General features: G+C 35.2%; 7 protein-coding genes, 1 long non-coding RNA gene and 1 pseudogene across 9 annotated transcripts in view; 3 read left to right on the forward strand and 6 right to left on the reverse strand.

The window, feature by feature from the left end:
- The window catches only part of LOC148941276 (bifunctional glutamate/proline--tRNA ligase-like), a 92,327-nt pseudogene extending 87,518 nt beyond the window's left edge, over positions 1 to 4,809 (reverse strand). Inside the window, exon 1 of the transcript XR_016143260.1 lies at positions 4,736 to 4,809. The product of XR_016143260.1 is annotated as a bifunctional glutamate/proline--tRNA ligase-like (transcript). The remainder of the gene's footprint in view (positions 1 to 4,735) is intronic.
- Positions 4,810 to 15,329: 10,520 nt separating this feature from the next.
- LOC148941277 (uncharacterized) lies at positions 15,330 to 64,024 on the forward strand. The gene is made up of 6 exons (XM_089104296.1): positions 15,330 to 15,370; positions 32,500 to 32,634; positions 39,986 to 40,092; positions 47,927 to 48,036; positions 61,566 to 61,673; positions 63,407 to 64,024. The coding sequence occupies exons 2-6, from the start codon at positions 32,505 to 32,507 to the stop codon at positions 63,612 to 63,614; spliced, it is 663 nt and encodes a 220-aa protein (XP_088960422.1). The 5' UTR covers positions 15,330 to 15,370; positions 32,500 to 32,504; the 3' UTR covers positions 63,615 to 64,024.
- A 14,792-nt stretch (positions 64,025 to 78,816) lies between these two features.
- LOC148941278 (uncharacterized) lies at positions 78,817 to 79,272 on the reverse strand. Its single transcript, XM_089104136.1, has one exon. The coding sequence runs from the start codon at positions 79,270 to 79,272 to the stop codon at positions 78,817 to 78,819; it is 456 nt and encodes a 151-aa protein (XP_088960262.1).
- A 1,043-nt stretch (positions 79,273 to 80,315) lies between these two features.
- LOC148941279 (E3 ubiquitin-protein ligase RBX1) lies at positions 80,316 to 80,701 on the reverse strand. Its single transcript, XM_089103843.1, has one exon. It carries the CDS (start codon positions 80,698 to 80,700, stop codon positions 80,350 to 80,352), a length of 351 nt encoding a protein of 116 aa, XP_088959969.1. The 5' UTR covers position 80,701; the 3' UTR covers positions 80,316 to 80,349.
- Positions 80,702 to 110,707: 30,006 nt separating this feature from the next.
- tyn (trynity) lies at positions 110,708 to 233,291 on the forward strand. Its single transcript, XM_089104632.1, has 16 exons — positions 110,708 to 110,852; positions 131,106 to 131,180; positions 133,730 to 133,862; positions 139,226 to 139,362; positions 176,847 to 176,968; positions 180,338 to 180,482; positions 182,182 to 182,387; positions 186,547 to 186,676; positions 193,368 to 193,523; positions 195,527 to 195,702; positions 200,071 to 200,204; positions 200,861 to 201,000; positions 210,907 to 210,988; positions 211,651 to 211,795; positions 215,240 to 215,465; positions 228,777 to 233,291. The coding sequence occupies exons 2-16, from the start codon at positions 131,111 to 131,113 to the stop codon at positions 228,953 to 228,955; spliced, it is 2,181 nt and encodes a 726-aa protein (XP_088960758.1). The 5' UTR covers positions 110,708 to 110,852; positions 131,106 to 131,110; the 3' UTR covers positions 228,956 to 233,291.
- LOC148941281 (uncharacterized) lies at positions 116,236 to 116,709 on the reverse strand. Its single transcript, XM_089104137.1, has one exon. It carries the CDS (start codon positions 116,707 to 116,709, stop codon positions 116,236 to 116,238), a length of 474 nt encoding a protein of 157 aa, XP_088960263.1.
- LOC148941282 (uncharacterized) lies at positions 116,741 to 117,136 on the reverse strand. Its single transcript, XM_089104138.1, has one exon. It carries the CDS (start codon positions 117,134 to 117,136, stop codon positions 116,741 to 116,743), a length of 396 nt encoding a protein of 131 aa, XP_088960264.1.
- LOC148941283 (uncharacterized) lies at positions 142,447 to 143,496 on the forward strand. Its single transcript, XM_089104552.1, has one exon. It carries the CDS (start codon positions 142,447 to 142,449, stop codon positions 143,494 to 143,496), a length of 1,050 nt encoding a protein of 349 aa, XP_088960678.1.
- On the reverse strand, positions 187,736 to 190,734 carry LOC148941284 (uncharacterized). The gene is made up of 2 exons (XR_016143298.1): positions 190,636 to 190,734; positions 187,736 to 187,969 (listed from the first exon to the last, which is right to left on the reverse strand). It is a non-coding gene; the product is annotated as an uncharacterized LOC148941284 (long non-coding RNA).
- Positions 233,292 to 233,528: the final 237 nt, after the last annotated feature.

Raw genomic sequence — 233,528 nt, forward strand, 5'->3', positions numbered from 1 at the left:
TAGTTTTAATGTTACTCTTTACTTTCAGTAAGGTATAGTAGAGCAAGTGTAAGGGTTGGAGAAAGCATTTTTTGCGGCACAGGGCCCAAAAATTTTTGAAACAAACTATCAAAAAATGCTATTTGTCTTTATATTTTCATTCCTTTGAAAACCTATTCAAGAAAAGAGAATACTTATAGAAAATAGGCTATTATGCAGCAAAGGGTCTAAGTCTCTTTGAAATTCAGAATTTGAGAAATTTCATTTTACTTACTTGCCAAATGAATAAATTGAATCAATGAATGATTTCAGTAGATAGCCTAGAACAGTATTTTCTGGCAAGAACTGCCATGAAAATATGCAAATTACCCTCAAACCATGCTTTTTCTTTTGATTTGTCTCTCACATACATTTGCTAGGAGACAATTAATCTTAAAAGGCTGTTTTAAGCTGCCAGGCAGCAAAAAAATTTTGGATTGGCAGTAATAAGTGCCTTTTTCCTGTGCATTTTGCTTTTTTCATATTTTTGTTTAAGATGGTTTCTGAAATTTAGGATAGAGGAAGAAGCAAGGAAGGTCTGGATGGGGGAGACTGCCCCCTCCCAAAACAACTATGGAATCTGCTTCAGCACAAATAATTTTGAGCTGACTTCATAAATTGATGACAACAATTATTTTATTATTAAAATGTCTAATAACTAGTGTGCATTTCCGGGAAGCTTGAGGAGATGCTATATAAACCTAATAGCGCATTTTTGTAAAAAGAAACGGGAAAATAGAAAAAAAAAACAACCATAAAGAAAAAACTGTTCTTTTTTATGTAAAAAGTAGTGTAAAAGTACTACACTTTCTCAAAGGTGTTATGTTTGGAGAAAAGTACTACCCATGACAAGTGGCAACCCAGACAAGAAGTTAACAAATTGCTAAAAGCTAATATTTTCAGATTGGAGACCCATTTATTTTCTGGACTCGAAACAAAGAAATCTTTGTGTCAAGCAAACCGGCATTATTGATCACCAAATATTTCATGCAAAAGCAGTATGCCTGGACAATGGCCAAAACGCTAGAAACATGCATGTTTTTAGGTGATAAAATTAAAGACTTGAACAAATAATGCCAATATTATCTTTCTAATAATAAACCAAAACTTATCAAGTATACTTTTCTTTATTTAAGCTTTATGTGTTGAAAACAAACAGCTGTCTTCTGTTTTACAACAAAAAAAAGAACAGAAACAGAAATAGATCTTCTGTTTTTGATTGACCTGTTCTGATTCATCCTAGACCTGTTTTTTTTTCTGTTTCTTCCAAAAAACAGAACAGTGCCCATGCTTACTTTCAACAAGATAATAGAAGAAATACATAATGGATCAATATAGTAACTTGTAGGTGCAAGTTAGCAGAAATTCTAAACACAGAGAAAAACAACAAACAATCTTAACAAGACGACTCATAATCATAGCAATATAACAGAAAAAAACAAGCTGAAATGAAAGAATAGGAAGATCAATGAGGTTCCATATTTGACCTTAATATTAGAAATATTTATAATTTTTAATGTTACAGAATAAGCAGGACAACAATGCTTGATCATAGTCTCAGATCAAGGTATGATCAGAACAATTTAATGGCAGCATAAAATGGATCCAATTGCAGGTAAGCTTCTTCCTTGAAATGCAACTTTCCATCTGAAGTAAACACATTTATCACACAAAATTTGCAAATAATCTTACAGCTTGTATACCGCCAAGGTAGTAGCTATATTATTGACAATAATAAAAACACAACAAAGGTTGTATGTTTGCTGCATCCTTAGTATTCAAAATGGGTGCAAACCCAACAGGAAAAGAACAAAATAATCATAATATATGCTAGTAGAGTGAAACACAACAAATTGTATTTAAAGGAATTGAAATTACAAAGAAAATTGAAATTAAAAATGAAAACAAGGTGTGGTCAAGACATAGAAAATCGTCCTTGAACAGTTCTAAAATATATCATGACTGCCCCATGCTATTTTTTTTTTTAGTCTTTTTTTTCAGAGGGGCATGAAAACAGATCTTTACTTTTAGAGCATCTAAAGATAAATGCGTTTTTAATGTTTTCATTTTACCCTTTTTAGTTATTAGAAATTCCTTGAAGACAGAAAATTGAATCTCCTTATATTTTATTGTAAATATTCAGATTCATGCTTTCCCCCTCTAGCCAGACAAAGTTGAATAAAACCATTGAAAGTGAATTTATAGCCCAAACTAGGTCCTAAAGAGGTATTTGAAGTATTCCAGTTTATGTGGTTTTTCCATGAGTATCTTGGAAAGTTGATAATTTAGGTGAGAAAACTTTGAGGAATAGCAAAATACAAATCAGCAAACAATTACCAATAATTTGCATTGAAAAATCTGTTTCCAGGATTTGAACTTGAGTTCTCATCAGAATTAAAAATTTTGTGTTCATTGTTAGTACTTATTTTCCTAGAATCTGGTACTTATTTTCCTTATACTTTGGGAAGGAATGCAAGTATGAGGTTGAAAACATCTCATCAAACCTGTAAAATTACGGTTACAGCTTTTCTAAATCTTGGAAAGTTGTTGAGCTAGGTGAATGACACTTTTGTGAAATGACTCAGAGCCCAAATTGGGATCTGTAAAGGTACTAGCCAGTGTACTAGGAGAATATAAGTTTCAGAAATGGAATGAAGTTCAAATAAAATTCACAAAAAGTAATTTACCTTTTTGTATATTTGTTGAACATAACTCAACAACTTTCAAAGTTTGCAAAAAGCTAATATACTACAATTTTACTTGTCTTTGGTTGTAAATCTATCTGTTAAAGTATTTGTTCTCCTAGCATAAAATTTTTTCAAGACAATAAAAAGTGAGGGCCTAGAGGGAGGCTCAAGCCTGAATGTGGGCATAGTTGTTAGCTGATTTGTATTTTCCTATTCCTCAAAGTTTTTGAGGAATAGTTTTTGTATTTTGCCATACCCCATAAACTGGAATACTTCAAATACCTCTTAAGGACCTAGTTTGGGCTATAAATTCACTTTTGATGGTTTTATTCAACTTTGTCTGGCTAGAGGGGGAAAGCATGAATCTGAATATTTACAAAAAAATATAAGTAGATTCAATTTTCTGTCTTCAAGGAATTTCTAATAACTAAAAAGGGTAAAATGAAAACATTAAAAATGCATTTATCTCCAAATGCTCTAAAAAGTAAAGATCTGTTTTCATGCCACTCTGAAAAAAAAAGACTAAAATAAATAGCATGAGTTAGTCTTGATATATTTTAGAACTGTTCAAGGACAATTTCCTATGCCTTGACCACACTTTGCTTTCATTTTTAATTTCAAAATTTCAATTTTCTTTGTAATTTCAATTACTTTAAATAAAACTTGTTGTGTTTCACTCTACTAGCATATATTATGATTATTTCATTCTTTTCCTGTTGGGTTTGCACCCATTTTGAATACTAAGGATGCAGCAAACATACAACCTTTGTTGTGTTTTTATTATTGTCAATAATATAGTTAATTCCTTGGTGGTATAAAAGCTGTAAGGTAATTTCCAAATTTGGTGTGATACATGGCAAATTTTGTTTCTGATGTAAATGGGAGGTAAGTTTAAACTTTACCCCCACCTCCCTAATTTAGAAATATATACCCTGAATTGGCATACATAGGGGAGGGGCTGAAATTCATTTCCAATAGAAATGATTATTATATTTGTAATCAGCATAAAAAAGGCATTGAGTGGTATATTCACTTTATGCATAAGTCAATAATAGGATTTGGTAGATATTTACCATTTTTTCTTAATATCAGTGATAGAATATTGTCATTAACTCTTATATTAAATGCTTTCATAAAGTCAAACAGAAGACAGTTTCATGCTTTCTCCTAACTTACAGGAACAGTGCCTCCTACTAGGATATCATATCCTGTTGTGGCACTCTAATCTTGGCTCAATGTAGTGTACCTAGTGCACAAAGTCATATCACTTTTGTATGCTATGTATTATGAATAAACACTTCTTTCTGTAGATGCTTGTCAAGACAGTTTTTGAAGCTGTTTAGAGTTGGTGCTGACACTACTTCTTTGGGTAACAAGTTCCAGTCTTTAACTTCTCTAACTGACCAGAAAGAAGATCTCTGTCTAGTTGACGCTGTTTGTTTCTGGATTTTTGCAGAATTACCCCTTGTATAGACATTAGTCTGACTACAGAAGAAATTGTCAAACTTGGTTCTATCTAGATCCTTTCTCAATTTGTAAATCTGGATCATGTCCCCTCTTTTTCTTCTATAGTTTAGACTTGGCAGCTTCATTTATTTCAGGTGCTCTTCACATGGCATTTCTTTTAGTCCAGAGAGTTCGTTGGTGGCATGTCTCTGCACCTTCTCAATTTTGATAGCATCGCCAATGTATGAGGGACCCCAGACCATGTTTCCATACTCAATGGTTGGTCACACAAGGGCTTTGTAGAGTCTGGTGAAGGTTTTAGTGTCTAAATGCCTGAAAGACTGCCTGATTAGACCAACCAGCCTGCTTTTTGCAATGAGATATGTGTGTTGGTGGAATTTCAGCCCTGAGTCTATAAGGATCCCCAAGTCTCTTTCACAATCTGTGTGTGATAGCTATGACTGACACAGTGTTTGGTTTTGATAATGTAAGGGTGCCATTGATGTTTTTAGCTCCTATTATGTAGAATGATAAAATTCATACAGACAAAAGTCCCACATCCAGAATTTTACCAGCTAGCCTACAGGCTAGGTCTATTTACGGTAGGCTCTCTATTCTTACCTAAAGGTGGATTCGCCTTAGCTGCAGACAATTCCATGGTTCAAAATTACTTCACAAGTAGTGGATTGCAAATGAAGCAATAGAATAGATATTTATTCAGTTGATGACTGGCTGGTGAAATTACAAGATTAATAACCGGAAAGCAAGGCTATAATCTTTTCTTCGCGTTTTGACTTTTCTTGCGAACAAATGGGATACCACCAGATGGCTAACTTGACAGTGTATATATATGCAAATCTTTAAATTAGCCAACCGGCCAACCAGTATTTTAAGCCTAGGGGTCCAGCTGGACAAAAGGAAACATATTAAGAAAACAATTCTTACTCCATAATATGCAGAATAATCCTAGTTAACACATTTTGCTGGGGGAGAGCCTTTATCTTCACTTATTTCCTTGTTTTTCCAGTTCTTCTAAGAAATTCATGAATTTATTAGAGCCTATATATTCACAGAATATATACCCCCACCCCCCTAATGTGTAAATATATACCTAGAATTGCATCCTCAATATAAATATAACATCCATTTGCATCACAAATGAACTTTACTCCCATATTAGCCATGTGGTGGATGTCCCGAACAAATTGTTGATCGACAATAGTTGCGTTCGTTTTAGCCATCCCTCGTTCTTGGTTTTACCGATCCACCAATTTTTGATGGGTAGGGAGGTCCAGAGCCGCGTTTTCAGGCTCAGCGGGTTCGAACACGGGTTGTTCTCGTCTAGTTTCAAGTTTCTAGTTTTTCGTCTAGTTTTGTCTAGTTTCAGCAGTTTTAAAGCTTCAAACCTGTGTTTGATACACTAGATACACTGATGCAAAATGGTTAATGCCCTAGACAAGAACAACCCGTGTTTGAACCCGCTGAGCCGTGAACAACCCGTCTTTAAACACGGGTTGTTCGTGTCTAGTGCATCAAGCGTTGTGCAGCAGTGCATCAAACACGGGGTCGAAGCTTCGAACCCGCTGAAACTAGACAAAACTAGACGAAAAACTAGAAACTTGAAACTAGACGAGAACAACTTCTTCTTCTTCTTCTATTTAACAGCAGGCGGGCTTTTCAGTAACACTATTTAGCCCTTTTCCTTTTGCTTCACTCTGTGGGCTACAGAGCTACTGGCTTGATTGCCTCATATTTATTAGATATATTCAGATATCTTTCAGCAGATCTTTCGACTCTAGGAGTTCAAATATAAGATGATAGATGTCGATTTCGATACTCTGTGTGCAGGTATAGTTGGCTAGGCTCTTGGCTGATAGTGGGATTTTGTGGTGTTTGAAGTATTTTAATAGTTTAGAAAGCAAGGTATGTTGTGCAGACGTCAGCATATTACATTCAAATAGGCAATGGTCAATTGTTTCATTATTCATATTACAATGCCTGCAAAGAGGGGACAGGGGACAACCCGCAGGTAGGAATAGATCTTCTTCTTCTTCTTCTATTTAACAGCAGGCGGGCTTTTCAGTAGAACTATTTAGCCCTTTTCCTTCTGCTTCACTCTGTGGGCTACAGAGCTACTGGCTTGATTGCCTCATATTTATTAGATATATTCAGATATCTTTCAGCAGATCTTTTGACTCTAGGAGTTCAAATATAAGATGATAGATGTCGATTTCTATGCTCTGTGTGCAGGTATAGTTGGCTAGGCTCTTGACTGATAGTGGGATTTTGTGGTGTTTGAAGTATTTTAACAGTTTAGAAAGCAAGGTATGTTGTACAGACGTCAGCATATTACATTCAAATAGGCAATGGTCAATTGTTTCATTATTCATATTACAATGCCTGCAAAGAGGGGACAGGGGAATTGAACCACTTGAATTAGAAATCTTATATGAGAATGCAAGGAAATTTAGTCCATTTGTTCCAGAACGAATTCTATTATAAATTTTAGAAAGATACTTATTGGGAAAGGGGGAAAGGATAGGATTAATCTTATTAAAATTAATATCTGATAGCCTCCATCGGTAAATATCTCTAATTGGGATTGGTCTCCCACTTGGCTGGTCAATATTTATAGCATTTTTTGCTATTTCATCAACCTGATGATTACCACTTATGCCAGAGTGGCTAGGAATGTACTGAACGTAAGTGTTTATGCCACTTGAAGCAAGATTATCAATAATACTGAGACAATGATAAGTGTCAATGTCCAACTTATATTGAGGAGCTGAGGCCAGCAACTCAAGGCTTGATAAAGAGTCGGAATAGATGATAATATTATTCAATTTTTCAATCAAAGATTGGTTTTGCTTAAGGTGTTCTAATGCCATGATTATGGCATTTAACTCAGCAGACATTATAGATAAATTATTAAATAATCTCTCGCCCATTGCAATTTTCAGGTGAGGAAGGAAAACACCACTTGCAACCTTCTCATTCATTTTTGACCCATCAACAAACATTTGGAAGTGATTTTTATAGGTAATTGTATTAAGTTCTGCAAATTTTTTCTGAACAAAAGCAATGGGGGTTAAATCTTTATTCCATTTTGAAAATTCAGTATTTATTATGGGAGATGACCAATTCCATGGAGGGGATTGGGGGAAAGTAGGTGCAATAGACTTTGCTGGTACAGGGAACTTCTTTTGAATATTGGCATACTCATCTGCAATACCCCTATACATGGCTGGATTTCTTAACCAATTATGTAATGTGTGTGAGCTATTTGATTCAATTTTTGTAAGATGTTTTATCAAGAGAAAGCTACGTCTATCCCTTATTGTTGTTAATCCACTCTCCATAAGCAGAAACTTGGTGCTTGTGGGTTTCCTAAGACCAAATATGAGACGTATTATATCATTTTGTGTTGTTTCAATTTTTTGCATCTGGGTCTTTGCACATGCACCATATACAATGAGCCCATAATCAATATGGGGTCTTATATGTGATTTATAAAACTGGAGTAAGGTTTTCTCCTTACAACCCCAGGGTGTGGAAATAAGTCTTTTTAGTATATTTGCTTTTCTATAACATTTTTTTATTGTGTTTGAAATGATTTCCTAACAAAATTACTTTCTTTGCTTTCTTCGAAATTCGGAAGTCAATTAAGGCCATGACTGCCAGAGAATAAAAATTTTTTACTGAAAATGCGTAAAACGTACCTTTATCATTACTTTTGGTTGAAAAATCTTTTTCGAGAGTAGGGAGCATTTATTTCGTTATCAAGACTAGCACTGGATACATACAAAAATTATTTCTGAAAATATGGACTAAAAATATCAATATCATATCAGTAACCGAAAATTCAAGATCATTTGCTTTTCTTTTTTTTCAGTAAAGCGCAAGCTATGTTCTGGTCTTGAGTAGGTATGGGGGTTGTCAGCCATACTTATGTTAATATTTGCTTGTTTTGAGTTTGATTCGGCTAATTATTGTAATTTCTGTTTGTTCAGAATTCATTTACTTATTGGTATTTTTTGGTGGATACGAAAACCATGAAAGGGTTTTTAAAAACTCGCTAGGGAATGCTGAAACTGATATCTCATTACGGACAATGTATAGGCCGTAGATAAGCCAGGATAATATGTCTTGGTATCGATTGTGAGAGAATAAGACGAATGAAACGTTACATTTCAAGGCTAATAAAATATGTGACTTCAATCACAAGAACAGTAAGTGAAGCAACCCATATGCAAAATGGGGTAACGAAGCTGCTCTGTATGAAAAACCCAGTAAAATGTGATATTCCAGAGAGCTTTACTAGAAATAGCTCCAATAAAAATGATAAAATAGCCCATTAATTAAACAACTTGGGCTATGTCCAACAATAACAGAAAAACTGATTATACTCAGATAATAACTGATCATACTCAGATAATAACACAAAAACTGAAATCATACAAAACACAAAGGAAATTGAACGGAAGATTATTTAAAAGGGTAATTGTTTCTTGCGGTGAACAAACAAATGAGCTAAATAACTTCATTAATAAAACAAAAGCACCACTAGCACCTGATAAACACTGACATTTCTGTCATATGTAGGACCCCTGCTCATGGGCGTAGGGAGGGGGGGCCGCTGCCCCCCTAGTCCTTCGAATTTACAGTAGATATGACTGAAAAGCAGATGGTTTGGAAAAAGCAGTTGATAAAACTCCGTCACACTATCGACTGCCCCCCCTCCTAGACCCGATGCTGCCTAATGCTGCCTTCGCCCATGCTGGCCCTGCTGATACCACTATTATATCAGGGGCCAACACTGGTACCACTGTTCATACTGGTTGCCTTGAGGCTATCAGTTATTTGATATGGTGTGCTATAGGCTACCACTCTTTGGTCTCTAACACCACACTAGTCCCACAGGTGGTTTCTTTTGAATAATGGAACGGGATCAAACGACTTAAATGGCCAAATTATGGGCCACGGATGCCACAATCTGGGTCACCACTAATATATCTAGCTATCTCTTTGGAGGGTAAGCGGACCCCCTTCACTTTCGGTATACTAGTGACGATGTTTCTCGAAAACTCTTTTCCTACCCTACCTGGGTTCGGGGAAAATAATATTACATGGTTGTAGAAAATAACTCACTTGTATTCTCCCAACGGTCAGATCCATAGAAACATATATGTACAAACTCTGAAAGCTGACCAGAACAAAATCACTGCTTCTATACAAAGAGATTGGTATAGGAGTGCTCCCTAGATTGACCCTGGCTAATCCTATAAATGAAAGCTTCAATCGAACACTTTTTGAATACTATTAACTATCAATGGCCAAGTTCAGGAAGACAGAAAAAGATCTTAGCCCAAAAGTTTACTTATTGCAATATCACTGACATAGCAACGGGACTTAGCAGCGCCAACAGGGCCCCTGGCCCTAATTATTAGATAAATCTCCTTTTTATATCCTAAATTCATTGCCACTTTAGGACTCTGCATCACCCGTTCCCATTTTAACATAAACATCCTGCAATCTTGCTTTTTGCATTGACTTAGTAAATTCTCTGAGTCTCGCTAATTAGTTTCACTTTAAAAGTAGACAGTCTGATGTTGACTCGTCGGCAAGCCAAAAACCAGTGTTTAACGATTAATGACGGGGTAGTGGGGGTAAGAAAGGAGAGGGTAAGCCATTTTTTTTACATAACGGTAGCGAGTGTTTTAACTCTTAATATTTATGATTGGCTAAACTCTAATGAGCTCTTCTAAACTTCATGCCAAACAGAAGCTTTAGGGTTTAGATCGTCTTCTGATCCTAACTTGTAATAACAAAAATTTGTATTTTTCTGTACAGGATTACTTTATCACTTTTTGCCTAGAGAGAGAAAGAGCTTTCGATTGGAAAAAAAGATCCTATACTATTCTAGATATCTTTCTCAAGGGAAGATAGGCTCTTAGAAAATATAACCATGAACTTGTGCCACCGGGGGCCAAACACTGTGGCACTTACTCTCTTTAGATAGCACACTTCTAGCAGCTGGGCTTCTAGTAACTGTATAGACACCACGGCCCAAATACTGGCAGGAGTAGCACCCGTTGAACCAGTGTCTCGTCACCAATAGTTCACGAGGGACCAGGACCATGTGGTACTCACACTAGTGCCAGTGTTGACCCTGTATTACATACACTGGTGGTATCAGTGCTTGCAGTGGCGATGCTAGGATAATTACACTTGATAATTTCATTTCTGTGCTCTAGCTTCCAGCGTGTTTCATTACATTTTTTTTTTAAATCTGCCGATCAAGGATTATCATCCGTAAATTTTTTCTCTCTTCATAAAACCATCTCACTATACCATGTATAGAATAGTTCGGGGTAATAAACTGTAGGTAAATGAGTGGCCCGGCTCAATAGTAACCGAAACTCTAAAAAGTGGGATTTCGATATTACTAGATACATCAAAAGAATCAGTGTATTGTGCTGATTCCAAATATATATGATTAATGAAGTTTAATGTTACTCATCAAAAGTTTTGACTTTGAGAAATTTGCCTGATTTTTGAAAAGCGGGGGGGGGTCCCTATAAATTCAAGGAATCTGGATTCCTTGAAAACCAAGCCATCATATTCAGCATATCCGAGAACCCTGCTATAGAAGTTCAAGCTCCAATCTGCAAAAATGTGGAATTTTGTATTTTTAGCCAGAAGAAAGATCACGAATCCATGTTGAAATGTTTTTTTTATTGTTTTCTTTTGCTCAGGGGTGATCACCATCGAACCAATAGTCCAAGAAAATCGAGAAAGGGCGCATTTGAACAGAAATTAAAATTTCTGGTGCCCTTTTTAAGTGACCAAAAACATCGGAGGGCAACTCGTCCCCCTACCATTCCTTTTTTTTTTTCTCAAAGACATCCGGTCAAAATTTTGAGATAGCTATTTTGACAACATAGTTGAAAAGTCCAGTAATTATGCCTTTGGGCATAGCATGCCACCCTACAACCCCTGGGGAACGGTCTGTAATTCATGAAATTTGCCCACTGTTTACGTATTGTTTTTGGTATTAGGGAATATAAAAATATTTTCTCGGGGAGGTTTCCAGGGAGGGGGTAAACTTCCCAAGGGAAATTTTACACTGAGCAAATATGCCAGAATTCATATACGAGATCCTTTTTATTTGTCTTAGTTTATCTCTACCGACTCACTTTAACATGTGGAGATGTTAAGGGAAATTGTCCAGAGGGAAATTCTTACCGGGTTGGAACTGTCTAGAGTACCTTTCCGTTGGGGGAGGGGGGATTTTCATGGGAAAAATTCTCCATGAGGAAGTTTTCCACTAGATAAATTCTGCAGAGGGAATTTCCCGCGGGAAAAAACTTTATACTAGGGGCAAGTGGGGGGGGGGGTATTTGCGGAAAGAATCTTCCTCGGAGGGGGTGATTTCCTGGATAATCACAAAAACGATCTGAAAGTAAAACATAGTTCTAAGGAAAAATTTTCAGGCAGAATTATCCGCAAGAAATTTTCTGAGGGGAGTTCTCATCTAAAATAGAATTGTCTGGGGGAATTTTCTTGGTAGGGGAGGGTATTTTCTAGTATTATTTAAAAACGATCAGATATTAAATAAAAAAACAAGATTTTTCAACTGAAAGTAGGAAGCAACATCACAACTTAAAAAGAAACAGAAATGATTATGTATGAAAAGGGGGCTGCCTCCTCTTCAGTACCTCGCTCTTTACGATGGAGATTTTATGGAAGCTTTTAAAAAGGCTTACTATTCTAATCAAACGGCCTTTAGTTTTCAAGAGTCGTTCTTAAGGAAATGGGACAAAAACTCAAACTTTATCGTAAGGAATGAGGTATAGAGGGGGGAAACCCCACATATACATAATAATTTCTGTTGTTTTAAGTTTCGATGTTTCTCCTTACTTTCAGTTGACAAAAATTGTTTATTTTATTTAATAAATGAGAAATTTGTACTGTTTGGATCTATAATAGTACTAGAAAAAACTCAACAGTTTTTATTTGTTTCAAATCTCACATACTGAAAACTGGGGAGGGGGGGATAACATTTTCAATCGTTATTTTGTTTTTAAACGCAAATGAAAAATTTTGCTCAGATCAATCATCCTACATTAAGAATATTTTCAGCAAGCCAGGGGTTGAGAATGTATTCTTGAAATTTTGCAACCAAGGCCATAATTCACTCATTTTACTTTAATGCTCACTGTTCAACTTTGGCAAAAAAGGATTAAAAATAAAATAGGTCAAATTAATGTAAATGAATAAATTATGTAAGTGAACAACTTATTTTATGTAAGAAACATATTATTTTTTCTTAGTTTAAATTGGATTGATCAGATGAAACTACGAAAATGCAAGGCTGATTAAATTTTGCATTGAACCATATTCTTTTAAGAAAATTTACTTGGATTTCGGATTGAATAGCTAAATAAATCTTGGGTGAAATTCAGTTAAATCCTCAACTTTCTTTTCAAATTTGCGGATCGATTTTAGATTTTGATTCGTTTTTAATTATATTCAATAACAGAATTTATCACTAGGAGGCTTCCTTCGCAGAATAAAAATAAATTGTATTACTGAATTTTGGTACTTCTCTACCGAATTTCGGAACTGCTATAGAAACCAGATCAAAGTTTTAACTCTCTGAGATTTTGCTGTAACGCCCCTGCCTGCTAGAACGGAGATGGCAAGCAACATCCACTTTCTTTTATATGTATTGATGCTTCCATTGTCCAAATTTTGTCCTAGTTAAGGTCTTTTAAACAGGATCTAATTTAAATGCTATAATTTGTTTACAAAACCTTGTTGTTTTTCGTTTTTCTTCCTTTTCACAAAAACGTTCTGCTGCTTCCGAAGAACAAAAGCTGCACCCCCATTGTGACAAACATTCGGCTGAAAGGTATGATACTGTGCTTTCTTGATTTCTATGAGTATAACGACAGGTAATACAAAGGACAGATCCAGAGGGAAGCGATCGCGAGTGTTTATTGAAAAAATTATTTTAAATGTTTTCACTCTTATAACTTTAAGCTATGAAAAATTAATTATGATTTTACGGAATAAATGTGAGTATATGTATATTAAACTGACAATGCATATTTTTTTCAGTAAATTCATTTGATTTTTTTTTCAGTAAAATACAAATTGTATTCTGGCTTTTAGAACGTATAGGTTCAGAACCCTACTCAGACTAATTTCTGCTTTTTTTTTAATGTGACTTATTTTAATTTCTGTTTGTTTAGGGCTTCATTTATTTATTGATACTAATTTGTGGTAGTTGTATGCTTGGTAAATTATTTGATTCTATTTTTGTTCATTTTTGGTTTAATGGAGTTCTTTCCCTTTTTTTTTAAAAACTTATTTTGTTCAATAGGGTTTTTTGATTAATTTTGAAAAAAGACCATTGATCCTGAAGTTTTTGAGTGTAGTTGGTTTTGTTGCATTTTTCTTGAACTTATACCCGTCATTATGTAGTATGTGCCATTTAAGTTCTAAAGGGCTTCAACAGACTCGTCTGTTTATTAGGATTTGAAAGACTCATCACTTGGGGAGTTATGAACAGATTTGAAACCGTTCCTTATAAATAATTCTGGTTTGAAAGGTTCGATACCGTAATTACTGGGTTTCGTTGTGTACAATAGCCGGTATACAGAAACACAGACGCAGATGGAAGCAAACGCATGCATGTGTTGAATAACAAGAGATTAAAAAATAGACGACGGTACGTTACTCGAGAAAAATCGGTGACACTACAAAACTTTGTGGCGGCTTTCACGGTGCGCTGCCGTTTTCCCTAAAAATCAGCTATTCACCGTTAAAAAATCAAACCGGCGTTGCTTCGAGGTCTACCATTAAACAGCTGGGCACAGGTTGCTGATTTCGGGAACTGATTTCCAAATCAGCACCGATTTTAAAAGAAATCGGCGTCAATTTTAGCTTAAAAAATTTTCTAGTTTTCGGCACCGATTTGCAAAATCAGCGCCGATTTTCATCATGATCATCACAACAACAAAAATAGGGCTATATACAAATAAATTGTCATCCAGAGAGGTCTGCGGTGAAAGACCCCGCTACTGAGCTGAGAACTAAGCTGAGATCAATCATGCAACTATTAATAAACTCCAGTTGACTATTTGTGTCCATGACTTTTTGTTTTGAAAATCTCGCGCAATAAGTTTTTCTTACTGCTATTTTTTGTCCACTGATGCTGAAATTGGTTCCCGAAATCAGCTGCGTGTGTCGAGCTTAGACCTGATGCAAGTTTTTAGTTTATTAAAGGCAAGTGTGTTTTTGAAATGTTTTAAATTTTTAAATTTCCAATACAAGGTATTTTTTATTTCTTTTTGTTTTTTAAAGAAAAACGCCTCTGATGTTTAGGGAAATACTTTGTATATTAAGGACTATATAAGCACGATTATTATTATTTTCCTTAAATAATTTTTTGGAGTAACATCCAACAGTAATCAAGTCCACAATGGTTGATTTCATGGCAATTGTACCCCAGACCCCCTGATAAGATCCTATAGCCCTGGTTGTGTTGTAAAATTGGTAAATTTCTAGGTGGCAATATAATTCAGCTAGCCTAATATGAAAGTGAAAACATCATTTGATGCCTTTTTTTATGTTCTTTCACAATACAATAATTGCTTCTGTTGTGAATTGCATCTTGAGCCCCTAAAGGTATTTTATATGAATTAGGCCTATAAAAGAGCATAAAAAAGCATCAAATGATGTTTGATAAAATTCTACTTTAGCTACTTTTGGCTATCTTGGAAAGGGGTTAAGTTAGGAAAATGAAACTTTCAGGGATGGGTCTACGTGCTAAAGTATGTCCCGGAAAAGTAATTTGAAGTACATACCTCCACTTCTTCTCTCTCTCTAGAGGGTCCTGAAATTTCCCTACATGAAAGGTCTAGTTATCATTTCTTTTTCTCTGACTTTAGTTCTGAAAATGGAATTCCTGTTATTTGAGTAGAATTTTAAGCCAAATCAACATTGTTTTTGTTTTTTTATTTATTTAGGAAATGTATTTATATATCTTTAAAACTTTATAAATTGGGATTGAGCAAAGTTGTAAAGCTGAAAACAATTTTGTTGTACTTCATTTAAGCAGAAGATCTGTTTTGCAAAGTTTCACTTTTATAACACACATATTTCTTAGGGTTATCTAAGGTCAGCACCTTCTAGAGGGAGAAGGATTGGAGGTAGGTACTTCAAAATACCTTCCCATGACATACTTTAGTCTGTAGACCCATCCCTGAAAGTTTCATTTTCTTAACTTAACACCTTTCCAAGATAGCCAAACGTAGCTAAAGTAGAATTTCTACCCCCCCTAATATGCAAATATATACCCTGAATTAGAATATACCCTGAATTGTCAATGGCAGAGATTCAAATTGCAAAATTCACCTCTATTTTTGACAGTGGCATTTGAAAAACTTGAATTGGTAGGAAAACAGGTAAAATTCTACCAAATCATATTATTGACTTACGCATAAAGTGAATATACCACTCACTGCCTTTTTTTATGTTGATTACAAATATAGTAATCATTTCTATTGGAAATGAATTTCAGCCCCCCCCCTATATATGCAAATTCAGGGTATATATTTCTACAACCTAGCCTAACCTAACCCAGAATTGGCATATATAGGGGGGGGGGGGTGTAATTCAATTACCATAGAAATGGTTATTATATTCGTAATTAGCCTAAAAAAAGGCATTGAATGGTGTACGAATATAATAATCATTTCTATTGGAAATGAATTTCAGCCAATACTATCTGTAATACAAATACTATCTGTAAGCAATAGACAAATCAATAAAACTTAAAAAGGAAATAAAACTTCGGGAATGGGGTGATCCGATTGTTTTGTAGCTTGGAAGAGAGGGGGGTACCTTAAAGGCTGCATTTTGATGTCCAAAACATCTCAGCTCTCATTGTGCCTTCAAATAAATACAGAACTAGCTCTAAAGCGGAGACAACAGGAGGATGGAGGTAGAAATTGTTTGATAATCCCCAGGCATTTCTAGTCTTTTTTTTATAATCAAAAGTGATTGGAGACCACCCAACCGCAAGAGGTATTTTTTTTGTGGGGGGTGGGGAGATTTTCCACAGGTAGTTATATTCTGGGAGGGGGGTATTTTCCGTGAGGTGTTATTTTCTGCAGGGTATTTTCCTTAAGGGATGTTTTTTGCAGGGGGGGGGGGGGTAAACGGCAGCTCTAACTGTCTACATACTGTAATTTTTTTCCACTTTGCTTATTTTGTTGTTTTCATTTTGTGGTATTTTCTACACTTGTAGTTGTTTATTGTTTGGTTTGCAAAAGGTTAATTACCTGCTTTGCTGCAGTGGTTCAGTTGCACAAGTGTTCAGTTACATGAGGGCTCAGTTGCACAGTGGTTCAGTTGCATAATGGTTCAGTTACATGGTGGTTCAGGTGCATGGGGGCAAGGGGTTCAGTTGCATGGGGGTTCAGTTACACAGGGGTTTTGTTACATAGGGGTTCAGTTAAATGGGGTTGAGCTGCATGTGGGTTTAGTTACACAAGGGTTTAGTTAATTGGGGTTCAGTTGCCTGGTGGTTCAGTTACACAAGGGTTCAGTTATACAGGGGTTCAGTTGCCTGGTGGTTCAGTTGCATGGTGGTTCATTTGCCTGTGGTTCAGTTACATGCACACCATTATAAAGTAAGAATTGTTTTCTTAACATGTCTCCTTATAAGCAGTACTGGTCCCAAATTTATACTGCTATAAAACCAGTTGAGCTGAGTATTTCTTTTTGAGCATCACTTACAGCTTAAAGTGAAATTTTTTAATGATTCTGATTCTCCTGGGCTTAGAAAAGGTAATGCCCTTTTCATCTAGAGTTTGACCAAGTTAATTAACTGTCAATTTTATCCGAAGTAATTTGTTTCACAAAAGTTGTCTTAGAATAAATCTGTCCAAGGTTGACTAGGATATGTTGTTCTAACTTTAAGATCATGTGTCCAAGATTGGACAACATTTTTCAAGGTTAGGCTCAAGCTCTAAACATGTGGTCTAAATTAGGCTCCACTGTTGTCCATCAGTATATTTGAAGTTGTGACTATTGTATATAGTTTAGTTATTCAAGCTGATCACTTGCATATTAAGATGGGTTTGACACAAACAAGAGTGAAACAATCCTCTTTCTCGGTGGCATAACAGAGATTTTACAATGATTTAGCTGCTGAAGAGATGATTAGGCCTAGCTGTCCAATTACTGGATATCCACATGCCAGGATGTGTGTAAAAGCACAGAACAATTTTTTCATAACAAAAACTAGACTGATGTGATTTATTCTCAAAGTGCCAGGTGCACTTTACTATGCTGCCCATTCACAGATAAGTAATTTTGAAACAACACAAGAATTCTGTAGCTGCCTATAAACTGTCAGATGTCTCCCAGGAACGGGAGCTGAGAGTTTGGTATCACCTCTCTCTTGTATTACTTTTGGCTCATCACTCATCAGTTGCCTTCAGTTCATGGCTTCAACTATCCCTAAATTTTTGGGAATTTCCCTGTAAATCTCTGTATCTCCCCTAGGGGCACCAAAGATTTAAATCTGGCCCTGTGTATCCAGTAGTTTATACATTTATATTCATATATTCCATAGGCCTGTGCATAGATGTATTACTAGCAAATCCCATGAACTTAGCAATGTATACATCTATGAATTGAATGGTATGTTTTTATTTTAGTTCTAATAATAGAAAAAAAAAATGTAACAAAGGGTCATTTTTGTTTAGTTTGGCTCAAAGTTTAATTTGTGAGGATAGAAATTATTATATTCAGAAAGGCAAATCAAGTGGTATATTCGTCTTTTAGCTAATAAATTAATAAAGAAGAATACTTACCAAAACAGTATAGTAATAAAAAAAGGTATTATTGAATTTCCAAACTCAACATTTTTTCCAATTATAGTGGTCTCTACCATAATAACTGCACCCTCTCTCTCCCTTAATAGGCCTGATATAGCTCTAGGCTATATATAAAGCTTCTCAAGGAAACATTATAATGACAGAAAAATCAGTTTTTGGTATATGGGCCTAGACAATTTCTATCCAATCATATTTTCAGGTCCCTTCCATCTTAATCTCTGTTTTTAATCATCACCTTCAATATTTAGAAGCGATTTATTTATCCACTTTTTGTTTCCTCGTTTGAAATATTTGTATTCTTCTTGTTTTTTAATGCAATTGAAAGATTTAACAGTTTTCCATGAAATCCAATGAGGGAAGTTATTACACTACTGGGACCCTCAAATATTTCTTCCTAGCACAACCCCCTCACACCGACCCGTCTACCCATCCAGTACATTCCCTTCCCCCTCCCCCCATGGAAAATTCAAATCCAAATATTCCCCCCTGGAAAATTAAAAAAAATGCCTTTTTGTATTAATTCCAAATACTTAAAGTTCATTAAGTTTAATTTTAATTAACACATCAGCACTAATTAACTAATTAACACAAGCCAGATAAAATTTGCTGGATTTTCCAATGGGAAACATCTCCAAAACAGAAGTGTAATTTTCTATGGGACTGGGGGGGACTGCCCCCTTCAGACCCAAGTTTGCCCCCCCCCTCCAGATCTCAGTTCCCCCCCTCCCAAGCTGAAATTTAGTTTCTGCAAAAAATTTGTCAAAACTAAGATAAGCCTGCAAAATTCAAGTATCCAGAGAAACAGGTCAGTTTTCTTTTATATATGTTTGCCATTATGGTAATTAATATATGGATCATTTTTCAGTTTTCACTGTAATTTTCAATTTATTTGGAAAAATTGGCTCAAACTTTGCCCCCCCCCCCTCAGGGGTGGCTCGAAGCACACAGGCCAGGGGGGGGGGGTGTGAAACTTCTTTTTAACAAATTGTATATCAAATTATACGACACGTAATTAACAACAAATTTAATAGAAAATAGTTTTTTATCATTTATACTTATCTACGGGAACAAGGAAGGACAAAAAAGGAACACTACATGCGCAAATACACAACTAAGAAAAGCTTAAATCTGGAGTCGCCTCTTCTTCAAAATGGACCAACGCTGAACAATCTTGTTTAAGTCTACACCATCGGTGAGGTCTTTCTCACTCGCCAACAACATGCAGGAATCCAGTCAAGAATAAAGCATGGCAGTTCTCAGCCAATTCTTCACAAACTTGAGTTTGCTGAATGTTCTTTCAGCAGCTGCAACTGCAACAGGTGCAGTTGCTGCCAATTTGCAGAGACAACTGGCTTGCTTAAGCTGACGGTTCCAGCGATGTCCTTCACCAAGGACTTCTCTGAAGCAAGCAGCGCCTTGGCAAAACTGGAACAAAACTTCAAGCTCTACTTGAAGACCAGTAGCATCTGGAGCTTTATTCTGGCTTTGGGAAAAATTTGTTGCTTGCTCAATATCTTGAACTGGGATACTTTTGTTCAAAGGAGGCTGGAGTAAGGTGCAAAAGGACAGAAAATCGGCAAGGCAAGCTCTGAGATTATATCCCATCATTGTAGTCAACTTGTCAAGCAAGATTCTGAAATGATGTCTATAGAACTAATACATTGAGATATCGGCTTGACTTAGAGCTTGGCTGTCATAACGAGATGGTCCAAGTCTCCGACGATGGTGGCTGATGAAATCAGCCTCCGGTCCCGCTTCCAGCTTTTTGTTAAACTTTACTGCGCTGGTAATTAAACTGTTCATTCTTTCTCAAGATATTCTTTCAAAAAGTTTCTTCGTAGCGTCTAGCATCTCAATTGTGTCGATGATGTTCATCTCCTCTTCTTCAAGCTTTTCTGTTGCAATCCTGGCCTTGTACATGATATTTTTCATGAACATGAGGCAGGCGATAAAATCGAAGTTGAGAATCCTTTTCAGGGGGCCGCTGGCTTGTGCTTTCGTCTTCGTATCGGCGTTCTTCATCTGTTTTATTTCGTCAAGGGCTGAGACTATTGCTTCAAACGAAGTAACCACTGCCTGTTGCAATCCTGGCCTTGTACATGATATTTTTCATGAACATGAGGCAGGCAATAAAATCGAAGTTGAGAATCCTTTTCAGGGGGCCGCTGGCTTGTGCTTTCGTCTTCATATCGGCGTTCTTCGTCTGTTTTATTTCGTCAAAGGCTGAGACTATTGCTTCAAACGAAGTAACCACTGCTTGTATGGTTTCAGCCCTTGCGGTCCACCGGGTCCGTGATAAGTTTCGGAGATTAAGGCTGTTTTCAATCGAAGAGAGTTTTTCTTTAAGGGCGGCAAAGCGCTTTGTAGATGAAGAGAAGAACACATACATTTCTTCGAGGATATTGAAAAGCTCAGCTATGAAGAGAGATGAATTACACCTATGCTATATCACGGTGTTTATTCTGTGGGCCTGGCAGGGTATATAAGGCACACGGCGACTGAGAAGTTCTAATACTTTTTGCTGGGCTCCATTAAACTGACCAGACATTGCACTTGCATAGTCATACGACTGAAAAGCTAGTTCATCCAGCGGAATTCCTCTCCTTGTCAGTGTTCCTATTATAGTTTCTGCCATACCCTGACCAGTTTTGTCATTTGCCTCGCTAACATCTAATAGTCTCTCTCTAGGCATCCCTTCCGAGCTGATGGTGGGGATTATGACTGCAAGCTTATCAGAATGTGAAGCATCGGGTATCGTATCCGCCATCAAAGATTAAAATTCTGAATCCAGGACTTCGTCAAGGATCTTCTGCCTGACTTCTGCTGAAAGCAATTCAATAAACTCGTTCTGGGATATTTTTTGTAGATAGGTAACTTTGTATGGTCTATACCGAGAATCTTATAACCAAGCTTCAAGAGCAGGCACATATCTCGCTAGAAGTTGGACAAATTGAACAAAGCTGTCGTCTTGCTCTTCCGTTCTTCTAAATGCAATGCCTTGTCTCACTATGGTTCTTGCAACGTCGAAACGAATTGTCAAAATTTTCCCGTGCGTCTCTTCATCTTTTGCATGTTGCAAAAGCTTAGCTCGAGTTCGTTCGTCGAGTAGGAAATCAGCATGACCATTACTGCTGAGGAAGTGACAATAATCCGACAAAGCTGCTTTGTGTGACCCGGAAGAGAAGTGACTAGCCAGTTTTCCTTTCTTTGCTTTTCCTTGGCTCTTCATTTTGTGCCATTGCCGCCCACCGTCTTCCACCCACGCTTTTTCGGACTGGTCTCTCCACGGACCACTCGGGAAAAGCAAGCAAACGAAGCATAAGGCAGCATCTTTCTCGATACTGTACTCTAAGAACTGATAATCTTCATACCCGCCGGGGTGAAAACGACACTGTTTCTTTTTTGATATTGAATAAAAAAAAACAAGTTTTTTTAACTGAAAGTAAGGAACGACGTTAAAACTTAAAACGAACAGAAATTATTCCGTATATGAAGGGGGCTGGTTAGGTTAGGTATAAAATAAATTTTTTAGGAGGACACTCCCCCACAACCCTCAGGGCAAGGGTTTTAAGCTATGCCCTGGGGGCATATAAGGTTTTTATAGAGGGCGTTGTTGTAGAAACTTCAAAAAGGGCTCATTCAATTGGATATTGAAAGGACTAGTGCCATTTTTAATAGTCGAAAGCGATTGAAGGGCAACTAACCCTCCCCCCTCTCTCTCACGCCCACCTTTTCCTCAAACACATGCAATCAAACTTTTGAGATATCCATTTTGTTCAACGTAGTTGAAAGTTCTGGAACTTAGGTCTTTTAGGATGATAACCCCCTCAGAGCCCTTAGTGCAAGGGTTGTAAGTTATACTCTGGGGGCATATTAGGTTTATATAGAAAATTTTTGTGGAAATTTCAAAAGGGGCTCTTTGTATGGGAAATGGAAATTGCCCTATTCAATAGCCGAAAGTGAGTAGAGAGTAATAACCCCCCCTCTCACGCCCACTATTTACCAACACGCATTCAATCAAAGTTTAGAGATAGCCCTGTTGTTTATTATAGTTGAAAGTTCTGGATACTGATAAAAATACAAATGAATGTGCATTGTCAGTTTAACATAAATATATTGATATTTAGTAATCAAAATTTTAATATTATTTGATTTATCAAAGTTATAAAAGTAAAAACATTTATATTTTTTTCAGTAAAGTGAACATTATGTTTTGGCCTTTAGAAGGCATAGTGGTTTTGAGTCCAACTAATGTTAATTTCTGCTCGTTTTGAGTTTGGCTCGGTTATTTATTATAATTTCTGTTCCTTTTGGGTTTCATTTATTTATCAATGCTGATTTGTGGTAGTTTCACGCTTGGTAGATTATTTGATTTTATTTTTGCTCATTTTTTGTTTAATGGAGTTCTTTACTTTTCTTTGAAAAACTTATTTTGTGGAATTTTTTTTAATTAATTGCCTAAACCTTATATATATATATATATTATAAAAACCTTATATATATATATATATATATATATATATATATATATATATATATATATATATATATATATATATTTATATATATATATATATAATTTACAACCCTTTTATTGAGGGCTTTGGAGGAGGGGGGGGCTTGGTTGTCATCCTCAAAGACCTAATTTCCAGACCTTTCATCTAAGTTGAACAAAATGGCTCTCTCAAAATTTTTAATGGATGTCGTTGTGGGAAAGGTTGGCGTGAGCGGGGGGTTAGTTACCCTCCAATCACTTTCGACTATTAAATAGGGCACTAGCCCTTTTAATTTCCAATCGAATGAGCATTTTTTGAAGTTTCTACAACAACGCTTTCTATAAAAACCTTATATGCCCCCAGGGCATAACTTACAACTCTTGCCCTGAGGGCTGTGGGGCAGGGTTCTCCTCAAAAAAATAATTTTTATCTGGAAATCACCTACTCTGAACAAAATAGCTAACTCCAACTTTTGAGTGGATGTGTTTGGGGAAATAATGGGCGTGGAAGGGGTGTTAGCTGCCTTCCAATTAGACCCCGAAGCCACGCCGAAAAGTCGGCGGCGCGCCACCGAAAAAAACGGCGGCGCACCGCCGAGCTTGCAACAGCGCGCTGACGCCGCCGCTGATTCTACCGGCGGTGGCGTCACTAATACGCCGCCGTTTTTTTCTCTTTTTTTCTTACCGATCTCGACTGTCGGGCTTCATCCTTCATCCCGGCTAATCTGTTTCTTAAAGATAAAAACTGTCATCTTGAGTTCGTCATCTGTGATTCCACTTCTACTTGTTTTGGCAGTAGAATATTTATTTTTGAACTTTTCTACTTTAAAATATTAAATCTACTTACTTTCTACTTATTTTTGAAGGCATCTACTCAAGGTTGCCACGGGATGTACCAAAGTACTATTTTAATACTTTTTTATCAAAGATGTACTTTTTAAGAAAACAGGACTTGCCGAATACTTTTCAAAAAGTACACTTTCCTCGTAAAAAATAAACAATTTCCGGTAATTTCGTTGATAAACATTCGTACAACAGGCTGTAACGCATAACATACTAAGCTAGCAATAGCATCTTTATTTATCGATTTTTCTATTGTCTTGTGATGCTGAAGACGCTTTTAAATGCTGAAGACATTAATACATTACAGGACAGGTTAGAGACAAACAGGCCATACGGCAGACAACATCTTTATAGTATATATTCAGTTTTAGTCATAAGAAGAATAATCAATCAGATAGACAAAACATCGGTAAATATTATTTTAAAATTATAGTCTAATAAGATATTATAAAATAGATAAGTCATTATTTAAATACTGGGTTGGGGGGGGGGGTACACAAAATAAACGGTCGCAAAAACATATATCTTAAAAAAAGTAATAAAATAGTAAACAGATTTTTGTTTAGTTGATTAATGTTTTGAAAATTATTTTGAACATTATTTAACCAGATAAGTCTGATAAAATTATTACTGTTCTATGTTCTTGAAGTGTTCTCGGTCTTGTCTAATATACCAAAATCAGTGGAGAATTTTTGACGCAAAAAACTAGTCAAGCAGCTTCTATAACCTGAGAATTGCTATTGTGCGCTAAGCAAACAGGGGTTTCTAACTCTATGAACAATATTCCTTTAGGGTATTAGGGCAAACCCCTGTCCCTAGGTTAGGTTAGGTTCTGTCGTTAATATATTCTCTGCGTCCCTCCTCTCACCCTACTGTTCAAATACATAGCCCAAAATTGTTTCTAAACTATTGAATTTTCCTCATATTGTTTAATTTAATTATCAATAATAAAACTTCGCTTCTCGAGTGGTTGTTGTGTAACAGAGAAGTACCCTGTTTTTCCCGACATTTGCCTTTTATCGGATTTTTTTAAGTCTATTCTTGTTTAACCGTTTACCCTAATCCCTCCCTTACTTAATCCCTGAATATTAGGTATCATTGGCGTAAATTTGAGTACGGGCTACCCCCCTCCCCCTTTGATTCTTTGCCTCTATAGACTTTGAAAAAAATGCTTTGAGGGTTTGTTTTATTTAAAAATGTGGTACTTATGGATTATACGAGAAACACTCGAGAAGTGAAGTTTGGTGGTACTGGTGCATTATACGTCATCCACCGCTATAGACTGTACAACTTGTACAGTATATCCTTGTACAGTACAAGGATATACTACACGAAAACCAGACAAATGGGTATTTGCTAGATAAATTGATCGCAAAGCGTGGTTTCTCTTTGAATTTACAATATTTAAACTATTGTTTTTTGGGGTTTAGGGGGGGGGGAAGGTACCTAGGTTAGGTTAGATTACGTGTTTAATATATGCTATGCTTTACTCCATCCCCCCCTAATGTGCAAATATATAGTCAAAATTTATTTCTAAACAATTTTATATTCATCCTATTTTATTTCATTTGCATTAACCAAACTCTACTTCTTTAGTGGGTACCGTATAATGCACAAGTACCAGTTTGGCTAATACTAATGAAATAAAACAAAATATGATGAAAATACAAGACTTTATTAGCATAAATGGGAAAACCACTACAACTTAGAATTATGTGCCCAGAACACAGGTCAGAAATGTTGGTTAGGTTAGGTTTTACAATTCCAATGATATTCCTTCTCGTGCGAGTACAAAGTAATGGCGTCTCCGTTGATCCACTGTTTTGTTTTGGGCTGCAACTTCTTATCCTGTAAAAACATGATTACTTGCTCTTCGGTTCTTGGCAAATCTCAACTCTTAATTTGAACATCCATGGTGATACACTTTATTCTATCACCATCACGGCGGCACCCAACGGGGGGGGGTTTCAGGGGATTTGACCCCCGCCCCGAAAATTTTTTTTTGACTCGTAAAAACGTAACAAAAATGGATATAAACAAAGCTTTTATGCGTTTTTTGATTTTTTCTAACCCCCCACCCCCCAAAAAAATCTGTTAGTAAAAACACCTCCAAGCAACAATCTTGGGGCTGGCCTTGATAACTATGCAGTGTGAAATACCCGAGCCTTGCGTTCTATTATATTCGAGATCAAAATTTTTGTCTCGTATAATAAATACGTGCAGAAAATTCTTTTGAATATTCATTGAAAAAATTTCACCCCCCCCCCCCATGCTAGAACTGGCCAGGTAACGTTTGTGTCCCCGGTCATAGATAATTTTGTTATGTTAAAACCACGTCCAGCCATTTTTATAGTTGGGGCTCTTGGGGCTCATTAAACCAGAGGTTACTTGGAAAACCACTAGGTCCCGATTTCTTTTTTAAAAGGTCATACATGGTAATTTTGAAAGGGTTTCCAAGTGTTTTACCCCCCCCCCCCCCTCCCACCACTCCATAATGTGCAAATATATACCCAAAATTATATATTTTCTCTGCATTTTCCCATGCGTCACTCCTGTTTCAACCTGGTTAGCCATAAATGAAAACAACGCCGACGAATTCAAGAAACAGAAAAAAAAAATTAGGCTATATATTTTCGTACATTACTTGGGTGGGTAAAATATAGTTCAATCGTATTTAAAATCAGTTAACCAAAATTTTTCTGCATATAATAAATTAAAAACAAAACTTTCTTAACACATGCCCTTTCTCAATGACCCTAATTCTAGGCTTACGCTATTTTTTGAATGTAAAGTAATTATAATTTTTTGAAACTGCGTTCAGTTCAGAAAGACACATGAAAACAGACTAGTAGCCCACCCTTTAAAAACAAAACAAAAGATAAATGATTTTGGATTTGTTTAGGGACGAACAAAGGAGGAGGGGAGGTCTGGGCTCTAGAGTCCTAAAACTACAAATTTTTTAGCTTTTTGACCATCTGCATCAAATGTATCAGCTTTTTTTTACACTTAACCACACCCTCTCGACCTCAAATGAAAGTCATAGTGACCTCAGAATTATTGCTTCAGTATAACTAATATCTTATGATCTTAAACGAAATTTCAGAAGGATAGCCGGTATTTGGGACCAATCCATTTAGCTTTCCGTAGTGTTTTGTTTTCAGTAAAACAAATTTGTCAATCAAATATTAATGGGCTCTGAGAAATGAGCCACCTCAATCTCATTTCTATTTGGAAATTTCCCTCCGGTTGAGGCTTGACCCGTATGTTAATCTTAATTATGCCCATTTTAGGTATAATGGTATATACTTCTTGTTTCACCTAATCATTGGTTCTATATGACTGTTGATTATTTTATATTTGTTTTAGAATTCATTTATTATTTGTACGTATTTTATCTTTTTTTTAAATTATAATAATTAAATTACTCTTTTTAATATTTTTATATTTTTACATTTAATTGAAAAGCACTGCCTTTTACTTTTTTTTTCTAAAATCTTATTTCAAAGCTTTTTTTCAAAATAATTAACTTCAGTATTTTCAATTATAGTAGAGTTATAATATATAAAATAAAGAAAAAAGAAATAAACGGGACATTTTTTATATACGGTATTTTATAAGAACCAATACTGAATGCAGTTTCCAATTTATAAGTTCTGCAAAGATTCCCAACTGATGCTGTTCCGTTTTAAAAAGTGTCAGAATTTGCTGGGATATCTACTATGTTAGGCACATACCTTTAAGTTCACCTTGATATTACACAGCAAAAAGGGCTCATCGTCATAGTAGAAATAATGTAAACCTATATTCAAATGGAAATTGACATGGCTTTTGTATGGTCATCTTGTATGTATAATTCCTAGTATATCAGTAAATGTTTCAGCTTTCAGTAGGGGCTGTGCTGCAGCCCCTTCGTGAGATAAATTTTACTTAATTCTATTTGTATAAACGTTTCCTAATTTTTTTCATTTGAAAATTTTCGCTTATATACGATGTTGAACTAAGCGTTCCTCAGGTTTCTAAAAATTGTCAAAAATTAAGATTTTGAGAGCTGTAATATACTTTAGTTTATTTCTGATTGTTAGTATAGCTTGTTTGATTTGATTTTACGTCCAACATGTTTTGATAATGGGTGGAAAGGGTTTCGTTCTACTTATATCAGTTGTGACGGTGTTTATAATTGAAATTAAAGATTATTGATTCTGTTTGCTTCGTTACTTGGTTTGGAACCACCGAAAGTGGTGGTCAAAGCTGACCAAAATTGATTTATTTATTTTTTCTTTTATTATGTTTTTTCTTGATACTAACAACTGAAATATCTTTTTTAGACTGTATCATGAACATAAATAATACTTTTTGCCTTAAATATAAATTTTCCAACTGAGTTTTTTAGATGATAGTCTTTCTCGATTTCGTCCCATATTAAAAAAAATTTGTACAAAAATGGTAAAGTGGAATGTTTTTCTAGAAAAAGTGCAGAAAAGAATACAATAATCAATAAATTAAAAAAGTTTTTTTTATACTGTGGTTTCAACAGAAAATGGGGAAAATTTCTAAATCAGGCATGGTTAATTATTATTTGCTTGTTTTGTGGTAAAAAAAAATTAACAGATTTGTTAAAAATAACTGATAATCTTTTAAATATGCACTTCGAAAAAACTGCACATCTACTCAATCATGAGCCGCTAAAAGTGAACATCCAGAGATAATATTTTCATCTCATATAAGTTGCTTTTTTCTATCACATAAAAAATCAGTTGAGAACTAGCCATTGAGAATAGGCTGTGAGGTTATAATTTTTGTCCGTTTTAAGTTTCAACTTCGCTCTTTACTTCGTTCAGAAAACGTTGTTTAAAAAAAATTAATTCCATATAGAAGTGTGTCTGAACGCACTTTAACTCCTATAGACTCAACAAATTTTCTTTTAGTTCATATAGAGGACAAAGGCCATATGTAGGGGGCGGGTGAGTTAGCAGGTTCAAACCCCCCTACATTTTCTCTAATTTTTAAGCCTTTTTTAAAAATCTCCTAATATTTTTAATCTAAGTCTTTAGATAAAACTCACGAAATGAAGTTTTTTTCGGTCACCCCCCCCCCTCAAACATAATTTCTGGGTACGACAATTTAGAGGACTGATTAACTGTTTAAAAATTTTATTGAATGATTAAATATTTTAAATTTTAAGCCTTTTCCCAACACCGAGAGCTAAAAAAAAAAGATATAATGTTATTGAACGTTAGTCGAATGCAAATCAGGAGACGAGGCGTTCCCTACTCCCTCTCACCGACTGGCGCTCAACGGCGCCGGCAGAATTTCATGAAAAAATTGCTATATCACAGATTTTCATGTATCACCAGCTGTAACCCCCGGCCCAGTACTGGCCATCACCGGGCACTCATTTTACACCAAGATATCAATTGGGTAACCCCTCGTCAAGATATTGTTTCCATGTTATGCATCTGTTCTAGGTGAAAAATGGAGACCCAGTCACTGAAACAGTTTGCCAGTGAGCCTGCATTACTCTTTTCAATTTCCCTGGACAAATCCAAAAAGTCAGCAGCGTGGAACTTTTTTGGTGGCCTACTTCTGAAGAAAAACGGGATTACTAAGGAGGTGGATAAAGACCATTTTTATTACAAGCTGTGTTTACAAAAGGCTGAGAAGAATGCCCTGTTCAAAGACATTTACTGAGGTTTGGCGAAGTACAAGGGGAAAGTAAGCCCGGGAAACTTGATCACACATCTCCAGGTGAACCACGAAGGAAAGGAAGAGACAAAGCGAGCCTTCAAGCTTGAGATGAAAAAAGACCTACTAACACAAAAAAGAAGCCTATTTGGAGCAGTATAGGGGACCCCAAGGTCCAATGCTAGTATGAATTCAGATGCAAAGTATGTTCTTGGCAGAGATATTGCTTTGCTGTGTGTACAGGATAACCTTCCCTTCAATATTGTAAATGAAAGAGGTTTTTCACAGTTTTGTGCAAAGTATGATATTGTTGCAGGTGCAGGAGACTTGCCACGTGAAAGAAAAATTGTCATTTCCTGCTTACAGGACATTTATGATGCAACGTTCACAACAGTGAAAAAGATTATTGGCAACAGAGCAGAGTTTAGAAGTGGAGCTATGGCTATGGATATCTGAACGGATAATCGCTGTCATCTTAACTATTAGTGTCACAGACTCATGAACGTCATTTCAAATTTTGAGATGAAGAATATGACTCTTTCAACTTCTTTGGTGATAAGCGAAATACAGCTGACAACATTAGAAAAGAACATCTTGCCTGTATTAAGCTTATTGACATTGGAGGAAGGGACATAACTGTTGTGCGTGATAGAGGTGCAAATGTCGTAAGAGCCTGTGCATTTATGGATGTGAAGTCAAAAAATTGTATTGCACATGGGCTTCACAATCTGATTACAGTTGATGGAGTGTCAAAAGTTGCAAAAGTTTGTTCTTTGGTGAAAAAGGCTCGACTTATTGTCAAAGCCTTGACTTACAGAGGCTCTGATTTAAGCTGCGAATTCGAAAAACAGAAATCCGAAGCCTTTTTTGCAATCGAAGAACTGAGCGAGCTTGATCAGGTTTTAGATGCAGATTCAGAGCTGCCCATTGTTCATGGGGCCGAGAAAATATCCTGCAGTGGAAGAAGAGACAATAACAGGATGCTCAAAAGAGATCTTCCCACGTGGTGGAACGCCACTTATACAATGTTGGAAAGTATTTTAAACCATAAACCTGTTGTATCGACTCTCCTTTGTCAAATTGGCAAACCTGACTTAGTTCTGGACGAAGATGATCTCGAGCTCATGACTGCCCTTTGTAAGCTGCTTTCTGCTTTTCTTAGTACAGTGCAAGCAATTAAAGGTGAGATCTTTCCGACACTGAACGTTGCTTTGTTATGTAGAGGAATGTTAAAGGCACAGAAGGAAGGAAAGGGCGATGAAATATCCCCAATAGTGGAGCTCAAGCAAAAATCGAGGGCCAAGTTTGATAAGTGTTTCCCTCGAGACGATTTGATGGTATCAGCAGCGCTATTGGATTTTGAGACCTTTAGACTAAAGGAAATTGATGATCATCTCCTTGAATCGTCTCAGAACTGACGAGATTTCCTCTTTGACATGATCAAAAAAAGTGTGACGGAAAATGAGCTCAAAGAATTCGTTGAAGAGATTGGTGATGGGAAAAATGTAGATGTTGCTGGTTCTAGTACCGCTAATGCACAAGAGACAGAAAATGAAAACTTGAGTGATGTGGAAATTGCGAGTGATACTGAGGCACCATCAGAACCAATTGTGAAAAGACTCTATTCATCTGATGGCACTGAGAAAATGTCAATTAAAAAAAATTACTGCAACAGATGAACGGTCAGGATGTTAATTCACTTGCAGAACAGGAAGACATCAACTTGACGATCCAGCGTCAGGTTGATCATTATTTCTCGTTGGCTGCTGAAGCCAACCGGATGGATTTATTTGAAAATGAAAACTAGACGTTAACCTTCTGGAAAAAATGCAAACATCAGATCCCGTGGGTGGCAGCTTATGCTCGTAAAGTTTTGGCTTTACCAGCCACGAGTGCACCAGCTGAAAGGCTTTTTAGCACGACAGGACTAATAGTCAGTGAAAAAAGATCAAAGCTGGCTCCAATTAGAGTTAACAAACTCACTTTTATCGATGACAACAATAAACTTGTTCAGAGATTAATCTCTAAATTAACCTTTTGAATTTAAACCTACAGTGTTACACTTGCATACAGTGTTTTTTTTTTGCTGCTGTTACTTATTTTTTGTATGTATTTGCTTAATAGAATGTGTTTGAAATTAAAACTTCAAAATTTATAAACACAAAAGCCTGAATAATTAAAAATAAGTAAATGAATAAAAACGGGATTTTATAGTAACGATGTGATGCTAAACATAAACACAATATAGGTTTCCCTGGGTCTAGCGGGTAAAAAGGATAATTCTACTTGGTCTTATTGACGGTGAACATAAAAAGTTTCCGCACGGCCCAACAAATTCCTGTTTTGTCATATTGTTCTTGTATGTTTTTAGCCAACCATTCAAAAATCCTTATTAAAATCAAGTTGAGGTTGAACGTGCTTGGTGAAGTGGAATTTTTATTATTATTTTTAATTAGACAAATCGCCGCCCGGAAGACAAAGGCGGCGCGGCGCAAAAAAATATTGGGTGCACGTGGCGGCGCGCCCCTCCCGATACTAAATCACACATTCGCCACCGTTAGGTTGGCATGGTACGGCGGCGGGGACTACTTCCAATCACTTTCGAATATTTAAAAGGGCATAAGCAACTCCATTTGTCAATTGAATGTGCCCTTTTCGAAGTTTCTACGACAACTTTTTAAATGCGAAGTGCCCTGGTCTAAAGGAAAAAAATAATACATTATGACAACAGTGTTCTTCTATTCCCTCAGCGCATAACTTAAAACCCTTGACCTGAGGGTTGTGGGGGAGTGTTCTCCTCACAAACATAATTTCTATCTATAAATCAACTCCGCCGAACAAAATGGCTATCTCAAAATTTTGCTTGGTTGTGGGTGGGGAACTGGTGGTCATGGAAGAGGTTTTAGGTACCTTCCTATCACTTTCGACTATTAAAAAGGTTACGAGACGTTCCAATCGATTGAGCTCTTGTTCAAGTTTCTACGTTAACTTCTTCGATACGTAGTGCCCTGGTATGGAAGAAAACGAACAAACAAAAAAATAATAATACATTGTGCCAACATCGTTCTTTACTTTTATCAGTTTTGCTCCTTTGTAAACTGGCTCATACACAGGGGCAGATACAGGATTAAGGTTTGGGTGGGACACCAACAATACTTGGCTTTCCCCATTGGTATTTTTCGCCCCTCAACCCCTGTGATTAGGGTAACTTTTGACCTTCTGGGGGTGCACTTGCCCCTAAAACAACCCCTGGATCCGCTTCTGTTCATAAACAGAAAAAAGCCTTCAGAAACCTTTGCTTGATTCATGGAGGACAACGTGCAAGGAGCAGGCATAAACACATGCTGTCTGTATTCCATAAATAAAATTTTGACACACTAATAGCTGTGACTCATGCTAATATTTATTATAGGAACCATGGAAACCGTATCAAAAGAAGATAGTGTTGTAGAAGAAGTCAAGGAAAAGCCAAAGAGAAAAAGAAGATCTACCTTTGCTGAAAAACGGAGGCTGAGTAGCTTTGGTGATCAACTTTCATCACCTCATTGTAAGATTTTTATTAGCCCGTCTAAGAATTATAAGTTAAATTTTTTTTTAATTAATGAATAAGCTTGTTGCTTTTAATTGATTTTTATTTAATGAGTTTTAATTAATCAATTAATTTAAATTATTTCAAAGTCAATTAATTTCTAATTAATTACTTAATTCATTATTTTTCAATTAATTAATTGAATCAGATAACTAAATTGAGAATCATCTTTGAGTTTAAGGATTCTGGTGATCGTCATGGATATTTATAAGGAAAAGAAGAAACTGGGCCTGGGAAAAATACGACCAAGTCAGGGACATCCATAATCAAGAAGTAAGGTCAAACTGTATTATTGAAAGTAGTAAATAAAGAAAAAAATCCTATGAAAAGCAATGGCAAATTTAAAACTTAAAACAGACAAATGATTTTTTCGTTGCTTCTTATGTTGAATTTCATTTATTTTCTTCGTTGTCAAACAGAATTTTAATTAGATGTACGTTTCTATGGCAGCATGAAGAGTATGCAGAAAGCTTTGGTTAGCTTCTCTGACAGAATGGTTGCCGGAGCACTTTGATTTTTTTTTTCTTTGCCATCGATTAAATGCTGTATTTATCAACCCCTCAAAGTTTTAGAAATTGTTCTTCTCAATAAAAATTTCTCTTAAAATAAAAAAAATAAAAATGATCCCATATTCCTTGAAAATGATGTCTGCATTGTTCTCAAAAACAGTTTTATTCTTTATTTCCTGACACTCAATCAATGCTGTTAGCTTTAAAATTCACCTAATGTTTAATTACTTTGCCACAAAGCATAAAACGTAACAGAATGAAAGATGCACGGTGGGGGGGGGGGCATCAAAAGGTTTTTCCTTCGGGAAGGGACGAGCTCAAAAAATGAAAAAGTAACATAGTTTAAAACATTAACAGAGTTTTGCATAAATGTGCCAGAACAGGTAAAAACTAAAAATTTGTACCATATTGTCTTGTATAGCACAAAATACTATAGATGCAGGATCAAGCCTTTTGGGGAAAAATATTTTTTCTTTTTTTTTGGGGGGGGGGGGTATAGGATTTTTTTTCTGTAAGGGGGTATAAAACATAAAAAACTGTATTCTTAGGCCGCCATATTTTTTTTTGATCGGAGGCCTTCAAATTGCTCTTACAGGAGAATAATCCTTTCTCCTGTGGACAGGTATATAAAAAGTTGCATATATCCATATTCAATTATGGCAATGGATATTCAAATTAATTCATTTAGCATGGTCACCTAGTTATGAATGCCAGGTGTTTTTATTTTTGTCGTTAATGAAAGATTCTATTTATAAGGAGTGTCAAGGGATAACAGGAAGCATTTCTTGAGAACGTCTCAAACCATGATAAAGCTGTAGGGATTTATCTGGAATTATGATATCATTACACTCAAAATTATTGTTTTTTAAAAGTTTGTGGGAAAATTTTGTTTTGTAATATTTATTTTTACTAGAAACTTCAGTAGACTTGTGTCTTTAAAAAATCACTCATTCTTTTCTTCTTGTTTGGACTATTATGTGACATCTTCTTCTTCTTATTGGATATCACACTATTACGGGACATCTTCTTCTTGTTGGGTATCACAATATTATGGGTCTTCTTCTTTTTCTTCTTGGATATATAACTATTACTTGACATCTTCTTATTCGTTTTTTATATCACACTATTACGGGACTTCTTCCTCTTGTTGGATATCACTACGGGACTTCTTCTACTTGCTGTTGGATCTTCTTCTTTCTTCTTCTATTTAACAGCAGGCGGGCTTTTCAGTAACACTATTTAGCCCTTTTCCTTTTGCTTCACTCTGTGGGCTACAGAGCTACTGGCTTGATTGCCTCATATTTATTAGATATATTCAGATATCTTTCAGCAGATCTTTCGACTCTAGGAGTTCAAATATAAGATGATAGATGTCGATTTCTATACTCTGTGTGCAGGTATAGTTGGCTAGGCTCTTGGCTGATAGTGGGATTTTGTGGTGTTTGAAGTATTTTAACAGTTTAGAAAGCAAGGTATGTTGTGCAGACGTCAGCATATTACATTCAAATAGGCAATGGTCAATTGTTTCATTATTCATATTACAATGCCTGCAAAGAGGGGACAGGGGAATTGAACCACTTGAATTAGAAAGCTTATATGAGAAGGCAAGGAAATTTAGTCCATTTGTTCCAGAACGAATTCTATGATAAATTTTAGAAAGATACTTATTGGGAAAGGGGGAAAGGATAGGATTAATCTTATTAAAATTAATATCTGATAGCCTCCATCGGTAAATATCTCTAATTGGGATTGGTCTCCCACTTGGCTGGTCAATATTTATAGCATTTTTTGCTATTTCATCAACCTGATGATTACCACTTATGCCAGAGTGGCTAGGAATGTACTGAAAGTAAGTTTTTATGCCACTTGAAGCAAGATTATCAATAATACTGAGACAATGATAAGTGTCAATGTCCAACTTATATTGAGGAGCTGAGGCCAGCAACTCAAGGCTTGATAAAGAGTCGGAATAAATGATAATATTATTCGATTTTTCAATCAAAGATTGGTTTTGCTTAAGGTGTTCTAATGCCATGATTATGGCATTTAACTCAGCAGACATTATAGATAAATAATTAAATAATCTCTCGCCCATTGCAATTGTCAGGTGAGGAAGGAAAACACCACTTGCAACCTTCTCATTCATTTTTGACCCATCAACAAATATTTGGAAGTGATTTTTATAGGTAATTGTATTAAGTTCTGCAAATTTTTTCTGGACAAAAGCAATGGGGGTTAAATCTATATTCCATTTTGAAAATTCAGTATTTATTATGGGAAATGACCAATTCCATGGAGGGGATCGGGGGAAAGTAGGTGCAATAGACTTTGCTGGTACAGGGAACTTCTTTTGAATATTGGCATACTCATCTGCAATACTTCTATACATGGCTGGATTTCTAAACCAATTATGTAATGTGTGTGAGCTATTTGATTCAATTTTTGTAAGATGTTTTGTCAAGAGAAAGCTACGTCTCTCCCTTATTGTTGTTAATCCACTCTCCATAAGCAGAAACTTGGTGCTTGTGGGTTTCCTAAGACCAAATATGAGACGTATTATATCATTTTGTGTTGTTTCAATTTTTTGCATCTGGGTCTTTGCACATGCACCATAGACAATGAGCCCATAGTCAATATGGGGTCTTATATGTGATTTATAAAACTGGAGTAAGGTTTTCTCCTTACAACCCCAAGGTGTGGAAAGAAGTCTTTTTAGTATATTTGCTTTTCTATAACATTTTTTTATTGTGTTTGAAATGTGGAGGTGGAAATTTAGTTTTTGGTCAAGCATGAGACCTAGGTAATTGATATTATTATCTTCTGGAATAGTTGTTTTATTTAGAGTTAGTTTTGCATTAACATGGTTTCGCTTCCTGTGAAATTGGATTATTTTTGACTTGGTGGGTGCAATGGGTAAATCTGAATGTTGAGAGAATTTTTCAAACTGGAAAAGTGACTTTTGCAGATTTGACTGTGCTATCTGAAAGGTGTTGCCAGATGACCATAGCACCAGATCATCAGCATATTGTAGATTCGTGTGGGGTAGGTTCATGTCCCAGAGATATAGGGCAAATAGGAGGCAACTGAGGACTGCTCCCTGAGGTAGGCCTGTGGATATTGTCTTTTGGGGTGAAGAGGCTGAACCAACACAAACAATGAAACTTCGCACTTCTATGAAGGATTTAATAAAGGATACTAGCTTGGGAGGTACTCCAAGGTTTGCAAGTTTATTTAAAAGGATTTGGTGGTTCACATTGTCATATGCTCCTTCAAAATCAAGGAAAGCTGCCACTAGGATATTATTTTTTGAGAAAGATTCATTCATTGCATTTGTTAGCAAAATGAAAGCATCTGTTGAGGAGTGGTATTTCCTGAATCCAGTTTGAGTGTGTGGGATCATGTTATTTTTCTCAACAAACCAGAGGAGTCTGTGATAAATCATTTTCTCCATTATTTTCCCCATCACAGGTGTAATCATTATGGGCCTATAAGACTCAGGGTTATCTTTTGGTTTATTTTTCTTTAGGATTGGTAGGAGGGACGAACATTTCCATATATTGGGGAACCTAGAGGATGCCCAAGCGTGATTATAACAATTTAGCAGTTCTTGTTTATATGAAGGTGTGAGATTCTTTATCCATGTAGGGTGTATATTGTCATAGCTGCTGCTAGTTTTGGACCTAATATGATGTATTGCATTATTCAATTCCTGGATTGAAAATGGATTAGTTATGTACTCGGATCCTGGGCGTGGTTGGTAACTAGGGTTCATAGGAATTGTGGACAGATTGCTTTGATTGTTTGATGTTAGCTTATTAACAAAAAGAGTTGCAAATAGGTTAGCCTTTTCAATATTATTGTCATAATGGGTATTATTATGTATAAGCTCATACAGGAGTGGGTTGGGAGAAGTCTTTTTCCCACATATGTGGCTTATGACTTTATGTATAATTGGCTCATGCGTTTCTCTGGAGAGATTATTTGCAAAATTATTCCAGTATTTATATTTAGCATCTATTATAGTCCTTTTTAGATTAGATTCTGCTTGCAATTTTTTTAAATATTTCTTAGGTGTTGGTTTTTTTATGAATTCTGTCATAGCTGACTTTTTTATATTCAATTTATTTATTAACTCATTTGTCAACAATGCTTTAGTAATTTGTTTAGGGAATGTTTTCTTAGGTGTTGTCCTGGGGATAGCATGATTAGCTGTATTTATTAGTAAAGATGTCAAGGCTTCAGCATGTGTGTCAACTGTTGTGTTAGAAATGCATGAACTTTGGGTGAAACTTGTAATTTCATCATTTAGCTTATTTTGGAAAATAGACCAATTTGCTTTAGTGTTGATATATTTGGAAGTATGAGAAGAAGTTTCAGCAGGTTCATTTAGGGAGCAAACTATAGCAAAGTGGTCTGTACACAGACTATCAATTTTATTTATGTAAATTTTGTTCAAAAAATTCAAAGATCAAATTCCGGTAAAAATCGCTCCACTCCCATTTGCTTTTTTTACTATGTAAGATAGTTAGATAATTTAGTAAGGAGAGTTTGGGGTAAAGGTAAAGGATAAAGATCCTCTAGGGCCGTGATTCCCAACATGGGGCACATGCCCCACTTATGGAGCATGGCAATATTTTGGTGGGTCATTGGCAGAACCTGCACCCTTTGGCTGACTACTTTAGAGCCACAACTAAAAAAAAAAAAAATTTTCATGCAGATTATATCAGATTTGTATGCATTTAAAGAGCAAATATACATGATAATATTGAAATAACGTCATGCATTGTATGAAAAGTGTTTTGTACAGACAATATTTTCCTTAGCAAAAAAATATGCCCCGCGGACGATTCCCCCCCCCCGCCCTCCCCCCAAAAAAACAAGTTAAAGGACTTTTAAACTTCTTTCAGGTGAATACACCTATAATTTTGAATATCAAAATTTAAATACCATGAGGGGAGGGGGTATCAGGATTTTATAAATGCCTAGGTGGGGCATGGCCCAAAATCGGTTGGAAACCACCGCTCTAGATTCATTGATGGCCCATAGGATGTCAGTTGCTGGGTATTCTCCAGGGAAAGGTAGCAAATCTGTCGCCCAGCCTTGTGGCAGCTGGAATCTAAACCCGGGCCCCGTATTGCCAAGCAGAGCATAATTCCACGGAGCTGCCGCAGGGTTAGGGATGGTTTTAAAGGAATCGAAAAATAATAATGTACATGTGCTATTTGTATGCTAAAGGAGTTAGGGAAATATGATTGTAATTAAGTTAGAGATAAAATGCTAGAAATTTATAATGAAGATTTTTTATTAAGGAAGTACCAAGTGGTTTTAGGAAAACTTAATTCCCTTAATATGGAAAGGTATTGCGGTATTTGCTCGATTTATGTTGGGAACAAAGTGGTGGGCAGGAATAGTAGATCAATTTTTATTATTGAAGTTTAATAATGAGTTCAAATAAATGAATAGTGCTTTTTTAGGAAAGGTAGGGGATTTTTTGACAATTTTCAAAAAACATTTGAATTAGTAGACGCCTTTTGCCCGAGTTTTGTAGATATACGAGCAGGCATTCTATTCAGCTACTAGAAAAGTTTGACTGAAGATCCTATTATTGTGTGCTATACCGTAGAGGAATGTTAAATTGGTATGTGCTATGCCAGAGAATAATATTACTGGGGTTAAGGTTGGGGACAAGGTTAGTAATTCGGTCAGTGTGGAATCAGGATTATGTAACCCTGATCATATTATGGGAGAAAGTAATCTTAAGTTGTAAGGTAAAAATTTTCTATGCGCTAAGAGTACGCAGATGCTTGCTGGTGTCCTGAAATGAATGAATAAACATGTATGCTGTACTAGCCTATAGCTATCGGGCAGCAGGTGTAAAAAAAGGAAAGAAAAAGGTAGCCTAACTCTTCCGTGAGGACTGGAGAATACCCGCTTGCCTTCAGGCTTCAGGTTTAAAAAAGAAGTATCGGAAATACACTGCTGCTTCAGGTTAGGGTGTTGTCTATTTGGAGGCGCTACTTTGATTTGCTAGAAGTTACCGATTCTACCAGTTATGTAAAGTAAGAGGTTTTATGGCTCTCAAGAATTACCCCTTGGAAGGCTGCAAGTACTATGGGACTACGACAGGAGACAGACTGTCACGTATGGAGGGGGACGCCCCCCCCCCCAAAGGTTTTTGGCACTCGGGAAAAAAAATAAAGCGGTAAAATCGTGGCGCTTCGCGCCACGATTTCTTAGACGCCGCTGAAATTGGGTGTTGTGTTTAATAAATACCACGAGAAAACTGACAAGTCACCAACAGACATTTTGAACTTGGTCGGTAAACGCAGCAGTCATACCGACTCCTTCTGTAAGGTTAAAGATGGTGCCACAATTTTTGATTTGATTAAATAAGGAACATTAAAATAGTGACCTGACATGTATTAAAACCTAAATCTCGGTTTGTAAATGCAGTGATTTTACTAACTTGTGCAGTGATTTTACATATTGTAATCGAAATGGACATTATGCTAATTATTGACAAAAAATAGTCGGTAAAAATGACCAGCCAGTCGGTAAAATCTCTAGCTCTCCCCCCACCAAACATTTTGGATAGTAACGACACTGACACGAGTAACATAGTAAACACTCCTTACGGAAAAGAAGTAGATATTTCGGCTGAAATATTAAACACAGTTATGAAACTTCTTTCGCAGTCGGATTGCGGAAAGTGTTTGAATTGGGAAAGCATCTACTATATTTAGCAACATAAACTTAGATAACATTTTTCAAACATTGTTTTTTGTTTCTTTTGGCTACAGCGATTGCTGCGAAAATTCCTGAGGATATATCACCCCATCGAGTTCAAGCACTGGTCTACTCGATGTGTCTTCAAGATGCTGTCAAAGAGCTGGAGTTAGACCATGAGGTAAGCTGCTGCTTTCATGCTGTAATTTACTATTAGTAAATTGCATCATCTAGTCTTAAGTTTTTTTTGGCATTTTTTACTTTTTGTTATCTCTTTTAAACTAGTTGTTTTAGTCAATGATGGTTTGTAAATGTTTGCTAATGTTAGTAAATGAGTACTGAGTAGTTCTAGCCGAGTTGTTGGAGCGATGGAATTGAAATCTTGTGTTTGTGAGGGCAGGGGTTCGAGTCCGAGTCCTGGCGCTGCTGATTATTTGGTTTGGAACGGGGCCAGTGGTGTGACTCTGTAAGCTCAGCCATAGTCGACCTAGCTCCAAAGGGGTACCTGGAGAAATATGGGGAAAAACACGGGAAGTATCCGAGGATTTCAGTCATGGTTCATAGTCCATTGTGTAAAGACCTCTTTTTGGATTTAAACTCGTTTTTAACTGACAGAGGATTATAGTCTCTTCCCTACCTACAGCTAATATATTGATGAGAATTGATTTAGTATACCAAAGGATTAAAAGTTGAATAAGCGGATTATTTTAGTTTTGCTACTTGATTGAGAATTCCCTTGGGAACTGGATATTATTACTGATAGCCCGTACCAGGCGGATCTACCTTTCTTTCAATACATATTATTAGCTTTTGTGAATTAGCAGGAAGACATTTTAAGCGGTTATAAATGGCTAATAATGGCTCTGTAGGAAGTATCAGTGCCTTACCTAGCCTAGCCAGTTGGGTTTCTGGTTGAAGATTTTAATTGTTGAATTACACTCTAACTCCCGTTATTATCTATGAATAAACTTCGAATATCTTGAAAATCTTTGAAGATTTTTAGTTGAAGGTTGAAGAAGTTTTTAGTTGAAGATTTTATTTGTTGAATTACACTCTAACTCACGTTAGTATCTATGAATAAACTTTGAATATCTTGAAAAACTTTGAAGATTTTTGGTTGAAGGTTGAAGAAGTTTTTAGTTGTTTAATTACACTCTGAGTCCCGTTAGTATCTTTGAATAACTTGAAAAACTTTGAAGATTTTCGGTTGAAGGTTGAAGAAGTTTTTAGTTGAAGATTTTAGTTGTTGAATTACAATCTAAGTCCCGTTATCATCTTTGAATAAACTTTGAATATTTTGAAAAACTGAATACCAATCTCAATATGAAGTTGTTCTGCCCGAATGCAAAGAAAGAGCCCACACAGGTACAGTTCAATGTAGCAAATGCAATCAGTGGCTCCACCCCAACTGTGCTGATATTGCACTACAACAAAGTTAGAAAAAGCTACTTGGCGTTTTTTGAACTGTTGCACCTATTACACCAGCTCTCCTCAAGCTCCCTCACCAGTTATCCCAGTTGAGACAAGTCCTAGAAAGCCCTTAACACCAGACGTCACTCACGAAATTTCAATTCTTACTCTTTCCCCATTCTTAGTGAAATCCACCGAACGCAGGGATCCTAAGAAATTAGAGTCATCTCACTTATTCGAAATTAAGCAGCAAGAGAAAATTAGTAAACTTTGCTCACCAATCAGGCTTTATTTCCCTATAAGTGAGGCTTACTTGCTGAATAAAACTTGCACACCTAAAGCAGCTCCTATTTCCCGCTTTATGCTACCGACGAATGTTTGCGACCCAAACTGAAGCACCGAATAAAATACCCCCCTTTACCGAACCATACTCGTGCAAAAACTACTCTAGTTATGTTTATGAACTTGATCAGATTAATGACCAATTAACCCGGCGGAATGCTGAAATTCAGCTTCTGACTGAAAAGCTAAAAAGCATTGGCGAACATACCAATAAAGTGATATCTGATCTTAAGCTAAAAATCTTTGGTAAAGACGACGAAATTGCGTGGCTGAAACACGAACGTTAGAGAATGAACAATCTAAAACTCCCATCTCCCGGGCCAGCAAAGCCGCCGTCAATTAAAGGTTCTACCACAGATATCGCCCCTGAACCTACACCAATATTTGAACATTGTATTACAAATGTCAAAAATAGATCTGATGCGAGCAAGTTTGTCCGACTGCCAAACGGTAATGACCCTTTTTCCAAAACAAGCAAATGTGTTAACATGATTTTGACAGGGAAGTGCAAACTAGGACAAAATGTAATTTTGGACATGCATATAACTCGAGCAAGTTTCTTCGTGCAGTAAGTGCCGAACTTGTAGATAAAATTCCAGCAAATAATGACGAGAACGCCGCAGTGATTACCGAGCTTTTTGATAAATCATCAGCAGATGATAACGTGTTAATTACGTTTGAGAAAATTGCCAAAGATAAAAAGAAAGAAAACGTGAGAAACAGCGGAACAAAATATGTGATATATAGATATTTTAATCGCGAGGTTTACAAGTTTCGTGAACAGTACAAGTTTTTACATATTTTATGTCATGATTTTATTTCGGGTACTTGTAGGACAAACAAGTGCAGTTTTGATCATGTTGATTTGTGTTCTTTTTTATCATGTTTTGACAAATCGTGTAATTTCGCTCATGTATCGGTTATGGTAGAGGATAGGCTTACGATTCAACCTTTTTTAGGGTGACGCAGAAGGCCCCCCCGTCCCCCACTCCTCCTCCCTCCGGGCCGGTACCTTTCACCGTCAGGCGCCGCCCCCGCCCCGGTCCCAGCCCCGCGGGTTTCAGTCTCTTCCCTTTGCTCCGCCCCTGGATTCCCCGTTTTACCCCCCCCCCATCGGGAAGGAAAGGTTCTCAGCTCACCCCTCATCAATCATTAATAAACTGCTGTTTAGAGTAGGCTCGGTGCTTAGCTTGCACTATTGGATCTTGTGGTCATAATCTGGGAGACCCACTTCACTCTTCTTCTCTTCTAATTTTCTCAACTTGCCACAACCTGGCCTCACGAAGAGGACAAAGATTAAAGTTCCTGAATTTTATACCCGTCATCTGAATTTTCACTACCAAAGTCTTTCTACGCGAAAGCTGAAAGTCTCAACCCAGATAAGTTAGTTGAAATAAAAACCCTAGCACGCATCCTTAAGTCAACTGTACTGGTGGTAACAGAAGTCCACCGCCAAAACATCGATCTTCTCAGTATCAATGGTTTTAATAAATATTTTAAGCTTAGACCAGATGATCATCCCTTGGGAAAAAGAGGCGGTAGTATTGGAATCTATATCCATGGAAAGTTAGCTACAAGTGTAATCGATGCTCCGTGGCTTGAATCCCATGACGAAATAATGTGGCTAAGAATCCAACCTAAAACACTTCCAAGGAGAATCAATGGTTTGACTGTGTGTGCCTTTTATTACTCGCCTGGTCAGCCCTAAGAACAGAAGGAAAGGTCTTTTGAAAAGCTCCACCTGAGTGCCGACTACGTTTCAGGTAAGTGGCCCAGATTTGCGATGTTTGTTTTCGTTGATGGTAATTAGCTGAAACTGGAAAATTCTTACAGGGCGTTTGACTTAAGTACTACTGTAAATTTTCCAACTACAAAAGGAGGAACATCATTTGACATAATCGCTACAAAAATGACCAAATATTACAATATTACATGGATAACTCGAAAAAGTTGGATTGATGGTTGGAATGCAAGCACTGCTGATTCAAAAGTAGAAATTCTTCAAAATACTCTACTAGAAAAAATTTGTAGTTACTTCCCCGAGAGAAAAATCAAGTCCTTATCCGCCGACCGTGTGTACATTTTGAAGGATGTTAAAAAGCTGATTGCTGAGAAACGAAGATTGTTCAAAGAAGGGAAATGTCAACAGGCTATTCTTTTGAAGAACAAAACTCGCAAAATGGCACGCCAGGCGGCAAAAGACTGCTATCAAGGTAAAGTAAATGATTTGTTCCAGTCCAAAACCCAACAGTGGTATAAAGAAGTTAAAAAAAAACTCGGAAAAGAAATAAGGAAAAGAAAAGAAATTAAAAAAGGAAAAGAAATTAAGTTTGTCGATTTCAACTTGGATGATACAGATACCGAATTGGCCAACCAACTTAACGCCCACCTGGCTAGTATTGTGCAAACCCTACCTCCCTTGCGCCCAGATGAGATACCACAGCCACTTCCAGACTATTAGGACTTCCCAACAATAACAGTCGGAATGGTGACCAAAAACTTTAGAATGCTAAAACGAACAAGCGTCACGCCAATTGATATCCGAATCCAAATCATAAAAGCATTCCCAGATAAACTGTAGTCAACCACTCTCAAGTTTATTCAACCACATCTCCATTTTTGGCAACTTCCCGTCTTTATGGAAGAAAGGATATTGACACCGATACCTAAAAAAGACGCACCTAATGGCTTCACTGGAGTTCGGCCGATCACACTTACACCGGTATTTAGCAAAGTCTACGACCAATTCCTCTTCCTGGCTAAAGGAAAAAATCATCAGCATGGTAGATCCAAAGCAATTTGGTAGTATTCCCAAGACCTCAACAGCTCACTATTTGGTAAGCCTCCTGAACAAAATCCTCAAGAACCTACACAGCCCCAGCAAATGGATAAACCTCATAGCATTAGATCTGAAAAAAGCTTTCTTCCTGATCAGCCACGGTAAATTCATCAAAAAGTTACTTACAAGGTATGGTATCACCCCTGCCTTAGTTCGAATCATTGTCAGCTTTCTTTCGGATCGAAAGCAAAGCACTAAATATAAGAGCGCGTACTCAACCGAGGTTCAAATTTACTGCGGAGTGCCACAAGGAACAATCCTAGGTCCTCTTTTGTTTCTTGTCATGGTCAACGAGCTGGAGGAGTCCTATCCATAAAGTTAGAAGTGCGTCGATGATCTGTCATTAACTGAAATTTGCCACAAGGACTCCCAAGCAACGCGTATGGTATCATCGATGGCATTAAGAACCAGGCTGCCAGTAATGACATGGTGGTGAGTATGGACAAATCCGTTGTCCTTCCAATTTCTTTTCTTAAGGGTCGTGCGAACCTATAATCCGCCCCTACAACAACAGCAGATGGTCACCGTAATTAAGCTGCTAGTCGTCCATATTTCATCAGATATGAAGTAGGACAAAGAAGTAGGAAGCAGAGTCAAACGTTAAAATATGTGTATCTCTGCTATAAGATGCTATTTCGTTATGGTGTTCCTGTCGAGCATCTTCTGAGGTTCTATCTTTCTTTCATTAGATCTATCTTAGAATATTGTTCTCAAGTATGGCATTTCTCCCTTACTCATGACCAGTCGGAGACATTGGAGCGAGTTCAGTACTGTGCCCTGCTTGCGGCGTATAAATCTCCTACCCTATATAAAGCTCCTCCAAGAATTTAAACTTGTTCTCCTTGAAAAAAGAATGTAACGACTTAGTCTCAAGTTGGAAAAGGGTATCTTGAAAAATCCCAACCTCCGTGATATACTTCCTCTGGATTTTACCCCTATTTTGTATATGTAGACTTTTTGAATTATTTACTATTGTCTTGACGAAAAAAACCAAGAATCGACCCGACCGTGTAAGCGTTTTGAAATAAAGGAGATTTTGATTTGATTTGTCCCCAACCACGCATAGCACTCCCAGCCGAAGGTAAAGAATCAGAAGAGTGGTAACTGCGCTACGCGGATTGGTGTCGTTATGCGAAAAAAAAACGTTTAAAAGTTTGTAAACTATTTATTGCAGTTGAACTTACGAATAAATAAATTTGTTGTTTTTATTTAAATACAACCAATAAAAGATCTAAAGCGAAACTGGCCAGTCATGACAAAACAAATACAGAAAATCTCAAAATGAAGAACAGAACCAAGGGGTCTACGACCAGTAAAAGGAAAAGACAAACTGAACGACAGATATTTCGCCTGTATAAGACTAGGCGTCTTCAGTGCTAAATATAGAAGAAAATAATTACTCTTTTAATTAGTTAGTAATTAAATTGCTCCTTTTGAGTTTCTTGCTATTTTATTACCCACACAAAACGTTAAATATAGAATAGCCAAGGCTCAGGGTGTCTTTTCGCAGCTAAAAAAAGTCTGGAAGAATAGGAAGATAAGTCTGCAAACCAAGTTTAGAATATTAGAAGCTACAGTAATGACAGTGGACAAATATGGCTCTGAAGCATGTACGCTCTGAAAAGCGGATGAAGATTTGCTAGATGTTTTCCAGAGAAATTGCTTGAGGGTTGTTCTGAGTACCCGGTTAACTGAACTTATTTGAAACAATAGACTATGTAAAAACTGTAGTTGAATACCACTGTCGAGGCCTATATTGAAAAAAAGGATGAGGTGGCTAGGGCACGTTGTGCGAATGAAGGATGACAGATTGCCGAAGATTGTTCTTTTCGGCCAACCATCTAGGGCTAAACGGAAAGCAGGTCGTCCCCTTCTGGGGTGGGAGGAAATCATAAAGAAAGATTTAAAGGAACTGGGAACTTCGTGGGTGGGTGTAAAAAGGGAGGACTTTGAATAGATTGGGGGGGGGGGGGAGGAGGAGCAGGCGTAGCTGTGTTGGCCTCAGGCGGCTTGGTGCTGCGGTGAGTTGTTAGTAGTAGTAGTAGTAAAACTTATCATCATCAGATATTTTGATTTATAAAAACAAATAATTTATATGACAAAATAGATAAAAATGAACAATCTATTAGGGCTAGGCATAAGGGGTATATGGCCACAAAAGACAACCAGTCAATTAAAAACATGTTTAAAAACCACATTTCCAAGCAGGTTGTGTTGTAATGCTATACCCAATTTGGCTCATCATCATTCAGGGATTATTAAGGTATAATCCTTAATGATTAAATTTTAATCGTTGAAAATTTATTTAATGATTTCCGAGCTTGTGAACTACGAATTTTGGGTTTAATATTACGAAATAGAAATGCCAAAATTGACCCGCGATTATTGACCCGCGCAAATTTTCCCTCTATTATTTAGTACTGGTGCTGCCCAAGTTCTGTACTTGTTCCCTCGTTTTCTCCTTTTTTAACTGTTCTTTTTAAAAGTTTTTATATTTATTTATTTTTTTATTGAGTTTTACCAGTTTTTATCTTTTTAACTTGCTCTGACATTTCCTGCTTTAATTATTGAGTAATGAGTGGTTTTTCATTCTGATAATATTTTTGTCTTGACATTCTTTGCCAGTGTTTTAGTTTAATGTTATTATAAGATTTTTTGTTTTTCATGTTTTTATTCATTGACTTCGAAGTTTTAATTCGGGGCATGTGGTAATAATTTATTGTAATAAGTATATCTCTTATCTGACATATACTAAGTACATAATTTACAAACAGTTTTTATTTTTAGAAAAATTGGTATGTAAGGACTCTGGGGTTGTTGATAACAAATCTGAGGTTTTTATTACAATATAGAAGTGTAACTGGTTTGAATCAAAACACTTCAAGTGCATGTTGCTTCAAGTATATTTAACAATCAGAGTATTGGTATTCTCAATCAAAACACACTAAATACATGTTTATCACAGAGTATATCTAACAGTCAGAGTATAGCTGTTCTGAATCAAAACACACTTTGAACACGTCTGTCCTGGAGTGTATTTAACAATTAGGTTAGTGTGACTTGTTAATCCTACAGTAATCTGTTTGCTGCAAAACTATTTTTAATGGGTACATGTTCTATATTGACAAACTGCAAATCTTCAAATGGAATGGCTATACTATTACAAGTAGTAGCCTACTTGAAGTTCACGACTTTGGCAAATGTTTTGGCAAATGCTTTGCCAAAGGTTATCTGCAATACTAACTGTTTTTGTGCAATACTAAATGTTTTGGCAAATGCTTTGCCAAAGGTTATCTGCAGTACTAACTGTTTTTCGAATCGATATGTAATTTACTTAGTTTTTAGCTAGAAATTCGTTCTTAAATAGTACGTTTTTTATCGTTTAATCTTGATTTTTTATTCGGTTTTTCTTTTTCTTTTTTAGGGAGAATTTAGTAGTAACGAAGTGAAATCTGTATGGGAAAAATTGAGATCGTCGCTCGTATCAGAAAATGACAAGATTTTGAAAATGTTAGAACAGGCGGCGTTGAACCAGTAGGTTTTTTTTTATTATTATTATTATTATTATTATTATTATCAAAAACCTAAATTTGGGAACTCTCAAATTCTGTTTATTGCTTCCGATATGAAAAAATTCGAGTAGAGGATAGACATAAACTAGGGGATGTATGATTACCCACCCTTTTTTAGGTTTGACCATGGTTTTTTAGGTTTTTTTTAGGTTTTACCACGGTTTTTAGGACCCATTGTATTTTTAAAAGGTTCTACTATACAGGTATGTATAAATCTGCTTGTCTTGGGCTTAAATGCAATGTATTTGAAGTATAAAACCCCTTCTCTGTGCGCTAATGGCTAAGTATATTTAGTTGAAACTTCTAGGGAATGTTTAGGGGGTGGTTAGCTAATTCAATTGACACTATATGTATCCAGTTTGTCGGAAGGGCGCATTTGACATATCTTAGGAACAGATGAGGTTATAAAGTGGAAACTTTCTGGGAATGTTGAGGGGGTATAGAACTAAAAGAAAACACTCTGCATCCCTTTTGTCAAAACGGCACATCTGCATCCCTGTTGTCAAAACGGCACATCTGCAATATCCCAGAAACAGCTGAAAGTTTTAAGTTAATGATTTCAGGGAATATTAAGGGGTGTTTAGAGGTAAACCAAAGGACACTATTTTTATCTAGGCTGTGAAAATTTTAATAATGCCCACCGTTAACTAACCAAATTTTACATGTATGGTCTTTGGAGTGCGCGAAAAATTTTTTTCTTTATTTTTTAAGTTATGGTTCTGGAGTGTTCTCTTATATCTTTTGGTCCAAAATGAAACCAAGTGATGTGTGAATACTTCAGGTTTAAGGGAGTGGGGGCTCAAACTTTCAATTTTTACTTGAATAAAACTATTTTTTATATTTTGGCTTTTTCATTTCTTTAAATGGGGAAAAGGAATTCTTTTATTAAAATATTTTACTATTTAATTACTAATAAAAATATATTTTTCTTTGTAGAGATTGTACTTGCCACTTAAAAACTTTACATCAGAAAAATTACGCAAATTGTGTTTAACAATTATTTCTAACTCCATTGTTAATAAAAGTTAGAATCGGAATAAAAATCTGATATCTTTAGCGATATAAATCAACTATTGCTTCTTAATTGTTTAGTAATTCAGATAACATTTATTATAACTTAATACTTATAATTACTGCATCTTTAATTGTTTCTGCAATTACAATTATTGTTACTTTAATAATGATTAAATTCGTATAAGGGTAAATTAATAACAGTAATAAATAAAGTGATAACAAAATGATAACTATTAGCATAATTAGGACTGTAATATCATTTAATAATTATTAATTTATTATTAAGCAATTAATATATAAACTAAAATTAGTTAGATTCACCTACTAAAATATACACCTACTAAGAGGCCTCTTCACTGACAAACCAGATTCTTGGAACAGTCCTCACGTTCAAAAAGCTTATTGCAATTAATTAATTAATTTCTGTAATATTTGGCGTTAAATAGGCAATTTCAATTATTGAATTGTGTCCAGTAGCCTTATTGAAACCTATCAAATTAAATATATATTTATTGTGTATTATAGCTCAATTAACTGCAATGGGTTCTTTTCTAGATAGAATATTTTTGGTGTATATATCTATAAGGATAAATTTAGAATATTCACGTGAGAACCCTTCTTAAAAGGTGCTGTGGATCTGCAAGATTTTTAATTCTAATCAGCAGCGTTCCTAGGACGGTTCTGAGTCTTTTCTTTTCATTTAAAATATAGGTTTTGGTACAGTAAGAACAACACAGGCGTATAGATAGGGAAAGATAGACCCCTAGAATTTGACAATTTCTTCCAATTTTTAAATTACTTTCATAAAAAAAATTTTTGTATGCAAATTTGTTAAATGACGTTCATTACCGTATAATAGGTGCGCTTATTCAATATATACAATAATTGCAATTAAATATAATAAGCTACATTGAACACAAGGTCAGTTTAGGAGACCATTTATAATGACTACGCGTTCTCGTTCGTTAAATACGCGTTCTGGTTTACAATTATTAAATTGCATTGAATAGCGTTTATTGAAACCTATAAAATTAATTATTTGCTTTTGCTTATTAATTATTTGCTTATTATTACAATTACCTATAATTTGATCTTTTCTAGATAGAGAATTCTTAGTGTATTTATCTATCAGGATGAATTATAAATCGTCCTAGTGGAACTTTTCTTAAAAGGTATTATGGAGCTTCAAGATTTATAACTCTAATGATTTCTTTCATTTAAATATAAATGTTTAGCAGTTGGCACAGTAGGGACAGCATAGACATATAGAGAGGGAAAGGTAGGTCCCTAGACTTGGCCATTTCCAACAATTTTAAAAATAATCGTGTAAAATAAGTTATGCTGTCAAACGGCGCTCAATAGAGCATATTAATAATAAGTAATTGTAATTAACTACAATATAACGAATAAAGATCGAAAATTGCGTTTTTTAAGGCAAAATAAAATAGTGAAAAAAAAAACACAAAAGAATACTTCGAGAGTCTTTTTTGGAATTTTCCTTAAATATATTTTTCTGTTCGCGCTGAAGAAGAGAGGCGTTTGTCCTCTCGAAATATTTGATTTTTGTGTTTTTTCAGTATTTTCGTTTGACCTTACGAAACCACATTTTTCATTGTTGCTTCTTTATATTATGACAGGTCAATGTGGATTAAGAAATTGTCTTCTTAATTAATTACAATAAGCCATATTGAAACGGGGGGGGGGGGGTTATTAGAATAAAAAGTTGAAAAAAAGAATTATATAAAAATTTATTTTAATCTTTCAAAATAAATAAAACCAAAAATGGATAAACCCATGGTCCAAACCCAACAAGCAGCCAAAACCGACAATTGTGCTTTCTAGAGAGATAGAATTCACATTATCGATTATAAATTCACAATCCCGATTTTGAGGAGACCGCTATTATCAAGATGTAGATTGTCAGTGTAACCGCATAATCTAGAATCCAGACCATTGATTAAAAATCCAGCCAAATATTAACAAAAGGCAAGAAGAATTAAAGGCCAAAGATTAAAGTTATTTTTCACTGTGAAATTCTCTATGCCAAAATCAATGCAAGAAAACTTCTTTACTTAACCAACAGAATTCAAAATTTGTTTACCCTATTGTGGGAGCAGCACACTTTTGTCCTAGTTTTTTCTAGTTGCTGTCAATTTTTGTTTATTGCGAGAAAGTGGTAAGGTTCTGATCCTTATGTTTTTATGGAAAGGGTGAAACTAAGACTGGATTGATACATTACGCTTTGAAAAGCTGCTAATAATTCTTGCCTTGTGCCAAAAAGAACTATTTCGCTTATCCTTTAACCAGAGCCCACAGTGCTCGAGGTGAAGTGGAGTCTTATCATCTTCTTCCACAGCATAAATATTATAAAGTACGTAAAATGCCTATACTTTCCATCAAAGATTTTGGGACAAAAAAGTCGCAACCCTTTTGTCATCATCCCGCCCCCCCCCCCCAAAAAAAAAATTTCTGACTCGTAAAAACGTAACAAATTTGTATTTAAACAAATCTTTTATGCTTTTTTTGAGTGTGTTTTTGTGTAACCCCCCCCCCCCCCCGAAAGAATTCTTGTGTAAAACGTCCCCCGAAAAAAAATACTTGGATGCGGCCCTGATGATTATAACCTAGTTTAAATAGCATGTGTAAACATTAATTTGCTCCCAAGCATTTATCTTCAAACACTATATCTGTGCAACTGTCATACAGCGGTGATTCATCAGACAGCTATGGAAGCTGAATCATGACGCCTTTCGTCATGATTCCGCCTTCGCGCGTGCTCAATGACAAATTTTTTAGTGCATTGCGATGGGAATATAGGAGACTTGATAGAGTTAGTGCTGTGACGGTTGCTGTGAAACTTTCCAAGCCACACGGTATGAGGTTTTATGCTGTGATCTGCTTCAGAAAAGAATATCTGAAGTCGTCCGCCGAGCCTTTTGTTTCTTTGAGATGTTTTTCTGTTTTCGAATGGGAAGCTCCATTCTTGGAGGCATATCTGTAATAATATGATCCATTTTACAATTATAGGGGGTGCTAATTAGTGGTCAATCATTTTATAATAAACGATTTAGCTATAATAAAACAATTTAGCATATTTATATAAATATATGTAAAACTTTAGCTTTCTGACTAACTGATTAAGTTTTAGGTTAATTGTGTAGTATCATTTTTACATTCTACTCCGTCTTCGAAATAATTTTCTTCTTAGGATAATTGTTCCACGTTTAGAATAGGGGGGGATGAACAGGAAAATAATAGGGGGGATTACGAATAATTTTATAAAAATAAATGGGTGCAAATTAGTGATAAAATTGTTTTTTAGTAACATTGGGTTTATTTAAAAAAAAAATATATACATCATCGATTCCCTGAAGCAATGCTTGTGCGGGAGAAAACCATCATAATAAAAAAAAAAACCAAGAAACCAAAAAAAAAGAAACAAAAAAAAGAAAAAAAAACAAAAAAAAAAAAACAGAATAAAAGAAACAGAAAAAAAAAAAAAAAAAAAAAAAAAAAAAAAATTAGAGGTCAACTTACCGGACCCCAAAACCAACGAACCTCCAAACAACACCCAACAAAATTATAATAACTATAATCATATTCAGCAGCAACTAAGCCCTCCTCAAAAAAAAATTGCGTTTCAAATTGCATTTACATTAAATTCAACAAGTCTTAAGATGTGTATCTGTTCTTTGGGTCTGTCGCCAAATTATTTTCTTACAATAGTAAATAGTAAAATTTAGAATCCAAAAAGGGTATTTTCCAACGAATCTAAGAGTGTTGCCATCTATTATTTCTAGCTATTTCTGTTAACTTGGTCTATTTCCTGTTTAATTTATATCCATAGAACGTGGCAAGCAAAATATGTGACTAATACTCTCTGCTCGTCAAATTCTTATTGTTATAGAGTGAATAGGACTTACTTTCAATTTTTGAATCGAGATAATCATTTCTTCTTCTGAGTTTCGGACTGAGGCGGAGCAATAATTTTACACTATTACAGCTAAAGTGTAATAGTTTTGGAGCTAAGTAAAATTAGAGCTTGCCTTTTGCTCCTTTCCTTGTGGTGATTTTTAAAAAGTTGGCCTTTAGCCAGAAAATTAATTTCTAAGCCAAAACAGATTGATCTTTTTTTTACGCTGGATAATAATCTTGAATGAGCTGATGCAGAAATATTCCCGTGTTCCGCATTTTTATTGTACGGAAATATATTCATGAGGTACACCGTTCGTGGTTGTCAAATTATTGCTATTATAAAAGGGATGGGACTTATTTTGAACTTTTTCGTTGAAATCATCACTGCATTTTCTGGGTTTGAGACTAAAGCTGAAGAATAATTTCGCCTTTGCCGCCTTAAGTGTAATAATTAGAGCTAAAAAATAATTGAAGCTTGTCTTTTGCTCCTTTCCTAGCCGTGATGTTAGAAAGTTGGCTCTTAGCAAGAAAATTAATTTTTAAACCAGATCATCTTTTTTTTGGCTGGGTAACAGGGCCATGTCCAGGATTTTTGTTCAGAGGGGAGGGGGTTTAAGAAAAACTTTAAAAATACATCAACAGTTCGTTTACATGCATTTTGTTACGTTTTTAAAAGTCAGACAAACATTTGTTGTTTTTTTTTGGGAGGGGGGTTCAAACCCCCTAACTCTCCCCCTGGTTATGGCCTTGCTGGTTAATAATCTTTGATCGACTGATAGGATTGTATGATGTTTTTTCCCTGTACCAAAATATGTCCATGAGGCACACCATAGCCAAAAAATCTTTGGTGAGGCACACCAAAGCCAAAAATCATGACTCATACAGATTACCAACGCGTTCGTAACAAGGCCAACCCTTAGGGACGGAGTGAGAGGGGGTCAAGACATTGGCAAAATTGTATATTAAGCCATGATTTTCAATTTTTCTAATTATGGAGTCCTTTCGAAGAATTTCAAGGGAGAAGGATTGAGCTCTCCCCTTGCCCGGAGGAGGATTTTCCTTCCTCTTGTTTGCCGGTTCTGGTTGTATATCGTCCTAGAAATATACATTCTTTGCTTTCGTTTTCACAGTTGACAACTATAGCAATATTCTTAGGAATGAAAATGTAAATGCTTTCTTAATTTGATGGAAATTTTGAAGTTTATTTTTAATGCGTTAATTGTAGGTTTAATTAATTCAACTTACCACAGAATTGAAAAGTGGTGAATAAAAGGGTTCCGCCTTATCTGCATTGTTTCATCTTGAGATATTGATTTCGGCTTTTTCATATCTGGTAGAAGTTTGAATAACTTCCCTTGGATTGATATAGACATTATTCGAAATGGTGAGAATGTTTTGTAGAAGTTAACCAAAATTGATTAATGTTGTTATTCGAACTATTTTACTGTTTAAAAAATTATTAAAATAATGAAAATTGTTAATTATTAAATGTGCATTGCAATCCAAACCTTATGTGTGGATCAACGGTTTTTTTATATCCCGAATATCCGAGTGTTTCTTAGGACCATTGCATCTCTCCTCCCTCCCTCTTCTGTTTGTGCAGGCGTTACCCGGTTGTTGAAAATGCTAGAAGCATGGATGTGTATAGGGGGAGGAGAATCCTATCTAAAGAGTGTTGAAATGCCCTTTCACTAGCTAAACTGGAAAACTGCGGTCTCACGAGTCTCAGCTAAGACCGTAACATTTTTATATGCAATAATTTAACGCCCTCTGTTTATATGCAATAATTTAAGGCCATCTGTTTGTATATATAAATAATTTTCGTCTGTAAATTCTTCGTCATATTCTTCAAAGGTATTTATTCTTCATCGGTGAAATTTTTTAAGGCTTTCCACGTAATAAAATGCTCCATAGGAAAATTTAGCTCAGTTATTTATCTGTTTTTCATGCTTTGTGTATAGTAGGGTAGTGGAAGACTGGAAACTTTAACAATTCAGCTCCGTACCATTTTGGCCTAACGGGTCTTAGTTGAGAAACGAAACAGTTTTATTTTCAATACTTCAACGTCATCTGTTCAACGTCGTAGATATAAATCAGTGTCGTTAAAAGAACTATTAATGCCCTTGTTAAACTAGCCTGGTATTTTATACCATTTATTATTTCATTGTAAGAATACAACAAAATCTCCTTATTCTACTTCTCTTAAGGTGTTTAATCTCCCTCCTCGGAAAGCTTTTCTCAAACCCTCCTCAACAGTTTTGACTAAATACACCCATGGCACTTTTGTTTAACAGACATTCGCCGAATAGAGTATTGTTTATACATAGTAAAACCTTTCCTCCTCCTCCCCAAATTAATTATGTTCTCCTTTTATTCTTGTTTCAATTGGATTTTTGCTTAAAGTGAAAGTAGTTTCCTTAATCACTCACTAAACTTTAGGGATTAAACGATTAACACCAGTATAATTAAAGACACTGTCCAAGGAGATGGCTCTGTGTGAATGGGCAGCACTGAAAAAACAATTCCCCCCCCCCCCCACTTAACTATATTTTCCTTTTATTCTGGCTTTAATTTGATATTCGCTTTAAGCAAAGGAGTCTTCTTAATGACTGTCACTGAAATTTAAGGATTAGAATCTTCGCGCGCGTATGATTAAAGACACTTCCCCAAGGAGATGGCTCTATATGAATGGTCAGCACTCAAAAAATCTTTCCTCTCCCGATACCCAAACAATTATGATTTAATTTTATTCTGGCTGTAATTTGACTTTTGCTTAAAGCGAAAGGAGTTTTCTTAATGAATGTCACTGGAATTAAACAATTAGACACTTAACACGCACATCCTTAAAGACACTCCCCCAAAGAGATGGCTCTATATGAATGGTCAGCACTCAAAAAATCTTTCCTTCTCCCTTTCCCCAAACAATTATGATTTCCTTTTATTCTGGCTTTAATTTGACTTTCGCTTTAAGCAAAGAAGTCTTCTTACTGACTGTCACTGAACTTTAACAATTAAACGCTTATCGCGCACATCATTAAAGACACTTCCCCAAAGAGATGGCTCTTTTTGAATGGTCAGCACTCAAAAAATCTTTCCTCTCACTTTCCCCAAACAATGATTAATACATTTTATTCTGGCTGTAATTTGACTTTTTCTTTTAGAGAAAGGAGTTTTCTTAATGACTGTCAATGGACTTAAACAATTAGACACTTAACGCGCAAATCCTTAAAGACACTACCCCAAAGAGATGGCTCTATATGAATGAGCAAGACTCAACAAAGCTGTTTCAATTCGCCTATGTGTTTCTACCTTCGAGGTAATCTGAGCGAGCTGTGTGCCTCCGTTGTCATACTATAGAAAAATTTGTGGCACAAGGAGGGAAAACTCCTCAGAAGAATGGGATCGCGCTAGCTGCTGTTTATCGCATTGACATTACCATATACACCGTAGTCTAGTGGTCCAGTGCTGAACTATGTATATTGTGTATATTCTAATTTATTTTGAATACGAAAAATCAATTATTAAAAGTTGCGAAGGAACGGCAGTTTGGTGTTTCGAAATGGCAGATGTTTCAGACTGGGGTCCACGTTTTCTCATTAGAAAAGGTGACTTTGGATCCCTGAACCCCCATTCTCCAGAATCGTCGGGACTCCAACGATTTTTCTATAATTCCCTAAATTTTCAATATGTGTTTTTTTCTTTTACAAACCTCTGACTCCAAGGTATCACCCCTGTTCGAAATGTTTGGTTATTGATAAAGAAGCATTGAGGAGGAATCATCAAAAAGAGAGGAGGAATCATCAAAAGAGAAAAAATGGATAACTCTACTGGCTATAATTATTTATTAACATAACATAGAACACCATTATAACTCGTAAGTCCCTCAAGCCCCTTTCCAATCTCTCATGGAGCGCCGAAAAAGGGAAGGTGAATGAAGAGAACTGGTGGAAACTTCCAATATCTGTGTGGAAAATGAAAACAAAACAAAGAAAAGACCAATGAATTAAAAACTTGAGCGAAAACTAAAAGTTGAAAATCTGGAAATTACTTTCATTTACGATTGATCACCACAAAAGTATCTGTTAAGTAACGCGTGTTCCTATCTTCTAAATTAAATAGTTTTGGGACACATCATGTGTCATGCATTTCTCCTTGGCTCCTACTTCGCGCGTGCGCAATGACAATTTTATTTACCTTTGCTGTGCTTTGGTACGCTATTAGGAAATTAAGCAATAGTTCATTCCGCTATCCACGTCCGTTTGTGGCGCTGTGATGCGTCCCATTTTGAAACAAACGTGCAAAATATGAAATGATTCAAAATTGATAGTGAAGCGTTGAGTACGAATTCTCAAAAAGAGAAAAAAAATTTTGAGAACTTTCCTGGAGATAATTATTTAGTTATGTAACTTTGAAGACCAATATGACTCAAGTCCACAAATCGTTTCTCGAATTTCTCATTAACCACTGGGAATAGGAAGCGGAATGAAGAACACTCTTGTTGTAAGCACTCTCCGGTGTGAAACGTGGGTCTTCAAGGCTAAAAATAGTATAAATTTAGGTGTCTTTGATCACGATTGCCTCCATCAGATTCCACACGTCCAACTCCATGAACGAATATCCAACAATGAGACCCGTCAGTGCTGTAAGAAACCACATCCAGTCTCAGAAACTGTAAAGAGACGACGGCTCGTGTGGCTGGGCCATTGTGTAAGCTATGAAGACCACTAATGTATCTCGAAGTCCGTTATTAAAGCACGGCCGCTCAAAAATTGAAAATGTTGACCTGGAGGCCAGCAGAAAAATTGATGGTCAATGGTAAAAAATATTTGACGTAGAATCGCTTGGAGGCTTCTATCTCTTTGGTCTACTGTGGGACAAATATTAGCTCTACCAATTCAAATTCGTGACACATAACCGCACCTTATAAAAGACCTTTGCTGGTGAAATTATTGACGCCAGGCGAGGTGGAGCTGCGTCTAGTTCCCGTTAAAAGAAAAGAAATTAGGGGAAACCGACTAGAAAAATAAAGAAAATGCAAGTGAACTAAAAACTTTGAGTGAAAACTAACAAATCAAAAATCTGGAAATTATTTTATTTACAACTGATGCTACTTTAAAATTTAAAACGAGCAGTGTATTGACGATTGGGCAACGAAAAGGGAAATGAATTCAGTGATCCTGACCGATTCAAAATTTAGGTTATATTTTGAAAGATTTCTTAGGCTGCTAGAAAATTTGTTAAAAAAGAAGGTTCCTTTTTGAGGAACCTTTTGGTTCCTCAAACTTTTGGATTTTCATATTCCCTATGGTTCGAAATTTGGTCTTATTAGAAGTTTTATTTTTTGCCATCTAACATAAGGAGTTTCTACACACGACTGAAACCATAGACATCATCACATCCTCCAAGTCCAAAAGTCCCCCACCTCGATTAACCCCATTCAAATTTTAATATGCTCTAGCATCTCGTGATCCTCGTAATTTACGATTAATTTTTTTTTGTGGGGGGTAACAAAGTGCTTTTTTTCAAAATATAGGAGGGATGGATGACCCCTTCCCCCCTGGCACCACTGACTATGAGGGTAATTATTTAATTTTATCTTAATTATGAGGTTACGTGTCTAAGTCCCTGTCAAGCATCACTTTTAAATAATTTATTTTCAAAGTTTTTTCGTTCACCTACTCTTAAGTCTCATTCGCTTTTGTTGAAATAGTAACTTTTGAGTGAATCCTAGATGGCAATGGGTGTATTTCTTGCTAAAAATCGCCGGAGTTAGCAAACTTTTCACAGTGAGTAAATGATTCATTGAATCTTCTATATATAATCATATACATTATATAGCATATTGTGATAATGATAATGGTACCATAGTATTAGTAATAATATTGTCTTTCACAGATTTTAAATCATATGCAGTAATGGTCCATATCTGTATAACACTTTGGTTGCAAATTAAATATAAAAAAAACCAGTTTTTTTAACCGAAAGTAGGGAACGACGTTAAAACTTAAAACGAACAGAAACTTTTTTGTTCGTTTTATGACCGGGGCTGTCCCCGCCTTCTAGCCTCGCGATTTACTAGCAATTTTTTTATTGATTAAAAAAATATAGTTGTTATAAATTCATCTTTTAGCTAAACGCTCGAGGCGGACAGGCGGGGACACTCCAATTCAAATAAGGAATAATTTCTGTTTGTTTTGAGTTTTAACGTCGTTCCTTACTTTCAGTTAAAAAAACTTGTTTTTTTATTTAATTTTTGAACATTTTTGAATAAATGCAGCTTTGATCTTGGCTCACCGTACATGAATAATTAAAACAAAATTTGCATATTAATTTACTTTTATTTGGTTAAATGGCTTTCTCGAAACTTGTTTAATTTTATTTACGAACGTTTTTAGTTGTAATAAATATACGTAACTTACGAATTAACTTACGGAACGACCTTCTATATTTATATATTTTTAATACGTATATTTGGGGGTTCGCCCCCTAGTCAATGCCTTGCTCTTTAAGCTAAAGTACGAATATGGTTCCAATTCTTCAAAAGTGACCGCTTAATGACAAAGGCCGTTAATTAGAATAAATAACTCTTATGAAAGTACTAAAAAATTCTTTGGCTTAAAGAGCGAGGTATTGACTAATGGGTGAACCCAATCATATGTGTAATATTTTATGTTCGTTTAAAGTTTTGATGTTGCTGCTGTTGCAGCTGAAAAACTTGTTTTTTATATTTAATTTCTGATCTTTTTTTAAATAATGCTGGGAAGTCCGGCGTCTTCTTCATAGCAATGTCCCCTCCCTCATGAAAACTTCCTTCATGGAAAGATCCTCCCACATAACCCCCGACCAACTCCCCCCCCCCACTACCAGAAAAAATCCCCCCTGAAAACGTCTGTATACTTCCCAATAACCAATACTATATGTTAATATTGGATAGAGTTCATAACTTTCAGCCCTCCCCCCGGAAATTTCGGGGTATTAAGTTATCCTAAAAGACATACTTATCATATTTTCGAACATGCTGAACAAAATGGCTCTCTCAAAATTTCGATCGGGTACTTTGGGGAAAGAATTAGCGTGGGAGGGGGCCTAGTTGCCCTCCATTTTTTGGGCATTTTAAATATGCACTAGAACTTTTAATTGCCATTCCAAAGAGCCCTCCCACGATATTCTAGGACCACTGGGTCGATACGATCACCCCTGGAAAAAAAAATAATAAACACGCATCCGTGATCTTTATTCTGGCAAAAAATGCGAAATTCCACATTTTTGTAGATAGGAGCTTGAAACCTCTACAGTAGAATTCTCTGATACGCTGAATATGATGGTGTGATTTTCATTAAGGTTCTATAACTTTTAGGGGGTCTTTCCCCCTTTTTTCGAAAATCAGCCAAATTTTCTCGGGCGCACAACTTTTGATGGGTAGGACTAAACTTGATGAAACTTATATATTTGAAATCAGCATTCAAATCTAATTCTTTTGATGTATCTATTTGTATCAAAATACCGTTTTCTAGAGTTTCGGTTACCATTGAGCCGGGTCGCTCCTTCCTTACAGTTCGTTACCACGAACTGTTTGATAGTTCATATGGGTCAATTATACTGCAACCTTTGCCCCATTTACTTTACGTTCTATGCGACATTCCCAAATATTGGTAGACAGTAACTGCATTTCTGTGGTTACAAACGCATATTATTATTATTTATATTTAACTTAGAGTGAAACTCACTTCCAAATGCTGGTTTAATTTCATTTATTGATATTCTCTAATTGAAATTGTAATTCATTTATTTAAATTCGTCTAACTTCATTGGTTTAATTCAACCCCCTACATGCATCGAGATTGGGTGCTGTGCCTAACGGGTTTTGTCCTACTTGGATTTGCTGGTAAGATAAGTGACCCTTGAGAAGGATTAGTAATTCTCTTCTGCACAAACGGAGCCATTCATGTATTGCATAGATAAAAGTGCAACCTTGCAAAATAGATCTTCGGCTTAAATGAAGTACAACAGAATTGTTTTCAGCTTCACAACTTTGCTCAATCCCAATTTATAAGGTTTTAAAGATATGCAAATACATTTCCTAAATTTTGAAAAAAAAGGACATCAATATGGCTTAAAATTCTACTCAAATAACAGGAATTGCATTTTCAGAACTGAAGTCGGAGAAAAAGAACCGGATAACTGAAAATTAAGGTAAAATGTTGTTTTGTCAAAATTTCAATATGTATAGACCTGTCATGTAGGAAAATTTCAGGACCCTCTAGAGGGAGAAGGACTGGAGGTAGGTACTTCAAAATACCTTTTCGAAACATGTCTTAGCCTGTACACCCATCCCTGAAAGTTTTATTTTCCTAACCTAACACCTTTCCAAGACAGCCATAAGTAGCTAAAGTAGAATTTTACCATGTGGTCTAAAAGCCTGAAAATATTTTTATCGTTATCGCTATCTCATTTCATTTTATAGAGAGACGCTGAAGAAACGAAAAATTTTAATTTTTATATTTTATCAAGCTGGAAGATGTCTTGAAATGAAATATTTTGCTGACTATTTTTATTTTCTAGAGAATCAGAAGATGTCAAATTTGAGTACAAAAGACAGTTGTATGAAGAAAAGCTTCGCTGGAAAAAATTCAACAAAGAAGTTAAGGAACAGTTTAAGGCGGGAGTTGAGTAAGTTCCCTATCAAATTTCCTATTGTTTGTTCCAAACCCTTATTTTACTTCACTTGTACTTACAGCGATACCAGGTTTTTTTTTTTTTTTTTTTTTTTTTTACCTCACAGGGCTGTTTAAATTTAAATGTTTTGTAGGAATTTGCTTAACCACAAGCTTCCCAGACTCACACACCACCTGAGATTGCAGAGTAATGCCATTGACTCCTCCCACTTCAAGTATTAGTGATGCAAGGGTTCGAACCTACATCTCAAAGACATAGGGTTATAAGTCCAGCATGCCATTCCCTCGGCCAGTAAAACCATAGGAAACTGAAAGAATTTTTCTGTTTTCTTTTAGGTCATGGGTCGGCAACCCATTCACCATAACAGTACCGAATGAAGTAAAAGGGAGTGCCATCTAGCATTCTGTCATATAGCATTCTCGAAAAAATCTGTAAGCCTCATATAGCACAGTTAGTTTGATTTTCAACTATCCAGTTCAGACCAATTGTTTTGATATGTTACAATTTTGTTTTTGAGCAAACCTTTCTCAAAGTTTGGGAAATACCCCCCAAAAATACTTTGTCTTTAGATTTTCTTTGTTTATTCTTTATTAGTTCATTTAAATTTAGTGCTTGAGGTACCAAATGAAAGCCAAATTATCTGGTCATGTTAGGTGGTCATCTTGTGGCGAAACATTCAGAAGAAAAAACAACGCTTGATCTTGCAGATGGGTGTCAACTGGTGTATAGTGGGACGGGAAAATATGGTAAACACATTCCCAGCATGTACCAGGTGAAACCCATCTACAAAATCAAGAGTTATTTTTTTATCAAAAGGGTTTAAGTACATCTAGGTTGTCAAAGGAACATAAATACAATCTCAGGAACAGAATAGGTATGAAGTTTCCACTTTCAGGGAAACTAGAGGGGGAGTAAAACTAAATCAAAAGGTATAATAAATATCCAGATTATCAAAAGAGTGAATATGCAATATCCCAGGAAAAAAGGGGGTATGTTGGAGCTTTTAGAGCATATTATTGGGGATGTTGAACTAAATAAAAAGACTCTTATGTCCGTCTAAGTTTATCATAAGGGCATATTACGGCATCTTAGGAACGGATAAAGGTATCCGTTTTCGAAACTTGGTTGAAACTTGGGGATCTCTTGAGGGGGATTTACAACTAAATATGAATGTTGAAATGGTCTGTCTGCAATATATATGTGATGGCTAAGGACATTAAGGCGAAACTATCAAGGGATATTGTCAAGTATATTGAAAAAAATCAATAGGAACTCTATGGATGCAGGATGTCAAAAGGGCATATGAGCAATATCTGAAAAACAGCTGAAACCAATACATTTAACCTTTGAGGGCTGCTACAACTACTACTTATGCAATTAGTACTACTGCTATTGTGACTTTTTGAAACTGTGACTGCTTTTAATTGTTTGAATCTGTGACTACTTGTAAGTACAAATACTTATGAATGCGACTGATTGCGACTGCGACCCTAACTAATTGTAACTATAATTGCCAGTGAATTTGACTTTGACTGCATCAACTACTTTGCTATAGCAAACAACAAGACAATCCCTCAAAACTGGAGCAATGTCAAAGACCACAGTTCATGTTCCTCCTAAAGTGTTTAGGGAGAGGGGTCAGATGACATTGTGCAAGGCAACATCCTCAGAGGGGGGGCTGTTTCTGAAAGCAGTCTGTATTTACCACCTTAATTTATAATTTCAAGGACGAATTCTTCAGTCTCATATGCTAACTGGTGTTCCAGCAAACTCAGCAGGGGGAATCTCTCCATCCAGTTGGATCAGTCAAGATCTATTTTTGAAATATATTCATCACCTCAAGGATATATTCAAATCGTTCATTTTCAAAATTGCAAGAAAGCAGTAGAAGAAGAAGAAGAAGAAGAAGCTGTTTGTATAAATTTTGTTTGGTAAAATACTAGAATGAAAAGTGCATCAATTTAACTTCAATCTGAGTTTGGAAACCGGGTTCCTCATTTCACAAAGATCTCACGTAAGATGGATATTTTCGAAAACCCCTTGGCAGTGGGTATCAGTAATGTACCAAGTGATATGCAAATCAAGGTGATTGATTTGCAAAGTGATACCACACTTAAAATAGATTTAAGGAAAAAACCAACTTGGTGGATTTCTATGGAAGTTTGTCTTCTGAAAACTACAAGGAATTAAAAAGGTTTGCTGAGCAATTAATTACTATGTTTGGTAGTACATGTATTTGTGAGTATACTTTTTTCAATTCTGAATTATCTAAAAAACAAACACTTTTCTTGGTTATCGGACATAGATTTAGACTCAATATTTCACGTCTCTACTACAAAATAAAAGCTAATGTAAAAAAACAACTTGTTTATGGATTATGGTTATTAGGCATAAATTATTATAGACATTAAACTACTACGAGCACCTTAGAAATTATGGTGTTTATGGATTATGGTTATTAGGCATAAATTATTATAGAAATTAAACTACTACGAGCACCTTAGAGATTATGGTGTTTATGGATTTGGTTATGACGTATCACAGTTTATATAATTATCCAGTATGATCATTCCCTATCTCACCCATTATAAAAAACCCCGACCGGGGTGCGAGTGCTCCAGAGAACGTAGAAACATAAGCGGCATCAGATGTTTTCACGGGTAGACAAGTCAGATTTCTCTTGGACGCGAAACTTTGCTTCAACGTTGGAACATTAATTTTGAAGAAACTAATTTTAAATTAATTTATTCCAATACATACATGAAAATCGGTAGTTAGTAGTGTAATGTTATTATTAGATGTTTTTAGGAATTAAAAATAGGTTTCGAAAATAATTATGAAAATATTATTAAAAATAAGTCTCAAGTTGGTTTCAAAGGCATTTTGAGAAAGTTTCTGCCAAAATACGTCCAGGGTAATTGGACCGCTGATGGCAGATCAAATGAGAGGAGCTGTTTGTACGCGCCGATATAAATATATATATATATATATATATATATATATATATATATATATATATATATATATATATATATATATATATATATATATATATATATATATATATATATATATATATATAAAAGTAAAGGCCATATTGAACTTAAGATCAGAAGAAATAGAAGCCTACAATAATTCAAACTCAAAACGACCAGAAATTATTATTAAAGAATAAAAAAGGAAAGGAGAATAATTGGTATTGCGGTAACACTGCATATAAATTTATATGAATGTATATATAGTGGACTGTAATAATGCAAAAGGTAAGTATAACATTGGTTTAAGAATGGAAAGAAAGACAAAGAATAAATTTACGACGATAATCAAGTAAAAAATAAGTTTTATTTGAACAGTGCCATAAAGCGATGACATTTGGTTATGATATTTGGTGCTTCGCATTGATATTTCAGTTTTAAAAGTTTTATCAATTTTTTTTCAAAGGGAAATTACGTGGTGGGCATGAATGTATACTTGCAGCTAACTTAAATATAGTCACTTCCACTTTTCATATCTGTTTATTGATATTGGTTTGATTTTTATTGTCTGTAGTACTGAGGAGCTCATTAAGGAGATAATCAAACACAAATTTTAAAAAAATTTACCCCTTTGTTCAAAAAAAGAGATAATCAAATATTTAAACTGCTAAAACTAAAATAATTACTTGATAGTTTATTCTTCTTGATAGGTACGTCTCTCGATTTCACGATTCTTAAATTTTACTACGTATTATGCACGTGTGCTCAAAAAAAAATATTTTAAAAGAAATAAAAAAGAAGAAAACAAAACTAGTTTTATCTATGCTCTCCGACTAAAAAGTTAACTATTATTTTAAAATATCACATGAACTACAATCTTAGAAAATAAATATCACAACGTGAAAAAAAAAATTCTACACTAGCCAGTTGCAGATCCAGAGGGGGGGGGCGAGGGTTACCCCCGTAAAGTAGTCTAAATTAGTGTAATTTCCCTAATTAACGCAAGTTTGCATTAATTAAACTTGCTCCTAACGTAAGTTTGTCGGATCAACCTACTTTGCGCCCCCTCCCCTAGAAAAATCCTGGATCCGCCCCTGAAACCGTCACACCTCTTCCACCAGTTATTAGAAGAAAAAAATTCCTTATTTTCACAAATTTCTTCAAACCCCCGCCTCCTTTTTTACAAAATCCTACATAGGCTAATCATTTGAGTCCACTGTATGTAAATAATAGATTAAGTCATAATTTGTATATAAATTAAGTCATACCTGTGAGATGGGACAGTTGCAAACCACTTGGCCGGCTCACCAAGTTTTTTTCTGTTTTTGCAAATTCGAATAATGCACTTTCTAACCATTTTTTATTGATTGACGCAAAAACACTGATCCATAACTGCACGAAGAAGTGGGAGGAGCTTTTTGTTCGCACCGAGAATGAAGACCAGAAATGATCTGCGATAAGCTTACTGGATAATTATATAAACTGTGCTACGTATGATCATTGTAACACTACTACTACTAACAACTCACTGCAGTACCAAACCGCCTGAGGCCAGCACAACCACGCTCCTCTTCCACCCCAATCTATTTAAAATCTCCCTCTTTAAACCGTTCCAAGAAGTTCCTATTTTTCTTGAATCATTCGCAAAGACATCCTCCCAAAAATCCTCCCACAGCATTCGGGGACGATCTGCTTTTCGTTTGGCCCTAGATGGTTGGCCGACGAGGACGATCTTTGGTGATATGTCATCTTTCATCCGCAGAACGTGTTCTAGCCATCTCAACCTTTCTCTCATTATGGCGCTAGAAAGTGGGATAGGAGCACATTTTCTTTACAGCTTACTGTTTGAGATACGATCAGTCAATCGGGTACCCAAAACAATCCGTTGGCAATTTCTCTGGAAACCTTTAGCAAATCCTTCTTCGTTTTTCGGAGCGCCCATACTTCAGAACCATACATGACCACTGTCATCACTATAGCTTCCAATATTCATTCTAATTTTGGTTTGCTGACTTATCTTCCTATTCTTCCAAACTTTTTTCAACTATGAAAATAAAAACCTGGATCTTGGCTATTCTACTTTTAACATCTTCACTGCAACCACCGTCTTTACTAATAATATTACCAAGGTAAGTGAAACTGCCCACTTGATCGATCTTTTCGTTACCCAGCATCACCTCTTCAGCTTCACGTAGTCCTAGTCTTAGCGACTTAGTCTTCTTAACATTAATTTTCAAACCTACTCTTGCACCCTGAACTCACAAAACTTCTAAAAATTCATTTATTTTGCTAACATTTTTTATCTAAGATGCTTAAATTATCACCATAATCTAGGTCTAGGAGAATTTTACTTTCCCATTTGATTCTGCGTTCTCCTATTGCCTTTGCTGTGCTCCTTAGGACAAAGTAAAAAAAATAATCCATATAAACAGGGATAGGACACAACCCTGCTTAACTCTTTATTCAATACGAAACCAGCTGTTAACCTCATTTCCTACCTTAACCGCAGCAATGTTATTTTGTGCATAGCGCTATGGCCAGATCGATGTGGCTTTTTGGGATCCGATATCGATATATTGGTATCGTACCGATGCGATACCGATGCAACTTCCCGATAAAATTCCCTCCGGAAATAAACCTTACCTAAAGTTTAAACCTTGCATTCTCTTCCCATATTTATACTAACGTGTTTCTCCCTGTCACACCAAAGAGCAGCCTCACTAGTTCACTGCGAATTCCAGATAATGCAAAAACGAGTTATTTAGCAAAGATTCAGAAAAAAAATTAAACCAAATAAAGTTCTAGTCTGGATAGTAAAATTATTTTAAGTTGGTTTAGTTACATAAACACAAACATGTGAAAATCTGATTGAAAGAAGTATAAGATATTTATTGAAATTGATTATTCGGAACCAAATTTCAATAGCGGGAATTTGTATTTTAATCATTCACATAATAATGGGAAAACTTTACTCTAAATTGATACGGACTCTTACTAACGAATCCATGCTAGGTACACTAGATCTATGGATACAGCTAGGGTTTTAAGTTTGGAGGAAGGATTTAAAGAATGTGTCAACAAAATCGTCCAGTATGCCGACAAATGCAGACACATAAGCTAAATTTCTAAGGTAAATAAGCAAATTTCCCAAGGAATTTTTCAACGGAACTCCCCCTCCCCACCTTACGACACCTCCCCTTCTCCCTTAGCTGCGCCTCTGACTGGATATCATAGGTTTAATCGATTGAATCTTGGATCTTTCTCTCACGCAAGTAAATATTCATTAAATAGAAATGTATGGTTTACTGTAAACTTTATAGTTGTTTTGGTAGAAGTTGTACGTTGTGGAGTCACCATACATTTAGAACATTGCTGCACCAGGTGTGTATTGACAACAACAAATATACTTTAACTTCATTTGTTTCACCTCTGCTGTTCTCTCTGCCATGGTCACAATTAGCTGGTGGCTCCGGCCCCAAGGACTGGGCAAGCCAAAATTATGTGACACTGACCCCCATATGAACCAGATAATGTCAGTCGGGCCCTACATAGCACGAACCACTTTAATGTATTTATCTGGTTTGCCATACAAGAATGAGACCTTCGCTAAAGCTCTTCTATAAGCTGAATCAAATGCTTGCTCGTAATGAATAAAACTGAGGAGTGAAGGGCTTTGATGACTCATACACTTCTCAATCATTAATCTAAGAGTGAAAATTTAGTCGAAGAATCCCCCCATCCTAAAACCAAATTGTTCTTCTCTTAAAACTTCATAAACACCATCTCTAAGTCTAATAAGAATCATCATACTATGTAATTTGCTCTCTATAGAAACCAAGTTAATGCAATCTTACCACCTTTCTTATAGAGGGGTTTAATTAGAGTTTTCCTGAAATTGTTAGGTATTTCCTCTTTCAAAAATCATATTCATTATCTTCAGTACCTTATCTCTAACTTCATAACCACCATATTTAAAAAACTCATTTACCCCACTACCAGCACCTGGAGCCTTATTGTTTCCTAATTCTTTTAGCACTGACATTAATTCTTTCTCACAAAATAAGTATTCCTCCACGTCCAAAATGTCACAAAATTTTTCCTTATTTTCTATATGTTTTTTCTGTAACTATATCACGGTTTAGCACATCCTCAAAATGGTCTGTCCATCTCTCTTTGAATCTTTTCTTATCACTAATTGTGGTCCCGTTCCTGTCTTTAACTGGGACAAGTCCGGATTGACAATTCCCTCTCAATTTATTAAGATGCCAGTATTCTTTTTATCTGTCACTCAAATAATTCTTGTACAAGCCTTTCCTCGCATCTATTAAACAAGGAACATTTTCACTAATATTCCTAGTTGCGTTTCTAACTTTCTTCCCTAAGAAATCATCAACGAAGCTATTCCATCCATCATCTACGTTGTGAAGTTTTAACCTCTCATGTTTAGTATTCAACTGTTCCTGGAAAGTTTCTCTCAAATTCTCATGCTGGAGTTTACCATCATAGCTTCGCGGAAGGTAGTTACTCTTCCTAAATTTCAGCTTTAGATTAGCCCTACACACTACTAGATGGTAATCTTTACTTTTAACATCAATAATAGCACTTCTATGTACCCTAGTGTCTTGTATCGATCCTGCCAGTCTTTGGTCTGGATTAACATAATCAATAAGGGTAGCTGTATTTACATCATGTGAATACCAAGTTCCCTTATTGGCCATTTTATGACAAATTTATGGATTGGTTATAACTGGATTGTTATTCAGTTATAATTTACCTAGTTATCCAGTTACCTAGGCTAGGATGCCATCTGTCCCTATTTCTACCCATTAAAATCCCTAATAAAAATACCATATTTCTACATGGGACCCCTTTCTATTTATTCCTGAAGCTGTAAGTAAAATTCATCTGAGTCACTAGTATCTCCGTCAATCGGTTCTACAGGGGCGTATACTACTATAACTGATACCCTGAACTTTTTAGTCATAAAATGATTAACTAGCATTCTATTATTATTACCTTCCCAACATAAGCAAGACTTAGCTGCTTCCTTATTCATCATGAGGCCTACTCATGTCTATGCACTCCATCCTTTCTGCCTGAGTAAATAAATTCAATATCACCTAATTTCATGCTTCCTAGCCCTTTAATATGAGTTTCTGAAACTCCTATTAAGTTCAGTTCAAAGCGTCTGAATTCGTTAGGCAAAATCTCGGTACGATAGTCGTTCTTTAACGTTGTAACATTCCAAGTTGCAATTTTCTTATTCTTCAAATCATTCAAATTATAATGGTCTCAGGAAAAGCAACTGTTCCAGAACCAGTACAGGACGGGGGCATCTTCTCAAGTCTACACGAAGCGCTTAAGCCGGTTTAGAACTCGGATATTTAGTCAAGGATAGTTAGAGCTTAGGAAAGAATAATGTTAGCTAAAATTTTTAGCTTTTGAATAACCAGCCATAATAAAGTTCGTACAACATGGCAAAAAATAGCCATTTCGTGTCATAACCACGGTGGCAAATAGCTCGCATTACAACTAAAAACTCACTGCGGCACCGAGCCGCATGAGGCATGGTGGTAACGCTCCTCATATACCCAATTCAATTCAAAGCTACACTCCTTACCCTCCCCCCTGAGAAATTCGAGCTTTCTTTAAATTCTTCCTTATGACCTATTCCTGACACTTTCGGGGACAACGTGATGTGACATTCTTAATACTTACAAAATTTTCATCTTCTGATCTGAGAAGAGGGATAAGATCATCTACTTGTTTATCCATGGAGTTTGTATCATATCTGGGCTGTACCAGTGTAGGATGTATGAGTTTATCATGATGCTTTCACTATCTAATTCGTGATCAGATCTCTTGGCTTCTATTTCTCTCTCGTTTTCACCACTATCAGAAATGTTGGATTTGTCAGATTTATCATTCTCATTTACTCCCCTGTTCTTTGATGCAGCGGACCACTTTACACTTTCGTTCTCGTTTACAGTTATCCCCAAATGGATCGCCAAAAGGTACAATCTGTTATCCTTCATCCATAATACGTGCCCTAGCCATCTCAACCTTTCTTTCATTATGGCCTTACAAAGTGGGGTAGAACCACTTCTTGGCGGATGAATAGGCGGTACTGACTTGAGAAGGCTTGGCGAAGTAGTGATCCTGTAATTTAATTCAATTATCTCATTACAATAATTTTAATTTCAGTCAATTTGAAAGTATCCTATGGAAAAATATTCATCAGTTTTTGAAGTAGGTCTAGGTTACTGAATGTTTTGGTCTAATGAGATTAGCATAATGCTTAAATGTAGACTTTTATTTAATAGAAATACAAGAAATCGAATATATTGATACTGTGCTTTATATAATTTCCCGAATTTTGATTTAATCTCAGTAATATTCCCTATTTTTTAAATATTTTGCCTTTTATTGTAACGAGATTTATGGTACTGCCAACAGCTTATCAGCTGTCAATTTTATGAATGACTTGCCCGAAGACTTGTCAACTTTATGCCCACTTGAAGATTACGAAATCTATGCATATGCGTGTATTCTGGGAAAAGCAGAACGTTTTAGAAAAGAGCCAAAACCACACAATGCCTAAACAGCCAAATGAGTACCTAAAATCAGCCTTAGACAAATCCTTTGGAAAAGAGCTAAAACCGCACAGCGCCTGAACAGTCCAACGAGTGCCTAAAATTAGCCTTAGACAAATCTTTTAGAAAAGAGCCAAAATCGTATAGTGCCTAAACAGACCAACGAGTGCCTAAAATTAGCCTTAGACAAATCTTTTAGAAAAGAGCCAAAATCGTATAGCGCCTAAACAGTCCAAAGAGTACCTAAAATTAGCCTTAGATAAATCTTTTGGAAAAGAGCCAAAACCGTACAGTGCCTGAACAGTCCAACGAGTACCTAAAATTAGCCTTAGACAAATCTTTTCGAAAAGAGTCAAAACCGTACAGTGCCTAAACACTCCAACGAGTACCTAAAATTAGCCTTAGATAAATCTTTAGGAAAAGAGCCAAAACCTTACAGTGCCTAATCAGTCAAACGAGTGCCTAAAATAAGCCTTAGACAGATCTTTTAGAAAAGAGCCAAGACTCTACAGCACCTAAACAGTCCAACGAGTACCTAAAATTAGCCTAAGACAAATCTTTTTGAAAAGAGCCAAAACTGTACAGTGGTTAAACACTCCAACGAGTACCTAAAATTAGCCTTAGACAAATCTTTTGGAAAAGAGCCAAAACCGTACAGTGCCTAAACAGTCCAAAGAGTACCTAAAACTAGCCTTAGACAAATCTTTCAGAAAAGAGCCAAAATCGTATAGCGCCTAAACAGTCCAAAGAGTACCTAAAACTAGCCTTAGACAAATCTTTTAGAAAAAAGCCAAAATCGTATAGCGCCTAAACAGTCCAAAGAGTACCTAAAATTAGCCTTAGATAAATCTTTTGGAAAAGAGCCAAAACCGTAGAGTGCCTAAACAGTCCAACGAGTACCTAAAATTAGCCTAAGACAAATCTTTTCGAAAAGAGTCAAAACCTTACAGTGCCTAAACACTCCAACGAGTACCAAAAATTAGCCTTAGACAAATCTTTTCGAAAAGAGTCAAAACCATACAGTGCCTGCCTAAACACTCCAACGAGTACCTAAAATTAGCCTTAGATAAATCTTATGGAAAAGAGCCAAAACCGTACAGTGCCTGAACAGTCCAACGAGTACCTAAAATTAGCCTTAGACAAATCTTTTCGAAAAGAGTCAAAACCGTACAGTGCCTAAACACTCCAACGAGTACCTAAAATTAGCCTTAGATAAATCTTTAGGAAAAGAGCCAAAACCTTACAGTGCCTAATCAGTCAAACGAGTGCCTAAAATAATCCTTAGACAGATCATTTAGAAAAGAGCCAAGACTCTACAGCACCTAAACAGTCCAACGAGTACCTAAAATTAGCCTAAGACAAATCTTTTTGAAAAGAGCCAAAACTGTACAGTGCCTAAACAGTCCAACGAGTACCTAAAATTAGCCTTAGACAAATCTTTTGGAAAAGAGCCAAAACCGTACAGTGCCTAAACACTCCAACGAGTACCTAAAATTAGCCTTAGATAAATCTTTTGGAAAAGAGCCAAAACCGTACAGTACCTAAACAGTCCAACGAGTACCTAAAATTAGCCTTAGACAAATCTTTTCGAAAAGAGTCAAAACCGTACGGTGCCTAAACACTCCAACGAGTACCTAAAATTAGCCTTAGATAAATCTTTTGGAAAAGAGCCAAAACCGTACAGTGCCTAAACAAGTCCAACGAGTACCTAAAATTAGCCTTAGACAAATCTTTTCGAAAAGAGTCAAAACCGTACAGTGCCTAATCAGTCAAACGAGTGCCTAAAATTAGCCTTAGACGGATCTTTTCGAAAAGAGTCAAAACCGTACAGTGCCTAAACACTCCAACGAGTACCTAAAATTAGCCTTAGATAAATCTTTTGGAAAAGAGACAAAACCGTACAGTGCCTAATCAGTCAAACGAGTGCCTAAAATAAGCCTTAGACAGATCATTTAGAAAAGAGCCAAGACTCTACAGCACCTAAACAGTCCAACGAGTACCTAAAATTAGCCTAAGACAAATCTTTTTGAAAAGAGCCATAACTGTACAGTGCCTAAACACTCCAACGAGTACCTAAAATTAGCCTTAGACAAATCTTTTGGAAAAGAGCCAAAACCGTACAGTGCCTAAACACTCCAACGAGTACCTAAAATTAGCCTTGATAAATCTTTTGGAAAAGAGCCAAAACCGTACAGTACCTAAACAGTCCAACGAGTACCTAAAATTAGCCTTAGACAAATCTTTTCGAAAAGAGTCAAGACCGTACGGTGCCTAAACACTGCAACGAGTACCTAAAATTAGCCTTAGATAAATCTGTTGGAAAAGAGCCAAAACCGTACAGTTCCTAAGCAAGTCCAACGAGTACCTAAAATTAGCCTTAGACAAATCTTTTTGAAAAGAGCCAAAACCGTACAGTGCCTAAACACTCCAACGAGTGCCTAAAATTAGCCGTAGATAAATCTTTTGGAAAAGAGCCAAAACCGTACAGTGCCAAACAGTCCAACGAGTACCTAAAATTAGCCTTAGACAAATCTTTTGGAAAAGAGCCAAAACCGTACAGTGCCTAAACACTCCAACGAGTACCTAAAATTAGCCTTAGATAAATCTTTTGGAAAAGAGCCAAAACCGTACAGTGCTTAAACACTCCAACGAGTACCTAAAATTTAGCCTTAGATAAATCTTTTGGAAAAGAGCCAAAACCGTTCAGTGCCTAAAAAGTCCAACGAGTGCCTAAAATTAGCCTTAGTCAAATCTTTTCGAAAAGAGTCAAAACCGAACAGTACCTAAACACTCCAACGAGTACCAAAAATTAGCCTTAGACAAATCTTTTCGAAAAGAGTCAAAACCGTACAGTGCCTAATCATTCAAACGAAGGCCTAAAATTAGCCTTAGATAGATCTTTTAGAAAATAGCCAAGACTCTACAGCGCCTAAACAGTCCAACGAGTACCTAAAATTAGCCTTAGACAAATCTTTTAGAAAAGATTCAAAACCGTGCAGTGCCTAAACACTTCAACGAGTACCTAAAATTAGCCTTAGATAAATCTTTTGGAAAAGAGCCAAAACCTTACAGTGCCTAAACATTCCAACGAGTACCTAAAATTAGCCTTGGATAAATCTTTTGGAAAAGAGCCAAAACCGTACAGTGCCTAAACACAAATCTTTTGGAAAAGAACCAAAATCGTACAGAGCGTAAGAAGTCCAACGAGTACCTAAAATTAGCCTTAGATAAATCTTTTGGAAAAGAGCCAAAACCGTACAGTGCCTAAACAGTCCAACGAGTACCTAAAATTAGCCTTAGACAAATCTTTTCGAAAAGAGCCAAAACCCTAGAGTGCCTAAACAGTCAAACGAGTACCTAATATCAGCGTTAGAGAAATCTTTTGGGAAAGAGCCAAAACCGGACAGTGCCTAAATAGTCCAACGAGTACCTAAAATTAGCCTTAGACAAATCTTTTGGAAAAGAGCCAAAACCGTACAGTGCTTAAACTCTCCACGAGTACCTAAAATTAGCCTTAGACAAATCTTTTAGAAAAGAGCCAAAACCGTCCAGTGCCTAAAAAGTCCAACGAGTGTCAAAGTCAATACGAGCAGAAATTAACATAAGTTGGGCTCAAAACCCCTATGCCTTCCCAAGGCCAGAACATAATTTGCACTTTACTGATAAAAATAAAAATGAATGTGCATTGTCAGTTTAATATACATATACTGATATTTAGTAATCAAAACGTTAATATTATTTGATTTATTAAAGTTATAAAAGTGAAAACATTTATATTTTTTTTAGCCACTAAGAGTCCCAAATAACGATCAGATATTTATCTGAATATCTATTCAGATAAATAGTTTTTCTACGACTTTCGGCTTTTAGTTTTCTGTAATTTATTCGAATCTCATATCCAAGCTCTAAAAGTTATGGCAAGACAGCCCAATTCATTCTAAGTAGCTTTGCCATACAAACTAAAAAAGTTTATAATAGACGAGATCGAGTGATTAAGGCATCGCATCGCCTAAAAGGCCTAACATACCTTTTTATGGCCTTAAGCGTGTGTATAATAATAAAAAATAATAATTATTCTCATTATTATCACGTATTTGTACAAAAGTCAACAAAGGTTGTGAAAAAAAAAATGAACAAAAAATAAAGCAACAAATGACAGCAGTTATTATCAAATATAAAAATACGTAAATATATCTTAATCAAAAAGGCAAAATGTATATATATATATATATATATATATATATATATATATATATATATATATATATATATATATATATATATATATATATATATATATATATATATATATATATATATATATATATATATATATATATATATATTATATATATATATATATATATATATATATATATATATATATATATATATATATATATATATATATATATATATATGTCTCGAAAACGGCTCTATATTTTTTTTTGAATATTGGTGTCTTGGGATATTCTCGCATAAAAAAGTGACCTAGATGGGTCAGAAGTCTGAAAAATCGTTAAAAGCCTTAATTTTGTTTTTTGCAAATGACGTCATGTACTGTGTTATATCATCATATAAGCATTTCTTATTGCATCATATAAGTATTTTCTTATATGATGTCATGCATAACATGAATAAGATTATTGAGTTTCCAATGCAACAGTTATTTATGTAATATAATGTCTGTTGAAAGACCAAAAAACCGAAAATTTGCAGTTGTAGTTACTATAAATGATTACTCTTTGGAACCAAAACCTGAACTATCAAACGTGATAAAATGTGAATTTTGATAACCTGGGCCATCAATTGCGACAAAACCAATACCGACAGCTATAGCCAAGGTCATTGCTAAATTGTCTTAAGTAATCAAAATCTAAAAACGCACCGAAAATGAAAATAAAGAGCAAAGACACGGGCGGTTGGAAGATATGCGAAAACGACAACTAGTGCGTTTTAAAAATGAAAATGAAGGGCAAAGACACACATGATTAGAAGACATACGTCATCGAACAAGTAGGGGATTCAAAAATGAAAATGAAAAGCAGCAAGTCAATGAAAATCAAAACTTGTCAGAATCAAAACGTGTCAAAAATTGAAAATGATAGCGAAGATGATTGGTTTTGGGATTTTGACATGGATAAGGTCATCAGAGCCTACCATATCTTTGTTAAAATTAAATAAAAAAAAACAAGTTTTTTTAACTGAAAGTAAGGAGCGACATTAAAACTTAAAACGAACATAATTTATTCCGTATATGAAAGGGGCTGTCCCCTCCTCAACGCCTCGCTCTTTACGATAAATTTTTTTTTTGTTTTAAAAAATAAATTTTTTAGACAGAGTAAAACTTTAGCTTAAAGAGCGAGGCGTTGAGGAGGGGACAGCCCCTTTCATATACGGAATAATTTCTGTTAGTTTTAAGTTTTAATGTCGCTCCTTACTTTCAGTTACAAAAACTTGTTTTTTTTTTTTATTTCTGAACGTTTTTGAATTAATGCAGCTTTGATTTTGGTTCACCGTACATGAATAATTAAAAAGAAATTTGCATATTAATTTTACGTATTTTTGGATAAATGGCTTTCTCGAAATTTTGTTCTGACGTAACTTACGAGTTAACTTACGTAACGAACTTCTATATTCATATGTTTTTATTGCGTATATCAGGAGGTTCGCCCCCTAGTCAAATACCTCACTCTTTACGCTAAAGTTCGAATTTTGTTCGAATCACAAATCCCTGAATCATAAAAGCTGTTTAATTAGAATGAAAGTTCTTTTAAAAGTACTAAAAAAACGTCAGACTAAAGGGCAAAGTCCTGACGAGGGGGCAAACCTCTCATTTACATAATGATTTCTGTTCGTTTTAAGTTTTAATGTTGCTCCTTACTTTCAGTTGAGAAAACTTGTTTTTTTATTTAATTTCTAATTGTTTTTGAAATAATGCTGGGAAATCCGGCGCCCCCTTCATAGAAATGTCCCTTCCCCCAAGGAAACATCCTCCATGAAGGAATTCCAATTACAAAAGGTCTGCGTTTAGAAGACAAGCGACAGTGAGGATATATATATATATATATATATATATATATATATATATATATATATATATATATATATATATATATATATATATCCACTCACAACATATCTCCTCAAACATAACCTACATCTTTTCAATAAACTTCAACCAACAACTCCCTCCACTCGATCTTTCCACCTTTCAGTTTCACTTAAACACGCTATCATTCTCCTGCAATCATAACCAAACCTTCTTAACTCAATCCCTTTTCTCTTCTTCCTTCTTTTCCATACATATTCCCATAGTTTCATCACAATCAGCACCACAGCTCGCTCTCTCCTCTCATGTCCAGGAATTTCTACATTCAGTTTAATCGACCTTATCTTCCTCAGTATTTCAAATTACTCCACGATCTCTTAATGCACTAAAACACTTATCTACAATTCCTTCATTATATTTACAATTGAAAAATTCATGTTTCAGGCCATTTATCACTATTTCGTCGCAAAGCTTGCACTTCGGACCTTCATCTTGGGTACGACTTACTCAATCTTGAACCGGCAGTATCTCATGAATAAACTGAAACATAAATTCCTTTATAAACTGACTGTACGGCACGCTATGCATTTTCTCAAACGATAGCTTAAAATTCACAAATAGTTCTTTTATTTTCACAGGAAAAACCACTTCTTCTTCCGTTTTCTCTAAATATTCATCCACTATCTTTTTCCTTTCGGCATTTTTCACCTGATCACTCAACAAGCCTTAGTTTTTCATTTCTCGAATACCCCATATTACTTTATGGAATTTCTCTGGCACATCCCCGATCATTCTTTGTTTTATTACTAGTTCATCCTCCTCAGTATTTATCACTGACAAGGCACATCCTCTTATTATTTCACCGTCGATCCATTTACTACAGATTTTCACAGACGTTTCTAATTCTCAGAGACTTACACACCTTTCGGAAATTTATAACACCGAGATCCCCCACTTCTCGGAGCATATACAACATTTTCATACTTAGCTTTTCCATCTCCATCCCCTCCAAACGAAACACTAAATACTCCTTTCCAGCTGTTTAGCATACTTTTCATCAGGATTACAAGCCGGTGCCAGATAAATCAGCAATGAGAGAGCATGCGTGTTTGAATATACTACTCGCTCAAACACTGACAGAAAGTGTGTTCTTTGATGGGCTACCAGTGAACCCTCAATATTCTGCACCTGCTCTTCCCATAACTTTTCTACATCGCTGTTCTTTCAAAAAGTGCACCCAATACTTTCACTGACTGAGCCTCCTCGACCCAGACGCTATCATCTAACCGTGCACACTCACCTATGTTTAGTTACCAAGAAATGCTTCTCATACCACATTATTCCTCTCACCACTTTCATCAAATAAACCAAACTCCCAGGAAGAAAGGCCCCATTGTCTACAAAGGCCAGTGAATTCAAGAAGATATTCGGCTTAATCACAATCACTTGTATTTGCCGTTCGAGATACTTAAATCGATATACAGTTTAATGAAATAAGGGGAACTCGAATCCTCTGGTCACACTGCCTTTTGAAGCTTCAGCCTTTCACTAGCCAAACTATTTGTGTTCACAACCACCATCGGATTCTTATATAAATTTTCATACCACTTCACAAACTGTTGATCAAATCCAAAATTTTCCTTCACCAGCGTCCGCATTATCGATCTTATAACCGACCCATATACTTTGACAACATCCATGCACAGTAGCAAAACCATAAGGGAAAGCGCCTTATTTGTTGCCATTTTGTCGTCTCTGCGCACCAACAAGTCATGCAACACATTGAGAATATGATGTGCCTTCTTTACTTGAATATCACCAAACTGATATTCTCCCAGGATGCCATGCATCACATTCTCCAGTCTCTTAGCAAAAAATTTGGATATTATTCTGTAGTCACTGTTTGAAACCAATATAGGCCTCCAGTTTTGAAGGTTGACTCTATCGTCTCCTTTAAAAAGGAGAGATATCATGCCTACAACATCCGCTGGATATTCTTTTTCAACATAGCTTCTTACCACCAAATTAAACAGCTGGGGCAGCCTTATTTGGACACGGTTGCCATGTATCAATAGATCTTTCCTTCTATCATGTCTATATTATTTTAGAAAAATCTGTGTAAATAACAAATTTAGAAGGTTAGAAGGAGGGAATTTAGGAGGGTGCAAGTTTTATTCAGGGATTTCAAAGTAATCCCCGTAGTAACTAACACATTTAGTAATAGATTTTTATAAGATAATTATTTATAGTAAATAACTTTAATTATAATTATAATCTCAAAATTTATTATTTTGAGACATGTATAAAGTTATAAAAAAAATAATTAAAGTTAGACAGTCCAGCTTTAGTGTATCTATCTCTTTGACGGGATATATCTGTCAAATTTTTCAAATCCTTCAAGACGACGCACCTTCTTTTTGCGCCATCTATCATTAACTCTTGACAGCCTTTCATGATTATGTGTAGACCTACTAAAGCCGATATTCAAATTTCATTTACGACTTTTTACTTTTTCTTCACGATCATAAGTGTAATAGTTAAAATATTTTTTTCTTCTGGCTTCTCCAAAAGATAGCCATTTTCCTTATAGTGTTCAGCAACATCTTTGTTATACGACAGCTTCTCTCTTCCTATGTATTTGATTGTGTTAGCGTCTCGGTTATCTCCAAATTGATGCTGCGGATATCGACGATTCGCAATGACGGAACTACTGAAATACATCAGGACTGTCGATGATGCTTAATGGAATGAAGGCTTCTTGACACTTAGGAAATCCTTTCCAGGCCGATTCTATTTCCCCATCACTGAGTGATGATTTGTTGACATTTAAACCACCTACATTGTTTTCGTCAATGCTTATATTTCGTTAATTTCGTCAATTACTAACAGAGGCATTGAAACTTGTTTGTTTTTCATCACCAAAACTAAACCTTCTCATTTTCAAAAGTTAAGGCTTTTTTTATGACGCTTGTTGCATTTCATTTTTAGAAGACATACAATAAAAAAAAATTGGTGCAATAAAAATCAGACATTATTTTTCTTCTAATTTCTTAATGGCCATACTTTTGAAACTCCCACTCACGATTATCTAAAGGACAAACTTGCCGTGTTTTTAACCATCTTGATATACAATGAAAGTGAAAAGCATGATTACAGACACCCCAAGCTACAGTGCATTCTTCACTAGTAGCTGAAGCTTGATTAGCCTGGCATTCTATACAAAGATCCATGATGTGGTTTCGACATATGGCGCAGTTGTCAACAACAATATCCCAAGCCCATAATGCAACAGCACTCCATTTCTTGACTTCAAATCGTTTCTTTTCTTTATTTGCTGCTGTTCCTTGATGCTCTTCAGCCTCTGCCTTGTCAACTTCCATATGTGCTCCATCATCTGCCATTTCTAAAGTCATCCTTAATTATTGGCTAAATTATCAAAAGTTAAGGCTTAATCATGTTAGAGAACTTCCTATAGGATCGTTGTACATTCCTTTCTCTTCTTTACAACATTTATTGTATATTATCCAAATTTTCAAAAATTCAAACAAGATTGTTGAGTCACAGCTTTTTTTGTATAGATTATTTTGCACAATCTGCATTTTTGAAAGATCTTCAATAATTGACTTTATGGAGCAAAGCTGGTTGTCAATCACGAAAATGACGTCAAAGATTCTAAAACTTTCGAAAGGGTTAACATCTGCTAGGATTAATCAAACCATTATAAAACCACTTAAAGTAGAATCAACAAGGAAAACTGTTGATGCTTCTTGAAAAATAAATGACGCCATAGATAGGAAAATATGACGAAGGAATCTGTGATAGGAGTCTATGAATCTATGATAGGAATCTTTAATATGAAATTATAAATTTTATAAGATAGATTTTTATAAGTAGTTATAAGATATTTAATAACATATGTCATTTGGTTATTAAACTAATAATTCAGAGTTGGAGGAGATCGTGCACTGAGAAAAATTATATTATACAACTTTTGAATTAAAGAAAGCCACTCGAATACGCACATATAATTATAGATAAAGCTTGAAAATCAGCCTTTATTGACAATAAAAAACAGCGATTCAGAATATCAGAGAGCCATAATTCACGATTTTGAAAATATCAACTCCCATAATTCACAACCCCTCCTTATGGAAGATGAACTCTGCAGTCTAGAAAACAATCAGGTGACCCTTAAATTGAAAATCACCAAAGTACAAGAGTATTTAAAAAACAACTTAGCAACTATTACCACACTATTGAATCAATTATCTGAGTTCAGCAATTCCAGTATTAATTGCAGAGTATCCCATGAGAGCTTACAAATACCTATGTGTGGTAAATCTGGCGCCCCCTTCATGGAAATGTTCCTTCCCCCAAGGAAATCCTCCCCCGTGACCCCTACTCCGACCCCCCACTAGAAAAAATTCCTCCTGAAAACACCTGTATACTTCCCAATAACCAATACTATATGTAAAAAATGGGCAAAGTTTATAAACTGTGTGGGATTAAGTCATCCTCAAAGACATATTTATTAGATTTTCGACTATGCTGAACAAAATGGCTATCTGAAAATTTTTATTGGGTGACTTCAGGAAGAAAATGAGTGTGGGTGGGGGCCAAGTTGCCCTTTAATTTTTTTGGTAAGTTAAAAGGGGCACTAGAGCTTTTAATTTCTGTTCGAATGAGCCCTCTCACGATATCCTAGTACTACTGGATCGATACGATCACCCCCGGAGAAAAGAAAACAAACACGCAGCCATGATCTGTCTTCTGGCAAAAAATACAAAGTTCCACAATTTTGTAGATAGGAGCGTGACCTACAGTAGGGTCATCTGATACGCTGAATCTGACGGTGTGATTTCATTAGAGTTGTATGACTTTTAGGGGTTTTTTCCCCCTTTTTTCGAAAATAATGCAAATTTTCTCAGGCGCGTCACTTTTAATGGGTAAAACTAAACTCGATGAAACTTATTTGTTTGAAATCAGAATAAAAATCAGATATTTCTGTATATAACTTAGATAGGCCTAGTCAGTGAGCTACACATATTTATAAGTAGTAGGCTAAATATGTCACTGAGTTATATATTTCTGTATATAACTTATATAGGCCCTGTCAGTGAGTTATGTATATTTATAAGTAGTAGGTTAAATATGTCACTGAGTTATATATTTCTGTAAATTACTTATATGCCAAGTCACTGAGTTACGCATATTTATAAGTAGTAGGCTAAATATGTCACTCAGTTATATATTTCTGTATATAACTTATATAGGCCTAGTCAGTGAGTTAACACATATTTATAAGTAGTAAGCTAAATATGTCACTCAGTTATATATTTCTGTATATAACTTAGATAGGCCTAGTCAGTGAGTTACACATATTTATAAGTAGTAGGCTAAATATGTGACTGAGTTATATATTTCTGTATATAACTTATATAGGCCTAGTCAGTGAGTTACACATATTTTAAGTAGAAGGCTAAATATGTCACTGAGTTATATATTTCTGTATATAACTTATACAGGCCTAGTCAGTGAGTTACACATATTTATAAGTTGTAGGTTAAATATGTCACTCAGTTATATATTTCTGTATATAACTTATATAGGCCTAGTCAGTGAGTTACACATATTTTAAGTAGTAGGCTAAATATGTCACTGAGTTATATATATATATATCTGTATATAACTTATATAGGCCTAGTCAGTGAGTTAATCAAATTTATAAGTAGTAGGCTAAATATGTAACTGAGTTATACATTTCTGTATATAACTTATACATGCCTAGTCAGTGAGATACACTTATTTATAAGTAGTAGGTTAAATATGTCACTGAGTTATATATTTCTGTATATAACTTATATAGGCCTAGTCAGTGAGTTATGTATATTTATAAGTAGTACGTTAAATATGTCACTGAGTTATGGCCTTTGCAAAACAAAAGTGATCCGTTTATCTGGCCTCCCCCAGGCCATTCAGCGTGTCCCCACGTGGTGATAGGGAAACACTCTACAGATATGTAGGGTACCTCCATAGGAGGCACGGACCAAGGGGGGACCTTGTCCCTGGGGGTCCATAATAGAATCTGGGGCACCCTCGCCCGGGGTCATAAATACAGGCGGAGGAGGAAGAAGGTCCCTCAAATGTACACTCAAAAGGGCCCACTGGTTTGTCCACAAGTTCCATGAGTTGCAAACCTTCTCCCAGCAATGGGTTAAATTGCATGGTGATGCAGAACACCATCGCGGGAGGATCCTCTATAGGAGGACAACTTTGGCAGGGCGTAAGATCCAGATCTATGGACAAAGGCCTCTGCAAATTGCTGCCTCGTCCTTTTCGGGGTACTTGCAAGACTGGGGACCTTGTGGTCAACTCTATTCCCACTTGAGGACTGGCGTCCCTCAAGGAAATTATAGCCTAGTAAACGACACAGCATTCGCACGGGATTCTGACTAATGGACAATTCTTCTGGGATTGGTATGTTTTGATGGGCGTCTTTGGGCTGAAAAACCTCTTCCTAGCTGATTTATCTATTATGGGCTGCCTCCCCGTAGTAGCATAATATTTGTAGGCATGAATATATAATGAGTTGGAGGTAACAGGCTTGAGATTGTCTGTGTAGGATTTTAACTCTTGTTGATGGAAGAACATCGCCAAGTGCTGTTAACCATGTTGTGACTAAGATGGGCCCAGGATTGCACAAACCCTCCGTTCAGCTGGAAGTCCCAGGGACTTGCTGCTGTTCGGTTCTAAGTCGGCTTAAGCACTTCGGTGTAGATTTGAGAAGATATGTGATCCCCGTCCTGCAATGGTATCCGGGATCATTGCTTTTCCTGAGGCGAAAATAATTTCAATGATTAAAGAACATGAAAATTGGAACTTGGGATGATACAACATTAAAAAATGACTATCGTATCGACATTTTAACTGACGAATTCAGACGATTCGAACTGGACTTATTAGGAATTTCAGAAACTCGTAACCCAGGGGTAGGAAGCATTAAATCAGGGGATATAAAATTTTTTTACTCAGGCACGAAGGATGGGGTGCACAGACAAGACGAATGGTTCATGATGAATAAGGAAGATGCTAAGTCTTGTTTAGACTGGAAAGATATTAATAATAGAATACTAATTGCTCATTTTATGACTAGAAAGATCAGGGTATCAGCTTTAGTAGTATACGCCCCTGTAGAACAGACTGACGGAGATACTAGTGACTCAGAAGAATTTTACATACAGTTACAGGCGCAAATAGACAAGGTCCCAGGTAGAAATATGATGTTATTACTGGGAGATGTTAACGCCCAGGTTGGTAGAGATGAGGATAGATGGTATCCCAGCTTAGGTAAATTTGGTGTAGGAAAAGAAAACAGTAATGGATACAGACTTTTGCAATTTTGTAGGTATAACAATCTAGTTATAACCAATACGGTGTTTGGTCATAAAATGGCTCATAAGCTAACATGGTATTCACGTGAGGGTAAGACAGCAAACCTTATTGATTATGTTATAGTAAACCGAAGACTGGCAGGATCAATAGAATATACTAGGGTATATAGAAGTGCTGTTATTGATGTTAAAAGTAACAAGCACCATCTAGTAGTGTCAAGGGTTAATTTAAAGCTGAAACATCGGAAGGGTAACTACCTCCCGGGAAGTTATGATGTTAGTAGACTCCAGGATGAGAATTTGAGAGAAACTTTCCAGGAACAGTTGAATACTAAACTTAAGAGTTTAAAATTTGATAATGTGGAAGATGGTTGGAATAATTTAAAAAAAATAATTTGTGAAGTTGCTGAAGGTGTATTAGGGAAGAAAGCTAGAACTGCAGCTAAAAATATTAGTGAAAAAGCTTTATGTTTAATAGAAAGGAGAAAGGACTTGTACAAGAAATATATGAGTGATAGATCGCATGAAAACAAAAAAAATGTAAAGAAAGTAGAGAAAGCATTGAAATATGAACTAATGAGGTGTGAAGTGGAGGCCATGGATAAAATTGCCGAGGATTTAGAGGATGCAGCTAGACGGCATAATAGTAAAATATTGCACTGGCACGTTAACAAATTGAGAGGTAGTTGTCACTCCGGACTTGTCCCAGTTAAAGATAGGAATGGGGTGGAAATTATCGACTAGGAAAAAGCTATAGCGAGATGGGTCGATCATTTTGAAAACTTGCTTAACCGAGATAGAGTTACAGGGAAAAATATAGAGGAAAATGAAAAAGTTTGTGATACCTTGGATGTAACGAAAGATTTTTTTTGTGAGGTGAAATTAGCAGCATTACTAAAAGGATTGAAGAATAATAAGGCTCCAAGTGCTGATAGGGTAATAAATGAGTTTCTTGAATATGGTGGCTCTGAGGTTAGAAATAAGTTATTGAAGATTAAGAATATGATTTTTGAAAAAGGGGAAGTACCTAACGATTTTAGGAAAACCTTAATTAAGCCACTTTATAAGAAAGGTGATAAAAGTGAGTTTGTTAATTATCGAGGCATTAGTCTGGTCTCTGTAGATAGCAAATTACTTAGTAATATGATACTTTTTAGACTGAGAGATGCCGTAGACAAAGTTTTAAGACAAGAGCAGTGCGGTTTTAGAAAAGGTAGAGGATGTGTTGACCAAATTTTCACTCTTAGGTTAATAATTGAGAAGTGCCTAAGTTTTCAAACACCTTTGTTCTTCAGTTTTATAGATTATGAGCAAGCGTTCGATTCTGTTGATAGAGGAGCATTAGTATATGTTTTATACTTTTATTGTATACCAGACAAATACATTAAAGTGATTAGTGCTATGTAAGAAAATAACACTGCTGCGGTTAAGGTAGGAAATGAGGTTAGCAGCTGGTTTTGTATTAAATCAAGATTTAAGCAGGGCTGTGTTCTATCCCCCCTTTATATGGATTATTTTGATGAACTTTGTCTTAAGGAGCACAGGAAAGGCATTGTGAGAGCACGGAATCAAATGGAGAGGAAAAAGTCTCCTGGACTTGGATTATGCTGATGATTTAAGCATCCTAGATGAAAGTGTGAGCAAAATGAATGAAGTATTAGAACTTTTGCGAGTTCAGGGTGCTAGTATTGGTTTGAAAATTAATGTTAGGAAGACTAAGTCACTAAGGCTAGGAATAAGTGAAGATGAAAAGGTGACGTTGGGTAATGAAAAGATTGATCGGGTGGGCAGCTTCACTTACCTTGGTAGTATTATTAGTAAAGATGGTGGGTGCAGTGAAGATGTTAAAAATTGAATAGCCAAGGCTCAGGGTGTTTTTTCACAGTTAAAAAAAGTCTGGAAGAATAGGAAGATATGTCTGCAAATCAAGATTAGAATATTAGAAGCTACAGTTTTGACAGTGGTCAAATATGGCTCTGAAGCATGGGCGCTCTGAAAAGCGGATGAAGATTTACTAGATGTTTTCCAGTGAAATTGCTTAAGGATTGTTCTGAGTACCCGCTGACTGACCATATTTCAAACAAGAAGCTATACAAAAAATTGGTTCAATACTGCTTTCTAGGTCTATAATGAAAGAAAGGTTGAGGTGGTTAGGGTATGTTGTGCGGATGAAGGATGACAGATTGCCAAAGATTGTTCTTTTCGGCCAACCATCTAGGGCTAAACGGAAAGCAGGCCGTCCCCGTCTGGGATGAGAGGACGTCATAAAGACAGATTTAAAGGAGATGGGAGCTTCATGGGCGGGTGTAAAAAGGGAGGTTTTAAATAGATTGGGGTGGAGGAGGAGCGTGCGTAGCTGTGTTGGCCTCAGGCGGTTTGGTGCTGCGATCAGTTGTTAGTAGTAGTAGTAGTATATATATATATATATATATATATATATATATATATATATATATATATATATATATATATATATATATATATATATATATGTATATATATGTATATATATATATATAGAAGCGTGCCCCATGCATTTGTTAAAAAAAAACAAAGGTTCGGCGATGCGTATTTCATAATGACGAAAGATAAGCCGAGGTTTTACGAACCAAACAAACTGAAATGATAGCGATAAGGATTGGATTTTTGATTTTGACATGGATAAGGTCATTAATACCTACCATACTTTTGAAAATCAAAAATATGGACTGCATAAATATGTTGCATAAATAACTGCATAAATAATGTTGGAAGAAAAAGAAGCATTTGTTCCACCACCTGAACAATTAAAAGGAGCAAAAGGTTCGACGTTTCAGAATGACAAAAGACAAGCCTAGGCAAAAGAAGAACTTTTTGGCCCACCATCTGAACAATTAAAGGAAAATACCACCGCGTGAAAAATACCCCCCCCCCCCTCGGAAAATACCCTCTCGGTAAATACCCCCCCACCCTCCCCGTTGAAAATAAGGCTTTCTAAATTTGAGAATTTTATTTGAGTTTTATTTTTTATTTCCGTAGGGGAAAGGAATTTTGGTACTTGTATATTATGCGCCACTCGCTCAAGTTTACGCTGTATAAAACTCGAGAACAAACCGGTTTCTTCGTTAGTTTTTTTCCAGCTTAGTGCGAGACAAGACAAAGACAAGTGACAGAATAGATGGGAAATATATAATTTGGGCAATATATTTGCACATAAGGGGGGGGGGCAAGTATTTGGATGGTTTGAAGTCAGAAAACAATTCTTTCTAGGTATGGCCACTAAAAAATTACAGAAGAATAGCGAGGTATCTGGAAATTTTGTTAACTAAAAAAAAAAAAAAAAAAAAAAAAAAACAGTATAAAGCAAATGTAATGTTTCATTTAAGTGTTTTTTGCAAGTGTTTAGTGTTTGTTTGTTTTTTTTCAATGACCGATTTTCCAAGTATTAAGTACTATTAATAGGTTAATGCAGTGTTTCGTTTAAGGGTTTTATGATGATCGCTGATCAAAGTTTCTGTATTTGTGCCCTTCATTTATGTTATTTTACTATGTTCATGGCCGTATATTTGGCTTTAAAATACACTCCTCTATCTACCTATCTAAAATTCAGGATACCAATACCAAATATATTTAACTCACAGACTTGTTATGCTTTACCCCCCCCCCCTACTGTGCAAATCTATAGCCCAAATTTATTTTTAAAGTAACGAAAAAACTGGTGTGTTCTCGAATTTTACTCGGCGTAAATTTGAGTCAGTGGCGAATTATACACAAGTACCAAAATTCGTTCCCCATACGGAAATAAAAAAAAAATTAAACTCAATTAAAATTCTCAAATTTGGAAAGCCTTAATTCCACGGGGGGGGGATATTTTCCAGGGGGGGGTATTTTCCGGGGGGTAAACGCCTAGAATCGCCTTCCATATCTATGAAAATCAAAAACCTGGACTAGATAAATCGTTAGAAGAAAAATAAGTTTTTGTCCCACCACCTGAAAAATTGAAAGAAGCAAAGGTTCGGAGATATGTCTTTCATAATGACAAAAGACAGCCGAGGCAAAAGTTAAAGGTCCAATAAAAAAAAATTTAATTTTACAAAGGCAACACTTTAGGTCTAATTTAAGGTCCATTTGGACGTCATGACATCAAGAAAAGGGTCAAATTGTCTACGTTAAATGTAAAAATACGTTATTTAATATATTAAATCAATAACCTACAGAAAAAGAGCTCTGTCGCTCAGTTGTGGTCTTAGGGATTACGGATCAGCCACTCAAGCTTGGGAATTTTGGCGTTTTCCTCAAGTTTGTGTCCTTCTTTGAAACGTCAGGCTTGGTATTGTTACCCCATGTAAATGTGCTGTCAGTGCATCTGATTTTAAGTTCAATAAAATAGAACAGCACTATGTGAGATTATAGTGAAACCGTAAGTTGTGTTCATTCCAATGTAATGTTTTGCATACGTCCTTTGGGTTGACATCTGTTAGATTAAGAGCGTAATGCCAACATTTGGATATTTTGAAGAAGATCTAACGGAGTGATCTACATTTTGTTTTCTTGTTTTATGTATGTATTGGCACTCGTGGTAAATCTTGCCTCTTAAAATAGTTAATTACTGTATTTAGTTTTTTTATCTGCCGAAGGTTGAGGTTTTAACTTTAACATGAGTTGGGAAGGATCGCATATCGTCGATTATACCATGAGCAAGACAATTTGAGTGGTCCAAAAGTCAAATCGATTAACTATTTTTTGTGATTAATTCGATTTTTTACCTTCAGTAGCACCAATTGGGGGGGGGGGATTCGGAAAAGAGTTTTTGGGGTATTTTTTGGGGAAAATTCGAAAAAACTATCTTAATGAAAGTACAGAACCTTTGCCCGCCTACAGAGGGCCTTGTCTAGGGGGAGGGGGTACCCGGTTTGTATCCCCGCCACAAATTTTTTGTCTGTCTGGTACAAAAGAAAAAAAAATAAATTAAAACAAATTTTTGCACACATAAAACTTGATAATCACTAATCTTGTTTTTTGTATAAAATAAAGTTATTAGTTTCTTGATATTTGCCAATAGGGCTTAGAAGGGCAGCATAGGCTTTTTTTGTTGCTGTTGATTACAAAAAATACAATTCGGGGAATTAAATTTCCATACTACAATTTTGCTCCCAGTAGAGTCAAAATCGACATGTTAATCTCGTGTAGATTAATAACTAAAATTTAACTATAATAAAGTTAACAGTTTCTTGAGATTTGCCAGTTAAGTTTCAAAGGGTACTATAGAGTTCGTTTTTTTTTTTATTTATTTATTACAAAAAAAAAAACAAAAAAAGATACGAGAAAAAGTAAGAAAAAGCTTACTATCTTAGTGGTTAGCACTCTTTTACTACCTTCAGCCTTCTTTACTGGAGCTACAACAAACATACAGTTGAATAGGGATATACCCCAGCACGATTGCTAAATATCAAGCAAAAATAGTCAAAACCGACACATCTGTAGAATAGCAAAAGGCATGTTTATCATGATTGTAGATAAAATTGTATATGAGTGTATATAAAAGAAAAAATAAAGTAACATAACCCTAACAAAAGATAATATTCAGTTTATAAATTGAGTTTTTTTTTAATTATTAAATTACAAGATATTATATGTCAGGGTTCGTCAGAAATAATGCCAACATATAGGCCTATGGATTTCAGTACTTTGAATCTTTAAAATTAGAGACCCCAACCATTTTGATTTTTACGGGATGCTAACATTTCATCTAACCGTCACAAGCACTAGACGTTATTTTGTCGACAAGGAAAATCCGTCAGAACATTGACACGTCAGGACATAGACAGTCATAACATCGGCACGTGAGTTCATCGACAGTCACAATCGCTACCCGTCAGAACGTCGACAGTCATAACATCGACACGTCATAACATCTGAAAAGGTTTTAGATTTTATGACGTGTTGACGTTCTGACCGTTAGTGGTTCTGATGGATTTTTATTATGAAATTTTTTTTACATGTTATGACGTGTCGGTGTTATGACTGTGGACGTTCTGACGGTTAATGGTTCAGACGGATTTTCGTTATGAAAAAAATTATAAGTTTATATAATAGTAAAAATTATATAATAGTTTGGAAACAAATTTCGGCAATATATTTGCTCATCAGGGAGATGGGGGTAAAGCATAATACATATTAAATAAGTAACCTAATCTAGGTAACTTTTCCTCCTTAAACTCCAAAAAACTAAAATTTTAGAATTTTATGACGTGTCGATGTTATGACTGTCGACGTTCTGAAGGGTAGTGGTTCAGACGGATTTTCGTTATGAAATTTTTTTTAGATATTATGAAATGTCGATGTTATGACTGTAGACGTTCTGACGGTTAGTGGTTCTGACGGATTTTCGTTATGAAAAAAATTTTGATGTTATGACGTGTTGGGGTTATGACTGTCGACGTTCTAACGGGTAGCGATTGTGACTGTCGATGAACTGACGTGTCGATGTTGTGACTTTCGACGTTCTGAGGTATCGATTCTGACTGTCGATGAACTGACGTATCGTTGTTCTTACGGGTAGCGATTGTGGCTGTAGATGTCCTGGCGTGTCGATGTTATGACTGTCGATGTTTCTAAGGATTTTTTGTAGAGTTTATTATGGATTTTGTCGATGTCCTGACTGTAGTGGTCAAGAAGTGTCGATTTCCTGAGGCCTTCACATTATTACACTGTATTTAAAAACGATTGATTTTTCGTAAAATCAAATAGAAGAAGAGAAACTATTTTACTATAATTCTGTGGTAGATAAGTGTGCTTTAATTCCAGTGGATTGCGTTTGTGATGCATTTTCAGGAGCCAGTAATATTATTCCATAAGCATATGTCACAAAAGAAGGATTGAGCGTAGACAAAATCTTTCTTTTAAGAAATCTGATTGGTTCTCATCAGGAATCATTTAAAAGAACAAACAGTAAAAGTCGAGTAGATTTGTTTTCATGTGTGAAAATTTAAGCAATTAAAAAAATAAAAGTATTTATTCACAATATTTTTTAAAAAAAATCCCTCTTGTTCTTTTTGGCGTGACCAGGGGGTTTGTTGTACGGTACAGTTTTTAAACAAAGTCCATCTGAGGCGTTTTGGCGTGACCCATGGTTTTGTTGACGAGGCGCATTTTTTAAAATCGCCAGTCTCATTCTTTTTGGCCTGACCAACGGTTTAGCTTATTAAGCTTGCTTTTTTTTGAAAAGAGTCAATACAGTTCTTTTTGACATGAAACAGGGTTTTGATGGCTGGCCCAGTATTTAGAAATTGTCCATATATATATATTTTCGTGACACTTTTTTTTGATAACATCGCTAATTATTTAAACATAATCCCTGTGTTTCTTTTTCAGTGAACACGGTGTTTGATGGCATGCATAGGTGTTGGGAAGGGGCAGGGGGAAAGGGGGCAGCTGCCCCCCTCGACCTTCAAAAGTGATTGATCTAGTTCTGGAAAATAAAATGTTTTGACAATCCTTTTTTAAACGTCCCACCAGCACCCGCTCCACTGCCCCCGCCCCCCTCGACAAGCGGCTGCCTACGCCCTTGATGTCATGGTCCCGTACGTCGTTGGTCCTTTTAGTCTTTTGGGGTGCCCCGTGAGTGGGTTGACATTTACCATTGGTTACAAATAGTCCTTCTGCTTCTTTTTGTAGTGAATCAAAGTTTTGTTATTAACTAAATCCGTCTCTGTTAATTATGTTAAGTAATTATTTTTTTAATTTAAAGATTTATAACAAAATTGAGAAACTTATTATTTATAAACATTTTTTAAAGTCAAAAAAGTCACAATTACATTTTTAACTACTCCATCAAATTATCAATCTTAAAAACCACAAGCCAATAAATAACTACTTGCAAGAGAGACGGTTAACAGAATAATAACACCTTATAACTTAAATAAAGTCTCAATATTTTTTCACTCGAATTTAACTAAAAAAAACGTTAACTTAAAATAATTTTATGATTAAGATATTACATATTCATACAATTTTTTTATAAGAATCAATTTTATTAACTCTATTATCTATATAATTTTAAAAAAATAAATTAATTGGGCAAATGACAATCTCATGGGCGAAAAAATGTAATATAAAAATTAAATATATAAAACAGTATTTATTGCAATTACTATATAAATAGAATAAATGAATATTATAATAAAAAGATAATATTTAACTTAAATTTCTTTGGCATTCACAGACCTTATTCTCTATATTTATTAATTAAAATTATCTTTTATTAAATTTCAAAAAAAAAATTATTTAACTTATTATTCAATAAAAGTAAAAAAAGAATAAAATAAATGCTTGAGACTAAGTGCAAGTCCTTGGAATCACCTTGCAAAGATCCAAGACGGCTTCAGAGTTCGTGCATGTACTGTTAATCAAAGTGACAATATACAGTACTGCTTCAGACTACGAGCTATTCCTGGGAATCACAATTACAAACTCCTGTACCTCTACAGACACCTTGCACGTACTGGGAATCACCGGGTCATGATAAATGTCGGATACTCTCGAATAGAAAGTCATTTGAAGACACGGTTAACGCTAAAATTAGGCTACATTGAACTAGATCGAAATGTTACAAAAATTTTAACGATAAAAGACAACACTACTCTTAGCTGAACTGTCTTGGACTGAGATTTCGAGCAGTATAAAAATGTACCAGTCCGGTCACGAACTATCAAGGAATAACCGAGCAGGACGGTTGGCCCCGGCCGGATAAATACGTGTGCTACTGCGTACATCCCTGTGATAAATGTGAGCTCGGGAGCGACTGCATGCTCAAATTAACTTGAGAATGTTAATGATCAAATATTGACTTTACATACACTATACTGGAAAAATAACGTCAGTATGTGTTTGAGGTGACTGACAATGTTTTGCGGAAGTGATGCTATAAATTGACTTAATCTGTGTATCGTACGTGATGCTTTAAAGCTACTTAATCTGTTTCGCGGAGGCGATGCTTTGAAGCGACTGAAGATGTTTCGTGGAAGCTACGCTTTGAAGCGACTTAATATTTTTCTCTTAATCGATGATTTGAAACGACTGAATATATTATGTGAATTTTTTTCGCAGAACCATCGCCGGAGTTTTGTGAACTCTAATTTTCTTTGAAGTTATATTTTTGTAAACGAAAATTTTTAGTTATAACAACTTCGACATATTTTGAGTTAGATATTTAGAAGTCAATGTTGATTTCTTTTACAGAGAACTGCAAAAAGCAAAAAATGACCCACGTCCAGTCCCCCCCATTGTTGATGACGTCTTAAATAACTTCATTGGAGAGATTCATCCTGATCAGGGAGATTATGAGGAGTTTTTTAAAGAAGTTTTTTGTTTTCTACAACACTATTATTTTCTTTGATATAATAGGAATCATACAACCGAGGAAAAAAAAATTAGTTCGTAACAAACATCTAAAATATGTGTGGATTTCGTTTGTGAGCTCTCTCTCTCTCTCTCTCTCTCCCCCCCCCTACCACACTCTCTATCTCTCTCTCTCTCTCTCTCCCCCCCCCCCCTCTCTCTCTCTCTCTCTCTCTCTCTCTCTCTCTCTCTCTCTCTCTCTCTCTCTCTTCTTTTTTGTTTTCAATACTAAAATATTGTAAATTGGGTTTATAGGAATATCTCCAGTATCTCTACTTAAAACAAGGTCTCTATTTATTTATTTTTTAAATTAAAAGTATTTAAATTTCATTTAGTAGTTTAACCAATGAACAATTGAATAGTTTTAATTTGAAACTGTTGTTGATATATTAAAATCGTAAGTAGAGCACAAAAACAACATATCAAAAATTGCACATAAAAAATTGTTCAATTAAACATATACATATCAAAATATAATAAAAATATATCAAAATATATAATAATCATATCAAAAATCGAACATTTTGGAATATAAGCCTTATGTTTTAAGGTTTATTATGGTGTATGGTTTATTAGTTCCTTTCTATCAACCAATCCCTTAGTCATTGGTCATAGGTCTAATCAGCTGTCAAATATAGCAGAGTCCTCGCCTCTTTCAAATATATAAATTTAGTGTTTTATTTAGTCTTTTTGAGTTTTTATATATTAAACACTTTTTATAATTTATATTTTATTATTTATTGTATTTTTATTTATATGTTTTAAATTTTTTTGCTGACGGTATTTAAAAAATTATTGTGTTGTTCAATAAACATTAATATTACTACCAAAAAAAGGGGGAGGTTGAAAATTCTGTAGAAAATTCATAATGATTTTCTAAGTTAAGTGAAACAGACCCATGCTCAAGTTGATTTAAGATTATTAAGTGTTGACAACATATGACAAATTCTGAGATTATAGAGGAGTGTTCATGACAAAATGTCATTTTGTCCTTAAGTGACAAAATCAAAAAATGACAAATTGACATTTTAATAAATTTCAAATGACATTTAGTAAAATTCTTAATCCCTGAGAAATTACAAAAACGTAGGCTCCACGGGGCCGAGATAAGTAAATCAAGCACTGTTTCTATTTTCAGTAAAGACATGTTTTGAAATACATCAAATAAATACAGACGTGGAAGCATTGACTAACATTTCGCTTTACTAACACGTTGACGAAGTAGCCCATTTTTCTTGGTCTTTTTTTTAGTCATCTTGCTGATATGATAATATGATATGGTAATCATTGAATGATATGATATGATGATATGAATGATCATTAGATATGATAACCGAATTTTTGTCGAGAACTGCATTTTATTTTAATATTTCAATTGTTTTTGGCTCCTAAAGGCCTTTGAAAAAAATTAATTCACTTTTATATTATTATTGATATTGTTAATAGTAGTTTGCTTTTCACAATGCCAGGTCTGACGCACAAGTCGTTAGGGACTCGGAGAACAATTGTTTAAAGTCTGGCATATATTTTGTCCATATTTTTGGCCATATTTTGGAGGTAGAATAAGAAGGTTCACTGATGAAATCTAGCTTTTCAGCGATCAAAATTATAAACTTTGTATATGGGACAGTCAGTGGTTGAACTTCAATTCGGAATTTATTTTCCAAAATTTAGAGGGGGGGGGGGGGGTTATTTTTTTCCATGAACAAAAAAAAAAAATTTTCGGTTAAAATACCCCGCCCCCCCCCCCTGAATAGTAAATATTTCATTTTCTGTCTTTGTCAGTTGAGGAAGTATTTTCTAGCAGTCCAAGCCCTATGGATGCAGTCACAGCCAGGGGTGGTCGTCAGTCGCAGATCGTTCATTGTTGAAGGTGCTGTTTATGTCCTGTTTAAATGCCCTATGTATTAGTTTTCATTTAGAATAAACTCTGAATTTTTGTGCTCCAATTTCTTATGATTTTTTTAGATAATTATGAAAAGTATGGTAATTATTGAGCTAAGTTTTGGTGCTACATTTTGGAAATACTGTAGTTGCATTTTGTTTAAATAATTTTAAAAAAATGTAATATTGTAATTTTTAAATAAAATAATTTTTTAATTTAAAATACGTTTGAGATTTAGATGTGATGATAATCGTGTTCCAGTCACGGGTAACATACAGAAGTTGCGTTTCACAAAATTATTTTTATATTTAAAAATTTATTTGTAAAAAAATTCACATTTATTGAAAAACTGGCTTACCTGTCTCACGTTGCGGTGATCACGTCGCAGTGGAACGCTACCCGTCAAATACCGTGATCTCAAAAGAAAGGATGTTCAAGGAAAATCTCCCCCTGGCGAATTTCCCGATGGAAAATCTCTGTGGAAAGGTCCCCCTCCTGCGATAAATCCCCCTGCGTATTAATAAAGATCGTATTTATAAATTTGAAAGTATTTAAAAAATTCTCCGACGGACAACTCTCCTCTGGAATATCCCCCGCCCCGGGTGATCACTCGTCCGCAATGGACCAGGCCCGCGCCGCCGCGGAAAATTTCTCCCAGAAATCCCCCCCCCCACCCCCGGGGGGAAAATTCCCTGCAGAAAATTTATGGCTGTTTTGATTTGGTCAATTAAAAAGTTGATCAAATAATTTGATACTAAAGCGTCAAAATATAGAAGTAGACTTTGTGAGATTTATTCCTGAAAGGCTTATTTATATTTCTATAATTTCGAATATATAATATTTCAAGTATAATATAGAATGCATTTAATCTAATTGACTTCTAAAATGATTATTTAGCATTGGTAATAATTTTTATTTTTGGAAATCCTCAAGAATACACAAAGCAAGGCTTCATTCAGGCTAGTTCCTGAAAGGATTATATAACACAACGGACAAGTCCCTTCACAATTTTTTTTCTTATTTTGTTTTGCCGTCAGTTTCTAGTTTGTCTTTGCCTCTTGACTATGAAAAACAAGGGAAATCCCCCTCCCCCCTGGAGGGAAGGTTTCCACCCCCGTGGAAAATTTCAATTTCTACTGTTTTTAGTTTTAAATTTTACCTTTTTTCTCTTTAAAATGGTTCTTATGTTATTTCTGTTTTTAACGCTCAAGACGCCTAGTTTTATACAGGCAAAATATTGATGTTTTAAAACACCAACGATATTGCAACAAGGCACCAAGTGATTTTGGTGTTTCAAAACACCAAAATCACCATGAGCCTATGAAGGTGGTTAGCGTTGTCGATCTTTTCTGAAAATTAATTTTCAAAAATTTTCCACAAAAAAGCTTTTATGAGAAATGTAACGATAAATAAAAGTTCAAATAGGGATAAAATCCTTTTAATAGACAGTGTTTCACAAACAGTGATAGAAATTCAAAAAAAAATACCAGATCTTTAGGTCACATATGCAGTGACCGTTATCACATATACTGATGACGGTCACTGCATATGTGACCGAAATATCTGGTATTTTTTGTGAATTTCTATCACTGTTTGTGAAACACTGTCCATTAAAAGGATTTTATCCCTATTTGAACTTGTATTTATCGTCATGGAAAGGCAGTATGGTCTGCAAAATTATCTAAGAAAAGTAAAGAGCTACATTAAACATAAGACGAGCAGAAATAAAGGCAAATTGTATTTCAAATGAAAAACGATCAACATACATCACAATCAATCAATAAATGAAACCCAAAACGAACAGAAATTACAAAAATAATCAAACCAAGCTTAAAACGAACAGAACATATCACAACTGGGATATTGCACTGACGCCCTTTGCAATCTGCATACTTCTTTTGAATTATTTTTACAACCCCTTCAACTTTCCCAGAAAGTGTCAACTTTATACCCCACTTCGATCGTGAGATATTGCGTATTTGCCATTTTAACAACCTGATGCACGCAGACTCTTTTGATTCAGTGCAATAGTTGTAGTGTAGTTTTAATATTAGTAGTAGTCTGCGCATCATTTCTTTTGGTCAGTTCAACACCCCCTCAACATACCCTAAAATTTTCAACTTAGTACCCTAAGCTACTCCTGAACCGTTTTACAACCTGATGCAGATAGTGGGTTTTATTTATTCTACATCTTATTATTATTATTCTGTGAACGTATCACCGTAATACCCTAAGCCTTTTTAGAGGTATAGGATCAGACATGTACCCCTTTCCCTATAACAAAAACTATATATAAAAATGAGCAACTTGCATAACTTGCATAGCTGTTGCCCCAAGGGTTGTAAGGGTTTTTTATGCCTGGAGGCACAATTACTGGACCTTTCTACTATTTTGAACAAAGTGGCCGTCTCAAAATTTGACCGGATGTCTTTGAGTGAGGGCAGCCAAAGGAGGCGTGCGAGAAGTCTGGCTCCCCTCTAATCACTTTTGAATTTTAAAAGGGACACTAGTTCTTTCAATTTCCGATCGAATGAGCCCCCTCCAAAGTTTTTTACGATAGCTCCTTCCATACGAAGTGGCATGGGTAAAATAAAAAATTAATAAATAATGCCTCGAAGTCGTATCGCTCTTTACTTAGGCAGCGCTATTTTGCTGCAGATGACTAAATAATGCTATTGAATAAATGATTATCAATTTTCTCATATTAAAGACGTTACCTTAGACCTTAGATCCGCCTGTGCCTCCAGAGGCACCCAGGGCATCAAAAAGGAGCCGCCAATCTTCCCGCAGGTTTGCTGCTGCAAGTATCCTACTGAGGTTGGATTGATGCATGCAGGTTACGGAGATCTGTCTGGTACGTTTGACGCAAGGCGTTTCTGGATCTGCCCCTGCGGGGTGGACCCGATGGCTGCCAATGGAGCGCTTCATTTGGTAGTCGGAGATTGTCCATACGTATCACGTGGCCAAGGTATCTCCATCGGTGGACTATTATGATGTATGTCACAAGAGGCTGGCCAGTCTTGTTATGGATAGATTGGTTTGTTATTCTCTGCTGCCAACGGATGTTGAGACTTCTTCTGAGACATGTGTTTTCGAAAGCAAGTATTCTTCTCTCTTGTTCCTGGCTTAGGTGCCAGGTTTCAGCTGCGAAAAGCAGCACTGGCATAACATTGCCATTGAAGAGTCGTAGCTTTAGCCATATACAGGGTTTGGACTCGCCTATAAATTCCAAGAAATTCCTATATTTTAATGCACTCCTATGAAATGCCTATATTTTGGCTAAAATCCTATTATTCCTATATTTTCGGCTGAAGAGCACCAAGAACATTGCTCATGATTTACAATTTTCACTGCTCGTTAAGTAAGCCAAGATGTGCTTTTCTTTGCTTTTGACTTGCTTGTAGACTGTGCTGTCTTTCGGTGTAGATCGATAATTAATTACAATTGTTGAGCTGTTTGAACTTAACTAATGCTTTGTGTTGGGATTAGTAAGCTGCTTCTGCCTGGGCCATGCTGTTGTGTTGACTTAGTAGCCTATCTTTTGTTTTTTGTCATGTTGGGCCTGTCCGAAATGAGCGAAGATCAGTATATAGGCTAGCAGTCTCTGCTTAATGAGACTGTGAGCTCTTGCGACTTATACGTTTCCTGGCTGAACGTTATAAAAGACTGATGCGAATACGGCCCGGTTCCAGACATAACCACATTTTTTCTTTTTATGGACTTTTAATCGCAGGATGCTATTTTGGAGGTGATGCCTGATAATTTAGTATGGGGTCTACCAAGTTCAATAGTTCATGGCTTACTAAGACGGATTGCAGCGGTAGAAAGATTGGCGAATGGTGTATGACTGGGAACGACGAGTACTCGTTCTTTTGCAAACTCTGCTGGAAAAATCTTGGTTGCCCAGCTGGGGTTGCTCAGCTAAACCAACATGTGCGATCTGCAGAACACTAAGCCGCAGTTACTGCTCAACTACATCCACTACAGCTTCACCTGACCGGACAATCTCGAGTTGATGAAAAAACCAAGGATAAACCATTAGTTGGTACAAACATGTTTTGTGAGGGTGATGCCGCTTATAAAGCTGAGTTAATATGGGCACATCAGACGGTGCAGAGTTTCATGTCTGCTAACTCTTCAGACCATATTGTCGCAACCTTCCATGCCATTTTTCTGGTAAGATCCCCGACGGAATGTCCCTATGTGCGAAGAAACTCACGTATCTGATCACCGATGCGCTGCATCCTTACTGTAAGCAAATGCTTGTGAAGGAAATTCAGTCATATTTTGTACTAGAATAGGACAAGACAACCAACAACGCTGGTATTAAAGAGTTACAGATACGTGTTCAATATTGGTCCTTATACGCAAACGAAATCCAGAGTAGTCATTTATGCACAAGTTTTATGGGCCACGCGACAAGAATCAGCTGCCACTTGAAAAACTGATCACGCTTGGAAGTGACGGACCAAACGTCAACAAAAGCGTTTAGAACAAGTTCAATGCCGAAAAAAAGAAAGTGTTGGGAAAGGGAATGTTGAACATTAGTACTTGCAAAATCCATATAATTCATAACGCTTTCTTGAAAGGTCTTCAGGTGTTCGGAGAAGAAAGTTCTGACTTTGTTATTCTTGTGCATTCATTTTTTGACGGCTGGCCTGCACGTTGTGAAGACTATCGAAAGTGCCAAAAGAAAGTGGGAGTGCCAGAGAATGGTTTCATGAAGCATGTCCCAAGCCGCTGGCTGACGATCGGACGTGCCCTCGCTAGGATCATGCAACAGTGGCCGACAATCTTAGAGTACTTCCTGAACTTCGTGCCGAGAGAAGAAAAAAAACTGAAGAATCTTCTGTCCACTCCCAAAATTCTGAAGATTGTGGCTTATATCAAAAGTGCGACGATGAAGGCCCAACTCGAGTTTCTTCTAGCCTCAAAAGAACTGTTCATGAGTTTCACCCAACTGTTCCAGAAAAAAGAGCCTCTCATTCATGTTCTGCACTCAGAGATCAAAAGACTAGTTGTGACGCTTTGCGGACGGGTCTTTACTCCAGATTTCGTGACCGAGACTGAAAATTTCTCACCAGAAATGTTGAACCTTGCTGAAAAATTTGCAGAAAAGCCCATAGTTTCAGAAAATGTGGAACGAGCTTTCGGTGAGAAAGCAACACTGAAAGAAAAGGCTATTTTCTATGTCAATGTGCGGAAACATTTTATTGCGGGTATTCGCCATATTTTGGACAAATGTCCTCTGGAAAAGGATGGTTTTCTAGAGGCTTTACGCTGTTTGAGTCCGATCAACATAAAGGATTCAAGAAGCATTGCAGACATAGCGGTTGTGGCACGCGAGATTGCGATTGGAGTAAGCTCTGACGTCGCCCTGGCTGAATGGCTGCTTTTGCGAGCGGAAACTGGACCCCGTGTGGACATTACTCGGATCTATAATTTTTGGAGCCATTATCTTGGACTGGTGAATGAGCGCGGGGACAGCAAGTACCCGGAACTTACCAAGCTTATCAAAGTGGTGCTGACGTTGTCGCATGGCAGCGCAGATGTTGAGCGTGGGTTCTCGCGTTCTGGTAGGATTTTCGGTGAAGACCAGGCCTTGATGTCTGAACGCGTTCTTGATGCGAGATTCATGGTATATGACGCGTTGAGGCTTAATGGAGGAAAACCAAAACGGTTTGTTATTACAAAAGAGCTGTTGAATCTTGCACGTTCCGCACGGTCTCGGTATCAACAATATCTGGATGAAAAGAAAAAAGGAGACCTATGCGAGAAGGAGAAAACAGCTTTCGAAGAGGACAGCAAGCGGAAGTTGCAGGAGGTCCACGACAAAAAGAAAGAAATAGAAGACCTGGAAAGCAAAAGGAAAAAACTTAGAGCATCAGAGCAAGAAAAGAGAACAGTAGCAGATACTCTACTTCAGGAAGTGACCGACAGAATGAAGAAGGCTGCCGAGTCCAAGAGTTCCATAGACATTGCCCTATCTGTTTCTTTGCTCGAGGGAGCTGTGAAGTCCAGAACAAGTGAAAGAGAGCAGATGGTGGAATCTGCGAGAATGGAACAGTCTCTTGCAAAGAGAAAAACTGACCTCACATCGAAATTGATGCCCAAGAAGCAGCAAGAGTGATTCCAAATATTTTACCTGTATCAGTCAATCGTTGGCATAGTATGTGTATCTGATTTTTTTTTACATTTTTTTTACTATTTGTACAGTTTGTATTTGAAAAAAAAAAAAAAAAATGCAAAAACTCGGGAAATGACGAATTTATGTGACCAGGCATCCCACGCCATCTACCACAGATCTGATCCCGAGGACTTCCGAATCCTATATTTGGCCTATATTTGGGCCCAGGAAATCCCATAAAAATAGGACAAAGCCTATAATTTGAAACGAACCGACCTGTCCGAACCCTGCATATAGAGAAGCTTTGGGACCGCCAAACCTTCTGTAATCTATTGAAGACCCCATTGGCTTGGTCGATTCTTGTGAGCACTTATTTTGTGGTCAAACCGGTGCTTTCTATTATACTACACAAGTATTTGAAATGAACGACTTGCTCAATGTGTTGGTCTCCACTAGTGACGCTAAGGGGTGAATCTGTGGTAGCCATGTATTTTGCTTTCTCATTATTTATTTTCCGGCCGACCTGGCCACCTCTCTCCCTCACTTTGTCAAGGAGTTCTTGGAGTCTTTGCCTACATGATTCCAGGACGGCAATGTCGTCAGTGAAGTCTACATCACTGAGGCGTATTTCTGGATTCAGCAGGATTCCGTCTGTGCTTGTACTTCGCAGTATGTAATCAATGATGATTACGAAAAGTAGCAGTGACAAGACGCAACCTTGCTTAACTCCTGACAGAATGTGGAAGAAACGAGTTTGGCCATCTGGTGTCTTTACACAGCACTTGCTATCTTCATAAAACGCAACGATCAGCGAAACTATCTTTTCATGGATTCTGTAATGCGGTAGGATCTTCCACAGACTTAGGTGGTCTACTGAGTCAAGTGCCTTTTCAAAATCGATGAATATCATATAGATTTCGGAGCGCCATTCTCTGCTTTCTTCCGTCAGTAGCTGTAGAATAAATATCAGGTCTGCACATGAACGGTTTGGTCTGGATCCATGTTGCTCGTCGCGAAGGTGTCTGTCGAACTGTGAGTTGATTCTCTGCTGTAAAATTTGCGTCAGTAATTTGCTAGGTATGAAAAGCATGCATATTCCTTACCAGTTGCCTGGGAAGGACGCATCACCTTTCTTAAAGATCCTCAGAAGAGTGCCGCGTTTCTAACCTGAAGGTATTTTCGCGGTCGTCCAGATTACTACAAACAGTGTTGTCCAGAACTTGAGGCAAGTGAGGACTGTCACGGTGATTATGTCCACGGTTAGTCTGTCTTCGCCAGGCGACTTTCCATTTTTCAGCTTCTTTGCTGCTGCTATAATTTCAGTGGATGACGGCGGATCCGTTCTGATATCTAAGGAAAACAGTGTTGTTGTTGAGATCTCTGGGGGATCGTCTGGTGGAGGTCTATTCAACAGCTTCTCGAAGTGACTGGCCGATGCATCATTTACGTCAGACTGCTGTGTCATCAGGATCCCCGTGGGGTCTGATACTGGTCCATGTTGAATAGAGGATGATTTCTTTCCAATAATCTCATTAGTGATTATATAGACGGCTCTTGAATCACCTCTCTTCGCTGCCTCTTCTGCCTGTGTTGCTTTCCGCTCCAGCAGGTTTCTCTGGTCTTTTCTGGCACTCTTCTTTACCTCTTTATCCGCGGCTCTGTATTCATCTTTTCTGAGGATTTGTCGGTCGGGGGTTTGTCTTTGGATAAGTGATGATTTTACTTTTTTCCTTGTCTCTATGAGTTCCCATGTTTGGTCAGATATCCACTGGTCTTTTGGGCACTTGCGGTACCCAATGGTGGCTTTCGCAGCATCGTGAAAGCACAACTTTATGCTCTCCCAGTATTGATTGCTATCAGCATCATCTAGTAAAGACAAGGCTTCAAATCTATTCCGCATCTCTAGTTTAAAGGCTTGGTTCAATTCTCTCAACCTCAGTTTCTCCGAGTTAAAGACTGGGTTTAAGGGAGCCTTTTTTGCGTTTCTATTTCTTTTCAATTTGAGGCGGATTTTCGCTGCCATCAGATTATGATCTGAGCCGACTTCAGCTCCTCTATATCCCCTAATATCGAGTAGGCTTGATCTCCACTTCCTGCTCCAAATACAATGGTCAATCTGATTTCGGGTGTGGCCATCGTGAGATATCCAAGAATATTTGTGTACATCTCGATGAGAAAATAGGGTACCTCCGATTACTAGATCGTTAAGGAGCGCGAAGTCAAGTAGTTCTCCGTTTTCGTTTCGCTGGCCCAGGCCATGCTCGCCGAGAATCTCTGGGGAAAACGATCGGTCGTCCCTACTTTCGCGTTAAAGTCTCCTAGAAAACATGCCGTGGTATTTCGTTTGCTACGGAGCTGAGAGCTCTGTAAAATTCGTCTTTTGATTCGTCGGAGGCGTCATTGGTGGGTGCGTAGCATACTATTACTGACAGTTTCGCATGCGCGCCGATGAAGCGGGCTTTCAGGATTCTAGGTGACACAGGTGTCCACTGTAGTAGAGCTTGGGAAGTCTGAATCTTCAAGTGCTCTTAGCACTTGTTTAGTCTTGGAGTCTTGAGACATTGTGCGGACGTTCCAGAAACCAAATTTGAGGTGTTGTTTCGCATTCATAAATCTTGTCCGTGGGCATGCAGAGGTCGTCATCAAAAGGGAGTTCGAAAATCCGAGGTTCAAACTTGATGTTTCGGTTGCAGTTAGGATTTCCCCCGGGGGCAGGCCCTTGAGGTCCCGGGTGTGGGTCGCAAGCCCACAGCCCAACCCTCCCTCTTTCTCCTGGCTTGGGACAGGCTGCATACGCAGGTGAGGTTATATTAAAGGGTGACAGAAATTGTGGGTGCGTCCCAAATGCCAATCGTCATTAACTACGATGAATTACTTTTTGTTATTTTAGTCCCAAAATAGCTGGTAACTTCTATCCCTTATATGGTCATGGTTAGAAAAAGGTATTAACATTTTAGTTCTTTCTGTGCTTATAGTACAAACAATTGACCAAATTGTTTTTATTGTGTGGTGATCTGGAACGCAAATAATAGTCATTTCCTAGTTATTAAATAAAAAAAAACAAGTTTTTTTTACAAGTGGAGCAATATTAAAACTTAAAACGAACATAAATTATTACGTATATGAAGGGGGTTGCCCCCTCTTCTTTATTTATTTTTTTTATACGATATTGGGTATTTTTCATCGGTAAAACAGTTAGTCTACTTTGTTTTTGTGTCATTTAGTTAAAGAATCAGAAGTTTATCCCTTGTATCGCTGCTCTGAGAAATGTATTTTTAGTTACAGGTTTTTGGTCAGTATACAGGCCTGGATTTACCAATAGGCTTGGGCCTAGGGGCGCACAATGCCAGGGGATGCCATAAATCATTACTGAATGACTTTTTTCTTAACAAAAACTGGACTGATGTGATTTATGGTCAAAGGGCCAAGTGCACCCCGCCACCATGCTGTCTATTTACAGAAAAGTGATTTAAAAATAACGAAGGAAATCCGTGGCCACTTATAAACAGTCAGATGTCTCCCAAGAATGGCAGTTGAGAGTTCAGTATCATCTCCCTCTTTCATTACTTTGGCTCGTCAATTACGCTCTGTTCAGTGCTTCCACTATCCCCAAATTTTCGGGGATTTCCTCAAAAATCTCGCAAAACGGAATGGCAAAAACGCTTGGGCCTAGAAGTGTCAAAGCTTTAAATCCGGCCCTGGCAGTATAAAAGGGGATTTAGGGTAGTCAACAGGCCCAAATAGACACTATTTCACCAAATATACATATCTTTGGTGCCAACAACTTTTTATCTTATTTCGTATCTGCCCTAAAAACAGATACTAATTGGTTATCGATTTTTAGAAAAGGCATTGTTCTAATTTTTGTTTGATTCCCAGTAATGGAAATTTGGTTCATTGATGCTAAGTTCAATTCATACGGGATTTCTTTGATCACCTGCGCCTTCCAGTGGGGTAAGAAAAGAAAGTTGTTTCTATATATGGTGCCCAAGTCAGCTAGAGTGATCCACGGTAGGGTGATAGAGGGCCATATTACGCTTTGGTTTTTCCCTTATATATCTTGAAGACCCTGGCTAGTTTTGAAGTTATTTAAACTTTAAGTTCTGTTTTGGGCCAACCTTTGGTAAATAATTTGTCATCAACCTTGAGTTTCAAAACCTTAGTAAATCTGGATAGAATCTGCTTCGGTAGTAAACCGTTATTCGGTCGTAAACGATATTCGTTAAACGTTATTCGGCAGCAATTCGGTAGTCATTGGAAACGTTGCCTCTTAAAACAGTAGCCTACTTGAAATTCTATTTAAATATACATTTCCTATTATATTTCTGTGATTTCCGGCTAGATTTTTTCCTAATTACCCTTCCCCCTCGCACAAGTGGCGTCAATTTATGAAAATGGGAGGATGCAGAGTGTGTTTTTTAAAATGTAGGGAGGGTATTTGTGATTTACTATCCCTATGATAAACTATCCCTAATTGAGCCCTCCTGTGGCCGGCCAACAACTTTTTGAGAATCAACAACTTTTTGCCCTGGAAACAGAAATTTTAGGGGTGCAAAATTTCAAATAAATATTCTAACGGAAGTAATCATTTTGTAATTTTTTTAATTGTTTTAATGAAGTAGAGAGCGCATTAAATAAATAAAAAAAAACTATTAATTAATTAATGAAATAAATAATAATTAAGTAATCAAAATAATTGGTAATAACCAAATAATTCAAATAATAAATAAAACATAAATTATTAATTAATTAATAAATTAAAGATAATTTTCTTAATAAATGAAAATTTTGTTTCGACCTGAAAATTTATGGGAGACCGGAGGGGGGAATCAAGATTTTGTCTTGGGTGCAAAAGTGGCCGGCCACACGAGAATCGCTTTAAAATTGTAGTGACCAATCCCTCATTAAAAAATAATACCGAATTTTAATCAAATTCATCTATATATTTCAAAGACCTCACGTTTTCTATGAAGGTACAAAAATAAGTACAATATTACGGTGAACCAGGTCCAGAAACAAATATTTTTCGAAGATTCTTATCTAGTATTAGAATCTTAATACTAGAATATAGAATCTTAATACTAGAATCTTAGTACTAGAATACTTAATACTAAAAAACTCAATACTAGAAAATACTTAATACTAGAATACTTAATACTAGAATACTAGAATCTTAATACTAGAAAAATATTTAAAAATATTTTTCTAAGATTCTTATCTAGTATTGCGCGAGAGTTCATTTTTTGCTAATAGTAGATGTTGGGGAGCGATTCGCTCTTGAAATTAAGGTTTCTTGCTTTTAAATTTTTAATTCTTCAAATTTATCTATTGTGTGTTTTCCGTGTTGATTGATTTTTCGGTTTTTAATTCTTTCAGTTTTGATTATTTTTTTTTTCGCGTTGTTCGTTTTTATCAGTTTATTTTTACACGTTTTGAGTATAGCCCTCAAGAAGGGAGGCGGTTTTTCCACTGAAATATTCGTTTTCTTCGTCCAGTATTTTCGTTGGGCTTAAAAAAAATCATTATCGGTCTTTGTTTCTTTAATTTATTTTTTATTGGTTTTTCTACATGAAAATTCACAGAGTTAAGTAACTAAAATAGAATTAATTGCTTAATTTATTGCTTTTTTTGGGTATTAAGCAATTGTGAGGCGGTGATATTGTGTGGCAATTGTGGTATCAACTAATCCAAGTCGATCTGGATTAGTTCACTAAAAAAGAGCAACAGAATGTAATTTGCAGGGGTGGGAATGATTTCGCAAAATATTCGAAATAAATCAAAATGTAAAGTGATGGGGCTAGAGATGCAGATAATATTTTGAAATCTCATAGGGAAAGTCTGAAAGCATGGTTTTAATGGGTCCTAGTCTGAATCAAATTTCAGGAAGGGACCTATAATTTGAAAAAAAAATTGTTTGCCAGAAAAGCGATATGTACTTTTAGATATCATAAAATTTGGCAAATTTAATGTGTTTTTAGTCATCCAAGGGGAGGGGGATTAAGTCTTGATCTGCCTTCCCCCTCTAATCGGCAGCCACCGACTGTGCTGGTCTCATTAGTTCAGAATTGACGAAGAAAACAAAGAAGATTGTAGCCTTCTCGAAACGAGATAATTTCAGTTCTTTTTAAGGTTGAAATGTTAAACAAATAAACTTTCAAATGGGGATAAATCCATTTATTTAGACAGTGAAAAAACAGGTAAAAAAGTCCAGATATTTCGGTCACATATACAGCGGCCGTCTTCAGTAGAAATACTAAAATAATAAAAATAAAACTAGCATATTTATATACAACAAAATAAATAACTTTTCGGGTCATTTACAAAATAATGAACTTCCGGATTATTCACTAGATTATTCTCAGAGAGAGTTCATTGACAAAGTTCATTCAAATGAAGACACGTCAAATGAAGACACAACACGTTCAAATTAGAAAACACGGAAGGCTTTGCCACTTTCATTGAAAATTTGTTTTATATTTCGGCAAGATTAAATAAGAAAATTTACATCAAGAACTTTGAATGAACTTTGTCAATGAACTCTCTCTGAAAATAATCTATTGGATAATCCGGAAGTTCATTATTTTGTTAATGACCCGAAAAGTTATTTATTTTTTGTATATAAATATGCTAGCTTCAATTTTATTATTTTAGTTTTTCTACTGAAGACCGTCGCTGTATATGTGACCGAAATATCTGGACCTTTGTACCTGTTTTTTCACTGTCTAAATAAATGGATTTATCCTCATTTGAAGATTTATTTGTTCGTCTTAGAACGGCAGTGTGGTCTAAGAAAACAACACCTAATTTAAAGGTGTTATGTCGAAAATAGGTTGAAATGTTGCTCTATACTATTACTAATTTAAAGAAAAATCAAATTTTTCCGATAGGAGTAAAGAGCGAAGTTGAAACTTAGAACGAGCAAAAGTCATTGCTTCACAGCATATGTAACGTCGATAAACTAAAACAAACAATGATTTTTGCATGCTTTTAAAATTATGCAAAACTAGTGCTTTACCGAAAACACAAAATCGATGCATCAAAACACGATTTGGAGCGAAAATAAGTAACCTGTAAAAATTAGAAGATTAATTTATAAGGCTCTCAATAGTCTTCCACCGGCCAACAAATCAGTAAGTTTTAGTTTGTGATTTTAACTCTCTGAATACTTCAAGTAAGACCAGTTTTCAGTAAAGCGCTAGTTTTTTTTTCAGAATTCTACAGATTTAGGGAAACATTACGAGTCAACTAGTTTGTACCAATATTGCAGATATATGTTGCATAAACTGCGAAGCTGTAATTTCTGTTCTTTTTAGTTTTCATCTTCGCTGTTTACTTTCATCAGAAAAACTTTGCTTTTTTGATTAATTATTTCAAAAGGCCATCATCTGCTGTTGACTTATCAAACACCAAACAAGTTGTTTTTTTTTAACTCAAAAATTATGTTGAATTATCTACAGCATTCCTTTCATTATCAGCTGATCATGCCACCCTTTTTAAGAACGGTGAGAATGGGATTCTACGAGAGGGGGGGGGGGACTGTAAATTTCTGACTGAGGGCTTTCAACTTTTTATTTTAGAACATTACCCTTTTCCTGCTTCCCATCCGTAAGAAAAATATTGTGTTGTTTTGTGTCTTCAGATAAGCGCTAGTTTTGCATAATCCTAAAAGCATGGAAAAATGAAAGTTTCTTTAACTAATTTATTGACGTTACAAAGGCTATGAAGCAATAATTGCTTGCTCGTTAGAAGTTTCAACTTCGCTCTTTACTTCCAGCAGAAAAATTTTGTTTGTTTTTTCAATTAATCCTTGCTCGATTTTGACCTAAAAAAACACGCGGCCCCAATAAAACCCACACTTCCTAATATGATCCAAAATAGCATTTATGCAATAAATAAATTTCCTAATGCTTAAAACCATTCCTTGCTGTGATATTATCTCTGTTACTTAAAGAGGTTAAGCTCTTCCTCCTTATTCAAGGTGGGGAGGGGGCTTGAGTTTCCTGTGATGGATTTTACGACAATGGCAATTTCAATTTTGTACTTTTTGTTTCGATCCGACGCCAGTTTTTGACAGTTTTCAGGCGCTTTTTTAAAATTTCTGTAAATTTGTTGTCTGAATAACATTTTACTAATAAGACTAATTGATATAATAGTCACCATTCCTGAATCGGCTACAAATGTCAAGTTTCACTCATTAAATAGTTTTTTTAAACGAGTTTTTGAAGTTTGGTTACTTATGATTGTTATAGCAACAAGAATTGTCATTTTTGGTGCCATATGGCATGGCATTTTATGGCGGTGATAGAGACACTTTATGACGGTGTTGATATTAAGGTAACCTATAAGGTAACTTAGAGCTTATCACCGCTTAATGCAGCTTTTTAATGTCTTTTTCTAATACAAATCTATAAAGGGTACGTTTAAAAGATCAACAGTTTTGAATTGAGTCTTTAAACAACTCTACAATATTGCCTTGACGAGAATCGGTCATTTCATTTGATTACAATCGCCACTCAATCATTCAACCGAATCGGAACCGCAGTTTAAACGTTGTGGTCCAAGAAAAAATTATCGTGTCTCTCATTGGCGGGTTGTGTTTGAGTTGCAAAAAAACGGAATGATCAACACGGGGATGCTGGATTTGAGATTAGTTTACTTTGCGGCAATAGTCGATTAGTGCAAGATAGTAGATAGGGGCAGTCTTGGATGTTCATGTTTTAGTTACATTAAAAATTAAATTGGTTTGTTTCGCACAACCGTTGGAGAGTAAAAGTAAGTTTCTCTTATTGTTGATGTTTTACTAAGTTATAGTGCCAAATATGACTAGATCAGTACTTTAAAATTAGGCTACTTTGTCGAGTTGACACCAGGGCCGTACAGTAGTGGCGTCAATTAAGGGAACTTGTGCCCCTAGGATTTTTGAAAGCGCCTCTTTTGAGGTATGCTCATTAAAAATGCCTTATATTGGGTATTCTTATTGAAAAGGACAAATTACCCCCCCCCCCCATTAAGATACTGAAAATCTGTTTACCCTCCCCCCTATTTTTATGTGAATTAAGGCCACAGCCGTACTATGGATTTAAGCTTGGGAAATCAAGCCGTTTTTTTGTAGTACTGTAGTTTCCAGGTATTTTTCTTTTGGGGTAGGAAGCAAACATTACTCAGTAATGTAGGGAACTAATCGGTGCGGCTTTGGTTGATATCTTATTATTAAGCTGCTTTCGGGAAATGACACTTGTTTACCGATATTAATTAAGGAAATATAGTTTACATTGTGACAAAGAAGATTGAAGGAATGATTTTATTCAGTGATTAAACCTGTACAGAGTATTTCACTATCTAGTCTACAAAATACAGCATAAAATATCAATAACTGAAAAACAAGCAAAATACTAAATACCACAAAGAAACAAGGAAAAACATTAAGTTGACAACATTTATTAACACTTACAAAGAAGATTAGTAATAAAGAAATGTTAATTTCATTTTATTCGACATCCCAAACTCAATTTGTAAAGTGCTGAGCTACGTTGAGTTAGTAAAAAGTATCAGTCCTGGTTTAAAAGATCTTATAAAGAGAAATGAATGTTGACGATCAATAGGCTACGGGACAAAATAAATACGAGAAATGGAAACGTATGGATATATGCACGTACGTACAATAAATACGTACAAAAAAATAGAAATTCCTATGATTTCGCCAAAACGGGAACACTTTTCGCAGCAGTTCCATTCGAATCCACTTTTAGCACTCTTTCCAAACATAATATTTGCTACAGTTTTAGTTGTATCCTAGCCCTTCCCCCCTCTTTGGGCCATCGGTCGTTGTTTACAGTTACTCATTGTCAGCGGAGACACTATACAATTCTGTAAACAATATTTAAGGATCTAAAATACTTATACTTATATCGTTCCTAAAAGCACTTCAGTTTATTTGCCCCCCCCCCCTTAATGTGCAAATATATAGCCTAAATTATATATTGTCCATTCATGTTATCATACGTCGTTCTTTTCTTCAAATAGATTTCACGGCAAAGAAGCAACATCGACGAAATCAAAAACGGAAAATGCATGGAGAGTGCATAATTTACGCAATATATTTGCACATTAGGGGGGGGGGGGGGGGGTAAAGTAAAGTGAAGCGTTTTAGGATGGTATAAGTGAGTATTTTTGAATGTTTTAAAAGGTGTTTTTCAGGGTCGTCCCCAGGATTTTTTTTTCAGGGGCGGGGGTGTTACAAAAGTTTTTTTTTTGGGGGGGGGGAATGGGGTTTACAATTTTTTTAACGCATTAAAATTGTGCTTATATTCATTTTTGTTACGGTTTTACGAGTTGGACAAACATCTTTTTTTTGGGGGGGGTCAAAGTCAAACTCCCTAATCTCCCTTGGATATGGTCTTGTTGTTCTTTGCAATTTTTGGCGTTTCATACTGACGAGGAATAATTGCAAACTAGAGCCCTGGGTTTTTTTCGTCATTGTTTCGCAATATCAACCAACTGTTGATGAGAAATAAGTAAAAAAAATAATGCAGTCAAAAATCAGCAAATTTCGTATGTACCCTAGGGACTATATTTGACCTGTTTTCCCACTCTGGTGGCTGGGATACAGTTATCATGGTAGCGTCCATTATTTTTAGAACTAGTGTTGATTTGGTAATTGGAATGGTACTACCTCTTTCTTCAGACACGTACGCAGGAATCTGTTTCGGGGGGGGGGTCTCAAATCTTTCAAATCCCTTATTCTGTGAGAAGTACCAGAAAACTATGGGAAAACAAAAAAAAATATGAGATTTAGGGGGCCGGAGCCCCCCCCCCTGCGTACGTCCCTGTCTTTGTTATAACTTTTAGTTCAGAAGAGGCCATGCAGAAGAGTCTCAGTGCCAAGAACCAAAAAACTTGAAATTAAAGTTCCCCTAGATTTTTTTTTTGGGGGGGGGAGGGTAGGAGAGAGTTACACTGATAAAAAAAAGAGGTAAGAAATGGGTAAAAGTTGAGAGTTTGGTGTAAGATTCCTTTTTTGAACTAAACAACAAAAGGGTAATTCTGATCATCTCCCATTCAACATTCTTTCCAAACAAGGCTGTACCCAGGATTTTTATTCAGGGGGAGTGTTATTTTGTTCGGGGGGGGGGATACAGAAAAGACATACAAAACATAACGAATTGTCGCTTAAATTTGTAAAAATTTAATTCGCAAAACAGAGGGTAGGTTTGTTTTTCTTGTCTTTTATTTGCTGATGCCCATTCTTTAGCTGTGTTCGTACGTAAGTCCAAGAAACAATTAACTGAAAAGGAGAAACTATAAGTTTTATATACTATAAGTATTTAATTAGTATTTAAGTATTTAATTAGTTTTATAAGTATTTAATTAGTATTTAATATAGTTATAAGTATTTAATTAGTATAAACTATAAGTATTTAATTAGTTTTAAATACAATAAAAAAAATCCTTGGGAAAAAATTGAAGTAAAAAGAACTAAGGAACAAAAATTGTTTATGCATTTCTTTTTTCTGAATGATATTTTACTTCATTGCTGAATTATAGGTTTGCTTTAATAATCTTTGAACTACATTAATCCTCCTAAATTTGAACGTCATTTTGTTTTGTTTTTGATTTTTTTTTTGTAGTTTTTAATATAAAATCTTAAAATTAAAAAATCCGAGCAAGTGCTTCCAGTTGGTATCACCTTTAACTTGTACCTGTTCAATACAGCACGTGAAACTATTTTATATATATAAAACAAAAATGAAATTTGACTGCGATAGAAAAAAACATCATTTATCATGGTAAAAGTGCATAAATGAATTTGACTACAACAAAAATAAAATTAATTGTGTTAAAAATGTACATCATCAGCCAATACAAGATTCTGAAGCAATACTTTCACCCAACTATTTGTTGGATGTGACATTGCTACCATTTTAAACAGAAAAAAGGAACTTTGTCATCAGTCCTGGTGAAAATGGCACCAGCGGTGCCATTTGAGCAGAGGGTAAAGAGGGGCCTGTGCCCCTAGATTCCCCCCAACCTATATTTTGAAAAATACCTTTTTGGAAGTAATTTTAATTGGAAAACGGCTTGTTTTGCTCTTTCACTGGAAAAAATAAAAACACGACAAATTTCCCCCTTTTCCTAGATATTGTATATAGAGTGCCCCCCCCCCCCCAAATTTTCATGAATTTACGCCATTGAGTGATACCTTGTAGCTTTTAAGATGTCGGTCGATTTCCCTTGTTGGATTTGTCTCCCCTCTTGCCCCATGAAACGAAAAACATGAATTGATTTTGGAACGGATTGAATTGCTTTTACTCTTTGATTTGCAAGTAGTTTTTTTTTATTTTAAAATCTTTTGTTTTTCACCACTATTATATCCAAAATTACTTAATATCAATGGTCCGATACTCTAAAGCCACAAAAAAGCTATTTAATAGTTAAAAGAACAAAATAATCAAATTTATAGTTAACCTCTGCGGCACTTTAATTAACACTATACTTTGCATGTCATTTAAATGTTACATCTTCGTTAACGGTACTCAAATAAATAGGACCTCAAGGCCTTTTTTTGATATTCCGACACATATCAAGTATCCTTTTGAGTGATGAGCTATACATGCCATCAACGGGTCGACAACCCTAGTGCCCCATATTTAAGTGTTTTTGACCAGAGAACAGCGCTTACTTTCCTTAAAATATTTCCTTATTGGATCCAGCTGTTAAGTTGCATATTCAATTCCTGAATATTTTGATGGGAGGGGGCAAAAGAAGTTTCCAATATCTAGAGGGGGGGGGGTATTTTTTCAATGTTTTCAATGAAAACACCAAAAAGGTATTTTTCAATGAGAATAACCCCCAGAAAGATATTTTGCAAAATCTGTGGGGGGGAGGGGGGAATATTTTTATCGCATGAATATCGCTTAAACATAAATAAATAATAAAGCACTTGAAGTATCTAATATGACTAAAAATTAACGCGACAAAAAAGAAAACAAAAACAGCCAATATTTCGTATTTCAAAACAAAACCTAGAACCCTTGTTTAGTCTCTAGCACAGTTCATATATTATCCAGTATGATCATTCTCTATCTCACCCATTATAAAAACCCGGACAATGCAGAAACAGGCTAAACAAGCTAAGGCAGAAAGAAGTGGGAGGAGCTTTTTGTTCACGATGACCAGAAATGATCTGCGATAAGCTTACTGTTATATTCTGTCTACTGTGGTCTCTAGGGTCCATTTGGTCTCTACCCCTTTTAATCAGGCTAGATGTTGCATAACTTAAAAGAAATAATTACAAAAAAAACTTTGAACACCTGCATCGGAAAGATAACGGCTTATTTTTTTTTGGGGGGGGGCAGATCAAAGATATGTGAAATTTGGCTTTGTCAAAACTATAAGGGTGGGGAGAATCTGTGAGTAGTTCCTATCTTAATAGTTTTATCAAAATGTTGGTTTTAACTTGCTTAATTTATTCCAGACCCCAGTCACAGAAGAAAAACAGTATTTTCATTAGTGATCAGCTGATTCAGGGTGCAGTGTTCTAAAATCAGTTAGATTGTGTTTTTTTTTATCTATTTCAATATTTTTTAACATATTTTTACTACTTTTCAATAGCTTAATACGCACATACTTTAACAATGAGACAAGTGTTATCCCGTGGCGTCAAATCTCTCTGATCGTTCGTGTACCTAGTCATACTTTTAGAGTTGATTTGTTTTGCATTATTCAGTCCTGGTACATACGAAAGGGGAGCCACCTTTGCCATTCTCCCCCTCCATCAAAATCTGAATCTGTTTTACGAGTTTTTCAATAGTTTTATGTCTACATTCGAATGATTCCCCTCTTTTTTTCTGAAACTCCAATAAATTTTACCTCTCCCCAGAATGGATTCATGTGTAGTTGACTCACTTGACTTAAGTCCCGTCCGTCCTTGAAGGTCGTTTGGGAGCCTCTACTTTAACCAGTTCATTGATATGCCTCCTGTAGGCATATTAACCTGCTTCTGTTGTCGGTCAGGCGGAGGAGTTGTGGCAGGTTATAGGGTGAAAAGTTTTCTTTCCATCTATTTGGGGCGACCTCTGGGGCGAGAGCCGTGTACTCATCCATCGAAGGCTATCTTTGGAAGAAGAGTGCTAGCCATGCGTTGAATATGCCCTAGCTATTTGAGTTGTCGAAGTTTTATTTCATCCAGTATTGTGAGTTTGACATTCAGCTTATGGAGAAGTTTTGAGTTGGATACACTGTCGTGGTAGGTGATACCAGCGATGCGTCGTAGGGATTTGGTTTCAAAGGCAGCTAGGCGACACTGATCGTCAGTTTTAAGCGTCCAGGATTCACAGGCACAGATGGCAATCGGAATAATGAGGGAGTAGAAAAGTCTCGTTTTGAGAATTGTTGATAAAGTCTTATTCCTCCAGATGGGCATCAGGGCTTTAAAACTGGAGCTCGCAAGTGTCAGGTGTCTCTTGATGTCTTTGAGTTGGTTGTTATCAGAAGTAAGTAGTCTCCCTAGGTAGGTAAGGTCTTCCACCCACTCAATTATATCTCCACCAAGCCGAAGGCTGAGATTTACCTGTGAATCGGGCTTACGTGAGTAGCACATGGCTTTCGTTTTTAAGGTGTTGATGGCCATCCCGAAGAGGTTGATAGACGAGTGAACGCTGTTAGCCTGGGATTGGAGGTCTTGAAGGGACTTGAGGGGACTCTATGTCATCGGCATATACTAGTTTATCTATCACTATTCCTCCGATTAGGGAGCCGGATGGATTGTCTGTGAGTGAAAGGGCTGGATGTAGGAAGAGATTGAACAGCTCCAATGATAGTAGCCAACCTTGTAGCACTCCAGTAGAGGTTTCGAAGCTTTCAGTAAGTCCTTCTCCCGTCATGACGCGGCTTCTGAATCTCTTATACATGTCTTTGATTAGAGAGATTAGGTTGGATGGGATGTCAAAGTGAAGAAGGGTGTGCCATTGACCTTCTCTCCATATGAGATCGAAAGCCTGTTTAAAGTCTATGAAAAGGTGGTAGATGCTGTGGCAAAGTTCGCTGTACTTTACCATGATCTGTCGGGTAGTGAATATCCTATCAATTTTTGATCTATTTGGTCGGAAGCCGGTTTGTTATTCTGGAATGACCATTGAGGAAATGACTCGTATACGCCCGAGCATGACTCTTTGCGAGGATTTTTGCGACGTGGCTGATAAGACTTATTTTGCGGTAGCTGTTGCAGACAGGGTTAGAGCCTTTCTTATGTAGGGGGACTATCGTCGCTTCGCACCAAGGTGAGGGGAAGTGACCTTTTTCTCAAGCAGCTATGGCAATTTTGTGGTTAAGGTCAAGAGGTGGTTCGCAGTTTATTTTCAGGCTGGATTCCATCAGGGCCGGCAGTTTTGTTTGTTTTCATGTCTCTGATAGCTGCTTCTATTTTAGAGTGAAGAGGGAAGGGGGGACTTGGGTCTGTAGAGGTTACTGGGAAGCTGTCGAGAACTGTTGGGTCTGGGTGGATGAGCGAATTCAGTTTCTTTTCAAAATGGTGTTTTCATTGACAGCGGATACCGTCTGTGGATTGTATTTCATTTCCATTTTCATTTCATTTCATTTCCATTTTCATTTCATTTCATTTCCATTTTCATTTCATTTCATTTCCATTTTCGTAGAGAAGAAGCTGATCGCAAACCGAAAATCGCAAAGAAACGATTTGGAAAATGAGAACCGAAACGTTCCTGATTCAGGTTCTCATGGTGTTGAAGCTAATGGTGATGTTGATTCATTTTCTTTGAAAACTCAATTATTTAATGGTTTTAGTTGTAGTAACTAGCAGTAACCTTGTAACCTTGTAAATCTTGTGCCTCCTGATGAAAGTATCTTTTTTGAAAATAGTATACAATTTTTTCACCGTCTTTGCGGATAATCATAATGCTTATAGGAGCCTTTGAGAGGATGCAATCCGTTAACGTACTTGCCAAGGCCGTTTCCAAAGGGGGGGGGGTTAGAAGGTTCGCCCCCCTCCCCCCCACTGAAATGTTTTTCTGACTTGCAAAAACATAACAAAAAGCATATAAACAAATTTTTAGTGCGTTCTAAAATTTTCTTTTGTACCCCCCCTGAGAAAATCCTAGATATGGCCCTGGTGCGTGCTATGTAAAGCGAATACCAAGCTAGTGCCTTAAATTTAGTGACTTATAAATTTTCAAATTACTTCTATGATAGTTTTAATGATAATACTGTTTTAGACATGCCATCGTATACGGAATACAAGTTCGTTGTTGCTACAACTGTTTACTACTATAACTACTATGTACTATGTATAACTATACATGTACTACGTATAACAACTATTTACTACTATAACTACTATGTTAGCTACTAATAATTCAATTCAGCTCCATGCCACTTGAGGTCAACACAAACACGCAAGCTCCTTCTCCATCAGGGGCGTAATTTGGTATGGGGTAGGGGGGAAAATGCCCCTCCCAGACCTCGGTTTGTCCCCCCAGACCCCAGTTTGCCCCCCCCCCCCTGATGAAATTTAGTTTCTTCCAAGATCTTGTCAAAACTAAGATAAACCTGCATAATTCAAGTATCGACAGAAAAATATCGGTTTTTTAGTATATATTTACCTTTATAGTACTATAAGTTACCATAATATAGTACTATAAAGTACCTTTATAGTAGTTTAAAAGTACTAAATAGTACCTTCATGGTACCAAGCGGATTATTTCTTTAGTTTTTACTGTCATTGTCGCTTGACTTGGGAAAATTGGCCCCAACTTTGCCCCCCCCCCCAGGATTTTGACGAAATTACGCCCCGCCTCCATCCCAATCTATTCAAAGCTTTCCTTCTTACACCCTCCCAAGAAGTTCCAGTTTCCTTTGAATCCTTTCTTGCGATCTCTTCTCACCGCATTCGGTTCGGGGACTACCTGTTTTTCGTTTGGCCCTAGATGGATGGCTGAAAAGGAAATATTTGGCAATCTGTCATCCTTCATCAGCAAACGTGTCCTAGCCATCTAAGCTTAAATATATTTAACTACAAATGTAGTTAAATATGTTTAGGTTTTCAAAATTGTTTTCGGAAGTATTTAAACATCTAAAGAGCGTTGGCGTAAGCATTTGTACTGTTTTAATTCATTTTCTGTAAAGTATTTGCATTTGTATATGAATTTCTTTTTATATTTCTTACAGTGCTGCCAAGCGTTTAATATTTTTGGCTGCCTCATGTTTTATGAACGTAGCAGAAGTGTTGTAAAGAAAATTATTCACGGGCAGTTGGACACGCTAATAATTCAACAATGAAAGTATACATCATAAAATTACTGTTGGTCTGATTAATTGTCTTTATGATGTGTTTTTGTATGACAAATTGTCAGTTTATTGGCAGAACTGCATGGGCTAAATTTAATCGTTGACACGAAAGACCTACTTCCACATACTGTTCTGCTTGCATTTAGTAAAACCACATTAATCGGTTGAAAATCTTTCTTTCATTTACTACAACCACATTAAGTTGTTCAAAATCTTAATTTTTTTAAATAGAAAAACATTGATGTTGCTGGCGATAATTTTCAGTTGCATAGTATTGGTCTTTTCTGAACTTTCATGGCTTATATGCTCAAATTAATGACGCTAATGGGGGAGGGCATGTGGCCCCCTTGATCCCTCTCCCCTTGGTTTTGAAAAAAATTCTGGTACTCCCATTGAAAGAATTCCTCTTCTTGTGTGTTCATTTAAAAATAAATCAGAAATTAGTGCATTCTAAGCCCCCTCCCCCTTAACTTCGTGAATTGACGCCATAGGCTTGAATTTATTGCATTAGCTTTCCTTGTTATTGATAATATAGAAATATAATAAGTTTATTTTTGAAACGCAATATAAATATCGTATTTTCAGTGGTGAGTCGCCGGCCCTTTTCAAAGCTCAAGCAAGTTTGCTCTTTTTTAAACAATTTCTTTAAATTAAATCAACCAAAAACAACCATAAGAAGATAGTTTTGCTCAAGTCTCTTGGACTCGTCCTTTTTATAGAATCATTGCTACTTATTTTGGTAAGAATTCTTACGGCTGGGGAGGGTCACGGTATTATAAAATCAGGGAACAGTCAGGGCCATATCCAGGATTTTTTTCCGAGGGGGGGGGGGGTGTTTTACACAAGGATTTTTTTCGGGGGGGACTATACATAAAAAAACGCTTAAAAAATTTGTATATATCCATTTTTATTAATTTTCCATGAGTCAGACGAACATTTGAGTGGAGGTCAAACCCCCTAACACTCCCCCCCGTCCTGGATACGGCCTTGGGAACAGTGTTGGTTGCGCTACGTGGTAACAAATTAAATCGTTTTTTTTAAATAGTCATTCCATTATTTTAAACGTGATTATATTTTTAATCAACTGTAGAATTAAAATATAGCCTTGAAAGCGGAATAAACGCTTGAGGTGCAACAATTTGTGAACATTTTGTTCTAGAATCGAGTTCCTGCACAAAATATTGTTCCAGGATAAAATATATACAAATCCAGACGAAACTTTTCTTCGAAATTCGTATTCGTAACTGTTTTTGGAGTGTTGCAAAAATTATTTTTTTAAATAGATTTTATGGAACTAGCTGTAATTTATATAATGATGACAAAATGTCGCCTCTCAGATCAGTTTCACTGCAATCTTGGAAGGTCATCCCTTTCAGCTGGATAACTTCTAGAAAAAGTATGCGACAGGTCGCTTGGCATCTTGGCCCCGGAATAACTAAATGTAAATTCAAATCTCGCCAGTCTTATTTTGATGATCAACATCTAGATAAAATATTATTTATTTAATAAGAACACAATAAACATATGAATACGGAAACAGAGCCAACGTAGCTAAGCTCGAAGCGAAAGACCCCAATTATTAATCTATTCCTAAAAAAGATCATCAAGATCTATAGAACGTCATTTTTTTAACGTCATTTCTATAATATATATAACGTCATTATAAATTTTTATAATCTCTTAAGATATGGTTACCTGATACATACCTGAAATGGGCGGAGACTAAATGGTCTCCGCCCATTTTAAACAATCAAATTTCACTTTCACTGTCCTTGTTGCTTTTATCTGGGAACACCTGCTTTTATCTCATTTTAATAACAAAAGCTCAATCACCAACAAAATACGTATAAAATATACACATAAAAAGTATACATAAATAAGGTATATACATTAGTATGGACCTACATATATAAGTCTACTATTATTTTCTTTGTATTTTATATATACTTATGAATCTTATTATCGTATAAATATTATATGTTTTATACTTTATAATCATAAAGTAAGTATGAGTAAATACTTGTATATTTTATTATATATATTATATGTTTTATATATGTAAACAAGAGCAAAGAATATGGAATTGGACTTACAGTTTTTTATTGTTTTAAAAAATAAAGTTGTGAGACAGAGTCAAATTTTAGCGTAAAGAGCGAAGCGTTGAGGAGGGGGCAGCCTCTTTCATATACGGAATAATTTCTGTTCGTTTTAAGTTTTAATTTCGCTCCTTACTTTCAGTTAAAAATCTTTGTTTTAATTAATTTCTGAACGTTTTTGAGTTAATGCAGCTTTGATTTTGGCTCACCGTACATGAATAATTAATACGAAATTTGCATATTAATTTTACTTTTTTTGGCTAAATGGCTTTCTCGAAGTTTTGATCTGACGTAACTTACGTAACAAACTTCTGTTTTCGTATATTTTTATTACGTATATTAGGGGGTCCGCCCCCTAGTCAATACCTCGCTCTTTGCGCTAAAGTTCAAATTTTGTTTCAAATCTTTAAGAATGACCCCTTAATCACAAAGGCCGTTAATTAGAAAAAATAGCTCTGATGAAAGTACAAAAGAACTTCAGCGTAAAGAGCGGGGCAATGACTAGGGGGGGAACCCAATCTTTTACATAATAATTTCTGTTCGTTTTAAGTTTTGATGATGCTCCTTAGTTTCAGTTGAAAAAATTGTTGTTTTTTTTATTTAATTTCTGATCGTTTTTTAAAATAACGCTGGGAAATCCGGCGCCCTCTTCATATCAATGTCTCTTCCCCCATGAAAACTTCCTCCGTGGAAAGATCCTCCATAGAAAGATCTATGGAAAAAATGAGCGTGGGAGGGGGGCTAGTTGCCCTCCATTTTTTTGGTCACTTCAAAAGGGCACTAGATCTTTTTATTTAATTTCTGACTTTTTTATTTAGACTAGAACTTTTTTTATTTAATTTCGGTTCGAATGAGCCCTAACGCGATATTCTAGGGCCACTGGGCCGATACGATCACCCCTGGCAAGAAAAACAAATAAACACGCATTCGTGATCTTTCTTCTGGCAAAAAATACAAATTCCACATTTTCGCAGATAGGAGCTTGAAACTTCTATAGTAGGGTTCCCTGATACGTTGAATCTGATGGTGTGATTTTTATTAAAGTTCTATGACATTTAGGGGTTTTTTTCTCCTTTTTTCGTAAATAAGGCAAATTGTCTCAGGCGCGTAACTTTTGATGAGTAAGACTAAAGTTGATGAAGCTTATATATTTGAAATCAGCATAAAAATCTGATTCTTTTCGTGTATCTGTTGGTATCAAATTTCCATTTTTAGTAGTTTTGGTTACTATTGAGCTGAGTCCTTACTTACAGTTCGTTACCACGAACTGTTTGATAACCAACGACCACACCAGGACTCGAAACACTGTTCTCACGGAAAAAGGATTTCATATCTAGGATTTTATACTTTATAAGTATAAAATAAGTGTAAAATTTAGCATAAGCTATACTAAAATAGTTGTATATAAATTCAATTTTGCAATTGGCAAACTCTCCCATTTCCTCAGGGGCGTACGTAGTCTCCATGAAATATCAAGATTCTTGCAATTGTCATATAGAAATTGTTTTTATCGCCTCTTGGAATATCCCCCGTCCCCAAATAAATTCCTGGGTATCCTGGGTATACGTCTAGATTGCCTTTTCTCTATCTAAAAACATTTCCTTGTGCTAAATAGTCACGATTTGCGTGTGACTTACTTTAGAAAAATTAATTATGATTACCTAAATAAAAATTGGGTCTTTATGCATGCTATACAATTACCCGATTTTTCACAGCTTACTTAGCTTCCTCCTCTATCATTAGTTCCGCTTTTTTTTATTTCGTTAACTAACCGGATTCAAAGTGCGTAAATAACAGTCACTCCGTAAAGCCACGTAAATAATTGTCGGTTTTAGTCATACAAACTTTCAGCTTTACAAGTGAATCATGTCAGGCTTACTCCAGAACATTCAGTTGTTGTACGAATCAGTAGATCTACAGCAACATTCATGATATTTTCAGTGCTATGATCGCTACCAGGTATACGCTTGGGGAGGTCACCGCCTTCCAAATTTCCAGATTTTTAGCATATCTTTCGTAATATCTAATTTTTTTGGGGGGGGGGGGCTAAGAACTTGGCCCCCTGTATATTTGTCATATACTGATATACATATCATTAGTCCTTATCACGTTCAGGGCTGTGAGAAATGCGCCTCTAAGAACCACTGTGTACTACCGTTGCCAAGGGCTCACGGAGTTGGTTTCAGGGTTGCCACCTGTAGCACCAAAGTGCTATTTTAGCTCTATTTCATCTTGACTAGCACTGTATCACGTGCTACAATAAATATAGCACTGTTATTCTTATATGACCAAATTGTAAATATAGACACATAAAATACAATTACATAATGTGCCTCACATCAAAATATATGTCAGAAAATTTTTAATGTATTACAATAATCTATAAGGGATATACATGTGCGCGGACATTTTCCCATTCAGCACTCAGATCAGCTTCACTTTTTATGGATACTTTTTTATTCCTCTACATTGAAAAGGATTAAAAAATTGACCTAAAAACTAATCTAAGTACACTTCAACGGACCATGCGTGTGTCGTAGCGCAGGCCGCGACACGCGTCAAAGTTTTTTGACCGTAGCACCGAAAATTTCTGTGTAGCACGCAAATTTGGGCAATTGTAGCACTTTGGAAACGACCGTGGTGGAAACCCTGGTTGGTTTGACTCTACTCTCCCTCTGAGGAAGATATAAAATAAGCAAAATGTGCTGTGTTTTTTATTGCTTTGGAAAGATATATTTTCTGGCAAAAAACTTTAAATCTCTACCAGGAAATATTTTGTATCCTCCGTGGAGAAATTTCTATGATTATAACGATAGTTGCTACTATCGCTATAACTACTATTAAAATTATTATAGTTGTTGCTATAACTATCTTTTACTGTTGGAGATTATATTGCCAGTTCACAGTTGATGTAAAAGGGCTCATTTATAACATTCTTCCATTGTGTCAGAAAGTTGCACTGAAATCAGTGATGGTCCATGATATCTTCACCAAAAATATCGGAATTTTCCGAAAAATTAGAAGTATTTCGTTTTCCGAAGACTATTTTTCGTTTTCCAAAAAAATAACAATATATACATTATTGTCAACAAATAACAAAAAATACAAGAAGAAAAAATAAGTAATAAATATTAAGAATATACATATATATATATATATATATATATATATATATACATGGGCGTAGGGAGGGGGGCAGCTCCCCCCCTAGACCTTCAAATTTATATTAGATATGGCTGAAAAAGCAGTTGATAAAACTCCATCATACAATCGACTGCCTCCCCCCCTAGACAATATGCTGCCTAATCCTGCCTACGCCCATATATATATATATATATATATATATATATATATATATATATATATATATATATATATATACAGCGCTCGAGAATTTTCTTACCAACCTTTTACGAGTAACTATATATATATGATAAAAAACAGGGTCGTTTAGATATATTTAAAGTAGGCACGTGCAATGGCTGCGGGCCTTCGGTCTGAAATACCCTCTTTCTCACCTGTCTCGGGAGCTTTGCAATTTCTCCCATATATTTAATATATTTTGGCTTTTACAGAATTATTTTACAATATATTTTGACTTCTGCAATATATTTTGACGGATTTTGACCCTGAAATTGCCCCATTCCCCAGCAATAATGTCCCCTTTGAACTTATTTCTTACGTACGAATGGGTTCTACGTATCCAGTAGAGCAACCCAAGCCGAGTGGATGGCGCGCTAGGCTTGCAACCTATGTCCATCTGGACGGCGGTTTGAATCCTGGTGTCGCCAATCTCTTAGCTTCGGTTGGGGTCAGTGTTGTGACTGTGCAAGATTGGGCACGTGAGTCTAAAGGAGTCGCGATTAACAAATTCCCACGTAATATATGAATTTCAGAAACCAAGAGAGGTGGAAAAATGCCTGGCCCTCTTGTAAGTATATCGTATTGAGGGTTAAAAAGGCTCCAAGCGGTAGTTTTGCCCGATTCCATAGGGGAAGTTTCGTGTTGGCAACACTGGGTCTAAGACATTTGTCGCTGTCAGATTTAGTAATCTAACTTTTGCGATAACAGTTTAAATGTCTAAAAGTCTAATTTACTCTTGACTGAAAAAAGAGTGGAAGTTGTGTGCCTGATGTAACCCAGCAGATGGTTCTAAGTAAGATATGCTCTAATGAACATCACGTTTTGAAGACTTCTTTGTGAACGATATAGCGGGCAAGCAACTAGCGAACCGTTTCATTGCGACTTTCAAAGAAAAACTGTCCGACGAATAACTAAATTCTACATTCCACTGAATTGTAAGTTCTATAGATTTGTCGCTAAACCCCTGTTACTACTTAAGAGGATGCAGTACCTTGAAGAATTGCCCTGTCTAGTCCATTATAAACTTCTTTGTTTCGTGTGGGCAAAATATTTCGAATCGATTGGGCGGTCTTGCCATAGCTTGTACAGCTGGGATAAGACACCGAATTAACGACATAAAACTAAAAGCCGAAAACAACTTTCCCAGAAATCTTAGAAAAACTATTTAACTTTCCCCGTTTTGCGCCAGAGATAAGAGATAATCAGATGTAACTTACATCATTAAAAAATGTGAATTTCCCTAAAAATATTCTAGAATGCTTGCTTAGAAAATATTGAAAATCAGCTCAAAAGAATTATCATTTGAGTAATTTGACAGCTTTGGAAGTTCCCTGTGGAGGTATCCGCTTTGGTTTAAAATCTTGCAGACACAGGGGACGTACTTTTTACGATGTCAGAAAATTCAATAGACAGCGCTTTGATAACAATTAATAAAACATTGTACTTTTTCTTTATTTTAAACAAGCTTTTCGTTATGAGATATGATATATAATGAGGTATACATTTATTAAGAAGAAAACAAACACTATTCGCCTTTCGCCTTCCAAGAAAGGCAATAAGCTTGAAAGGGCAAGCGAGGTTATCACTCCCAGCTAATTAAAACAACATTCATATCGAGCTACTCAACACACAAGAAACTCATCTGATGAAGGAATAAAGGAAAAAAAGAGGAAAAGACAAGAAATAGATAGAAAAAAATAACAGCAGAATAAATCAACGAAATACCTTAAATAGAATGACAACCTGGAGTGGGCTTGACACCAAATTCACTCACGAGATAAAAGAAACTTCTTTGCCCGTGACTTGAAAGCCGGAAGACTAGGCGCATTTTTCACACACTCTATAATATATTCCAAACATGGGGACCATAATGGCGAATCACAAAAAATGCCCGAGTGGTGCTCCTAAACTCATGAGTTAAGTTATCAGCTTTTCTTGTATTATGATCATGACGGTCTCTATTAAAAGTAAAAAGATTTTCAAAAGCAGGGGTGAGCAGCTGATTCAAATATTTATACGAGAAAATCGCGACCTGGTAATCTCGAATTTGGGATACATCCATTAACTTATTCTTTTTAAAATGCTCATGAGCAGGAACCTCATCAGAATCGTCAAATTCAGATAATCATTTTACAGCTCCATTCTGAAGTTTTTGTACTCTTTTAAAACATTTTACAAAATTACTTGCCCATATAGAGCATCCGTAGCTAATATATGGATAAAATATAGAAAAATAAATCATTTTTAGCATATTTTTTGGGACTAGATTTTAATTCTTCGCATCACCCCAAGGCCTCTGCTTAATTTTTCAGCTATTGCACTTGAATGGTTTTTCCACGACAGGTTTTCATCAATTAAAAACCCCAAGTACTTTGTTGTTGCTACTTTCTTTATCACATTTTCTTGAACCGTGGTGTGGTCATTTCCAGGGTTAGACGAAAGTCTAGAAAATGCTAGCTTTTCTAACTGTTAATGCATTTAAGATAAGCGGATAACCGAACAATTTTTACCAAAATTACCTTGGGAGCTCCCTGCTGGGCTGGGAAAATTCGCTAATGTGCCCTTTTTTATTTGAGACGGTCAGCCATTGCTGAGACTCGCAAATTGATTTTTAAGATATCGAATGACCTTAAATAACTTTCTAGCACGAGGTTAAAGACATAGATAAAAAAGTCATTTTTAGCACATTCATTGCCAAACTTTAAAATGGTGTAATTTTTACAACCGTTACAAAAATAAAATTCATAAAAACACCTATTTTCATATCGGAGAAATAGAACAAGATATGAATAGGAAACGCATCAAATCTCGAAATCCAGGCTGGGGAAGGGAGTTTTCGATGAGAACATGTTTGTTACGCAGAAGCTGTAACCAAACTGCGTTCACTATGTATTTGCTTCTGAATACAAACATGTAAATTTTAGCGTGTCATCTCGTCCTATTAGATCGTGCAAGAGCAATGCAAATGTGTGTTTAATTTGTGCTACGTTGTCACCATTACTACACCCGTGGTAAAAACTAAGTTTCAAATACGCAGTTTCTAGCACATGTTACTGCCGCTAATTTCTCGTAGCTTTAAGCCACCTGATCCATAACCAAAGCTTTATAAACAGTGCTTTATATAAGGTCGGGCATGATAAAATATTCGGGGTTTATCGGTGCACTTTCACGTCGAATTCTGATTATTACAAATTTTGACATAAATAAAAAAAAAAATAGAAGTCCCTAATATTCAAACTTTTATTTAATTGATTCAATATGTATTTGGTTTAATCAATATGTATTCAGTGTTGGTATATTTGATTCACTGCGATTCAAATGTTTAGAAAACAAGTGGAAAAACAAGGTGGAAAACAAGTTTCAATTATCAGTTTCTAGCCGAGAATTTGTTCAACTTTTTCTGTTGTCAAGAATCAATGCTGCAATGAATCAATCAAATAAAAACTTGTGTATTATTTATGAGGTCTGTTTATGGAAGTGTACATCCTTTTCTGTTTTAATTCATACAGTTCGTTTCAGTATCGCTCTTGGTTGCTGATAATTATTAGAATAATTCTAATTCTACCGTTGATGTATGTGTCTTCTGCTGACTATGCGAGTCTTAACGAGTGAGTAGCCTATTGTGTCCTCAATTGAACCGAAACAATATGTTAAAAAGATGGACATTACACTCGTGAAGCTGTTTAAAAAGGATGAAGTCACGGTGCGCAACAACTGCCGCGGCATCAGTCTACTTTCTATTCCTGGAGACTGCTGTCCCCAATTTTCCTGGCACTTCATAGATATCGACTCATTAGATCGTCAGCCACTTAAGAGAATTGTGCGCGAATGTGATATCTTCACTGACTTCACTTTAATAAACTCCTCTTTGTGCATTCATTTTAATATTTGGACAAGGGAATACTTTCATCATGGTTATTTTCTAAAGAAACAGGACCATGATGATCAAACTTTAGGCTACTGTTTTTTTTTTCTTCTTTTTTTTAACTTCATCTGTTGTCAACAAGCTTCAAGAATTAATGAAATAAAAATGTGGGTATTATCAATGAAATCTGATTATGGAAGCGTGAATGAATTCCTCTAGCAATTGTATCGATTTGTCTCAGTCTCGTTCTTGATTGCTGATTTAAGGTTGCTAGCATCATTTGATTCTGTTGTTGACGTGTGTATCTTCAGTGTGATTCTTATTGTTTCTGCAATCGAACTGCTCCAATGTACTTGAAAGATTCGCCATATGCAATGTAAAAACGTTTGCTCTAAACTATCTCACTGTTTAATGACGTTTTTGTGAAATACAGACCAGAGTATGCATTTCAGGGTTATATAAATATCGTGGCATATGTACGAAAGTATATTGAAAAAAGTGATAATCTTATTCAAAATAAGGCGTTCTGTAGCCGAACTTAATAATTTGCACTTATTAAATCTGACATTAGGGGAAGAGGATATCTGCGGCAGCTTTATCTGCGGCTGCTTTATTCCTAGTTAATTGTCAAGAAGTAGTGTAAAATTTAAGTAGACTAATTTGCAAAAAAAGATGTAAAATTCTAAGTAGTCTAAAATTTGCAAAAAAGTTCATTGAAAATACAAAAATACTAGAGTCGGCTGATTGGCTTAGGTAAATAAGCTCTCTGTGTGCAATTAAAGAAATGGGTGAAAACAAGAATATTGTTATTACTTAAGTGGCAAAGTGTGTAGGAACCTACACACTTTGGCTGTTAAAGATTCTACCGCATGTATCTATACAAAGAATGACGGTAATAGACCCTTAAGCTGCAAACGGGCGGTGATGATATCCGTTTCTTGGCCCTTTCAGCCAGGAAGTTCAATGCGGGGATGGAGGGCAGCCATCTTATGCTTTCGTACACCCTTCCTGCTTACCTTCCCCAGATTTCTCCAGGTACCCATTTAGAGCCGGGTCGACTCTGGCAGAGCTTACAGAGTGACACCACTTACCCCCTCCCCAAACCAAATGACCGGACACGCCAGGAATCGAACTCGTGCCCCTCGGACAAAGGATTCCCAACCCAGCGCGCCAATCACTTAGCTAGAACGGCTTAAATTCTAGAAAGGCACCGTAATTAATCTTAACTGTCGGGTTGCTGTTTTCCAATTTTAGTAAGTTTAACAAAATTAAAAATTCACTAACTTCAAGCAGATCCGTTTAAAAGAGGGGAAACCAGGGCACCTGCCCTGAGCGCTATGGTTGGAGGAGGGGAACCGTGGATGGGAGGTTACCCACTTTGATTCGGCTTTTCTGCTTATGTTTGAGTTGGGAGGAAGACACTGTAATTAATTTTGCCCCGGGCACCACCAACCATAGAAACTGCTTTGACTTCAAACAACTAATCATATTCCTTTCTCTTGTATTATATTGAAAAAAAAAAACTTTCGGGATTTGTCTTTATTCATAGGTTTCAAGAAGCGTTGCGTACTTTACTAAAGCTGAAGACAATGTCAAATATTTTTGTTATAAATTATTTTTCGAAATTGTGGAAGTAAAATTGAAGTTATTTTCACCACTAGACTCTGGAGGTCATTCATATCTTATAAATGTATCCGATAAACTACATTTAAACTTATTGAAGATGTACAGGAAGAACATTTAAGGAGACTGACACCCCTGGGGATTTTTTTTCCTGAATGTGGCTGAAACCTTTAAGAATTTAATTTTAAAGCTAACATTTTCAATTACAAACCTCCCTATCTACCTCCCTATGTCTACCTCCCTATCGGTCAGTCCTGCTCGCACCTATTTGAATCATTTATACACTATGGAAGCTATATTGACCTTTCAGGTTCTATATAGCCTTGGTGTTCAAGGAGCTACCTTAAATAACATTCCAGTAGGGCCGTGTCTTGGATTTGTTTGAGGGGGAGGGGGTTTAAAAAAAATTTATCATAATGACTATCAAGGTTTTTGTGTCTAAAAATTAGCTTACACATATTTCTTATTACTTTTGGACGAGTCGAACTAAAATATAGGGGGAGGGTCAAACAGGGTACCCTTCCCCTGGATTTGTCCCTGTATGGCAGTAAAGCACTTGAAAAATGTAATTATGCCTAAAAGTATTTACTCCTGGTATAAATCTTATACTTTCTTATTCACTGCTGAGTGTTTATTATATGTAAGTTAGTTTCTATTGCTTATAGTCCAATTACTGTTAATTAAAGATCTCGTTTCTCGTATGCCCTTTTTAAAGACTTATTTTGCTTTATACAAACGTTTTTTGGACTCACCAATAAACTTGTTAATTTTTTCCAGAAAATATGGGACATGTTTCAGGAACAATTTATTTCTACCTTCTGCTTGGTCTTCTTTGCGGAATTATAGTCAACGGTGAGTACTTTTATTTTCTTCTATTTCTTCTTATATACTTCTACTGTTCGATTATCTTAATAAAAATAGTCGTGGAAATGTCAACTTTATCTACTTTAGACGTTTGTTTAATTAGAAAACGTACTAGTCTCATTTATATTAGTGGTCGGAATGATTCCCATATGGCCATGCTTGCCATAATTGCTACACTTGCCATAATTTCCATACTTGCCATATAATACGAGACGTTTGAATGCTAAAATGTTCTTCTATGGAAAAAACGGTGTCAAGTTTTCTAGAAAATTAGTGGCTTAGTTGGGCTATTGGCAAGGCCGTATCCAGGATGGGGGGCTTGAGGCTGTTTGAACCCCCCCCCCCTCCCCGAAACGTTTGTCCGACTCGTAAAAAACGTAACAAAATGAATATAAACAAAAAGTCTCTTTTTCCTCTGATCAGAGAAAAAAGGATTTAAAAAGAATATCCCTCGTATGAAATACAGCATATGTGTGTATTCACTAATCGTTTGGAGCCGATGTGAAGGCTCTGTTACACCATCAAGTGTCAGCTGCACTAGTGTCAATTGGGGGGGTTGCCTAATTTTTTCACACCCCACCAAAGTATAAACACATACTGAACAAGTACTGACAAAACTCTCCAAAAGTGACCCCGCGTACCTCAGCGCTCTAGAGGGTAAATGTTGTACTACTTAATCGCTCCGAGCCAATAAATTAAATTTAATACAGCTTATACGGAACAAGTCTAATCACCTACGGAACTTGTGATTTATTCGCCAGGTTCGCATAGGTATGGAATTGTCTCCGGAGACGCGGACAAAGGGTCACTTTTTTGTGTGGAGAGGATAGGTTTTGTCAGTACTTGTTGTATGTGTTTATACTTTGCACCCCACATAGGTATTGAAAATACATTTCTTGGGTATGTTCAGCCCCCCCCCTTCTTAGATGTTAAAAATAAGTCTTTGGGAATTAGCGAAACACAGCAACAGTCCTGTATATATCGAACGCATAGCAACCCGATTTGTATTAACATAATTTGATTATAATTACTGACGAATGAAAACGAATTGAAAATATAAATTTATCATTGAAACATTCATTGTTTGGGAATTTTCTCTATTTTTGGAAATATATCTTGGATATGTTATTCTACTTAAAATTAGTTAACGAAGATTTTTCTTTGCTTTAGTATATTTTTCTTTACATTTTATTAAGATGCTCTGAATGTAAAGTCATGGTAATGGCAACCTTTCAAAGAATCGTTTCATTTCTGTATGGGGCGAATCAAATTTTTCTAAAAAAAAAAGAAGAAACCGCTTTGTTCGTCGCCAATAACTAAGGCTGAATCGTCGCATGGCATTCAGACCTTCAAATTTGGCATACGTGTTAATTACCCACGTGCAAAATACCGCTGTACTAATTGAAGCAAAAATAGCTATTCCATTAACTAGGTTTATTTTAAATACCATATGTTTATGATATATGTGTATTTTATTTTTGGCGTTAGTTTTCAGTTAAACTGTATATTATTGTCAAATTCAATACTAAATAATTGTTTTAGTAATTAGATGGATATTTCAGTTCTTTCATCATAAACCAAATCTTTTTGTAGAGTTCTTGAAAGTCCCGCCTTTGGTTTGTGGTTAAATTTTGTACGGCTTTCAAACGTATTGCATATCTACCCTTTTGTAGGTTTAAGGGCCCATTTTAAGAGGTAGGGTAATTGAATTAGCCAGAAGTTTAAAACCTTTTTGAACAGGAGCTTGGAGCAGTAGCTTGAACACATGGAGCAGGAGCATTTTAATTCGAATTAGGTCTCGACTCCCATATGTATTTTTTCATCTCAGGCATTTGAACTAAATGTTTTTGCCCATTTGAGAACTTCGTTCTCAAATGTGGACTTCGAATTCATCCGTTTTCAAGTTTTGACCGGACTTTTTTACTCTCATAATACGTATACGGTGGGGATTGAGCTTTGGGGGAAGGTCAGATTTGTTGAAATACCAATTACAGGTAACAGCTAGAGCTGGGGTTAAGGGCCTGGACTAAAGTTCCGCCTTCCAAGGGTTTTTTTTCTCTTGTTTCAAGCTTTAATCCTATTTTGTTTTTGTACTTAGCATGCATATAGAAGCTTGGTATAGAGGGAGACGACTTTTGCTTTTGGAAAAGGGCGTGCTAAATAGTATTAAATAGTATAATTAAAATAGTTGTCTGTTGTTCTAAAGCGGTATCTTTCTGAAATATCAAATTTGACTAGGACAGACATCCTACCCCCTACCCTTAAGTGATTAGGGCTTCCACTCGAATTTTGATTGATATTTGTCGATAGTTTTTATTTATAAACAAAACTTGAATTAAATTTAAAATGCCTGGTTGCCATGGGAATCAAGTTGGACCTCTTGAATCTTAAGCTGCCAAGATTTTGGGGGATTTCGAAGATTTGTGGGTCCAAAATATTGAGGAACAGATTCGTAAGTGCTAAACAGTGCACATCCATGAATATTTATGCAGGAAAATTGTACGTGATTCTATTAATAATGTTCCTTTTATTATTAGGACGACAGGCTTTTGAAAAGCTCACAGATTTGGATTTCCGAGGGACTACCTATTACACAATACGAAACTTGACATTATACGAGTGCCAGGGATGGTGCAGAGAGGAGCCAGAATGTGCCGCAGCTTCTTTCAGGTGAATATTTATTCTAATATACTTTTTACTCGCGTTACATGCAAAGACGCAATCACGGCGAGGAGAAGGTCAGCCCCTTTTTAGGAGACCGAGAATATGTAAAAAGTGCTATGTGTAATTTTCGGGAAAATGTGACACCCTTCTGAAAATTGTTTTTAATTATATAACTTAGAGCCCAATAAAATATGTTTGTGCAGTTAATCCCTCCCCCCCTCCACTCCCTACCCTTCAAGAAAAATATCTTTGGGCACTCTTGACCACATGTCACGCTTTCTTTAGGAAGGAATAGTAATAAATTCCGTCATATTTTGTGAAAATCGTGGTTGCAACATAAGCCGCAATCTTATAAAAAAACGAACTCTAGACCATAGTCAGGGCCGTATCCAGGATTTTTTTTCGGAGGGGATGGCCTACTAAAAGATTTTTTCGCGGGGGGGGGGGACAAAAAACATCGAAAAAAGCATAAAAAATATGTTTATATTCATTTTTATAGCGTTTTTGCGAGTCGGATAAATATTTCGGGGGGGGGGGGTCAAACCCCCTCTTCCTTCCCTGGATACAGCCTTGCCCATAGTAACTGGATTTTGAAAATTGCGTTTTGAAAAAACTGTCAAGCAAGGAAGAATTGCCATTTGAAGCTGATTCAGGAAATGGTAATTATTGGTTCTTAAAACTTTAATGCGAAGACAAATTTAAGAGAAGTTCTAAAAATAGACAGAAATAAAAAAAAAATATATGTTGTTGGAACGAAACAAAACCGCACCATCTGAATCTGCATAGCCAAAAACCACAAAAAAATTCCCCATCTTGAGTAACAAGAAAAATAACGTTTATGCAGGGGATGGAGCGATGTGTCTCCTTTTTTTCTTCTTAAGAATTAGAAGATTCTATTATTAATATTATTATTAATAACTTGAAAGGTTCGTAGTGAAAAATACGTCCTGTTGACTATTTCTTTTTATTTACTATGGGGAAAGCGTTACTCTTTATTCGTTTATAACGATTTTAACTGACATGAAATGTAGATTTTATACAGTGGAAGCAAAAAAAAGAAAATGCAAGTTGATAAGTCAGGAATAAAAACATACGGGACAACTGCTGTGCATTAATTAACGTCTGAAAAATTAGATTATTCGGTTAGTCAGTATAACCTTCTCTGCTGTTGTTTTATCTGAAGATTCATCTCATTTGTAATAATCTGATTTTCCAGTTTTAATGTTTAACATCTGCTAAGCTGACCAAAAAATTTGTATCAGTTACCCAGAAAAAAAATACCGTTATATCAAAAGTGAATTTTTTGTTTGTTTGTGCTGCTGAACGTGATTTTTTACGCTTGATATTGTGGGAATAAACAAGTGTAAAATCTCATGTTTGATTGTGAAAATAAGGCGTTTAATCTCTTTTTGACTTAAATAATGCATTTAAAAAGCAAAAAGGGAGAAGTGTGAATTGTTAACTAGAATCGTGACTTTGGGATTTAAAGGCCTGGGCGTGTATTTAGAGAAAATTTTATTCTTCGTTTGAATATCATTTTGCTCAAAAACGTGGGGTTATCCACTTTCCGTCACCTAATGTGCACCTCTGAGTGCAACTTGCTCTGTCAAATGCCCCACGCGTGAGAACCCTTCCACGCTACGGTACCTCCTCACTGCCATGCTTGGCACAGTTCCTCAATGCGTGGCAGGCGCCAAAGGGTACACACAGTTTTTGAAGCGGGTAAACTAATACTAAAAAAGTCTAAGACATAAAATTACCCTTCCAAAAGAGGGATGTGCAAAATTTTTTTCTTGGGAATCAATAGTAGGGAGGGTCATTTAAAAAACACCAACATAATAAGTTATGGTATGATCTTTAATTTCTCGGAATTTTCGAGCGGAGCCTGGCCTAAAATGCGTGGCTAGTGTTGGTAACATCTCAATTGGACAATGTTCTATAGAATAATAGAAATATACAGCCCACTTAGACTGAGGGGATCTTTTTGCAATATCTTCAAATATACAACTTACAATTATCATGGAAGTTTCTGCTCTAAACGTGGCATGAACTTTTCAAAATATTTTTAAAATCAAAGTTTGAAACAAAGTAAAATTTATCGTGTCATTTTGCCCAACACGAAATGACGTCTATAACATTTTCACAATTGCCAAAGTAAAATTAAGTAGGGCCCGACCGATGTACCGGCCGGCCGGTATTATCGAGCCGATCGGGGGGTCAGTAGGATATGGGGAAAAAATATCGGATATCGGCCGATTTTTTTATACTCAACATACCCAGAAGATGGCGCCATATTTCCTCAGGTAATTCTTGCTTGTCCAGCCCTTGGGGGCAGAGCCACAAGCTAAGTCTGACCACGGCTGAAAGAGCAGGAGAGGTGAGTCAAATGAAGTCAAAGTATATTATCTGTTAATACTTGTCAATACACACCTGATGTAGAATGTTCAAAATGTATGGTAAGTTCAAGAACGTAAAACTTCTAATAAAAAGAATACAATAAACCATACATTTCTGTTTAATGAACAATCACATGCGTGGGTGAAAGATCCAAGATTCAATTGATTAAAACCCTGCTATCCAGTCAGGGGTGCAGCTAAGGATGGAGGGGTGCCGTAAGGTAGAGAGGGGGGAAAGGGTACTTATCGGTTATGTAATAAACAGTCGAGAATTTCGATAGCAAATGATGCGAACATGACACAAGAAACTTGTCAATCAACTTCTTTATGCCACACAATTAGCTTTGGCTTCGTTGGAAAATAAATTATAGCTATAATTTATTTAAGTATTTTGTTGGTATTTTGGTTAGGTTAGGTCACAGTTTATATAATTATCCAGTAAGCTTATCGCAGATCATTTCTGGTCTTCGTTCTCGGTGCGAACAAAAAGCTCCTCCCACTTCTTCGTGCAGTTATGGATCAGTGTGTTTGCGTCTATCAATGAGAAATGGTTACAAAGTGCATTATTCGTAATAGCGGGTTTCCACTTGTTTCCGATTGTTTCGCGTCTGACTTGTCCACCCGTGAAAAGATCTGATGCCGCTTACGTTTCTACGTTCTATTCGTAATACCGGGTTTCCACGTGTTTCCGATTGTTTCGCGTCTGACTTGTCTACCCGTGAAAAGATCTGATGCCGCTTATGTTTCTACGTTCTATTCGTAATAGCGGGTTTCCACTTGTTTCCGATTGTTTCGCGTCTGACTTGTCTACCCGTGAAAACATCTGATGCCGCTTATGTTTCTACGTTCTCTGGAGCACCCGCACCCCGGTCCGGGTTTTTTATAATGGGTGAGATAGGGAATGATCATACTGGATAATTATATAAACTGTGGGTTAGGTTATGTAATTAATATATGCTATGCTTTGCCCCCAACCCCCTTGATGTGCAAATATATAGCCAAAATTTGTTTCTAAACTATTATATTTTTATCATATTATGCTCCGACATTGAGTATCGAATGAGAACTCTCTTATGGCAGAATATAACATGAACGAAAATTGAATCGGGCGTAAAAACCCTATTCTTTTTTCTATATTATAAGATTTCTATTCAACAATTACCAGTAAATTATAAGTAATAATCTAAGTATAAAAATCATATAAATAAATAATATACTGCCTCAGGTATCAAGTATAATAATAAGCATGTATATTCAATCCAATAATTATATCATTATTTCCCCTGAAAACTCGGTCACATTGTTCATTAGCCAAAGCTTTAAAATTTTGCCAAATTTGTTCATCTGTTATTTTAAATTATCTGTACTTTTCTTGCTGAAGTTTCGTTCACCTGAAAATACAACACTTTTAATTGACCATTATGACTATGATGAGGTCTCTAAAATCACCTTAATAAAAGCAGATTATGTGACAGCCACAGCTGGCTCAGTAAAACGTCTGTTGGAAAAGGAATTTTTGAAAAAGAGGTGTAAGAATAATGGTTAGCAATAGGGCCACCCTTCTCTCCTGAATGGTAAAGAGATTTTAAACACTAATTGGCAATTGGGTCACGCTTCTCTCTTAGAGTAAGTAAAAAGAAATTCATGCTTTTTTTTAGAGATTTGCCGCTTTTTAAAGTTGAAAAAACATACCATAAGCCACAAGCCAAAAAAAAAAATGTCATAAGCCACATACAAAGATGCTGAAAGAAAATGACCAGCGCAAGACGACGGAAGGCTCAACGGTATCCCTATCAAAGGATATGTCATGACATATCCTTGATATGATCATGACAACAATTGTGAGAGGGTCGAGGCTCCAAGCTAACGATATGATCATGACAACACTTGTGAGTGGGTCGAGGCTCAGAGCTCACTCTATGATTATGAAAATAATTCTGAGAGTGTAGAGGCTCTGAGCTCAGTATATGATCATGACAATAATTCTGAGAGGGTCGAGGCTCCGAGCTAACGATATGATTATGACAACAATTGTGAGAGGGTCGAGGCTCCGAGCTCAGGATATGATCATGACAACAATTGTGAGAGGGTCGAGGCTCCGAGCTAAGTATATGATCATGACAACAATTGTGAGAGGGTCGAGGCTCCGAGCTAAGGATATGATCATGACAACAATTGTGAGAGGGTCGAGGCTCCAGCTAAGGATATGATCATGATAACAATTGTGAAAGGGTCGAGGCTCCGAGCTAAGAATATGATCATGACATAAATTGTGAGAGGGTCGAGGCTCTGAGCTAAGGATATGATCATGACAACAATTGTGAAAGGGTCGAGGCTCCGAGCTAAGTATATGATAATGACAACAATTGTGAGAGGGTCGAGGCTCCAGCTAAGGATATGATCATGATAACAATTGTGAAAGGGTCGAGGCTCCGAGCTAAGAATATGATCATGACATAAATTGTGAGAGGGTCGAGGCTCCGAGCTAAGGATATGATCATGACAACAATTGTGAGAGGGTCGAGGCTCCGAGCTAAGGATATGATTATGACAACAATTGTGAGAGGGTCGAGGCTCCGAGCTAAGGATATGATCATGACAACAATTGTGAGAGGGTCGAGGCTCCGAGCTAAGGATATGATTATGACAATAATTCTGAGAGGGTCGAGGCTCCGAGCTAAGGATATGATCATGACAACAATTGTGAGAGGATCGAGGCTCCGAGCTAGAGGAGGGAGGCGACCAAAAGCCAGCAAAACTAAGTTTTAGCTAGCCAAAAGATCTGCGGAGCGGACCTTTTTGGCTAGTAATTCGCTATAAGAAAGTAAGCAAACCGATCGCCCTGTTAAAGGTCATTCGGAAACTTGGCTAATAACGGAATCTAGTTGATGAAATGTTCCTTTTTGCCATTTCCCCGAAGCTGCTAAACCCTCAAAGCCAATAGCTTCTTATTGTATTTTTTTTCTTTCTTAGTTTTGTTGCAAATCCGTTAGCACCGACTCAAGAGACTCTTTGTTTGCTCCAGAACGATACAGAAGCAATCGACCCAACTGTTATTGGACAGAAAGTAACGTCATCTTATTATTTTGTGAAGTTGGATGTAGACTCAGGTGAGACATTGAATTCTAATTCATTTATTAGAGGTTGCAAAATAGCAGAGTCAGAAAAAGGCAAGGTCATAACAATTTTTTTTTGGAAGTGTTGCCGTTTTGGGAGGGGGGCATTTTTTTCGAAAAAGGTTGAGAAAAATCCCCCTCCTCTTTATTTTCTGAGAACTAGCTTTTTATTATCTTCAGTTTTTAAAAAGCTCGAAAAAAATCCGTCCCTCCCCCTGTTGGGATTAATCTTACATATGTCCTTAGAGTACACCTTTCTTGTTTTTTTTTTTCTTTTTTTCACTCATCTACTATTCTGCATTACCGAATGGGGTTTCCTGCCACTCTGTCTGTGTGTCTTAGAACTATTTAACTCACTGACCTGTATAATATGATAAGGACTAATAAAAGAAGGAGAATAGGAAAATATGCGAGGGGTTGCTCTCTTTCGGAAATCATGTACACCAGGCTGCGCGTGACAAATGTGGTGGAACTATACCAAGTGTTTTGATAACTGTGCCACGCGTGGTGGCACATTTATGAGTAGAACTGCGCGTTTCCTCATTATCATTCAAAGACTTATTGCATTGCCTATTAGTTTGTTGGGTAGTTGAGAGACTTTGAGAGACACCCTTACATGACAAATTTGAAGAGCGTGCAAACAGAAATCGTTAAAAGACGTTCTAATCAATGAAATATCTTTCTTGAGACGTCATCCTTGCGTCCCGTTTTACAGTTCAAGCCACTTTTAACTGGGGAGAAATCCAGCTTCAGTTATCAGGAGGCACCTGTAGGAAACCCCTCGCTCCATATAAGTTGAATCAGGTACTAATTCATACAAATGTGGCGGAACTATACCAAGTGTGTTGATAACTGTGCCACGCGTGGTGGAAATGCGCAGCATCGGTGGCGTTCTGAGATGTACACCAAATGGTGGGAAGTCAGCGCCTCCTGGGAAATCCGACTGCTTTTTTGCCAACCTTTTATTTATGCGCGTATATAGGCCTGTTTACTTCTATGTTTTTTTACACTAAAAAATAAAAGTGCATACTCTGTCAACGGTGTTTATCAGAGCGTATCCAAAAGCGTGTTATTAATAATTAATTTCACGCCAATTTATGAGATTTTTTTCATCACAAAATAACTAACGGGACAGGCAGAAAAAAGCCAAAGGCAAGGCTAATTGACAGCACAAGCTAAATCTCATGGTATTCATGTTCTATATGGGAAAATTGATTGATATGAAAAATTATTCATATTGTCTGGTCATTGTGAGTAATTCCATTTTTTTTTTACAATTTTCATGGCTCCGTCACAAGTAATGATATGCCCCATAGTGATGATATACCTTAGTACCCCATAAGTGATAAAACTTTATAGGATACTTACGTGTTATACCGACCACACTCAAGAATTGAAGTTGGGTTAATCCTAATGAAATATACCAAAATATGATGAAAATATAATACTTTAATAACAAAACTATAGAAACTACAACAGAGAATTATGGAAAGCAGGCCACCCAAAACGCATTAGCCTATATTAAATACCTAACCTAATCAACTCTATATATTAAATATTTAATTAAATTATATCTCCTTAGTAGTTTATCCCACTCAGGCTAAGCTGATTATTCGAGAGTACACACAGAAAAACCTGTTTTAAGTAGATGCTACTTCTTGAGTGTGGTCGGGATAACACGTAAGTACCCTTTGTAGTTTCCTCATTATCATTCAAAGACGTATTGCATTGCCTATTAGTTTGTTAGGTAGTTGAGAGACTTTGAGAGACACCCTTACATGACAAATTTGAAGAGCGTGCAAACAGAAATCGTTAAAAGACGTTCTAATCAATGAAATATCTTTCTTAAGGTGTCACCCTTCCGTCCCGTTTCACAGTTCAAGCCACCTTTAACTGGGGAGAAATCCAGCTTCAGACATCAGGAGGCACCTGTAGGGAACCCCTCGCTCCATATAAGTTGAATCAGGTGCTAATTCCAAAAAGTAGAAATAAGTCACTTAATTTACTTCCAACCAAGCTTAACTGAGATTCGACTACCCGTTTTGGTAGATGTCGGGATCAGGGGTGTCCTGAGACTCATTTTCTTTGGGGGAGGGGGGGGGGATGATCTTCGTAAATTATATAGAATCGCTACCAGATTTATGCCAAATTGTCTGCAGAATTTTGCTAAATTTCAGCCGATTTTGCAAAATTTCTGCCAAAATTTTGGCCTTCGGCGAAAATTTTACCAATTGCCACAAGTTTGGGGGGGGGGCCCCTCCCCCTCCCCCCTGGGACGCCGCTGGTCGTGATGACTAGAACATAGTGACCTTCTCCTCAAAAGAGATCAAGATGGATACGGATTTCTTCCTCCATAAAAAAAGAAAAACTAGAATAATTCCAACCAAGCTTGGCTCAAGAAAACCCATAGGTAAAAAAAAAATGCCTCACGAAGGAGCACGAAAAGGACAAATCTTTTTTTCCAACGGCATAAAAATTACGTCCATAAGTCCTTGGGCTAAGGCGGCCCTAATATATGAAATAGTTAGGCTGGGCCACAGGTACTCCGAAAATGGGACTAAGAGTTTTTTTTTTAATTTCATTAAAATTTCCATCAAAATTTTAATTTCATAATTTCATTAAATCCTTGAACCAATGTGCACCAGTGCACAAAAAACAATGAAGAAATATCAGTTTGCCCGATTTTTTTTTTTTTTTTTTTTTTTTTTTGAGCGGCTTAAAATCTACATCCACGAGTGCCAGGACCAAATAGGACCCTGATGTAGAAAGAAACTTTTAGGTTGTAAACAAAACCCTCCCCTTCCAAAAATGGGCCCAAAAGTGGGTAAACACATATATTTTGTAGCATATAGATTCAGAGTTTGATTCAGAGTTCAGAGAGTTAAGAGCAATTCAATCGGATAAAATAAAGGATTAAATCTGGACAGCTTGCGTAACCAATTTTTTTACCTGTGTGTGGCTTTGTGCCAAAATTGTGAATATCTTTTTCGAAAACAAGAAAAATAACTTATTGCTTTGTTACAATACTAGATCAATTAAGGACTACATTTGTACATTGACAAGATCCAAAGTATGAAAATGGCAAACCGAACATTAGAGGCCGAGAAAATGCAAAATGCCCAGTTTTTGCGAGAAATAAATTTCAAATTGGATTTATTACCAGCGCTTTCAGAGAAAGTTAGTGCAATTCCTGGACTTTCGGATAGCATTGCTGCCTTACAAGTACAGATGAATAACATTAGTACACAGCTATCTAGAAATGATGAGACAAATGAAGAAATTAAAAAAGACCTGGAAAATGTGAAATCAGACCTAGTAATCATATCTGAACGAGCCAACCAGCTCGAAACAGAGCAGAAAAGAACAAATTTTATTATTTATAATTATACTCCGCAACACCATGGTGGGTATACTGTGAAGCAAGAAATAATGGATTTATTAAACCGTGCTATGCCTTCTCTCAAAATAAGTCGATATGATGTACGTGACATTTTTAGATTGAAATCAGGGCCAGTAGTAGTGAAGCTAAACTCGGTCGAAATCAGAGACTATATCTTAAGAAATAGTTTCTTATTGAGAAAGGGAGGTCTATCGGTGGCCCCAGATTACACAGCTAAACAAAGAGAAGCCCGTAAACACTTAAAGGAAATTATGAATCTTGCACAGAACGACGGCCGTGATGCAATGCTACGAGGTGACAAGCTGTTTATCCAAGGCCGACTATTCAGGTACGATGGACAGGCTGTGATTGAGGTTAAATGTAACTTGGTGCCAGTTAAAAATATTGGTCCACCCCCTAGTGCTAGACTCCCAAATTACCCTGCTGTTATCCCGATGGGGCTAGATAGTGATGCCAGTAATAGTGATGCCGAGACAGTGATACCATCAACAGCCTATTCTCAGGCAGTATCGGCAACTAAACGACCTGCTAGTGCTGTTATAAGCCCTAATGACCTACATCGACCAGGCACTCGTAACGTGGCACCCAGAGGAAACCATTCTCCAAGAAAAGGACTTAACAGAAGACCTCGCAGTGATTTTTTCCGTGATTTTGTTGATAATAGTCAGCGAGTGCTAACAGATATTAATAGTCGCAGTAGTGAGTATTACCATTTTGCCTTTTCTTAGACAGAGGCCAGGAACGAGGACCTCCAAGAAATGGCTAGTGATATTAATGCACTGACAGAAAGCATAGACGCATAGGAAATGTGATTTCGTTTATTGAAACATGGAACGATCATTCTCCTATGTCACCTCTCCGAGGGTATTTGGTTAAACAGGTTGTGCGTAAACCAGCAAAAAATAATAGACATTATGGTGGTATTTTGGTTTTGATTAAATCATCAGCTATTGATGGCTATGAAAGAGTTAATAGTAGATCTGAAAATTTACTTTGGCTGCGTATTTGTTTTAAATGTGAGAAGAGATTAATGTTGGGCGTTGTGTATATCCCTCCACAAAATAGTTCTTATAATCGAGAAAATACTTGGGAAATTTTAGATGATGAATTGTCGCTAATACAAGAAAGTTATAGTGATTTTGAGTGTGTTTTGATGGGGGATTTCAATGCTTATACCGGCGTTGAGGTTGAGGTTCCAGATGTATTAATCCCAGATTTAGGAGATTTTGTCCCAATTTGTTGTAGACTACCGCGAAGTAATAAGGATGAAAAAAGAAAAATAAATGTTTGGGGAAGAAAGCTCCTGGCGCTTTGCGGGGAACATGGTAGTAGAAGTGACCCTAAAGCCCCCACGACTCACCCCTGCTGCCATCTACAATTTAGTTTAATGCTGACGGGACATAATTTATTCAAGGATTATCGATCGAGTCTAATGGGGGTCAAGGTCAATCGACCTGTTGTTGTTGTTTGGACACGTGTAATGGCATGAGGGGTGATTTACATAATCGATGGGGGAATTATTGATTTATGACACTGTGGGGTGATTTACATAATCGATGGGGGAATTATTGGTTCACGAAGGGGGAATTGAGAAACAAACATGGCTTCATTGTTGTTTGGTTAGCTTAACCTGAGAACTTGATTTACATAATCGCTAGGGGAAATTATTGATTCACGAAGGGGGAATTATGAAACAAACATGACTTCATTATTGTTTGGCTAACCTAACCTGTGAACTTGATTTACATAATCGGCGGGGAAATTGTTGATTCACGAAGAGGGAATTAAGAAACATTAAGGCTTCTTTAATCTTAGGTCTGAGGGATAAACGTTCTTTAGGACAGAGAGAAAAATTAATATTCTATTTTTAAATAGGGCTTCATTGATCTTTAGTGTCAGGAATCATAAATGACATCACTTGTTATCTTGGAATTATGCGGGAGTCTAAAGAGATAGAAATTCTATTTTTAAATACGGCTTCACGGAGCTTTAAGTCGGAGAGGTAAATTGATATTCTAACAAAACCATAATAGTTTAGCTAGGAACATTTATGAGATGAAGAGATTAACGTAGGAAAGGGTTTCCTAGAAATTTGAAAAGTGAAAGCACAGAAATGCCAAAAACAAAAGGAACACACAGAAATTACTTTTAGGGGATTATTTGGGCGAAACGGTTTTAGACAGGTTTTGGAATTATTTCGGCGAAACAGTTAGAGACGTTTTAAAAGATGATTTTAGAAAGGGTTTTAGAAGAGGTTTTGAGTGTGGTCGTTATAGTAAACAAGTTCTATTTGAACAGTGTCGTGAGGTCCTCTACCCAACCCCAAAGGGCCCCCGATCACCCTACCCCGATCCAAAGGGTTCCAATCCCCATACCCCCATCCAGAAGGAACCCCCCGTTCCCCAAAGGTTCCCAGGGCTCCCAGCGGCCCCCCAGACCCGCAAAGGCCCACCCCGGGCCCACCAAAGGCCGATAGAGCGCCCAAAAGACCACCGGGGTCCCCAAGGCCTTCACCCGGTCTCCAAATGTCCACCAGGCGCTCAACCGTCCCCCAGGACCCCCAAAGGCCCTCCACCGGCACCCAAAGGTCCCCCAGGCTCCCAAAGGGCCCCCACCCTCCCTCTCCACCCCACTCCTCACCGTCACCTCCCCCTCCCCCCAACCCCCCTCCCCCAACCCCCCTTCCCTCCTCCCCTCTCCTCCCCTCCTCCTCCCCCTCCCCTCCTCCCCTCCCCTCCCCCTCCCCTCCTCCCCTCCCCATTTTTTTAATATTTTTTGTGCATTGAGACACAGAAGGGACACCCTCCCCCAAGGGTCCCCCAAACACCCTCCCCCGGCCCCCCAAAGCGGCCCCGCTCCATTTTTTTTAATACTTTTTTATTGCTTTATTATATCTTCTGAACAAGTTCCATTCATAATGTCATTCCTAAACCCATTTTCCAACCTCAAAGAGTCCCATCCCCAATTTGTAAATACTTTCTTGAATTTTTTAACATGGTATTTTTTAACTTTTTACGTTCTGACCTTTCTCAAAGAGTCAAATTTAAAGTTCTATTCCAAATATTTTCCCGGAACAAGAAAAGTCCCAAGACATAAAAAATTTAAAGTTCACTTCTAAATTTTTCCGTAGAAGATAGGAAAAGTTATACTATGATTATGATTATTTTCTATGAAGATAAAAAATTTCAATTTAATTCTAAATTTTCTTAAATTCAGTTCTGACCATTCTCCAAGAGATGAAAAAATTTAAAGTTCTGTTCCAAATATTTCGCCGGAAGAAGAAAAGTTCAACTTCGATTCTGAATTTCCTCAATGAAAATGAAATAAGTTATTGATCAATTCTATTTTCCCAAAATAATATAAAATTTTCCACTTCAATTCAGATTTTTCTCAGAGATGAAAAAATTTTAAATATTGTTCCAAATTTTTCTTAGAAGATAGAAAATATCAAGTTCTAATCTGAATTTTACCAAAGAACACAATTCAATTCTAATTTCCCCAGAGAAAAAAAAAAGCTTCCACTTCAGTTTTAAGTTTACCAAGACATAAAAAATTTAAAGTTCAGTTCTAAATTTTTCCTTAGAAGATAGGAATAGCTATACTTTGATTGTAATTATTTTCTATGAAGATAAAAAGTTTCACTTTAATTCTAAATTTTCTTAAATTCAGTTCCGACCTTTCTCAAAGAGATGAAAAAATTTAAAGTTCTGTTCCAAATATTTTCTCGGAAGAAGAAAAGTTCAACTTCGATTCTGAATTTTCTCATTGAAAATGAAATAAGTTATTGATCAATTCTATTTCTCCAAAATAATATAAAAATTTTCCACTTCAGTTCAGATTTTTTTTCTCAAAGAGATGAAAAAATTTAAAGTTCTGTTCCAAATTTTTCATATAAGATAGGAAAAGTTATACTTTGATCGTGAATATTCGAGTTCTATTCTGAATTTTACCAAAGAACACAATTCAATTCTAATTTCCCCAAAAAAAAATTTAAAGTTCAATTCTAAATTTTTCGGTGGAAGATAGAAAAAGTAATACCATACGTGTGAATATTTTCCCGGAAGATAAAAAGTTCTAGTTCAATTTAAAATTTTCTAAATGAAGTGAAGAAGAATTCAAGTTCTCTTCTGAATTTTACCAAAGAACACAATTCATTTCTAATTTCACCAGAGAAAATAAAAATATTCCACTTCAGTTCATTATTTCACAAAGACATAAAGAAATTTAAAGTTCAATTCTAAATTTTTCGGTGGAAGATAGAAAAAGTAATACAATACTTGTGAATATTTTAATGGAAGATAAAAAGTTATATTTAAATTTAAAATTTTCTCAACGAAGTCAAGGAAAGTTCAAGTTCTCTTCTGAATTTTCTCAATGAAAAAGAGATTAGTCATTGATCATTTTTATTTTTCCAAATAATATAAAAATTTTCCACTTGAGTTCAGATCTGTCTCGAAGAGATGAAAAATTTAAAATACTGTTCCAAATTTTTCACTGAAGATAAGAAAGTTCAAGTTTTCTTCGGAATTTTACCAAAGAACACAATTTTACTTGAAAACATGCATAAATAAATAGAACATAAGGTTATCAAAGGCCAAGGTATATTATTTTATATTTGACCCCATTTTGGGACATTTTTACTGAATCTGATAGGCGAGTGCTGCGAAAGTGCTATTTTAAGTACGTGAAGTTTTCTCTTGAGGCCCCTCGGTGGTTCAAGAATAGGTACATGGTTAACCGTTTTGGTGTGGTGGAACCGGTTCAGGCCGGTGATAAACAGCTTCACAAATTGAGCAACTAGTCCTCTTCTCACCCGTGGAAATATAAGATTTGGTATTATTAGTAATTTGTGTATATTTTATGACATGTTTGTTTTGTTTTCCTTTCTTTTATTGTACTCCATCGTTTTCTTTATTTTGTTTATAGATGGGTAATAAAGAACATACATACATACATACATTAAATCAAGGACAAAAGTTCATGGGCTTCAGGTACCAGATCTTTCGTTTCAGTATAATAAATATAATCTCTAGAAAAACTTCAAATTTTCAGATGAATGACTCATTTTCAGCTTGTTATTTTATATTTCTTTTATTTAAGTCTTCAGAAGAAACACAAGGGAATGCCCGGTATATGGCTTTAAATCTTTTGATTTTAATGTTGAAAATCTTAGATTAATGACTTAAAAGTCTTAAAAGTTTTAAAGCTGTCTTTCTTAAAGAATTGTGAAAGAAAGACAAAATGAGCGAGGGTTAAGGAAGGAGTAACCCCTCTTATATACTTATTTATGTTTCACTCTTAATGTTACTCCTTAATTTTAGTTGAAAAAAGCTTTTTTTAGTTTAATTTCTGGCCGTTTTTCAAATCATGCCAGGAAATTCCCTTCCCCTCGCATAATATTACCCCTGGAAAATTCTTCCAGAAACTTTTTTCTCCACGGAAAATTCTCCCCGTGGAAAATCCCCTCCAGCAGAAAATTCCCCCAAAATAATTTCCGTATATTTCCCATTAACAAATACTATATGTGAACAATGGACAAATTCTGTAGCTTCCAGTCCTTTTCACACGGACTATAGGGGGTCATGTCATTTCCAAAGGCAAATTTATTGAAACCTTTCAACTATGCTAAATTAAATAGCTATCTCAAAATTTTGATCAGATGTCTTTGGGGAAAAAGGGGCGTGGAGGGAGGCTATTTGCCATCCATTCTTTCTGGTCTCTTAAAAAGAGCATTAGAATTTTTTTCTTTCCGTTCAAATGAGCCCTCTCCCTTTTCTCAAGGACAATTGGCACAAGACGATCACCCCCTGGAAAAAACAACAACAAAACATACAAATAAACACGCATCCGTGGTCTTTCTTCTAGCCAAAAAAAAATACAAATTCCACATTTTCGCAGATACGAGCTTGAAACCTCTATCGTAAGGTTCTCTGGTATGATGAATCAGAAGGTGTTATTTTCATTAAGATCCCTTGACTTTTCGGGTGTTTTTCTTTTTTTGAAAATCACACAAATTTTCTTAAGCTCTTACCCTTTCATGGATAAAATAAAACGTAAAGAACCTTATATATTTGGAATCAGCATAAAAAGGCAGCTCTTTCAATGTTTCGATTGTCATCAAAATTCTGTTTTTTAGAGTTTTTCTTACTATTGGGCCAAGTCGCTCCTCACTTACAGTTTGTTACTACGAGCTATTTGAAAATGACTGTCACAAGCCCAGATGAACCGAATTCACATTTCAGGGTAAAAATTAAAACTCATCGCAGAAAAAAAAGATATAGTATGATTGGTCAAAAAAGCAAAAAAAAAAAAAAGACAGGAATATAAGCCATCATTTCAAAAATATTAAAAACAATCAAGTTAGCAGAATTTTTTTTTAATAAATTAAACAGTTTAATAAAAAAAAAACAAAGAGGGGGTGAAAGAAAAAAATAATATAAATGGTATAAACAAGGAAGATGAAAAATATTGGTTGGTTAATTATTATTCCTTTTTATCTTTTTTTTTAGCAATTCAGGGGATAAACATTTTAAAGAAATATACTAAAAAATGGACTATACAAATACAAGTAAAAAATCCAAAATTGTTAACATAAACTTTACACAATGAGTGATAAAAGCGCAAAGGAGATTCAATCATGGGCGTAGGCAGCATATTGTCTAGGGGGGGCAGTCGATAGTGTGATGGAGGGCCTTTTACCAACTGCTTTTCCAACCCTCTGCTTTTTCAGCCATAGCTAATGTAAATTTGACGGTCTAGGGGGGCAGCTGCCCCCTCCCCTGCCCTTCCCCCACCCTAAACCCATGAATTAAAGTACTTAACCTATAATTTAGGGGGGGGAAAAGTGCTATTAAATATTTTTATGTCAAAAATTTTATTTGGGTAAAAATGGGATTTTTTTTTATGAATAACGACGCTGGCGAGGTCTAAGAGAGGAAAAGTGAACTTGTCCAGGGGTTATGGAAGGCATTATAAGGGAAACACGAGGAAGTTTTCGTTCTGCTTTCTTCAAAGGTGACCAGATTGGCACTGCAAAGAAGGGAGACATAAGGGACTTTACTCTCATTACAGATAACTCTTAGGTGTCTCTGTCAGCCTGCCTCTATTCTTCTAGACAATTCCTTTCAGACACCAGAATGCCGAACGTTATGCTCGACCTGTACCTCGTTTGTACATCAGTAATACTTTTAAAAACTATTGTTTTCGATGGGGGAAGGCCCTTCCCGGAAGGGGGATCGTGTTATGTTGTTGTATTTATGTTGTTTCTTAGTTTTCTTGGTTGTTCCTCTTACCCGTTTTTTTTTTTTTTTCTCATGAAAATTAAAAGAACATAGGCTATTTTATCTCATTTTTTTATTATTAAATAAAACATTATTAACATGGCCGTACCCCGAGGGGTGAGGGGGGGGGGGTGGATGGTTAAGGGATTTGTCCCCCCCCCCCCCAAAAAAAATGTTTGTCTGGATATAAAAAAATTTTGTATGCGTTTTTTTAGTTTTTTTTTGTGTAATTTGCTCGCTTTGTGCTTTAAATACCTTGTATGAAAAAGAAATCTCATTGAAAAAGAAAAAGGAAACCTTGAAGAGTGTAAATAGCGGACTTAATCACATTGGCTTTTGGATGGTTCATATGAACTGTGATCTATAGTGTTTTTTTTTTCTTTTTCGTTATTTTCTTTTTTCCCCTTTTTTGTAAAAAAAAAATTGATATTCGTTGAAAAAAATAAAATATCGCTTTGTGAATTCTAAATAACGTCGTGAGTCCTGAAACCTGATTGGCGACCCAATGGCTTCGTACATTGCAGCTTTGCTGATTCGCAAAAATTTATTATCCTCTCCGAAATAAATTTTCGGGAGTATTGGTTTGAGGTAGCCATAATGTTCAATCTGTATTATCAAATTAAATCACGTGAGCAGCGCGGCGGATATACCCCTGAAACAAAAGTGCAGTCACAACCCTTCTCTGCTAATGAGTATTTATTATGCTTCTCATTGTTTTTTGTTAAGATTTTTTTTTTCAAAATTGTAGAAACTTATATTTTTAGAATAGAACAATAGTTACCAGATTCGCTTTACAAAAACCAAAGTCGTTTGTTTAGGAACACGACATTTTGCCCTTGCTAAAAAAAAAACAGTTATCTGATCTATTGGTATTCCCACCGATACACCAAAAAACAATTGCTTTGTTAGTGATGTGTAAATAAATAGCCAACTGTGAAATCAGTAATATCAGAGCTTTTCAAATCTACAAACTATAATTTACGTTTCTCTTGAATTCCAAATACCTTTATTGTTTTAAACCAGGGACGTCAAAGATACGGCTCACAAGTCACTAACGGCCCAAGAGCTTTTGTGTGTGCGCCCTGACCTAGATTAGTAAGACTGAAATAATATGACTTGTCATTCAGATAGGGTACTATAAAGGATTTTTTTTGGGGTGGGGGTGGGGTGGGTGGGGGGTACAAAAAAACTTTAAAAGTGTCAAAAATATGTTGATATTAATTTTTGTTACGTTTTTAAGATTCGGACAAATATTTCGGGGGGCGGGGGTGGGCTCAAACCCCCTACCCCCTGGATACACCCTTGCATACAGAATAAAATATAAAATAATATAAAAATCACAACACAAACATCAATTAATTTGTATTTTAGCTAACAACATTAATAGGTGTTTTCAATCACAAATTTACAAACTACAAATATTATATGCTTCTTATACATTTTTATATTTTTTATACAAATATTATACATTTTTTAATGAAATATCTGTCTTGTGTACTAGAAGATATTAAATTACAATGAAAAAGAAAAGAAAAAAACATACAAAAACTTGGCATAATTTTAAGATACTTATTTTAAGATACTTGACTTATTTTTTCAAAAATTTAGAAATATATACGAAGATGTACTAGATCTTTTCCAAAGGAATTATTCAAGGGTAGTTTGAGATATATGTTGGAAAAATAATAAGCAGTACTAAAAAGTGATTTAGCCCCAGTGTTTAGCGTTATGATGAAAGAAAGGTTCAAATGGGTAGGCCGTGTTTTACTGATGATAGATTGCCAAAAATTAGGTTTTTTGGCTATTCATCTGGGGCCAAATGAAATTGAAAAAAAGGTAGTCCTCGAAAAAGCTCGGGAAAGGTATTAAGAAAGGACTTAAGGGAATTTGAACTTTAGGGAAGAGAGTAAAGAGTGCAGAGGTATGGAGATTGGAGTGGAGAAGGAGCTGTGTTAGTCTCAGGAAGTTTGGTGAAACAATGAGCTGTTATTAGAAGTATAAAAAGATATTACAAGGTCCATCTGCCAATGTGACATAAGCTAGCTTTATTATTACAATGGATATATCCTTCCTTGATTGGGGTATATGCTCACGTGATAGTCAACTGAGCTGGTAAACCCGACCAATTGATTTTTCTAACGATGTCCTATATTCTCATTCTGCAAAACCTTTGTTTTTATGTTTAGTATGATGCTGGAGATTTACCAATATCCTTTTCAACTCATATATGAATATCTTTGCAATATTGTACAGTTGAAAAGTTTATAGCTGAAAACAGTTTGGAAAAAGAGGAAAATAAGTCTGCGAACCAAGATTAGAATATTGGAAGCCACAGTGGTCTAGTTTGGCTCGGAAGCCTGGGCGCTCCGAAAGACGGAGGAAGATTTGCTAGATGTTTTCCAGAGAAATTGTCCACGGATTGTTTTGGGTACTGACCGTACCCATAGACTGATCAGTCAGACTGACGTCTGACTGACCGTATCTGTAACAGTAAGCTGCGCGAAAAATATGGTTCTACTCCGCTTCCTAGGGCTGTAATGAGAGAAAGGTTGAGATGGCTAAGACACGTTCTGCAGATGAAGGTTGGCAGATAATTGTCAAAAATTGCCCTTATTAGCCATTCATTTTTGGCCAAACTAAAAGTATTTGTCTCCGAATGCTTCGTCTAACGTATAACGTCTTCGTATAACGTTTCCGAATGGAGTAGGAGGATGTCGTAAGGAAATATTTAAGGGAGACGGAAATTTTTTGGAAGGGTGTAAAAAGGGAGGCTTTGAATAGATTGGGATGGAGGAGGAGTGTGGGTAGTTGTGCTGGCCTCAGGAGGCTTGCTGCTTCAGTGAGAAAATCATACATTAATTCGAGTCTGAAGTACGATCTAACTTAACTGTAGATTTTGAAATAAATTAATTGATTATAATCATTTAAACAATAATCAATTAATTGATAATAATTAATATGATTTGGATCTGATTGAGGAAATGGAAAAGAGGAATATCCGTCTCCCGCTTGGAATGAGGGGACATACGCTCCTCACACCTCTTTTTAAGAGGGCCTTAGAGTCCACCCCAGAGGACTACAAAGCGTGACCCTGAAAAATCGTAATTATAAATGACGCCAGAATATGTGCCAAGAGGCTAGAATGCTGGCAGATTAATCTGCACCATTGTCAAGCAGCCTCCTATAATCTTGAAAGATTTGTGGCAAAGACGCAGACATGTATCGTAATGATACATGAGCCATGGACGATCACCAGAAAAGTCATGGGAAAGACCAGAGGAGTTGAACTCTATGTTCATAGTGAGGTACGTTAAGCTTTGCTCCAGGAGCATCCATTATGACTAAATTAAGTCTTTACTAGAATTTTGGCCTGCATAAAATATATGTTTATATTTTATAAATGTATAGATAGATAGATAGATAGATAGATCGTGTATTTCAAAAAGCCCAAGAGCCATATACACAAAAAAAATATGAAAATAGAAAAATTACAACAGAGCAAATTACAAACACACATTAACATGAATACATAGCGAAAAATACCTTCTGGTAAAATACAAAAAAAAAACAAAAAAAAAAAAAACTTTAATTCCATATAATTAATAATAATTAATTGTAAAAACATTTCCTTCTTTTTAATCCCTTCTCTATGTACGCACCAATATGAAATATTGTGGTTGGATTACTACTTTGTAAGATATTTGGAAGCAGCAAAACAATCCCATGTAAGTAATTTTCCCTTAAATCAGAGAGCACCGGGCACTTTCGGAGAAAATAGTCCAAATCTTCGTCCTCATCCCTACAAAGAGGACACACATACCGACCATCAGGATGTACTATCCCTCTGTCGAACACCATTTGTCTACTCTGGATTGGAAGGCGATTCGCCCTAAGCTGAATCCATCGACATAAAATCATAGCCGGTAAATTGAATTTAAAATAAATTTCCTCTCCAAAACTAGCTTTAACCTGATTATAATGATTCAATGTAGCAGAATTTAAAACCACCCCTTGCCAATATTGACTTTCTTGACCCTCTAAGATAAATCTTACCTGGCTTACTAAATTTGTTGGTAGATCAGGGGAACCAAGACCGTCATTCCATAAGTAAGCCATTCCCACACTTTCTAGTAATGACCTAATTTGGGATGGCCACGACTTTTTCGAATCATAGCTCAACATCTGATAATAAGCAGCACTTATTAGTCTGTCTTCATTGCACCTAATGATCTTCAACCAAAATCTAAGCATCAAAATAGACCTACGTAGTTTTAACGAAAACAGGCCCATATCACCTTTCAGAACCTTTGAATGAGTTGTCTGATGTAATCCAAAGAGTCTTTTATAATACTGGAGCTGGAGGGACTCCAACTTCTGTGCCGCTTCTCCGCCCCAAATCTCCGCTCCATACTCTAATACTGGTAAAATTTTTGTATTAAATATTCTTTTGTGCATTTTTAGGTTTTTAATTCCCATTATCGTCGGATTTCTAAAAATTGCAGACATGGCCACTTTACCTCTATTAATTAATTCATCAACATGACTCTTTAAACTTCCATTTTCCGATAAAACAAATCCTAAATATTTTATTCTTTTACTTACTTTAAGTTCCTCATTATTAAATTTAAATTTATAATTATCTTCGCCACTTGTTTTCCTTTTTTTTAAAATAACAACTTCACTCTTTTCAACATTCAGCCTTAGTTTATTCATCTGCAAATAATCATCTATAAGACTCAAAAGCGTCTGCAGATCTTGCGGTGTGCTAGCCACCAAGGCAATATCATCTGCAAATAATAATATCATCTGCATCAATAATATCATCAATAATATCATATCATCAATAATATCATCTGCTTTTGAGTCTTATAGATGATTATTTGCAGATGAAAAAACTAAGGCTGAATGTTGAAAAGAGTGAAGTTGTTATTTATAAAAAAAGGAAAACAAGTGGCGAAGATAATTATAAATTTAAATTTAATAATGAGGAACTTAAAGCAAGTAAAAGAATAAAATATTTAGGATTTGTTTTATCGGAAAATGGAAGTTTAAAGAGTCACGTTGATGAATTAATTAATAGAGGTAAAGTGGCCATGTCTGCAATTTTTAGAAATCCGACGATAATGGGAATTAAAAACCTAAAAATGCACAAAAGAATATTTATTAAAAAAATTTTACCAGTATTAGAGTATGGAGCGGAGATTTGGGGCGGAGAAGCGGCACACAAGTTGGAGTCCCTCCAGCTCCAGTATTATAAAAGACTATTTGGATTACATCAGATAACTCATTCACAGGTTCTGAAAGGTGATATGGGCCTGTTTTCGTTAAAACTACGTAGGTCTATTTTGATGCTTAGATTTTGGTTGAAGATCATTAGGTGCAATAAAGACAGACTAGTAAGTGCTGCTTATTATCAGATGTTGAGCTATGATTCGAAAAGGTCGTGGCCATCCCAAATTAGGTCATTACTGGAAAGTGTGGGAATGGCTTACTTATGGAATGAGGGTCTTAGTTCCCCTGATCTACCAACAAATTTAGTAAGCCAGGTACGATTTATCTTAGAGGGTCGAGAAATTCAGTATTGGCAAGGGCTGGTTTTAAATTCTGCTACATTGAATCATTATAATCAGGTTAAACCTAGTTTTGGAGAGGAAATGTATTTTAAATTCAATTTACCGGCTATGATTTTATGTCGATGGATTCAGCTTAGGGCGAATTGCCTTCCAATCCAGAGTAGACAAATGGTGTTCGACAGGGGGATAGTACATCCTGATGGTCGGTATGTGTGTCCTCTTTGTAGGGATGAGGACGAAGATTTGGACCATTTTCTCCGAAAGTGCCCGGTGCTCTCTGATTTAAGGGAAAATTACTTACATGGGATTGTTTTGCTGCTTCCAAATATCTTACAAAGTAGTAATCCAACCACAATATTTCATATTGGTGCGTACATAGAGAAGGGATTAAAAATAAGTAAATTTTTTTACAATTAATTATTTTTAATTTTTTGTAATTAAAGTTTTTTTTTTTTTTTGTTTTTTTTTTTGTATTTTACCAGAAGGTATTTTTCGCTATGTATTCATGTTAATGTGTGTTTGTAATTTGCTCTGTTGTAATTTTTCTATTTTCATATTTTTTTTGTGTATATGGCTCTTGGGCTTTTTGAAATACACGATCTATCTATCTATCTATCTATCTATACATTTATAAAATATAAACATATATTTTATGCAGGCCAAAATTCTAGTAAAGACTTAATTTAGTCATAATGGATGCTCCTGGAGCAAAGCTTAACGTACCTCACTATGAACATAGAGTTCAACTCCTCTGGTCTTTCCCATGACTTTTCTGGTGATCGTCCATGGCTCATGTATCATTACGATACATGTCTGCGTCTTTGCCACAAATCTTTCAAGATTATAGGAGGCTGCTTGACAATGGTGCAGATTAATCTGCCAGCATTCTAGCCTCTTGGCACATATTCTGGCGTCATTTATAATTACGATTTTTCAGGGTCACGCTTTGTAGTCCTCTGGGGTGGACTCTAAGGCCCTCTTAAAAAGAGGTGTGAGGAGCGTATGTCCCCTCATTCCAAGCGGGAGACGGATATTCCTCTTTTCCATTTCCGCAATCAGATCCAAATCATATTAATTATTATCAATTAATTGATTATTGTTTAAATGATTATAATCAATTAATTTATTTCAAAATCTACAGTTAAGTTAGATCGTACTTCAGACTCGAATTAATGTATGATTTTCTCACTGAAGCAGCAAGCCTCCTGAGGCCAGCACAACTACCCACACTCCTCCTCCATCCCAATCTATTCAAAGCCTCCCTTTTTACACCCTTCCAAAAATTTCCGTCTCCCTTAAATATTTCCTTACGACATCCTCCTACTCCATTCGGAAACGTTATACGAAGACGTTATACGTTAGACGAAGCATTCGGAGACAAATACTTTTAGTTTGGCCAAAAATGAATGGCTAATAAGGGCAATTTTTGACAATTATCTGCCAACCTTCATCTGCAGAACGTGTCTTAGCCATCTCAACCTTTCTCTCATTACAGCCCTAGGAAGCGGAGTAGAACCATATTTTTCGCGCAGCTTACTGTTACAGATACGGTCAGTCAGACGTCAATCTGACTGATCAGTCTATGGGTACGGTCAGTACCCAAAACAATCCGTGGACAATTTCTCTGGAAAACATCTAGCAAATCTTCCTCCGTCTTTCGGAGCGCCCAGGCTTCCGAGCCAAACTAGACCACTGTGGCTTCCAATAGTAGAATAGATCCATGCAGTTCTATGATGCCCCCGTACAAACAGGTTTTTCTATTATTTACGTGTCGTCACACTATTTGCCAATTGGAACGACGCAATTTCAAATTTCAATGTCTTTTTTTTTTTTTAAATATCATAACAATATTTGCCAAGAGGAATGACACAGTTTCAAAGTTAAATGTATTTTTGGTGATAAGCCCAAAAAACCAGCACGTCTTGTTTCATTGTTATGCAATTATTTTTGTAATGAAAAGGGTAATTACTTCTTTAGTTTACGAGATTTGCGAAATTTTTTTTGCGAAAAGATATTTGCGAAAAGATATTTGCGTAGACGCTTACAAGGGACATTGCTAGAAAGTATTCAATAGCTTAATTGAAAAGTAACGATAGAATGACATTGTGACTTGACCTAGCTTTACCTCGCCGATGTGGTCTGTATAATACGTAATTAATTTTTTAAAAATATTGTCAATTTAAAAAGAACGGGCTGAAAAGTGTTATGCGGGGGGGGGGGTGCATAGAGGGGTGAGGTGCACGAGGGTTCAGTTAAAGAGGATACAGTTGCACGGAGGGATTTCGGTTATACACGGGTTCAGTTACAAGGGGGTTCAGTTGCACGGGGGTACCCTTTTTTTTTTTCGTAAATCGGGCTCCCTGTTTTCAAAATCCCTTTTTCTTCTGAGGCTTGGAGCATTTAGTGACTAGATATTAAACGTAATGAAATTTAGCACGGAGGTTCAGTTGTACAGGGGTTTCAGTTATACAGGGGTTCAGTTACATGGGGGTTCTTTGTGTTAAATAAGTAGTTTTTGTATCTTTTAAAAGAACTTTACGGGGATTGAGAGACTCAGTTGCCTAATTCCGTGTGATTTTTATTTAATTGATGCTCATTAAAAAAGAAATTTTTGTGTTAAAAAAGTAGTGTTTGTATCTTTTAAAAGAGCTTTACGGGGATTGAGAGACTCAGTTGCCTAATTCCGTGTGATTTTTTTTACTTGATGGTCATTAAAAACGAAAATTTTTTGTTAAATAAGTAGTTTTTGTATCTTTTAAAAGAGCTTTTTGGGGATGGAGCGACTCAGGTGACTTAGTAAGTGTTATTGGTCTGGCCATGAGTGTCATTAAAAACTATTAAAGGGTGTTACTGTAGTAGTTTTTATATCTTTTTAACTGAACTTTACGGTGATTGAGATACCCAGTTGCATGCTTAAGAGTGAATATTTTTTTATTTATAGACATATTTATCTATAATATTGTGATTTAAAATTTTATTGAGTATCTTTTATATTAGCTTTTCGTTTAGTGAGTGACTCTTTTTACCTAGTCATGTTTTTGTGTCTAAAATTTATTGTAAATTTAATATTTATTAGTTTTTGTTTGTTTTATAGTGGCTATATTATTTTTGTGCTTTTTGGGGTTTGATTGACTCAGTTGCCTAATTCCGTGTGATTTTTCTTTACTTGGTGGTCATTAAAAACGAAATTTTCGTGTTAAATAAGTAGTTTTTGTATCTTTTAAATAGATGGACGTTGAGTGCTTGACTGTGTGGCATAAGTCAGGTAGATTTTTCCGGACTTGGTAGTAGTTTAATACAATATTTGTAAGTTTACTTTGTAGTGTTTGTATCTTTTAAAAAGAAAGTAACTAGGATTGTTATTCTAATTTTCATAATAAAGTGTGATTTTTTCTTAACTATATGGAAAGTAAAAGCTAAAATTTTGTGTTAAATAAATAGTTATTCTATCTTTTAAAATATCTTTGCGGGGATTGAGAGACTCAGTCGCATAAGTCCGTGTGATTTTTCTTGACGTTATGTTCATTAAAAACGAAAGTTTGGTTTTAAATAATTAGTTTTTTTTAGTTTAGATTATCGGTACCGGGTTTTATAGACTAATGTTACTGATTCCGTGTTGTTTTTCTTTACTTGGTAGTAATTAAAAAAGAAATTTTTGTGTTAAATAATTATTTTTTGTATCTTTTAAAAGAGCTTTAAGTGGATTGAGAGACACAGTTGCCAAATTCCGTGTGATTTTTCTTTACTTGTTTGTCTTTAAAAACGAAATTTTTGTGTTAAATAAGTAGTTTTTGTATCTTTTAAAAGAGCTTTAAGGGGTTTGAGAGACTCAGTTGTCTTATTCCGTGTGGTTTTTCATTACTTGGTAGTCATTAAAAACGAAATTTTTGTGTTAAATAAGTAGTTTTTCTATCTTTTAAAATAGCGTTACGGGGTTTGAGAGACTCAGTTGCCTGTTTCAGTGTGGTTTTTGTTGACTTTGTGGTCGTTAAAAACGAAATTTTTGTGTTAATTAAGTACTTTTTGCATCTTTTAAAAGATATTTAAGGGGTTTGAGAGACTCAGTTGACTATTTACGTGTGTTTTTTATTTAATTGTTAGTAATTAAAAACAAAATTTTCGTGTTAAATAAGTAGTTTTTTTATCTTTTAAAAGAGCTTTAAGGGGTTTGAGAGACTCAGATGCCTGTTTCCGTGTGGTTTTTCTTTACTTGGTTATCATTAAAAACGAAATTTTTGTGTTAAATAAGTAGTTTTTGTATCTTTTAAAATAGCTTTAAGGGGTTTGAGAGACTCTGTAATGCACTAGTTTTTCAGTAAAGACACTCAATATCCTAAAAGTGTTTAATTCAAACTTTTTAAAACTTCGAAATTTTTCAACTTTATTTATTTTTGTCTTTCCGTCCAGAACTTAAAATGTCAAAGTATGCTTAAAGTTGTAGCACTTGCTCTCGGTGATTGTTCAGAGACAAGATGTGACTTTCACACTAGCATTCTTTGTTTGGCACTTGACTGTACTCTGTGATTGATCGGAGACATGATGTGACTTTCCCACTGGTATTCTATGACTGGTTATTGACACAACCTAATCTATTGCATGTATTAAATCAGTATTTTTACGCAGTGGAACGATAAACACATAAGTCATATCTTTAAAAAAAGTGAAGATGGAACATTTTAATAAAGTGTGTTTACATAACAAGGTTATTGTAGCATTGAATGCCGACAAAGAGAAATATTTAAACTTTGAAACAAGTACAGGTGGTAGCACTATTGGAAATGTATGCATGCATTGTCATGACAGTAAGGAATTAAATTTCTTTGGAATACCGAAAAAAATTCAAATCTTATGTTGGTGGTTATGCGAGATTGAGATCTCCAGAGATGATTGCACTCAAAGAGAATGCCAACATAAAAATAATCATTGATGATAGAGGACAACTCCTTGCTACTGTTGCAGGTAACACATTACCTACTGATACATCCAATCGTCACCTTTCAGGTATTAGCATTCAACGGAAGATCAATAAAAGAAAGGCCTACTCTTCTACTAATATCGTAAACCATATCTTGTCTACATGTCGAAACTGTTACCTGTGTAAAAATAATGTGATAATAGACAGTGAAATTGCCAGAAACATAAAAGGGCATTGTCAGAAAATATCACGATGGAATATAAAGATGAATCGATGAAAAACAAAGCACCAGCAAACGTTACTGCTATTGGTCAAACAGTCATTGAACCAAATAATACCAAAGACGAAAAGCATATTGAGCCTTTTGATGAGACACCAGTAAAAATTGTGTATGACTCAAAATGGAATAATGATTATTCTACTGATTACGAACTAAGAAAAGACAATAGCTATAATATCAAGAGAGAACATGGTGAACTATTTTATGGAACAGATTCAAAATGTCCAAAGTTAATTGTTGATATTAATAATGTATCATAATATATTTATTGTATTAATATTCTACATAGCATTATTTCATTAAAAATATATTTTGCATTACATTGTTATGTGTTCATTATTTTTAGAGTAAGCTACCATATCAAACGTTTAGAATGTCTAATAAAACGTCGGAGATGTAAGAAAAGGAATTTGCATACATCTATTGTCAGACACATGGGGACAAATTTTTCTTGAATTCACCTCCTGGATAAATAAAAAGACATTTCATTCAAGAAATTATGACGAAACTCTAAGTAAGCTACAAACTCTGTCTTGAAGTTACCTCATGGATACACAATGCAGAAATTTCATTTAAGAAATTATCAAAAATTGTAAGTAAGTAGCAAATTCTTTCAAAAATATGTTAATATGTTTAAGCAATAAATATCTTTAAGCTTAACCCGTCTTTATTCTTTAGAATAGTTTTATTCATTTCATTAAATTATGAAGAAATTGTAAGTAAGTAACAATAGCTTTCTTGAATTCACGTCCTGGACACAATACAGATATTAAATTCAAGAAATAATAATAAAATCGCAAGTAAGTAATAAAGTCTTTATTATTTTCCCCTCTTGGATACACAATACTGAAATTTTATTCAAGAAATTATGAAGGAATTCTAAATAGGTAACACACTCGTGTTACCTCATGGATACACAATGCAGAAATTTCATTTAAGAAATTATCAAAAATTTTAAGTAAGTAGCAAATTTTTCTTGAATTCGCCTCCTGGGTAAATAAAAAAGACAATTCATTAAAGAAATTATGAAAAAATTGTAAGTAAGTAGCAAATTCTTTCTTGAATTCACCTGCTGAATAAACAAAAAGACATTTCGTTCGAGAAATTATGACAAAATTCCAAGTAAGTAACAAACTCTTTATTGTTTTCATGACTTAGATACACGTTGTAGAAATTTAATTCAAGAAATTATGAAAAATTCTCAGTAAGTAGCAATTTCTTTCTTGAAGTCAACTCTTGGATACACAATACGGAAATTTCATTTAAGAAATTATGAAAAAAAACAATTTCTTTCTTGAAGTCAACTTTGGATACACAATACAGAAATTTCATTCAAGAAATTATGAAAATATTTGTAAGTAAGTAACAAACTCTTTTGTTTTCACCTCTTGGATATACAGTACAGATACTTCATTCAAGAAATTATGAAAAAATCGCAAGTAAGTAACTTTTTTTTCTCTTTATCAAAAACAATTTTCACTTAGCTACACGATGTAAAAATTTAATTCAAGAAATTGGGAAAAAATTCTCAGTAAGTAACAATTTCTTTCTTGAAGTCAACTCATGGATATACAATACGGAAATTTCATTCAAGAATTTCCTGACTTAGATACACGATGTAGAAATTTGATTCAAGAAATTATGAAAAATTCTCAGTAAGTAACAATGTCTTTCTTGAAGTCGTCTCTTGGATACACAATGCGGAAATTTCATTCAAGAAATTATGAAAATATTTGTAAGTAAGTAAAAAACTCTTTATTGATTTCACATCTTGGATATACAGTACAGATAATTCATTCAAGAAATTGTGAAAAATCGTAAGTAAGTAACTTTTTTCTCTTTATCACAAACAATTTTCACTTAGCTAAATGATGTAGAAATTTAATTCAAGAAATTATTGAAAAATTCTCAGTAAGTAACAATTTTTTCTTGAAGTCAACTCTTGGATACGCAATACGGAAATTTGATTCAAGAAATTATGAAAAATTGTAACTAAGTAGCAAATTCTTTCTTGAATTTACCTGCTGGACAAACAAAAAGAAATTTCGTTCAAGAAATTATGACAAAATTCTAAGTAAGTAACAAATCTTTATTGTTTTCACGAGTTAGATATACGACCTAGAAATTTAATTCAAGAAATTATGAAAAAATTCTCAGTCTAAGTAGCAAATTCTTCTTGAATTCACCTGTTGGATAAACAAAAAAAAAAAAAGACATGTAATTCAATAAATTATGAAAAAAGTCTAAGTAAGTAACAAACTTTATTGTTTTCACGTGTTAGATATACGATATAGAAATTAAATTAATGAAATTATGAAAAAATTTATCAGTAAGTAACAATTTATTTATTGAAGTTAGATTTGATACACAATACGGAAATTTCATTCAAGAAATTATGAAAATATTTGTAAGTAAGTAACAAACTTTTATTAATTTCACTCTTGGATATACAGTACAGATACTTCATTCAAGAAATTATGAAAAATCGCAGTAAGTAGCTTTTTTCTTTATCACAAACAATTTTCACTTAGCTACACGATGTGGGAAATTTAATTCAAGAAATTATGAAAAATTTTCAGTAAGTAACAATTTCTTTCTTGAAGTCAACTCTTGGATACACATAATACGGAAATTTCATTCAAGAAATTATAAAAATATTTGTAAGTAAGTAACAAGTCTTTATTGATTTCACCTCTTGAATATACAGTACAGATACTTCATTCAAGAAACGTGATTAAACACGTTTTGAAACTACATGCTATTTGTATGCCTTTCTGGCACCTTTCCAAACGAACAGGGATTCCCACTGGTTCCTACACATTGCAAAAGTGAGCAGTACGAAAACTCCACGTTTTCAACCAGACTGGTTTTTTAGGACCAATAAGGAGAGATATGCAAATTCGACATAGCTTTATTTCATTTTTTTAAGGTTCATTTAGACGAAGTTCCGTGCGCCCACGTTACTTCGTCTAAATGAACCTTCAAAAAATGAAATAACGCTATGTCGAATTTGCATATCGCTTCGTATTGGTCCCTAAAAAACCAGGCTGGTTTAAAAAGTTGAGTTGTGGAACTGCTCACTTTTTTGCACTGTGTAGGAACCAGTGGGGACTCCCTGTTCGTTTGGAAAGGTGCCAAGGAACGGCATACAAATAGCATGTAGTTTCAAAACGTGTTTAATCACGTTTCTTGAATGAAGTATATGTACTGTATATTCAAGAGGTGAAATCAATAAAGAGCTTGTTACTTACTTACAAATATTTTTTATAATTTCTTGAATGAAATTTCCTTTGTGTTTTTATCAACGAGTTGAATAAAATAAGTAAATTTTTAATTACTGAAAATTTTTTCATAATTTCTGTAATTAAATTTCCAATCTCCTTTATCTCATTTAAATTTTATTTTGATAAAGAAAAAAAAAAGCTACTTAATTGATATTTTTTAATAATTTAATGAATTTAGTGTCTCCACTTTCTATAAAAGAGTTGAAATTAATAAATAGTTTTTTACTTACTTACAAATATTTTCATAATTTATTTAATTAAATTTCCGTATTGTGTATCCAAGAGTTAACTTCAAGAAAGATATGGTTACTTACTGATAATTTTTTTAATAATTTAATTAATTTAATTTCTAAAAATTTTATATAAATCTTTAAAAAAAAAAATTTTTTTTATTAATGTTTTTTTTTTAAAAATTTATTTAAATAAATTTATTTTATTTTTTTTTTTTTTGTTTTTACAAAATGTTAAATAAATAAAGTATTTTCTCATTATAATTTTAATTTTTTAAATATTTATTTAATTAAATTTATATGTAGTTTATATAAATAGTTAAAAAAAAAAATAGTTTTTTACTTAATTAGAATTTTGTCATAATTTCTTTAACGAAATTTCTTTTTTTTTTGTCCAGCAGGTAAATTCATGAAAGAATTTGCTACTTAGTTACAATTTTTTCATAATTTCTTGAATCAAATTTCCGTATTACGTATCCAAGAGTTGACTTCAAGAAATAAATTGTTACTTACTGAGAATTTTTCAATAATTTCATGAATTAAATTTCTACATCATTGAGCTAAGTGAAAATTGTTTGTTATAAAGAGAAAAAAAAGTTACTTAAGTGAAATTTTTTCAAAATTTATTGAATTAAGTATCTGTAGTGTATATCCAAGAGGTGAAATAAATACAGAGTTTGTTAATTACTTACAAATATTTTCATAATTTATTGAATGAGAGTTCCGCATTGTGTATCCAAGAGACGACTTCAAGAAAGAAATTGTTACTTACTGAGAATTTTTTCATAATTTATTGAATCAAATTTCTACATAGTTTATCTAAGTCATGAAATTCTTGAATGAAATTTCAGTATTGTGTATCTATGAGTTGACTTCAAGAAAGAAATTGTTACTTATTGAGAATTTTTTTTCCTAATTTCTTGAATTAAATTTCTACATCGTGTAGCTAAGTGAAAATTGTTTTTGATAAATAGAAAAAAAAGTTACTTACTTGCGATTTTTTCATAATTTCTTGAATGAAGTATCTGTACTGAATATCCAAGAGGTGAAAAAAAAAAGAGTTTGTTACTTACTTACAAATATTTTCATAATTTCTTGAATGAAATTTCTGTATTGTGTATCCAAGAGTTGACTTCAAAAAAGAAATTGTTTTTTTTCATAATTTCTTAAATTAAATTTACGTATTGTGTATCCAAGAGTTGACTTCAAGAAAGAAATTGCTACTTACTGAGAATTTTTTCATAATTTCTTGAATTAAATTTCTACAACGTGTATCTAAGTCATGAAAACAATAAAGAGTTTGTTACTTACTTGGAATTTTGTCATAATTTCTCGAACGAAATGTCTTTTTGTTTATCCAGCAGGTGAATTCAAGAAAGAATTTGCTACTTACTTACAATTTTTTCATAATTTCTTTAATGAATTGTCTTTTTTATTTACCCAGGAGGCGAACTCAAGAAAGAATTTGCTACTTACTTAAAATTTTTGATAATTTCTTAAATGAAATTTCTGCATTGTGTATCAATGAGGTAGCACGAGTGTGTTACCTATCTAGAAATCCTTCATAATTTATTGAATGAAATTTCAGTATTGTGTATCCAATAGGGGAAAATAATAAAGACTTTATTACTTACTTGCGATTTTATTATTATTTCTTGAATTAAATATCTGTATTGTGTCCAGGAAGCTAATTCAAGAAAGCTATTGTTACTTACTTACAATTTCTTCATAATTTAATGAAATGAATAAAACTATTCTAAAGAATAAAGACGGGTTAAGCTTAAAGATATTTATTGCTTAAACGTATTAACAGATTTTTGAAAGAATTTGCTACTTACTTACAATTTTTGATAATTTTTTAAATGAAATTTCTGCATTGTGTATCCATGAGGTAACTTCAAGACAGAGTTTGTAGCTTACTTAGAGTTTCGTCATAATTTCTTGAATGAAATGTCTTTTTTTTATTTATCCAGGAGGTGAATTCAAGAAAAATTTGTCCCCATGTGTCTGACAATAGATGTATGCAAATTCCTTTTCTTACATCTCCGACGTTTTATTAGACATTCTAAACGTTTGATATGCTAGCTTACTCTAAAAATAATGAACACATAGCAATGTAATGCAAAATATATTTTTAATGAAATAATGCTATGTAGAATTTTAATAAAATAAATATATTATGATACATTATTAATATCAACAATTAACTTTGGACATTTTGAAGCTGTTCCATAAAATAGTTCACCATGTTCTCTCTAGATATTATAGCTATTGTCTTCTCTTAGTTCGTAATCAGTAGAATAATCATTATTCCATTTTGATTCATACACAATTTTTACTGGTGTCTCATCAAAAGGCTCAATATGCTTTTCGTGTTTGGTATTATTTGGTTCAATGAATGTTAGAGCAATAGCAGTAACGTTTGATGGTACTTTGTTTTTCATTGATTCATCGTTATATTCCTTCGTGATATTTTCTGACAACGTCCTTTTTATTTTTCCGGCAATTTCATCCTCTATTATCACATTATTTTTACGCAGGTAACAGTTTCGGCACGTAGACAAGATATGGTTTACGATATTAGTAGAAGAGTAGGCCTTTCTTTTATTGATCTTCCGTTGAATGCTAATACCTGAAAGGTGACTATTGGATGTCTCAGTAGGTAATGTGTTACCTGCAACAGTAGCAAGGAGTTGTCCTCTATCATCAATGATTATTTTTATGTTGGCATTCTCTTTGAGTGCAATCCTCTCTGGAGATCTCAGTCTCACATATCCACCAACATAAGAGTTGAATTTTTTCGGTATTCCAAAGCAATTTAATTCCTTACTGTCGTGACAATGCATGCACACATTTCAAATAGTGCTACCACTTGTACTTGTTTCAAAGTTTAAATATTTCTCTTTGTCGGCATTCAATGCTACAATAACCTTGTTATGTAAACACACTTTATTAAAATGTTCCATCTTCACTTTTTTTTTAAAGATATGACTTATGTGTTTATCGTTCCACTGCGTAAAAAATACTGATTTAATACATGCAATAGATTAGGTTGTGTCAATAACCAGTCATAGAATACCAGTGGGAAAGTCACATCGTGTCTCTGACCAATCACAGAGCGCTGTCAATAACCGGTCATAGAATGCCAGTGGGAAAGTCACATCGTGTCTCTGACCAATCATAGAGCGCAATTGTTAGAACTGTAATCATACTTTGACATTTTAAGTTATGTATAGACAGAAAGAAATAAATAAAGTTTAGAAATTTCGAAGTTCTAAAAAAGTTTGAATTAAACACTTTTAGGATATTGAGTGTCTTTACTGAAAAACTAGTGCATTACAGAGTCTCTCAAACCCCTTACAGCTATTTTAAAAGATACAAAAACTACTTATTTAACACAAAAATTTCGTTTTTAATGATCACAAATTAAAGAAAAACCACACGGAAACAGTCATCTGAGTCTCTCAAACCCCTTAAATCTCTTTTAAAAGATAAAAAAACTACTTATTTAACACGAAAATTTTGTTTTTAATGACTACCAAGTAAAGAAAAACCATACGGAATTAGGCAACTGAGTCTCTCAAACCCCGTAAAGCTCTTTTAAAAGATTCAAAAACTACTTATTTAACACAAAATTTTCGTTTTTAACGACCACCAAGTACTGACACAACTCTCGGACAAAGTAAAATGGGAAACAAACCCAAATTTATGCTCTTTTAACATTTTGAAAGAATAATTATTTAACACAACAAGGACTATAATTTTTTCGACCAAGTAAGGAAAAACCTCACGTAATTATTAAACATAGACTAAAAAAAACCGTCAAGATATATTATTATATACAAAAACTAATACTTTAACAAACAAATTACGTTTTTAACTACACCACCGTAAAGAAAAATAAAAATTACTAATGCACCTGTGTCGCTCACTCACCGTACTGCTCTTTTAATATATACAAAAAATAATTATTTAACACAAAAATTTAGTTTTTAATGACTAACAAGTAAAGAAAAATCACACGGAATAAGGCAACTGAGTCTCTCAAACCCCTTAAAGATCTTTTAAAATAGACAAAACTACTTATTTAACACAAAAATTTCGTTTTTAAAGACCAACAAGTAAAGAAAAATCACACGGACTTAGGCGACTGAGTCTCTCAATCCCCGTAAAGATCATTTAAAATATACAAAAACTACTTATTTAACACAAAAATTTCGTTTTTAATGAGCATCAAGTAAGGAAAAATCACACGGAAATAGGCAACTGAGTCTCTCAATCCCCGTAAAGATCTTTTAAAATATACAAAAACGAACGATATAACACATACTGTAATTTAATAATTAGAAACTCGTAAATAAAAATCACACGGAATTAGGCAACTGAGTCTCTCAATCCCCGTAAAGTTCTTTTAAAAGATACAAAAACTACTAATTTAACACGAAAATTTCGTTTTTTAATTAAACTCAATTAAAGAAAAAAAACACGGAATTAGGCAACTGAGTCTCTCAATCCCCGTAAAGCTCTTTTAAAAGATAAAAAAACTACTTATTTAACAAAAAAATTTCTTTTTTAATGAACATCAAGTAAAGAAAAATCACACGGAATTAGGCAACTGAGTATCTCAATCCAATTATCGAAAATATAACTGATACAAAATATTCTTAGAGATCACGAAAATTTAGTTTTTAATGACCGTCAAGTAAGGAAAAACCACACGGAATTAGGCATCTGAGTCTCACAAACAACCTAAACTTCTGATAAAAGAAAAAAAAAATAAAAAATACACATAATAAAAAATAATAACATGTCAATAAAGACACGAACAAAAACAAGGAATAAGGCAACTGAGTCTCTCAATCCCCGTAAAGCTATTTTAAAAGATACAAAAACTACTTATTTAACACAAAAATTTCGATTATAATGACCATCAAGTAAATAAAAATCACACGTACTTAGGCAACTCAGTCTCTCAATCCCCGTAAAGATCTTTTAAAAGATAAAAAAACTACTTATTTAACACAAAAATTTCGTTTTTAATGAGCATCAAGTAAAGAAAAATCACACGGAATTAGGCAACTGAGTCTCTCAATCCCCGTAAAGTTCTTTTAAAAGATACAAAAACTACTTATTTAACACAAAGAACCCACATGTAACTGAACCCCTGTATAACTGAAACCCCTGTACAACTGAACCTCCGTGCTAATTTTAATTAATTTTAATATCTAGTCACAAAATGATCCAAGCAACATAATAAAAAGTTTTTTTGAAAACCGGGAGCCCGATTTACGAAAAAAAAAAAGGGAGAGCCCCCGGGCACCGAAACCCTCCTTGTACCTGACCCCGTGTATAACCGCACTCTCTCCGTGCACCGGTCTCCTCTTTAACGGAACCCACGGGCCCCTCCCCCCGCGCTGCAACCCACCACCCGCCTAACACGTTTAAGCCCTTTATTTTTAAATTTACAATATTTTTAAAAAATTAATTACGTATTATAAATACCACATCGGCGAGGTAAAGCTAGGTCAAGTCACAATGTCATTCTATCGTTACTTTTCAATTAAGCTATTGAATACTTTCTAGCAATGTCCCTTGTAAGCGTCTACGCAAATATCTTTTCGCAAATATCTTTTCGCAAAAAAAAATTCGCAAATCTCGTAAACTAAAGAAGTAATTACCCTTTTCATTACAAAAATAATTGCATAACAATGAAACAAGACGTGCTGGTTTTTTGGGCTTATCACCAAAAAGACATTGAACTTTTAAACTGTGTCATTCCTCTTGGCAAAGAGGGTGATTATCTGTAAAAAAAAAAAAAGACAATTAAATTTTAAATTGCGTCGTTCCTCTTGGCAAAGAGTGTGATGATCTGTAACTACTAGAAAAAACCTGTTTGTACGGGGGCATCATAGAACTGCATGGATCTATTCTACTTCCAATATTCTAATCTTGGTTCGCAGACTTATTTTCCTCTTTTTCCAAACTGTTTTCAGCTATAAACTTTTCAACTGTACAATATTGCAAAAATATTCATATATGAGTTGAAAAGGATATTGGTAAATCTCCAGCATCATACTAAACATAAAAACAAAGGTTTTGCAGAATGAGAATATAGGACATCGTTAGAAAAATCAATTGGTCGGGTTTACCAGCTCAGTTGACTATCACGTGAGCATATACCCCAATCAAGGAAGGATATATCCATTGTAATAATAAAGCTAGCTTATGTCACATTGGCAGATGGACCTTGTAATATCTTTTTATACTTCTAATAACAGCTCATTGTTTCACCAAACTTCCTGAGACTAACACAGCTCCTTCTCCACTCCAATCTCCATACCTCTGCACTCTTTACTCTCTTCCCTAAAGTTCAAATTCCCTTAAGTCCTTTCTTAATACCTTTCCCGAGCTTTTTCGAGGACTACCTTTTTTTCAATTTCATTTGGCCCCAGATGAATAGCCAAAAAACCTAATTTTTGGCAATCTATCATCAGTAAAACACGGCCTACCCATTTGAACCTTTCTTTCATCATAACGCTAAACACTGGGGCTAAATCACTTTTTAGTACTGCTTATTATTTTTCCAACATATATCTCAAACTACCCTTGAATAATTCCTTTGGAAAAGATCTAGTACATCTTCGTATATATTTCTAAATTTTTGAAAAAATAAGTCAAGTATCTTAAAATAAGTATCTTAAAATTATGCCAAGTTTTTGTATGTTTTTTTCTTTTCTTTTTCATTGTAATTTAATATCTTCTAGTACACAAGACAGATATTTCATTAAAAAATGTATAATATTTGTATAAAAAATATAAAAATGTATAAGAAGCATATAATATTTGTAGTTTGTAAATTTGTGATTGAAAACACCTATTAATGTTGTTAGCTAAAATACAAATTAATTGATGTTTGTGTTGTGATTTTTATATTATTTTATATTTTATTCTGTATGCAAGGGTGTATCCAGGGGGTAGGGGGTTTGAGCCCACCCCCGCCCCCGAAATATTTGTCCGAATCTTAAAAACGTAACAAAAATTAATATCAACATATTTTTGACACTTTTAAAGTTTTTTTGTACCCCCCCCCACCCCACCCCCACCCCAAAAAAAATCCTTTATAGTACCCTATCTGAATGACAAGTCATATTATTTCAGTCTTACTAATCTAGGTCAGGGCGCACACACAAAAGCTCTTGGGCCGTTATTGACTTGTGAGCCGTATCTTTGACGTCCCTGGTTTAAAACAATAAAGGTATTTGGAATTCAAGAGAAACGTAAATTATAGTTTGTAGATTTGAAAAGCTCTGATATTACTGATTTCACAGTTGGCTATTTATTTACACATCACTAACAAAGCAATTGTTTTTTGGTGTATCGGTGGGAATACCAATAGATCAGATAACTGTTTTTTTTTTAGCAAGGGCAAAATGTCGTGTTCCTAAACAAACGACTTTGGTTTTTGTAAAGCGAATCTGGTAACTATTGTTCTATTCTAAAAATATAAGTTTCTACAATTTTGAAAAAAAAAATCTTAACAAAAAACAATGAGAAGCATAATAAATACTCATTAGCAGAGAAGGGTTGTGACTGCACTTTTGTTTCAGGGGTATATCCGCCGCGCTGCTCACGTGATTTAATTTGATAATACAGATTGAACATTATGGCTACCTCAAACCAATACTCCCGAAAATTTATTTCGGAGAGGATAATAAATTTTTGCGAATCAGCAAAGCTGCAATGTACGAAGCCATTGGGTCGCCAATCAGGTTTCAGGACTCACGACGTTATTTAGAATTCACAAAGCGATATTTTATTTTTTTCAACGAAGATCCATTTTTTTTTTACAAAAAAGGGGAAAAAAGAAAATAACGAAAAAGAAAAAAAAAACACTATAGATCACAGTTCATATGAACCATCCAAAAGCCAATGTGATTAAGTCCGCTATTTACACTCTTCAAGGTTTCCTTTTTCTTTTTCAATGAGATTTCTTTTTCATACAAGGTATTTAAAGCACAAAGCGAGCAAATTACACAAAAAAAAACTAAAAAAACGCATACAAAATTTTTTTATATCCAGACAAACATTTTTTTTTTGGGGGGGGGGGGTTCAAATCCCTTAACCATCCACCCCCACCCCCTCACCCCGCTGGGTACGGCCTTGGTACTAATGTTTTATTGAATAAGAAAAAAATGAGAGAAAATAGCCTCTGTGATTTTAATTTTCATGAGCAAAAAAAAAAAAAACGGGTAAGAGGAACAACCAAGAAAACTAAGAAACAACATAAAAACAACAACATAACACGATCCCCCTTCCGGGAAGGGCCTTCCCCCATCGAAAACAATAGTTTTTAAAAGTATTACTGATGTACAAACGAGGTACAGGTCGAGCATAACGTTCGGCATTCTGGTGTCTGAAAGGAATTGTCTAGAAGAATAGAGGCAGGCTGACAGAGACACCTAAGAGTTATCTGTAATGAGAGTAAAGTCCCTTATGTCTCCCTTCTTTGCAGTGCCAATCTGGTCACCTTTGAAGAAAGCAGAACGAAAACTTCCTCGTGTTTCCCTTATAATGCCTTCCATAACCCCTGGACAAGTTCACTTTTCCTCTCTTAGACCTCGCCAGCGTCGTTCTTCATAAAAAAAAATCCCATTTTTACCCAAATAAAATTTTTGAAATAAAAATATTGAAGAGCACTTTTCCCCCGCATAAATTATATGTTAAGTAATTTAATTCCTGGGTTTTGGGTGGGGTAAGGGCAGGGGAGGGGGCAGCTGCCCCCCCCTAGACCTTCAAATTTACATTAGATATGGCTGAAAAAGCAGATGGTTGGAAAAGCAGTTGGTAAAAGGCCCTCCATCACACTATCGACTGCCCCCCCCTAGACAATATGCTGGCTACGCCCATGATTGAATCTCCTTTGCGCTTTTATCACTCATTGTGTAAAGTTTATGTTAACAATTTTGGATTTTTTACTTGTATTTGTATAGTCCATTTTTTAGTATATTTCTTTAAAATGTTTATCCCCTGAATTGCTAAAAAAAAAGATAAAAAGGAATAATAATTAACCAACCAATATTTTTCATCTTCCTTGTTTATACCATTTATATTATTTTTTTCTTTCACCCCCTCTTTGTTTTTTTTTTATTAAACTGTTTAATTTATTAAAAAAAAATTATGATAAATTTATTGTTTTTAATATTTTTGAAATGATGGATTATATTCCTGTCTTTTTTTTTTTTTTGGTTTTTTGACCAATAATAATATATCTTTTTTTTCTGCGATGAGTTTTAATTTTTACCCTGAAATGTGAATTCGGTTCATCTGGGCTTGTGACAGTCATTTTCAAATAGCTCGTAGTAACAAACTGTAAGTGAGGAGCGACTTGGCCCAATAGTAAGAAAAACTCTAAAAAACAGAATTTTGATGACAATCGAAACATTGAAAGAGCTGCCTTTTTATGCTGATTCCAAATATATAAGGTTCTTTACGTTTTATTTTATCCATGAAAGGGTAAGAGCTTAAGAAAATTTGTGTGATTTTCAAAAAAAGAAAAACACCCGAAAAGTCAAGGGATCTTAATGAAAATAACACCTTCTGATTCATCATACCAGAGAACCTTACGATAGAGGTTTCAAGCTCGTATCTGCGAAAATGTGGAATTTGTATTTTTTTTTGGCTAGAAGAAAGACCACGGATGCGTGTTTATTTGTATGTTTTGTTGTTGTTTTTTCCAGGGGGTGATCGTCTTGTGCCAATTGTCCTTGAGAAAAGGGAGAGGGCTCATTTGAACGGAAAGAAAAAAATTCTAATGCTCTTTTTAAGTGACCAGAAAGAATGGATGGCAAATAGCCTCCCTCCACGCCCCTTTTTCCCCAAAGACATCTGATCAAAATTTTGAGATAGCTATTTAATTTAGCATAGTTGAAAGGTTTCAATAAATTTGCCTTTGGAAATGACATGACCCCCTATAGTCCGTGTGAAAAGGACTGGAAGCTACAGAATTTGTCCATTGTTCACATATAGTATTTGTTAATGGGAAATATACGGAAATTATTTTGGGGGAATTTTCTGCTGGAGGGGATTTTCCACGGGGAGAATTTTCCGTGGAGAAAAAAGTTTCTGGAAGAATTTTCCAGGGGTAATATTATGCGAGGGGAAGGGAATTTCCTGGCATGATTTGAAAAACGGCCAGAAATTAAACTAAAAAAAGCTTTTTTCAACTAAAATTAAGGAGTAACATTAAGAGTGAAACATAAATAAGTATATAAGAGGGGTTACTCCTTCCTTAACCCTCGCTCATTTTGTCTTTCTTTCACAATTCTTTAAGAAAGACAGCTTTAAAACTTTTAAGACTTTTAAGTCATTAATCTAAGATTTTCAACATTAAAATCAAAAGATTTAAAGCCATATACGGGCATTCCCTTGTGTTTCTTCTGAAGACTTAAATAAAAGAAATATAAAATAACAAGCTGAAAATGAGTCATTCATCTGAAAATTTGAAGTTTTTCTAGAGATTATATTTATTATACTGAAACGAAAGATCTGGTACCTGAAGCCCATGAACTTTTGTCCTTGATTTAATGTATGTATGTATGTATGTTCTTTATTACCCATCTATAAACAAAATAAAGAAAACGATGGAGTACAATAAAAGAAAGGAAAACAAAACAAACATGTCATAAAATATACACAAATTACTAATAATACCAAATCTTATATTTCCACGGGTGAGAAGAGGACTAGTTGCTCAATTTGTGAAGCTGTTTATCACCGGCCTGAACCGGTTCCACCACACCAAAACGGTTAACCATGTACCTATTCTTGAACCACCGAGGGGCCTCAAGAGAAAACTTCACGTACTTAAAATAGCACTTTCGCAGCACTCGCCTATCAGATTCAGTAAAAATGTCCCAAAATGGGGTCAAATATAAAATAATATACCTTGGCCTTTGATAACCTTATGTTCTATTTATTTATGCATGTTTTCAAGTAAAAGGTGTTATTTCTTGGAGTATTTGGTGGCCAGCGCATTCTGTAAAGCTAAAAACTTATAAAAATATGCAAGAATAGATTGAGGCATTTTAATATACAAGAATATAAAAATATATAAGAATAGATTGAGGCATTTTGACGTTATGTCATCTCTATACGCAAATTTGACTCCTTTTTTTGTCCTGAAAACGGAACGTCTCCCTCCCACTCCCACTCCCTCCCACAACGCTAGTAGGTTGATTTCATCTTCAAAATATCTGTAGCTTGACTTTCCGTTATTTTTGTTTGTCTATTTTATAGTAACTTTTCTTTTATAATACCTTTAAGTGTTAGTTGATGCATGAATAAAATATATGGAGCTTCGTGGTAAAACTTTAAAACTAGACAGAATAGTTGGTTTTATGACTGAAAATTCATACCTAAGGAATCTAAAGGACAGTTTAATTGCTTGAGTCGGAACAACTCGTTTATTAGAATAATAAGTGTTTTGGTTACGAAAAAGTATGACATTGTTGTTAACTGTTAATAGTTATTAACAAAAATCATTCTGTTACATTTGTACGTCTTTTTTACCAATCACGCTTATTAGAGGGCCCATAAACATTTTTTTGGTCCGGTTTCTGGCTTGCATGTTGGTGGTATTACTTTCCTGTATAACAGAGATTGCTTTCCAACTGTTCAAGGGTAAAAAGTGTGCTTAGTTTCATTGGCTCACTCACGTGACGTGTTTTTGTAAGCCAATCACTTTATTTCTGGAAAGACAATAATCCCGCCCTTTGAAAACCTGATTAATTTTAAAACCTCATGTGTAGAATTCCAAGCCAGTAGAAAGAATGAAAAGCTAAAATTCATTAGATTGCTTCTCCTCTGCGGAAATTTAAGCCAGTAAAAGAACGAAAAGTTTTTGATTCAAAAGATATTTTACAAGTAATCCCTCTTTTTCTCTGTGGTTTAAACTTTAACTGTCAAAAGAACATCTAGTATATTTTTTGGAACAAAACTTTGATTCTGTGCAACTGTGTGTCCTTTGGCGAACTTAACTACCTATACTACTACTAACAACTCACTGAAGCACTAAGCCAACTAAGGCCAGCACATCTAGACACGCTCCTACTTCATCCCAATCTATGCAAGGCCCTCTTTAAACCACGCCAAGAATTTCTGATTTCACGTGGCAAGAGTGGCGGGGTCTGAATACTTTCAAGGGTGTATACTTAGGGGGTAGATTGAGATCAAAGACTATATACTTCTATTCATAAAATAAATATCATTGTTGATTATGGAAAAACGAAGATTTCTCTTGGCTAGAAGAGGGGTAAAAAATATCTCAAATCTTCGAAGGTCTCTTTTTGGGCCCCCTTCAGCTTGCTCTGAATCATGAAAGAAGAAATAGGTAATAAGAGCATTACAAAAGATGTCCCGGCATGCATATCTTAATCTGAAAAAAAGCTCAAATCACGGTACTAGGCTACTCTTAGCTACTAGAATCATTTATCTACAACTATTTTATTTTATTTTTAGAAAACGTCTGTAATCGACCATGGACCTTTGAAAGAGTGCCAAATAAGTTGCTAAGGGGTCACGACGATGCTTTAATATTCACTTCCACTAAAGAAGGATGTCTTGCTGCATGTCTAGACGAGGTAAGCTGGTTTTATACGAGTATACTCAGCCCTAGGCATGACGCCCTTAGAGTCAAGTATATGTACATCCCTCTCTGCTAAATGGGTTTGGTCCTTTCGAAAGAAAATAAAAAGTTTTCGTAAATTTCAGTTGCGATTTTGCAAATTTTCCCCAGATTTATCACAGTTTTTTTCCGATTCTTTACCGAAATTTTGATCTTGGTTGGTAAGATGATCTGCTGGTGAAATTCCCCCCCCCCCCCCTGAGCTATATAAAAATCATTATGGCTGGTGGTGCTCCTGTCCATCCAATGTCCTTATTAGATAGTATAATTTATTTATTTAAAATGCTGTTGAATAAAGTCAAACGAAAAACACAAAGGAAGATGGAATAACGTATCAAGTAAAACTGAAAGAGCACGACAAACAGTGACGTAACAACAGATATCTGATGAACTGGAAATAGGAGAGGAGAAAACAGAGGGAAAAATTGGTAAACACGGAGAGCATGGGTTCCAGGAGACTTTAATTTATTCAGTAGTTTGAAGAAGGATACCAACACATTACTTCTATAACAATTTTGTAAATGTATCTTACTTGAGATCCCTTGAAATGGTAACACCGACAAGTCTTGCGCTAATAATAGGCATGTCTTAGGAAATCGAAAAAGACAAAAGAGGAAAATTTCAGGAAAATAGCAAGGATTTTTGTCCTAGCTGAGTGGCTCGCGCTCCAGACTTGAACTCCTGAGGTCAGGGGTTCGAGTCCTGGTGTCACTAGTGATTTGGCTTTGGACCGGGGTCAATGGTGTGATTCTGTAGGCTCAGTCTGTAGGCTCGACCCAGCTCTAAATAAGTGCCTGGAGAAATTTGGGGGGAAAACAGGAGAAGTGTCGGATGATTTCCCCCCAACCATTCATTGCACTCCCAGCAGAATGCATCGAATCAAGGGATCGGTATATGCGCAACGCAGATAATTGATCAGCATGGGAAAAAGTTTTTAAAGTTTTATATTTGGTAAGGTAAGACAATTAATAAGGGTATATAAGGATAAGATAAAAGTAAGATGTTTGATTTGGTTGTGCTCACTTTCACGTTCAGTTCTTGGGCTTCATCAGCAGCCGGAAGAAGGATCTGAAGGAAATAGTATTTTAGCAAATGTCTAGGATTGACAAGTCTTCACCAGCAAGTCTACAAAGGTTGTAGTTGATGCTTGTACCTAGTTTATAGATGACGCTTCAAGCACTGCTGGCCAGGCGTGTACACATGGTTGCTCCGGGTCAAAGCTCTCTAAAACACTGTCTCCTCTTTATCTTCTCAGAAACGTCAACGAAACGCCAACGAAACGCTTGGGAATACGTGAAACGATATTCGACCCAATGCTGAGTAATGGAATAATGGAAAACAATAATATTGAATCGCAGGGGTATTTTTGTCTCTAATACAGGAATAAAAAGTGGCATATCTACAGAAGACATGGCTGAGGTGAATCACTGACAAGAAGTCTCAATATTTTCAGATTGTCCAGTTTTTTCATCCAATATTTCGTAGCTTTCATGTAGTTATTGCTGTTTTCATGCCTTTTTTCAACTTGTTTGACAGTTTTTTCAACTCGTTTACACCATATACCTGATTTTTTTTTTTTTTTTTTTTTTTACCAGAGTCAAAGAAAAAACAAAGGGACTTATTGCATGCACGTTTAGATAAAACTCTGAGATAAAAGAACTGTTGTAGGGCCGCTGCTAGATATAATTTCAGACACAATTTCAGACTTCCTGCTTCTGGTTCTTCCTATGCAGATGAATTGATCTAGCACGGTTTTCACTCATTTTCAAGATTATTTTTTTTTTTGGGGGGGGGTGGGTAGTAATTTTATCTGGATCCATTCCACTCAAGACGATTTAAATGGATTCAGACAGACTCTCCAACTGCTTCCAAGACTGATAGCCAGCGAGTAGGTTGCTTTTAATAAAATTGAGATATTAAGAAAGAAAACCCAAGATAAGCCAGGACACGCAGAGCTTCTCTTTTCTGAAGGGTCGGGGGCCAAAAAAAATTGAATTTCTTTATACCCTGGGCATATCCTTGATACAAAGGGTACCTGAAGTGAGTATTTCACCATTGTATAATTATAGTCAGTCATTACGTTTCCAATCATCACAAGAGGGTATACACTGGTGTTTCATTGTGCTTGTCGTTTGACATGCTCTGCTGCTAATAAGGAAAGAACGTAGGGTAGGTCCCAACCGTTATGTGTTGTAATGATTGTCATAAGTTTGAATATGCATTATTAATTAAATTACAATTTGAAATATTCTCGAATTTAGCTTAACAGAAACCATCCAGCCTACAAATACAAAATTGTAGCTACACTATAACCAAAATATACGAAGATTAAATTGATTTATCATAAAAATAAAGAAATAATAAATAAATCAGCAACATGAATATACCGTAAATATACCAATAATGAGGATGTTTCACGGATTAACAACACCCCGCGCTTGCATACGAATCCCATACAGGGTTGCCACCCGATGAAAAAAACTAGATTTTAGTGATTTCCTTCAATAATCTTGTGATTTATGTGCTGATTTAGCGATTTTTGTTTTGTTTAGGCAATATAAAAAAATCGCTAGGAATATTAATAAATCACTAGGGGTGGTAACCCTGCCCATATGCAAGTATGGCTATTTCAGGGTAGCGAACGTGGTCCACAAGTACCATTGGCATAACACCCAAGCGTGACTATTTCGGACCAATACGCTCGTGAAATGTCAATGCGCATGTGCATATATGGCTGGTATTAGAAATTGTACCAGAAGTACTTGATCTGAACCAGAATGATTGTGAAATTCTAATTTTACTATGAAGAGTGGTTTTTATTAACTGGCAGTGACGCTTAACTAAAGGCATACATTCTGTTTTCCGTTTATCCAACGTTATCGATTACTAGGTAATTAGTGTTAAGGTTTATGCTTCCTGTGCAACTTACCTGTTGTTATTTTACTGCTGTACTATCAATGGCGTATCCAGGGTTAGGGAGGGGGGAGATTAAGGAGTGAATTAAATTGTCGAAATACTGTGTAAAGTGTTGCGTAAATTTGTTGAAAATTGATTGTAAATTGTTGACTCTTAGATTGTAAATTGATTGTAAATTGTTGTATCTAAAAAGATTGTTTGACCCTTAGAATTAAAAAGGCTGTCGATCACTGCCCTAGGCCATCAAAACAATCAAGGGCATCAAAACAATCAAGGCCATCAAAACAATCAAGGGCATCAAAACAATCATGGCCATCAAAACAATCAAGGTCATCAAAACAAGGTTGAGTGAAAAAAATCCGCATAGTACTTGCTTTTTGTCTTCTCTTGAAACTTGCATTTCTTACAGGAGAGATTTCTTTGTCGCTCTGTTGAGTATAATTTCGCCACAACCCAGTGCCATCTCAGTCGAGACGATAGACGAACAGTCAGCGATGGAACTGAACTAGTTGATGCCGTTGGGATTGACTACTTTGAGAATTCTTGTCTTAAAGGTAAGGTGGATATGGATGTCTTCTTAGGAAATTAGTTTAGTAGTCAAAGCCACTTTCCCCCTTTTCTTAGTCCTTGTTTTTAGGGAATCAAACAATCACGTGTTTTGACACTGAATTCGTGAAAACATAAAAAGAATAATTCATTGATTTGTCGTCCTAGAAGTATGAATACTAGTGCCTTAAGAGTGAATCTAGTGCCTTAATAGTAATTAATGGGACACACTTCCATTAGAGTCTCCTTTGTTCAATATTCGCGCAGATACGTTCTTTGCGGAGTGGTTCAACACATTAAAAAAAAAGTTTATTAAATTAAAACTAATTGTATTTGTTAATATAAACTTAGGCGGGGTAGAAGTCCCACTTGGGCATTTACCTGATGCAACGCTTTTTTGATAAGAAGAAAAGATATCATCGACAGCGGTTAAAATTTTGTAAAATTTCGTGATTTAAATGAAAATCTGTGGAGCTTTGCTGTCTTGCGAGGCTGTTGTGGATTACTTCTGGAAAATTTCTTGAAAACTGGTTTCAAGGTTTTACTCCCCCCCCCCTCAATTTTGTCATCCTCCTTAACACTGACTTGTTACGGTTTAGGAAGGGGTTTTCAACCTCTATTTTTCCCCTACCTGTAATACTTTTTAGAAAACTGTAGGAAAAGTAAAATTGCAAAAATAGGAGCTATTTTGTTCGCCCTGGAGGAAAGTGACATGTCAAGATTCTGAGGGGGTCCAGCTGCTTCCTTCCAAATACCGTATTTCAGTCTCATAGATTGTATTTCAACATTGTGGGAAAATGAACCAGATTATTTCTTAAAAGCTATTTCTAAAAAAAAATTCCGAAGAATTATAATTTGCAACATTTAAATTTTGAAGTTATTATGGCGCCACCTATGAATTGCTTAGTTTTCAAACAAATTTAAAGTCAGTCAAAATTATTGTTATTAAAAAAAGTTGCTGTCAAATGAAGGCAAGCAATGACATGCACCATCAAATTATTTGACTTGTTTTTAAGGCCTGTCGATTCGACACGGAACAATTTTTTAAACAATTCAAAAACAATCTGCTTACATTTTAACGCGAAATCAAGATGTTCAGAACTTAATAGTGGAGATATAAATTGTAAAATATTAAGTAGCCCCTTGTAGTCTCATGGGGGGAACGCCTCAGAATTAATGTCCCTAACCTTCCTCCGAGCTCAGTAATTATTCACTCTACTTTTGACTAATTTTGTTTTCTTGTGCTTTCGGAGTAACAACTGCCCAACACTACGGCCATATCACTACCCAGGATGCTCAAAGTTAATACAAGGTGTCTCATCCTAATTGTAACCCGTCAATACCTCAATTGTATTGACGTTATAAGTGTCGCATGACGTGATATGACGTAATAAGTATGTATGTAGTATAACTGTATGACGTAATAAGAGTAAAGCAAGTGCATTGCACAAAGCAAATTATAATAGCACAACTCTTTCGGGATGCAAATGTTCTCTTGAGAGGAAACTAAGAAACTTGTAATATTGTATTAGTGTTATTAACATGATAACATTAACATAACATAATAGCGTAACATAACAATGTTATGTTCATTTGTAATGTTATCACCGACTTTCCTTATTTCGTTGTGCTCTTTGAAGTGTTTTTATTTAATGAACGGTTGTCTTTTATGGGCTTATAGCTCAATAATCAAACAATTTATTTCAGGCAACGAAGCCTGCAATGGGGCAAGGACTCTTCAAGTACCAGACTTAGGAATACCCGATGACAGGGTAGCACTGCATACCAGTCTTCATTTTTACCCCGATAAAGAATTTGCTGCTGGTTCACTGCAAGCATGTCAAAGGGCTTGCCAAATTGAAAATGAATTTTTGTGTCGATCAGGATTTTTTCGAGAGGGAGAATCAAATAAGGTGACAAACTCAATTGTTGTTTCTATCTTTTAATCTAATTCTGTCATCAAGGGTGCCAATTCACGAAAATGTTGGTGGGGTGGGACAAAATTTTTTTCATTTTTTTTACGAAGCTATCTCAAAAATCTAGGGGGAAAGGGGAAATGTTTTTTTTTTCGATTTTTCAATGAAAATACTAAAAAAGGTATTTTTTTCAAAACCTAGGGGGGCTATTGTTTCTTTCTTTAATTTGGGCCCCTGTCCTTCACTATGAGTTCGTGTATCTGCACCTTCTTTTAAGCAAAACCGCTCCTATCAAAAGCATCTACAAATGAGCATCTTTCTCATCTGTCAAAACATTAATAGCCTAAGCAAAATAAGTGATTATTTAGATATCAAAAGAAGTATTGAAAAGTCTAAAAACTTTAAAACAGAAATCTCTTTTATTAGTCTTTCTTATATTAATTTTTGTTATAGACTAAAAAATAGACTAACAAATAAATCAATTCGTTTTCTTTTGACCAGCCTACATTTGCAAAAATGGAATTGTCCTTCTAACTAGGACACAACGACATAATATCATCAATACTTATAGAAATTTATTGTTAATGACTGGCCTACCAGAAGCCGAAACTGAGTACCTGTGACAAGTCTCCCCCCCCCCCAACCATTGTTGTTTTTTTCAATGCGAATGTTATATTGGTGAGAGGTAATTGCATTTACTCTTGGTGTTTGAAACAGGGTTGCCACATCTAGAGCTCGAGTTTCTCAGGTCTTTGCATGCTACTACTAATACTAACACAGTAGTTCGTATTAATTTAAATTCTGTAGCTATATAGCACACTTTTTAAATTTCGAATGAGTGAAAAGCATCCTAATTTAATCAATTAAAAAATGTGCTAATATTAAGGAGATGTAGAATAGGTCCTCTAGTGGCACAGTGCGATTGATCTCAGCTTGGTGATACAGGAGCTAGAGAGCTCGAGTTCAGTTATAGTAACACACTGCATGGCTTGGAATTTGATTTCAGTTGACTCGGAATTTGAAGGAGATGTAGAATAGGTCCTCTAGTGGCACAGCGCAATTGATCTCAGCTTGGTGATACAGGAGCTAGAGAGCTCGAGTTCAGTTATATTAACACACTGCATGGCTCGGAATTTGATTTCAGTTATAGTGTCTCCACACTATTCCAAATAAGCTGAAGAAGATTGGAATGGGGTTGTGGATAAAATTGCTGAGGATTTAGAAGATATTGCCAGGCGGCATGGTAATAATATATTGCATTGTTGAGAAATTTAGAGAAAGTAGAAATTGGCAGGAATGGCTAACTTTGATTAGGGTTTAATTACAAAGATAACACTGTCAAATTTTGTCCAAACTTAAAATAATATATAGCCACCCTTTACCAAAACATCATCAAACACAATAGAAATGCCAAGTCACCTCATTTGGTATCCTAGATGGCGCCTTGAGTTAAATGAAGAAAAACTAGAGACATCGCTAAATGGGTTTTAGCTAAAATGTAAAGATCGATCTTTAAAGCATATTGCTGACTTATCCAGCTGGGGTGTGAGGAGAAAAGCTGAGTATTTCTTTGGGGACATTAGGGAAAAATGTCCAAAAAAGTCCAAATGTCCCAAAAAAGTCCAAATGTCCCAAAAAATGTTTTACTGCCGTAGAAGCGTGATTTTTTCCCATAGCGGATGTAATTAGTTTTAATCTTACAGGTCCCCTTTTTTTAAAATTCAAAGTTTCACACTCTCTGATATAGTGGGAATAAAAAATCTTCATTGAAGAAATGTGGATTTCTATGACTTCACTCCTAAGATTCGTATCTCATGAACTAATGAGTTATGTAATCAATGATAGAAATGTGGGATTGATCAGAAATGTCCCCCTGGGTATGTCTCCAAGGAGGTTCGCCCCCATGAACTCCCATAATATTTCTAGATTTCTGGCCACTATTTATTCAAATTATTTAACAAACAGCTTTCCTTTATTGTTGCACCCCTCCCCCCAAAAAAGTGCAGGCGTACGTTCCTGGGATGGATACTAATAAGAATCAATTTGCAAAGCGGGGTTAGTGGCGTGTAAACTGAAGTAGTATGGTCAATTGATTCATAATCTCTGTAAATTATTGCCTTATGGGAGGTTCATGATCTCTGAGCAAGGTTTTGGTATGTTATTTTTCAGTAGTCCTACGGTTTTGACATTTCAACATAGGGCGACAATCTTCTGGTAGCTAATATTCAACTCTATCCATCTACCAAAGTACTTTTTGTGAAATGTTCTGTTTTTGCATTAAAAAATGCGTCGAGAAAACATGGAAAACCTGCAAAAATAGTTAAATGTTCCTATTTTTAAGCGCTTTTAGACAATACTCTAAAAAACAGTCAAGGTGATTTTATAATTGTGGCTTGGTGAATGGATAGCTCTAAAACTAATAAATCAAATTATATAAACATCTTGTACGACGATGGAATATGCAGCTATAAGCAAGGATGCCACCCCTGGTGATTTATTACTATTTTTAGTGATTCTTTATTGCCTAAACAAAAAAAAAACACTACATTTGCACATAGATAACTAGATTATTGAAGAAAACCACTAAATCAATCACATAATCACTAAAATGTATTGATTTTTTATCACCGGGTGGCAACCCTGGCTATAGGCTCTGGGCAAAATTGCCTGTTTCACAGGATAAATACACCCTAAGTGAGAAAAGACAAACTTTTTATGAATGTTATAATTAGCTTCGCTTACATAAGCATTAGTTGTTACAAATAAAAAATTGTTCATGGACTGAATAGATATTCATTAGGTGCTATTCAAAATTTGTGGTTACTGACAACTGAAGTTGATGGCTTTGCCTTTTAATAGAGCTTGATTTGTTTATCTGAATTTATTCTTCAGGCTGATTAAGTATAAGAAATGTTATGAGGCTAGGGCCTAAAAACACACCTTTTTTCAAAAAGAACAAAAAAACACCGTCTTTTTTCATAAAACCAATATTTTCTAACAGGAGCTCATACAATAACAACTTTCTCAATAATAAATAACATAGTTTCTTTCTAATTTTCAGCCCTTAATGCGAATAAAGACCATCTTCAGTTAAGAAGAGGTTATTGTAAATGCTTTAAATTTTTATTATATCTACCAACAAGGCCGTACCCAGGATTTTTTTGGGGGAGGGGGGGGGGAGGGGCGGCTCACAAACGAAACTAAAAAACGCATAAAAATTCGTTTACATCCATTTTTTTACGTTTTTACGGGTCAGACGAACATTTCAGGGGGGGGGGCTCAAACCCCTCCCTTGGGTACGAACTTGTCTACCAACATGGTACAGAAACTGAAAGGTTATTTCTTATTTTGGACTTGGCAACCCGCTAGTGCTACTTGATGACATCGCTGAAGATTTGACGGCTGATACTCCGAAAAGGATGAGCGCTAGTGATACTCCCGGCTATTTTTTCCCCGATATAGTGATGTGGACATGGCAAACTGACCCACAAATCGCAGTTTCAAAGCTGACTTGAAAAAATTAAACTGCAGATCACCCATGGTTTAGAGCTCTTGGTTGATTTATATATATTTGATTTATTAATTAGTTTTTGTCTCCTGTTAGGCCAAGGTCGTATTCAGGGGGGGGGGGTTGAACTCCCCACCCGGAAATGTTTGTCCGACTCGTAAAAACGTGAAAAAATGAATATAAACAAGTTTTTGATGCGTTTCTTGTAAAACTTCCCGAAAAAAATTGTAACCCCCCGAAAGAAAATCCTGGATATGGCCCTGCTGTTGACGTTGTTTTGCTGTGCGAATGTTCGTTTGATTTTTTTTTTCATTTATGCTTCTTTTTTCATGTCTTATAGACGGGCTCACAGCTAGGTGCGGATCAAGGGGGGAAGGCACCTAGATTATCCTGGCACCCTCATTTTTTACCTTTTTTAAAATAACTTTTCAATTTGATCTATTATAGGCGCCCTTGTCAGATTGAACCCCCCCCCCCCCCACAGAGTTTGTTCTAGATGCGCCTTTTCTCAGAGTTAAATAAATGATATTAAAAGAACACTAGCTATATGAAAAAGAGTTTGGTTCTGCCTAAGTGACGTTCTTAAAACGTTAAAAAAGTGGATTTTTTAAGCGACGTGCGTTCTGATAGCATTTTTTAAAATTCTAGCCCAACTGTCGACTATATCATTTGGACCATTGGACTCTACCAGATGGCGTGTCAAGTTATTTAGGGAAAGAACGTCCTCTATTAGATGATGGAGAATCTATCGGAACGTTTTTTGAGAACTCCTGTCAAGGTATGTTTTCTCAACTTCTTTTTTGTCTCGAAATTATAAATAATTAAAAAAATAAATGAGATTATGGAAAATCATTTTGATTTTTTTTTCAGATAGTGTTATTTTCCCCTTGCCCATAGACCCACAAATTCTAGATTTAGTCATCGTTTTCAAGAAGAATCCTAAGTTATATGAAATTAAATTATTGAAATTATATGAAATTAAATTGTGTAATGAGTTCCAACAGATATTGCATTTTGATTAAGTTGATTTTGAATTACAATGCATGCTGATTGCCTCATATTTTAGAGGGCAACACCTACAAATTTTAGAGGGCAACATTCACAGTTACAAGACTTGCTGTCCCCTTACTGAAATGTAACGCATAAGGGTCCAGTGAGGGGGGGGGGGTCAAAATGGCTCGGGCCTCAGAGGGCTCAGTATAATGTTTCTTGTGCGAAAACTTATGCGTCGATTTATGATTGAATATTCATTATTAGCATTTTTTCCCTTAATACACAATGTTTTGACATTTTCAAACAATATATACACAGGAGTTAGGACCCGTGTACCCCCCCCCCCCCCAGATCACCACCAAAAACAATAAAACAACCTCGGGATGCTTATTGGTTTTCCAATAATTCCCAATATGTCTACGCAACTCGCTGCATATGGCACCTTGAAGTCTTACCTCCAAAACACCCCCCCCCCCAAAAAATACTGCCTACTTACATGCCAGACACGAAAGATAATTTAAAAAAAAACACATAAAATTTGCTGCTCTGATAAAGCACGTTATGGATGCATGTGAGCCACTCTTACACACATACAGTTAGAGGGGCAATACTTGCCCCGTCCCTTCCCATATCCCAAAATGTTGATGTATAATTTATCAGATGTAGATGCAATCTGCCTGTTTTGGAAAGTTTTCAGAGGCCCCCCCCCCTCCCGAATAAAAACAGTCCTTTTTCAAGTTGTCCTATTTTCGAATTCGCTATTTTAAAAAACTGATAGAAATGAAGTAGATATTTAATGAAAATCTGGTATAAATAAATACAAGTTAAATACGGACTGTTTATACTATACATAATTTTGTCTAGCTTGAAGCTGCTGTAAAGTCTGCAAGTTCTGTACACTCATTGTTGGGTTTCTTTGGGGTTTACTACCCATATAATTGAAAAATCCAGGCGGAAGAAGCATCGGACTTGCTTTTGGATACGGATATGTCTGCTTTTCCAAAGCTATTTTTATGGATGGTAAAGACAGCCGTTTGATGCGAGCTGCGTGTTGTGACATCACTGACAGTGACAGAATCTGAAATACAAAGAAAAAGGAAAAAAATCAATTTATTACCGTTGTTAATTTCTGGTTTGCGTGATTTACGAAACTCGGGTAAATATAGTGTTAAGTGTTGCTTGACTGACAGTAATTGTCGTCAAAGACAAAATGAATACTAACGCTTAGGATCAGAACAAATTATGACAAAATAATTCAGGTTACATGAACAAGAAAAATGCATATGTGAAAAATTTTGAAGGGATTAATTGAAATTTTAAATTCATACTTCAGTCACTTAATCATTTTTAGCTCATATTTAGGCCTACTTTTCTGGGAAATCTGTTTAAAAATATGAATGACGAAATGCCATAAGAATAGCAAAGATAATGAAGACATTCTACCGGGCAAGTGTCGGGTAGAATATTTCATCGGTAGATACTCGTTAGTTTTTTTTTTGCCTTTTTCTTGGGCATATCAATGTTGATATATTCTTTCTACCTAACTTATATGACTTGGAAACTACATATGCGTTGGCTCATACACAGAAATTCAATTTTAACGGCGAGGGGGAGGGGATTAAAAACGACAAAATATCCAAATACCATGAGGAGTGTGGGAAATGACTCTAAAACTGCAAAAATTTTAGGATTCCCAGAGAGCTTAAAGTACCTCTGAAATACACTATTTATTTCTGTCAGAACAATATTGTGTGTTCTAAAACCTTTTTTTTTTCGAAGATCCGCCAAGATAGACAAAATGAAATAAAAATGACAAGAATGTCAAACGATTCTAGTTTTCTAATTAATTCTGGCCTTTGGGTCTTAACCTCCATAAACTAGGGTATTCAAAAGCCCCCCATCCACCACCTGTACAAAATTTAACTTTGTTGGCACATTTTGAAGCCACTTCCACCATACTTTACCCCCCCCTCCTTAACGTGGAAATATGAAGCCCACATTATATATTTCTCATTTATATTTCCGTTTCTTGTCTTTGAGTCAGCTTTGATTCAATTTATGGATATAAAGTTGAAACTAGAGTGGCGCATGGCAAAATGCATGGGGAATATTTAATTTGGGCTCTATATTTGCACATTAGAGGGGTTTGGGATAAAGTATAGTGAAAGCGGCTTCAAAATGTGTTAACTACGTTTTCACTGCATATTATGAAGCAAAAATTGTTTTCTTAACATCTTTCCCTCTCAAGAAACTCAATTGAATATTAATACCTACTTACCTAGGACTGTAATAAAGCAAAACAAAGTGAGTAGACATTTCAAAAAGGGTATTTTGTTTTCACCAAAGTTGGTATTAAATATTGTTTGGTCTTTAATTTCCTAAACTACAATTTGAACGTCGTAAAACACAACCCTACAGAATACATGCCACATAAATTGAAATTTGCAGTTTCCACTAAAATAAGTATTGAAAAATTACTGAAGGCAGTGGTATTAATTGAGGGGTAACCCCCCCCCCTCTAATTCTGAATTTTTGAGTTATTTTTATTGGAAATGCCTTTTTCAGTATTTTCATTGACAAAAATTGAAAAGAATAAAATCTCCTCGTCCCACTAGATTTAGATACCCCCCCCCCCCTACATTTTCGTGAATTGGTGCCAGTCACTGAAGAGCTAGATGGACCTAGCGGTTTTTCTAGGGTTTTAAAACAGTATAAGTCCGAATGATAAGCTGGCTTTTTCAAAGAAAAGAAACCATATTCTTGGTAGATTATTTTAAATATCTAAAACATGGACACCACCAATGATAGTTTGATTAACCGAGCCACTAAGTAGCATGCTGAGTGAGTTAGTAATTCACTCACAAATCTTATAGTGCAATAAGGCAATGTATGGATCCAATCATTTCCACTTAAAAATCAGCCTACAAACGCTCATTTGCTCCCCCCCCCTAAATTTTAGTGATTTGATGCCACTGGAGAAATTCTTAGTTCGAAAGTTAGTATAAAATACGCCTATGTTGAATAAATAGGGCTACTTTAGCTCGAAAAACTCTACGCATGTTCAGCCCTTCAAATTTTTATCTACAAATTTGAGGCTAATTTATTTGAGCCCCTCCCCCTGGATTTTAAAAAATTACTTTTTGTGGCATTCTCATTGTGCAGGGCTTTTTTTAATATTTTCATATAAAAATAGAAAAATTGAAAATTTGCCTCGCTAAATTTTGAAAATGTGTTTTTGACCCCCCCCCCCCCCTCTTATATCTTTGTGATTTGGTGCCACTATACAGAAATCCAAAAGTCCAGATTAAATATGTATTTTACAAATAGTGCTGATTTCCGCAAAGTTGGGCGTTATTTTAAAGCCGATTGTGCTACAAATAGGTTACATAATCTGTAATTATCCTTAAAATAATATTAAAACACTGCTCAGTATATTAGCTAACGGTATAACCAAGACCGTACCCAGGGTTTTGTTCAGGGGGGGGGGCGTACGAACAAACTTTAAAAAACGCATCAAAAATTTATTTATTTGCATTTTTGCTAGGTTCTTACGAGTCGGAGAAAATTTCGGGAGGGGTTAAACCCTTACCCCCCTTGACGCGGCCTTGGGTACAACATCAAATATATTTGCGTATTATATTATAACATTATTAAACACAAAATTACTATTTCTCCATTGTGATTAAACGGGTGAGTAAAGCTAAAAGTAGTCATAGTAATATACTAATTTTCCAGTCTACTTACCATGAGGGCCAAGACATACGCAACTTTCATTTTATTGTAAATTACACTTCTTCACAGAGCCATGAACCGTTGTTAACTACCCATTATGGTTGAATTTTTTTAGTCATATATTTTTTAAGAGGCTGAGTAGGTTTTAATGTGCCTTTTCAAATTAAATAGGGCATAATGAATTAATTTTGGAAATACTTTTGATTATGAACAACCGACCAAAATATTTAAATTTTATTTTGACCTAGTACCATTTTATAAATATGCTGCTGTATATGATTATTTGTTCTTCCTTTGGGTATACTTATAACTTTTTTCTTTATTTTTCACAGGAAGATATATTTCATTTAATATTCTGGGTTGAGCATTTATCATAATTTAGCTTGACAATTACCATGAATGAATTTATTTTATAAAGTAGATTCTTATTTTTGTAGGTCATCTTCTTCTGCATTATTTTTAAATATGTCAATTTGACATATTTTTACAACCCCTTTGTCCCCTCTTACAATACTATCACAAAACATAGTATTAAAATAATGTTCATTAGCCAAAAAACTAAATTAAAAGAACGAATGCATAATAATATCAATTTGACTTAGAATTGATGAGGGGCACGGGGATTCATATCCAGGGGTGTAGCTCCTGCATTTTTATTGGGGAGGGGGAGGGGTCTCCATCCAGAGAGTCAAGGAGTGTGAACCATATAATATTTTTTTCTCAAAATTATTGGGGGCCAACTACCCCCCCCCCCCAGAAACGACGCCGTTGTTCATATCTCTTCTTGGGGCTGGACAATCACGTTGTTTGATGTATCTGACAAAAGCTTAAGCATTGTCCTCATGCTGGTTGGCTCATTTGGACCAGCGTTATTTCTTTTTTTGTACTTTGGCATTCGTAGAATTAATTACAGGTAAATAACGACGAAGAACACAGTGTCTTTCTATAATATAAACAACAAAAGCTAAAAAACAAGGATTTGTTTTAAGAAAGTGAAAATATCTCCTGAGTTGGTTGAAATTCCTTGGAGTGATGATTCTAAGACTATTTTTAGGACTATTTTTAAGACTATTTTAAGAAAGTGAAAATATCTCCTGAGTTGGTTGAAATTCCTTGGAGTGATGATTCTAAGACTATTTTTAAGAAAGACTATTTTTAAGACTATTTTAAGAAAGTGAAAATATCTCCTGAGTTGGTTGAAATTCCTTGGAGTGATGATTCTAAGACTATTTTTAAGAAAGACTATTTTTAAGACTATTTTAAGAAAGTGAAAATATCTCCTGAGTTGGTTGAAATTCCTTGGAGTGATGATTCTAAGACTATTTTTAAGAAAGACTATTTTTAAGACTATTTTAAGAAAGTGAAAATATCTCCTGAGTTGGTTGAAATTCCTTGGAGTGATGATTCTAAGACTATTTTTAAGAAAGACTATTTTTAAGACTATTTTTAAGACTATTTTAAGAAAGTGAAAATATCTCCTGAGTTGGTTGAAATTCCTTGGAGTGATGACTCTAAGACTATTTTTATTTCGTTTTTTTTTTAGTTTTGATAGTCACGTATTTTATTGTAAGTCTTTTTTTATATTTATCTGTGCTTTGCTGATGACGGCTCTTACATATAGAGCCGAAATATTCATTTAGAAAATTCTTAACTATTCTAAAGTAATTCCTCGTTGTTTTACTTCTTGTTATTTGTAAATTTTAGTTATCAGTCGGTCAGTTACAAATGAAAATTTAGATACCTTGTGGTATCTAATATGGTATAGATACCATTTGGAAATCAAAAACCCAATTTACAAATGTTCCATTGATACAGTTAGGTAGTTATCGAAGGAATTTAAACTGTTCACGCAGCAGGCCTGTTCTTTTCTCCATGTATTCCCATTCTATTTTTTATTTTTTATGATACTATTTCAAGCCTTGTTTATCTAACGTATCTCCTTGGAAAAAGGAAACTTTAGTATTTTTTGGATATCATCCCGGTGGTGTCAATTGGGGGGGAGGGATTATGTGGCCCATCCCCTCAGTTTCGAAAAGCATCTTTTTTGTGGGGGGTGTTTTCATTAAAAAAATACTTTTTCTGTTTTTCTTGGAAAAGTTGAATAACGAAAAATTTGCCCCCTCTCCCTATATTTTGAAGGAAATGTATTTTGCCAGCTCTAAATTTTCGTGAATTGATGCCACTGTATCATCCTTTTTTTTTCTCACATCTGAGAAGCAAAGTGTTTGATAAAGATTGATGAAGGATCCCCTCAAGGTACTCCATAATTCTACTACTACTAATATAAACAACACGTGGAAGGAGTAATAAACTAATCTATTTTGTAATTAATTAACTAGTAAAATTATGTTTTATCTTTGATGCTTTTAAATTCCTCCCTCAGGACAATAGTATGATTGCGCAAAATCAAATTTAGATAAGTAAGGCCCTTCATCAGAGAAACAGCCTCTGGAAAATAGTGAAAAAAATGAGCCTTAAGCTCCGTTCACACTTACGTTCAGCTAGAAATTAAATTTTAGCAATTATTAATTTGGGCTAATCAAGGCTGTTTATAAAAAAGGAAATAGATTATGATTGGTAGATAATGATTATGTCTAGATACTGATGTCTGGCTAAGCACACATGTGAATAGGGCTTAACAAACTGGAGCATTAGTTTGGTTGTTTCAGGTGCACAGTGAGTGATTTGTGAGGGCAATTAGTTTCATTCTTTGAGTATGAATGATTGTTAATCTTTTTTTCCAGACGATCCAGATAAGAGTGATGGCCAGAGTGTACCAGGATCTTCAGGTTCTGTTACTGACAAGTTTAGCACATTTACAATGCCTGACTTCAGTACTTCAAGACCTTCGGCAGATGGCACAGACATAAATTGTGATAGCAGAGGCATATGCTACGATGGTAAGTTAAGAAAAATAACTGGTAAACATTACTAACGGGGTCAAATAAGGGTTTTATTGTCTGTATTTTTAAGAACAATTTACTAGTAAGGGAAATTCTTTTAAATTTTCAGAAGAAATAGTTTTGTTTTTACAACGAACATGCGAGTCGGAGAACTGTTATTGCGCGGGTGTTCAGACTGGGTAACTCATCTGGATATAACCCTCCTCTGAACAGGAAGAGGACAGCGCTATAACTGAAAAAATGAACTTTACGAAAACTTCAGGAAATTTGAGAAAACAATTTTCTGGGAAAATGTATTCTTAAGCTCTGGGAAATATTTTCAGCACCCGCCTCCTGCTCACTTCTTAGAAAAGTTTCTGTGGTCGCCCTTGGATAAGATGGTTATTTTTAGCTGTCTAAAGATTACTCTTCAACTTGGAAAATGTTTTAGGTAATTCCTTACCTTTAGCCTCAGGCATGTGCAGAAGAATTGAAAACCACTAGAGGACATTTTGAGGATGGAGGGGGGGGGGGCACAAATCTTAAAAAGGCTAACTTATATGGAAAATATGTGTGGAAATATTAATTTTTCGATTGTTCCTACCCAATTTCCTGAATTCATGCCTGTATACCATATTGTATTATTTGCATTGCATATTACACTGTCAAATTGTTCTAAGTTCTAGATAGCCTTTATTTTTGCATATATCAGGCTGTTCTGGCCTCTGACAATAAAGCAATAATTTCATCTCGCCCTGTGCCGGCCATCATTAGGCTTGTTAGGATTCGAATATTCCGAATTCGAACAAACTAGACGGTGGCCGACACAGGATTGGCTGTGCTTGAAGGTCAGAACTGTCTGGTATATTCATGGCTAAAGTTTAGATAAAACATTACCTCTCATTAAACTTAATTGATTTTATTTTGTATCCGAGATACTTGAGATATTATATTTATGGCACATATAACCTGAAGTAGTAAAAACCTTCCAAAACTTTCAGATTTGCAAAATATATGTGAATTTTTCATGCATCTCCCAAGAACTTTTTTTTGCTAAATTTATTTTTGCGATTCCAGGTGTCTTGGTAATTCGTCCATAGAAATTGATTCAACTTTTCCACAAATAATTAAAAGATCCAGTTTATGTAACCCCTTGATTCCTCAAGTGGATGATGTCACCCTGTGTAGGCACGCAGAGAAGAAAAATGTAAGGGTATGGTTTCAGCATTCCTCCATCGGTTTTCGCAATTTATCTATGTTTCATATATTTTCTTATATTCTTAATTTAATACATATTTTTTAATTTTTCCTCCCCCCAAAACATTCGCGCGTACGCGGTCCCTTCCAAACCTCAGCAAAGTCCAGTCAACAGCATGATTTTCATCTTCCCCCTCCCCCGCTGTCAGGCAGATCCTTTTAACTCTTGGGCGTCCATATGTGTGTTTTATTAATTTTGTTTCTGGTATAGTTTCGCTATGTTTATTCATGTTTATGCATATTTTTTCTTGTTTGCAGAGTATTATGTCACTAAATGCAATGATGCATGTGCTGAAGGATAATAAAATATTATAATGATGAAATTATCAAATCATTGATATCTTGTTACAAATGGAATGACACAATATTATTTTAACTTAAAATATCTAAAAGACATAAGCATTTATGTTGTAAAATAATTTAATATTTGTAAAAATAATAAAATTATTATACCAATGAAATCATAAGATATCATGTCAATGAAACGTTATGAATGATGTAAGACAATATACTTTTCATTATATAATTAAACCATATACTACACTAGGCAGGTCAAATATGTTTGGAATGCAAATATCCTAATACACAAATAATGACATCAATATTAAAATATATATAGTGTTGTTATAAGTATAAGTTGAACAATAGAAACTATGAATATACTTTCCTGCTATGTTTTATTATTTTATTTATAGATTTATTATAGTGCATTTATTGTTATATTAATTATAGTTGCAGAATATTTATTATTTTATTTATTTCAGTAAGTGTTATCTGTCGTGACACGAAGATCGAAGTAGCAATTAAAACTTCGAAGTCGTTTAGTGGCCGAGTTTATGCTTTGGGTCGGAGTGAAACTTGCAATGTGGATATTATTAATTCGGATTCTTTTCGATTGGATTTAACTATGAATGGACAGGATTGTAACACTCAATCAATTGTAAGTTTTCATTAACAATAGTTAATAGTTATTAATGACATTACTTATAATTGATCAATTACAGATAATTTTTACTATTAGTGATGACAATTCTTACTACCCGATTGGATAGTAATGACGTAAATGCGAAATTTGAGTATTAAAATCAAAAGAAACTGTCAGGGCCGTATCCAGGATTTTTGTTCAGGGGGGTTTCACTGATTTTTGACTTTTTTTTGGGGGGGGGGGGTTACTAATTTTTGACTCAGTTTTCGACTAATTTTACTGATTTTTACCTAGGTTTTACTAATTTTCGACTTATTTTCGACTCAGTCAAAAATTTAGGGGGGGGGGGGGGGGGCAAACCCGGGAACCCCCCCCCCCCTGGATACGGCCTTGGAAACTGTAGTTGGTTCAAACCCATGTTTGGGGGCCGTTCTCAGTGTCAGCGAAAAATAAAAATGGACCAAAGAATAGCGTACTATCAATAAAATGAATACGGAAAGACTATCAAATAAAAAAAAAAGATGTTCAAACTCGCTAATTAACAAGAAATTAAAAAAAATGCCAAATACAAAATTAATTGTCTTTACAATGAATGCGAAGTGACTGTATATTTAGCTGCATTTTCAAAGAATTGTGAGTAATTGTAATTTTCTTGATTTTTTGCATCATATTTTTGCTTTCTTTCGGTGCTTTTTTTTGCTGTTGTTACATATGATTGTTTTTTTGGTTGATTTTTCGTCTTCATTATCTAGTTTGAGGATTTGCCTCTTTTCTTGTTATGCTTATATTGTGATTTCGGCTTTTCTGCTGATTAAGACTTATAAAAAGATAGCGACGAAGACCACACTGCTTTTCCATTACAAACAACAAAAACAAGAAGAACAATAGGGAATTCTTTTCATAAGACAGTGTCAGCATCCTTACTTCAGCGAAGTTCAACCAGGAGCCCTGGTTGCTGGGACCTGGTTGCCAGGAGCCTGGTGGAAGTAAGGATGCTGGGACTGTGTTGAAAAACTTTGCTTTTTAGTTTTATTGATCGCATGTTGTTGTGAGTCTTTCTTCTTTTATATATTTTTGTCTTGCTGAGGACGGGCCTTGGACATAGGGTCGGAATATTCATTCAAATTATCTTTACTGTCTTATGAAAAGAATCCCTATTGTTCTTCTTGTTTTTGTTGTTTATTATGATTTATGCTTTTTATATGATTTATTTATGGTGATTATGATAATTCATTACTACTCCATGTTTACAAAAAAAAAATCATGGATATCTATTATATATAAAATCGCAGGGGGTATTAACTTTATATCAAAATGCATTATGAGCTTTTATATTCCTCTAATCTCATTGTTTCCAGTCAATCTCCGAATTTATTTTCTGCCGACTGTAGATCTCACTAGACTCCTTATTCTAGCCCTTGAGGCTCAAAAGTTCGTCAATGGTTTTTGAAAAAGTGAAATGTTTTTTTAAATAAAGAACATAAACGTATAATTATATGTAAATACGTTCCATAAATGTATGATTGTATTCCGTTCCTTTTCCCTCAATTTGGGGAACTTACCAACTCTTTTGGCAACCACAATCAATAGGAATAAATATGTTTTTTGCCGCGGAAGAATAAGGATTTATAAAGTTGTAATTCGGTCGAGGTAAAATCAACAAATTAAAAAAAAAAGTCATTTCAACTTTGAGCTGTTAATTATTCTTTCGTAAAATTTTATATAGCTTACAGGGTAGTACCCAGGGCTACTAGTCCTAACCTCCCCTTCCCGAACATAAGAATTTGTTTAAGGGGAGACGGGTATGCAAAGCTCCCAGCCATCTCTTCCATACTGTACATTTTTCGCTTGCTTCACGACAACGGACACAGGCATTAATTCTGGTTTTTATCTGTTATGGAGATCAAGTAGGCTACTGTAAATTCTGTAAGGTTTTTTTCTTTTCTTATTTACTGGGCTTTCGAAATTGAGGCTTTTTGTGCGAATTTTACTTACATTTTAGTAAAAAAAAAAAAAAAGTACAAAATAGCATATTGTAATTAAAATATATTTCCATTTATGTCAATATTTTTATTTATTTTTAAATAAAATTACAAAAAATTAAGTACATTTTAGTACAAAATAGCATAAAAAAATTAAAAATATTATAATATTGGCTTGTAGAAGGTTTGAAAAGAACGATTTGGCTTGAAATTGTTTTTCATTCAATTCCAAAAAATACTTTTTCATCGATCTTTTGCATTACTGCATCTTTTTAGTGCTAGTTTAACACTAGAAATTTTAAACCACACTTTTAGTTATCTGATGAGTAAAAACAACCTTCGAATAAGACTGTATTGAACCAAATTTTGGGTGGAGAGCTTTGTTAAATACAGTATATTTCATAGCTATATTAAAATCATAAAGGGCACAAATCAGTGAAAATCCATGACGTCAATTTATGGCAATTTAGAGGGGGGGGGGGGGTAAATATATTTTAAAAAATCTAGGTAGGGACAAGTTTGTCGTTTTTCTAATTTTTCAATAAAAAAAAAAAAAAAATTTCAATTAAAATACCACCAAAATGATATTTTTAATCTAGGGAGGGAGGGGCAAAACTAAGGGAGCTTATGCACCTCCTGCCCCCAATTGATGTCACTGATGTAGTTCACAGTTAGGAAGTCTTATCCTCTTTACGACCGGTTTAAACCTTGTCTTCTATTTTCTGGATAAATTTCAACGAGTTTCTGTTTCCTGCAAATATTACAATTTATTCTATAATTTTTTGTTGACTGTTTTCGTATTTTCATTAAAATTTGAATAAAAACCAGCTAATTTCATAATTAGGAATCAATTCGTTCCTCTTTTGATTGAGTTTAAGTTCTGCTTACAAAGCATAAAATTAATTACTTGTCTAAATAGTGGTTTAAAGCGAATTTATACGGTTGAATCATCTTCATTCTTCTTTTAATGTAGGCTAATGTCTTCGACCCACCGAAATATAACCAAATGTATTTGGTTATAATCCTTTCAAACATAACAAAGAGTAAATTTTGTATAACTATCCTATATAGGTCATTCTTTTTGATAAAGAAAAGACAAATTTACCATAAAGATTTCACGAAATTTCTGAAGTCTAACGCACATCTTTTTCCACACCCTCAAGTCTGGAAATGTATAACTTAAGGCATAATAAAAATTGTATTTAAAAGCTTTTAAGATTTTTACAAGATCATTACAATAAAACACTACTAATGTCGAACAGAAGAAGACTGAAAATGAACAGATAACCTATATCAAAATATAGCAGTCAAGGCCATATCCAGGGGGAGCGGCTAGAGGATTTGAACTTCCTTCCCCTGAAATGTTTGTCCGACTCATAAAAACGTAACAAAATGAATGTAAACAAATTTTGATGCGTTTTTAAAAGTTTTTTGCAACCCCCCTCTTCCGAAAAATCCTTTTGTCCCCCCCCCCTCACAAAAAATCCTGAATATGACCCTGATAGCAGTACTAGAAAACAAGGTCGTATCCAGGGGGTACCATCTTTGAATCCCCCCTTGAAATTTTGTCTGACTAGTAAAAGCATAACAAATGCATATCAACAAATTCTGATGCTATTTTTAGTTTTTTATGTCCCCCCCCCCTCCGGAGGAAACTTTGTATACGTCCTTGCTAGGGAATATCATTAAACGGGATCATTTTATTAAAAAAAAACTTATTATAAGAAAACTTTTTGAAACATATATCACATAATTTATCAATATTTGTTTTTAAGAATAAAGTTTGACTTGGAACCATGCAATAAAATGGTATAAATTTTAATATTGATTTAGAAGAAGGCATCTTAAAAAATAACTTTGAGCCGCTTTCTTAGAGCAATTCAATTGTAATACATTAATACATATTAAAAGGAAGTTTTACTTAGAATATGAAGGGTTATACAAAACATAACTTTGTGCTGCCTAATACCGCTGTGCTTTAGATTCTACTTGGGCAACTAACCCCTATATATATATATATATATATATATATATATATATATATATATATATATATATATATATATATATATATATATATATATATATATATATATATATATATATATAATATATATATATATATATATATATATATATATATATATATATATATATACATATATATATATATACATATATATATATATATATATATTTATCAAAAACTTTTTCAAAATTGAGTAAAAAGCTGAATTTTTTTTCTCAAGTACTATGAATATAAGTGAAAACGAGGTCGTAACACGGGTTATTCATAGCTCTCGAAAAATAAAGATTTTCTACTTTGTAGTCTATTTTGAAAACGAGTTAAAAAGAATTATATATATATTTTGGCTTATCTAAATGCCCAACTATGTTTTAGAATGGTCAATTTAGCAACACGATAGTTGTTCAACATCACAGTGTTGTCATGACGAAGGCAGATAAAATCTACAAAGTTCGGTGTACTTACGATATGTCTCCTAGAAATATTACTTTTGGAATGATGCCAATAAGGTGAGAATATTACCAGTTATGCACTCGAGAGTTTTTTGGTAATAATACAAGAATAGGTCTATGCTCTTTACGCTCCTAATTTTACATTCTAATTTTTTTTTTTTTTTATTTCAGATTAAAAAAAAAATCCTAGACTTGTTCAGTTTTGAATTTAATGCTCTTTTTTTATTATTAGTATTGTTATTTAACTTTAGTCTAAGGTTAAAATAACCTTCTTTTCTTCTTTTTAACAAGCAGAGACTGTTTCGTCATAATTTCGTCGTAAAAATCCTTCACCACTATAAAAGTCCCTCCTTATTATCTCTGTTCTGTCGTTTTTAGAACCGAGAGAACGTCAAAACGCCTTCAAACAGCTGCAAAACCTTCAGAACTTCAAAAGCTGCTTTGTTGCAAGTTCACGAGCCATGAACGTCAGCTCACGAAAATACAGGGGGGGCGGAGGCAAAAATTATTTTAAAAATGTAGGTTTTTTTTCCAATTTTTTCAATGAAAATGCCAAAAAAGGTATTTTCAGTAAAAAAAAAACGAAGAAAGTTATTTTTTTTAATATTGGGGGAGGGGCAAAACAATCTGAAGAACCCCTAAAATCCCTCAATTGACGTTCCTGTCATAAATGCTATAAAATGGATATTATAATGTTTTCTTCTTAATTTTAGAGATCCTGATATGATCAGCATTACATCAGCTCCAGAAGCTCCACCTCCCCGTATCCGAATCCTTGATCCTGAAGGAAAAGATGTAGAAACTGTTAGAATAGGCGACCGACTGTCATTCAGAATTGAAATTCCCGAAGATAGTAAGTCAGTCTAAGTATTTTTTTTTTTTTTTGCACAATTGTATGATAGCAAGTAAAACTCAATGCCGATCCCTTAGCATACTAGGCAGGGTCCGAAAACCCCCCTCCATCTTTCCACTGTACAAGTGCTCCATTCTATAAGGGTAATACGCACCTGTAAGCCAAGCGAAAAGTTGGCCCTCCTTGAATGGACTGGGAGGATGTCGCAAGAAAAGATTCAAGGGAAATTGGAACTTCTTGGAAGGCTGTAAAGACAGAGGCTGCTGATTTTGAATTGAAAATCAAGTATTTTGCAGTAGACATCAATACATGGCTAATGGTAGAAAAAGCCAGTACAGATAGTCAGAGTGGTTGAGAGGGAAATTTGGGATAAGCCCTTTTTAGGATTGTATAACAATGATGTTATTTCATTTGTTGATAGATCTGTCTATCTATCATCCATACATGTCATTGATAGGGCAGAACTAAGGTAATATTTTGATTCTGAATTGAAAATCAAGTATTTTGCAGTAGGCATCAAGACATGGCGGGATAGAATATTGGGAGAGGCTTTGAATATTGTAATGGAGGAGGAGCATAACGTAGCTGTTTTAGCCTTAGGCGGTTTGGTGTTGCAGTGAGTTGCTAGAAGTAGTAGAAGTAGTATTAGATCGGCAAATCAGTCAGACAAGATGTGCATTTGATTGTAGTTTAAAAATCGATAAAGAGCAAAAACTTCTTATAAACCATTTGCCTATCCCTTGCTGCAATGTGCCTTGAGATAATTCGCCAACACACATGGAAGGAAAGAAAAAGTATAATTCTGTATTAAACTAAATTATTTTATAAATTAGAATATGTGCAAGCAAGTCTAAAGAAGTTATTTGACTTACCTCTGCACACCTTGGCACTAGAAAAAAAAAGTTTTTAAATTTTTCTAGTTCATCTCTGTGGAAAAAACAGGAATATTCTTCTTTGATAAAAATAATCGGTACTTTTGTAGAAAGCAGTAAGTGCGTGAAAATTGAAGTTTCGTTAATGCTAATGAAATAAAACAAAATAGGATGAAAAGTTTATGAAAAAAATAGGCTATATATTAGCACATTAGGGGGTGGGGGGTAAATCATAGCATATATTAAATACGTAACTTAACCTAACCTAGGTACCTTTTAGTCCCGCTAACCCCACAAAAAAATAAAGTTTAAATATAGTTCCAGCAGTGAGAAACATTTTGCAATGTCTATCTTTATCTAGCGTCTCATATTAGTACCGGGTAATCCGTATATGTTTTCGCATTAGACTTACGCACCGCTTTCTACAAAAGTACCAAATAATTTTAGCAAAGTTGGGGATAATTTAGTAAAATTATTGGGCAAATATTTTGGCAAAATTACTTTAAAAGTAAATAGTAATTAAATATACCTTGTCCATCGACTATTGTTACTGAAATAGAGACACATACACTTTTTGGTAGTTTCACAGGGGGAGGGAAATCGGAAAACAATCTTCATAGATAAGAATTATAAGTAATTTCAAAAGATTATGCAAACAGAATGATAAACTAATGAATTGAGGGGGATTCTCCGCGGAGGGGTGTTTTTTTGGGTCGGGGGGGTATTCTCCGCAGGGGGGATTAAGCCGAACTCCATCATATATATGTTTCTTCCTTATTATTAGTATTGTTAGACAAGGTTAGGTTAAGGTTAGCTTAACCTTCTTCTCTCATTTTTAACAAGCGGAGACTAGTTTTGTCATAAAAATCCTTCCTTAGTTAAAAAATTTATTTAAAAATTATAATTATGAAATTATACGATTTAATTAAAATATTATTAAATTTAATAAAATTTAATTACATTATTTTATTATAAATTATTTATATAAATTATTAATTTTATAAATTATTATAAATTGTTTATAATTATTAAATTATTATTATTTAATTATTTAAATTATATTATAATTTATATTATAATTATAAATTATACTATAATTATTTAAATTAAATCATAATTATTTAAAATTATAAATTATGTATTTTATTATAAAATTATTTATATATTATTTTATTATACAATTTAATTAAATTAAAATTTAATTAATAATTAAAATTTAATCAAAATATTAATTAAAATATTAAATATAATAATTATAAAATTTAATTAGAAATTTTATTTTTAAAATTTATTCTTTATATCTTTTTTATGGATTTGAGAACTGAGAGAACAAAAACTAAGAGAGGAAAAGTGGGTTTAACTTAAATAAAGCAATGGAACAAAACACGAGAGAAAAAAAGAACAACCAACAAATAAATAAATACAACTCATATTTTAAACTCTCAAACAACTGCTAATTTTTTTTCAGAGCTTCCAGACCTTTATTCTCTTGTGTGTCAGTTGTAGTTTTCTTTGGATTGGATGATTTTATTTTAAAAACATTGTTTCTTTTTCCTTAATTATTTTTTTTTCGTTGAAAAAGACTCCCGTACATGGTGTCGAAATATGGGGATTTTTTATTATTTAAAGTTTTACTTTTGATTTTTTTAAATGTTTTGTTTTGTTCTCCGTTTTATTAAAATTAAATCCGTTTTTCATCTCTTAACTTTTTGTAAATGGAAAAGCAGTGTGGTTTAAGATATAATGGACTGAGAGAACGACAAAAAGCCACTAACGAACTGATGCTAAAGACTAAGTTTGGGTGGATAAGTCAAGGGGTGATTGTACTTGCATTTCGGGTCTGAGGCCTAGTATTATTGATTATGTTTTGGTTAACCTTTGTTTGGATGTGGAATCACTGAATGTTGAAGTTTTGAATATTCAGTTGTCTGACCAGTTGTCTGATTAAGTTAAGCTTAGGCCTTGAGTGTACGAAACCAGACTGAGTCTGGTTTTTGACCAACCTGACTCCCATGGCGTAATTTTTATTTTGATCTGAAGCCATTTTCGAGGTGTTTCAGGCTTTTTTGGAAAATCAGCATAAATTTGTTTTCGCAATAAACTTTTACTTTTAGGATTAACTGAAATAAGAGTTATCATTCTGTGTCAGATGAACAGAAAAACTTGAAAAACTGTATGTACAATCCATGGATTAGGAAAGGGAGGGTTCTGATGCAATCAAACTGAATATAAAGACAATATTAAATATAAAGGCAACTAAATAGACAACTATAAATTAAAAATATAAATAAATATATAATATAAATTAAAATTATAATATATATAATATAATTTTATATACATAATATATATATTATATATATATAATATAAATTAAAAATATAAAAGACAACTAAATAGACCTTCTCTGACAAAAATTTTGTTGCTTTTGCAGTTAGTTTAAAAGGATAGTCTTTGCATAGATTGTCAACAATTTAGTACAACGATATGGATTAAGTGACCCCTTAATTCATTAAGGAGATTCAAAGCAAAGTGAAGAATAATTTAGCTAAGCTTAAAAAATGTAGACAAAGAATTATGAATGAGTGCGTTTTACAAATTTTGATAGATTTATCAATAAATGACGGTTGTTGTGATGAAAATGACGGTTGCCGTATGAAAACAATTTGAAAATAATTTTTTTCACAGAATTTTATAAAACTTAGTCTTTAGAATAAGTCCGTTAGTGGCTTTTTGTCGTTCTCTCGGTCCATTATTTCTTAAACCACACTGCTTTTCCATTTACAAAAAGTTAAGAGAGAAAATACAGTTTCAATCATACAGTTTGAATCATACAGTTTTTCCAAAAATCATACGTTTGTTTACCTCTTCTTATCATTTTTGTAACGCTGAGTACCCCTCACAAAGAAAATGGATGTGTTTTAATAACAATCAAAATATACTTATTTTCAATTTTTTTAGTACATACAAACAATAATAATAGAGGAAAAAATAAAATTGTTCATAATGAAATATTAATAAAAGCTGTGTTATGAATAGCGTTTCGTTGGATCAATGAGTAGGATGAAACTGTGTGTGATGAGATGACAGATATTCGTAATTTTAATTGAGATCCGAATCCATATTCAATAGCCTGTTTCTTGCACGGTGCAGGCTCCCACCAAGCTCTATGCAACGCATATCTTCACCAAACTCTTCATGTACCGAATGGGGTACGTGTACCACACTTTGGAAAGCACTACCTTAGGCTAATTCTTAAGTTACCTTACTTCGTTCGTTTGCACTCTTCTTTGCATCTTCTTCTTCTTTTCATCAGGAGTGGGTTTTTAAGACCAAGGAAGAGAATTAGCAAATTGAGTGTTTAATCCATACCTTATGACCTATATTGAATCACTGAGACTTGTACATTTTTAATCTCGTTATATGACTGAATGGTAATGGATTCGTTTTTAATAAAGTAAGATAATCTTGTGCCAAAAACACCCATCTAAACTAGCCGCAATAACAACAAAATTCTTACTCAATATTTATCATAAAAACTGCACTTAGTGGATTTTTATAGTTAATTTTAGTTTAATTGTATCCCGACCCTACCGCAACATCTTATGCATTGATGTAGCCCTAGGTCTAAGTTAAACACGAGATTTACTTTTTTTAAATTGGAAATATTTGCGAACTGCTGAGAACAAAACGAAAAAGAATGTAATGCAATAAAATTAGAAAAATTACTACTGCTAATAGCTTAATGCAGCACCAAGCAGCCTGAGGCCAATACAGTTGCGCACGCTCCTCTTCCATTCCAATCTATTCAAGGCTTCACTCTTTGTCTCCTCCAGAGAACTTTGAATTTCCTTTAAATTCTTCCTTATGATCTCTACCACCCCATTTGGGTGCGACCTGCTTATCGTTTGGACCCAGACCCAGATGGATGGCCATATAAACAAACTAGGCACGATTAAACGAAGAAGACTAAATATAAAACTTATTCGTTTAGTGTTTAGGTTCGATTCCTGGCGTGGCCGGTTATTTGGTTTGGGGTAGTGGTCAGTGTCTTGAATCTGTAAGCTCAGCCAAAGTCGAACCAGCTCTAAAAATGGGTACCTAAAGAAATCTGGAGAATGTAAGCAGGAAGGGTGTGCGAAAGCACAGGCTGGCTGGTGCCCAACCCTCTCTTGCACTTCCTGGTTGAATGGCCACGAAACGGAGATCACCGCCGGTTTGGACCATAAGAGTCTAGTGCCGTCATACTTACTTACATTTTTCGTTATTAGGAGTGGTGTTGAGATGCAACTAAACTAAGTGTGACTGTACAATTAATTGAATAGAATTTTCCCGATAAGAACGAAGTAACAATTTTGCTGTTATTCTTGCGGATTTAGATGGGTAGTCTTAGCATAAGATTACCACATTTTATATCCATTACCATTCAGCCAATTAACAAGATAAAGAAAGGTACGTGATTCAGTGACCCAGTTGGATTCAGTGATCTAAAAAATATATATCTCCTTTTTTATTACAGTCGCCACCATGTTTAGACAAAGCATTTTAATATCTATAAAACATCCTGATAATAACCTCAGCTACTTTTTCTCTTCCTTTCGCTCTAAATCAGCTAAGGCTGTTAAGGCCCGAATTATTTTTTATTATAGCTCTAAATTGTATTAAACAGCAGTTAAATTTATAACCATTCAAATCGTTATTTAAAGATTTGAGCATGCATTTCAGTGATCTGTAAAGTTGACCTATATTTACGTATTACATTTTTTGCCAAAATCCGGTGCGATACAAACATCTGCTTTGTAATTTCGTGATAGTCACGGCATCTGCTTCTTCCTTGACTGTTTTTACCAATTTGATGATAAATAGGGAAATTAGTAAAAAAGGAACTTTTTTAGTGCATCGTTAAATAACAGGGTTTCTTGACAAAGCCGATTTGAGTTTCTTACATTAATTACCCTTATAGATTTTAATCCTAAAAATTCGAAATATAATAAATTTATTGATAAGTGCTAATAACATCAAACATGCAAATAAACATAAAAAACGCAGGAAAGCAGTATAGCAGAAGCGCATCCAGGATTTTTATTCGGGGGGGGGGGGGTACTAATTTTTTTTTAGGGGGGGGGGGGGTACACAAAAAAACTCAAAAAACGCATACAAAATTTGTTTATGTCCATTTTTGTTACGTTTTTACGAGTCAAACAAACATTTCAGGGGGGGGGTCAAACCGGGTACCCCCCCTTGATACGACCTTGCAGTATAGTACTCACTAAAATCAGAAAAATAATCAGGTAATGCATGAGTGCCGTGCACACTTTATTGGGACGGGGTGTAGGTGTGAGATCAGGTTTTTCACCAAAAAAAGGTTAAATATTTTCTGAAAATATCAAGTTTTACACTGTTCGTGTATTTCCGACCTTTTAAACCAAGAGACAAATATATGATCCGACCAGGGATGCTCATTGGGACAGGAGGATACGTATTTCCTAGACTTCCCACTCTCCTTGATTTTGAAAAAGAACTATTTTGGTACGTTTTTGAAAAGGTCATATTTTTCCTCGAAAATACGAAATTTTGCATTTTTTGTGTGTTTTGACTTTTTAAGCCAAGGGACGAATACACAATCTGGCCAGGGATGCTAATTGGGACAGGAGGTTAATTGCCTCCTAGATTTTTGTCCTTCTAGATTTTGAAAAATACCTTTTTTTTTGTATTTTCATTAAAAATAATTAAAACGCCAAACTTGGAGTATATTTTTTGTAGTTTCATTACAAAAAGAGAAAAAAATCTTTGTCCCCTTACATTTTCATAAATCGGTGCCCCTGGGTTCAACCCCTTGTGAGCATTGCCATTGAACTTTTATCAACTACACATAATAAGTAAAAAGATATATATTGTTTTAAAGCACTTCTTTTTTAAACCTCTATCACTGAAATTAAATACGACCATGTTGTTGTTTCGGTTAGTGACCTCAAAAATGACAAGAATTTTCCAAAATGGGGCTCAGAAGCTAAACTAGAGATTGACAATAAAAAACGATCCACACTCCTCTCCTGTCCTATGTACGGGGGGGATATGTTGTGTTTCTCCTTCCATCTTTCGCTAATGGTATACATCATGGAGTAACAAATCAATTGCTTGGGTGGGTAACCATGCTCCTGCCTAACGTACTGGCAGCCATAATTTAAGATAGAATTCAAGGTCAAATAAAGATTTTAACTCTTAATACTATTTCAAAATTGGTACATTTCTTATTGCACGTAACCATTTTTTAATCTCAATATAATGCTGCCTTCTTCCGAATCCACTGATGAAGCTTTCATGATTTCCTGACTTTTAGACCCTAAGTTGTCCTTTTCGTTTTTATGCTTTAAGTTTCCTATGTTAAATAACTTTAAGTTTTTCATCTTTAAGTTTTAAATATAAGTTATTAAATATTCTCTAAGTTTTTTATATTATATATCGGTTTTGTTAAACGGTAATCAAAATACAATGCTTTTCCGCTACTCAATGCTTTGAACCCAATTTATAGTACGTTCGACCTTAGCTGACTTATTGGCTGACCTAGTTCAACCCTTAACCGACTTATTGGTTTAACACTAACTTCCCCAGATACAATCTGCAAAATGTAATAACGAATGCAAGTACTTATCCGGCAACGTGTTAAGTGAAATGCTATTGAAAGCTTGGCAAATAACAATATTAATCAACTGTACGCACTTCACTGTAAACATAGTTTATTTACAAGTCCCTGAAGGTCTACCACGTTTCACAATTAGTATCCATTTTTATTTTCTGCATATAATTGCAGAAAATTTTCTCAATGCAGAGTTTTCTCATTTTTGAAAATCTTAAATTTTATTTACATATGACGTCACTTATCCCCATTAATCTTACATTTTCCGGGGGTGAGCAGGTGTAACTTAACAGACACCTAATCCGATGGACACAAAACTCAACCACCATCCTCTCAACCACCATAACTCAGCCACCCTCAACTCAACTACCTTAAATTCAACCACCATACAACTCAACCACCATCAACTCGACCATCAAACAGCTCAACCACCCTGAATTCAACTACCCCTTAACTCAACTACCTTAATTTCAACCACCAAACACCTGAAACACCATAAACTCAACCACTGCATAGCTCAACCACCGTATAACTCAAACGCAATCAACTCAACCCCCACATAACTCAGATCTGTTTCAATTCATAAATAGCGACGAAGACCAATTTTTGCAACTTTTAAATGAATATTTCGACCCTATATCCAAGGGCCGTCCTCAGAAAAACAAGCGAACAGAAAAAAAAAAACATATAAAAGAAACTTGCATTAAAATTCGATCATTAAAACTGATAAAATTTATTTTTTTTAATTTTTAAAACAACCCTAATATCATTACTTCAAGGAAGTTCAACCAGGACTCTAATTTTAATGCAAGTTTCTTTTATATTGTTTTTTCTCTTCGTTTGTTTTGCCTTGGATATAGGGTCGAAATATTCATTTGAAAGTTGCGTTCCACTGTCTTGTATAAAAAAAATTCCCCATTGTTTCTACTTATTGTTTATGTTTCAATTCAGATCTGTTGATCAATTTTTAAAGCGTGGTGAGCATTCACACCGTGGTGATCCGATCAGTGCGACGACTTCTCCAAAGTCCAGCATTAAACAAGCAGCAACCACTTCTTATGTGTCAACTAGAAACCTTTAAGGGGAACAGCTTCAAATAGAAAAAAAGACTTACTTGTTAGAATGCCTGCAAAGAGGGTCTTAGAAGAGTCCATTGGTCGAGAAAGACGAAAAAATGATTATAATCTACGAGAACCCCTGCCTACAGCTTTTGAAGTCCCAGATCTGTATCAAAATCTTGTCCTTTACGATTCTGGACAAAATATTCATAAAAGAATTTTGCCTATTGGTCACAGACATATGTTATAGTATCTTGAAAGATCAGAACTATTTTTAGGTGATGGAACATTCAAGGTTTCGCCCCGGATTTTTTTCAGCTATATAGAATACTTGCAAAGGTTGGTGATTCACCAGCCATTTATTTTCTTTTGCCTGATAAGGCAGAAAGCTCATATCAAGGCACGTTAAAAGCACTTATAGACTTGGTGCCAAGAGCTAATCCCACTAGAATTCTGGCAGATTCTGAAAAAGCTGCTATAAATCCTTTCTGAGTGGATTCTCCAAATTTTATGTTTCGGTATGTTTCTTTAACTTTTAATAGTCTATCATGAGAAAAGTTCAATCGCTGGGCCTCAATCAAGAGTTCAAAATGACCCCAATTTTAATATCCTTGTCAAAAGTATCTCAGCCTTAGCTTTTGTTCCATTAAAAGATATTGAAAGAGTATTTGATGAGCTCTGTGGTCATTTTCCCCAAGGTGATAATTATTATTCTTTCTTCAGTCACTTCAATGATACCTACGTACGTGGCATTCAACTGCCAAACCGGGGGGTTGCATTCTGAAGATTTTTACCTGTCTTCTCGAACCACACTGAAAGTTTAATGAATTGCTTGGCAAAAACTACAAATACCACGGAGGGTTTCCACAATGCTGTTAATGGTATGTTCATCTGCACTCATTCAAGTCTTTGGAAGCTCTTTGATTGACCTAAGCGTGAGATTGCTGTTCAACGACTGCTGACATTAAAGCCGCTCCGATACACTATACGTTTATTAACTTTTCTTTCTGATGCCTCCAGCTAAGCACATCCTGAATAGCTTAAGCCTTTAGTAACTTAAGTTTATGCCTAATAGCCTAAATCTAATAATTATAAGTCTAATATAATAAATCTATAAGTCAAATAATAAATATAATAATAAGAATTAAGTCTAATAGTAGCTTAAGTCTAAGGGTGGGTCTAAGCAAGTGAAAGTAGCAATAACAAGTACGTAAATATGGAGCCATTTAACTACCCACTCCGAAACTTCGAGAATTTTATGGTTTTATTTTTAATCTCCCTTACTTTTCATTTTTTATGTCGATTATTTACTTTGATTTCATTATTATTTAAATTTCAGCTCCATACGGAATCTTTGCTAGAAGTTGTATTGCAATGGCTAAGGATTCTAGAACAACATTTCAGATTGTTGATGATGACGGGTAAGATGAAAATCACTATATTCTTCTTTCTTTTTCTCTGTCTAGTTCTCTCTCTCTCTCTTTTCTCTCTCTAACCTAGTATTTTTAAAGATTCACTTTTAATAATTTATTATTATTATGGCAATGATTTAATAAAAGGAGAGTACATCCCCCTTTTCAGGAATTATTCTTCATTTCGCAGTTTTCCGTGATTTCCTCTATCTTTTTCTAGTTAAGGTTTCCTATTATACCCACGTTTAATGTTTGTTTCTATTTGTTTTATCGTTTACAGAATATAAGGGACAATCTCTCTCTCTCTCTCTCTCTCTCTCTATCTCTATCTCTCTCTCTCTCTCTCCTCTCTCTCTCTCTCTCTATTTGGCTTAAAATTTTATTTGGTTTGTTTCCAATTTTTCCTTTGTGTCAATTCATTTGCAAAATTAAGGCTTATAAAGGCAAGATGGCTATACAGAGAAAATATCTGAATTTTTTTCAATTCTGAGGAAACCACGAGTAATAAAAGAGATTATAATAAATAAAAATTTTAACTGGAAACAAAAAAGAAAATTATTCCCCATTACATATATTTCAGATAATAGGTAGACTATTTATCATTTTTAAAGGATTATTTATCCTCTGTTTACATCCTTATATCTATTATTTCAAGTTGCTTCTCTTTTTAGATGTCCTGTGGACCCCCTAATTTTCCCAAGATTTATACCTGACGGGAACAACCTACAGTCGTCTTACGAAGCCTTCAGGTTTACAGAATCTTATGGAGTCATCTTTCAGTGCAATGTTCGATATTGTCTCGGTCAGTGTGAACCTGTAAGTATGCGTTCTACAATTGTCTTTATTAAATTCTTATTTAGTGTCACCCTTTTTGGTCAATGTAGCACTGTTGCAAGACAAGGAAAATCACGTTCTGAGGGCAAGAAATAAGACACAAATTTTCGATGCAATGACACATCTTTCATCGAGTGATTCGCGATTCGTCATTTAATGTGAAGTTCGATGTTGTCTCGATCAGTGTGAACCTGTAAATATGCGTTCTAAGGTTGTCTGTCGTATATTCGTACTGTCACCCTTTTTTGGTTGATGTGGCCCTGTCGTACAACGCGGAAAATTTAATTTTTTAGGGGGGATACGACCCGATTTTGCAATAAAATGACAAACCTTTAATTGAGTTATTCATCATTTAGTGTGAGTTTGATGTTGTCTCGGTCAGTGTGAACCTGTAAATAAGGTTCTAAGGTTGTACGTCGTAAATTCGTACTTATTGTCACCCTTTTTGGTCCATGCCGCACTGCCGTATGACACGGAAAATCACATTTTTTGCGGCAAAATACGACACGATTTTTCAGTAAAATTACAAATCTATCATTGAGAGAGTCATCATACAATGTAGCGTTCGTAATTGTCTTGGTTAGTGTGAACCAATAAATATGCGTTCTAAGGTTGTCTGTCGTAAATTCCTACTTAGTGTAACCCTTTTTTGGTTGACGTGGCACTGTCGGACGACGTCGCATTTTTTGGACAAAGAATACGACAAAATTATTCAGTATAATGACAAGTTTTTATTTTAGTGAGTCATCTTTCAGTGTGATGTCTGATATTATTTCATTGAATACGGACCTATAACTTTGTTTAATCTTTAAAAGTGACCTAAGTTATTAAGCTTGATTCACCGGTTTGAGTCCTGGGGTCGCCAATCTCAAGTCCTGATTCGGAATTGGGGTCAGTGGTATGAGTTTGAAGGCTCAGCCGCCTGGGGTATAGAGGTAACGGCCCTTTGAGGCCTCAATCTAGTCGGTTGTGCCCCGCCAAAAATTATCAGTAGTTTAACTTAGGCTACTTTCACCCTCATAAGCGTAGAGTCAGAAATCTGGCCTCGAAGAGGAAGGCTACAATTTTTGTGTGTGCTGGGTAAAGTGTAGTGCGATGTATTTGTTGGAAAATCCTTACAACAAAAAAATTCGTAACCATTAGAAGAAACTTCACAGTTTTAAACAGGAAACCTGTACTTTTGAGCATTTTCTGTAACAAAAAAATCTAATAAGATCTTCCTATAGACAACACCTATTATTTTCTTCTTTTTTTATTCCCATTTCATTTTTATTTCTCGTGGTCTCTTCTTTTTTTAATATACTGGGGTTTCCTGTAACATTTCAGACAGTGCGGATGCCTTAAATCGAGAGTCCCCTATAGGCTCCAAGTCCCTAAGCCCACAATGCTTGTATACCTGCCTTTTCTATAATTTGTAAGTTCCAAATTATTCTTATGTGACGGTCCTATTTGGGCTTCAGATCCCTAAGTCTTGCGTACGGATGACCTTAATTTTTTCTCTACATTTAGATAGGTGCTCCCAAGGAATAAGTGTAGGTTCTCTGGGGACAAATTTTATTGCGGGAATTTCCCTTTGAGTTTCATCTCTGCGAAGTGGACACCATATCCATTCAGGAGCCTACTAAGTAGGTAACAGTAACAGTAAAACGTAACAGAGTCAGAACAGTAAACAGTAACAGTAGACTAGCAGTCAGAACGGTAAAATTTAAAGAATATAGGGCATCGCAATAGCAGCAAAAATTTAAGCACACAGAGACATATTTAAATTCTAGTTGGATGAAATTGAAGCTTTGGAGGTAGCCCCAATTTTCTTCTCAGTGTTACAATTTCCCTGATCGGCAGGCACAGTTATATGGCTGACTTTAGGGGTATTATCGTTTTTAACATTAGCTAGATTTCAAGCTGAGGAGAAGTATTCTAAAGTTCTTCACATTGTGTTACGTTAAAACTCAAACCAGTTTATTCATATCTTAACTCAAAATTTGAAAGTTAGATTTAAAAAAGTCAAAATTTTTGAAAAGTTAAAAGGGTTGCTGCAAATCCCAGTAGGGGTACGTCAATACCCTTAAGGATACAGTTAGAAGCCATTTTCACTTGGGCCTGCGATATACTGCTATTAAACGGTCTGGTAAAGACATGGCTATCTGTTTAATACCTTTGTACAGTCCTGTCCTGGCCTGTCATACAGCTGCACCACTTACGCGCACTAAGCTTTTTATGTTTAAATTTACTTAAATTGATAAAAGGTGGGTAATTTTATCTTTATTCTATAAGCTCACTTTGTAAGAAAAACAATTTGGATTTAGATGGTTTTTCTACTATAGAGAATGCTCTTTAGTTTCCAATGTTTTTTTTGCACTGCTCATGTATAGCCCTTCAGAAGTCAGTCTGACCAAGCTCACCTTATTTCATTTAGATTATTTTGATCTACAAACTTAATTTTTGCACTCCTTCGATCCTATCCCCCTTATGAAAGAATGCTAAGTCAAGTCCTTAACTTTATTTTATGCTAGCAGCTATATTTTAGCTGACGTAGTTCTATTTTGTTGGTAATGTATTTTTTCTTCGTTCCATCATCGTTTAGATTTTGGTTTTAATTTGCTATTTATAGTTTATCAAATTTTGTTTTTAATTTAATGTTTCTGGTTTATTGAGTTTTGTTTTTAGTTTACTGTTTCTAGCATATTAAATTTCGTTTTAATTTTACTGTTTCTAGTTCGTTAAATTTTATTTTTAGTTTAGTTTATATCATTTAGTTTACTATTTATGGCTGTGTGCAAATATATCTTTCATCTTGTAAAGCGTGTGCTAAAATGTATTTTACCTTTGTCCTGTCATAATGTTTTTCATATTGTTGCTTATTTCTTGCTAGAAAACACTTATTCTTTTTTTCTTTGACTTGAGGGAATTTGCAATTCTTTTTATTTTAGCTTTTATCTCCTAAAGTCAAACCTAAAGAAATTATCTAATCTGCTATAACGCATTAGTTTCACAGTTTCGCAAAACTCACAGTTTCGCAAACCTCACAGTTTCGCAAAAACTAGATGTTGTATGTGCACAAAATTAATTTCATGTCTGAACATAGGACTAAATACAAATAAACTGAAATAAAATAAACCCAAAATTTTTAATTAAAACGATCATAAAAAAAACAAATAATGTTTGACCCAACGAAAAAAAAATACAATGCCAGGTTTTCTGGGGTCTGGAGGGGACAGTTGCCCCCCTGCCATATAGAAAATTACGCCTCTGAAGCTAGGTATGTGTGAACCTAGAGTTGGATTTATATTTTTCTTAATTTATATTTTGTTGAATTTGAAATTGAATTTATATTTTGTGGACAGGTCGCTTAAGGTATATATTTATAAAGTTAGGTATATATGAACTTAAAGCTGAAAACAAGGTCTAAATTTGATTATTTTTAAGGCTAAATGTCCTTGGGGCTCTGATTCATACGAAGCCTGGGGAAGGAGAAGACGTTCTATATCTACAGGATCAAAAGTACATATACACACTCAAAAATCAACTTCTTCGGGAGAAGATGATGTAGATGTCACTCTAAGTCGAGAGGTTCTTGTGCTGGATATTGGAGAAGAGCCTAATAAGCTGACGATGAACCACCTCTCAGAAGAAGAAGAAACGAAACCCAGTGGTCTGTATTAATCTCGAGAATCTCAAATGATCAAAGAAGGGGCGTAATTTCGTAAAAATACTTTCGGGAGGGGGGGGGGGGCAAACTTGGAGCGGATCTTCCCAATTCAAGTGAAAAAAGAAAAATGGGCCATAAAGGCAAAGGAGTACTAAAGAAGACTGATCTTTTTCCGTGGATGCTTAAATTATGCAGGCCTATCTTAGATTTGAAGATGAAGATTTGAAGATTTTGGAAGATGCTAAATTTCAGCTGGGGGGGGGCAAAATGTCCTTGTGCACAAGGCTGTTGAGTCCAGTTTTTAAATTTCATAGGAGAGAGAAAACCAACATAAATAATTATCGACAAGTCAGATTGCGGCTGATTATGTATTTAAAAATAAATTTTTGGAAAACTAAATCTGCTCATTTCAGTTGCCAAGCTCTACTTGAGTCTTATTTAGTATTTTCTATGGATTTGAGCGTAGGACAAATTTAGATTTTTAATTCCTACTTTTTAATTCCTAGTTATAAATAAGTAGCACGGTTATTGAAGATAAATGCAAGAAAAGTTTTAGTTTAAGTTAAGCCTGAAGGATTGTAATGAAAAGAATATACCAGAGCCATTGAAAAATGTGTCATGTTGACAGTGCTGGAGGCAATTTTTGACAACACCAAGTTGGCTATCAGCTAAACAAATGGGAATTCAGTCTTTATTTTTTTACTAGATTAGATTAGATTTATTTATTTCAAAACGACCTAGTTAAACATGATCAATAGTTAACCGCCAATGGGAAGACATAAATGCACTGGGACTGGGCGGTTGCCCCAAACTATTTCAACTTACTTAAGAAACAACTTTTAAATTTCTAAATAAGTTTTCAATTTCTTTTTAACACGTACAAACGGAAATTTTCATAAAAAACAGAAAAAAAGAAAGAAAAGAAAAGAAAAAGAGAGAAGATAATAACAAAAGAAAATAAATGATAACATATATCTTCAATCTCTGAATCATGGCTCCTCCCCCCCTTAACAAAAAATTCTTTACTCTTTTTTTAAACAAATGCTGGTGTTCAGCCACTTTAAAACTATCTGGGAGGGAGTTCCATACCCCCTGCTCCAGATTTTTTATTTGAAATCCTGTTAGACTTCCACTCCTATGCTCCGTCACCAGATTATTAGCATTCCCTGTATAATAATCATGCAAATCATTATTTTGTCGAAAAAAAAAATCTAAAAACACCGATGGACACGCTTCATGCAAACACTGGTAAGTAAAAATCGCAGCCTGGTACTCAAGGACTTGTCCCACATCCATCACCTTTAATTTTCTAAAACATGCTACTGTATTGTTAGTTTCTTTAACGTAGTCCCCTATCAACGGACTGCCTTATTCTGTAATACCTGTACACGCCTAAAATTACCAAAAAAAAATGCTAGCCCATAACACACAGCCGTATGATATATAGGGGCTAATAATCGCATGGTAAAGAAGCAACATCACCCGACCCGGTACGAAGTGCTTCAGTCGACATATAATTCCAAGGCCTCTTACAAATTTTGATAGCACAAGATCCCTGTGACGTTTCCATGACATATTGCAGTCTAGGTAAAAGCCTATATACCTCATTAAATTAACCTGTTCTAGAGAATTACCAGAAGATAATATTCGCTCACTGAGATCTATGGGCTTACCAATTCGACTAAAAATCATAAAATTTGTCTTTTTTACATTAACCGCCAACATACTTAAAGACGTAAACAAATCATTTAATACCATATTTACTTTATTTATTAACTCATCCACAGAAACACGACAAAAAGAAATAGCAGCGTCATCTGCGAAAGCTGTCTTCATTTAGTCTTCATTTAGTCTTGAGAGTGGAAACACCTTTTTGGATTCACTCACTTTGGACAGAATTAATTAAGAGCTTTGAACATGAATTAATTCAGTGACCCTAGCTAACTGATCTTTAATCAGCGATAATAAATCAAAACCCATTCCGGATCAAAAAATGGCAAAGAGAGTATGCCAGGAATGCAGATTAAGAGTTACTATTAACTCTATTCAGTGCAGTAGCTCTGAGCTTTACTTCCATGAACATTGCTCCGGTATAGAACGTTCTAAGTGGTCAAAACATTGGCTTTGCCTAGATTGTACTGCAAAAGAAGATACTAATGACAAGGTAGTACCCTTTGATGACTCTTTGCGTTGTTCCACCCAGCTTCCGTCTACCCTTATGACACCCCCACGTCACCAATCGGGAAGTGACCTAGTCAACATTTTGAAGGAAGTGAGGTCATCACCCTTTTCGTCTCTCAAATCAATTCCTTGCCAAACCAGTTCCATTTCCCCAGGACAGTCCCCCCTCAACCACGTCCGATGTGTCCTGCCAAACCAATTGCGTTTCAAAAACAACTTATTTCAGTTGCCAAACCCCTGACCAGGCTACAGCATTCAAGACCTGTGCTTCCTGCCAGTCCAACTTGTTAAACAACGTCCCTACTGCACCTAAAACAAGAAACCTCCTCCCTCCAATGCAGCGGTCATTATCATTGATGAGTGAACTTGAAAATGTTATTATAGAAATTTCCTTCCTAACCACTTCAAAAAGTGTTAGAGTTGGTAACCCCCCGTCTTTTCCAATCCAGGAATAGGAGAAATCCCAAATTTCTGTTAAAACCAATATTAAAACAAGACTTCTTGATGCTAATGTCACTCCTGATAACATCATCAAAAATCAAAATTTAACAGAAGACAAGGTCAACGACAAAATTATAGAAACGAATCCAGTGATTTCCGGTTCAACTAAGATAAAAAGACAAGTTTGTGTGTTTAAAGCACAGTTTATAGAATTATCTAGTAAGTTTATCACAGATCATTTCAGGTCTTCATTCTCGGTGCGAACAAAAAGCTCCTCCCACTTATTTCTGCATTAGTGGGTTAGTGTGTTTTTGTCAATCAATGAGAAATTTTTACAAAGTGCATTATTCGTAATTGCAAAAGCAGAAAAAAACTTGGTGAGCCGGCCAAGTGGTTTGCAAGTGTCCCATCTCACAGGTATGACTTAATTTATATACAAATTATTACTTAATCTATTATTTACATACAGTGGACTCAACTGATCGGCCTATGTAGGATTTTATAAAAAAGGGGGCGGGGGGTTGATGAAATTTTTGAAAATACGAAATTTTTTCTTCTTCTAATAACTGGTGGAGTAGGTGTGATGGTTTCAGGGGCGGATCCAGGATTTGTTTAGGGGGGGGGGGGTGCAAGATATGTTGATACCACAAACTTACGTTAGGAGCAAGTTTAATTAATTCAAACTTGCGTTAATTAGGTAAATTACGCTACTTTTGACTACTATAGGGGGGCACCCCTCGACCCCCTCCCCTCTGGATCCCACACTGGATGGTTTATCTTTTTTTTTTACGTCGTGATATTTATTTTCTAAGATATTTATTTTATAGATAAGACTAGTTTTGTTTTCAATCAATGTTTTCGTATGAAATAGGAATACCTTTTCTGAACTTTAAAGAATAAACACCTCTGTTTGAAAATCTTTGCGCTTTGTGACTTTACATAGCGATAAGGGTTTCTGATTGAGACCAATTATAGGACTTGGGTTCTAATTATTGGTTGCTGTGGTAAAAGTTGCCATAATAGCCCTATCCAAGAAAATACCAAACATCTGTTAAGAAGTGTTTTTCGTAAAATTCTTAGGGAACTTTCAGAAAATTTTATTTCTACTGATCTTAAGTATAATATGGCCTTTACTTTTCTTTAAAAAAAAACTTTCTTTTTCGTAAAGTTCTCGTAGTGTATATATATATATATATATATATATATATATATATATATATATATATATATATATATATATATATATATATATATATATATATATATATTATACATATATACTATATATATATATATATATATATATATATATATATATATATATATATATATATATATATATATATATATATATATATATATATATATATATATATATATATATATATATATATATATATATATATATATATATATATATATATATATATCGGCGCATACAAACAGCTCCTCATTTGATCTGCCATCAGCGGTCCAATTACCCTGTAACACGTATTTTGGCAGAAACTTTCTCAAAATGCCTTTGAAACCAACTTGAGACTTCGAAACCTATTTTAATTCCTAAAAACATCTAATAATAACATTGCACTACTAATTACTGATTTTCATGTATGTATTGGAATAAATTAATTTAAAATTAGTTTCTTCAAAATTAGTGTTCCAACGTTGAAGCCAAGTTTCGCGTCCAAGAGAAATCTGACTTGTCTACCCATGAAAAGATCTGATGCCGCTTATGTTTATATCTGCAAAAACGTTCTCTGGAGCCCTCGCACCTCGGTCCGGGTTTTTATAATGGGTGAGATAGGGAATGATCATACTGCTAATTCTATAAACTGTGGTTTAAAGGATTAAACTGTCTTGGTTCTAATCCCCTCTCAGGCACAAGTGTTCAAGGTCAAGTTCATTCTGAAATTGAACCTAATTATGCATGTAAAACTAGGTGTAAGTTCAATACTAGTGATGAACTATCCAGGAAACAAGTCAATGCTAATAAAGGTATATGCAAATATGCCTGGAGATGAATTTGCAAGAAGGAAGAGTCGTGTTAATACCATCATTTGTGCAAGAATTATTATTTGAAGAATGAATGTAGTGTCCCTGGGTGCAAACTCTTGCATTCCAGGGTGTGTGACAGTTTTAGAAGTGGGCTTTGCTTCCGTGAATGTAGTCAAATCCACTTAAAATATGGATACAAATATCTTAAAAAGCCCTTAAATAGTGCCGAAAAAAATTTAAACTCGCAGTCAGCACGCCCTCCAATTCCTTCTCTCATCAGTTTGAACCTGTCAAAAAACGATTTACATCAAACCTTCCCACCATTACATCAAAGGTCAGTGAGGTGCCGCAAGCAGTTCAGCTCAACGAAAACAAATTCTCCCCCCTCCAACAGTGCCAAGAAAACTCTGTCAAAAAACGAGACTCACCGAGCCGGTCATGTAACACACCAGTGTCCATTGGAGCACCACCAACAGCTCATTCCGGAGAATTTAAGACCCCCACCGTATTCTTTCACCACCCTACTTCCATCCATTCAGGTTATGGAAGCATCGAATTACGTGACTTTAGTGTAAACCTGTGTTTTAGTTCTAACTTATGTCCCCCCAAATCCCTACTTAATAATATCCCCATGATTTGTCCGCTGTCCTCCTTTTCTCTCAAGCCCGGTCCAGCCCCGCCTTTTAATCCTGCTTCTCAAACGAATCCCAGTCTTCATCCCGAAAAAGATGCCTCTCTCCTCCCAGATCCACGTTCCTCCCACCCCCCACTGCCTCCCACCATTAACAAACAAAAAAATGCCCTCATTAGTAACCGTTTCACTTTCCCAAAGTTGCTTGTTACGAACGCCGAAAGCCTGAATTTCGACAAATTGATTGCGCTAGAGGCCCTCTGTCAAGTACACAAAATTGATGTAATTGCCGTAACTGAGGTCCAAGCACAGAACCCTGATTTATTGAAAATGAATAGCTACTCTCAATTCATAAAACTTTTTCCTCATGATCACCCCTTATATAAAAAGGGAGGTGGAATACTATCATATGTAAATAATTATCTCTTTCCTAAATTAATTCATACTCCCAACCTTTCAGATTACGATGAAATCATTTGGGTAAGTGTAAGACCCAAAGTCTTACCAAGCCCCTTTAATTTGATTGTGTTTTGCTGCTTCTATTATTCCCCAAATCAAAACGCTGCACAAAGACAACGATTCTACCAACAACTGCATAGTAGTGCCGATTTTGTCCTGTGCAAATTCCCGAACGCCGGTATTTTCTTAGTAGGTGATGCTAATGATCTAAAGTTAAATTCCCTTTGTAGTTCCCTAAACTTAAAACAAATAGTAAAAATACAAACAACAAAAGGAACTTCAACCCTTGATTTGATTTGCATCAATGTGCAGGCTTTCTATGCCCCTCCTGTTCCCTTGCCCCTGTTAGGAGGAAGTTGTCATTTTTGTTTATTAATAAAGCCTCTCAACATCTTTAATCATACTTTTTCTGTTACTGAGTTCTCTTATCGCCCCATTTCCAATGATGGCCTTTACACATTTGGATCTTGGATTACCAATGAAAACTGGCTGGCCATCAAAGGGGAAAATGATATTAATTTTAAAGTCTCCGAATTCCAAAATCTGATTAAAACAAAATACATAAATTTCTTCCCTGTGAAAAAAGTGAAAACATATTCTAATGACAAACCATACATTACAAGTCAATTGAAAAAACTAATTAGAATCAAAATGAATCTACTAAAGAATGGTAAAACATCCGAAGCTAACTCATTGCGTAGACATATAAAAAAAGAAATACGCAAATCTACTTCTTCATATTACATATGCAAAGTCCAGGATTTATTTTCTACAGAGCCAAAACAATGGTATAATAGAATAAAGAAAATTTGTGGGAAAAGACATAATAATATAGATTTTTATTTCCAAGAAGACCCTTCAGTTACAGCCAATGATCTGAACAGGTTTCTTTCTTCCATAGTTCAGAACCTCCCTCCCCTTTCTTTTGACACTCCTTATGATTTGTGCTCTCTCAATTTTCCCGTTATTTCGCCCTCGGATGTAGAGGCAAAAATTAAGAACATTAAAAAGTGTAGTACATGTCCATTAGACATTCCAATTGTACTAATTAAAGCCTTTGCCGACAAGCTCTCAGAGCCTTTGTCCTTACTTTTTAATGAAATTACCTCTACTGGTAAATTCCCAAATTGTTGGAAATTAGGTTTTATTACTCCCGTAAAAAAGAAAGGTAAAAATCAAGATTTGATGGTGTCCGTCCCATTACTCTTACTCCAGTTTTTTCGAAGTTATATGAAAGCTTTTTAGCTGAGTGGTTGAAAGTAAAGATAATCCCAAATGTTGACCAAAGATAATTCAGAAACCTACGCTCTACATCTACTACCCACTATCTTGTTCACCTTATAGACACAATATGTAAAGCACTCAAGAAATCCAATACCTGGCTCAATGTAAATACTTTTGATGTACAAGATGCTTTTTGGTTAAACCACTATATAACGTTATTTGGAATGCTACCTAACTGCATCCAGAATGGACTACACCCGATTGGAAAATCTGTATCCTTCCTCTAAAATCGAACGCAATCCGTATAATACATGACTGCGCTTTCTGAACCCATCCTAATTTAGAATGGTGTGCCCCAAGGAACCCTTTTAGGTCCAATTTTATTTCTTACAATGATAAACAACCTTGGTGTTTATTTCCCAGATAGATGGAAATTCGTTGATGATCTAACTGTCTTAGAGACATGTTCCAAAAATTCCAAAAGCAACCCAATATACATCTTTGAATTGATATCAGCCAAAACTCTCAATGATGATATGAAAGTAAACCCTTTAAAACTAACTGTTCTTACTAGTAATTTCGCTAGAGCTCCTTCGTTGTTCTCCTGTCCCATCCCGTCTAAAAAGTCCATTACCGTTATGAAATTACTGGGCGTTACCATCTCAAGCGACTTAAAATGGGGTTGCCACATTAATGAAATCTTAAAACATACAAATGCCGCATTTTCCCTCCTTATACTCCTTAACAATTTTAAATGCCCTAAATCGCACTGTTTGAGGATTTTCTTGTCATTTGTACGCCCAACCCTTGAGTACGCCTGTCCTGTTTGGCATCCTGGCATTTCCATTGAATTGTTGGACGGAATAGAGGCAGTCCCAAAAAAGGTGCCTAAAAATTATCTTCAATAGGGTAAATTACCTTATATTTCCCTTCTTTAGAGAGCTAATCATGTCACCCTTAAGGAAAGCAGATCAAAAATTACCTTGCGATTTGTCAACAATGCCCTTCATAACTCTGGAACAATTCCTGTTTTCCCTGGTCAATATTCACCCCTTCGACCCCGCCTCCAGCGTTCTGTGTCAACTACAATCCCCCTTCTCGCCCCAATAAGAGTTTGAACGGAAAGATATAGAAGAACTTTTATCCCTTACATATTTGACATTTTCAACCACTGAATATCCGCTGCTTTCCCCCCCCCCCCCTCACTCACTCTTTACCTCATAGTTATTAATTTTAATGCCCATTTTGCAAATTTGGGGTTTTTATATTTATGTTTGTTCGTCACCAACTAACTTATGTTTTTTTTTTAATTTTACTTTATCCCCTTTTTAGTTTTACGAGTTTTTTTTTTGTTTTTTTTTGGGAGGGGGGCATTTTTTCTGACTTTACATTTGCCTTCTAATTTGATTAGTTTACTTTGTACTTTGTTTTTGTTTTTAACGTTTTTACGTATTTGACATTGACCCTTTTATAATCTTCTGTTGCTGTTTGATTGTTTGTTTTTGTTGGTTTTTTTTTCGCTGTATTTGACGCTAAAGTGCGAATTCGGCCCTTTTGGGCTTGTGATAGCCATTTTTCAGCAATAAATCTTATCTTATGTAAGACATGAATCACGAAGGTAAAATCTCATAGTATCTACAGAAACCAAATATAAAAGCGGACCCAGCACAGAACCCTGCGGAACACCACAATTCACAAGATATGGACTAGAAGTTACGTTATCAATTACAACCTTTATTGAACTCCCCTTTAAGAAAGAATCAAACCGATTCAAGCAAGCCCCTTTAACCCCTAAAAGCTTTAATCTATTCAATAAAATACTAAAATCAACCGTATCAAGTGCCTTTTTAAAATCTATAAAAACAGTGAGAGGATATTTTCCACTATCAAGACAATGATTCACGAAATCACTTTTTCGGAAGCCAAACTGAGTATCACTAAGGATACCATGGTGTGTAAGGCACTGGTAGAGTCGTCGATGAACAACTTTTTCAAGTATTTTCGAGAAAATCGGAAGGGTGGAGATTGGCCTCCGATTCTTGATATCAGATCTTGAGCCACCTTTTTGAAGGGGAAAACCCTTGGCTGTCTTGAGACCTTCAGGAAAGATTCCAGTTTCTAGCGATAAATTTATTATATGAACAATACAAGGCAGAAGGTAAACCAAAACTTACTTGAAAGTTCGGAGGTTCATTCCATCTATCCCCACTGAATTAGAGCTAATGCTTCTAAGAATTTTAAGTTGTTCGTCACTGGTACACCTCTCAGCCTCAAAGGCTAATATGCCCCTCTATCATCTTGTAACTCATACTTGCGGAAGGATTCAGGACTCTGGTTATTTTCCTGTTGCACTGTTTGACCAATTTTTGAGAAATAATCTGAAAAATGTTCCACCACTTGTAGAGGACCATGGAGTGTAGTTCCATCTGCCTCTATTGAGAGAGGCTCGCCACTGCTCTTCTTTGATATCATCTCCCCGATGACCTTTCAAGTTTCTTTCGAGTTACCTTTGGTCTCAGTAAATTTCGGTACTGGTACATTATAACGACACTTCTAAAGAAGTCAACTCTTATCCAGGGTTTCCGGGGTACATCCTTCCTGTTTTTGACGATTTTTAGAGGACATCTTTGTTCGTAAATGGGTTGTATAATCGAGTAAAATGTGTCATACGCGTCATTTACATCACCCGCTATTTCAAGAACAGGATCCCAGCTAAGTGTCCTCAGTTCATCTGCAACTTTATCTAAATTAGCCTTTTTCAATTGCCGGACTTTCCTTTTCTTTGCTTTGCTTCTAGTTTTTTGCACACAAGTAATCCTCACGATAACTGGGAGATGGTCAGATCCGGGATAAATACCTACATCAGCATATCTTGTATTTAGGAACTTAGAGCTGAAAAAAACGTTATCTATCAAAGTAGCTGAATGACTAGAAATCCTTGTAGGTACGCATGTTAAAGTGTAAAGATCATTAGCAACCATGTAGTTAAAAAAAATCTAAATTATCACCATTCAAATCTAGCAAGATAAAATGAAAATCTCCCATGAACATAAAATCTAAACCATTATGGGACATACAAGACTTTAACAGATCAAAATCATCAATATATTCGTCCAAGCGAGTGCTCGGCGGCTTGTACACCAGACAAATAATTTTTTCTTATTTTCAATTTTTAATTCAACACAAAAACACTCGATCTTTCCTTCAATCCAAATTGTCAAATCATCTTGAGATTCCAACCTTTCTTTTCGGGAATTATCTTTCCAATTTCTAGTTTTAACTGCTTAAAACTTAAAATTCGGTCAAGTATAACATGTTCCAAGTGTATTTATTTATGCCAAAGAAAAGTGCCTATTCCAAATTATCAAATCATCTCTTATAGAATTTTTTCTTCTTCTCGAAAACTTTCTCAAAATCCTTGAGATTCCAACCTTTCTTTTCGGGAATTATCTCTTCAATTTCTAGTTTTAACTGCTTCTTTACGTTTGTACCTAGCTGCCTCTTTGGAATTATCTTACAACGGCGAAATATATCGGAACGTGAAATAATACCATCTCGATCAAAGTCGAAAGCCTGAAAAACATAATCAGCCTCTCGTGACAAAATTGGACCATACAGAACCTTAAATTCAATTAAAGTAAATGAATAAAGTTATACAAGAATTATAGTTTATAATACCTTGCGATGACGTAATGGATTAGTCTGCTCATCCTGATCGAAGGGTAGTAGATTCAATCCTGTGTGTCGCAAGGAATTTGCCACATCTAATTTAGTTACATCATAATTCTTAGTTTGTTTTATGTCCTGATATCCCTCTTTACTATCATTTGAAGAAAGTTCTTTCTCACTTAATACATGTTTGTTTTTAATCATTAAAAACATGAAATATCCAATGTTCTTGTATAAACAGAATATATTCTGTTTGTTTCAATCAGCTTTTACAACCGTTAAGTAAACGACCTAATTCCTTGTTTATAGAACGGCATCCCTTTATCCGCAGCTTATACAAAAATCAGTAGTTTAAACTTTTTTGTAAGGACTATACTTTTATACTTCTTTTATGCTTTTATACTTAATTTCATTGTGTGACGCGAAGGCTGGCTGGTAAAGCCAAAACAGACTCGTAACCTAGCATAAAAACGGAAGAATTAAAAAACTGAATACAGAAAGCCAATAAAATGTACAATTGCACATTTTTCCATCTAGGTCATGTATGTATAGGCTTATGGCATGTGGTTCCGAGACTATAGCCTAGTTCTAGGCCTGCGTTTTCAATTTTTTTTTTCCAATTTCTAATCGCAGTTATGTTAGTCTTTTGGTGCATTATCACTTCAATTAATAACCTTGTTTTTAATGTCTCCAAAATTTAGTCAAATGTCTTTGTACGTCTAAACACCGAATAAATAGTACTACTGAACAAATAACGCGCATTCGTGTAATCTATCCAATTTTGTATAATTTGACTATACAATTAAACACACACATTGGGTGTTTCACACATATATTTCAAATACGTTAACAACGTCCATCCTTTGGAGTTCCTTGATCAAAGAGTATAAGACACTAATAAGAAATGTATTTGACTTTTTAACATGGATTTAAATGAGATAAAAAGAATTATTGCAGAATCAATGCTGCACTAAATAAGAATCAGTGCTGCACTGAGATAAAAAATTATTGGTGCCACTGATAGTGCAGCATTGCCCAGCATAACAAAAAAAATTCAGTCCACTTATATTTCCAATTAATACAAATTTAAAATTTCAATCAAAGGTTCAAATTTATGTGGACTTATCTGAAATTTTCTGTAAATATACTGATCCTTTTATCTTGAAGCTATTTCTATTGGTTATAAAACAATTAAGGCTCAGTAGTTATTATTTTGTATTTAATTATATTCAATTAAGTTAAGCTCGACTAGATTATATTTAGTGCCTATTATGATTTTGTGTTATGTTTGAAGCATAGGCACTGTATGTTGATAATAAAACATTGGTTTGAGACTACTATACAGAACATAGGCTAATTATAAAATATAATTATACTTAATTATATTTTGCTATTAATTATTAATTATATAATTAATAATTAATTATACTTAATTATATTAAAAAATATAATTAAGTATATAGTAAGTTTGTGAGGAGGAATTAGCAACAGTACTAAAAGGATTAAAGAATAATAAGGCTCCAGGTGCTGACAGGCAATGGGAGACCACGGAATCAAACGGGGAGGAAAAAGTCTCCTGGACTTTGATTATGCTGATGATTTAAGCATCCTAGATGAAAGTGTGAGCAAAATGAATGAAGTCTTAGAGGTTTTGCGAGTTCAGGGTGCTAGAATTGGTTTGAAAATTAATGTTAGGAAGACTAAGTCACTAGGGCTAGGAATAAGTGAAGATGAAAAGGTGACGTTGGGTAATGAAAAGATTGATCAGGTGGGCGGCTTCACTTAACTTGGTAGTATTATTAGTAAAGATGGTGGGAGCAGTGAAGATGTTAAAAATAGAATAGCCAAGGCTCAGGGTGTTTTTTCACAGTTAAAAAAAGTCTGGAAGAATAGGAAGGTAAGTCTGCAAACCATGATTAGAATATTAGAAGCTACAGTGATGACAGTGGTCAAATATGGCTCGGGAGCATGGACGCTCCGAAAAGTGAATGAAGATTTGCTAGATGTTTTCCAAATAAATTGCTTAAGGATTGTTCTGGGTACCCGGCTGACTTACCGTATTTCAAAAAATAGATTATACGAAAAATGTGTTTCAATATCGCTCTCTAGGGCTATAATGAAAGAAAGGTTGAGCTGGCTAGGGCACGTTGTGCGGATGAAGGATGAGAGATTGCCGAAGATTGTTCTTTTCGGCCAACCATCTAGGGATAAACGGAAAGCAGGACGTCCCCGTGTGGGGTGGGAGGACGTCATAAAGAAAGATTTAAAGGAAATGGGAACTTCGTGGGCGGGTGTAAAAAGGGAGGCTTTGAATAGACTGGGGTGGAGGAGGATCGTGCGTAGCTGTGTTGGCCTCAGGCGGCTTGGTGCTGCGGTGAGTTGTTAGTAGTAGTAGTAGTAGTAGTATATTAAAAAATATAGTTAATTTTACAATTGTGCCCTTTTGGCAAAAGTTTTTCTTTGATCCTCTACTCAATGTAAAGTAGAAATTCAAAACGTAAAAAAAATGCAAATAAAGTTTTATATAGATGACATTCATTATTTTTTCATTTATTTTCTCTGCTTTTTTTCAGACACCAACGCCAATCTCCTCTCTTACCGTGTCCAAATTTGTTTACTTTGCCTTCCTTAGTTTTCTTTTATACTATTTTGAAGTTTCAGTCTTTCCTTTTTATAACTATGTTTATTTCTTTATTAACCGAAGCTATTTCTAGATTTAACACGGATGATTTCAATGCCTACAGATGCCACTGCAGTTGTTAGCACATCCTGTCCCACCCGTACCTCAGTCTTTGCACTGGCAGCCACCTGTGTTCTCCTTTTAATACTTTATGTGGCAACAATGACATATATCTTATTAAGAAAGTGGTCACTATCTCCCAAAGATGTTTAATAGTCATATATTTAGTTTATTTTGCAAGTAATGATGAAGCTATGTAATTACTGCCAGTGAATGTATGTGAGAGCGTCGTTAGGGAAAGCTGTGAATTCAGTAGAGTATATTACCCCCCCCCCATCATTTTTAGCACCTCCCCTCCAGTAGAGAACCTCCCCTTTTTAGTCCCTTTTGTAAACTAAAGGATTACTTGACAAAATTAAAAGCGTTTCGAAGGGAAGAAGTTATTAAAATGTGTTAAATAAAAAAAATCAACGGAAAAAAATGTATATAAAATGTATAAAACATAAACAATCATTAAAAAAGGAGACTTATAATAGACTGAAAATCACTATATTTATAATCCTAAATAACTGATATGATGGTTAATGGTAGAACCTTAATTTTCTTTTTTTTGAATTTTGGATGAAATAAAATCAATTTTCGGTGAAAAGGGAATAACGTATGTCTTATTGAGTGAAAAGATACATGTGGACATTTGAAAGGCAAATTTGTGATATCGTTTGTTGTGAACAGGCGTATTGTCGAAATTCTAATGGTTGCAATGGTTGATAATGCCTGCCTAGATACGGTTACTGTAAATCACACCTGCGGTTGGATTTGAAATATTCCTTCTTTATTTGTGAAGGCAGGTTTTTAGAGAGGAATCCTTATTAGAACAAATTTGCGTCATTTTTTTTTAGATGTTTACTAAAAATTTGCGCAAAAAATGTTTGTGCTCACATCGGGAAAATGACCAGATTCTCCCTTTTATCTTTTTTTTGTGTTTTAAGCACACTGTTTATTAATTTTAATCTTAGCAATAGGATCGATACGTTTTAGTTGAGATCACCCATTTTTCTTTTTTCGAAAATTTTGTAAGAAAAGTTTGAAGTCAAGATAGTTGAATTTATACGATTTATAGATGAATTCATTCCTTACCCTGATAAATGCATTTAGATCCAGTTTTTCATGAGTTATCAGTTGATGAGTTCACGACTCAATTGATAAAAGTTTTTAAGCATGTGACAGTAGGATCTCGCTAATGGAAGTTAATGTAATCCTGTTCCAAGTACTTGTACATGGGCGCCAATTCGTATAATATTGGGTGCAGATTCTTTTCGTTTTTTTATGAAGATACCAAAAATTGTTTTCAAATCTAGGGTTTGAGATGGGGTATTTGTTGTTTTCTCAATAAAAGTATCAAAAACGGTACTCTTCAAAATCAAGGAGAGGGGGGGGGGGCGTTCCAGTTTCAACTATGTAAGCACTTGGAATAGGCACTTTTCTTTGGCATAAATAAATACACTTGGAACATGTTATACTTGACCGAATTTTTTACGAATCTTACTATTGTTTTATCAAAAAAGAACGCCGTATGTGCAACATTCTCTGCCGAATTCTTAAGAATGTGCTGAAGGCAACAGAATAGTCAAAATAGTGCATCTGCAGCCATTATCGGGAGAACCAAGCTTCAGGAATAGCAATCGAAAAACTTTTTCTCAGAATATGCAAATAAGAATTTTGTTTTATATATTAAACTTTTTAGCTTAATGAAAAGAATTCTATTCAGGGTTGCCAGTGTTTTAAAGTACATGAATTTCAAAATGGCCAAAAAGTCAGTTGAAAAAATTTAGACATCTAGTTTAAAAATTGGGAATTGAATATATTATTTTTATACTTTTAAAGGTAAAAAGGAAGAGTTTGCACATACGACTTTCTTTCTTTGTGACGACAGCACTTTCTTGTGTTTTATGCTATTTGCTACTTCTTCGACTTCTTTTTTATTTCTTTTGTCTCTTCTATTCTTATTTCAGCTATTCTCTAACTTTCTTTTCTCTATTTCTACCATTTCTACTACTTATTCTATCTTCTATTGCTCCTTATTCTACTATTTCACTAGTGTTGATAAAACCACTTCTTTTTCTTATAGGACTTCTATTTCTTCCTTTGGGTTTCGTTGCGGCAAGTTTAGTCCTAAATGTATTCATATTCACCTTACATTTGTATGATTTATGGTTTTGAAGTTTTGTTTTTTAACTAGTATATTTTCTACAGGTTTCTGCACAAAACAGTAGTGAGTAAAGTGTACCCCAGGGCTTGATTTTTTAAGTTATAATTTCAATCAAGCTTATAATTTATTCTAGCATCTAAGTGCGATATTGTATGGTCATTTTTGATTTGGTGATTTTGACTGGCGTGTCTGATCGAAAGTGAAATTTACTGAATTCTCCGTATAAAACCTTTGGGGAAAAGGCTTATTGAATGCCTATGTAAAACAAATTACTGATAGCTGTTTTTATTTATTTTTAATTGTTTATTTATTTTTATTTATTATATAGGCTTTGTATTTAACTGAAACTCAGTTTCGCCTGTTTGAAGCCCAGAGTTTTTCATTCTGATCTAAAACAAAATTAACTGAATATTTGCCCACGTGAAAACAGTTTTGTTATTTGGTGACGTACAACTCTGACCACCGAAGAGACATTAGAATCCCTTCAGAACATAGACTAGAACTCTAGACAGAAGAAAAAGAATCTAGACCATTTTATAGAAGGGAATAGATTTATAGCAAAATTTACATTCAAATTACATCTTTTCAAAAAGGCAATGAATTTTTGTCACACAGAATTTTTTCTCTTTCAACTTTAAGCTCACCTTATCATCAAGTGGATCTTGAATTATGCACGAATTTGACTTTTAATTTAGACGATCCAACAGAAATAGTAGGAATTACCCTGTGATATAAAACATGTTCAACTGTGTAATGATGTGAATAGGGAAGAATTCTAAGTTGTTTTTTGTATAATAATCTACAATCAGACGTTGAGCAATAAAGTGAACCAAGAAGTAAATTTTGAGTGCCTGAAATAAAGTGGCACTTGAATCGATGGCCTGTAGTTTTCATTTGTCAAACATAATAAGTATATTATAAATATAAACTAAATATGATATATAAGCAAATATATAAAATATAATATATAATAAATATGATAATATATAATATAATATATAAATATCCTTCTAATTCCTCTTTGTTTTTGTTTTTTGCTACAGCAAGCTCAGGAGATTAAGCTACAATAAATTGAATAACTAATCTTTAATCCCATTAATCCTTCAATCAAACTAATCCTCTCCAGTTCAAAGACTATATGTAACTTAAGAGATTGGATACTGGGGCTTGTGTTGACAAAATAAAAATCACCAAGGCCATCTAGCACTTTGCGTTCAGAAATTGCGATCCAACGCTTAGTTTGCCGATTGGCTTCATTACATTAATGTTGTCTCGTTGTTACACTATAAAAATGTCAAGAAGCGTCAGGTGCTAGATGGTGCTATTGAGTTTTTTTCAGCACATCGCCAGTTTCCATTCTTGTAAGCACCAGTACCAGCACATATTCTGCAACAGCACAACTAATCCTTAAAAGCTTCTGTGTTGGCCACCTCCAGAGATATCCCGACTATTTTGGTCGTGTCATCCCTGATTAGTCCAAGGTACCATGCCACTTTTTGAGCTGTTTAGAAAAAACTTTTGGGATATTTGGGCTAAAAACTAGAATTTTGAGAACATTTTCTGCTGATTCCCCTTTAAAAAACACATACAAATTTGTGTATATGCATGTTTGTTACGTTTTTGCAAGTCCGACATTTAATTCGGGGGTGTCGAGGAATTCAACCCCCTAACCCCCTCCCCCTGCCACACACCCTCTGGTTAAGATATTGGCAATGATTCATAAAGACTAAGCTCATTCGTCTCACTTTTTCTGTGAAAAAAAATCACATATTTCTAGAGCGCTTAAGTAAATCCTGCAGTATTTTGGCTAGTATAAGAGTTAGAATTTAGTTCATAAACATATGAAAAAATGTTATGTTCCATTGATAATGGAGCATTGGAAAAACAAAATAACCAAATAGACTTGGTTCACTCTAGTACTGAACTCTCTAAATATTTATGTTTCTGAAATTTACGCAAATGGGTCTACGGTGAAAGTATTTATGATGTAGTAAAATGTGCAATATTCTTATTTTGAAGTTTCATTGACATAATTTGGGATTTTTTAGATGGTGAATGTAAAGGTCTTATTTATTATTGATTCTTCCAAAATTTAGGTCTGAAATTTATTTTTAAAAATATTTTGGGTCTGAAATTTATTATTATTGCTACGTGGTGAAAGTAAGCTCTTCTCTTACAGAATCTGCAATGTTCTCATGTTGAAGCACCAGTTCGAAGCAATTTGTGATTTTTTTTTGTTTTTCCAGGGGGTTACTGTAAAGGTATTATTTATTTATTTTACAAATATAAATGTATTTATTTGTGATTGTATTTAATACTGAACGTAAATAAATGATTTGATATATACAGTCGTTTTATCAACTTTATAAATACCTTTTTTTCGGCAATACATTTTTTTCTGCTTGATGAAACACTCAGTATGCATTTCACGGAAGAGTTTCATGGAATATTCTATTCTAGGGGGGGAGGTATGCTTGAATAACTAAGTCCCTGGATCATATAAGGTTGCTTTTTAATAGACAGCAGCTTCTTAATGTTTGTTTTCCCCCTCCTAAGATAGGACTTTTGGAGGTGACG

This window comes from Artemia sp. Qi Xiang Cuo, chromosome 18 (assembly GCF_049724085.1).
Source record: "Artemia sp. Qi Xiang Cuo chromosome 18, ASM4972408v1, whole genome shotgun sequence".
Lineage (NCBI taxonomy): Eukaryota > Metazoa > Arthropoda > Branchiopoda > Anostraca > Artemiidae > Artemia > Artemia sp. Qi Xiang Cuo.

What these genes read in the sequence shown, in the direction of transcription:
- LOC148941277 (XM_089104296.1), top strand. Translation starts at nt 32,505, where the DNA reads ATGGAAACCGTATCAAAAGAAGATAGTGTTGTAGAAGAAGTCAAGGAA. An exon ending in TCAACTTTCATCACCTCATT is followed by an intron (nt 32,635 to 39,985) that starts GTAAGATTTTTA and finishes TTTTGGCTACAG; the next exon opens with CGATTGCTGCGAAAATTCCT. An exon ending in CAGTTTAAGGCGGGAGTTGA is followed by an intron (nt 61,674 to 63,406) that starts GTAAGTTCCCTA and finishes TATAATTTCAAG; the next exon opens with GACGAATTCTTCAGTCTCAT.
- LOC148941278 (XM_089104136.1), bottom strand. Translation starts at nt 79,272, where the DNA reads ATGATATCTCTCCTTTTTAAAGGAGACGATAGAGTCAACCTTCAAAAC.
- LOC148941279 (XM_089103843.1), bottom strand. Translation starts at nt 80,700, where the DNA reads ATGGCAGATGATGGAGCACATATGGAAGTTGACAAGGCAGAGGCTGAA.
- LOC148941281 (XM_089104137.1), bottom strand. Translation starts at nt 116,709, where the DNA reads ATGGCCATCAACACCTTAAAAACGAAAGCCATGTGCTACTCACGTAAG.
- LOC148941282 (XM_089104138.1), bottom strand. Translation starts at nt 117,136, where the DNA reads ATGGTAAAGTACAGCGAACTTTGCCACAGCATCTACCACCTTTTCATA.
- tyn (XM_089104632.1), top strand. Translation starts at nt 131,111, where the DNA reads ATGGGACATGTTTCAGGAACAATTTATTTCTACCTTCTGCTTGGTCTT. An exon ending in TGTGCCGCAGCTTCTTTCAG is followed by an intron (nt 133,863 to 139,225) that starts GTGAATATTTAT and finishes TTTCTTTCTTAG; the next exon opens with TTTTGTTGCAAATCCGTTAG. An exon ending in ATTGTAACACTCAATCAATT is followed by an intron (nt 195,703 to 200,070) that starts GTAAGTTTTCAT and finishes ACTATGTTTTAG; the next exon opens with AATGGTCAATTTAGCAACAC.
- LOC148941283 (XM_089104552.1), top strand. Translation starts at nt 142,447, where the DNA reads ATGGCAAACCGAACATTAGAGGCCGAGAAAATGCAAAATGCCCAGTTT.